The sequence below is a fragment of the Sphaeramia orbicularis genome, chromosome 2 (genome assembly GCF_902148855.1).
Source record: "Sphaeramia orbicularis chromosome 2, fSphaOr1.1, whole genome shotgun sequence".
Taxonomy (NCBI): domain Eukaryota; kingdom Metazoa; phylum Chordata; class Actinopteri; order Kurtiformes; family Apogonidae; genus Sphaeramia; species Sphaeramia orbicularis.
Genome location: NC_043958.1, coordinates 26,102,686 through 26,365,185, shown reverse-complemented (window position 1 = coordinate 26,365,185; position 262,500 = coordinate 26,102,686). Strand labels below are relative to the sequence as shown.

General features: G+C 35.9%; 5 protein-coding genes and 1 pseudogene across 8 annotated transcripts in view; 2 read left to right on the top strand and 4 right to left on the bottom strand.

Moving 5' to 3' along the window:
• LOC115435870 (heparan-sulfate 6-O-sulfotransferase 3-B-like) overlaps positions 1 to 61,406 on the bottom strand; it is a 67,392-nt gene extending 5,986 nt beyond the window's left edge. The window contains exon 1 of the mRNA XM_030158486.1: positions 60,394 to 61,406. Within this exon, the coding sequence (XP_030014346.1) occupies positions 60,394 to 60,935 (542 nt within the window). The 5' untranslated portion in view covers positions 60,936 to 61,406. The remainder of the gene's footprint in view (positions 1 to 60,393) is intronic.
• Positions 61,407 to 114,155: 52,749 nt separating this feature from the next.
• On the top strand, positions 114,156 to 138,587 carry dzip1 (DAZ interacting zinc finger protein 1). 4 transcript variants are annotated; one of them, XM_030158630.1, is made up of 19 exons: positions 114,156 to 114,255; positions 114,754 to 114,969; positions 115,259 to 115,852; positions 118,289 to 118,373; positions 118,790 to 118,905; positions 119,731 to 119,889; positions 119,973 to 120,104; positions 120,664 to 120,714; positions 120,793 to 120,921; positions 123,616 to 123,664; positions 123,758 to 123,808; positions 124,039 to 124,098; positions 127,833 to 128,008; positions 130,702 to 130,891; positions 132,074 to 132,248; positions 133,776 to 134,167; positions 134,328 to 134,401; positions 135,399 to 135,552; positions 138,043 to 138,587. In XM_030158630.1, the coding sequence occupies exons 2-19, from the start codon at positions 114,967 to 114,969 to the stop codon at positions 138,138 to 138,140; spliced, it is 2,688 nt and encodes an 895-aa protein (XP_030014490.1). In that variant the 5' UTR covers positions 114,156 to 114,255; positions 114,754 to 114,966; the 3' UTR covers positions 138,141 to 138,587. The 4 variants fall into 4 exon arrangements, with proteins under 4 accessions (XP_030014490.1, XP_030014507.1, XP_030014499.1 ...); XM_030158647.1 differs by having other exon boundaries at positions 114,754 to 115,012; XM_030158639.1 differs by lacking the exon at positions 124,039 to 124,098.
• Positions 138,588 to 139,186: 599 nt separating this feature from the next.
• cldn10d (claudin 10d) lies at positions 139,187 to 156,303 on the bottom strand. The gene is made up of 5 exons (XM_030151317.1): positions 155,995 to 156,303; positions 153,735 to 153,896; positions 150,014 to 150,095; positions 149,807 to 149,914; positions 139,187 to 139,700 (listed from the first exon to the last, which is right to left on the bottom strand). The coding sequence occupies exons 1-5, from the start codon at positions 156,224 to 156,226 to the stop codon at positions 139,514 to 139,516; spliced, it is 771 nt and encodes a 256-aa protein (XP_030007177.1). The 5' UTR covers positions 156,227 to 156,303; the 3' UTR covers positions 139,187 to 139,513.
• Positions 156,304 to 163,844: 7,541 nt separating this feature from the next.
• On the bottom strand, positions 163,845 to 172,364 carry LOC115434098 (claudin-10-like). The gene is made up of 5 exons (XM_030155791.1): positions 171,904 to 172,364; positions 170,688 to 170,849; positions 169,307 to 169,388; positions 169,052 to 169,165; positions 163,845 to 164,884 (listed from the first exon to the last, which is right to left on the bottom strand). The coding sequence occupies exons 1-5, from the start codon at positions 172,133 to 172,135 to the stop codon at positions 164,452 to 164,454; spliced, it is 1,023 nt and encodes a 340-aa protein (XP_030011651.1). The 5' UTR covers positions 172,136 to 172,364; the 3' UTR covers positions 163,845 to 164,451.
• Positions 172,365 to 179,133: 6,769 nt separating this feature from the next.
• LOC115431666 (claudin-10-like) lies at positions 179,134 to 184,494 on the bottom strand. The gene is made up of 5 exons (XM_030152236.1): positions 184,275 to 184,494; positions 183,257 to 183,418; positions 183,079 to 183,160; positions 182,187 to 182,291; positions 179,134 to 179,320 (listed from the first exon to the last, which is right to left on the bottom strand). Exons 1-5 carry the CDS (start codon positions 184,492 to 184,494, stop codon positions 179,134 to 179,136), a joined length of 756 nt encoding a protein of 251 aa, XP_030008096.1.
• Positions 184,495 to 195,321: 10,827 nt separating this feature from the next.
• Positions 195,322 to 246,685, top strand: LOC115431658 (multidrug resistance-associated protein 4-like; annotated as a pseudogene).
• Positions 246,686 to 262,500: the final 15,815 nt, after the last annotated feature.

Below are 262,500 nucleotides of genomic sequence, written 5' to 3'. Positions count from 1 at the left end.
TATAGAGTGCATGTTGAAAGTGTGATTGGGGATTAAATGAAAACCATCAGGGTTCATCGAAGAGCCTTAGGCAATAATGACTCAGCAGGGCCGTCCTAACAGCATTATGGGCCCCCTGGCAAAGCAGTGTACTGGGGACCCTTTGACAACGACTCACAGGAGTTATTATTGGCTTGAACTCAGTGGTCTTCAGGATGTTATTTTCCATGAACATAAGTGAAAGACAGCTCAAATGATGCTTCCCCATTGGGCTATGAAGCAGATTTTTTACAAGTTTCAGTCTTGAAAAGGACGTTCTCCTGTACAGTTGGTCAGCATCATGCATATGAACACTTTGAGTGTAATTTCAGCATTCAGCAATACAGATTTCAAACTGTCTGAAATTATTTTTCTGCACAAATTCTAGTAAAAAAAAAATTAAATCTGTGGAAAAAAAAGACTGAAAAACTGCAGTACAAAATAAACAAAAATCTGTCAAAAATTAATGAAAAATTCTGGTGCAAAATAATAAAATCTACATAAAATGATTGGGAAATTCTAGTTCAAAATAAAACAAATCTACAGGGTGGGGAAGCAAAATTTACAATATTTTGAGGCAGGGATTGAAAGACAGTGTATGACCAATTAGTTTATTGAAAGTCATGAGAATTTATTTGCCACAAGAAAATTTACATCATAGAAAATGTTTTTATTCCATGTGTCCTTCTTTCTCAATAACTGCCTTCACACGCTTCCTGAAACTTGCGCAAGTGTTCCTCAAATATTCGGGTGACAACTTCTCCCATTCTTCTTTAATAGTATCTTCCAGACTTTCTTGTAATAGTTTTGCTCATAGTCATTCTCTTCTTTCCATTATAAACAGTCTTTATGGACACTCCAACTATTTTTGAAATCTCCTTTGGTGTGACGAGTGCATTCAGCAAATCACACACTCTTTGACGTTTGCTTTCCTGATTACTCATATGGGCAAAAGTTTCTGAAAAGGTATGGATAATAGTGTTAGGTATGATTTTGACATCAATATATGTTTGGTTTCAAAACAATTGACGTAGTGTCTGCTGAGAAAAAACAACTAAATGTGCATTGTAAATTTTGCTTCCCCACCCTGTATATAAGAAATAATGGAAAAATTCAAGTACAAAATAGAAAAAAAAATAAAAAATAAAAATAATTGAAAAATTAGCAGTTACTGAAGTAACTTAATGTCTTTGATTGGTTTGTATCAAATATGGTACAAGGTGCACTGAAGGGTGAACATACACAGATTAGCATGGGGCCCCTATGTTCATGGGGCCCATCAGGCCCATGTGTTAAGACGGCCCTGTGACTGAGCAACGCAAAGCAAGAATATGCCGCTTTTAATATTGTGCAGATGTGAAATAATTTGTGTTTTTGTCATAGCAATTTGCTCCTTCCTCCCTTTCATAATGAGTTTTTCATCGGCAGCACCTTTCATGTTTCAGGATCACTCTGATCTGCCTCGAACAACGCTTCAGAAATTGCTGTTACCCAGGTGCATGAAAACCTTTCAGCGGACAAACACAGCTCCACGCTCTTATCTATTGAGCTCAGCAATGACCAGTACCACAGCAAGGTGACTAAAGGAGTCAGCACTCAGAGAATTTCAGACATTTTGGAAAGTTTTTTTTTTTTTTTCGAAAGGAGAATAACACAGATAAAAGGGAAATTGAAAATGTTGGTCTTTTGTGCAGAGATCGCTGTGACCTCACAGTGTCAGGCACAGAAAGCAAATATACAGCAAATAAAAAAAAAAAAAAAAAAAACCCAAACAGTTTATGCTTTCCTTTCACATCGCTGCAGTTTACTTTACTCAGGAGTTTGCAGTCAAATAAATACAGATTTTACAAGCTACATCCCATTACATTCACGTTGAGATGTATGAGCATGATGTCCTGTATAATTTATTGATGCATCTTTCTTGAACCGTCTTTTACTTGTGTGTGAAAAGTCATTTGCAAACGGAAATGACCGAACAGATCTAGATGTCAGAGGGAACTGTGTTTCTTTTTCTTTTATTTTTCACTTTCACAATGAAATTTGGAACAGGTGATGTAGCAAAATACCGGTTTACAGATATAATCCTAAAACAAGTGGCCTCGTTTTAAGACAACAGTGCAACTAGAATTTTCTGGATTTGACAAGATTAGATAACAAAGAACTTTATTGATCCGTTGGGTAGAGCCCTCAGGATAAATAAATAAATAAATAAATAAATAAATAAATAAATGAATAAATAAATAAATAAATGAATGAATGAATGAAGGATAACACTAATAGTAGTTGTAACAACAATATAAGTTATATTAGCAACAATAAATAAGTTATAATAGTAGTAATAAATAATAATAAAAAAGTGACAAAAACAACAAACAAGCTAACAAAAAACATTGCAGACTGGATACAATAAACTATATTGCACAACAATCTCAACACATTTTCCCACCTACTAGGTAAAATTCTTTGAGGAATCCATCCATTTTTGTTTAAAACGATCTGCTGATTCTTTGAAACTACATGGTTTTATTTTTAAATCATGAAAAGTGAAATCCCCCTGTTCTGTTGGCAGACAACTTTGTTTATTCTAAGTACGGTTTCACCCCATTTCATTGCTTTTTATTTAAATTTTTTTTTGCGTTTTTGACGGCTGAGTTCTTGCTATGGAGTGAATTTTGGCTCAGATCTCTGACTGCTGTGAACAGCAAGACAAACTTCCAAAACCAAATTCTCTGTGGGTTTTTTTGTGTGTATGTAGGCTACACACTCTGCCTCTGGGTGTGAAGTAGACAATTTGTATTGATAAAAGCAGCGCCAAGGCTCACACCATGATATTTTTCCCAATAAAATGAGTGAAATGACTGTCTTTGTAACACTAAAATAAAATAACCATTCAACAACTCAACAGAAAAAAGGACCTTGATTAACCACCTCTATCTCGTCTTACTGAAGATCTTGCTAACACAAATTCTAGATTCTCGTAGGATAGAATCAGCAAAAAAGAAAGGTTTCAGTACTTTCAAATGATTCGACAGCAGTGATGTACTGATAATTGCGTTCATACAGAAAAGAAGGATTTTAGAGGAAACAGCTCCATGACTTTTTGAGCTCTTACTCACAACAAACCAAACATTTCACCACAGTGTTATTTATTTATACAGACTTTTTTCCTTTTGCTGTGAACCTGTCAATTAAACCTGACTGTGGAAAGTTACAGACAACTATACCAGGGCTTTAGAAGTGATACACACATCCTCAAAACTGGCTTCAAATCTATGTAACCTAAGACTATAGATGGTGTGTTTATCAGGTATTAAATGTTAAGTTCCAGTTTTGCTGTTGGTGGTGATGTGTTAAAGTCCTATTTTCTCTAACGCTATAAATCAAAATATAGGTTTAGTATTGGAAAACAAACAAAACATGGCGGCAGTTAATGATTATTTTCATTGTCAGTGAATCATTTTATTACTTTCTCATTTAATCCATTAATTGATCGGTTTATAACACTTCTGAAAATAGTAAAGAAATGTTCCCCAAAGGCCAACTTGATGATGTATAAAGTCCAATTTGGTCCACAACCCACAGATATTCAGTTTACCATCCTAGAGAAGCAAAGAAACCAAAAAATAATGAAACATTTTAGACTCAAACTATTTAATTATTTTCAAAAACGAGTAGATTCACTTTTTTATTTTTTTCACAAGTACTTGATTAAATGTTGTGTCTTTTTAAGAGCACATCAAATCCTCACTTTTGAGAGACTGAAACCTGTAAAGTTTTGCAATTTTCTTCTGAATTTTAAGTACTAGTATTTCAACCTTGTGATATTCTGTTTCCTCATTTCTAATTTGTTTGAACTGATTAATACAGTTCCAGTATTAACCCCCTGAGTCTGTTATTTTCTGCGTCACCTTCACTCACTGGGTTAAATCATTTTATAAATCAGCCATTTATTAATAGTGAAATGTTGCAGAAAAGCAGACAGCAGGCTTTAACTGTAGCTTTAAGATTTGGTTTGAGATTGAAATGAAGAGTAAATGGCTTCACAAGCCTTTTTTAAGTTTGTAATCGAAGCAATGAGCTCACAGTTTATGGTTTGGTTATTTGCATTTCCATAATTCTCACTAATAAGGATTTACCAAACACTCTTTTGTTCTCAGCCTCTGTCAGTTAAATCTGGTTTTAATGGCCATTTTTGCATATTCCAACATGAATTTTAGAGAACTACATCAGGGCATCCTGAAAATTGTTTTAAAATCTGTGTGAACAAAATATTATAAGGCTAAATGTAGTATATCTACTTACTAATCATCATCATCATCATGGTTGCAGTTTTTCTTAGCCAGAGCCAGAATATTAGATAACAAAGAATGCACCCAATCCTCATTTTTATATCATTGTATGACATTACATTTTCTGCCCGGTAAAATTTAACAGGAATGCAGCACAGTTGCAGAGCTTTAAGATTTGATACAAAAACATTTGTACAGATGCTAAAAATGGCTTTAAATCTGTGTAACATAATATCAATGTACATAACTTTTAAATTTCAATCCAAATGAATATAATACAAACAATTATGACAATGTCTCTTTTTCAACAGCAGAATATGTAAACACTGAATTGTGGGTTTAATTCAACCCTATGCTGTGATCTATAATTATTTTACAAAATCAGCCACTGATCTACAAGAAAAATGATGATAATGTAATATAAAAATTATTTCACGATATATACGTATCTTTCACAATTTATCACCCAGTCTGTTTTTGCACAATTTCTGCAGCTGATTAGTAGTTTTTTGGTTTGTTTGTCTTTTTTTACTTATTGTTTGGTGATTTTTTAATTTTTGTTTTACACAAACCATAAATCTTTGTATTTACATTACGATTTCAGATACATTTTCACTCGACATCTCTCCAAAGACAAATCTTTGTAACAAATCTAAAGCTGTCACCAAGTGTCACAATGTCAAAAGAAACAGTTTGCTCATAAAATAGTAAATAGAGGAGCAACAAAACAACAACAAAAAAAAACTATCATATATGAACATCATTATCATTATTGTATCATTATTGTAATTGTACATAACAAATGGTATTAATGGGAAAGAAAATAAATAAATAAAAATATATAAAGGAAGCATGTGTGTGTGTGTGTGTGTGTGTGTGTGTGTGTGTGTGTGAGAGGGGGAGAGAGAGAGAGAGAGAGAGAGAGAGAGTGTGTGAGTGTGTATGTGTGTGTGATTCGTACAGTTGTGAGGTTCTGTTGTTAATATCACGCATAGGGGGCCCTCTAGCAGTCAGAATAAGTTGCAGTAACATATATTTTATACTTTCGGTGTTCCCATAGTCAGTTCAGACCAAAGAAGGAGCTTAACAGACACGTTTTTCTCACTCAGTTTGTACGGCCAGGAAAACGTTTGCCTGTGAGTATTTTTAGCTTCAGTTGTTGAATGAATGTATGCTAAAAATACCTCTGATACCTCCTTTGTTGTTGGATAAACCGACATTGTAAATTTCCAGTTAATTTGTAAATGCTAATCATTAGCATGTCTATGGAATTTCCCAGCCAAATTAGCCTCGAGCTAGCGATGTAAATTCTATTAATTTAATGTATAATGCTATGTAAATGTGCTAAGGCAAAGAACATAACTGAGACATATTCTCTATGTATGTTTTGTAGAGGGGCAGGGGCAGAATAATAGTTTTATCACTTAAAAAAAATCAAAACTACCTGTAAGTCTGTTATTTTTTTATGTCTTATTATCATTGAAATATTTCCCTAAATCTATTTTATATTGTAGCAGAAAAAAATCTTCGTAAAAGAAGAGCAGTGGGCGGGTTTGAGCCGGAGCTTTTACAAAGAGCATTCAACTGCTAAACGGATAAATTTGATTAAACGAGAGAGAAGCTGTCTCGCTGAGTAAAGAGTGCACAGCCAAACAGCCTTAAAAGGTCCACAATTCAGCAATTATTGCCAGACGGCAGATATCAATCAGCTGTGATATATACTTAAGTGAGTGCCGTGATGATATCATGGCAGAACACACCCGCAGACAGGCACACCACCCAGGGATAATGGCCATCCACAGTGGAATCTAAGTGAATTACCCTGCCATCTTCACCGGGTGAACGGACAGGACTAGATGGATGGACACACAGGGCCGCTTCACACAGCTGCCTTTGTTGTACTTCCTGGAAAACAGCTCAGTCTTTTCCTCCTCCTGTGCCTATCATCTATCTGTACGGCTGACTGTGAGACAGCCGATCAATAAACGTCCATGCAACCCCGCCTTTGTGTGTCTGCGCTTTCATCGTGACCTATTGACAAAAGGCAGCAAATGTCAAAGCTCTCCTCTTACCCATGTCAGGGACAGACGAGGGGTCAGATTATGAAAGTCAGGACTGATTACTGGTTCGATGGCATGAATTATTAAAGTGGCGATTTGTTATATTATTACTTTAAAACACTCAGAAAGGTTGAGTATGTGAGATTTGCATGCGGTTGTGTGAAGTCTGTTTTGTGGTGGGAGGCAGTCGTTCTGGTTGACATGAGATGACTCTATACTTCTGGGCTAACAGTAGCTTAGATTGCCACTGTAGTAGAGCCTGAGCAATATGGGATTTTTGGGGCCAATGCCGATACCGATACTGGGGGCTAAAAAAGCCGATATCCAATATATCGGCCGATATCCGATATATTGGCCGATATATGAAATAAGAACACTGATCTACACAGGATATAATAATCTTATATTAAATAATTGTGGACAGGTGGATAAACAGTTGCATAAATCTTTGTTTATCTCACAAATATAATTGACACAACTTTCAAATGCAAACTATGCAATCACAAAAATAATTACAGCAAAAAATATGACTGAGCACATAATTCTGTTTTCACTCACAAATTTGGATGTGTCTGCCTCATGGCACTACAACTTCTTATGTGGACTAAGGACTAAACTGAGCATGTGCAGAGTGAATTAGGTGAGTCCTAAGTTGTTCCTGATTGGAGCAATAGCAAGAGTTACAACTGACTCGTGTTACAACTGTCCCCAGTCTCCCCTAGACTATTAACACCCAGGCCTGCTGGCAGAATGAAACTGTAAGGTAGACAGGAAGTGCACGGACATGGGTGTGTGTGGGGGGGTGAATACTTCATAAGACGAAGGGGGGGGGGGGGTCCGTTATTTTCGGAGTGGGGGGGGGGATTAGCAGTCCATCCTTGTCAGAGCGCGCGGAGGGGTGTAGCTCCGTGATTATGTGATTGTGTGTGTGGGGGTGATAGCGTCATTGTCCGAGCAGGAGTGAAAGTGAAACTAACTCGCTTTAAAGTTCCTCTTATTCTCCGGGCAGCACACACACACACACACACACACACACACACATACATACACAGCAAAAAAAGTTAATATATCAGCTACATATTGGCCGATGTTGATTAATTGGTGATACGCTATAATCAGTCCGATTAATTGGTCGGGCTCTACACTGTAGTAGAGAAATAAAAACGCATCAGAGAAAGGACAAAAACTACCTGAGACTTTATATCATTAGCCTCATAGCATAATTGCCTAACTCATATTCTTGGCCAAATTTTGAAATATGCTGCTTCAATTTGCAATATTGCCATATTGGAAAAAAAAATATGACTTAGGCTATGCATTTATGCTATGAACAGTGTTGGGAGTAACACATTACAAAAGCAATGCATTACAGTAACAGATTACTTTCTCTGTAATGCAGTAGTGTAAGGCATCAATAATCAGTTTTCAGTAATATTTTACTCGGTACATGTTCAATAGGGCTTGTGTCACAACACACTTTTTCGCCCATAATTCAATTGCTCAAATGAAAAAAACACAAACAACAAACAAAAACAAACAAAAAAAAAAAAAAACAGCAAGACCGTGAGACCTTTAGGAATCAAAACTGCAGCAGGAAAGTTCTATTTCCTGTTGGTGTTCAGCCAATGGGTGAAGATGGCAGAAGACAGTACACTGGCCACATGGACGCATGCTTTTTAATAAGCCTAACCCTGCTTTCCAGAAGCTAGTTAGCATGATCCAAATGATCAGCAATGACAAGGTAAGCTAACATTTCTATGACTAGTTAGAATTTTTTATTGTTTGCAGATTTATCTATCGGTGTCCTCGGTGCCATGCTTCTCTGAACATGTAAAATACAAGCATTCCTGCTGGGATTCGAACATCGTAGAACGCAGCGTTACTTACTGAGTGATCCGTCCACATGTACTTTGGGGCACAAATTTATGAGTCCCAAAGCCCTCCTATCTCTTGTATTGGGAGGGGGGGGGTATTGTTCGACTTGGGGGGAGGGGGTTCAAGTGCAGACGTGCCATTTATGACGAGAGTCTGTAACTCAAAAGCAATACAGGAGTCATGATATGCATTATAATTCTAAGACTGTATGTAATATGTATGTACTGTATGTAATGCATCATTATGTTTATTCTATTGTTTTCCTTGGAATTTTTATTTCACTGTTTTTAATAGTACAGCTGTTTTATGTCTTTAATCTATTCTTGCATTTTATTCTTTTATTTTGGTTTTTATTTATTCTTCCGTACAGCACTTTGGTTCACTGTGGTTACTTTAAAGTGCTTTACAAAAGAAGTAGAGAGAGAGAGCTTAATTAATAATCTTCCCCTGTAAGTCGCTTTGGAAAAAAAGCATCTGCCAAATGCATACATGTAAATGTAAACGTAGATGTATTACAGTTTGGAAGTAACTTGCACAACACTGGCTGTGAGGCTAATGGTATGTAGAAATAAGTGAGTCAGTTAGTCATAGTGATAATAATAATAATCAATGTACAGGCTCCTTCCATAAACATAGTTAACAGAGGCAGTTGTTGACTCAGAAATTAATTTAATGTCAACAAACAAACAAATAACCAGCTCCAACTCAACTTTGCCAAGTATTCTTAGTAGGTTGCTCATTAGGAAATTAATGAGAAGAAGCTGGTGTAGTTCTAATAAAATGTGAGGATAGGTCCAGCAGTGTGTAAAACAGTGTATTAATCAGCTTTTATATTAATGTTTACATGTTGCCTTGTCTACATTTTCAGTCCATCTCTTCTCACTTCAAGCCCAACATTACAACCAGTGGCAGCTGGGGCGCAGTATGCAAGTCAGTTTTCGGATGCACTATAACCACATATCACCACTATTTTAAAATGTAATTTAACCCTTTTATGCACGAATTATGAGAACCTTAATCCAAATATTTTCCTGAGTGTTTTTATTCCGCTTTAGGCATGAAAAAAACAATGCAATTGAAAATTTTGTTCTGAAAAATAAATAAATAAAATAAAAATAATATTTTTTAAAAAATGCATAAAAAAAATAATAATGAAAAAAAATTCTTATGAACCTATTTTTCATGAAGTTGCAAAAATGTCCACTCAGCTGGACACCACACATTTAATTTTTGATGCACAGAAACGTATTTACTGATATATTATGTGAAAACTATGGGGAGGGCTTGTGATTCTGGGGGTTTATGCTCAGGAGAGATCTACATAATATTACCAATTCATATCAGAAAAGATATGTAGTGTATTAAAACTTTAATAAAGATATTTGTTAAAAAAAAAACAAAAAAAAAAAACAGCAAAATCCATGTATACAAGAGAACAGCTGTAGAATCGCTGTTCACTGTAGTGACCAGTATGCATGAAAGGGTTAAATCTTTAAGAGTAGACACTGCCTTTTTGTCATTCCGACTTTACGCAGACTTGAACCCCAGTCTTCTATAACAAAGTCTGGAGTATTACCCCCTGGCCTATCCACCGATGTATAAATTAATATATAGTTGAGTTACATCATTTTGTCTTGGCCATTTTAAATGTAGCTCACAAACCAATAGTGTGTGCACCACTGGTTTAGACAATCTTATGTGACATTACATTTCTGAGAAAGGTCTGGATTCTTTTCAGGATGTGATGCTGTAACGCCTGTGGGTGGTGCTTGGACATAGAGTTTTGCGCTCCAAACAGGAAACACATCACTTGACCGCTCACTAAACAACTGAAAACATTTTTAAACTACACTTGAATGCAGATTATACACAGTACTCACTGGCTGTACACTGTAAGCTCGGAATTTGTATTTACTAAAATGTTTTAATTACTATGTACTTAAATGATTTAAGTTTTATAATGTTACTATAAAATGTTAAGTATATTCTACTAATTTGTAGACATAGCTGAAAGTACGAAAAAGTTGAAGTTGAATGGAATTAAATCACTAAGTTTTAGTCATGACCACACCTTTTTATCTTCGCATTGCATTGTGGGTATTGGGCATGTTGTTGAAAATGTGTTATTTTTCTGTGCAGGGGTTCAGCAGGGTTGTGGTGTTAGTGTTAATTTGGATTTAATGTGTGTATGGCAGTGTTTATTGGCCTTTTTGTGTTTGTTTTTGTATTTTTGTAGCGCTGCACCAGGAGTCAGAGCCAGAGGAAGAACAATGGCTTTCCTGTTCATCTAAGATCAAAAATTTTGATGTCTTATAAAATTAGAAACACTCACTGTATTGGTAAATGACAATGAGCTAACTTCCATTCATGTTACAATATATTAAATTGAATAATTTCATAACCATTTCGATCAGGAATACGATTTTGAGTTTGATTTTCTTAAAAAAAAGTTGTTTAATCATTAATAAATTAATCTGGCTGCATTTGAGAAAATTAGTCGGTGTAACCTAAAATGCTGAGTTGAATGGTTGGATAGTGGGTTTGATTTTACAACAGATTTAACGTACAAATAACTCGTCTTTTAGTGTTTTCTGCTTAATAGTTTAAGTTCAATACTTTTAGCATTAAAGTTGAACCTACTTAAACCAATTGATTAGTCGATCATGACTCAAATCATTTAAGTGCAATTACTTGCCTCAAATTTTTTGAGTAACCTCTACTTATCCGGGCTTATAGTGTATCATGTACAGCTCGTTTATTTAAATATTCACATTTTTGTAAAATTACTTTATGTAATTCCTGTCATTTTCTTCTTCGGGGCCATGGCTCAGGTGGTAGAGCGGGTCATCCAATAACTGAAGGGTTGGCGGTTCAAATCCCACTCTATCCTAGTCAGTTTGTTGTGTCCTTGGGCAAGACACTTCACCCTCCTCGCCTCCAGTGCCACTCACACTGGTGTATGAATGTTTGGTGGTGGTTGGAGGGGCTGTAGGTGTGAATTGCCAGCCACACTTCTGTCAGTCTGCCCCAGGGCAACTGTGGCTACAGATGTACAAGGGTGTCCCATAAGTCTCCATACATAGGAGACATAATACATTCCATAAATATATGGCTCTAACATGTATTTCTTTATATTTCAGATAACCCAAAGAATGCATTTGAATAAAGAGCAACAAATTGAAATCATCCTGATGGCCGGTTCAGCAAGTAGTCGTATGGTTGCAAGTGCATTTAACAGAAAACATGGGACGAGTATCACACACGACACTGTGGCAAAACTTATTGTCAAGTTAAAACAAACAGGAAGTGTTTTGGATCAATTTGTTCCTGACAAAATGGCAGTCATATAGAGCATATTATATAAATAAAAATGGTTTATGTCAAGAAACGTTTATTTTTCCTATGTATGGAGACTTATGGGACACCCTGTAGTTTACCACCACCAGAGGGAGAATGTGAGAGCGAATGAATAATGGATCAATAATGTAAAGTGCTTTGGGTGTCTAGAAAAGCGCTACATAAAATCCAATCCATCATCATCATCATTATTATTATTATTATTATTATTATTATTATTATTATTATTATTCATGTGAGACAAATGGGGCGGTGCTCTAGCGCCCTCTATTTTCAAGCCTCCACTGATTGTGACATTGATTCGGTTTTAGTTTCCTGTGTGACTACAGTTGTTACATCTCTGTTTGCCATCACCTAAAAAACACACGGCCTTTGTAGTAAACAGACACAATGTGCACCATATGCATTTTCACTCCCACTATTGAAATGTGATCTTTGTGTTATCGACTAACAAATAAGACACGGCTCATCAGACACTAGGGCCTCAATTTGTTTGTTTACAATAATATGGTGAAATTATGTTCATCATGTTGACACTTTGCTGATTATTGAGGCAAAATAATGTGGATTGAGTGCCATGTCAGTATTGCACCTGACCTAGAAACATGTTGGAATCAAACCAGCAGTTTCAGTTGTATATATCACCTTGTGGAGGTCAGTAACACACCTAACAGCATCCATACAGACAACTAATAAATGAAGAAAAAGCTCTGGTCTGCTCTGGCCTCATAGCATAATTGCCTAAGTCATACACTATATGGACAAAAGTATTGGGACACATTGAATTCAAGTGTTTCTTTTCTAACAGGGGTCTGGGATACAAAACACTGACACATGTCATAATACAGTTTTATATTGTGTGCTTGATTTAAATTGTTATCTTTGCTTCCAAAATGCCTCAGAGATGGTTTTTACTTCATTTTTCCTAACATCTTCATTTTTTTTATTCATGACTATGATTTTAAATGTTCTACCTCTAAATTTCAAAAATATTTTCATGCTCTAACTGTAAATAATAATTTTCTACCACAACTTTCTTCAGTCTCACTTAGGATGAAAAATCTCCCATTAAACTTAAATGGAAATCATGATGTTTATAAACTATATGGACAAAAATATTGGGACACATCATGGCTACAGCCAAGTAAGATGTCCTGGTCATGCTTATTTGATCAATATTAATAATCAATATGATATTTATTACAATATAAAACTATATTATGACATTTGTCATAATTGTTTTGTGTCCCAGACCCCTGTTAGAAAAGAAATACCTGAATTCAATGTGTCCCAATACTTTTGTCCATATAATGAATGACTTGGGCAATTATGCTATGAGGGTAACGATATGTGAAGTACAGGCAATAAAACAGAGGCTGGAGGCAGCTTTTAACCCTTTCAACCCTAAGCCTAAAATGGTCCACTTGAAAAGTTAGAAAATATGCTGTGAGTCTGTTTTCCCCTTTTTCCAGAGCACTTTTTTTTTATCTTTCAAAATCTAGCAATCATTTACAATTTACTGCATGTTATAATTCTGCTAAAATGGCTTCTTCACCAGCTTCTAGTACAGGCATGAGTAAAAATACTGTAAAGACCCAATAAAACCTATAAAGCGCAATGCCTCAGGTTTCAGAAACCATTGGAATTTTTCCAATTGCACAAACGGTGAAAGAGTTACAGCCATCCAAACTGCACATGTACAGGGTGTGTCAGTGATGACACATCAGGATTTAAAGAGTTAACGGTGAAAAGGAATGAAGTTTGATGATAAACTCTTGACATTTCATCCATACTGGTAAAAAAGTGGGCTGTTTGTGAGTGGTACACACTAAATTAAGGTAAAAAATAAATAAATAAATAAATAAATTTAAAAAAAAAAGAGAAACATAGCTCTATAATCTAGTTAATGATGTTTATGTTTATGCATTTGGCAGACGCTTTTTTCCAAAGCGACTTACAGGGGAAAACCAATTAAATCACTCAATCAATCAAAATTTTTTTTTGATTTGATTTTTTTTAATGATGATACAAATGGTATAGAAAAACACTCCAAGTTGAAATAGGTTTTACTGCGTAAGTGAAACTATAATAAACCGCAAAGGAAGATCTAAGTTATATGTTTTTTCCTAAATGACAAACACCAGCTCTACTACTCTGCTGACGGTAAATTTTTAAATGTTAATCTTACAACATGTCACTTTTAACCCTTTCATGCATAGTGGTCACTACAGTGGACAGCCATTCTACTGATATTCTCTTGTATGTTCATGGATTTTGTTGTTTTAGTTCCATAAGTGTCTTTGAGTACTTAGAAAAGTGCTATATAAAACTGATGTATTATTATTATTATTATTATTATTATTATTATTATTATTATTATTATTATTATTATCAGCCAACATGCATCATCCCATACACTGCAATTCATACTATTACTGTAACTTTGATGTTCTTGATAAACCTGATCTGCACTAACATGTTTGAGCGTAAATTAAATACTTGTTATTGTTATTAGACTGCAATTAACAGGGTTTTTTTTGGGTTTTTTTTTTTTTTTTTTTTTACACAAAAGTTTGTTTTTTTTCTTTTACATATTATCTCCATGTAATCAGTAGTGACTAGTATGAGAGTATGTCAAAATGTGAGAAAACATCAGATTAGCAGCATTAAAAATGTCTATTTCATAGATTTCATGCAGTATATCAGTAAATATGTGTTTCTTTGTTTCAAAAAATGAAATGCATGGTGTCCAGCTGCAACTCCATGAAAAATAAGTTCATAAAAAATTTTCAATTGCATTGTTTTCTTAATGCCTAAAGAGGAATAAAAACACTCTTGATTAAGGCTCTCATAATTCATGCATGAAAGGGTTAAAGTAAACAATAAGTGCTGTGCATTTTAAAGCAGCATATGACTTTCATCACATTTTTTTTTTTTTTCAGATTGAAAAAACACAAGTGATGACCTAATTATCAATAATCCATTAGTCTTTCCGTGTTTATGCTCCTGAATCACTTCCCTCACCGTGAACAACTTCAAAGGTGACTCCATCATTAACACAGTCCACTTATTTACATAACAAACCAAAATGTCACACGGGCCTTTTTGGAAATTTTGTCGCAAAGTGCATTGTGGGAATGGGAATTCCATGCTGCAGCAATTTCACTGTTTCTTCGTGAGTGCTGAACCCAAATACCACCTTTGCCTCCATCCACCAACTTTACTCATTCTTTAAAACAACCCTGGCGGACTGGAGAATTTTACGCTGCAGAAATCTGGTTTGTTTTCTTGCCAAATCTGTGAGAAACCGCTTTTTCTTGGTCGCCATTCCCACAATGTACTTCGCAACAGAATTTCCGAAAAGGCCCAAGTGACGTTTCGGTTTGTTATGTAAACAAGCAAACAAATTCATCGTAAGGGAAGTGATACAGCTGTGTAAGCACAAAAAAATAATGGATTAGTAATAATTAGGCTATCACTTGGGTTTTACAAATTTGAAAAAAAATGTGTGATGGAAGTCATACGCTGCTTTAACCCTTTCATGTATAGTGGTCATTCCAGTGGACAGCTACACTACAGCTTTACTCTTGTATATTCATGGGTTTTGTTGTTTTAGTTCCATATCAACCAACACAGTGGACACTTACCCATCATCTCATAAACTGCAATTCATACCATTATTGTAACTTTGCTGTTCTTGATTGGTTCTTGAGTGGAAATCAGTTGTTAATATTTTTAGTTTTTGCATGTTATCTCCATGAAGTGAGTAATAACTAGTATTAGAATATGTTAAAATGTGAGAAAACATCAGATTAGCTGCATTAAACATGGTTTCATTTCACTGTTTTTATATCACTTTATGATATTGGGTTTTAAATACATGTTTCTTTGCTTCAAGAATAAAATTCATGGTGTAGCTGAGTGGACATTTTTGTAACTCCATGAAAAACAGGTTGATTTAAAAAAAAAAAATCATTCACATTGGGGGTTTTTTCATGCCTAAAGAGGAATAAGGTTCTCACAATTCATGCATGAAAGGGTTAAAAAGTACTTAAACCCTTTAACAACTGCAATCTCTCTGCAGTCTCTCTGGTGTTGCATTTTGCACTTTACAGCATTCAAATTACTGTAACTCCTAAACCGTTTGCACTATCCACAAAATTCCAATGGCATCAGAAAGCTGAGATCCCGAGCTTTCTGAAAATATATAACACTTAATGTCAAGAATGTGGTATTCTATTAAAAGTAGAAAGGAAATTTTTCAGGGACTTCCACACTGGCTAAAAACACATGGAAATAACAAAAAAAAAAATGAAGCCATAATATGGATACTGAATGTTCAAGACCAAACAGCATGTTTGAGCAGATGTAAAATAGTTGAAAGTTTAATTTTGCAATCTCAGAAAGTTTTGTTATGGACATTTACAGTTGTTTCTGATAATAAATATGCTAAAAACTTCAAGTCCATTTTTTTTTTTTTTTTTTACTAAAACCCACAGTTTTGAGCATTTATTATTTAGAATAATGATAATTAATGGGCAGATATTGAAAGTTAACTTCTTTCTGAAAACAAAGGTGCATAAGAATTGGCTAAGAAGATATTTTCTGGCATTTTTATTGCAAAGAAAGCATGAAGACACCTCTGCAGCCTGTTATAATGGCAGTCCTAAAAGGGTTAACTACAAAAATATTCCATTAACTCCACAGGCTTGTTGCTAATTCAATCAAACGCCTTATCTCAAAGTGTTAGAAAGAAGAAAATCCAGTTTCCGTTGCTTTTGCTGGATCTGCACCAAAATTTAATGGGTTCATCCTTAGCCCACAGCGCTCCACCAAGATTCATGAAAATAAGTGCAGCAGTTTTTGCATAATCCCGCCGATAGACAAAAAAACACAAAAATAAAATATAACCTCCTTGGCAGAGATAAAAAGGAAGTATTGGGGAATGATTTGCAAAAAAAAAAAAAGCCTTGATGTTTAGAAAAGAAAAAAAAAAAAAACTGCAGCAAGCAACTTCACATTTGCTGAATACTGAGTGTTGGCTGATGAAGATTTCCTGAGCTAAACAACTCTTCCACGCCATCCATCTCCCTCAAACATCTGTGATCTGCTGCCTTTTTTTTCCCCCACATTGGTGCTGAAGCTCTCAGCGAATGTGCTAAATGGCTTTTTAAGTCATTCAGGACAAGGTGGAAACAATTTCAGTGTTTCAGATACTTGATTGATGGTGGAAAAATCTAATGTTGTCAGAGAGATGCGTCAAATAACAGCGCAATCAGCACCTGCTATGCGTTTGTGTGATCATGCATGGCCAAAAAAACGAAGAAAAAAAAGTCAAATCAGCTTGTTGCATTTAGCTAGCGATCAATTCCAGCGCCTCGTTCATGCCCTTCTCGCTGCCTGTCACCTTTCTCCACACTGCAAACCTGCAAACACTATCGATCGGCCTCTCTCTGTGATTGTCTCTCTCTCACTCTCTAAATCACCATCAAAAAGCTACAGAGGAAACTCACAGCACAAGATCAATATCTGCCTTGTTAATTCACTCACTAGCATCAAGGACACCGTCAGCCTCATGATAAAAGCCTTGATGGAAACTATTTATGCTGCTGAAGGAGCAGCCGATACAACAGATACAATGCAGCGGATCGACAACAATCTCATTTGTTTTGTTTTTAAAAAGTATGAAAATATATCATGTTGCTTTTAGTTGAGGTTCTGCAAAAGAACGCTTTCACTGCTCAACCTCACACTGCTCCAACGAGTCCCGTCAACGAAGTATCACTTCTAAAAAGCAATTTCTATCAGTGAAGTTGGGAGAAGAAGGAGAAGACGCTGCTTTCAAAACAAGCACAGGACTGCACATCGATTTCACACTGAAGTCAGGGTGTTGATAAGTCGCACAGTTAGAGCAAATCCATTTTAAAGGTGTTTCTGTTCCCTCAAGGGAACCCTTAACCATTGGCTCCGAAGGGGAATAGGAGGGGGGAAAAAAAAGCCTTCAGTCACTTCAGCCTCTACTCGCATGCTGCCTACCAGCTCGTATTCATCCCCTGAAAATCACTTAAAAACTGCCCTTTGGCTGTGGTAATGCAGCTTCACTAAAAACTTCTGGGGTGTGAGTTGGATTTTTTTTTTCCTCAGTGAGCAGATGAGGCTGAAGACGGATTATTTACACAGTTAAATCAGTGGTTCTCAACTGGTCTGGATCCACGACCCACTTTCATCCCTCAATAACTAGAAGCACTCAGAGAACGCAGACCTCCGCCAAGGCTGATCAGTGGCCCCCCCCCGTGGGCCCCCCCACGCCAAGGAGGTTATATTTTTGCCAGGGTTTGTTTGTTTGTCTGTCTGTCTGTTTGTCTGTTTGTCTGTCCGTTAGTGTGCAACATAACTCAAAAAGTTATGGACAGATTTTGATGAAATTTTGTGGTCTGCGCCCCCCCCCCCGTGGGCCCCCCCACCCCCAATCACCACCAAAATTTAATCATTTCTTCCTTATCCCATTTCCAACAAACCCTGAAAATTTCATCAAAATCTGTCCATAACTTTTTGAGTTATGTTGCACACTAACGGACAGACAAACAGACAGACAGACAAACAGACAGACAGACAGACAGACAGACAAACAAACAAACCCTGGCAAAAACATAACCTCCTTGGCGGAGATAACAAGCTATGACCCAAATTGATAAAAGTTAAACTTGTCCAATAAATTTAATGAAAATGTGTTTTGAACCTGAGATAATACAGAATACCACAGAATGAAAACACAGAAGTTCAATGATAAACCAAAATGATCAGCAGGCAGTGATGCTAAAGAGGGAAATATTCTCTTTAATGCAAAATTGGGTAAATTTGAACTAATACCAAAAATTTAAAGTGCATTCAGTCACTTATTCTAGAATTAAACACACTGAGGTTTTTGTCCTCAGTGTAGGTAAAAACCATATCTGATGTAGTTGGTGTTATATTTAAGTGTTGCCATAATATGAATAGAAACTTTTGGGTCTTCTTTGATGCTGTGAAATGTCTGGTGTTAATTATCATTACAGCGCATTACCGTCACTACTGTTGGGGAATGTGAATGGACGGCGCTCAGCTCCATAAAAAAGAAAGCACAGATTTGTTTCTTAACATTATTTTTTGCCCAGACAAAGGCCCACTGAAAACAGGTTTGCAACCCACCAGTTCAGAATCACTGAGTTAGATATTTGGATTAATCCTCCTCCTGCTTTATTTTTTATTTTTATTTTAACATCCAGCATCTTTTTTCCCTTCACTACGATGTTCTCTCATCACTGCCAGGCTGTTTTCACCTTAGACTATATATAAAGATGGACGCCACAGCGATGCTTCCTCCTGTCGTGTGAAATTGGAACCAATATCCTGTGGTTACTGGAACTGCCATGTTGTTTATGTGACACAATTTTGAGTCACTTCTGTAGCTGCGTTTCCGCTGTTTCCATTTCCGAATCTTAAAAAGACAAACTTTTGAAGAGTTGAAAGAAAGATAAGCAGAAAAAATGCAAAGTGCGTATTTGGAGTGAATAAACTAGGCTGTGTGAGGTGGTGTAATACGTGATTCCATATGACTGTTAGTGTTAGTGATGCATTCTGCAGGAATAAGGGTGAACATTTCCATTGCACAGTGTTAGGATTGTCATTCACCATCCTGCCATTATCTGTGTGTTAAAAACCGAAAAGACGAGTCTCTTTTTACTAGGGATGCACCAATACCACTTTTTTCCTGACCGAGTACGAGTAGGAGTACTTACATTTGAGTACTTGCCAATACCGAGTACCGATACAAGTACTTAATAATCCCATTCCAGTTCTTAGTTCCTTTTGCAAATGTCCTTTATTGTCGTTGTCATTAGTCTGACTGGAACAAAGTGCTGCTACTGACATTTAATGTGTTGGAATGACCGTTTCTCAATTAATCCACCAGGGGGCGCCGCTCTGAATTAACCATACTGGACAAATACGACGAAGAAGAGGAAAGTTTTTTGAGAAGAAGAAAGTCAGTAATAACAAACATGGAGACGACAGAGGCAACACTAATGTGATACTGATATTGCAGCGTTTTCACTGGTAAGGTTTAAAAGTTTAGCTTCCAGGGATGAGAATCGTTAAGAATTTAACGATTCCAATTCCATTATCGATATTGTTTATCAATCTGATTCCTTATCGATTCTCTTATCGATTTTCATTGGGTGAGGGAATAAAAGAGTACAAACGGGTGTGTTTGCATTAACTGTCTTTTATATTTCCATCTCTGCACAGAAAATAGAACATATACAGAATGTACAAATAATAATAACAGACAACACCAGGCCCGGTTGGGGGGGGGGACACAGTGAAAGTGAAACTAAAGACGCTTTACTAATTCCTCTATTGCCGCATTTCTACTACATGGAACTGGTTCGACTCGGCTCGGCTTGTCTCCTGTTGTTGTGCAGCTCATTTCCTTTCCCTTCTTACCTTTGGAAACTTGTATTTGAGGAGTTACAACATTTGTTGCCCACACCGGAACCGGCCCGGCGTTCACTCTGCCGCTACATTCACAAGCGCGCTGCTAAGTAGAGTATCAAATACGTGACATTCCTGTAAATGATTCACATGCTGCATTCACATGGATTCCACCCTTTTGAAGACATGGAAGCTTTGACAGTGTTCCAAGTAAGTGGACCTGGTGTCGACTGTTTAGACCGTTTCTGCCTCAACGTCATGTTGGCTACGTTCTGACCAAAACAATGCAGCATACGTGTGACGTCATCACGCATGCACAACAAAGGCGGAATCGATAAGCAGAATCGTTAAGCAGGCAGGCAAACGATTCCAAGGAATCGAGCTACTGGGAACCGGTTCTCAAAAAGAATCAGTTCTCGATTCCCATCCCTATTAGCTGCAGCAGGTAGAGAAAAGAGAAATGAGTGATAAGTTTCATTTTCACTTCCGCTGGCGGCGGTCCACACCGCTCCGTACTCCCGCTGGTATTCTCATTCTGTTTACGCATCCGCAAGCACCTGGAAAACAGATGGAATGTACGCAGAGGACGGACAGAACGCTGCGTCCGTATCTGTCTGAGTCTTTAACGTTACTTGCAGTCAGCGTTACTTTTATCACCGTCATTTATTTTGAAAAATCTCCACACTCTTCACACTCCACACACATTATTCCACCGCTGCGTACCTGCTGCACTGAACTGGGAATGTCACACTGCTGTGAATGGTATCGGTGCATTTGTATCGGATGTCTTTTACGAGTATGAGTACACATACTGAGTATCGGAGCCGATGCTGATACTCGTACCGGTATCGGTGCATCCCTACTTTTTACGTGCTGTCTGGTTTGGATGGGGTTTCTTTATTTCAGTACTATATGTTTTGTCATGAGCACATGTCCACAAAAACAAATGCTCCATTTTGCAAATGCACTGTTGATGCATCCTGCCAGACTAACATCCCAGTTAAGTTTTACCACTATTCCAGAATGAGAGAGGAGGGTGTTAGACCTGTCTACAGCACCAGCACCGAGCTAACAAAGTGTGAGGATAGATGTGAGTATGCCAGACTGCATGGACTGTAAACAAAGTAGAAGTCAGTAGTAGAAGAAGAAGAAGTCACTGTATTCTGTCAAAAATATTGGGATGTTTTGTCATGGACTAGACTGATTAATTATCAGGGACTAAAACAGGATGTCCACAAAGTCTCTTTACAATTTAACCCTTTATAGGACACTCATAGGAATACTCTGAAATTCAAAATTTCAACCCTAGTGTGTGATTGCAGGGCCTAACAAGACTTGATTACTTTTGTGAATTTTTTAAAAATGTTTTATTGTCACGATAAAAATGAAGGTCAATGAAGTTACCATATTTGGTTCCTTACCTGTAACTGGTAAAAAAAGAATCCAAAAAGTAAATATAAAAAATACAAGAAAAATACATGTAAGGTGAAAGGAACATGTATTTTAGTACATTAGAACATCACTTTTAGAACATTACAACAACATAAGTGCTGATACGGACATCATTACTTACATTAGTACCATTACTTCATGGTACCTAACAAAGTAGATACACTCAAGCAGAGGTGGACCTTGCAGACCCTGTAGACCACTGTTGACCTGATATTGTTGCCTCACTGTCCTCACTGTAACTGCTGCTGTCACTGTCTTGTAATGTATGTGGAAATTACCAAAAATAGTCACTTGTCTGTTAAAGAGTAACGCAATTTACTACCATTTATTTTAATATTATCCTCTGTATTTTGTGTTTTTACCTTCACCAAGTGTAACGGTGGAGGTTACGTTTTCATCGGGGTTTGTCTGTTAGCAAGATAACTCAAAAAGTTTTGGACAGATTTTCAGATTTTCATGAAATTTTCAGGAAATGTTGTTTGTGGGACAAGGAACAAATGATAAAATTTTGGTGGTGATCAGGGCGGAGGGGGGGGGGCATTGTTTCTTCATCTGTCTGTTAGCAAGATAACTCCAAAAATTATGGTTGGATTTGGATGAAATTTTCAGGAAATGTTGATACTGACACTAGGAACAAATGATTACATTTTGGCGCTGATCTGCCTGCCTTGGCGGAGGTCTGTGCTTTTCTAGTTTTAAACTCTAAATCATGTATTTTCCTGTATTTCTTCTTTCTACATCCAACCCTTTATAGGGCACTCATAGAAATACTCTGAAATTCAAATTTTCAACCTTAGTGTGTGATTGAAGGACACTGTCTTGTAATGTATGCAGAAATGACCAGAAATAGTCACTTGCAAGATAAAGGGTTAAAAAATGTATTACAAAAGCGATTGATGAGATATGTTAATCAGATTTGTTTTATGTACTCAGTGGTTATCAAAGTTTTTAATCACATTGTGGGATCATGTGCAATCGAATCATTGGTCCATTCTACTTCAATGAGAGATCAATTAGTACAAATAGTTACCTTGACCTTTTGACTGAATATGTGGCATCACAACTGGATGACCTTCAGCCAAACATCATTTTCCAACAAGATGGTGCATTTTCAGAGATTCAGGATTTTCACAGAGGGAAGTGGAAAACATATCTAAGTGCACTTTGTTCTGGCAAAACACAACCAATATCGATAAAATGTCTACTTTTATTAAATTTTATTACAGCATTTTTTAATATTTCTCTCCAGGATTATGCATTTCATCATTTTATATTGGAGAGATGCTCGGTGAGGTGGTTTTAGCAAAACTTCACTGTCTACAAGTAGTTATTGAATATTTCTATCTCCTTTTTTTAAAAACAATTTATTGTTGCACTTTGCAGCTGCACAAAGAGACTATATTGTTATCTTCCAGCTGGGAGAACATTTTGTTTCGATGAAAATAAGTTAGAACCCAACGCCTAACTTATTAAGGCTGCAATAGAGACATTGTTTGTGTTTTAACAACATTTCACTTATGAGTTATTTATCCAGGAAGTTAGAATGTGTGAGTGTGTTTACAGCTTCATTTGTAAGTGAGAAACTCTGGCTCTGTGTATTTACACTGATCTCACATCTGCAAATGAATGAAAATTCGAAAATGAAATTAAATGAATCATGAAATAATTATGAAATGAAGATTCATAAACTTTACATCCATGCTATAAAGAGAACACCATCATATGCATAGAATCGGACTAAAGCAAATTTTGTGAAATGGCTGAAGATGGAGTATAACTGATGTAAATAAAACACAAAATGAAGTGTTGTCTGCCACAAATCTTTGCATATATAGTACAATCATTTGATATTGTCAAACAATTTTTGTGTACAATTAATGATATTATTGTCTATTGTGTTAATTTTATGCCACCACTGTAATATACATCTAATAATAGTTTAATAACAATAATAAGAAGAGACATAGGAACGTATAGAATTAGCCTATCAATATTCCTCTTGTTGAAATGCTATATATATGACATGACTTGTGTAAATAAAGCCTATTTCTGAAAAATTCAAACAGGTCCAAAATCAACATAAAACACATATTATGTCCAGAAAGGACTTTAAATAAAAAGTCAAATTGGGCAGATATGAAATGGCTTAAATTAAAATAGCCCTTAACTGAAATGGCATGTCACAATATGTTTTTTTCTTTCTTTCTCCAATTCTATTTATTTATTTCTGATGCAAGTATAGAAGAAAAGAACAACAGATTGGTGGCACAAACTAACATGTTACAGGAAACTGACTCATGATGTTGTGACACATTTAATTGGTCAAAAACTTATTTTAATTGCACAAGCAGACTCACAACAAGTTGCCAGATTCTCTGAAAGATACCCCCTTATTAGACATACTGACTCTAATTTGCTCTATATGTAGAATATTCCCAAATTCTGTCAGGCGTAAGTCAAATGTTAGAGGTTTGCCAGATTTCCAAAACTCTAATAACAACTTTCTGGATAAAACTGATAATGAGATGACCTGGACCTGAACTTTCATTAATTTCACTCAACTACTTAACCCTTAAAGAGCTAAACAGTCACCAGTGACCAAAACATCTACTTATCTAAAATGTTTAATAACTGTTTATCCACTCATCCCAACAATACATACAAATAATTCAGGCAAAATGCAGATTCTCAACTTTGCATCATCATCAGATATGACCCATTTGGACATTCAAAGAATCTGACAACTGTGCATTATTTATTCACCAATAAAACCTGTAAAAAAAAATGTAATTTAACAAATGACAGTGGTTGTAGATGCTTTTTTTTTAATGTTCAGTTAATGATATTTTTTCTGAAATCGTAATTATGCTTCAGTTAACCCTTAAATTTACATCACATTTACATGATCAGTAAATTCAATATAGGAAAACACCTGAATTTAAATGAAGTTAAATTTAAATTTGAAAGAAGTTAAAATAATAAATATGATAAATCACTTGGGAAATGTTAGGTTTGGAATTTGTAAGTCACCATAGCAAATAGATGAGACAGACCTTATATTATCACCTGCGTATATCCTTATACAGGGTGGGGAAGCAAAATTTACATTTAGTTGTTTTTTCTCAGCAGGCACTATGTCAATTGTTTTGAAACCAAACATATATTAATGTCATAATCATACCTAACACTATTATCCATACCTTTTCAGAAACTTTTGCCCATATGAGTAATCAGGAAAGCAAACGTCAAAGAGTGTGTGATTTGCTGAATGCACTCGTCACACCAAAGGAGATTTCAAAAATAGTTGGAGTGTCCATAAAGACTGTTTATAATGGAAAGAAGAGAATGACTATGAGCAAAACTATTACCAGAAAGTCTGGGAGTGGAGGAAGCAACAAAAAACGTACCAAAGCTTTTATTAAAGCTCTCAAATCCAAAATCCTAAAGGATCCAACCAAATCCATGAGAAAAATGGCAATTGAACTTGAGGTAGACAACAAGAGCGTTAGAAATGCAGTAAAATATGATTTGAAGTTAAAATCTTACACAAGAACACCAAAACACTTGTTGACAACAGCAACAAATCCAACTTTAGCAATTTTTGGGAATCATGCTTATGTCCACCTTCCAGCCCAGATCTAAACCCTCTGGATTCTGCTGTTTGGGGCGTTTTAGAACATGCTACCAATAGAACATCACACAGCAATGTCGACTTTCTTAAAGATACTATTAAAGAAGAATGGGAGAAGTTGTCACCCGAATATTTGAGGAACACTTGCGCAAGTTTCAGGAAGCGTGTGAAGGCAGTTATTGAGAAAGAAGGAGGACACATAGAATAAAAACATTTTCTATTATGTACATTTTCTTGTGGCAAATAAATTCTCATGACTTTCAATAAACTAACTGGTCATACACTGTCTTTCAATCCCTGCCTCAAAATATTGTAAATGTTGCTTCCCCACCCTGTATATATAGCTTATGCATGTTTTAATAGTATTTAGTAGTGTTTTTTTGTAGGTTGCACTTCAAGTCTTTTGCACTTTATGGGCCAGATCTACTAAGATCCCAATTTACGTGTACTAATTTGTATGCGCAATCTAGAATTTTGCATGTGGGGTTGAACCGTGGTTTACGGGTGTTTGCTTGTGCAAATGTCAACAGGTGCAAAGTCTTGCAGACCGTCCTATTTAAATGAGGATTTGGTGTGCGCTGAACTGCTCTGGAATACACCAGCACTAATGGGAACAGTGCGCTGAATGCAAGGAAATGTAACAGAGGAGTTTTGTCATAGAAGGTATTGCATAACTCATTCATTCATTTATTTTTAATTTTAAAGGTGGTGGTGGTGGTGGTGGGGGGGGTTAGTTGGATTGAATGACTGTAAGGCACACATAATTTTGTCACTCTGTATCCAAATGTCAGTGCGTGTTTTTAATCACAAACATGGAAAGAGTCCTGTAAAGTGTGTGTGTGTGTGTGTGTGTGTGTGTGTGTGGGGGGGGGGGTCATATGTCTCAATTATTTTTTCTTCTGTAACTCGAAAAGTGTTCACATAAGGGTGGAAATTGCATTCTCTGCATCTCGTTTCATTCTTTCGATGTCTCCTAACCGCAGCCATGTACCGTATTTTCCGGACTATAAGTTGCATTTTTTTTCATAGTTTAGCGACTTATACTCCGGTGCGACTTTTATGTGAAATTATTAACACATTATTATATAATTTCACATGTTTGTTATTTTCACACTAACAGCCACAAGAGGGCGCTCTAGGCTTGTGTACCTGTACCTGCTACTTCTGTACCACTGAAAATTTAAAATTTCAACATTACCGGTAACTTATAAAGACAACTGACAAGGGCTGAAAAAAAATGCCATCAAAAAGAAAATCATATTCTGCAGATTACAAGCTGCAGGTAGTGAAATATGCAGCTGAAAACGGTAATCGAGCAGCAGAAAGAAAGTTTGGAGTGAGCAAGAAACTTGTGAGGGACTGGCGAAAAGCGGAGGTTACTCTTACTGCAATGAAGAAAACAAAAAAAGCTAATTGCGGGCTAAAAGCTAGGTGGCCACAACTAGAGGAACGAGTTCGCACATAGGTGCTTCAACAACGTGCAGCTGGGAGAGGCTTGTCAACAGTGCAGTTGCGTCTCCACGCCCAGGTAGTTGCCAAAGAGATGAATATAAATGACTTTGCGGGAGGACCTTCTTGCTGTTACCGCCTCTCTATCAGAGCAAGGATGCAAAATGCGACTTATATTCCAGTGCGACTTATATATGTTTTTTTCTTCTTTATTATGCATTTTTTGGCTGGTGCGACTTATACTCCGGAGCGACTTATAGTCCGAAAAATACGGTATGCGAAATCATGCATCCAAACCGTTTGCACCTCCTTTTGAGACGTGTTAAATACAGACGCAGTTTCTTTGAGCAAAATTGCTTTCGGATTTGATAAATCACTTTGCGTGTGCTAAATTAATGTATTTACATTTTCTCCTCCCAGCACACACACTATTGCATGTAAACACCACATATTGCATATTCATTGTGGCAAACTGGATGCAGAAGCGCTATTTTGCACCTTTGAAAGACGGAACCGTTAGTGCACACTGTTAGTAAATCAGTTTGTACATTTTGTTGTGTGTTCAAAGAGTTTGCACACATTTTTATACATGCAAACCTTTAGTAGATCTGGCCCTAAGTGTAAACAGAACAGAACTGCTAAACGGATTTCCACTGTTCCTGTAACAGTGACAATTAAGACCTATTCTATTCTATTTTACTGAGTTCTGTTCTATTTTATTCTATAATTATGATGTGATTTACTCAAAACGTGGCTTTGAAACATGTATTGTACTCCTGAATCTGTGCTTGGTGATCTATAAACTATATTTTGGGGGATTTTTTGGTGTTGGCAGGATGTAAATGATGTCATAAGTGCCTTTTTGTTTCAGTAGCAATCATGTTATTATCCACATCTGCCTGTACTCATGTCTCCAGGGTGCTCTTCTGGTAAAAGACACTCTGGAGAGACATGAAACAATGATGTAAAGATGAATAAAGTTGAGACAAAGAGCAAGAAAGAATGAAAAATAATATCAAACTGAGTCCTGACAGTGAAAGTGAACATGCAGCCCTTCAACCAGGAAGGATTTTATGAATAACACTGCATTTGGTGAAGCAGATTAAATATTAGCCCACTTGGATCTTGGAGTGTGGGTGAATTAATGTCTACAGAAAAACAGGGTAACAAATGAAGGTGCTCTAAAGCACAGCAGAGGGGCACAGAGTCCCAAAAAAACTGAGACCGGCAATTAGACGAATGAAAGACGAATGTCAGGTTATGTTTTCAGCAGCAGCAGGTTTACAATTTAGAGGAGGGGTTTCATTACATCATTCTCCAGACTAAGAGGGAACCATGGGAACCATTTTCATACTAGTTTAGAGTTTGTCGCCCAATTAAAGGAACAACGATCCCTGTTTCCAACTACGACATGCATAACAAAAAACTCAAATTAATGATGTTTACAGCCCTCCTGTTGGTCGTAGATGGAGATGGGCACAAATTACAGCTGGATGTGAATTAAAACCAGATCTAATTCAGAAATATCCCTGTCATATTTAACAGGAGGAACGCGTTCACATTTAATTTATTACATGAAGCCAACAGGCTGCATTTTAAAGTACAGTACTCTTTTTTATTTTAAATAGTCTCAGTTTTCACTTTTAATAAATTGAATTAATGCAATACAGTTGTAGTACAAATACATAACATCCATAAATGTTGTTAAATAAATAAGATCATTTAATGGGATTAGCCATGATGTCAGTGTTAAAATGATAATGTTGAACACCATTTAATTTCTACACTTACTTTGGACTTTATTCAACATATACATTGCCCCAGTGTCATAAATATTAGTTCTGTCATATTTGTCATATTCATAATGTCCAAATTGCTGTTCTGATTTTGTGTCTTAATAGAGTGTTTTAATATGTATATTTGGTGTGTGTGAGTGTGTGTGTATACAGGGTGGGGAAGCAAAATTTACAATGAACATTTAGTTGTTTTTTCTCAGCAGGCACTACGTCAGTTGTTTTGAAACCAAACATATATTGATGTCATAATCATACCTAACACTATTATCCATACCTTTTCAGAAACTTTTGCCCATATGAGTAATCAGGAAAGCAAACGTCAAAGAGTGTGTGATTTGCTGAATGCACTCGTCACACCAAAGGAGATTTCAAAAATAGTTGGAGTGTCCATAAAGACTGTTTATAATGGAAAGAAGAGAATGACTATGAGCAAAACTATTACGAGAAAGTCTGGAAGATACTATTAAAGAAGAATGGGAGAAGTTGTCACCCGAATATTTGAGGAACACTTGCGAAAGTGTCAGGAAGTGTGTGAAGGCAGTTATTGAGAAAGAAGGAGGACACATAGAATAAAAACATTCTCTATTGTGTACATTTTCTTGTGGCAAATAAATTCTCATGACTTTCAATAAACTAATTGGTCATACACTGTCTTTCAATCCCTGCCTCAAAATATTGTAAATTTTGCTTCCCCACCCTGTATATATATATATCTATATATATATATATATATATATATATATATTTTTTTTTTTTTTTTTTTCTGTTGTATTGATAATTTCTTTCCTACTACTTTTTATTGTACTTGAATGGAGTGACTGTAACACCCAATAATTTCCCCCTGGGATTAATAAAGTATTCTGATTCTGTGTCTTCATGGAATAAAACATAAATCCGGGTAAAAATTAGTCAACTGTCATTTTGACAAATTGATTATAAGTGCACAAGCCCAATAAACTAGTATGTTGTTATGTATGTGCATAAAATCCATCAAAATACAAGAAAAGCACTCAGAGAATGCGGACCTCCACCAAGACAGATATGCCCCCCACCCCTGATCACCACCAAAATTTAATCATGTCTTCCTTGTGCCAGTATCAACATTTCCTGAAAATTTCATGAAAATCCATCCATAGCTTTTTGAGTTATCCTGCTAACAAATAAGCACGCAAACACACAAAGCAAAGTGATCACAATACCTCCTGGTATTGTGGTATTGAGGTAAAAATACTGTCCACTCATTTCCCTGTAGATTTTTTTTTTTTTTTTTTTTTGCTGAAATCCTTACACTCGTTACACCTTTCTCTAATGCTCATTTCTGCATATCTTCATATAAGGTGGTACGATGTTGCTGCATCCATCTATTATGGCATTTATGTGTGTACGTACTTATGTTTCCATTTAGGCTACACTTTCTTGTGCAATATTTGAGGTTTTTCTTCAATGTCATAAATTTCCTTGTGTGTTTTCCCCTAGGCTCCAACTCTGGCTAAAACATCATATGAGCAAAATCACAATCCATTGATCTGAATCATCTCTCACTGCTTATAAAATACAGGCTCAGGTTGTGAGTCAAGTCTTTTTATTTTTGCATCTGACTAGACACTTTGTTTTTGGGCCAACGTTATTAAAATATTTTGATAATATTTGATGACATAACCATCATAACTCACCAAGTCTGTGTATTCATGCTCATACAGCTGCAGGGTTTCCATTAAATTCTTCAACTGTGGCGGCCTGATTTGTCCCACAATAGTTTTAGAATGAATCAATAAAGTTTTCACGCTCTAAAGAACTGGTGTAAGTCAGTCTCGCTGCAGGTCAGAGTGCAGAAGCTGGACCCACAGCTGACGTTCAGTAATTCATCATTTCTTCAACTGCAGCAAATTAGACAAACTCTGCAGATTGAAACTGAATACATATAGTATAGTAGTAGTAGTTTATTTTGAGCACATAGAATCATCAGATAACAAAGAATCATACAACATGGTCAAAACAAATAAATAAATAAAAAAATTTTGCGCTCGAAAAGGAGTGGGAAGAAGTATAACTTATTGACTCCCACCCCCTTTTTACAACTAATAATCAAACTAGATCCGCCTCCTTTGCTTTGTTAACACACATTTTCCTCTGTATATTTTTTTTACAACAACACAAAACATCCATAAAAACCATTCATATACACTTTTTTTTTTTAGTCGCCTCATACACAATCAGATTTGCAATAATCAACCGTTTTCAATATAAACTATAATATACATATCCACCCCAAATATTTACTCCAAATACAATGATCAATAAATATGATAGTATCTTCCTATCATGATAACCAATTAACTATAATATCTTATTTTATACGTACTTCTAATGTTCTATATTTTGTTATTATAGTGGATTTATACATCCTTTTAAATGCACAGATTGAAGAAGACATTTTTAAGTTTTGCTCCAGATTATTCCACTGATGGACCCGTCTAACACAGATACACTGGCTTTTTATGTTTGTTCTACACTTAATTTTCTTGTAGATTTCAATTCCCCTTAAATTATAATTACTTTGCCTGGGCTCAAACACCTCCTGTAGACTGTAGGGGAGCATATGTTCATGGGGTTTATACAGTATAATAATTGTTATAAAGTGAAAAAAAATCACACTATCCTATGGACCTGTGCTAATGACAATGAAGATTTACCTATACGCATCCTTGGTAACCTCCTCCACCCCACCCCCATTTGATTAAAAAAAACAAACAAAAAAACAAAAACAAGGGAGCACATGTATGTATGTATGTATGTAAAATGTGTATGTCACTCAATAATTTATAAAGGAACTATGCATATAATATAATTTCTATTAATATACTTGTATTTTTGTTTTAATTAAAGTAATGTTTACTACAAGTATATTATTGAATATTCTGAATGATATTAAATACATATTATGATAAGTGTACAGGGTGGGGAAGCAACATTTACAATATTTTGAGGCAGGGATTGAAAGACAGTGTATGGCCAATTAGTTTATTGAAAGTCATGAGAATTTATTTGCCACAAGAAAATGTACATAATAGAAAATGTTTTTATTCTATGTGTCCTCCTTCTTTCTCAATAACTGCCTTCACACGCTTCCTGAAACTTGCGCAAGTGTTCCTCAAATATTGGGGTGACAACTTCTCCCATTCTTCTTTAATAGTATCTTCCAGACTTTCTCCTAATAGTTTTGCTCATAGTCATTCTCTTCTTTCCATTATAAACAGTCTTTATGGACACTCCAACTATTTTTGAAATCTCCTTTGGTGTGACGAGTGCATTCAGCAAATCACACACTCTTTGACGTTTGCTTTCCTGATTACTCATATGGGCAAAAGTTTCTGAAAAGGTATGGATAATAGTGTTAGGTATGATTATGACATCAATATATGTTTGGTTTCAAAACAATTGACGTAGTGCCTGCTGAGAAAAAACAACTAAATGTTCATTGTAAATTTTGCTTCCCCACCCTGTAATTATTATACATGGTAATGCAGTAATACTTCTACTGTATTCTATTATTTCTAATTTTAATTTTTTTGGAATGAAATGGAATTTAACGCCATAACCTTATTGAAGCCAAAGCTTTATTAAAGCTTTGGTTTCACATTAGTGAAGTTCAATTGTATTCATTTTATTAGTGTACGATGATAAAAAACAGTTTACAGTTACAGTTGTAAGTGATTTGAAGCAGTTATAACGTTCATTTTAAACACCCCTCCAGGGCTCCACTTCTGGACCCCACCATTCTCCTGCAACCCCCCTCTCCATTTTTTTCTGGATCCACCGCTGTAGTGACATTAACACTACAAACCCAGAGGTTACTGCGACACTCTCTGTAAAACACTGCACCATTTAAAACAAATGTTAGCAGAGTAGGAAAGTTATTGAAAGCACTGAAGCTGCAACTCCACCATAGCCTTCACCTAACAAATCTTACATATTGAACTGTTAGCCACTTCAATTAAATCCCAATTTGCACCCTAGCTTTTTCTTTCTTGAATAAATGCATCTTTTAAATGCATATCTGCTGCCCATCCCTGACCGTAATGACATTTGGTAAATGTGACAGAAGAACAGACTGAGACGGAGAGAGTGAAAAGAGAAGTGATGAGGAAGGAGACTGTGATGTGATCTCCACTGGTCTCCGATATGAGATGCTATTTCGGGCAATAAAGGAAAAGCCCCAGGGAAGCTGGTGTGGAGACGAGGGAACCGAGAACACTTCCAGAGAGACAGGGTGTCCAGGACATATGTAAGAGAGGGTGTGAAGATGTGGTTAAGCTGAAAACTAGTAGACATGGTAGACGATGGAGGACACTGTTGGATAAAGAAAGGATCCTGCCTCCATCATCATTATTCATTTATAGTTGTTTATTTTATAATTACATATGTCGTAGCGGTCTCTAGTACTGGTACTAACAACTGCAGTAGTAGTATATCCACAGTTAGTATTTGCAGTTGTAGTATTAACAGTTAACTGATAACACCTATGAGTATTTAGACTTTTTAACAGTTATATTTCAGTTTGTTATGATTTGATTTGATTTGATTTGATTTGATTTGATTCGACCTTTAGGACTCAGTACAGCAAGGATGTCAAACTCATTTTAGTTTAGGGGCTACATATGCACAATATGATATAAGATAATTTATTATTAATAATAATAATAATAATAATAATAATAATAATAATAATAATAATAATAATAATAATAATAATAACTGGTTTAGAGTGGAAAACCAAGTAAAATGACCTTATGAAAATGTAAATAACCTAAACTATCATGTACAACCTGAAATTTCTTCAGCAAAAATAAGTGCTATTTCAATAATATTATGTCTCAGCTCATTATTAAACACACTTAGAGATCATAGTGGATCTACAAATATACAAAACATTTTGTAACAGGCAGAATATGGGTAAAATTGCATAAATTTTTCTTTCGAAATTTTGGTTTGTTCATATCTGTTCAGGTTATTCACATTTTATTGTGAAAAATGCGAATATTTTCATAATGTAATTTTACTTTTGTCACATTAAACCACATTGTCAATACTTACAGGTTATTTTGCTATTATTTTACTTGAGATCACATCCGGCTCCTGAACTAAAATGAGTTCAACACCCTTGTTGTCATGATTTGCACAAATTCATCTTGCAGGCCGGATTGGACCATTTGGGGGGGGGCTGGTTTTGGCTCATGGGCGTTTACGTTTGACACTCCTGCAGTACAGTGAGAGGACGTCTTTCGTCTTTAAACATGAAAATCCTCTTTTTTTTTTTCTTTTGGAAACCATAAAGACCCAGAGCTACTTTTGTGGCAGTTCCCAAATGAATGTTTCTCTATATTTAACCTTTCTTAAGAGATTCATCACCATTTATAGTGATATTATCCTCTTTATTTTAAGTTTTTTCAGCGTATATCATGTATTTTCCTATATATAATTCACTGATCATGTAGATGTTCATTAAAGCTCGGAGTAAATTCAAAAGGTTATATCAAAACAGAGAAATATGTACATATATATATATATATATATATATATACAGGGTGGGGAAGCAAAATTTACAATGAACCTTTAGTTGTTTTTTCTCAGCAGGCACTACGTCAATTGTTTTGAAACCAAACATATATTGATGTCATAATCATACCTAACACTATTATCCATACCTTTTCAGAAACTTTTGCCCATATGAGTAATCAGGAAAGCAAACGTCAAAGAGTGTGTGATTTGCTGAATGCACTCGTCACACCAAAGGAGATTTCAAAAATAGTTGGAGTGTCCATAAAGACTGTTTATAATGGAAAGAAGAGAATGACTATGAGCAAAACTATTATGAGAAAGTCTGGAAGATACTATTAAAGAAGAATGGGAGAAGTTGTCACCCGAATATTTGAGGAACACTTGCGCAAGTTTCAGGAAGCGTGTGAAGGCAGTTATTGAGAAAGAAGGAGGACACATAGAATAAAAACATTTTCTATTATGTACATTTTCTTGTGGCAAATAAATTCTCATGACTTTCAATAAACTAATTGGTCATACACTGTCTTTCAATCCCTGCCTCAAAATATTGTAAATTTTGCTTCTCCACCCTGTATATATATATATATATATATATATATATATATATATATATATATATATATATATATATATATATATATATATATATACATATATATATATATATATATAATTTTTTTTTTTTTTTTTTTTTTTTCAGCAAAAACATCATTGACTAAACATAAAAATAAGTGTTTCCATCCACTGCCATTGATCAAACTCCAGGTTTTACTAGTGAATCAATGATTTTTTTTTCTCTCTATTTATCCTTTCTTAAGGGATTTATCACCATTTATTATAATATTATCCTCTGTATTTTGCATTTTTCTGTGAAAATCAGGCATTTTTTTTATATTTAACTTGTTGGTCATGAAGCTGTCCATAAAAGCTCAAAACTGAAAAAAAAGACAAAACTGAAGAAAAAATGATTTTCTCTGCAAATATATCAATAACTTAATATAATAACAACCATCTCCATCTACTGTCATTTATCTAATTCCATGGGTTTTACTAGTAAATCAATGTTGTAGAAGCTGACTATGTTTCTATGTTTCTACCGAGCCTCTGAACGTCCATATCTGATGACCTTTATAAGACGACAAACTGCATTTTACACCAATCATTTACATGTATTGATAGGATTAGTGGATCAATAGGTATTAAACAGTTTACATCAGTAGACGCTTATGTCTCCAGTGGATGTTTGGATGTTTATGAGTTAAATTAAAATCAGGAGGAATGTCAGGTGGCTCCCTTCACCACAGTCTCTACACTTTCTTTGGTTTGTAGAACACAACTACGACATGCATGAGTGTCGAGAACACACACACACACACATACACACACATAACAGCCTGCTTTGTGCGGCTTTAGTCGTTTTAGCGTCTTAGCTTTAACCTTTGCTTGACATCATAATCTTTGCAGCTTTGTGAGGTGTCAGCCGCTCCTCGAGGTCCATGTAGATATGGCATGGATAAATGGGAGACTGTACTCTGCAAAGGTCATATCTACCCACACAAAATGCAGAAAAATTTCTGAAAGGCAATTCACTTTTTAGCAATACTGTAGGTGAAACCTGCTTCAAACGCACTGAGGCGCAGCATCACGTGTTAGTTCTTCCAGTAACTGTGTGTTTAACTCTTTAACCCTTTCATGCATACTGGTCACTACAGTGGACAGTTATTCTACAACTGTTCTCTGGTATATTCATGGATTTTATTGTTTTAGTTCCATATCAGCCAACACAGTGGATCATCCCATACACTGACATTCATACTGTTACTGTAACTTTGCTGTTCTAAATAAACCTGATCTGCAGTAACATGTTTGAATGTAAATCAATTGCTTGTTATTAATATAGAGTGCAATTATAAACATTTTTTTTTGCATATTATCTCCATAAAGTGAGTAATAACTAGAATTAGAGTATGTTAAAATGACAAAACATCAGATTAACAGCATTTAAAAAAAAAAAAAACAACACAGTTTTCACATGTCAGTATGTCAGTAAATACATTTTTCTTTGTCAGATCCAGCATCAAAATGTGATTCAACAAAACTCATAGTAAAGACAGTAGAATATCAAGGGGAGCCTCATTGAAGTTTCCCTTGGCAAAGCAAATTTGTTCAGCACAAAAAGGCACCCAGACTACCATTCTGCTGTTAGGATGCTGGACAAGACAGGTTAAAAAAAAAAACTATTATTCCATAGTTTTCACAGAGTATGTCAATAAATACATGTTTCTTTGATTCAAAAATTAAACGCATGGTGTCCGGCTGAGTGGACATTTTTGCAACTCCATGAAAAATAGGTTCATAAAAAAAATAAATAAATAAAAAAATTCAGTGGCATTGTTTTTTTCATGCCTAAAGAGGAATTAAAACACTCAGGAAAAAAATCTTGACCTCTTTAATCCAATCAGCCTGCCTGCAGGCCGAAAAAAATATATTTATATTCATCTATTATAAAAATATAATAAATCAGGACAATGGATGTTTTTTTCAACTTTTGCTCAAAGTTTAGACCCTAATGTTAATAAAAGTACATCAAAAGTGTATTTTAGTGCAAACTTTAATGTTCAAACATGATTTTTAATCTTTGTGGGGTGAAATATACGCTATTAAAAATCTCCGACATGAACAATTAATTTATGCATATCATCGTCAATCCAGCCGAAAAAAAAAATTTAATTTCTCTTTTAGTTTGTTACAGTTTACTCAGGCATAGTAATAGATACAATATTTTAGACAATGGAAATAGATTCTGTGAGGTCTCTAAATGTCCATAGACACCAAGAACATCCATATGAACCTTATTATTGTGAAGTAATTCTTCATTTACTTTGGGTATGTCTTTTTAGGTGTTTTTCCTCTGAAAATATGGTCAGAGTTAAACAGGTTAAGGTTCTCATAATTCTCATGCATGAAAGGGTTAAAACCTGACGTGTCATCCCAGATACACCCTGCTCATCGGCAGTTTGGATGACTGTAACTCTTCCACTGTTTATGCAATTAGAAAAAGTCCAACAATTTCTGAAACCTGAGACGTTGCGCTTTATAGGTTTTATTGGGTTGCTACGGTAATTTCCCTCAAGCCGTTTTAGCAGAATTATAACATGCACTAAATTGTAAATGAATGTTAGATTTTGAAAGTTCTAAGCACTCTGGAAAAATGGGTAAAGTGACTCACTCACAGCATATTTCCTAATATTTTTATAGTCAAAATAAGAAGAAAAAAAAAAGTCCAGATGGACCATTTTAGGCTTAGAAACAAAAGGTTAAGAAATGACAGTATAAGTAAATCACCATTAACAACCTATATATCTACAGAGAACAGAACTGTATTTCCTGTAACTGTTTCATATCAGCACTAAAATAGAACCCGGGCTGCATTTCCATAGATAGCGATAATTACATGTCTAAAGATTTCCTCCGTGTATGGTTTTTAATGTTCTTTTTTTTATCTGACAGTGTTTTCTTCTTAAAGAATCTAGTCGACAGGTTTGTGTATAAATCTGGACTTGTGGATTAATCCCCCCCTTCCTCCTCCCCATATTATAAAACCTGTCTTCAACTGCCCCTAATCCCCCTAAGGAGTGTAGAGATTACCAAGATCCTCTGAATATCTCACATTTCTCACAAGAATACAAGATGCTGCGTGCTGTCATGGAGAAGATGTAGAGAAATACCAGACTTACGATCAGTTCTTCTAACATGCTTTATTTAACCCACAAAGACCCAAACATCCACTGGAGACCATAAGCATCTACTGATCTAAAATGTTTAATACCTGTTGATCCATTAATCTAATGAATCCATGTAAATAATCGGTGTAAAATACAGTTTGTCATCTTTTCATGGTCATCAGATCAGGCTCCGTAGTGAATATGGAAACCCCGTCATCGTCTATAACACAGGTGTCAAACATGCAGCCCGGGGACCAAATCTGGCCCGCCAAAGGGTCCAGTCCGGCCCACGGGATGAATTAGTGAAATGCAAAAATTACACTGAAGATATTAACAATCAGTGGTGTCAAAATCATTTTAACCCATAAAGACCCAAACATCCACCATCTACCAAAATAATTTACTGATCTAAACTGTATAATCATTGTTGATACACTAATCCATGTAAATAATTGGTGTAAATGCAGTGTGTTGTCTTTTCATGGTCATCAGATATGGCCCATTTGGACCTTTAGAGGCTTCGTAGTTACCATGGAAACACTGTCATCTTCTACAACATTGATTCACCAGTAAAATCCATGGAGTTTCATAAAAGACAGTGGATGAAGACAGTCTGTTTATGCTCAGTTAATGATACATTTTGCTGAATAAGTCACTTTTTCTTCAGTTTTCTCTATTTTTGATGTAATAATCCTTAACTTTACTCTGAGCTTTTATGAACAGCGACATGATTAGTAAATTAAATGTAGAAAAATACCTGATTTCACTGAAAAAAAAAACACAAAATACAGAAGATAATGTCACAATAAATGGCGATAAATCACTTAAGGACAATAAAATATAGAGGAAAATTAATTTGGAAACTGCCACAAATGTCACACTGGGTCCTTATGGGTTAATTCAGGTTCCACATACAGACACATACAGTCCAATTAGATTTTAAGTTTGTCAGATTAGTAAAATATTATCATAATAACCTATAAATCACAGGTGTCAAACATGCGGCCCAGGGGCCAAATCTGGCCCGCCAAAGGGTCCAGTCCGGCCCTCGGGATGAATTAGTGAAATGCAAAAATTACACTGAAGATATTAACAATCCTTTTAGTTCAGGTTCCACATTCAGACCAATTCAATCTCAAGAAGGCAGGACCAGTTAAATACTATCATAATAACATAAAAATAATGACAACTCCAAATGTTTCTCTTTGTAAATATAAATATTTTCATGTATTTACATTAAAACAAAGTATAATTTTGCAAAAAAATGCGAATAACCTGAAATGTCTTAAGAGAAGTAAGTACAATTTTAACAATATTCTGCTTGTTATTAATGTTTTGTGTATTTGTAGATCCACATGATCTGTAAGTTATAATGTACATGTGTAGATGATAAACTGAGGCAGAATATTGTTAAAAATACACTTATTTTTTCAGTTTGTACATGTTATTCACATTGTTTGAAAGGATAGTTTGTAGATGTAAACCTGTTCATAATGTAAATTAACTTTTTTTGCTCTAAAACGTAGAGAAAAATTTGGAGTTGACATTATTTATATATTATTATGATATTATTTTACTGGTCCGGCCCACTTCAGATCAAATTTAGCTGAATGTGGCCCCTGAACTAAAATGAGTTTGACACCCCTGCTATAAATAATGACAACCCCAAATTTTCTTTGTTTTTCTGGTGTGAAGAAGTAAAATTACATGAAAATAATTACATTACCAAAAGATACTTTTACAAAAAATATGAATAACCTGAACAAATATGAACAAACGGAAATGTCTTAAGAAAAGTAAATGCAATTTTACTAATATTCTGCCTGTTATTAAATGTTTTGTCCCATTGTAACGCACATGTGTAAATGATAAACTGATAAACCGAGGGATAATAGTGTAAAAATTGCACTCGTTTTTCTTAAGACAATTCAAGTTGTTCATATTATTCAGATTTTTAAGGAAACTTTGTAGATGTAAACCTTATCATAATATAATTTTATTTTTTTTCACTGTTATTATTTTACTGGTCCGGCCCACTTCAGATCAACTTGGGCTGAATGTGGCCCCTGAACTAAAATGAGTTTGACACCCCTGGTCTATGACATTGATTCACCAGTTAAACCCATGGAGTTTAATAAATGACAGTGGATGGAGACACTTGGTTTATGTTTAATTAATGATATATTTTACATTTTAAAAAATCACTTTCTCTTCAGTTTTCTCTGTTTTTGATAAAATAACGCTCAACTTTAATCTGAGCTTTTATGGACATTTACATGATGAGTGACTTAAATATAAGAAAATACCAGATTTTTCCCTTAAAAACACAAAATACAGAGCATAATATTATAGCAAATGGTGATAAATCATTTAACAAAAGTTAGAGAGAAAAAATCATTTGTGAACTTCCACAAAAGCAGTTCTAGGTCTTTATGGGTTCAATGAAGGTCTATTATATAGTATTAACCACCAACCGGACTATTTATTTCTTTGCTTTTGTCATCAAACAGACTGACTACAGGGCTTTACTGATAGTACAGAGACTGACAAGTGATTTAAAAAAGCTCCTTCATATGCAGCCAATATGCAGTCACAGTCCATCATGAAAATTCAAAGGAATGACTTCACTGTGGCTTCATGAGGTGCAAACAACCAAGAAATATTTACAAGGGAATAAAGTTGCAGTTTATTGTAGAACAGTTTTAAGTAGTAGGAAAAAATACACACCCAAAACACAGAAAATTTGTCATTGTTACTTTCTCCAAAGTCTGTTCTGAGTCATTAAAGGTGTCTCTACAGCCTTAGCATAAACAAATGTGTTGATTTTCACCTTTTTTAATTAATTTTTAATTTATTTTGTCTCCGTCTTGAAAAATGAGGTGTAATATGCCAGGATAATAGCTGTTTTGGTGCAGGTGACAAGCGTGGTTGTCATTTAACAGTCATTTAACACAAAACTATGTATTTTCAAACACTACGGTTATTAAATGTAAACCTCCTTGTACTGTTTTATACAAAACAAATAATTTTTGGTCCAGCAGTATATACAACTCTACCCAGTAAATTATCTAAAATATATCTATACATATACATATATGTTGTATTATATTAAAATATTATAATATAAAAAGCTATTTATTATTATTTATTATAATTACTATTAATTTATTATTACTACTTGGCTGTTGTTTCTACTAGTACTTTCCAAAGTGCAACTGCAATTTTTCAGTAGTTTTTTAGAGTTATTGTTTTGCTGTTTTCTTGTGGTATTTCTTGTGTGTATATTCAGTGTTTGTGCTGCTATTGGAACCTCAATTTCTTGAGGGCCCTGCCACACAGAGCAATAAAGTTCTATCTAATCTAATGTAATCTAATCTAATTTAATACAATCTAATCTAATTTAATCTAATCTAAAACTGACTAAATTATAACATTAAGATGCTCTAACATGAAAACAATATTTCTATTATAACTGAAAAGAGCTTTAAATCACAATTTGCTTGAAACACCTGCATGGTTTTGCTAAAGCAGCATGTTGAATGTACGTTGTTCTGTTTCTATTTTTCTTTTCTAATAAGTACAGGATCTGAAGACTCATTCAAATAGAAGATTTAAAATGTACTTCTGTTCTGTGCAGTGTTTTGACCGTGGAGGAGTCAGTAAAAATGGATGTTACAGTAATGCATAATGAATGGTTTAATATTTGTGTCCTGAGGTGAGACAAAATTTCTTTTTTGGGCATTAAGCTGAAAAGATGAGAAGCAGTAATATTATTTTCATTTTAATCAAATCGTCTCTATATGAACATTTTTGTTTATTGGTGATTTGTTGAGTAAATGACATTATGACCTGCATCACTCTGCCAATGTTTATTTCAGAGTAATGACCATTCTCCTGTTCATTATTTCTTCATATGTGTTTGGATAAACGTAATTTTGCTTATTATTATTGGGATCATCTTGTGTTCAATATTCACCTTTAAAAAAAAAAAAAAAAAACTTGCAACACACTAAAAAGTGAGAAAAAGAAGCTGATAATTGGTCATATGATTCAATTTTTTTTCACACACATTTTCATGAGGAAACCTGAGGAAGCTTTTGGCAAAACATGTTGTTTGCTCCTTACATATTGTTTTTTGTCACTCTCTGAAAGTGATTCACCTGCTACACAATTAAGACATCGTCTGAAACCTGCAAACGAGTGAGAGAGAAATCATTTAAAACCATGGGCATGTACTTGTAGAAATACTCTTACTAGGTGTGATATTCACCAATTGGAAGCGCATGAAAAAAACTAACAAAATCATTATTATTTTTAGATGAGTACACTCAAATGTATAGGCAGCTGCTTTTTATAGTTTAAGTTCCATTGTGACTAGAAATGCAAGTGCCGTTGTACTTTGAACACATCGAGAATATGTTTGGGGTTTTTTTTAAATCAGTTTCACTGTGTGTGCCTTGAGCAATTATAGGAGCTGATGGTTTGTAAAACTGATATCTCTAAAAACTCACTGCATTATGTAAATTTGATTAAGCTTTTATACTATATATACATATATATACATATATATGTGTGTGTGTGTGTGTGTGTGTGTGTGTGTGTGTGTGTGTATATATATATATATATATATATATATATATATATATATATATATATATATATATATATGTATATATATACACACATATATAAAATTCCACTTGCACAGCACTCCTGCCCACAGAGGTCAAAACTAATCCAACATTAACACTTTAACATAATTTCAATGAAACGTGCTGCTGTCTGCGTCTGTTTCAGTATCATAAAAGCTCCTGTGAGTATGTGCTTGTTTTCCTTTTCTTCAGTGGTTTTGCTTTACTATGTGTTTTAGGGTCAAAACAGGGTGGAATAACAATAAAAGTTTAAGACAGGAATTGAACTTTTACAGGTTTTGACTAAATAAGGCACTCAGAATGTACACCAATAAGAGATTTAGGATGTTGAACATGAACTGTGAACTGGAACACACTGAACAACAAGGATTTGATTTTTGGCCCAGTATTTTTTGTTTTGGGGCTATTTTTCTAAATCAGTCCAGCTGCTTTTTGATACCTGGGGCTCATTTCTGCACTAGTTCGTTAAATCGTTAAGCCCAGCGCAACGCAAAATGCGTCTATTTAACGCATTTTGCGCTATCCCGTTTCTGGGCTCGCTCTTTGTCCGTTAACAACTAGAGCAATGCAAAATGCATTTGTGTGTTAGTTCGTTAACCCCAACGCAACGCAAAATGCGCTATCCCGTTTCTGGGCTAGTTGGTTAAAAGTGAGCGCTCGCCCAGTTCCTCGCTAAAGAGCTGATTTTAACGCGGACCTCTGAGGTCCATGTTAGAATGAGGATGCATTCTTGTAGCTTCATTTCACGACGTTTCTGTCATGTATTTCCTTTGAAATATTATTTACATTTGTAGAAAAACATTTTTAACACAAGTCTGACAATTTATTTAACGATATCAGATTTTTTCCATGGACATTTTGCACCAACAAAAACGAATTTACCGAGTGAGGATTGATCTGCTCACTGAATTTTATTTTCTATGGATTTATGGATAACTAGAAAAGCACTCGGAGAGTGCAGACCTCCGCTGAGGCTGATCAGCCCCCCCCCCCCCCCCCCCCCCCATCACCACCAAAATTTAATCATTTGTTCCTTGTGCCAGTATCAATATTTCCTGAAATTTTCATTCAAATCCGTCCATAACTGTTTGAGTTATCTTGCACACGGACAGACAGACAGACAAACCAACGCCGGCAAAAACATAACCTCCTTGGCGGAGGTAAATATAGATTAGTTTAGGACAAAGTGTGTGTGGCTTTGAGAGATGAATGAATGAATGAATGAATGAAAACCGTATGGGATCAGAGCCATGAACTGGTGACACACACACCAGGAGGTGTGTGTGTGTGCCTGTGCGTGCGCCTAATGAGATATGAGCGTGTGGAAGAGAGGAATGGAACAGCATTCAGTTTTTCTATATAATCTGTTTGTCCTGTTGTTGCCGTGGTTACGGCCAACAGTGACCATTTAGAGTTCTGTTAATGAAGTCATCAGTGGAATAACTGGGGTCATCCTCAGATGTCCAGCCGGACGCACCATATATATGTGTAAATAATTCAGTTCAGTTCAGGTCAGTGTGTGTGTGTGTGTGTGTGTGTGTGGGGGGGGTGCAGACAGCTGAGGGGGTCCATCTATAGTCAGATGAGGGTGAGGAGGTCCATCCAGACAGGTGAGGGTAAGGGAGGAGCTCACAGATCCGTGGTCACAGATATCCTCTAATACTTCTTCATTCTACCCATAGTGCTGTCAGATCAGATGACTGGAAACAGCAGGAGTGGAGGCGTTGTTCTGCGTTAAATAGTGAACGCACCTGTTTAGCGCACCCTTCAACGCAAATAGTTAGTGAACGATGGCTTAGCCAACGAAATGAGCGCGGAATGGATTTTGGGTTCGTTAAGCCTCTGCGTTCACCGACCCATCGTTCGCTCTCAATTTGCGCTGAGGGGCGCACAAACGGCTGCGTTCACTATTTAACCCAGAAACGTACCCCTGGTTGAACTCCAGAAAGCAGTTACTCAGTAATACTCAGTAAAAACACAGTTAATGAAGTAAAGGAAAATCACGACAAGACTCCAAACAACAGTAAAAACAAAACATAATGTGCGTGCACTTGAAAACCCTCAGCCTGACTTATCAGGTGCACTACAGCCCCCAGTGGCCTGACTTATCAGTGCATGGCAAAGTTTTTGGAGAGATGGACGAACGGACGACCAGCTAATAATAACACCCTGCAGTCAGTGTGGCCGAGGGTAAAAACCACAAGGAAAACAATGTAAAAAAAATTCTTAACCATCTACTTTTATAGCGAGTCGGTGTCACTCACTGTTCTGCCCCCCCCCCACATTACACAGGCCATGGGGGGTGCACTGAGCATGCTCAGGTGTCTACGAAAAGAACACGGTCTATTCTATCAGCACGTTCTAAATTTTTTCCTATTGAGCACACGGTTGAACTTTTATGAAAATTTAAAATGAATCATACATCCAGAACACTCACCACAGACACGTCAGGGGTTAAAGGGTTAATATTGTCAATCAGCCGTGAGCCCTGTGGGTTGCTTCTCATCAGTTTGGCATGACTGACTGAGCATAAATGCACATATGCCAAGTCATGTAAGCAATGAATTGTAAATGCAGAGAGAGACAGGCTGATGAAGTTATATAAAGATATCAACGTAACATAGGCCCACCTGATATCACACTTTGTTAGCGATTTGATGTCATTTCTGACCCTGATTCATGGTGGTTGTGTAAGAAAAACGGGTATTGACATAAGACTTAAACTTTTAAGAGATTTTTCATGCCTACATCACAACATCAGGCTGCAGCAATGAATCTCCCAAAGCACCCTGTACTTTCACCCTATTTGCCAAAAATAAAAATCTAGTGTCAGGTACTGCATATACGCTTTTCCACCTACAAGAAGTGACGAATCACACTTGAGTGAAATGCAAACTGTCTTCTAAACAGCTCACAGATAGATCTGTACCGAATCCAACTTACCAGTATTCCTCTCCTCATCATCTCTCCTTTTAATGTCGCATTTCACAGATCTTCTGCGTGCAGTTTCGAAGATTTCACTTGACATTATTTGACATCATTTATCAGAAAACCTGTCATATCCACTTTTTTTTTAACGACAGTGTGTGTTTGTCAGCAGCTTGATGTGTGAGCTTAGAGGCTGGGATTGGAGTGAAAAGCAGTGTTGACAGTGAAAGGGCAGCATTAGGACATAAGACATCTGAAAATGACTTCCTGCTACAAATTTCTCAATAATGTACATCCTGCACTGAAATCTCTGCATACGGCTCTCGTCATCTGAGGATTTAAACTGAGTCAGTGTAACTGCAAGCAGATTAATGTCAAAAACTTGCAACCAGATTTTTTATTTCCATATAACATTTCAGAGAAACATGGTTTTGGAGCAAAGCTACATAAAATTGGCCTCATAGCATAATTGCCAAAGTCATCCACTATATGGACAAAAGTATTGGGACACGTTGAATTCAGGTGTTTCTTTTCTAACAGGGGTCTGGGCTACAAAACAATAATGACAAATGCCATACCATAGTTTTATATTGGGATAAATATAAATATAAATAAATAGTTATTTTTGCTTCCAAAATGCCTCAGAGATGGTTTTTACTTAATTTCGCTGAACACTGATATACTTTTTTAATCCATATGATTTTAAATGTTCTACCTCTAAATTTCTAAAATATTTTTCATGCTCTGACTGTAAATAATATTTTTTCTACAACTAACCATCTACTTTCTTCACATCTCACTTAGGAAGAAATATTTCGCATTAAACTTTAAGGAAATATTGCTGTTTATAAACTACACGGACAAAAATTCTGGGACATATCATGACTACAGCTTGTAAGATGTCCTGTTCATGCTGATTTGAGATATAAACCTCAATATTAATAACACTGGTCAACAACAAATTTATTGTTTAAGTTTTTTGAGCTGATTTAGGATAATTTTGGTGTGCTGAATCCAAAAAGCACATTCATTTTGCTCAATCAGGTCAGCTTTCTGAACTATGCTACATATTGGCTTTTTAACATTTTTGCTTAAATTTTTGGGCATTTTCACATCATATGATACAAAATTCTTTCATATTTCTTGCAATAAACAAGTTCTGAAGATTTTACTTTTGCCAATTTATGATTAATTTTTGTTTTTAATATTACAGGTGAATGAAATGGCTTCGACTAGAAGATCTTGCAAAAATAAGCCTGACGTATTCTGCTACGTCTGCGGTGAATACACCATTGTACCTAACAGGAATCAAGTGATCAAATGATTTTTTGTCTCTTAAAACCTATTTTGGATGAGAACTATATAAAAAATGAACTGATAAAGTCGCAAAAATGTAATCAATTTTGTGAGAAGATCAAATTTTTCAAAATCAAATTAGCAAAAAAACCTGACCTGATTGAGAAAAACAGATGTCATTTTTGGATTTAGCGGTGCAAAATGGTCCTAATTCAGTTGAAAACACCTAGACAACTTGCAAAAAACATTTTTTTGTAACCCAGTGTAATCAATGTGATATTCATCACCTCTGTTAGAAAAGAAACACCTGAATTCAATGTGTCCCAATATTTTTGTCCATATGCTATGAGGTTAACGAGATGTAGTAAATACATTTTAAACAGCAGTGTTTCTTCATGTTCACCTGTGCGTTAATCCTATATCTTACCTACCTCCTGTACTTGCATATTTTTGTATATTTTCAAGTTTAAACTGTCATCAGAAACAGGGTGCAATCGCCAAATTAATAGTTTAAACTGGTCAGAATCTTAAATGTGCCTACAATGAACTGGGCTAATTAGACTCGGGCTGATCTCCAATGTGTACGGCCTGTATTCTTGGCTCTAATCTGAAATAATGAGGTCAGTAATAAGGTTACACTCTCTGACTGCTCAGTGTGAGGCCAGCCGCTGAGGATAAACAGGGCAGCTCGGCAATTGAAACAGGTTTGACGTCTGGCCTTACAGCAATTTTGTTGCCCGCTGTGATGCGAATGCTGTCACCCCATGCTGCGAGTAGAACCAGCAGTGTGCCTATCAAAAAATACTTGAACTGGCCTTATATTACTCAGTCACTTGCATGTTAAGAGGGAAAATGGTCTGACACCGGCAGGGTGGAAAGCAAGTTCACACACCAAAAGCCACTTAAGTTAATATAATGAATGCATGACGGAGGAAATGTAGCAAAAAGGGAGAGAGAATAAGAAAAGTTAAGAACAAGAGCAGTAAAAATTAGCATAAAAATTTTGAAATGTAGGTAAAAGTACAACAAAAAAGTCTAAAAATCAAGAAAAGTTCATAAAACCAGAAGTAGAAATGTATAAAAAATTAAGAGAAACTCATTAAAAGAGCAGCAAAAAGGCATAAAAATCAAGAAAAGCTCATTAAGAAAGCAGAAAAAACTATACAGACCAAGGAAAGTTAATTAAAGCTCCAGAAAAGAGGAGTTTGCTTATATATGTGCAGTATTTTGATCAAATTAAGTAGCACCAGTTAGCTGAAATGGCTTCTAAACATGAGCTAAATTCAGCTCTGATTTGACAAAGACGTGTTAAAGCTCTGCCACTAATGTGTTTTATCAAAACTGAGGCCGGTTGCTATGCCGACTCCTCTTGTAACCAAGGAGCTAATTAGTAATGTTTCTCTTATTTTCTTGGCTTATATTCATGTGAAAAAGAAACTTGTCCGACCTCTACATATTATACAGTGCTATGTACATTGAAAATGACCCACAGTCACAGTCGTTTGGGTCCTGTCATGGTATTGTGGTTGATGTTTTTGCTGGTTTCTGGGTGTGTAGGAAAAGAGGTGATTTCAAGGTGACTATAAAGTGCTTAAAAGCGGACAGATGGTGCTGCTGTATTCAGAGCAGACCAGCAGGCCAACATACAGGACGCCTATTCTGATCATAAAGTACGCTAATGAGGTGAATCCACGAAGAAGCTGTTACGCATTACATGTGATAACCTTGAACCACGAAAAAACAACAAGAGGAGGATGTTTTTGTAATAGTTTCAGAAGACATTCAGGAATTTTTAGGCACACCTCACCTCATTTCACACACCCCGGAGACCCAATATACATGTATGCATTTCATTGCGGGACAGAAAGTAGGGAAATGAGGTAGCAGCAGCAGCAGCAGCAGTAGCAGTAGTGGACGCTGTTAGTTCAGGAGGAATATGTAGGAATATATGAGGGTCTGAGGTCTGGGATAAGACGCTCTGCAAACTACTTCACACCCTGCTGGATGTAGCCTTAGGGTAGGAGTAGGCGTCATTCGTTCCTGTGATGTTTGATCCCTGCACTCCCAGAGCTATAAGTGACTTGTATAAGATGAGAGTCATCCTTCTATATCCATGTGATTCTGCTAAGTTGGATTGCCTTTTGTACTAGAAAAAACAATCAAGTGCTTTTAAAAAATACATGAAAGGATAGATGGGATCTATTCATCCTCGTAATCAATCATTATCTCTGAACTTCAGGTTCTTTGTGCAAAGCAAAGGGGATTATATGTATTGCTAAAACAGCTATAATGCTGTTTCCTCTCTTGACCCCGTACAGGATGAAAAGGGGAAGAATAATAGGATCAGAGATGAAATAGAAAGGCAGACCTGTCTAACAGAATAAAACATTAAATATTGTATTAAGATGAGGACGGGCCGCCATCGTACAAGCACACACATGCTTAGTTTCATCCCCTGTGCTGCCGTTATCATCTGCATCAGAGTCCATCACGCCGGGGCGACGTGGCCTGAGGTGACAGAACAAGAATCTTTCAGGTCCGATAAAGCTTCAACAGCAACGCAAAATAAGCTCTGCACAACCCCGCTTTTAATTTAAAATGACAGCAAGGCTTCATTTAATTGTTCGCCTATTTCAAGACCAATTAAAGTCGCCTACTGGTGTTCTCATGTTTTTTTTTTTTTTGTTTTTTTTTTAAGTCTTTCTGTGGACAGCAAATCAAGTAGGCATTATCCTTCGGAAATGAGAACCTCCCGACATATCGGTGGCTGAGTTATGACTCATAACTTGTCCGACAAATTCACATGTATAGAATGAGTTATGACTCACATGGTGTGTTTGGCTCAAATCTGATACCTTTCAGTGGAAGGAAAAAATATATAAATAAACCTGCATATGTAACTGCTGTGCGCACAAACCCACAGAAGTGAGTGCTTAGGAAGGACACACAATTCAAAAGCAGCAAGGACACTGCTGAGGAATATGGACAGAAATATCATAATTAGGGATGGAAGAAAACAGATATGCTGGACTATCGCATGATTACGTATTGTGTTACATATCAGTTTCTAAAAATACTGTATAGGGTTCCAATTAATAGCTTATATGCAGTTATTTGGGGTGTACATGTGCTGCAAATTTTATCCCACTTTCCAGGAATGTGAATATTAACAACTGGTTCATCATCATGGTTTAAAACTTTCCCTATTAGATACAGGTAGCATACGACCTGACTGAAGACCTGAGACACAGAACCACAGGTACTGGACCCAGAATTGATCCCTCACCAGAACTCTGCTTTTTGTGACTTGCCTGAAGACCACTGACAAAAGCGATCCGATATAATCCAACATTTTTACATCTTAAGGCGAAGACACACCAACCTGACTGCCAATCGTCGCCAAAAAAGGTAGCCTGACCATCAGTCACCCTCTGTCTCCCCGACATGGTCAAAAAACGTGTGAAGAACACACCAAATTGACTACCGACTTCAGCGTATGTTCTGCGCTCATGCGGTAAAACCGGAAAATGACGGAACATCTCCCTAAACGCAGAGCTTGCTTTCATCAGTCATTGTTGTCAGCAGAGAGTGTTGAGTAGTCAAGAAGGGTTGTTGTACTTGTTAAATGGATGGCTAGTAATAAGAAGATACTGGTGCTGTCAGCTCTCGGGCTTTATCTTGTGAAAGAAGAAAGATGTCACAGGCAAAAACTAAGGAGAAATCGCACTATGCTAACAATGCTAACAGCGTCCACTTCATGGAATGAATGAAGTTCATAGGCAACAATGACTGGCACTCATTCAGATACGATACAAACAGATAATGGCCTATTATAGAAGACAATAATAGCGTGAAGTACCTTGGCATAGCTGTACTCTAGAGCCGGACCGCTTAATCGGCCGGCCGATTAATCGGGCCGATTATAGCATATCACCAATTAATCAACATCGGCCAATATGTAGCATATATATTAACTTTTTTTGCTGCATGGAGATTCTGTCACTCGCTGCTCCTGTGTGTGTGTGTGTGTGTGTGTGTGTGTGTGTGTGTGTGTGTGTGTGTGTGTGTGTGTGTGTGTGTGTGTGTGTGTGTGCTGCCCAGAGAATAAGAGGAACTTTAAAGTGAGTTAGTTTCACTTTCACTCCTGCTCAGACAATGACGCTATGACCCCCCCACACACACAATCACCCCAGCGAAAATCACAGACTGCTACTGCGCGCTCTGAAGAGGATGGACCGCTAAACCCCTCCCTCCGAAAATCACCCCCCCCCCCCCCCCCCCGTCTTATGAAGTATTCACCCCCCCACACACACCCATGTCCATGCACTTCCTGTCTACTTCACAGTTTCATTCTGCAGACAGGCCTGGGTGTTAATAATGTAGGGGAGACTGGAGACAGTTGTAACACGGGTCTTGCAATTGCTCCAATCAGGAACAACTTAGGACTCATCTAATTCACTCTGCACATGCTCAGTTTAGTCCTTAGTCCACATAAGAAGTTGTAGTGCCATGAGGCAGACACATCCAAATTTGTGAGTGAAAACAGAATTATGTGCTCAGTCATATTTTTTGCTCTAATGATTTTTGTGATTGCATAGTTTGCATTTGAAAGTTGTGTCAATTATATTTGTGAGATAAACAAAGATTTATGCAACTGTTTATCCACCTGTCCACAATTATCTAATATAAGATTATTATATCCTGTGTAGATCAGTGTTCTTATTTCATATATCGGCCAATATATCGGTTATCGGCCGATATATTGGATATCGGCTTTTTTTAGCCCCCAGTATCGGTATCGGCATCGGCCCCAAAAATCCCATATTGGTCGTGCTCTACTGTATTCACATGTAAACTTCTCTGTCACTGATTCACTAGTCAAGGGCTATCCCTCCACCAATTAGACTGGTCCAACTGAATGACAGGTAGTGGCCAATTCCACATCTTGAATCGGCCGCAAAGACTGGTAACCACAGTAATGACAGCCGATCACACAGAACACGTCAAACAGACTCATGTCACCGACCTGACATGCCCGACTGCCCGATGTTGTCCGACCGCCGAAAATCAGGTTGGTGTATCTTCACCTTTAGATTACTCTTATGTAGATATTCACCGAAGTCAACTGTCCCTATAAACTAAAGAAATAAATTAAAGACAGTGGTTTCACCTATTTTATCAGTTAACTTTAGCTTTTTACCCCTCAGCCGAGGGGTATTGCAATCGTTTTGTCATCTTTCTGTCCATCTGTCCGTCCGTCTGTCTGTCCATTCAATGACACAATTGCATTATCTGAAGAATGCATTGAGATATCTGCACCAAATTTATACTGTAAATGCATCTTAGCATGGAGCACAAGCCTCTTGAAAATGGGTGACCTTGATCTACTTTTTCAAGGTCAAATGGCCTTGTGCAGTTATAATATCTGAGTACTTTCAAATATACATATGTATATAATAAGTTTTACACAAAGACAATCTAATCTAAATTATAGGGCAGTAACTTTCAACAGAATCTTACACTATATTTGGCCAAAGGGTATTAAAAGCGTACAGCGCATTATGTTTTATACTTGTTTCTTGATTTGATTCAAGGATTTTTAGTGTCCACTTATGTCTGCACATGGGAAAATATGGCCAAAAATGCTGTCAAGATAAACATTTTCACTCCAAAAATATTTTAAATCATTGTTTCATTCAAGATTAGTAGTTATTTGTGTTTTAAAATGATTCTTTATAATACAAAGTAGAATAATTCAGAAATCTAGGAGAAGATGCAAAACTTTAATAGAGATAAAAATCCAGTTAAACAACAAAACATTGACAGGTTTGGTGTGTTTCAGATGATGGCTTGATAAATATAAATATATATCATGTTTTACTCATTTCCCTTGCATTTAGTCACAGTTTTCAATGCGCAAACCTTTCCACCTTTCAAGTTTGTTTTTAATGATTGAAAATGTGCTTAAAAACCAACTCAACACTTTGGTGGAAATCCAATTAGTGGATCAGTTTTTGCTGTGCTTAAATCCCCCGACTTACGGATGGGTAAGTCATTAAAATAATAAGGAACAGCACTGTCAAAACTTTTCAACGCCGCAAGCATCTGTTTCAAATGGTCCATTTATCATGAAATACAGTATTTTACAGAAGGCGTTGCACACAGGCATTGCTAGTATAGACTGCTTGGCTATCGAGGTTATCTCAGTCTGTTTATTATAATACTTTAGCATCTGCGCTAAAGTGTTCGGTTACAGTCCACCCTAACTTACATGTTGTTTTGCTGCTGTTTGACAAAATACTGATGAATTACCATAAACCTGTCAGCTGCAGATCTGGTTTCTGAACTCCAAAGTACAGGGAGTCTAATTTACTCAGATGACTGAGTTACATGTGAGTGTAAAAACGTTTTTGAATCATTGCAAAGGTTTGATGGGACAGATGAATCCACCACAGTCTGTGTAATTAACCCATAAAGACTCAAACATCCACCGGTAACCAAAATACATCTACTGATCTAAAATGTTTAATACTAGGGATGTTAATAATGATTTTGGCATAAAAATGTAATATCGGTGAATATCGTTAATGTTTTTTTTGCCTATCATTAAAACCGATAAAATATTGCCTTGATTTCGCCAGCATTTACCGACGCATAAATGAAGCACTGTTTGTAGCTGAAAGAAATGTGCAGTTTTCAAAATTGTACAGTAGAGTTGCCACACTGTAATAGACTCATGGAGGGAGGGAGAGAAAATAAATAAATATGGCATTTTTTCCACAACTTAAGTTGAAGTATGTATTCTTTGCACAGACAGTGTTTACATTTTAAAAGCCTTGTTGCATTTGAGAATGCATCCAATGGGGCATCACAGTAAAATTAGGCATGATGTGTTCATTCCATGACAGGAGATATGTGATGTCACCTAAAATTAGTTTAATATCCCACATATATCGGCAGCGGTATCGGTAGATATCGCAATCGGAAATTAGGCGTTGGACAATATCGGCATATCATTTTTTGGCAAAAAAGCCAATATCGGACATCCCTATTTAATACCTATCAATCCATATAAATAATTGGTGTAAAATGCAGTTCGTCATCTTTTCATGGTCATCAGATATGGCCCATTTGGACGTTCAGAGGCTCCATAGTGAACGTGGAAACACCATCTTCTACAACATTGATTCACCAGTAAAACCCATGGAGTTTGATAAATGACAGTTCAGGGAAACACTTGGTGTATGTTCAGTTAATGATATATTTGACTGAAAAATTCAGTTTTTCTTCACTGTTCTCTGTTTCTGATATAATAACTCTCAACTTAAATTAGAGATTTTATAGACATTTACATGATCAGTAAATTAAATATAGAGAAATAGGTGATTTTCACTCTTAAAATGCAGCATACAGAGGATAATTTTGTGATAAATGGGAAGAAATCACATAAAGATTAAAAACAGAGAAAAAAAAATCATTTGGGATCTGCTACAAAAGTAACACTGGGTCTTTATGGGTTAATGGCAAACTGCATCTAATTTTAAAGGAAAATGTCTACTAGTGTTTACGTCATCCCAATATTGTCAATATGGTAATGATCACATAACTCTCCTACATTTTACACGCAAAACTGTGATTCAGATCATATGTTGTGATGCTTCCTTTTAACGTCATCATATGATCTTTTGGCCAGAACCACCCGACCACTATAAAATAAGGCAGCCCTGAGTGTTAAAAAGGCTATAAGAAATGCAAAAGCAGATCCCAATGTGATGACTGCTTTAAAATGTGGCCAAAAAAAAAAAAAAAATGTGTATGCCATCTATGTACTACACCTCTTTTGCTAAAAGTAGATAAAAAAAAAGGCAGAAAATCTCAATAATAATATATTTAATCATAAATCTGCATCATGATACTTTTTGCATTTATAGATTCTTGCCAATACCCAGACCTAGTCACAATGAGTGCTGTTAAACATAAATATACAGAAATTTGTCCTTGAACGAGGCACTGAATCACTAATTGGTTCAGGCGCGCTGCTCCATAGCTTTCGGTGACCTTTGACCTCCCTGTGGAGAGGCCCCGGCAGGAAGAGTGTTTCACTGCATGAGTCAGTGAAGTATCAGATTATCAGCAAGCGCTTATCAATATGCTCAGCAATGTATCATACTATAGGGGTCATTGTGTGGTGCTGGGATAATTGACCAGCTCTAGAGATGCTGTTATAAGCCACAATAAAAAAAAAAAAAAAGAAACAAAAACTCAGCTAAAAGTCAACATTCACATGTGTTAATTCTCCGCTCATTAACTGTGAGTGGAAACATGAGTCACCGATCAACAGTTTCCCTGTCAGAATAATTGTTCATTAAAAGAAATCCTGATTCGATTCAGAAGGACTAGCTGTGTAAGGCTATCAGGAAATATATTTCACAAAGCTGTGTCTCTAATCAGCCGCAACAAAGTGACAATGTTAATGAGTGCTGGTTTTCACTGACTTTTGTACGGACTTGACAAGTGTTGACTGGAGTGTTGTTGATTCACTCAAAGTGCTGATATGGCTCCGAGGCACCTCTTCAAAACTATTTAAAAGCGTTAAATTAACTCTGATGGCTGGCACACAGGACAGCTAATGGATTGGAAGGATTCTTGAAGGCACTCTCTGCCCTTGTCAACTGTCTTTAACCCTTTAACTCCTGACGTGTCTGTGGTGAACGTTGTGAATTTGTGGTTTGTTTTAAATATTCATAAAAATTTAAGCATTTGCTCAATAGGAAAAATTTCAAAATGTGCTGATAGAATAGACCTCGTTCTTTCCATACATATCTGTGCATGCTCAGTGCACCCCCTGACCGCCTGTGGAATAAATAGGGGGCAAAACACAGAGCAGTGAGTGAGGCCCACTCACTATAAAAACAGACAATTGGGGCTTTTTTTTGCACCGTTTTCCTTGTAATTTTCTGTTTTTAAAGTTGTTTGCACTCTTGTGTTACATTTCCTTTATTTTTTAGACTGTGTTTTTACCAAGTTTTGACTGTGCAACTGCTTTTTGGAGTTCAACCCAGTGCCAAAAAGCAGCGGAACTGATTTAGAGAAAAAAAAAAAAGAGCCCCAAAACAAAAACTACTGGGCCAAAATTGATGTACATTCCAAGTGTTTTATTTAGTAAAAACCTGTAAAACTTCAATTCCTCCCTTTGTCTTTTTCTATTAGCCCACCCTGAAAACATACAGTAAAGCAAACCTGCTGAAGAAAAGGAACACAAGCACAAACTCACAGCAGCTTTTATGACACTTCTACAGACGCAAATTCCAAACAGCCCATTTCATTGAAATAATGTCTCAGGGGTTAAAGGGTTAACGCTCTCTGTAACATATGGAGATTTGCTCTCTGAACCAAATGCCAGGCATATTAGCTCCGGCACGCAGGCAGCACACCTCAGAGGACCCTGCCCTTCTTAAGTGATTTACTCCCTTAAGCTTAGCCGCATTGCTTCTGTAATTAACGGAAATTGAAACAGACCTTAAGATGAGGAAAACAATCTGTCTGCTGGCTTTTTTTTCCTGAATGTGACTGAGGCGACTTTTGTTGACACACCGCGTGAATGTTAACACCACAGCTCTACCCTCTGTTACATGCCAATAAGAGCACGTTTGGTGAGTTGAAGCCCCCGGGAGCGAAGGACAATCTGCACCACAACAGTTCAATCAATTCAGTTACCTTTGACTCACTGCCTCTAGGTAAAGCCAATGAAGCTGACATCACTCCTCTTGCAAGCTTAAGTAACAATCTGGGTCATTATTGATGAAACTGTTGATCTGTTTGATAAATCCTCAATGTACAAAGGGTCAAACTGATTAAAAAAAATCCCAGGAAGTGGAAAAAAGCAGCAAATGTTCACACTTTTGGGGACCATATGGTTGTGCCACTTGATTAATTACAGTAAATGTTATCAGTTTCCCAGGATTCATATAATTACTCCTCTTCATTAAAAGATTAACTTTGTCATTATTCATTTGACTGTTGATTCATTTAATAAACTCTAGATGCAGAAAAGGTTAAAAAAAAAAAAAAAGTTGTAATAAACTAGTCATCAAATGTTTAAATATTATCAGTGTCTCAGGGTTAAAATAGTGGTTCTTCTTTATTAAATGAATCAACAGCTGAATGAATGATGACAAAGATGTTCATTTAAGTAACTCTTGATGGACTCAAAGAAAGGGGGAAAAAAAATCACAGGAAAAGCAGCAAATGCTCATGTTTTGAGACTGGAACCAGAACCAGAGACTGGAACCAGATTGGAACTAATTGGTCCAACAACAACACTGCAACCATAACTGTATGACTGTACTGTTGTTATCCATTTACACATTCAAATAAAGTCTTTACTCCTTTAAATTCATCATCATTTGAATGAATGATGACAGATATCCTCATTTAAGGTCTGATAATTGACAAACAGTCCAGGAAAAGGCAGAAAATGTTCAGGTTTTTGAAGTTGAAATCGGAGACTTTCTGACTGCACTGATTAAGTAGTTATTAAACACATGACTATTATCAGTTTCCCAGGGTTCATATAATGATTCATATTTGTTATACAATTCAATAGTTGAATGAATGATGACAAAGCTTTGCATATAAATTGAGAATACTGGCAAAAATCCCAAGAAAAAGCAGCAAATGCACAGGTTTTGAAGATGGAACCTGTGAGTGTATGGCTGTTTTTCTGCAAATATATTGTGAGTTATTAGCTTCTAAATTAAGCAGCTGATCTGCTTGTTTAACATGATTCATACAGTCATTTACTTATCCATTCGTCCATTTATTTAATAACTCCCTCAGTATGACCGAGGGAATGAGAATTAGAACATAAATGGATGAGTGAATAATTTAATATTGTTAGCCTTATACCATAATTGCCTAAGTCATACTCTATATGGACAAAAGTATTGGAACATGTTGAATTCAGGTGTTGTCCAATGTCACAATATAGTTTTATACTTTGATAAATATCATAAATATTGATGTTTATATCTCAAATCAGCATGAACAGGGCATCTTTCAGCTGTAGCCATGATGTGTCCCAACATTTTTGTCCACATAGTTTATAAACATCAATATTTCCTTAAAGTTTAATGCGAAATATTTCTTCCTAAGTGAAATGTGAAGAAAGTAGATGGTTAGTTGTGGTGGAAAATTATTATTTACAGTCAGAGCATGACAAATATTTTAGAAATGTAGGGGTAGAACATTTAAAATCATAGTCATGGATGGATGGATAGATAGATAGATAGATAGATAGATAGATAGATAGATAGATAGATAGATAGATAGATAGATAGATAGATAGATAGATAGATAGATAGATAGATAGATAGATAGATAGATAGATAGATAGATAGATAGTCTTTATTGAGCCTTTATTGATCCCAATAAAGGAAATTGTAGCATGACAGACAGCAAAAATAGAACATAAAATCAACATAGAATACTATAGCAAACACACTATACATTAGAAGTATAAAAAAAACAGTAGTAGAAAAACAGTAAGGTGCAACAATCAACTGTAATGTGCAAAGTAAAATGGAATTTTGAAAGCAAAGAAAATGATTTAAACCAGGGGTGTCAAACATGCGGCCTGGGGGCCAAATGGCAAAGGTTCCAATCTGGCCCAACGGATGAATTTGCGAAATGAAAAAAATTAAACTGAGGATATTAACAATCATGGGTGTCAAAATTACATTTATAATCTATCCTTGCAATAAATGTGAATAAGATGAACAAATATGAACAACCTGAAATGTTTTAAGAAAAAATAGTTCTACTTTTAACAAAATAATAGATTTTACTGTGATCTGCCAGTTGTGTTAATGATAAGCTGAGACATATTATTGTAGAAATGGTTCTTATTTTAGTTCCAAACTCTAATATTTTAACAACATTATACCTGTTAGAAAATGTTTGTGTAACCTTGTGTGTAATGTCCATGTATAAATGATAAGTTGAAGCATAATATTGTTAAAATTGCACATGGTTGTTCAGGTCATTCATATTTTCATAATGCAATTTGACTTTTTTCACACTAAAACAAAGTGGAAAATGTTAGATTATTAGGTAAAGGTTATTATGCCTATTAATGGGGGCAGCCATGGCTCAGGTGGTAGAGCGGGTCGTCCAATAACCGAAGGATTGGCGGTTCAAATCCCACTCTATTGTGTCCTTGGGCAAGACACTTCACCCTCCTTGCCTCCAGTGCCACTCACACTGGTGTATGAATGTTTGGTGGTGGTCAGAGGGGCCATAGGCGCAAATTGGCAGCCACGCTTCTGTCAGTCTGCCCCAGGGCAGCTGTGGCTACAGATGTAGTTTACCACCACCAGAGTGTGAATGTGAGAGCGAATGAATAATGGATCAATAATGTAAAGTTCTTTGGGTGTCTAGAAAAGCACTATATAAAATCTAATCCATTATTATTATTATTGCACTGGTCTGGCCCACTTGAGATCACATTGGGTTGTATGTGGCCCCTGAACTAAAATGAGTTTGACACCCCTGATTTAAACCAAACTAACCAATGCAATGCAATGATATTTATCATAATATAAAACTGTATTATGACATTTGTCATTATTGTTTTGGATCCCAGACCCCTGTTAGAAAAGAAACACCTGAATTCAATGTGTCCCAATACTTTTGTCCACATAGTGTATGACTTAGGCAATTATGCTATGAGGATCAGTGGCGGCACCAGGATTTTAAAAGTGGGGGGGCAACTGGAGGGCAAAGAAAATGTTGGGGGGGCGGACAAAAAAATTAACGCTTTGCATACATACATACATATATATATATATATATATATATATATATATATATATATATATATATATATATATATGTATATATGTATAGCCTATCCGTTACACTTTATATAGAGGGCAATTTTAGGTAAAATCAGGTAATACTTAATGTATTCAAGGTATTTGTTAAAAACTACAGCATGAACAAGTCAGACTTTCTGTTCTGATTATTTAATAGGTACAATCTACTTTCACATATTTCTCTAAACACATCAGAAAAACATGCAGCAAAAAAACAGCAATGCCAATGTATGCAAGTTAATAAATGTTGAAAACAAAATAAAACTAATAGCCTAACCAACTAATCAAACAAAACGTATGTATACAATGGCTTCCACTACATGCACATGTATATAATCACTGACAACATCTGTAGGCTTAGGTACACTTTCATACCGACCGGTATAATCTTCTAGCAGAAATTTAAACTGAGTGATAAAACAGACCTGAACAGTGAACAAAACTATTTGTAATTAATAGTTGGGTTTAAAACATAAAAAACTAGTCCTTATGTTATTCGTGCTAATTCTTTGCTTTACATTTCTTATGTAGAAGAAAGATGAATGCAATACAAGTGGAGGTATTAATCCATTCCAGAACTGAAGGCACACATATTATGAACCTGAACTATATTATTCATCAGAAACACCCTCTGCATGTCTGCCTGGTTGGATTAGAAGTGGATCAAAATGTGTTATGTACGCTTTCATTGACGGATTTTTCATATTTCTTCGTTGCCAGAGTTTTCCCAAAGATTTGCCCAAATCTGGGTGGGGGGGGGCAACTGGGGGGGCAAAGGTTGTGACTGGGGGAGCATTTGCCCCCCCATGCCCCCCCTTGGTGCCGCCACTGGATATGTAAATAAGGTGATGAGTTAATGAGTTTAATAAATAAACAGGTAGACTGAACCCTGCTGTCATGAGTCTGTGTGTACATACATGTACCCAGTGAACTTCACCTGTCCTGCAGGTGCGCCTCACCTTTTGCTCCTCTGGGCATTCTTCTTGTCCTTCTTGTTCATCACCACGGGGACGCAGCTCGTCAGCTCGGTCCAGTCGGCGTGTAACCCACAGCTCCAGCCCGTGGAGAACCGGGAGAAAAGCCACGACTCCGCTTTCCCCGGCCGGTGACAGGTGCATTTCCTCTGGCCGGGCATGCAGTCGCAGGGCTGCTCCAGCTGGATGTTTTTGACCAGATGGCGCCCGAACGTCGTCCCGCCGGTCTTCTGGATGTGCAGAAACACCATCACATCCTCTCCTCGGATGTCGAAGTCAATGCGTCTGTCCAGGTCTCGCTCCGTGAAGTTGAATTTGGAGGTGATCTTAGAGGGAAGGTCCTCGTCCGCGTCCGGCTCCGCGTAAACTAACTCCAACCCGGATGAGTAGCGCTGGAACAGCCCCTTGTCGTCTCCGCTGAAGTAGCAGGTGTTGCTGTCCGCAGGGCACACATACTGGTAGCCGATCATTAAGAAGAGCACCGCCGCAATGGGAATGAAGATGAGTCTATTGAACTTCTCCTCCATGATGGACAAAAAAAAAAAAAAAAAACTGTAAATCACGCCGTCGGCACAAACGGTAACGTGATGTCCCAGTGCTGTTCCTCCTCTCCGCGTCTCATCCTGCAGATCAGACTTTTAGAAGCCTCTCCTGTGTTGACAAAACCCGGACTCTTTTCTCAAGCAGGTTCGGGATCCGTGTTCTCACACCTCGTCCTGCATGAGAACAGCCCCACTTCTCAAACTTAAAGCTCTCACGCGCAACGACGCACTTATTTCCTCAAAGCGCTCAAAAACACGCCATCTTCATTCTAGAGGGGGAATCGTCTGAGGGAACGCAATAACACCTTAGACGCGTCAGGAAAAAGCGGCACATCCCCACGTGAGGAGGGTTCATGCTCAACCGTCCTGCCAAAGCCAACTGCTGATGGGTATCTGAGCCAGGAGCACGAGCGTCAACATGGAGAGAAAGAACGCGTGAATATCCGGTCACCGCTTTCAAATTAACATCTGAGTGGATGAGGCGCACGCTCCTTACGCACTAGTGGAACTGACTTTAACCCTTTCACCAGTGGCGGCACCAGGATTTTAAACGTGGGGGGGGGGGCAACTGGAGGGCAAAGAAAATGTTGGGGGGGGCGGCAAAAAAAAATTAACGCTTTGCGCTTTAGCGGCTGCTTTATATATATATATATATAAAATAAAGTATTATAAGTGTAGGCCTAATGTATTCTAAATTCAGCTTTTATAAAACATTATGAAAGCTGAATTTAGAATACATTAGGCCATCCATACCAAAGTGACAACAGTGTTTGAAGGAAGAATCTCAAATCCTTGGTTACAGAACACATTCTAACCATCATAACTGTAGCCAGTTATAAAGACACAGAGGACTGCTCTGACATGTAGTTTCTGACACTGAATAATGCCTTATAAACATCAATAATAAGTTACAAGAGCTTTTAGTAAAATGACAACACTGTCTAAGGTTATTAGCAATTGTATAATTTTATAACACAAGTATGATGACTTATGAGCAGTATTCTTAATAACTCTTATTTTGCAAAAATAAAACATTAAAAGAACAGAGACAGTAAGTAGAAGTGTTACATGTTGCTTTATACATAAATAAAAAATAATGTGGCAGCCCTAAATCTTTGTTAATTCATACATTCATAATTATTTTTTTTAATAAAAATGAAATCCCTAAAATAGATGGATATAGAGACCAGTGACAAAACCTAATAAAAGTTCCCCACCTAAAAAACTAAATTCCATCACATTGCTTCTGTGCCAGAATCCAAATCCCCCAATGTTCATCCGAGAACTTTTAACTTTAACTTTAACCAAGCATCTGAGGAACTAAGCAATGCACTTTCAAGAATAAACCATAAGCTTAATTTACATTTAATCTGCAATGGGTAGTAAAGTACCATGTTATGTAACCCTTTATAAGTGGCTAGATTTATGATGGTTATAATGTATTATGTAACTCAGGACTTGATATTCTTCCTTCAAACATTGTTGTCACTTTGGTATGGATGTATAAAACTTTATGAAAGCTGAATTTAGAATACATTGGGCCTACACTTATAATACTTTATTAACCTCGGTATAAGTTGTTGTACATGATCATAAACTGTTGTAATGACTTTTATAATGCATTATAAATGCATTATAATGTCTTATGAATGTGCGCTTAATGCATTATAAACTAGACCTTTCTATTAAGTGTTACCAAATGCTTTAATTATAACTGTACTTAAATGATTTAAGTTTTATGACATTACAATAAAATGTTAAGTGCATTCTACTAATTTGTAGACATAGTTGGAAGTACGAAAAAGTTTAAGTTGCATGGATTTAAATCACCAAGTTTTAGTCATGACCACACCTTTTTATCTCCGCATTGCACTGTGGGTATTGGGCATGTTGTTGAAAATGTGTTATTTTTATGTGCAGGGGTTCAGCAGGGTTGTGGTGTTAATGTTAATTTTGACTTAATGTGTGAATGGCAGTGTTTATTGGCCTTTTTGTGTTTGTTTTTGTATTTTTTTAGAGCTGCACCATGAGTGAGAGCCGTAGGCTGAACAATGTCTTACCTGTTCAGTTATGAATGTTCTTGTACAATGAAAACATATACCTTGCTAAATTAGAAATGCTCCCTGTATTGGTAAATGACATTGAGCTAACTTCCATCCACACTATAATATATTAAGTTGAATATTTATACAAAGCACTTCATATTGCAAAAGATTTTAATCGAAATCAACTGGGAATTGCGTAAAATGAACTGATGATATTAAGTCTAATGATTATGCAAAGCAACTGACATTGCAATAGATTTTAAGTGAAATTAACTTGGCATTTAGTGTGTTGTATTTAGAATAGCAATTCCATTCAAATCAAGCATTTAAGTTTAATACATTAAAGTTTTCATTACTCATCACTTAAATTTTTTAAGGCAACGAGTTACCTGAGATTTTTTAAGTAAACTCAACTTATCCGGTCTTACAGTGTATAAATGATCATTTTCTACCATAACTAACCATCTGATTTCTTCACATCTCCCATCAAATTTTAAGGAAATATTGATGTTTATAAACTATATGGACAAAAATATTGGGACACATCATGTCTGCAGATGTAAGATTTCTTGTTCATGCTGATCTGAGATATAAACATCAATATTGATAGTCATTGTGATATTTATTACAATATAAAAATATATTATGACATTCGTCATTATTGTTTTGTATCCCAGACCCCTGTTAGAAAAGAAACACCTGAATTCAGTGAAATGTCCCAATACTTTTGTCCATATAGTGTATGACTTAGGCATTTATGCTATGAGGCAAACGATATATTGGTCAGTCAGATTTGCGTATCTTGACATGCAAACCTTTATGCAAACACTAATTTTACATTATCACTTTTAACCACTTGACAATACTTTCTAGAAATTTGACGTTTAACCCATAAAGACTTAAACATCCACCAGAGACCAAAATCACTTACAAACTGTTAAATACCTGTTTATCCACTAATCCTATTAATACATGTAAATAATTGGTGTAAAATACAGTTTGTCATCTTTTCATGGTCATCAGATGTGACCCATTTGGACGTTCAGAGGCTCCGTAGTGAACGTGGAAACATTGTCATCTTCTACAACATTGATTCACCAGTAAACTCAATGGAGTCGGATCAATGACAGTGGATGGACACACTTGGTTTATGTTCAGTTATTGATAAATTTTGCAGAAAAGGATATTTTTTCCTCAGTTTTCTGTCTTTCAGATATAATAACCCTTAACTTTAATGTGAGCTTTTATGAACATCTACATGATCAGTCAATGAAATATAGGAAAATACCAGATTTTCAGTGAAAAAACACAAATCACAGACAATAATATTGTAATAAATGGCAATAAATCCCTTGAGAAAAGTTAAATAGAGAGAACAATTTATTTGGGAACTACCAAGTAACACTGGGTCTTTATGGATTGACAGGATTTTCTTTTTTTTTTTCTAATTCTTGTCAAAAGGCCAAATTATATTGACCATGATTTTAATTGTTAAAGTACATCCAAGGGGTGACAATATAATGTAGACTACATGTACATTTCTGCAGAGTTTTTATGTGTTTTTACCAAACTCAAATCAAAGCTCAAAGGACAGAGGGAGTCTTATGCCAAACAGATAAAGCCCACTGAGGTAAATTTGTGATTTGTGTCATCAATTTCTACAAATAATATTAATGCAGCTGTAATAATCACTTTGGCCTGCGCAAAAATGCCTAAAATTTACTCTGAGACTTTCAAAACTATATCCTGTGTTTTCTTTTAATCATTGTGCTAATTCCTGGTTATCTAATATTATTTATTATTACTGACATTCATTGTTTCAATCACTTTTATTTTCCTGTGGATGTTCCTGTTGTTTATGGCTTTATATTTGTGAAATATTCTATGCAAAATTAACTTTCCCTATAATTTCTAAACCTTTGTGTGTTGTGGTTATGATTCCAGCAAATAAATCAAAATGATTCATCAGGCCCAAGTTCTTAAGTTACATAATAATAGAACAATCAAAAAAAGTGAACACATCAATGGAAACTAAGAAACGCTTGTAAAGTAGCCTCTTTTTTTTCTTTCTTTAAAGAGTTTTGACTAGATATTTATTTAATTAATTTAACTATTGCATGGTTGACACCACTCACAGAAATACCAGTCTATTTGGCTCTGGATTACAATGGCCTTTTATTAACTTCTTAATTTCTCAACCTCCTAGCATACATTAAATCACAGGATGTTATTGTGTTGCAGTCGATATCACAGAAAATCAAGCAGAAGTCATGACTGAGACCAAAACAAGGACATAATGGCAATCATATATGACAGAATGATGTGGTCTTGGGGTGTGAAAAGGCTCAAATTGTTAGTAGGTAACAACTACAGCACTAGCAGTACCACACAAATACGCAGCAAAAATTAGAGAGTTGAAATTTCAGGGTTAAACATTTGAGAGTCAATTTTCACTCTCAAAGTGTGGTTTGAACTCACTGTGAGTTAAATGTCACTCAGAGTTGGGGTTAATGAAAAGAGTTAGTCAAACCTGTGGAAATTAACTCAGCAGAAGTGTTGTTTTGTGTCTCTCCAGTGTTAATTTGCCTGACCCCTGCATTTCAAACCAGGTGAACCTGTGCAATTTCTATCAGACTGTCACTGTCAGAGAGAAAAAAGAGGAAAAATACTTTTTCTTAAAAAAAAAATGCATAAGTTTTCTTTGAATCATCCTGTTCACATTGAATTTGAAGTCATTTTTAATGGAGTCACTTTTTTATGATTAAAATTAACACTACTTTCAGAGTGAAAATTAAGTCAAATGAGTGTTATTTTTGTTACTTTCATGATGTTATTTTAACTCTGAGTTAAAGGAGAAACTCTGACAGTGTAAATAATAAATCCATATGGGTTCATTTAACCCAGGTCGGTGAGATTATGAAGGGCAGCTGTGGTTCAGTTGGTAGAGCGGGTCGTCCAATGACCAAAGGGTTGGTGGTTCCAATCCTGGCTCCAATTATCCATGTGTCGAAGTTACCTGCTGGTGAATGTGAGGAATTGTAAAGTGTTTTGGGCACCATGAAGATGTAGAAAATGCACTATATAAGTTCAGTCCATTTACCATTTATGAACTCTTGTGAGTGTTGGGAGTTAACTCAGGTTTCTGAGTTAAAAAGGCAACTCTGGCATAGTGTTAAATAATTAACTCCAATGAAATTGTAATGTAACTCTTAAATTAATTTAACTGTAAAGTGTGGACCTATATAAACTCTGAAAAAGAGTTAAAATTAACTGTGGGAGTTGATTCAACTCTCCAATTTTTGCTGTGTAAAGGAAAAGTCTGTCACAATGGGGAAATGAGAGGACTCAAATGCACGGAACTGAAGGGAAAAAATAACAAGTTTATTAACAAAAATGAAAACAATACAACAGAAAACCTAACACAAGAACTAAGTCAGAGTCCATAGAAAAAAAAACAACAACATACAAAACCTGAAACTGAGTCCATAGATGAATATGGAAAAATGTCCGGGTTATGGAAAGGAATGAGGAGAAATGGACCAGCGCTGCATGGCTGCAAACCTAATCCTTAAATAGGCCAGAGGTAATTGGCTGCAGCCACGCAGCGCCAGCAGGTGAGTCTGATGATGATAATGATGATTATGAGAAGGAGGAGCTGAGGGTCACACAGGCACAGATCCTGACAAAGTCACTACAATCTAAAATGAATAGATAATGGTCTTGACTAGTCTTGAAAAAAAATCCTGAGCTTCTTTGTCCAAAACCAAAACAATTCAAACTAAATCTCAAATACTAACATCTTAATATGCTGATCACCTTCTACTCCAAAATCACCCAAAATCTCACATCTGCTTTTATTTTGTCGTATTGCTGCAACGTTTTCCGCTCCTATTCCGGTTGGATTGACCCTACATCTGCGCCGGTCATCTGTCCCGGCTGCCGTGTCGGTGACGCAACCTCCTCTCTGATCACACACGCACACACACACACACGCACGCACGCACACACACGCACACGCACACACGCACACGCACACACACACAAACACCGGCAGTTTGAGTGGAACAAGAACAGTTGGAAAAATCACTACAGTATCCTCGCCATTCATACATGACAGTGAGGGGGGGTAGTGTGATTGTATCGGTGTTGAGATATTGATTCTGTGAGGCTTGGGTGCGTAATTTCAATATATTTGAATGTGTATCACTTACATCACACTCAGAAAATAGATTTCTGCTTCCAGTTTTCACGCAGACAACAGGAAAGACTGAAATTCTCTAGCGAGTCATTTCAGCACCATGGACAGATTCCAACATGTCAAGTCAATAATTGGCGTCGCGCGTGCCTGTGAGAAATGTACTATGCGCGTGCACTGTTCCTCATCACCCCACATATGTTTTTTTTTTTTTTTTTTTCCACCAAGCACTGAACACGTGATTCAGTATCGTTGAATTTACAGGGAAAAAAAAAGCCTCAGCTCCACACAACAGGATGAAACTAAAGGCATTTGGCCCCTCGGTAATGGATTCTCTTTAAGCCTGCGCTGATCAAAAGCTTTTGTTATTTTGCCTAAGATGCCCTCCATCAAGGGATTTAAGCAGGATGCACTTTGGTATGTATTCTATTCAATCCTCTTTGAGCACTGAATGCACTTTGCCCCCTTGCTCTGACACTGACTTAATCTGTATGGGAGTTTAGTCCGTGCTTCACCTCGCATTGTGTCTGACAGGAGGGGTGGGGGGGAGGGAGTTATGAAAGGAATCTGTTATGGTAAGTGTCAGGACAAGAAATACCTCGTTTTCTAAAAGGTCAGGAAGTGAACTGCTGGACCCTCGGTGATGATAATACCCCACGTCAGGATGATATTTACTTGGAGGCCTGTTTCATACTGGAAAATATGATTTAATGTATTCAGGGTTTGGGTTACTGGGTTACAGGTTTAATTTCTTTCAGGTTTTTTTTTTTTTTTTTTTTTTTGTGCTTTGAACAGAAAAAAAATAGATGAGATGAAAAGCTTGTATTTCTTCTTGAAATACATTCAGTGACAATAACAGTAATTGGAAACACATCTATAATCTTAGAATTTAGATAGATAGATAGATAGATAGATAGATAGATAGATAGATAGATAGATAGATAGATAGATAGATAGATAGATAGATAGATAGATAGATAGATAGACTTTATTGATCCCTACTGATTCCACTGTTTAACAGTTAATGCTACTGGAGGAAAAATATCTGAAAATCTGACTAAATCAGAAACAATGATTTCAAATCAAGAATTCTCTCCAGGTCGCCAGGGTTTGGATTTTTTGTGAACATGACAACAGTACTGGTTTGGTCAAATGTATATCTAGACATGAACACAAACCTAGAGCTTATCAGTTTGCTTGAAATCATTTCAAATTGTTTCAGCTGAAGCTCCTTGGTACATGATTTCATTTTCAGTATTTGAATGAATGGATGCTCATCACTTACGTCACCTGGTCTGGGTGGAAAATATCAAAGTGTAAGCGGAGTAAATTAATTTTGAGCAATATTTTGTGACTCATCTGTTCATACGGTTTTGGCATTTTGAGGCACAAAAGAATCTCATACTGTAAATTCTACAGAGTTGAGCTTTGCAGCACTTTGAACTGCACTGTTTTTTCTGATATCCAACTGACTTTTTCCACTTACATTATATTACATTACTTACATTTATAAAACTGAAACCCTGGTGTGATAGCTAATGGCTACATACTCACTTATGCTTCAACAAAATCCTGACCTACTGGAGAAATTCAAATGTCAGATTTAGACTCAGTACCTGATTTAGTTCAAATTAAATATTTTACTTCTGGTTGCAAATCATCATTGACTAGTGTTGTCAAATTGTAAACTACATTAATCTAAACTGCAGAGAGAACCATTTCTCATTTCCTCTTTTTATTATATCCACTGTTGCAATATGAAACCATCTTCTGTATCATCTCCTGCTTCACTTAATAATCTCCAGCATATTTGAAACTAGAGTCTGTACATACCATTGATTTTCAAGTAATGAAATGTATTTACTTCAGCTGCAGTCAGAATCCACATTTTTTGAATGGTTTCCTTATTTCTAATTTCCTCTTTTTATTACAATATGCCCTGTACTGTATCACTGTCACACTTAATAAGCCTTCAGCATATTATAAACTAAAATTATGCATATGTGCACCATCAATTCTCAAACAATGAACTTTTATTTATTCCAACTGCAGACAGAATTCACTTTTTCTGAAACATGCCTATTTCTAATTTCTAGTTTTTAATCATAATATCCTGTGTTCTAACGAAGCCATCTGTTGCCACACCACTTCTTCAGAATATTTGGAGGTACTTAATATATGACGTTGACCTTTATGCATCTCAACTGCAGGCATAGCAGGTATTTGTGTTCACTTGTCTTTATTTCTAATTTCCAATTTTGATGATAATATCTCTTGTGTCATATGCTGTCACTTCAGCATATACATTGTTAACTTCATAGCATAATTTCCTAAATCATACACTATATGGACAAAAGTATTGGGACAAGTTGAATTCAGGTGTTTCTTTTCTAACAGGGGTTTGGGTTACAAAACATTAATGACAACTGTCATTATATATCATTGATTATTAATATTGATGTTTATATGTCAAATCAGCGTGAACAGGACATCTTACGTCTGTAGACATGATGTGTCCCAATATTTTTGTCCATATAGTTTATAAACAGCAATATTTCCTTAAAGTTTAATGGAAGATTTTTTTTTCCTATGTGAGATGTGAACAAAGTAGATGGTTAGTTATGGAAGAAAATTATTATTTACAGTCAGAGCACAAACAATATTTTAGAAATTTAGAAGTAGAACATTTAAAATCATAGTCACGGATTTAAAAGAAAAAAATAAAAAATATAAATAAATAAATAAATAAATAAATAAATAAATAAATAAATAAAATCAATGCTGAGAGAAATTAAGTAAAAACCATCTCTGAGGTATTTTGGAAGCAAAGATAATTTAAACCAAGCTAACCAATGCAATATTTATCCCAAAATAAAACTATATTAGGACATATGTCATTATTATTTTGTAGCCCAGTCCCCTGTTAGAAAAGAAAGTCATACTCAATATGGACAAAAGTGTTTGGATACATTGAATTCAGGTGTTTCTTTTCTAACAGAGGTCTGGCCTACAAAACAATAATGACAAATGTCATAATAAAGTTTTATATTTGGATAAATATCATTGCATTGCATTGGTTAAGTTAGTTTGGTTTAAATTATCTTATTACCTCCGCCAAGGAGGTGATGTTTTCATTGGGGTCTGTCTGTCTGTCTGTCTGTCTGTCTGTCCGTCTGTCTGGACAGATTTTGATGAAATTTTCAGGAAATGTGGATACTGCCACAAGGAACAAATAATTAAATTTTGGTGGTGATCAGGTGGGGGGTGTGGGGGGGGACTGTTCTGCCTTGGCGGAGGTCTGCGCTCTCCGAGTGCTTTTCTAAAATGCCTCAGAGATGGTTTTTACTTAGATTCTCTCAACATTATTATTTTTTTATCCACATGAGTACGATTTTAAATGTTCTACCTCTAAATTTCTAAAATATTTTTCATGCTCTGACTGCAAATAATAAGTTTCTATCACAACTAACTATCTACTTTCTTCCCATCTCACTTAAGAAAAAAAATCTCCCATTAAACTTCAAGGAAATATTGATGTTTAGAAACTATGTGAACTAAAATATTGGGACACATCATGTCTACAGCTGTAAGATGTCCTGTTCAGGCTGATTTGAGGTGGAATCACAAATATTTATGATATGTATCGCAATATAAAACTATTTTATGACATTTGTCATTATTGTTTTGCAACCCAGACTCCTGTTAGAAAAGAAACATTTGAATTCAATGTGTCTCAATATTTTTGTCCATATAGTGTATGACTTAGGCAATTATGCTAAGAGGCTAACAATATATACCGCTGAACTATTTTTACCTCAGTCAGAACCTTCCTAATACAATCTCTTCTAACACAGCAGACGTGTCCATGTTTTTCTGTTTTTAATATAAAGTGAACTCCAGCTCAGTCTTTAACTGTTGCCTTGACAAATGTAGGGAACATTTCAATAACAGTGCCTGTTTATACTTGCGGCTCTGCTGCTCTCAACTTATTTGCGATCTGTTATAGTTCAGGTAATTTCCTCAGAATATCCTCATTAATTTTCCAAACTTTCACTTTGTAAAGAATGTGATGTTGTCATTTCAAATACAAATTACTTGTGTTTCAACCACATTCATCCAATAACAGTTGATGCTTTTTATGAGCAAGTGTACAGTAAGTCCTACCAAGCTACTTTTTGATGCGTTTGTGTTGGATCTCTGGTAAAGAACTTCGCAGTGCTTACACAGGGTCCATTTTGCAAAAGAAACCTTTCTACAAATGGCATGCTGATTAAAATCTGAGCTGAGTCCCTGATGGGAAAAAAATCTGCATTAATGTTTTGTGCAGTGAAGCAAGACTTGTGTTGTTCTGGCTGTGCAGCTGGGATATTTACGAGGTCCCTGACGCTCAGTACACAAGTCTTATGAGAAATAACCCGAGGATGTGCTGAATCAGCTGGCTGCAGCAATATACACAGCTCCCAATAATGGAACTGAAGCTTCTTGGAAATTATGATTGGATTGGTCTGGGATTTCTATTTTATCTATTTTTGCCTTTTTTTGTTTTCGGTAAGACAGCCTTGACATTATTGGAGGTATGCGTGTGCAGTATTTGGTATTTATTGGAATTAAATATCGATTTTAAAGCGATTGCGGTAGGCAGTGAGAAATTTTGGATTCCTGTAGTGAGCAAATGAGCAGCATGAGACACTATTAAAGCAAACAAATGGAATCTGAAGCTGTAGCACAAGAAAGAGTAACAAACATCAAATGAAAAAAACAAACTGTAGGTTTCAAAAATGACAAGTTGCTTCTTCAGCACATGAATTTCGCTGAAAACTTTCCAAAACAGTTAACACTTCCATTGTCAGATATATCAGCCTCTTGCCACTTGAACTCCATAAAAATGAAGAATAAGATGAAGTCAGAGTGTGAAAGGTAGTGCACATGAATCACCGTTCCAATAAAAGTCATGCAATAAATACACAAAGGCAAAAGTTACAGGGTATTTATGAGGTGTACACACTGAAAAATAAAAAAACATACTGAAATATGACAGGTCATTTTTTGCACCGTCATGTTTTTGTATCATCATCAGCAGAGAATGAAACGAGCTGATGTGTTTTGTAAGGTGTCACTTGTAAAATATACAGCTGGAGCCGCCATCGTTACGACAGCTGCTCTTTCATCCACTCCTCCTGAACTCCTCCTGCGATTTCATCTGTTCACCATCTCCTATCGCATCAGATCGACGCCTCGCCTCCTCTCTATCTGCTCTTAACCTGTGGCGGTCCAGTCATATGACCATTCCGTGGCTGTTCATCACCTCATTAGTCCCGGGGTGTGTAATAGGCCGGTCACCTGCTGCTCTTTGCCTGCTGTTGCTACAGTTTTCTGTCCAACTTACTTGTATGTGTTTGATGAGTTTCAGTCTCTGATGATTTGTTGCTGGATTTGTTTGTGCTGCCTGGCAACCTGTTGGTTTTATAAGTCTGGCTTTTTCATAGATTTCCTCTTGCAGGAAGTATTCGGCGATTGAAGAACTATTCATATTCTGATGTTAAAGTATAAATACGACACTGTACAAGTAAAAAAAATCAACTTTCAAAGCAAAATATACTTTCAATATCAATGTAAAGAAATGGTTATGCAGTGAGACGGTCCTTGATGATGATGCTTTTATTTTCATGTTACTGTTACTGTACATTCATGTGTAAGTTGTAAAAGCTTCGAATTTGGTGCAATAAATAAAAGAAACATTTACATAAGCAAGTCTGCAAAACTTTATTTATTTATATAGCATATTTCTCTGCTGGAAGCACAATGTGTTGCACAGTTAAAAGCATGAATATCAGCAAAACAAAGCCAGTGACTAAACAGTGAAGTGAATTTAACACATAAAGACCCAAATAGCCACCGGCGACCAAATTTTCTACTGATATAAAAGGATTAATACCTGTTGATCCACAAATTATGTCAATACGATTCAATAATTGGTGTAAAATACAGTTTGTCATCTTTTCATGGTCATCAGATATGACCCATTTGGATGTTCAGAGGCTCCGTAGTGAACATGGAAACACCGTCATCTTCTACAACACTGATTCACCACTAAAACCCATGCAGTTGGATCAGTGACAGTCGATGGAGACACTTGGTTTGTGTTCAGTTATTGATGTTTTTGCTTAAAAAGTCACTTTTTCTTCAGTTTTCTCTGTTTCTGATATAATAACCCTCAACTTTTATCTTGGCTTTTATGAACATCTACATAATCAGCAAATTAAATATATGAAAACACATGATGTTTACTGAAAAAACACAAAATGCAGAGGATAATATTATAAGAAACAAAGATCAATCAGTTATGGAAGGTTAAATTTAGAGAAAAATTTATTTGGGTACTGCCACAAAAGTAGCACTGGGTTTTTATGGGTAAAAATAAAATAGACTAGAAGCACTCGGAGAGCGCAGACCTCCGCCAAGGCTGATCAGTGGCCCCCCCCCATGGGCCCCCCCACCCCCGATCACCACCAAAATTTAATCATTTCTTCCTTATCCCATTTCCAACAAACCCTGAAAATTTCATCCAAATCTGTCCATAACTTTTTGAGTTATGTTGCACACTAACGGACAGACAAACAAACAAACAGACAAACAAACAAACCCTGGCAAAAACATAACCTCCTTGGCGGAGGTAAAAATAATTGAAAGAAGGATAGAAAGAAAAAATAGTACTTCAAACTAACAATTAAATATTACAAAATGATAAAAACATGAACCATTATAGATGAGTAAAGATAATAATTTGGTAGTTACAAAGATGCATATTTTTCTTCAAAAAATAAATAAATGAAATGATCTAAAATTGTTAAGTAAATCTTTATAGACAAATTTACATTGCATTTTAGCAAAGATGTTATTCAGTTATTCTGAAATATTTAATAAATCTAAACAAAAACACAAGCGGCTACCTGGATTTAATTAAGATAAAAGATAAACTCCTTCCACTGCAACTTCTTTAACCCTTTAACTGATGCAGTAGCTTCTCATTTCTTAAGCAGTTATCAGTTTGATACAGAGCAAAAAGACTGGACTGTGTTTCAGTGGATAAAGGTCATGTGGTCTGAGGAGTCCAGACTGAACCTGTTCCAGAGTGATGGACTCATCAGGGTGAGAACAGAGGCAGATGAAGTGATTACCCATCACGCCTAGTGCCTAAAGTACAAGTCTGTGGGGGCAGTGTTATGATCCGGGGTTGATTCAGTTGTCCAGGTCTAGGTTCAGTAAAGTCACGTGTCCATATAATGGGGTCAGCAGAACCTGAATATACTGAAGGACCAGGTCTCAGCATTAGTTAATTTTTACTTCCCTGATGACACAGGATTCATCAACATCAGACTGTTCAAGAGTGGTTCAGGGAACATGGGATGTCATTTTCACATGTGGATTGGCCTCCACAGAGTCCAGACCTGAACCTGATGGAGAATCTATGGGATTCGATGGAGAAGGCTTTACACTGTGATCCCACTCACCCATCACCAACACAAGATCTTAGTGAGAAATGTATGGAATTCTGGAGGGAAATAAATGCTGTGACATTTATTGTGACATCGCATAAACACTGTATGTTATAAATGTTGCCATGACGACTGTATCCTGTAATCAGAGTTAAAGGTGAGTCGGTGAAATATTGTGTGTAATTTATTTATTTATTTATTTATTTTTATTTTTTCAGGAAAGCAGTATACACTGATGTGCTGTAAAATCTGCCATGGCACATATATTCTATAAGACTGTCGTGTTTGTAGGGTTGCTATATCTTTAAAAAATCAAATTTCCCAACTTTGGAAAAAACCCTGCTTAGAGCTTCATAATGATGCATTTTTCAGTGAACCCCAGATGCATTTTAAAGACTTGGACCTTTTTAAACTCAGTTTATAAAGGTTCACTTAATCCTTCAGTTCATCATGAATTGTTAAAAATCAAGATATCATGAACAAAAGGTAAAACTGTCAATGGAGTAAAGAGAGCAACATCTGGCCCAGTGGTGGCTGGTGAAAATATTTTTTGGTGGAGCAGTATGCAAGTCAGTTTTTGGATACACTATAACCACATGTTACCACTAGGATGCACCAAAGCACATGCACAACTATTTGAAAATATTGACTTAAATTAAAATAAAAATACACTCTGTGTTTTCAGTTGATTTTTTTCTATGTAAATTTCACCCATCTATCCTTCAAACATTCACATTTTTCTATGACTCCATTGTTAAAGTCAGGCATGTCCCTGACAAGTGTCTTTTCCACTGATAATATGACCATTTAGACCAGGGGTGAAGGTAGTATGGGTAGATCACATGGTATTACAAAAATGAGAAATCAACGTAAGGGTAAAAAGATTATCAGTGTTAACACTTGTGCAGGGATTCAAACCCTGGTCTCCTTCATCAACACCAGTAGCGTTACCCACTGAGCTATCATGCATTTCCATGTTCCAGCAGTATTACCTACAGACCTATTTGCTGATTGCATTTCTGAGGAAGGTCTTGATTCTTTCTGGGATGTGACATTTACTCCTGTGGGTGGTGCTTAGGCTCTCCTATGTCTTGTATTGGAGGGAGGTCTACTGCATATGTGTCATTTAGAACAACAGTCTATTATGGTAAACAGAAAACCTCAGGTGCAGATTTTTGCGCCCCAAACTGGAAACATGTCACTTAAGTGCTCACTAAACAACTGAAAATATATTTAATCTACACTTGAATGCAGATTATAGCATGCTGCTCATGGGCTGTATCATGTATAGCTTGTCCATTTAAATATTAATGCTTTTGTAAAATTATCTTCTTCTTCACGTGAAACAGGTGGGGTGGCACCGTAGTGCCCTCTATTGAATGATCTGACTTCTGTGTGGGAGAGTAAGTGAATGAATGCCTCATATATAAATGCAACTCTAGATTATCACGTTGTATGGTATGGCAGCTTTAAATGATGTATATTTTATAGATATTATATTTTTATGCATGGTATGATCATTTTAAATGATGTACAGGGTGGGGAAGCAAAATTTACAATATTTTGAGGCAGGGATTGAAGGACAGTGTATGACCAATTAGTTTATTGAAAGTCATGAGAATTTATTTGCCACAAGAAAATGTACATAATAGAAAATGTTTTTATTCTATGTGTCCTCCTTCTTTCTCAATAACTGCCTTCACACGCTTCCTGAAACTTGCGCAAGTGTTCCTCAAATATTCGGGTGACAACTTCTCCCATTCTTCTTTAATAGTATCTTCCAGACTTTCTGGTAATAGTTTTGCTCATAGTCATTCTCTTCTTTCCATTATAAACAGTCTTTATGGACACTCCAACTATTTTTGAAATCTCCTTTGGTGTGACGAGTGCATTCAGCAAATCACACACTCTTTGACGTTTGCTTTCCTGATTACTCATATGGGCAAAAGTTTTTGAAAAGGTATGGATAATAGTGTTAGGTATGATTATGACATCAATATATGTTTGGTTTCAAAACAATTGACGTAGTGCCTGCTGAGAAAAAACAAATAAATGTTCATTGTAAATTTTGCTTCCCCACCCTGTATATTTTATACTTGTACTGCAATATTGTGGAAGAGCCCAACTGGGGACTGGGGTTTAGAATTAGCACTAGCTATAAACTCTATATGCATCACATCAGCTGCAAACTTGTAACTATGTTTGACTGCATTGTCCCTGTCAAATAAATAAATAAATAAATACTCAAATGAAAGGTAGTGGAATACAAGGCTAAAGTGGCATTAAATGGAAGTACTCAGAGTATCTTGATTTATACGTGTCTCTTTTCTAGAAATACTTTGTTGCCTTCCTTGGTGGAGACAAACTTTACTTAAATGCAATACTTGAATCAAAAAAAGTTATGATGGAAGCTGCAAACATCCATGAGTGTACTCCCTCTACTTGCAAAAAAGAACTGTTTTGATTAGAAACTACATTAAGCTGCACGCCATTCGACTTGGGCCACCATCCCCGGGCTTCTTCTGGTGTGAGTGACTGAGGATGTGTGAACGTATCACCACAGGGTCTGAGCAGCAGGCATGCAGACCTGCAGAGCAGCGACGGCACCACGCCATCCTGTTCCGGTTCTCCCGTCGCAGCTTCGTCCAAACACTTAATCAAAAGGGACACTCTCTCCGCTTGGTCCTGCTTGAAAAGGAAAGTGCTGGCCCACGCTGTGCACCTTGGCAACACGACAGAGAATAACCCAGATTGGTCTACTTACCACCACCACTTTGCGAGGACATTGGAGAGCAGGCCTGTGATACAATCTGCATTTTCTAGCAGGTAATTGAAGCTTTGGGGACACGGTTTGATAGTGATGTGTCTTGCGCCGGCCTAATCAGCCTTCCTGTCTTCACCATTCAGCACTGATGGATGTTTATAGATTCCCTCAAACATGCCTGTATGTCACTTCCAACAGAAGTAGATACAACCAGTTGAAAGAGTGTCAGAAGGGAAATTACTGTAATTTTACTCGTCAAGCTTTATTGTAGCATGTACCCTGATATTAAGGTCACCTTTTCTGGCTTCACTGATTCGTTTTGAAGTAGAAGTGCAATTTCCCTGCCAAACACATCACATGTATGACTACTGATACTGCCTGAAGGCACTGCATTGTCTCCCTGGTCACCAATATTTGATAACCAGAATAAATATTGGAAAAACAGGGCAAATTCTCTACTGTGTCAAAGTTTTTGTTTTGTTTTTTTTTTTTTTACTTAACCCTTTCGTGCATGAATTATGAGAACCTTAGTCAATATTTTTTTCTTGAGTGTTTTTATTCCTCTTTAGGCATGAAAAAAACAATGCAAATGAATTTTTTTTTTTTATGAACCTATTTTTCGTGGAGTCACAAAAATGTCCACTCAGCTGGACACCATGCATTTAGTTTCTGAAGCAAAGAAACATGTATTTAAAACTCATCATCAGAAAGTGATATACTGTGTGAAAACTATGAAATAAAAACATTTTTAATGCTGCTAATTGCTAAATTGCTACTGTCTTCTCACATTTGATCACACTCTGATATTAGTTATTACTCATTTCATGGAGATAAAATCCTTCTGAGAGCCAGGAATTTGACAGTTTTAGCTTTTTTACATTAAAAAATTTTCTTGATTGGGAACTGCATAATGCAACTTTTTCTTCAGATACATTTTTAAAATAATTTTTATTTATTGATTGATTTTTTAATGGAATGTCCTTTGTAATGCACAGCATTTTTTAAGTGAAACTGTCAAACTTTTGTCCCCTACAGAGGGACAAAATGCATTGCTGGGTCTCAGGAGGATATGCAAAAAAAAAATTTAAAAAATTTTGTTTAGGAAAACTGTTAATTACAGTCTAACAACAATTAGCAACTGATTTACACCAAAACATGTCACTGCAGATCAGGTTTATCATGAACAGCAAAGTTACAATAATTGTATGAATGTCAGTGTTTGGGATAGTGCAGAAGTGTCCACTGTGTTGGCTGATATGGAACTAAAACAACAAAACCCATGAATATACAAGAGAACAGCTAGAGAACAACTGTCCACTGTAGTGACCACTGTGCATGTCAGTTTTTTCTCTTCGACTGGGTTGCTGTAATCAAAGGGGACATTTGCAACATCTGACAACATTTAGGTTTTATAATTTTTAGAATTTTTTACACAGCATTTTCAGAATATTTTGCATTTGTAATAGTCATAATCATATTTAACTTTTACGAATGCCTGCTAGCTGAGCTCATAGACTCTAAAGATCATAACACTGGGTTACAAAAAAAGGTTGTTTGCAAATTGTCTAGGTTTTTTCAGCTGAATTCGGACCATTTTGCACCGCTAAATCCAAAAATGTCATCTGTTTTTTTCAATCAGGTCAGATTTTTTTGCTAATTTGATTTTGAAAAATTTGATCTTCTCACAAAATTGATTACATTTTTGTGACTTTATCAGTCGATTTTTTTATATAGTTCTCACCCAAAAGAGATTTTAAGAGAAAAAAAAAAAAATCTCTAACAGGATTCCTGTTAGGTACAATGGTGTATTCACTGCAGATGTAGCAGAATACGTCAGGCTTATTTTTGCAAGATCTTCTTGTCGAAGCCATTTCATTCACCTGTAATATTAAAAAAAACATTCATCATAAATTGGCAAAAGTAAAATCTTCAGAACTCGTTTATTGCAAGAAATATGAAAGAATTTTGTATCATATGATGTGAAAATGCCCATAAATCTAAGCAAAAATGTTAAAAAGCCAATATGTAGCATAGTTCAGAAAGCTGACCTGATTGAGCAAAATGAATGTGATTTTTGGATTCAGCACACCAAAATTATCCTAAATCAGCTCAAAAAACTTAAACAGTAAATTTGTTGTTGACCAGTGTAATTAGAGACAATTGCAAAACAAAGACATTTGTTTCCCACCGTGTTACAAGTATCCCAATAAAGTCTAATAGAACATCAACCCTTTTACCTCAGGGGAGAAAATTTCCAGGTTAAGTTAAAAGTTAAATCTTGAAATATTTGAAGCATGTAAACTTTCTGAGCTATGTCTGATACATTTTCAACTAAGAAAACATTACTGATAAATTAGACAGACCCGAGGAGCAGGATAATATTATGTCGGAACTCAGTGGAACTTTAATCCATTTTTCGAAAGTGAGAAAGACAAAGCACTTTTAACAGTGGGGAAGATGACCTTCAAGGACACGGAAAACAGAGAAAGTTGTGAAAATACCTACAGTTACATCTAATTAAATACAGAATTAGAAGCAGTTTAGACTTATTCATAACATATTTAAAGAACACACTGTATAAATATGACTTTAAAAAACAATGCCAAGAAATGTACATTAAATATTATGAGCAGATTTAAAGTTGTAAAATGTAAATAAAAATGTCAAATGTCAAATCAAATGTGCTTTATACTGCCTAAATATTGACCATAATTGCATTAATTTACCAATCGAAGTAGATGCAGACTTGTTGAATGTTTCTCAAAAAATGTCATTAGATTAAAGTAAATCTATTGAATGATACTGAATAACATTTTGTTTCCATGAGTTATTTATTTCTACTCAACTCAGTCACCTTTCTTGTTCTTCACATAAGTTATTTTAAAAAAGAAGCTCATAATAAATTAATGCTGTGCATGGAAACCATTTTCACACAAAGGTTTTTTTTTTTTTTTTTTTTTTACTTTTTAAGCATCAAACTATTATTAACCTTTAAAAAAAGCAATAAAGTTATGTGGGAATGTAAAAACGATTGCGGTGAGTGATATATTTAAATAATCTTTTTTCTCTGATTATTAAGTCTTTTTGCAGTTTTACATAGATAGACTTTTACAGAAATTGGCTGAAACATAATCAGCAAAAGACTTAAGTAATTCAGATTATCTGTTCACAGTACCTTATTATTCTGTCTGATCTTCTTTTATACAGTATGAATGAGGTTTTTATCATCTCATGGGTCAATTCTTGGTGATGCACATATAAATATAATTATGTCTAAAGCAAAACAACATGGTATTTATATGGTATCTCTATTTTGAGTTTAAGCAATAACCTAAATCTATAATTTAACCCATACAGATCCAAACAGCCACTGACAACCAAAATTATCTACTGATGGGAAATGTTTAACCCATAAAGACCCAGTGCTACTTTTTGGCAGTTCTCATATGATTTTTTCCTCCAAATTTACCCTTTCTGAAGTGATTTTTCGCCATTTATTGTAATATTATCCTCTGTGTTTTGCATTGTTTTGGTGAAAATCATATATTTTGTTATATTTAATTTACAAATTGCAAAATCCCATTCTGCGGGACAACTTTCGGACAAGTCATCCTTCTCCTGTAAGAGTATTAAACTCTGGAACTCACTGCCATCAGAAATTAAATCCATCTCAGAGTTTAAGATGTTCGCCACCAGAACCAAAACCTGGTTATAGACAAAACACAACTGTTCTCATCTGTAAATATTAGGGATATTGTGTGGAAGAGTGAGTGAGTGAGTGAGTGAGTGAGTGAGTGAGTGAGTGAGTGAGTGAGTGAATGCCTCATATCATATAAATCAAGGGTGTCAAACTCATTTTCTTTCAGGGGCCACATTCAGCCCAATTTGACCTCCAGTGGGCCGGACGAGTCAAATAATAGCATAATAGCCCATAAATAATGACAACTCCAAATTTTTTATATGCAAAAAAAACAAAAAAACAAAACATTAAATGATGAAAACATTAACATTTTACAAACTATCCAAACAAAAAAGATGTGAATCACCTGAAAAAACAGACATTTCTGAAGAAAAATAATAAGAAATAATAATAAGAAGAAAAAATTGATCAATATTATGCCTCAACTTATGATTTATACATATGCATTGCAGATCAGATCTACCAAGATACAAAACAGGCAGAATATTGTTCAAATTACACATATTTTTCTTTAGACATTTCAAGTTTTTCATATTTGTTCAGGTTATTGATGTTTTATTATTAAAGGATATCAGAGTTTAATGTTTTTTGCAGTAAATCAAAGAGAAAAAAATGGTGTTGCCATTATTTATAGGCATGATGTAATTATTTTTTTCACATTAAACCAAAAAGAAAATTTGGAGTCAATATTTCTAGGTTATTATGCTGTTATTTTTGAATTCAACGCCTTTGACTCTTAATATCTTCTGCACTTTGCAAATTCATCCCGCGGGCCAGATTGGAACCTTTGGCGGGCCGGTTTTGGCCCCCGGGCCGCATGTTTGACACCTGTGATATAAATGCAACACTGGATTATTGAATTGTATGGTATGATTGTTTTAAATGATGTATATTTTATACTTGTACTGCCATGTTGTGGAAGAGCCCAATCGGGAACTGGAATTGAGAATTAGCACTACACTCAAAAAAATAATTAAGCCAAAAATGTTGACTTTATGTATTTTAATTACATGTAAATTTTCCATGTAATTTTATTACATAAGTTTAATGTGAAGAGTTGCATTTAATACAATGTTTTTTTTTCTATCATATTGAGTCAATATGAATAAATTAACCCTTTCATGCATAGTGGTCACTACAGTGGACAGCTATTCTCCAGCTGTTCTCTTGTATATTCATGGGTTTTGTTGTTTTAGTTCCACATCAACCAACACAGTGGACACTTATGCATCATCTCATAAACTGCAATTCATACCATTACTGTAACTTTGCTGTTCTTGATTGGTTCTTGAGTGGAAATCAATTGTTAGTTGTTATTTTTTTACTTATTATCTCCATGAAGTGAGTAATAACTAGTATTAGAATATGTTAAAATGTGAGAAAACATCAGATTAGCTGCATTAAACATGGTTTCATTTCACTGTTTTCATATCACTTTATGATATTGAGTTTTAAATACATGTTTCTTTGCTTCAAGAATAAAATTCATGGTGTAGCTGAGTGGACATTTTTGTAAATCTATGAAAAAAAAAACCTCAATCTCATTGTTTTTTTCATGCTTAAGGAGGAATAAAAACATTCAAAAAAAAAAAAAAAAAAAACCTCAACTAAGGTTGTCATAATTCATGCATGAAAGGGTTAAATACCTTCAGTCAGATTTGCTTTAGTTAATGCAAACTTTTACATAAACTGTGTTTGACTGTGACGCTCAGCCTTTTTATGTGATCTAGTAAATAAAGTTGACTTTATTTGTTTAGATTCACTTTATACTAAGCATATTCACATTATGTTTGACTTTTTCGGATAAATAAACTTTAAATTTCATATATTTCAGTTACATTTTACTTTAAAATATTACTTCATGTTTATTAGAGCCAAGAATCTTTTTTTTTTAGTGTAGCTATAAACTCTATATGCATCACATCAGCTGCAACTATGTTTGACTGCATTGTCCCTGTCAAATAAATAAATAAATAAATAATAAAATACTAATCATGTAGATGTTAATAAAATCTCGGATTAAAGTTGATTGTTATTATATCCGAAACAGAGGAAACAGGAGAAAAAAGTTACTTTTTCAACTAAATATATGATTAACTGAACAGAAAACTCGAGTCTCCATCCACTGCCATAAATCCAACTTCATGGGTTTTAATGCTGAATTAGGTATCAGGTATCTCCAAGTTAGGCATTATGTGAAGAACACTGTAGTAGATTTTCCAAACAAGCCAAATATTACCATTTTAGATGACATCTTTACCTTTGATCTGAAGAAAAAGGGTGCCATTTCTTTTATAATGAGGAGAATGCCTGCTATATCTCCTCCTCTCAATGTGAAAACACGACAACTGTGGAGCATAGACCTACAGGTGACAATAAGTGAAGATGTATGGACTGCGGTTTTGAAGCAGATTCATTTGTCCTTTATGTGCGCACGTCATTCTTTAATTCAGTTTAAGATTGTTCATCGGGCACACATGTCAAAGTCCAAACTGACTAAAATGTTTCCCCAAATTGATTCTACCTGTGATCGATGCAAAACAAATGAAGCAACACTGTTACACATGTTCTGGTCCTGTTCCAGTCTTGAACACAATTGGAGGAGTATTTTTGAAGTGCTTACTAATATACAAGGAATTACGATCCCCCTTGACCCTTTAACTGCACTGTTCGGTATCGTTCCTGGAAGGCCGCAGTTACCCGCAGGAGGACTCAAGGTGGTCGCCTTCACTACTCTTTTGGCACGTCGCCTTATTCTTACAAGCTGGAGGGAACCTGCCCCACCCTCTGTTGGACACTGGGTCAGAGAGGTGATCTCCAACCTTAAACTCGAAAAAATCCTATATACATTACGTGGATCTGAACAGAAGTTTCATAAAGTGTGGAAATCTTTTTTAATCTTCTTTGACAATCCTATGACACATGTACAAGGCCCTTAACAAGTCAAGATGTATTTGTAACACCTTGATATGTGACTTTATTTATATTTACAGTGCCACATTGTACATGCATATAGATTGGTGACAGCAAGGGGTTTGGGAGGGTTAAGTGGGTTTTGCTTGATTTTTTCCTTAATTTTTTTCTTTTTTTGATTTTTTTTTCCTTTTTTTTACACTGAACAAAAATATAAACGCACCACTTTTGTTTTTGCTCCCATTTTTCATGAGCTGAACTCAAAGATCTAAAACTTTTTCTGTGTACACACAAGGTTTATTTCTCTCAAATATTGTTCACAAATCTGTCTAAATTTGTGTTAGTGAACACTTCTTCTTTGCTGAGATAATCCATCCACCTCACAGGTGTGGCATATCAAGATGCTGATTAGACAGCAGGATTTTTGCACAGGTGTGCCTTAGGCTGGCCACAATAAAAGGCCACTCTAAAATGTGCAGTTTTATCACACAGCACAATACCACAGATGTCACAAGTTTTGAGGGAATATGCACTGGTCATGCTGACTTCAGGAATCTCCACCAGAGCTTTTGCCTGTGAATTGAATGTTCATTTCTCTACCATAAGCCATCTCCAAAGCTGTTTCAGAGAATTCATGAAGAAGACTGTGCGAGGAAAATGTGGTCACACCAAATACTGACTGGTTTTCTGACCCCCCTGGACCACCCAATACAGTAAAAGTGCACATTTTAGAGTGGCCTTTTATTGTGGCCAGCCTAAGTCACACCTGTGCAATAATCCTGCTGTCTAATCAGCATCTTGATATGCCACACCTGTGAGGTGGATGGATTATCTCAGCAAAGGACAAAGGAGAAGTGCTCACTAACACAGATTTAGACAAATTTATGAACAATATTTGAGAGAAATAGGCCTTTTGTGTAAATAGAAAAAGTTTTAGATCTTTGAGTTCAGCTCATGAAAAATGGGAACAAAAACAAAAGTGGTGCGTTTATATTTTTGTTCAGTGTATGTTTGAATACCTGTGTTTATTTTGTGTTTGAAAATTTAATAAATATATCTAAACAGGGAAAACAAGAGTCTCCATCCACTGCCATTGATCCAACTTCATGGGTTTTAATGCTGAATCAGTGTTTCAGAAGATGACTGTGTTTCCGTGTTCACTACGGAGCCTCTGAACATCAAAATGGGTCATATCTGATGACCAAACTGGAATTGGTCAAACTGCAGTTATTTACATGTATTGATAGGATTAGCGGATCAACAGGTATTAAACAGTTTAGACCAGTAGAAGACTTTGGACACCAGTGGATGTTTGGGTCTTTATGGGTTAATAACCTCTGAACCACTAAACCTACTGATATGATGAAATAATTCAGGTAAAATACAATTTGTCGTTTTTTTCGTGGTCATCATATGAACCTTTTCTACGTTCAGAGACTCCGTAGTGAAATTGGAAACACTGTCATCTTCTGAAACACTGATTCACCAGTAAAACCCATGTATTTTCATAAACGACAGTTGTTGGAGATGCTCGTTTCATTGAAAAAGTGACAAACTTCACTTTTTCTTTAATTTTCTCTGTTTCCAATATAATAACCTTCAACTTTAACCCTTTCATGCATACTGGTCACTACAGTGGACAGTTATTCTACTGCTCTTCTCTTGTATATTCATGGGTTTTGCTGTTTTGGTTCCATATCAGCCAACACAGTAGACACTTATGCATCATGTAACTGCTGTTCTTGATAAACCTGATCTGCAGTAACATGAAAACATGAAAATTAGGTTCATAAAAAGTTGTCAATCGCATTTTTTTTTTCTTTTTCATGCCTAAAGAGGAATTAAAACGGGGGAAAAATCATGATTAAGGTTCTCATAATTCATGCATGAAAGGGTTAATCTGAGCTTCTATGAACATCTACACAATTAATAAATTAAATATAGGAAAGTACCTGATTTACACTGAAAAAATGCAAAATACAGGGAATAATATAATAAATCACTTAAGAAAGGTTCAATAGAGAGAACATTCATTTGGGAACTGCCACAAAAATGGCACTGGGTCTTTATGGGTTAACCTATTTAAGTATGTGAGTCACAGGGACAGAAAAGTTGTTGCATAACTGGAACTAGACACTTACTGAATCTATAAAAACACCGTCCACCTCGCACCGAATCTTATGACCAGTTCTAGAAACAGTCGCAGTGGTATATTTATGGGCTTAGTTTTTAACTTGGTGCTTGAATTTCTGTCACTGACACATTTAAAAGCAAAAGGACAAAAATTTCAAAAGCATCTTCACGCTACAATTTGTCATCTCCCTTTATGAAAGAGATTAATTGGATGAGATTCATTGCCCACATTCACTAAATAAATGTTCCAGTGGCTGATTCATGAGGAGGCTTTACTGCCGACTGTCCCAAGGACAGAATAAATGTACCGCTGCAGATTTAAAGGCAGGAATGAGGGGACAATCAAACTTAGAATAAAGGAACACCAAGACATTTAGGGCGAGATACGTGTCAACCTTGCAGGCAAATGTATTTTAATTAACATTCCTTTAATTCTTTAGAAAACATTTCAAAGAACTTTCTAACATGGAGGGACCGGAGCTTTCAAAGTGAATCCCTGAACTTGTGAATTTGAGCGGCGATGCATGAAAATTATCATATCGGGAACATTTGACAGGCTTGGTATTTGGGTTTTTTTTCTGTTCTTGGGCAAGTGAGGCTTGCATTTTATTTAACCCTTTCATGCATAGTGGTCGCTACAGTGGACAGTTCTTCTACAGCTGTTCTCTTGTGTATTTATGGGTTTTGTTGTTTTAGTTCCATATCAACCAACACAGCGGACACTTATGCATCATCTCATAAACTCCAATTCATTCCATTATTGTAACTTTGCTCTTCTTGATTGGTTCTTGAGTGTAAATCAATTGTTAATATTTAGTTTTTTGCATTTTATCTCCATGAAGTGAGTAATAACTAGTATTAGAAGATGTTAAAATGTGAGAAAACATCAGATTAGCTGCATTAAACATGGTTTCATTTCACTGTTTTCATATCACTTTACGATATTGGGTTTTAAATACATGTTTCTTTGCTTCAAGAATAAAATTCATGGTGTAGCTGAGTGGACATTTTTGTAACTCCATGAAAAACAGGTTGATATAAAAAAAATTCAATCAAGTTTTTTTTTTTTTTTCATGCCTAAAGAGGAATAAAAACACTCAGGAAAAAAATCTTGATTAAGGTTCTAATAATTCATGCATGAAAGGGTTAATTTACCACATTCTAATATTCTAAAACAGTGGTGTGATCTCGGATGAAAAAGGTCAATCAGGTCATATGTTTTGAGGGTGGTGTAATTTGGCTTTGACTTAACTGTGTCATGAGCTTTTCTCACCTTCGAAAGTGTTGACTGTGATTGTGTGAATGTTTGTTTACACTCTCAGATCTTTTTCTTAAAATTATACCCTGATGGAGAAGAGTACACCCCCCTGACGTGTCTGTGATGAGTGTTCTGAATGTATGATTTATTTGAAATGCTGTGTGTTAAGTTGGTATTGAGTTATAGGACAATTAGGACACTGCTTGTACTTTAAGATATGCCTGTGCTGCACAGTTATACAGGCTGTAATGTTAACCCTTTAGCTCCTGACGTGTCTGAGGTGAGCGTTTTGTATGTATGATTTATTTTAAATATTCATAAAAATTCAACCGTTTGCACAATAAGAAAATTTTCAAAACGTGCTCATAGAAGAGACTTTGTTTTTTTCATAGACATCTGAGCATGCTCAAAACACCCCCTACCACCTGTCTAATGAGGGCAAAACACAGAGCAGTGAAAAAAAAAATTTACACCATGTTCCTTGTCGTTTTCTTTTTTTTTTTTTTTTTTATTGTTGCCGGCGGAGTTGTGGTGATTTTCCTTTATTTATTTATTTATTTACCGGGTGACACAAAAAAACGGGAACTTTTTAACAACCCAATAAAACCAAGAGTGATGGAAGAAAAATATTTTATTCATAGTAATTGAAACCTTAAAACATGCCATTTAAGAAACAATGATGGAATTTTCTTTTTTTTTTAATTACTGGGTGACCCAAAAAAAATAGGAATTTTTGAAGTGCGTATTGGCAGACATGAGCAAGTGGCAGCACTGCAAGACAGTGACCTTGAGCAAGTAAACACACCCCCATTTTAGTAACCATTGGCGGCTGTGCGAGAATTGTTCGGTAACCGTGTGATCTCAAGATTCGGTAATGTTCCCTGGCCCCCTAGATCGCCAGATTTGTCCATTTGTGATTTTTTCTTGTGGGGCTATCTGAAGAGTAAAGTGTACACGACTCGACCAAGAACTCTGGATGAGTTAAAACAGAGAATTCAGGATGAAATTCACAGTATCCCAGCTGAGACGTTGCAGCGGTCAATGAGGAATCTCAACAGCAGATTTCAAGAATGCATTCGTACAGGAGGACGCCATCTACAGGAAGTCACTTTTAAAAAATGAAAATTCCATCATTGTTTCTTAAATGGCATGTTTTAAGGTTTCAATTACTATGAATAAAATATTTTTCTTCCATCACTCTTGGTTTTATTGGATTGTTAAAAAGTTCCCGTTTTTTTTGTGTCACCCTGTATTTATTTATTTATTTATTTTAGTTTTGACCATGCAATTGCTTTTTGGAGTTAAACCAGGTGCCAAAAAGCAGCTGGACTGATTTATAAAAAAAAATAATAATAAAAAAAAGTGCCCCAAAAACAAAAACTATTTCTACAGTCTCTTATTGATGTACATCTGAGTGCCTTATTTACTAAACACCTGCACAACTTCAATTCCTGTCTTGTCTTTTTCTGTTTTTCCACCCTATTTTGTCCCTAAAACACACACTAAAGCAGAACCACTGAAGAAAAGGAACAAAGCACAAACTCAGAGCAGCTTTTATGATACTTCTACAGCCCATGCAGCCTGTTTCATTGAAATATATGTCAGGGGTTAAAGGGTTAAAGGTGTTGTATTTACATGTCTTTGTAATTTAGAGACACTTTTGAACATGATAGCTTAATCTTATCAATAAGTTGTGTTGTACTGTTTTTTGTTTTTTTTTTACAGTCTTTCTAAATCAATATTGCAGTCCAGACAACAGAGTATGTTTGAGGTAAAATGTCCACTTCTTCATAAAAACATGAACTCATGGCACCCATTTTACTCTGTGACTCAACCATAATATGAACTTTGCATCATTTTGCCTGAAGCGAACACGATGCCTAACCTTATGTTTGACGGGTCAGGATTTCAGTGTTACCAGATATGACATCATATGTTGTTCATGTGGATAGTGATAAATTCAGTGACATTATGAGAGGAAAAATGCAGCATCTGAGAACCTGGACTTTACGTTGTAACAGTGTGCATATTGTGCATAAGCTTAATCCTTGTGCATTAAGGGCAAAGAGCAGAACAATATACAAAATGACTGTAATAACTTCATTTAATGTGGTAGAGTTGATTATTTTGTTGTTGAACCTTTTCATCTTTTGATTTCCTTTTTTTCCCCATTAACCCTTTAACCCCAGAGACATTATTTCAGTGAAACGTGCTGCTACAAATTTGCATCTAGAACAGTGGTTCTTAACCTGGGTTCGATCGAACCCTAGGGGTTCGGTGAGTCAGTCTCAGGGGTTCGGTGGAGGTCAGGACACACACTTGACTCATTAGTCGGGTGTGTGTGTCGGGCTAGGTCCGTGTATGTAAACAAACGGCTTCAGAGACTCTTTCTCTGATTGACATCCAATATACGTGGTGTATTGTTGTTGCTTATAGCACTACAACACAAAGGAACAGACTTTGCTGTGAAAATGACATGACAGTGGCACTTGCCAAGGTGAAGCCACGCATTTCTGAACTGGTCTCAAAGGCAACAGCAGAAGTCACACTGATTTGCAGTAAATATTCATTATTATTGTAGCCTGATGGAAATTAGGTGATGGGTGTGTGTTAAAATGTTAAAAATGATAGATAGCATAAATACAATAAGTTCATTATTGGAATACATAAGGTTAAAAATTAAAACCATTTCAGTGTGGTAGTATTAAAAAAGGTCATGTCTTTGTGAAAAGGTATGGAATTTGTTGTGAGTTCATGCACTGTATTGGTTTTGTTCTTTGAACACAGTGATGTTAATGCACAGTTCATTTTGTGCACCAGTAAAACATATTCTTGTGTCTTGAATTTGAAAAAAATCATATTGTATTTTTTAATAAAGAAGGGTTCGGTGAATGCGCATATGAAACTGGTGGGGTTCAGTACCTCCAACAAGGTTAAGAACCACTGATCTAGAAGTTGAAGAAAAACTGCTCTGAGTATGTGTTTGTGCTCCTTTTCTTCAGTCGTTTTGCTACTAAGGCACAAAGCATTTAATAACAAGCAGAATATTGTTAAAATTTTGCAGTCTGGAATTTGGAGTTGACGTTATTTATAGGTTATTGTGCTACAGTCTACTCTCGTTAAACCGCCCGCCGTTATACCACCATTTTCGCTCACCGCCGACCAAAACATTGCACAAAAATCCCCAATGCATTATTCCATTAGCTACTGCCATTTCCGCCTATCGCCATCCGCCAGCCCAGTTCCATGCACAAACAACACTTATACCATTGATTTCCCGACCGTTATACCGCCAGCGTGATTGCCATCGAGTACACATAAATTTTAACAATGCACTGAAACAAACGCGCCAGACGCTGATCGCGACAAGCTACGAGTAGGTCTACGGAACGGCCACCGTTCATTTATCGCAGAACACTCAGTAGGTCAGGATGTCGGGAAGAGGACGTGGGATTAAGCCAAAGCCTCAAGATGATGGGGTGTCATTTCCCGACACGGTATAATAATGCTTAAAATGTTTCCCCACTTTAAATGATCCCTTACAACATAACAGAATCAAGATTTATTTAGAAACGCAATTAGAACGGGTTAACGGAGGCAGCATAGACATCATATAACAGTGTGGTATGGAAACTGCTCTGCTGCGGACCGCAAAGCACTCCAGAGGGTGGTGAAAACTGCCCGATGCATCATTGGTGCCCCACTTCCGGACATTGAGAGAGTCTACAAGAAGAGATGTGTGCGCCGGGCGCGTAGCATCCTCAGAGACTCTTTTCACCCAGCCAACAGATTCTTTCAGCTCCTCCCCTCCAGGAAGCGACTCAGGAGTCTGCTGACCAGAACAAGTAGATACAGGAACAGCTTCTTCCCCACAGCCGTCACCCTACTGAACTCTGCCAGCAGATGACTCCACACCTCCTCCTACCTGTGTTGACTCTTGGCGCACAAATGCACTGATAACTACACATCTGGTTCCATAGCTGTACACATTCATCAATACTCCTTACTGTTAAATCTATATCACACAACCAATATTACATGTGTGTGTATATATGTATATGCTTACATCCACACTGAAGCTTTGTGTGCATGCATAGGTGTATATATGTATGTATGTATATGTGTATATTCTGTAATGAACATCCTATTTATTCAACTGTATATTCAACTGCACATTCAATATTTAATTTAACCACCTTATTTGCACTAGTTGTACATAACTGCACTCATCTGTACATATTACTTACCTGTACATATGATATTTAACTGTATTATACTGCACTTCTGCTGTTTTGCACTTCTGATTGGATGCTAACTGCATTTTGTTACCCTGTATACTGAGTAATGACAATAAAGTTGAATCTAATCTAATATAGTAAAGACATGCACATTATGGACGCAACCCGTTGTAACGCCATTTTCGCTATACCGCCAATTTGGCCGTGAACGGAAGTTGGCGGTATAACGAGAGTAGACTGTATTAACTTACTGGTCTGATCAAATTGGACTAAAATGAGTTTGACACCATTGGCTGTTAATGTTTTCAGTGTACGTTTTGCCTTCTGCATATTCATCCCACGGGCCGGAGTGGAATCTGTGACAGGCTGAATTTGGCCCACGGGCCATATGTTGGACATCTCTGTTATAATGCTTGTCAATATCTCAAATTTGGCACATATCTTCTAGACTAACTGGCACATAATTGATAATAACTGAGTAGAAAGCAGTTTATGATCAAACCATAATTGACATCTTAGCCTCTTGTTAATGTTATGCAGACTGACTAAGAAGAAACAAATGCTTGTTAGGAACTTAACTTCATTTTTAAGTTATTGAACACAGCATGCAGCTGCAGTTCATTCTGTTTTAACTTGGTTATGGCAGATAATGGTCCATATCCAGCTGGTGTGTGTCTGTGCCAGGCTGTCCTTGCCTTTGAGCTGACTCAGGGACTATCTGGGATGTGTGCCCAATAACTCTGGCAGTTAACAGTTCACTATTTTACAACCAATTTACAGCAACATTGCTTAAAACTGCACGCTGCATGAGTTTTGTCATCATGCATTCCAGGCACACAGTCACTGGAAACAGTCCAGTCTTGAGTCTTGTTTATTCTTATGTTTTTTTTCCCCAAATTGCACCATTGCCATCTACCTGGCAGCGAGGGTCTCTGTGTTGTATTAGCCATAGAGGCTGAATAATTCATGTCTAGCCAGAATTTGCATGTGTGTTCACGCCAATGGGTCATGATTAAATTCATGCCACAACATTTGCAGGTACTTGAGCCCTAAGCAAGTGGGAATTTTCAAAAAAAAAAAAAAAATGTAAAAGGAAGATTTGTGCAGCACAGTTCGGGTGAGGTGTGAATTGAAATAAGTCATTATCTACGGAAAACACCTTCCCGAGAGGCAGCAAGGAGAGGCTTCAAAAGGATACTTTTTTGTTGCACTCCAGACACATTGCAGAAAATAGGGGAAGCGTGCCGGGAGAATCTCTGGGAGGCCGGTTATGGCAAGCTGCTTAGGTAACTGCATTAGACGACCAAACATCAAAGCCTTAGATATTCAAGGAGCCTAAAGATGGTGAGAAATGTACAAATGGATTATTCCTCCTTGAGTAAACACAGTGAATATAAGCATGTGGCACAGTGAAGGAGAAGCAGGTCTCTAAAGGAGCATTTGGCAAATTTAAGTGGTGTGAGGTGATGGAAAATGTGATGAGAACAAAAGAAAAGGACATGTCTATTACCGCAGATCAAATGGAATCAGACATTAGGCCCTTTCCTCGCCAGCTTGTGTTAATAAAACCAGCAAGATCAGTAAGTACAGCTGTCAGCATTGACAGTATTGATATTGTGATGCTGCTTAGGAGCTATATGCCTACATATGGTGTCATTTCGAAGGATTCATCAAGGAGTCTGAGGCTGGGACGAAGCGCAATTTGCGCAAACAATTCACCGTCTGAGAAACAAATGAAAAAATTGACTGTGAAAGTTTTCCCTGAACAGGGGATATATATTGGTAGGATGTCAAATGATGAATAGCTAACCTTGTTTCCTAAACTCTGCTCCTGTGCAGTAGCTTCATCACTATGCAGCTCTATCTTCATACATCTAACTCCTTGGCTGATTTATTGGAGAGTATAGCACAGTCGGTAGACCTCGCATCAAACGCTAGTGCATTTTGTGCCCAAGTACAAATGCTTACTAGACTGCATGAAGAAAAATATCTGTGCATTCATTTGTAAGATAAATGAATGGCAGTCATTTGAATTGCAAACTATTCAGGCACTCATTTCATGGATTTGTTTGTTTAAAAAAAAAATATGTGTTGAAAGTAGTCAGAAGAAAAATCAGCATGAGTCATTGTATTCTGTGGCCCGCAGGTTTTGGTTTAATTGGCCCGTATTTCACACTAAAATGATGATTGATTAGTTCAATCTCTTTGTCCATAACAGAGAAGTGACCTTTCATTACCTGTTAAATATTCATGCTGTCTTGTTGTGAGGTCCCTCTAGGATAAACCCACATATTAAGTCTGGTATTAATGGAAAGAAGATTTGACATTATTCAGGGGGGCTGAGAGTCTTTAAAAATGGCTGTGATCCACAGTTAAGACGTGTATTAGGACCATCTGGTTAAGATTTCAGATTTCCAGAAAGCGCGTGTCGCCCACTCAAAGCTCAGAGCGTCCTATCCTGTGGCCGACTATTTAAAATGCACCGTGTACGTGTGGATTTCTTCAAAGGATAACAGCAGCCCTAATGTACAATCTAAGAAGATTGTTCTATAAGCCTTTAAGAGATCATATCTGATAGAAAAGAGATGAAACCATTTCAGAGTAAGCTTAATGTGAGCCCAAGAACTGGACCAGAAGACCGGTTATTGTCTTATCTTTGCGTCCAAAGCTCTGTGGAAAAGCACCCCTCCTGGCATTTAAAACACATGTCTGCGATAACATCATTGGTTCTTTTCTCCCTCCTTCTGGCCTCCAGAGAGAATCTCCGAGCATCTCTAAATGTCACGTTAAGTGCTTCTCTTGTCCTGCGCTGACACAAAAACGAGGTGCTCTCTGAATACAAAGAAGGGCAGCACTGGATGGCTGCCATAGCTCAAAGAGAACGACAGTTATCTCCTCTCCTCTCCCTCATTTGTTCAAACTGTCAAAAGTAACATTTAACATTTTAACATTTAGTTTCTAATAGGGCTGCCAGAGGACCACAAAGACTTTCGCTCATAGTCCTCTTTAAATCCAAGTGCTCGAACACCATCGTAAAGCACAAATCAGAGCTTTTTGGGCGATTACTATTAACCCTTTAAAGCAGACCTGGGCATTGTAAGGCCCGGGGGCCACATGCGGCCCGACAGCTGACCCTAACTGGCCCATGTGAGGTCACTGGCAAATTAAAAGTCAATGCAAATATATATCATCATAATAGACGTAACCAATACAACGCCACTGCTTTTATTTTGAAGGATCTGCTAATTTACCGTTTTTTCACACATACTTTCTGCACTTGCATAAGGGTCATGCACTGATTGGTTTGTTGGTCAGTTTCAGCCCATGAAGATGTCAGCGAACGCCATAAAAAGAAAGACTGATTCCAAATGCAGAGTTTTTAACAAGACATGGACTTTTAAGTATTTCTTTACTGAAGTCAGAGGTAAAGAAAACAAAAAGGAACTGTGATCTGCAAACAAACAAAGCTAGATGCGTTTATAGGTTTTCATGTAAAGTTAATGTGCAGCCGGTTTTGCACATTTTCTAAAGTCTTTTTGTGAATATTCATTAAATACTTGCATTCTGTGTTCCACATTTTCATTTTATTATTGTATTGTTGCATTTACTGTTTTTGTATTATAGTAAAGTATATATATATATATATATATATATATATATATATATATATATGCGTGTGTGTGTGTATATGTATATATATAGCTATATAGATAGATAGATAGATAGATAGATAGAGAGAGAGAGAGAGAGAGAGAGAGAGAGAGAGAGAGAGAGAGAGAGAGATTACGAAGAGCTACAAGTGTACTGATCCAGCCCTTAACAACTGTCAAAGTTTCTCATGTGGCCCCATAGGAAACTTCATTGCCCACCCCTGCTTTAAAGGTAGGGTAGGAGATGATTTCCTGGAGCATTTTTTACTGTATTGCTTAAAATCCCCTTCACACCCCGATTGCAACCAAATAATTAAATGTTCTAACACAAAAATAAAAAGTTTTAGTCACCTGTGGAATGGACAGGACTGAAAAAACACCACCCAATCATTTTAACCTGCCCATCGAAATGATTGAATGTGATATGTCTATCAAACTCGACTGTCATTTGTCCTTCCTCCCTCTCCCCTCTGTGAGTACAATCTCTGGAGGCGAGGCTTTCAGGGGGGAAGTCTGAAGGAAGGGTGTATTTTCAAAATCTAGCTTGCTCGAACCGTTTTTCCAGGATCTCCTGGACCTCTGAGACATTTTTTCTGCTGTGAATTTGCATCTGTTTCAGTTTCATAAAAGCTGCTGTGAGTATGCGCTTGTGTTCCTTTTCTTTAGTCGTTTGCTTTACTGTGTGTTTTTTGGGTCAAAACAGGGTGGAATAACATACAAAGACAAAGAGAAGAATTGAAGTTTTACAGGTTTTTACTAAATAAGGCACTCAGATTTAGGATGTTGAACATGAACCACGAACTGTAACACAACACACACTGAATAACAAGTATATGCTTCTTGGTAGTTCCTCTTGGTTCAACTGGAGTGGTTTAGCTGAACCGGTCTGGTTTAGAATGATGACCTGGGCAAATGAGAACCTGCAGAAAAAACAAGTATTTGCTTAATCCAGCTGCTTTTTGGCACCTGGTTTAAATCCACAAAGCAGTTACACGGTCAAAAGTCAATAAAAACAGTAAAAAAAGAAAAGAAAAATAAAGGAAAACCACAACAATACTGCAAAGTAAAGTCAGTAAAAACAAAAAATGATCAGGAATTTTTATGAATATTTAAAACAAACCATACATTCACAACATTCACCACTGACACGTTCAGGGGTTAAAAGGTTAAAGATGGTTGATAAGGGCCGGGAGTGCCTTCAAGAATCCTTCCGGCCCATTAGCTGTCCTGTGTGCCAGCCATCAGAGTTACTTTAATGCTTTTAAATAGTTTAGAAGAGGTGCCTCGTCTTCCTTTTCTTCAGTGGTTTTGCTTTTGTATTTTATTCGTCAAAACAGGGTGGAATGACCGAAAAAAGACAGAGAGATATTGAAGTTTTACTGGATTTTGCTAAATAAGGCACTCAGAATGTAAGAGACAATAAGAGATTTAGGATGTTGAACAGGAACTGTGAACTAGAAAATATTGAACAACAAGTATTTGAATTGTGGCGCATTAGCTTTTGTTTTGGGGCTCTTTTTTTCTATATCAGTCCAGCTGCTTTTTGGCACCTGGTTGAACTCCAAAAACCAGTTATACAGTCAAAACTCAGTAAAAATGAGGCAAAGAAGAAAAAAAGGAAAATCACCACAAGACTGCAAACAACACAAAAATAGGACCAATGGCCCTGTAGCTTACCGGCCAAATTAAAAGCTTTGGGAAATGTATCCAGATGCCATTTATTATCACCCAGTTATGTGTATTTATTATATTACAGAAATAGCCCATGTTTTGGTCATATTCCAATCAGATCTGTCAAAAATTCAAATTCCAACTTGATATCATTGATACTGATTTATTGGATCAATCCACTTCCTATCTGTTATAATGGGAACATTTTTCAAAGTGGCACCAAATCCAGAATCAGATCCGGGTCGAAATAATTTCAATACCTTGTGTTGACATCATCATACAGAAGCTGTATACCAAGTTTGAAGTCAATCAGAACTGGAGTTTCAGAGAAAAAGATGATTGAAATTTTTTCCCCATAAGAGCCCATGTTAAATTTTCCGTAAGTTCCCGGATCCAGAAGAAGATCCTGATCAGCATGTGGTCATTATGTTTTGGTCATCTCCCCATCAGGGCTGGACTGTAGAAATTTACACTGGATATCATTTATATTTACTGAGTTATTGCATCGATCCACTTCCTATCTCTTATAATGGGGAAATTTTTCAAAGTGGCACCAAATCCAGAATTAGATCCAGATCCAAATAATTTCACTAACTTTTTTTGACATCATCATAAAGAAGCTGTATACCAAGTTTGAAGTCAATGGGAATTGTAGTTTCGGAAAAGAAGACGATTGAAATTTTTGTAACGGACAACAGACAATGACGACGACTACGGACGCCACATGACGACAATAGCTTACGGCCTGTCAAAAAAAAATGACGAGGAAACCAGTGTTTAAAAAAAGGCCCAAACCACCTATTCTTATAACAAGTCGGTCCCACTCATTGCTCTATGATTTGCCCCCCCCATTCCAAAGGCAGCTGGGGGTGCACTGAGTATGCTCGGATGTCAATAGAAAGCACAAGATCTATTCTATCTCCACATTTTGAAATTTTTCCTATTGAGAAAAGAGTTGAATTTTTATAAATATTTAAAATAAATTATACATACAGAACGCTCACCACAGACACGTTAGGGGCTAAAGGGTTACAGTTATAGTCCATGTAACTCAATTAATAACACACTTCTGTGCAGCACTGGCATATCTTAAAGTACAAGCAGTGTCGTAATTGTCCTGTAACTTAATACCAAGAGGGAAACATAACTACATCCTCCAGGTAAGGAATCCAAAGAGCAATGGTGTAGAAATAATGACGACTTTAAATGCTAATGTCATAACAAGGTGCTATTATAACTGCGAGCAAAGTGTGAAGCAGAAATGAGATGCCTCTTTGTCGGTTTCCTGTGAATCGCAGTTTCCATGTTGCTGTTTTCATTACAGTTCCACAAAAGGCGAGTCAGGTGAGAGAGTACACCTGGGAAATCAGTATTTACCGCCGCACTGAAAGGCTTCTCTTGTTTCTGCTTTTGTCATAAAATATCGCACTAATTGGCTTGTACACATGCTTCGAAAATAACAACAAATTAAGACTTTTACACCTTAAGTTCTAAAAATGGGTGCAAGTGGAAAAGGATTCACAGGCTAAAAAGCAAGCAAAGAACTAGAAGCACTCGGAGAGCGCAGACCTCTGCCAAGGCTGATCAGTGGCCCCCCCCCGTGGGCCCCCCCACCCCCGATCACCACCAAAATGTAATCATTTCTTCCTTATCCCATTTCCAACAAACCCTGAAAATTTCATCCAAATCTGTCCATAACTTTTTGAGTTATATTGCACACTAACGATCAGTGGCCCCCCCCCCGTGGGCCCCCCCACCCCCGATCACCACCAAAATTTTATCATTTCTTCCTCATCCCATTTCCAACAAACCCTGAAGATTTCATCCAAATCTGTCCATAACTTTTTGAGTTATGTTGCACACTAACGGACAGACAAACAAACAGACAGACAAACAAACAAACAAACCAACAAACCCTGGCAAAAACATAACCTCCTTGGCGGAGGTAATAAATGATGGGCTTCAGGTGGGATTGTATGTTTATTTGACCTTGGTACGGTGGTTTTTCCATATGGGAGTCACTTTATGTTGCATGTACGTATCTGACATGTAACTTAAATAATCAACATTTAGAATAGAATAGTGTTTAGATTCAGATTCAGAAAACTTTATTTATCCCATATGGGCAATTCATTTGCAGCTTACCACAGACATCAGCCCACATCCAAAGTGCAATGTGACAAATATAAATAAATCAGTGCGCAGATACAGGACTATTGAACGCAACTATGAATAAATGCATTCAAATGATCAACAATAAATAATCAATAAATACCAATGCAGACTACAAGACTTAAAGACCCTATTGGTGCCGCTAATTTTAAAAAACAACAACAACAATAAATCATATAAAATGACTAAAATGGCTTCTGCCAGAGTTTAAAAGTGTGATAGTTGAGGGAATAAAAGATTTAGAATATCTAATATTTATTGTCATTGTGTGCACAGTGAAATTAGGAAAGATTTTACAAAAGTAAGATAAGACTAGAGCTAAGTAGAATAAAAAATGCAAAAAATAGACATATATGAATAGAGAATAGTGACAGAATGTATATCTATGAACAGTATTAACAGTATGTATTACCTACAAAAACAGTATGTATATCTATGAACCATCCAGGCAACTAGGCAAAATAAATGAAAGGTTAAGGAAAATTTTTAACAGACTTAAAGATAAACACAAGCACCAGAAGGGTAATAGTGGCTGACCACAAAAAATGAGACACTGACTACTTTAACCCTTTCATGCATAGAGGTCACTACAGTGGACAGTTATTCTCCAGCTGTTCTCTTGTATATTCATGGGTTTTATTGTTTTAGTTCCATATCAGCCAACACAGTGGACACTTATGCATCATCCCATACAGTGCATTTCATACCGTTACTGTAACTATGCTGTTCTTGATAAACCTGATCTGCAGTGACATGTTTTAGTTTTAGTGTAAATCAACAAACAAAACAGTTTTTTTTTTTTGCATATTATCTCCATGAAATGAATAATAACTAGGATTAGAGTATGTTAAAATGTGGGAAAACGCCTGATTAGCAGCATTAAAAATGTTTTTATTGCATACTTTTCCATATCACTTTCTGATATTAGGTTTTAAATACATGTTTCTTTGCTTGAAAAATTAAATGCATGGGGTCCGGCTGAGTGGACAGTTTTGTAACTCTTTAAAAAAAAAAAAAAAAAAAAAAAGTAACCTAAATCGCATGTTTTTTTCATGCCTAAAGAGCAATAAAAACACACAAATATCGTGACCAAGGTTCTCATAATTGCATGAAAGGGTTAATAAAGAAATCACTGAAAGAGGTAAGAGGTAAGAAGGCACAGCAATGCACATATGCACTAAAGTGGTAAAATAATGGCGTGGACATTATGTGCTAACTTTATCATTTCTTTATCAAGTTTCATCAGTTCATTTGTCCATGTAGAAGTAAATTATAACAATTAGTAAAATAATGTAATTTTAAAAATACATAGTAAAGATGTTTTTTTCTGCATGTGTGATATTGACAACCTAGATTTTTACATCGTGGGATTTTTCAACCCACTCTTTGGAAGCTTGAGCCCATTTTCAGGGTTTTGCCCATTTTATGGGGGTGGAATACATAACGATTCAGAATAGCTCCACGCCTTCGGTTATGTTTTCATGTTCTTCATTTTTTTGTTTTTCCTGTTTTAATTTGATATTTCCAGCCTCGCCTCTCATTACAGCCCCTTCCTGCCTCCTGCCCTTGTGTGTTCCCTCGCATCCTTGTCTCTGAGTGGCTATTTCAATGAAATGTCAGTTAAATATGATGCACATGTCACTATCATCATTTGATATTTAGTTCTCTGTTAGGTAAACATCTATGTACAGTTATGATTAAGATTCGGTCTAAAACATAATATAATGCATTAGCTGGCAATGCAAGCTTAATTCTGCAACTGTCCATTTTAAATTATAATTCAACATAAGATTAACCCTTTAACCCTTGACATGTCTGTGGTGAGTGTTCTGAGTGTATTATTTATTTTAAATATTCCAAAAATTCAACTGTTTGCTCAATAGGAAAAAAATTCAAAAGGTGCTGATAGAATAGACCTCGCTCTTTCCAGAGACATCTGAGCATGCTCAGTGCATGCCCCGCCACCTGTGTAATGGGGGGCAAAACCCAGAGCAGTGAGTGAGACCGATTCACTATAAAAATGGACGGTTTGAGCTCTTTTTTTTTTTATACTGTTTTCCTTGTTGTTGTTTTTTTTATTGTTGTTTGCAGTGTTGTGATTTTTTTTTTTTTTTTTTTTTTTTTTTTAACTGAGTTTTGACCGTGTAACAGCTTTCGTTCAGCTGGTGTGATTTAGAAAACAGAGCCCCAAAACAAAAGCGAAGGGGCCAAAATTCAAATACTTGTTGTTCAGTGTATTACACTTCATGTTCACCATCAAAACTGAACTGCTGGTCTTCCCAGCTAAGCCAACCATACAGCAGGACATCTCCATCACTATTGACTCCATACCTCTGGCTCCTACCAGTGTAGTACGTAACTTGGGAGTCATGATTGATAATCAGTTGACCTTCACGGATCACGTTGCCTCTGTCACCCGATCATGCCGTTTCACTCTGTTCAACCTAAGAAAGATCAGGCCATACCTAACCGAACAGGCCACCCAGCTCCTGGTGCAGACTATGGTTATCTCCTGTCTTGACTACTGCAATGCTCTTCTAACGGGCCTCCCAGCTTGTGTTGTCAAACCACTACAGATGGTCCAGAATGCAGCAGCGCGTCTGGTCTTCAATCAGCCTAAAAGGGCACATGTCACCCCCTTACTCATTGAGTTACACTGGCTACCCATAGCTGCCCGCATCAAATTCAAATCTTTAATCCTAGCCTACAAAATTCTCAGTGGATCTGCTCCTACCTACTTAGGTGCACTAATAAAAGCTTATGTTGCCCCACAACCACTCCGCTCGTCTGGGGAACGTAGTCTGGTGGTCCCCAGACCTTGTACAAGACAATCCAGGCTCTTTTCATGGGTCGTTCCACGTTGGTGGAACGCTCTACCAAGTGCTACAAGAACAGAGTCATCCCTGCCTATCTTCAAGAAGCTCCTGAAGACCCAGCTCTTCTGAGAGCACCTCCTATCCTAGCACTTTCAAACATTCCATTTTAAATATTCTAATAAGGTTTTTCCCAGGATTATCACAGATTCTTTCACGATTATCTCTGGACCTGCTGCGGTGGTCCGGCCTCTTCCCTGCCCTCATCATCACCACTCACTTATCCTCAACCGCCTCCATGTGTCTCCCCCTACTCCCCCCTTCTCCCCCTCTCCCCCAGTCTCTATCTCTATCGCTCTCTCTTTTTCCCCTTCTCTACTCTCTCTCTTTAACCCCAACTGGTCCAGGCAGACGGCCATCCTCCAGGAGTCTGGGTCTGCTCCAGGTTTCTGCTGTTAAAGGGAAGTTTTTCCTTCCACTGTCACCAGTCACAAGTGTTTGCTCCTGGAGGATTCTGTTGGGTTTCTGTAAATTGACTTAGAGTCTGGTTTTGACCAACTCTATATATAAAATGTCCAGAGATAACTTTTTTGTGATCTGGCGCTATATAAATAAAATTTGATTGATTGAGTGATTTAGTTGGTTTTCCCCTGTAAGTCACTTTGGAAAAAAGCGTCTGCCAAATGCATAAACATAAACATAAACATCCTAAATCTCCTCCTCCAACATCCTCTTCCCATCTGACTGCCTGTCAAACTTCAATTTCTTTCTTTGTCTTTTTCTGTTATTCCACTCTGTTTTGACCCTAAAACTCACTGTAAAGCAAATCCACTGAAGAAAAAGAACACAAGCTCATACTTACAGCTCCTTTTATGACACTGAAACAGATGCACATTCAACCATTTCATTAAAATAAGGTCAATGAAAAGAAAAGTTACATTGTTAAAGTCCTTATCCTGCCATGGTTTGCACAATGCAGATGTATTCCTCTTTCACTTCTTTTGCTAAGGATCAGATTGTTAAAAAGATGACATATTTTTGACCATGGATATACAGCTGTAGCCCCCTCAGTCCTCAATCCTCTGTCCTCAAAATGCATTTAAGACGAATGAGACATCCTTCAAGATGGCGGAAAAGAGCGATTTCTGGGTCACAATCAGACACTCAATTATTGACCTGAAAAATAGTGGATTGTGAAGAGCCTGAAGTGTTTGCTAGGTCATCCTCATTCCCTTATGACTGTGTTCCAGCTTGTTTTTCATAGTGATCAGTAATTTTGTGTATGACCATGGCCTCAGCTCATTCCTCCATTCCATTTGAGTGTTTTTTTAGAGACTGCTTATTTGTGTATTAAACTTTTATTCAGTAAAGTGACATTACCTGAACTTGCCTCACTCTGAGTCATGCTATTGAATCTGAAAATCAACAGTTTTCCTTCGACCCAACATGCTATGTTATCGCCAACCATGATGGGGTTTGTGCATATTTAATCTAGCACAGTCATGTCTGGCTGTGGTCTTAACAAGGTGCGTTTCCATAAACATATTTCATATTGTTAGCTGTATAGCATAATTACCTAAGTCATACATAAATGGACAAAAGTATTGGGACGCATTGAATTCAGGTGTTTCTTTTCTAACAGGGTTTACTATATTAGGACATTTGTCATTATTGTTTTGTACCTCAGACCCCTGTTAGAAAAGAAACACCTGAATTCAATATGCCCCAATCCTTTTGTCCACACATGACTTAGGCAGTTATGCAATGAGGTTATGCTATGCTTTTTGAAAAATTTTGCTTTGGAAGATTTCAGAATTCCAGACAAAAGAATTTTCATTCGCTTATAGTGTTTTTTGCTATTTTTGAAAAAATTAAAAGGAAGTGGAAACAGCTTTTTTTTTAATTAACTCTGACATAGCTAACATTTTTTTGTGTGACTAATCAGCTGTTTGCTCTGTCTTAGATATTCCTATATGAAAATATGTCTGGTTGTACAAAAGGCAGTGCAGACTAGGGTTGTAACGACGTCATGGTGTTACGATTAATCGCGATTTTAAACGTCACAATTAATTAATCGTCAAGGCTGCCAAAAACCATCTCATTAAGTATAGTAGATTAAGAGGGGAACCAAAGACACGCTAATATGCACTTCCTGCATGGATTGAAAGCAACGTCACAGAAGCACTGCATTTAACGTTCCACGAGTAAAAATGATGGAAAAGGAACAGGCTTCTCATTCAGAAATTCAGACAATTCAGAAAAACATCATGTATTTCTGAATTGTCTTGATATATTTTTAATATATTTTTCATGCGGGCTCACTTTCATTTCCATAGAGTTTGCGTTCACTATGCGTCACCCCCAAGTATAAACCCACCAAAATAATCATAGTAAAATGAAGTTGTGATTCATTTTCTGATGATAATCGGAGCACCAAAATCTCTAATCGTTACATCCTTAGTGTGGATTGATGAGGATACCAAATTAATGGTCAGTTTCATTTGTGAAAAACACTTTTTAATTACGTTAGGTGGAAAACAACAACAGAAAGCCTTGTGTATTCATGTTTTCTGGTGACACAACACCATTTTATGGAAAGCATAATTTCATTTTTTGTTTCTGCAACTTTTCAAAGTTTACTTTTAAATTTATTTGAGTTTTTACTCACTATTTTATTATGTTTACAAGTGTTTTATCTGTGAGACCAATGAACTGTCGTTTCGTTTTTCAATGCATCTATGGTGTCATGTTTGTGGGGCAGCTGTGGCTCAGGTGGGATTGGTGGTTTGAATCCTGCTCTGTCCTAGTCAGTCCGTTGTGTCCTTGAGCAAGACACTTCACCCTCCCTGCATCCAGTGCCACTCACACTGGTGTATAAATGTTTGGTGGTGGTCGGAGGGGCTGTAGGTGCAAATTGGCAGCCACGCTTCTGTCAGTCTGCCCCAGGGCAGCTGTAGATACAAATGTAGTTTACCACCACCAGAGTGTGAATGTGAGAGCGAATTAATAATGGGTCAATAATGTAAAGCGCTTTGGGTGTCTAGAAAAGCGCTATATAAATCCAATCCATTATTATTATTATGTTTAAATGACAAATAAAGAAGGGATAATAAAGGAATACCATTAAATTTGGACTGATTTTTCATGATTGGCTGTGTGACACCTATCAGGTTAACCTTCACACTTCAAATTCTGAAATCTGAAAATATTCACAGGCCTAAAGGTGAACAAAGATGGCTTTGTAATGCTGTAGTCAAGTAAGAGTTTGTACTGTCTTACAATAAAGTCTGTGTTAAGTTTTATACCCAGGAGCACATTCATCATACATTACTCCTTCCATATATATTCGATCTCCATTACCTGTGTTTCCTCCAAAGGATCTGCTGCTGCTGTGACTGATTGGCCCTATAGAGCCCGGACCTCTTTACTCAGTAGGAGGATGAGAAAAAATCAGTGCGAACACCGTCATTTGTCTGCTATATATAATTCTTTAGTATTGGTACCTCATCTGACCTTAGCAACATTCATAGGGGACAATGAAAGGAAACGGTGGGATGCTTCTCTGCTTCTCCCCTCCCCACTGCAGCGCTCTTTCATCTCTCCTTCCCACAAGGCTGATTCACCACTTGTGACCCCTGCGGCTGCCTTGTTGAAAATAGACAACAAAGTGTCGAGATGAAAACCAGTGGGCAGTTGTAGCTTGCTGCTCGGCTTCAAGTTGGCCGAGCAGTGGCGAGCGCTCTCGCTGAGCTGACACTTTCGTTTGTCTGGATTCAAGTTCTGCAAAAGAGAATGGACCGACGCAGCCGTGCACCCACATGTGCGAGCATTAACAAATACAAGTCTGTCAGACCCGTTTCTTACCTACAGAAGACGCTCTCAAACACTTTTTAGAAAGTTGTTGTTCCTGTGATGTAAGTCACCGTGGCAACCTTCCACTCTGCGCCCCATCTCTTAAGTTGCATCTTCTTAAACTGTTTTGAAAGATGAAAGTCACTGTATTTTTGTGCATTTTTCCCTGATTTATAAATTGCACACATGCACACAGAAGGAAATTCAACTCTTTAAGGTCTATTTTCTCTCTTTCATTATCCTGTTCTTCAAAATATCTTGTACTCAAGGTGTTTGTTTGTCACCATACTGCAGAAAAATCCAGCTCGAACCAGCTTTGAGCCTCAGCTGATAATAAGTTGGTCTTGCAGGATGTATCTCATCTTCTAGAATGTTAATTCACCAGTAAAACCCATGGAGTTTGATAAATGATAGTGGATGGAGACATTTGTTTTATGTTTAGTAAATGATGTATTTTACTGAAAAAGTAACTTTTTCTTCAGTTTTCTCTATTTCTGAAACAATAACCCCCAACTTTAATCTGAGCTTTTATGAACATCTACATGATCAGTGAGTTATATTTAGGAAATTACCTGATTTTCACTGGAAAAATGCAAAATACAGAAGATAACATTATCATAAGTAGTAGTAAATCACTTAACTCCTTAAAACCTGATGCGTCATTGCTGACACACCCTGAGCAGATGCATTCTGGATGGCTGTAACTCTTTCGCTGTATGTGCAATTGGAAAAATTCTAATGATTTATGAAGCCTGAGACTTTACAGGCTTTATTGGGTCACATGGTAATTTCACTCATGCCTGTAGTAGAAGCTGGAGAAGAAGGCGTTTTTGCAGTATTATAACACGCAGCCAATTGTAAATGATTGCTAGATTTTGAAAGATCTGGGGGAAAAAAGCGCTCTGAAAAAACAGGCAAACAGACTCACTCACAGCATATTTTCTATAGCCAAAATAAAAAAAAAAAAAAGACTGTTTTAGGCTTAGGGTTTAAAAGGTTAAGAAAGGTTAAACAGAGAGAAAAATGCATTTGGAAACTGCATCAGAAGTAGCGCTGGGACTTAATGGGTTAGGACTCTTAAATTGGGATGCAGCACAAGTGGTCACACTCTTAAAATAATGAGAGCACCCTTGTTCGTCTGTTTGAATGTTAACTTTTTAACCCCTGTCATGAGTGTTCTGAATGTGTGATTTAGTTTATTCATAAAAATTCAACTGTTTGCTCAAAAAGAAAAATTTCAAATTGTGCTGATAGCATAGACTGTGTTCTTTCCATGGAGATCTGAGCATGTTCAGTGCACCCCCTGCCGCCTTGTGGTGTTTTTTTTTTGTCTGTTTGTTTTTACTGTTGTTTGCATTGTTGTCGTGATTTTCGTTTATTTTCCTTTACCGTGTTTTGACCGTAAAACTGCTTTTTGGAGTTCAAACAAGTGCCAGAAAGCAGTTGGGCTGATTTAGTAAAAAAAAACAGTGCCTGAAATAAAAACTACTGGGCAAAAATATAAATACTTGTTGTTGTTCAATGTGTTCCAGTTCTCAGTTCATGTTCAACATCCTAAATTGCTTACATTCTGAGTGTCTTATTTAGTAAAAACCTGTCAAACTTCAATTCCTCTCTTTGTCTTTTTCTGTTATCCCACCCTGTTCTGACCCTAAAACACAAAAAGAAACTCAAGCACATACTCACAACAGCTTTTATGACACTGAAACAGACACTTATTCACAGCAGTACATTTACCTGAAATAATGACTCAGGGGTTAAAGGGTTAAGGAAACCATTGTTTTAGAATCCTTAAAAATATTGCTTTCTAATTGAAATCAAAACAGGATTTTAACTTTTTTTTCCCACTTGTTGTGATAGTAGCGTTCTTATCAGCTGTCAAATATCTCGGTCAAAATGGTCACACTGTTTCCAGCAACTGACTCAGTGGAGTGGACAAGATGATACTGTATAAGTGTAACTGTACCAAGCATTTCAATATGCAGAGTGGTCTGAACCTCGTCCTCTGCCGGGGAAGATAAGAACCTCCTTCATGAATAAAGATGTTTAGGCGTCCGCTTCTCTCTGTGTTCAATGTGTACTTGTTACAGCGGCCATTATTTATAGTCCCACTAAGGCCTGGAGTTGTGAGAGTGGGTCTCTTGGGGGATTGGGAAGTGGAGCCACTGCTACCTATAGTGGGAAAGATATACCACCTCACCCCCACTGAGAACTTCGAGCAGGAAATGAACTCATAAATCAAGCAGTAAATTGAGTGTAGGGCTGTGCTTACTCATCTCAAGAGGTCCGCTCCTCTTCCTCCACACACCCCTGCTCCTTTTACTGCATGACTAATGCAACACTGCACTTTTTTTTTTTTTTTTTTACTCGTGTGTCTTTCGCTCTGGTAAACTCTTATCAAAAAGTGTGGATTTTATTTTCAAGCAAACATCATAACTCTGGCCTGAAGGCTACAATATACGAACATCTTGGAAAAAGGCGAAAAGGAGTAAAAAGCTGAATCTGCAGTGTCGTATCGTGTCCTACAGCTGAACTTCGATGCCTCATTGTGATGCCACTGGTACGAGCTGCCTGTCTTTACCCGGACGCAGCCAGGGAGGGGAGTCTCCCCTGTCTGCCTGAGGCTATACTGACAGTCACAGGCCCTGTCCGGAGGAATTAAAATCTCTATTTATCAGGCTTCAACTGAAGCTATCTAGGGACTGGGGAAAATGGCACACAGTCAGCCTTTTTATAGCAGTGGGACTCTGATGGTGAGTTCAACAAGCTTGGATGTGCCCATGCAGGTTGTTTCTTGACAACATGTATTGTGTTTAAAAAAAAAAAAAAAAAACACTCTCATCTTAGCTTCATGCTTTATTTTAGCGCCGTGCTTGCTCCAGAGCTGACCTGAATGTGAATCATTCTGTTTTTTCTTACACTTCTAAAGAACTAAAAGGAAACATCCAAAGAACAATTTAAGACTAATCCTCGAGTACAAGTGGTGTGATGTGTAGTGGTGAGTGAGTGTGTGTATGAGTGTGTGCATCCGCCCCGCTGAGCTTTGCATCCCATTAAAGCGGGGACTCTGCCGCCTCCTGCAGCTGCTCTCCATCACAGCAGCAGTAGGCAGCATTTCCTCTGACAGGAAAGGAAGACGAGGGAGGGAGGAATGGCCATCACTCCTCCACTAGGAAGCCACAGTCCGTGCTTTGCTGAATCCAGATCTCTGCTGACCTCTGCTGGACATACAAGACAAACATTCGCTCATCTGTCTGTATTGTGCAGCAGTGATTGACTTGGGGGCTACAGGGGTTGGACAAAATAATGGAAACACCTAACATTGTGACATCATAGAGGGTGTTTCCATTATTTTGTCCAACCCCTGTATATCCAGTACACTACTTTTTAACACCAGATTAGTACCATTTTTATACTTTTAACACAGATGTTATTAGGTCCATTATTTATTCATGGATTTTTATATAGTTTTATACTGACTATTTTATTCTGTCTAGAAGAGTTTTATCCAAGTGTGTGTTTTAGAGACAGACGCATCGTCATTTCATTTTTGCATTGCATCTGTGATGGAAATGTTTAAATGACAAATAAAGAATCTGAATCTGACATGGGTGATGAACGTCCAGAGCTCTTATTTTTATGCATGAAATAATCTGACTCACCAAAATCTAAGTTCTAAGAAACTATTAACATCTGATGAACTGTGTCAAAATTAGGATCAATCTTTGTTTCTAAATGTATTTCTATTAATTGTTAACTCCACCTTATAACCACATGATTATAATTATACACAACTATATTTTTGCACACTTATTATGTATGTTTCTTTATCATCATATTGAATATATATTGTCTATAGTACATATTGTACAAATTGTTGTTCTAATTGTGTGTCTTAATAGTGTTTTAATTTACTATTCACAACTAGATATATGTTTGAATATTTAGTGCTTTACATCTGTATATATCTTCTTTTTTTTTTTTCTTTTTTAATAAAGTATTCTGATTCTGATACATTATTTCTACATGTTATTTATTTATTTATTTATTTATTTGAATATAAATAGCAGATTTCTCTTTATATTTCATCTTCAACTCGTAATGTTTCTTCTGGTCTTTCTCTGCACAAATTACTGCACTACACTATAATTTCCCCACAGTGGAATCAATAAAGTCAGACCTCATCTCAGCCTAATGTCACTCTTCACTTAGATGTCCTTTTGCACCTACATTATACTGAACATTACAGTTTATTTTGCACCTTAAAGTTTATTTATCTAGGTTTTTTAAAAATGATTATTAACCCATAAAACCCAGTGTTTCATGTCAGTTCCCAAATGAATTTTTCTCTCTATTTAACCTTTCTTAAGTGATTCATCACCATTTACTATATTATTATCCTCTGTATTTTGCATTTTGTCAGTCAAACTCAGGTATTTTCCATTACTTAATTCGCTGATCATGTCACTGTCCATAAAAACTCAGATGAAATTTGAGATTTATTTTGTCAAAAACAGAGAAAACTGAGAAAAAGTGACTTTTTTAACAACGATCTCAATAACTGAGCATAAACCAAGTCTTTCCACCCACTGTCATTGATCCAACTCCATGGGTTTTACTGGTGAATCAATGTTGCAGAAAATGACGGTGTTTCCATGTTCACTATAGAGCCTCTGAATGTCCAAATGGATCACATCTGATGACTATGAAAAGATGACAAGCTGCATTTTTCACCAATTATTTACATGTATTGACAGAATTAGTGGATCAACAGGTATTAAACATTTTAGATCAGTGGATGGTTTTGGTTGCCGGTAGCTGTTTGGGTCTTTTTGGGTTAAATCCAGGTCAATTTTTATACTTCTAATTTTTAATGTATGTAATTTCCCAGTTTGGGATAAATAAAGTACATCTATCTATCTATCTATCTATCTATCTATCTATCTATCTAGTTAATAATATTTCTTACATGAATTTTGGTCTTTTTAAGCATCAGTTGCAATAAATAACCTGCAAGCCGGCACCCATTTAACCCTTTTATACTCTGACCACTTGTAGAAATCACCTTAAAAACATCTTTTCAACCTGTAAACCTCTTTAACCCTTTTATGCATAAATTATCAGAACCTTAGTCAAGATTTTTATCCTGAGTGTTTTTATTCTTCTTTTAGGCATTAAAAAAACAATGTGACTGAATGTCTTTTAATGAACCTATTTTTTGTGGAGTTACAAAAATGTCCACTCAGCTGGATACCATGTGTTTAATTTTTGAAGCAAAGAAAAATGTATTTAAAATGCAATATAAGAAAGTGGAAATATTGTGTGAAAACTATGAAATAAAAACATTTTTCATGCAGCTAATCTGATGTTTTCTCACATTTTAACATACTCTAATACTAGTTGTTACTCACTTCATGGAGATAATATGCAAAAATAAATAAATAAATAAATAAATAAATAAATAAATAAATAGTTACATTTGTTGCAAAGTTACAGTGATGGTATGAATGTCAGTGTATGGGCTGGTGCTGTGTTGGCTGATATGGAACTAAAACAACAAAACCCAGGGATATACAAGAGAACCGGTGTAGAACAGCTGTCCACTGGAGTGACCACTGTGCATGAAAGGGTTAAAAATGGGCTTTATTCATAGAGGTGAGGTGGGAATGTCTAAATTAAGGAACGGATCGAACCTTTGTTTCAAGGATCACATTCAACCAAATAACAAGCTGCCTTAAAGCTTCATAGTAAAGCTATTTTTGTGTCGTAATGGGAGAACTGGTTGATATTTCAACCACAAGAGGGCGTCCTTTCACTAAACTGACACATGGCGTTGCAAAGTTTTCCAAATCTGCACTTGCATCCAAGGGGCTGGAGTAATGATGCTCGGATGAGTGTTTGCATTTCATTCTGTTTTGTTCTCTGCATTTGATTGGGGATGTTTTGTTCAGCAGAAGTGGAACACCACACTCTACCAACTCCTCGATCCCTCTTTTCCGACTCCCCCCTTTTTCGAAGCCCTGCGATCTGCGCCTCCCTTCCCCCTTTTTACTGAGAGGTGCGTCAAGATGACCAGAATAACACCGGAAATAAGGAGGTTTCCTCTGAGAATAAAGGTTAAACATAAACTAAAAACTATGGGAAGATATGGTATTATGTTAATCTTCTTTTCTTTTCTTTTGTTTTCTTTTCTTAATAAAAAAAAATGTTCCTGTGAAAATAGAAATCTAAAACAGCATTACATTCCTTATTCTCCTGTTGGTGCTGTTGTTTTTGCTTGGCAGAAACAGTAGTGGCACCAAGGGGGAGTGCAAATGCCCCCCCCCCCCCCCCCCAGTCACAATCTTTGCCCCCCCAGTTGCCCCCCCACCCCCACCCAGATTTGGGCAAATCTTTGGGAAAATTCGGACAATGAAGAAATATGAAAAATCCATCAATGAAAGCGTACATAACACATTTTGATCCACTTATAATACAACCAGGCAGACACCCCCCTCTCCATGCACACATCTACAGAGGGTTCTCTCAAAGGCCAGCTGGTCACTGTCCAAAGCCCCACTTCAGTTCTGGAATGGATTAATACCTCTGCTTGTATTGCATTCATCTTTCTTCTACAATGTAAAGCAAAGAATTAGCATGAGTGGCATAAAGACTAGTTTTTTTATGTTTTGAACCCAACTATTAATTACAAATAGTTTTGTTCACTGTTCAGGTCTGTTTTATCACTCAGTTTAAATTTCTGCCAGAAGATTATACCGGTCGGTTTGAAAGTGTACCTAAGCCTCCAGATGTTGTCAGTGATTATATACATGTGCATGTAGTGGAAGCCATTGTATACATACATTTTGTTTGATTAGTTGGTTAGGCTATTAGTTTTATTTTGTTTTCAACATTTATTAACTTGCATACATTGGTACTGCTGTTTGTTTGCCGTATGTTTTTCTGATGTGTTTAGAGAAATATGTGAAAGTAGATTGTACTTATTAAATAATCCGAACAGAAAGTCTGAGCTGTTCATGCTGTAGTTTTTAACAAATACCTTGAATACATTAGGTATTACCTGATTTTACCAAAAATTGCCCTCTATATAAAGTGTAACGAATAGGCTATACGCATATATATATATATATATATATATATATATATATATATATATATATATATATATATATATATATATATATATATATATATATATATATTGCAGTCGCTAAAGCACAAAGCGTTAATTTTGCACTATGCATGAAATTTTCTTTGCCCTCCAGCTGCCCCCCCACTTTTAAAATCCTGGTGCCGCCACTGGGCAGAAATGAGCCCTCGTATTTATTTCTCTGTCCCTTTCATTCAGATACAACAAGAAAATACAGGAAATATGTTCACAATACAAAAACGATGTAAAAAAAAAAAAAAAAAAATCAGGGTTAAGTTGCTTCTATGGGATTAATTCTGCATTTACTGAGATCTAAGTTCTTATGGAAATAAGTATTGGGAAATGTTTGACATATGTTGAATGAAATCTAATGTAAAACAGTTGAAAATGAAAGCAGTACATTTCATTTCTCTGAATTCAATGCAAAGGGAGGTTATACGAAATACTTGTCACTTTGGTCTTTATAAACTGATTTATTCTTGACTGTTCTGCCTTTTGTCTATGCTGTAAATATTTCCCCTATATCCTGGTTGTATGTCATTGTAGTGACTTATAATTGCATAATGGTGGTCATCATAACTTTGCTAAAAAAAAAAAAACTAAAAAAAAAACTGGTGGTGGCCTAAGCCTTTTACATTTTTATTTAACACAGAAAGTGGTGGAACACAGCAAAGCAGGCTATGTTTAGCCGAGTACTATGCAAAAGCACAGTTTTTAGGTCCTGCTTGGTGGTTTTAACAGAAGTAAATACACTCTTAACTCTGTGATATTTATTACAATTAAAGCTCCAGATGCATGTTATTAATACAATTATAATAAACTCATCATCATTTATGATTTTTTTTCAAGTAGAATGATCCTCACCAGCTGCAACATCAATAAACATATAAGCATTGATGATTATATTCTTTTCTCATGTCTTTGATATAGAGCTTTACTTGTAACAAACTATTTTTGCATATGTTCCATTTAGTAAAATAATTTGCATTAAACTATTAACGGAGAAGGATTTATAATAAACATAATAATTGAATGAATGAAAAATGAATAATTTTGTTTTGAAAGTAGTAAGCGGAAGTTCCTTTTTGAACGCTCGTTGACTTCAATGTGGGTCTCTTTTTTTTTTTCTTTTTTTTTTTTTTTTTTTTAAGCAGGGATTTTGGAATGTGGAGACCGACGACGTCACCCTCAATTCGCCCGGGGTGTCGTGTTTAGAAAACTTTTTTGAAAGCACTAAACTGTTCACAGCCACAAGGTAAGCTTTTTACTAAACTATTCTTGAATATTTGAACCTGAGGAAAATAGTTAGAATTGCTGGTGTTTCATCATTGCTGCCTTATGGTGCGTTCAAATGTTTCGCCCCAACATGTTAACAGAAGATGTCCGTTAGCTAGCTAAGGGGGAGTTTGAACCATTGGGATACTTTGAGCTAACTCTAAGCAACATCATTTTTTTTGTGATTTAAAGTATTGAGTTACATCCTAACCACTGCTCGGACAAGTCCAAGCATGTGTGACATTGCTGAGGTCAAACCATTGGAAGAAAACAAAACAAAACCTGCTTCAACTTGAAAGGATTGTTTCGGAAACGTGATGCGACGAGATTAACGTTAGCGGTGTTTGGTGTTAGCAAGGAAACCACACTCACGAGACGTATTCATGCACGTTCGCTCGTCATTTACATTTATTCAGCTGTTTTCACTGTTTGGACTTTTCCTCCTCTTAACATTGTCGTATTAATGTGTTTCCCACAGGACACCAAAGCTGTGTAGGGAAACGTGTACTCATTACTCGCACTGTTTTGGTAACATTTCTCTCCCACGAGACGCTCGTCTGTGTCTCCATGGTAACGTGGCGGACGCCCAGCCTCGGCGTTGTCGCGTTGAGCTGAAAGGGGGCGGAACTGGCGAGGGACGACGGCTCCTCCATACCTCTGTAACCGTAAAGGCAAAAAAAGAAGAGGGAAGATGGTAAGGGGAGCACGACTGCGTCTGGTCACCAGAAGCTTTCTAGGTAGATGGAGAGTGAATCCGCAGTGGTGGAATCTCAGCTGTGTTCTGTGCAGATGCTGTAGGAGTCATGTGGTTCCCTAATTCTTTCTCATTGAAATTGTGTGATGTGTATGTATGAATGCATAGATGGATAGATAGATAGACTTTATTAATCCTTTGACAGCTGATGCTTATGTTAATTGTCCATATGTGCATATTAGTGGGTCTTTAAATGTGCATTTACATTCTTTATTTATCTCTATTCCAGCCATTTCAAGACGGTGTCTACTACCCCTATCCTAGTGACACCCAGGGGAACCACTCTTCAGCGGGGATCCCATCCCTCCTGAATTCACCGCTCAGCCAGCAGTCTGTGAACGGCCACTCCGCACCAGGCATGATGCCTTCCAGCGGTGCCTCCACAGTCCTCCCCTTCAAGTTTCGTCCACGGAGGGAGAGCGTGGACTGGCGGCGTATCAACGCAGTGGACATTGATCTGGTGGTGAGCCAACTGGATGTGGATGCCCTTCAGGAGCACATCAGCTCTGTGACTTTCTGCAGCCTGGACGGGGAGCGATGTCAGCGTTGCCAGAGTCCTGTAGACCCAGCCTTGGTTAAGCTTCTGCGTCTCGCCCAGCTCTCAGTGGAGTGGCTCCTGCATTGCCAAGAGTTTTTGTCTTTTAACCTGCGGACCGCAGAGGAGAGGCTTGTGGCTGCTGGACGGGAGCGTGAGCAGCTGCTGGCTCAACAGAAGAAGCAAGAAGAGAAGATGAAGATGCTAACAACTGAGCTCAAGCAGAGGAAGAAGGTTATCCGCACCCAGCAGTCTCTGCTCACGCCAAGGATCATTAGCAGCCACAAGGTACCGCTGACACATTTAATGCTGGGGTTGGAAGGAAGGTGGGGGCATTTCACATTTATTTTTATAGCAGGCAGGCTGTCCGCTCCATCACCCCCTCCCCCTGGTTCCTCCTCCTCCTGCTCTGTCATTGTTCTATTGATCTATTCACATCTCCGCTTTGTGCCTTTGAGATTCACGATTCCTTTTATTGTCATTGTATACACAGAGCATACACAACGAAATTCTGATGCGCTTTATAGAGACAGTAGTTCTTGAGTAAAAAGAGGAAATATACATCGTAAAATAGTTATATAGTATTAAATGGAGAAAAAAAAATGATGGGAAAAAAATGGTGTGTATTGCAGAAAGAGCCATGGCTGTGTTGTAGCAGTATGGGTATAATAAGCTTTATTTCAGACTGAAAGAAAGGGATTTAAATCTGGAGAGCAGATGGTATTATTCAGTGGCAATTAGTTTTTAAAATCTACTTACAAAAGGATAGCATTAGTAGCAATCTCAATGACTCCCACTTCTGTCCCACACGTGCTTGTGTGAACACATATAGTTTGGTTTTTATAAGATGTATCTGATGGATTAATAGTCAGAGAGATGCTCCTCTTTGGATGTGTGCTTACTTGCCATTAGGTTATTTATAGCACAAATCACAAATATTCCCCCTCTGTTCGTCAAGTGTAAGGCTGCGACTGACCTGGCTAAGCGGTTGCCAAGGCAACAGCTATAGTGTGTCATGACAGCATGTGGTTGCTAGGTGTGCACTAACAGCTCAACTAACAGAAGCAGGTCAATAATTGATAGAGAGGCCATGTGTGTGTCCTTTTAAGACCTTTGGCATTTGTTGTTTGTCATCGGTAATGTCTACATTTTCCCAGTTCTACCAAATATGCACATAGACAGGGCCCCTTTTTTTAGCGTTGTTAGATTTCATCCTCATTATTCCAGCTGTAGTATAGTATATTGCACCGCCTCTTCGTGTCGTGTGGCTGCCTTTCAGTCTTTGCCGCCATATGGTGCGACAAGATATCAGTAGCAGCGCGTTTAACATTGAATGAAGTCACAAGCACAATGAGCACCAGTGTTAAATGTAGCGTATGATCTGTGTGTGTGTGTGTGTGTGTGTGTGTTTGTGGCAGATGCGGTGTCTATTCTGGTTCAGAAGTGTTAGTGAGCTGAAGTGTGGTGACTTCTGCCTAGGGGAACAAATCAACATCACTCGTGCTTGTCTGTCTTTCTGTCTGTCTGGACACACAGGCCTTCTGTTTTCCCAGTGGTTCTCAAGCTGTGGGGTGGGCCCCCTTGAAGGCTTACCAAGGGGTGTATGGGATCACTCCTGGGTGTTTCTTATTTTCTTCAGGTTAGAACATATAGCAGGTGGAACTAATGTTTTAGCGTTGGAGCACCCTGGACTCATTTTAGGGACGTACTTTAATGTTCTGAGATGTTTAATGTAAACGAGCTCATTGCAGCCATTGATGCTGTTAAAATGTTCATCTTTGTTACCAAAATTAGTTTTTGTTTTGAAAAAAAGTACCTTTATTGTCATAGTTATAAGATAATTGTACATTTTCTATTTTTTTATTTTTTATTTTTTGAAAAATATTGTCTCGGGGGCAGTGTTGTTGAGTTTATTTGTATTGTTCAAGCTAAAATCTAAGTAATTCTTAATTTGAATAAAAAAATTTTCAAGGAAAAGCAATAAAAGTCTTTCAATAGAAGTTAGAATTGCACCACTGTTACAGTGTTGTTGGGGTTGAGGGGGGCCTGGAGATTTTTCTTCCTCCAATGAGGGGCCTGACAGAAAAAGATTGAGAACCACTGTGTTAACCCCACAGACGCTGAGGCTCCTCTGGCCTGACCTCATTTGAATGACTGCTTATTGATTTGTGCGCTGGTTGTAACTGAGTGAACTTTATAAAATCAAATAACATTACAAAGCATTATTGAATTTGCTTACTGTTTTTGTGTGTTATATTATCGCTCTATTACAGTTATTTTTATACACCAAAATGAGTTTACACTATTGCAATAACCATTTCCATTCTTATGTGTTTGAAAATGGCAGGATGAAAATCATGTTTCCACATCATTTTCCTCTATTTGACTGTTAACTGATTGTATTTAAATGGTATCATCTTGTTCTATCTCCCCTCCTAAAATAATCATTTAGAAAATACATTACATTCATTATATACATCATTCATTACATGTAGTGTATATGTATATATCTTTTTGTAGCTTTTAGACTTATACAAGATTAGGGGCATAAAATGAAAAGAAAGAAGAAAGTTTAATTGCAGTTGTCTGTATGACAGTCGTTCAACGACAAACATTTCATAGTAAGGTACAGACAGGCAGGTGGAGAACAGTCTGATTTGTTGGTTTCTTTGTCAAAAATTCACACTATGAAGTGTTAATGGGTATCTTTTTTGTTTCCTTTAGTGTCAGCATTGTGAAAAATCTTTCCTGAATTCTGGCTTCCTCCAGAGTCACATGCAGCGGCGCCACCCTGACGAGTATGAGATCCGTAAGTCATGGAGTCATAGTCGATGCTGTTCAGTTTAGGACAGGAACAGATAGAAAAATGGATAATGCAAAAAAAAAGTTGAGTGACAGATACATCTCATGCACCAGAAAACACATCTAGTATGAAGAAACATTTGACAACTTTGATTTAGAGTTGAAACATGTTTTTATTTTGTTAGTTACTTATTTAACCAGGAAAAAAGACTCATTGTGATTAAAAATCTCTGTCTTGGCCAAGACAGCAGCAGAAAATAGAAATTTCTGCCATAGTAAAACTCAGTTCTAAGACTCTATACTAATAATATACTTATAAAACACTATCAATCAATCAAAAGCTCCAAAAAGTATTCAACAATGTTCCTTAAAAGCATCTCAAAGCTGAACCCGATACATGTGCTTTCTTTTTCTTCCTTTCAGAGCTGCGGTCCGACACTGATAAGAAAGTTCAGACTGACAGCCTCAAATCTGAGGTCAGCAGTTTGAAGGAACAGATTGTTCAGCTGCAACATGCCCTGCAAACCAAAACAGCCCAGGTACAAAGGCCACACCACTCACATGAGTAGAATTCCTTCATTTTCAAGAGTAAATTGTCACAGATTATTTACATTTTTAGGATGGCAACGCCATGAGTTTTAAATTTAAGAGAAACATATTTCACATAGTTCATGTCTACTTTTACACTTGTCATTTGTTGTTGGCTCATGAGCTAAAAAGCCATGTGCTATTGTTTTGGATTTTTGAGATATTACAAATGTGTCTTTACTTACTGTATAATATACCATATTTTGGTGGCTTATAACATGAAAATACTTAGCGTTATCAAACTAGTTACTATTGAGCACGGATAGGAAGTCATATATAGACTTTTCATTTGGGTCCATGAGCTTTGACCTTGAGTGACCGTGAAGGGTCAAACTCAAGGTCACCATTGTATACATTTTGACAATTTTCTTCTCTGAAACTACTGGTTGGATACCTTTCAATTTTTTATGTAGCTTCCTTGGGACAATGTCTACAACGTTTTTTCACAGTTTTGAGAAGTTTTCATTTTGGAATTTTTGACAAATTTTGGAAATAATAAAAATGTGCCTTTACTTATAACGGGCCATATTTTGATTGCTTAGAACATGGAAATGGTTGGAGATATCAATATAGTTAATTTTGAGCACTGATAGGAAGTCATATGTGGACTATTGGGAGATTGATCTCCTGCATCAACACCACAGGACTCTAACATAGCGGCAGAACCTGACAACCTAGCAAATTCAACTTATTTATTCTTGATAGAACATGCTGGTGAGCTGCAGGGCCAATGGTCGTATTTTTTTGTGACTTCTGATGAAGCTGTCTGTTTTCAGGAAAAAGAACAGCAGTCGATGCACAAAGATGTTCTGAGAGAACTGGACCGTTTTAAGGCTGAGGAGATGGCACGCATGGACAGAAAGATAGAGGACAGCAGGGATGGCATGCGCCGGGAGATGGAATTTCTTTACTCCAGAAATATTCAGGCTCTTAATGTATGAAAAATAGAAACCAAATCCATCTTTTTGAGTTATCTTTCTTTTTTCATTTGCTTATTTTTTTTTTGTCTACCTTACAGGAAGCGAATCAGTACAGCAAACAAGAGAAACCACCCAGTCCTGTTCAGTCACAGCCAGAGAGAGATCTAGACAACTACAAAGAGATGCAGTCACAAGCAATCCGAAAGCTGGAACAACAGCTCAAAAAACAGGTCAGAGAGCATGTTTACATGACCATAAAAGTCCAATAACTGGGAGTAATTGGATGATCGTAATAATCAGATCTGATGCATTTACATGCACTTCAGAAATGCAATAATCGAAAAACCCTGGTTTAGACGCTCCAGTCCATTATTGGATTTCTTTCGGAGTACATACGTATGTACATAGTGATGATAGAATCAAACTTCCTGTTGTTGTCCTCCACTCCCGTTTGACTACATAACTTCCGTTCTCTATGATTTTAATTGTGCTTACACATGCGCGGACATAAAAGAATGAAATAAATCAGATTACCCTGTATACGTGCAGGAAGACATGGGAGTATTGGGGAGAAATCCAGTTGTGTTAATCCGATTTCTCCTAATCAGATTATTGCTGTTATCTGATAAAACAGATTAAATTATCTTGTTTACATGGTCACTTGATAACTCCAGAAATCGGAGAATGATCGGAGTATTGGTTTGCTTGTAAACAGCGGTTAGTGTGACAAAAATGAAGCAAATAAGTTATTCTGATTTCAACCTGATACCATGAAATTATTCCTTTTAGGATAAAAAATGGGAATCCCGGATGCAAGAAATTGAGTCAGAAAAGAATCAGGTATGTTTTAGTATTTGGCATTATAATTATCATAGTATCATAGCGTCTGTATTAATTTCATTTATTGATTTTCTGTAGTTGTTGAATGACTTGAGCCGAATGCAGCTGCTGGTGTCGGAGCACCAGGAGCACAGCCAGAAGCTGCAGCAGGAGATGGGAAGGAAGCTACAGGAGAAGGAGCAGACTATCAGGGCTCAGCGGGACCAGGTTCACACTTATTTACACTCATTCACACTCATACAGTCATTCACCGCCCAGTGAGATTATGTCAGGAGTGGAAGTGGGGCGGAGGGTCAGGCCTTGTTCAGGATTTCCTGTATTTGCTACACAGACTGAGACTGTGCTGTAAATGACACATAATGACACTGTATGTTTGAAAGGGCTATTCCGCAGCAGAATAATGCCAAGTTATTATTATTGTACTAAAATAGGCTCTAAAAACTGATGCTATTTGAAATTGAGGTCATATTCAGCTGAATAGGATTACAATTTACAGGGTCTTTTCAATCTGTTTACTTTATTTGATTCTATTCTATTTTTAATCTGAAATCATGAGTTTTGGGGTATTTCTAATATATTGTTAGCCTCATAGCATAATTGCCTAAGTCATCCATCATATGGACAAAAGTGGTGGGACACGTTGAATTCAGGTGTCTCTTTTCTAACAGGGGTCTGGGATACAAAAATGTCATAATATAGTTATATAAACATATGTATAGTTTTATATATATAGTTTTATTTTTAAATAGTTGTATATTGTGATAAATATCATTGCATTGGTTAGTTTTGTTTAAATTATCTTTCCTTCCAAAATGCCTCAGATGGTTTTGATTTGATTTTTCTCAACACTGATTTTGTTTTTGTTTGTTTTTTTTATCCATGACAAGGGCTGGGTATCATGGCCAATTTGCACAATCGATTCAATTTCGATTCATAAGGTTCTGAATTGATTAATCACAATTCGATTCGATCCAATATCGATTCGATTCAGTATTAACTGATTGATTCAGATTAATTTAGTGATATCAAAGTACAATTTTGAGTTGTAACCTGATTATTTGACTACTGCAGTCATGCAACACATCAATAATGGTATCAATGTTGATATTAGAAAGGAAATAAATATGATATTTCAGCAATAAGTAGCTGAATCTGCTCTTAAATAATGAATGTCTACTTTCTCCAGATCTCACGTAGGAAGAAAAATCTCCCATTAAACTTTAAGGAAATATTGATGTTTATCAACTATATGGACAAAAATATTGCGACACATCATGGCTACAGCTATAAGATGTCCTGTTCATGCTGATTTGAGATATTAACACCAATATTAATAATATATAATATAATCAATATAATATGTATCACAATATAGAACTATATAATGACATTTGTCATGATTGTTTTGTGTCCCAAGACCCCTGTTAGAAAAGAAACACCTTAATTCAACGTGTCCCAATACTTTTGTCCAGATAGTGTATGACTCAGGCAGTTATGCTAGGAGGCTAACAATATGTAATGTTTGCCCTGGTTTTCAGTTTTCGTCATAATGGATCACGTGTAAGATTAGGCTGTTATTGACCTATGAATCATGGAAGAGGATGAATAATCACAGATTTATTTTAGTAAAGGTAACAGCATTCATGCTAGTCTTAGCATAGCAACACAAAATCACAACCTTCAATATCAAAAACAACCATTAAACAAAAAATAAGGAGAACTGCAGGATGTTGGGCTAAATCAGCATCCACTAATGACAACGTATTTTTCATTTTCACACATTTTCACATGTAACATTTGTAATGAACTTTTTACCTTCTTGTCTTCTGTAAAACATAAAGTAAATCCTATTTAATTAATCAGTCAATCAATTTTTTACAAAATTATTGCAAACAGTTAAAATCAACAACTCATTTACAAGATACGTTTTGTAAAATGAGACATATTGGTGCAATATTGACTCAAATACTCCAGCCACTCAGTCATAGTGACCATACATATGGAATTCACAGAAGTTTTAATATAATATAATAAAATGTTTAGAAAAAAATGTATAGACCAAAATTTCAAATATGTAGCTTGACCTCTCTTTGCACTTTGATTTGTCTTGAATTTTCGTGCAGATAATATGAGCTAAACTGCACTTAAACCTTTAATGTACAGGAGCTTTGATTCAACATGTCAGACATTTCTTTTTTTTTTGCATGACTTTTTGTTATGTGAACTAGAAGCAGTCAGAGAGCGCAGACCTCCGCCAAGGCTGATCAGTGGCCCCCCCCGTGGGCCCCCCCACCCCCGATCACCACCAAAATTTAATTATTTCTTCCTTATCCCATTTCCAACAAACCCTGAAAATTTCATCAAAATCTGTCCATAACTTTTTGAGTTATGTTGCACACTAACGGACAGACAAACAAACAGACAGACAGACAAACAAACCCTGGCAAAAACATAACCTCCTTGGCGGAGGTAATAAAGATGAAACCACAGACTGACTTTACCTCATAGAAGCTTTTTGATTTTGATTGTTTTTGTGTGTGTTGTGCAAAGTTTCATGCATATACCTTCTGCAGCTTTTTGTCACATGTGTTTGACAAAGCTGAAAAATCAACATTAAAGCTGAAGGTGGCATAAGACTTTAGCTTTGGATTTTTGTCTGTCACCAATAAAGAGTACTACTCTGTTATTATTAAAATAAGCAACTATCTGATGTTGGAAGACATCTTTACTCTTAATCTAATAATTCATATTCTCATTAATAGAAATAATGATGATTAAAAGTGAAATCAAATGGCTCTTCTGTTAAAAGCTCCTTGAGAGCCCATGGGATACTTCATACACACAAGTGTTCTTCATAATATGTGACTTTATGCATGGTTTTTTTTTTCCTGTTTTCTGCAGATTAGGAATATTTCCTCAAATCCTCCAACCAGAATAGTTGAAACACCAGGTATGGATTTCATCTCAGTTACAGCTTTTGGAAGAAAAGTACATATTTGATCCTAATATTTCATCTCATTTTTTTCTTTTTTTTTTTTAACAGTGATTCTCAGTACTCCAGAACCAGAACCAAAACCAAAGCGAGTTGTGCTTGGTGAGTCAGCAGGATCCAGTGTATTAATAAACTAAACGACTACTTCCACAGCAGTCGTGCATGTGCTTTGTTGCATGAAAGGTTTCATAATGCTTTTTTTCTGTCAGAAACTCCTTCATAAATATCAAGCACTACTATCACCACACTCCTATATTCCCGTCCCCCCACCTTTTAATGCCTATTTCTATCTTACTTATCCTGACCTCTGACATCACGTGCTGTCCAATTAGAGGAGCCCGTCTCTGCTCCTAAGCTGGATCCTATACAGGAGCTGTCAGAAGAGGAGAAAGGTAAAACGGATGCTAAACCCAGCAGAGCCGGTCGACTGCATGCTGCCTGCATGGATGCATCAGTCTGTCCTGAGCAGCCTTTTCCTCAAGCGTTTTTAAAGGGTACCTGTACTGAATTTTCATTGCTAGCTATTTCAAAAGATCACGTGTAATACAAGTGGTTCCATATGGTAACTTTCGTCATAGCCTGTTGTCAAGTACATTTGAGTACTATTGCTGCCTTCCTGCGCTATAGGAATTATGACAATTACTACTTATGAACAGTGTTGGGAGTAACACGTTACAAAAGTAATGCATTACGGTAACAGATTACTTTTTGCTATAACGCAGTAGTGTAAGGCCTTACTAATCAATTTTCAGTAATATTTTACTTGGTGCATATTCAATAGCACTTACATCACAACACACTTTCACCCATAATTGCTCAAATGAAAAAAACTAAACAAAACAGCAAGACTGTGAGAACTTAAGGAATCAAAAATGTGGAGGAAAGTTCTTTTTCCTGTTGGTGTTCAGCCAATAGGTGAAGACGGTAGAAGACAGTACATTGGCCACATGGACGTATGCTCATTACTAACCCTAACCCTACTTTACAGAAGCTAGTTAGTATGATCCCTGTGATCAGCAATGACAAGGTAAGCTGACTAGTTAGAATTCTTTATTAATTGCGGATTTAGCTACTGGTGTCCTTGGTGTGGCACCCCCTGTTCAAACAAGGGGTGCCCCTGTTTGAACATGTAAAATGTTGGAAAAAAAATGCAGGTGTACCTGCTCGGATTCAAACATCGTAGACTGTAGCGTTACTTACTGAACTACTCATCCACATATGCATCCGAAGGCTCTCCTGTCTCTTGTATTTTGGGGGGGGGGGGGGTCTACTGCGCACATGCCTTTTATGATGAGAGTCCATATGTAACTCAAAAATAATACAAGAGTCATCTAACATTAAAATTCTGAGACAGTAATATTGTAAAGTAAGGAATTACTTTTAAAAAAGAGTAATAAATAAACTGTAATGTATTACAGTTCGTAAGTAACTTGCACAACACTGCTTACAAACTCGAAAATTGCACATGAATGATCCCCTGTGTATTTTCCACTGGGGAACTGGGAAAAAATGTTGATACATGAGTTGCCGAGATGAAAATAACCGTTGACCTTTTCCACATGGCATAGAGGAACGAGGGATTAATGGAGAATGATAAGCACTGTTTTTATTCATGTTCTGCTGCTGGTAGCTGATTTTTTGCACATTTGTAGTATGCACAATTAGCAAAATAACTTATTAAAAAAAAAAAGAATGAAGTGGAGTCTGCATGTTCACCCTGTAATGAATGAGTTTTCTCTGGGTACCAAAGACATGCATTAATAGGTTAATTAGTTCAGCTAAATTGCCCATAGGTGTGAATGTGAGAATGATTGGTTGTTCATAGTGTATACATGTCCCTACAACCTTCTTGAGGATGAAGTTCACAAGATGAATGAATTTTAAAATGCTTTAGTAGATGAATTAACTCGTCCAAAACTGTTTTGCCCAAGTATCAGGTCACGATAAATTGTGTCAGCCATTGTCCATTTCGCTATGACAACAAAAGACATTTGAACACAACGCACTGATAGTTTCAAATTCACAAGTGGAAAGGATCATCTTCCCGATAGCACGTGAAGGCAGCATTTGTCAGTCAGGCATGGTCAGGGACATGTTGCCTTCTGTTGCGGGCTGTTCCAGCACCGGTAGTGATGCAGTAAAGTTGATTTGTCCGATTAACTGTGCTGGAATGGACTGGTCACTGACCCCGTGCAGCAGACACCAGTCTAAGAAGACACATTATCTCCCAGTGCTGGGTCGGGTCTGTAGGACAACGGCAGGGTGCAAAGCTTACAGCTGCAAGTGTGACCACGTGCTTTCCACTCCATCGTGCTCACTGACTGCAGCTTGTTTACTCACACTCGATCACCTGGAATCTACACTGCCATGTCATTTCTGCCCAGCAATGGCTACTCCCTATAGGTTCTGCCTCTGCCTGTACTTTACATAATAAAAAGGGCCAGTGCAGTGCATTTATGGTGATTTTTCTTTTCACTGACTTTGTGCCTCACTTGCTTATAAGTGATGCACAAAGCACAATTAATGTTGTAAACACGACCAGTACAGGTACACTTTGAGATCACGTCGTCCCTGATACTAAAGGCATTAAGATGACCCTTAGCATATTGAAGCTTTTTGGAAAACCAGCTCATGATCTGTTACATTCTTTGATTCTCACCATCGCAGCAGTAATTACCGTCATGTCCATTCCTCATCTTTTTTTTGCCTTGTTTGTATAAAACAAATGTGTGGGATTTCTCCTCTTCTGCCTGCACCGTCACAGTTTCATCTTTTCTCCCCAAAACGTCTAGCATGTTGATTTTTTTTTTTTTTTTTTTCATTGAAAATATGGCAACTGCATGATGATTTCCTTAATATTTAGTTGTACAACGAGTCCACAAAGTCTCTTTACAATTAAAAAAAATGTATTACAAAAGCAATTAATGAGATATGTTAATCAGATTTGTTCTATGCACTCAGTGGTTATCACAGCTTTTATCTACATTTTGGGATCATGTGCAATCGAATTGATAATCAATTTTTCATCAACAAGAGATCAATGACTGCAAATTTTTATCTTGAAGTTTTGACTGATTATGTGGTACCACAACTGGATGACCTTCAACCAGCCATCATTTTCCAGGTAGTTGGTGCACCACCACATTGGGGTCTGCATGTTGGTGGGTTCCTAAATCAAACATTTCCAGACTGGTGGATTGTAAAGGATGGTCCAATTTCCTGGACACCTCATTCACCAGATATCACTCCCCTGGATTTCTTTCTATGGGGTTTTGTTACAGATGTTATGTATCGAACAAAAATATGTCACATCAGTGACCTGACATGAAAGACCACAGAGCCTGTTTCGATGACCATAAAAGTCTGATAACTGGGAGTAATTAGATAATTGTAATAATCAGATGTGGCTTGTTTACATGCACTTAAGAAGTGTGATAATCCAAAACCCAGGTTTAGACACTCCAGTCCATTATTGGATTTCTTTCGGAGTACGTACATACATAGTGATGATAGAATCAAACTTCCTGTTATTGTCCTCCGCTCTTGGTTGATTCTTTAACTTCTATTCCTTACCATTTTTAATCATGTTTACACATACGCAGACATAAAAGAATGAAATGTATCAGATAAACCTGTATACATGCAGGAAAACATTGTAGTAGTTGGAAGAACTCCAAGTGTGGTAATCAGATTTCTCATAATCAGGTAACTGCAGTTATCTGATAGAACATATCAGATTATCCTGTTTACATGACCACTTGAATAATCTGACAACTTCAGAAATCGGATAATGATCGGAGTATTGGTGTACATGTAAACAGGCTCACTGATACCATTGATGAGGCTTTGCTGCAGAGAACGCAGAAAGAAATTGAACACCATCTTGATGTGTTTCATGCAACTAATGGTGCCCATATAGAGGTGTTTCAAATGAGGCAAAAAAACTTCAATATCTGCTTTTCATTTTCTAATAATGTCCATAGATTTGTCTATTCATTTGTTTTTGTAATAAATTTGTTAAATTGTAAGGAGACTTTATGGACACCCTGTATATTGTTGTCTCCACCACCTGATTGGAACCTTATTGTCAATGAGAATAAATGACTGACTGAGTGCTCTTTTACAGAGTCAAGCAGCGTCTCTGAAAGGCGACCGGTGGAAAAAAAGCCTGATCCTGGACTAGGGAAGAAACAGAGGGCAACAATCAATGTCCTGAGAAGAAACCCCAATATGAAGAAAGAGATTCGACAAGAACTTGAGAAGTCTGTCTTGAACAAACTGGAAAATCTTGGAGTCAAGCCTGTACGTAACATACTCTTCTTTTACACACTGAAGTATTGTTGAAAATGACAGCGATGTTTTATTCATTTGATAAAAATTTGGAAAAAAGCTCATAAAACTTAAGTATTATTACAAAGCCTATTTTGATAGTGTCTCTTTAAGTCTGACACGCCATCATTTTAACCCTTAAAGACCCAAAGCATCCACTGATCTAAAATGTTTAATAACTGTTAAACCACTAATTCTATAAACACATGTAAATAATTAAGTTAAATTGCAGATTCACCAGTAAAACCCATGTAATTTGACAAATTTCCATGGTTGGAGACACTTGTAGAATTGATGATATATTTTTCTGACAAAAATCATGTTTTCTTCAGTTTTCTCTGTTTTTGTGTAATAACCCTTGACTTTGCTCAGAGCCTTTATGAACATTTTATTTTGAATATAGGAAAATACATGCTTTACACTGAAAAAATAAAAAGTATATTATAATAAATGGTGATAAATCGCTTGGTAATGGTTAAATGTAGAGAGAAATTCATTCAGATGTCAGCACAAAAAAATAATTCTAGGTCTTTATCGGTTAATTTGAAGCCTTAAAATGTCTAAAACTGTTGTAAATAGGATTTCGATAGGTCTTAAAATTTAAGTGTATAAATAAGCTAATGTTACTTTTATAAAATTTGCTACCAAATGTGAAATTCTGGATATAGATGTTAATTTTAAGCACAACATTTATTTTCTGTTTGTTTTTATTTTGTTGTTGTTTATCTCCCTTTTTTTCTTTTACAGTTTTAAAAATTATTCAGGCATCATCAAACAGCAAATTCAATCCAACAAATTTTAGGAATCAATCTTTAATAAAACACTAAAGATAAATATTGGCAACTGCCATCCATGAAATGACATCTGATTTGCTGATGTGACCCATTAAGGTTGATGTACACAGTTTTTTCTTGGAAACATTGTATTGATTGCACTGTAAAAATGAACCCAACGTGGAAGTAATAACAAACAGCACACTCAGAATTTATCACTGCAGAACTGCACACTCAGCTTGTGTGGAATGATGTGGAGTGCCCCCAATCATTTCTGTTCATGTCACTTTAATGTAATGAAAGAATTAAAGCTCAACAAAATCTGTTTCGACAACAAAGCATTTAGTGTTTGGTTAACGCTGTTTGTGCAAGAAAATGCTCAAATTAGTGTAAACGCATCAGTCACAGAGTGTAAAATGCCTCTAGCAGACACTCGCCATATATTCCAGATGGAGATAGTGACATCCAGGCAATGCCTAAATGAGATTAGATAGACACCGAATGTACACATATAAGAAACAGAAGAAAATAGTAACAACAACTATAAAAACAGTAGTGAAAAAACAGACAATTGCGCATTGTAAAGTACTAGTAGAAACAGTAAATAATAGAGTAGTAATATAATAATAATAATAAATAACTATGTCATAATATTTTAATATGCACTTATATGGACAGACATACGGACAGACAGTTTAATAATCACAGGATAAAAGTTACAATCAGAATACTTTATTAATCCAAGGGATGGATGGATGGATGGATGGATGGATGGATGGATGGATGGATGGATGGATGGATAGATAGATAGATAGATAGATAGATAGATAGATAGATAGATAGATAGATAGATAGATAGATAGATAGATAGATAGATAGATAGATAGATAGATAGATAGATAGATAGATAGATAGATAGATAAACACTATTAAGACACAAAATTAGAACAGCAATTTGTACAATATGTACTACACAATATATTGTCAATATGATACTTAAAGAAGTATACATAATAAGCAGGGGTGTAACGGTACAGAATAATTTCGGTTCAGTACGTTTTCGATACAGGAGTCTTCAGTTCAATGCATTTTCGGTTCAGGGAAGGAGACCAGTAAAGGGGGGCTATTGGGATGTGTGCTTGTACCAAAAATCGAAAGTGAAACTTGACACGCTTCAAACATCTGACCCGGGTTCTGTGCCTCAGTTATAGTCTCTGTTGTCACACACACACACACACACACACACACACACCCCTATCAGTGCCCCAGCCTCAGAATAAAGTGTATTGTTTTGGTTTGGGGGTTTTTTTGGGGGGTGGAAGGGTGGGGGGACGACAGGGTTGCTGCTACTGAATGTATATAGGGGAAACCCTGCATATGGTTTCCGCTGCAGCCACCCTGCTCATACTGTGTGCTTCAAGGTTCATGTGGAAACTTAAGGCGAATGTTTGCGTTTTTCACATAGGCTGCATGTATTTGTTCGAAACACCTCCATATTGTATTTGAAAGCCCCGAACTGAAACGGTTCGGTACAAACGAGTGCACCATTACACCCCTAATAATCACTGATAACAGTAATAATCGTAACAACAATTTCTATAATAAGTAATATAAGTATGTAAGTCGATAATAGTAATAAGCAATAAGAAAAATAAATTGATGACAACAAAACATTGAACACTGGATACAATAAACTGTCTTAAACAACTTAAAAAGCACAAACCAGACATTAAAAGAAGTGATCTGGACTTTATGTGCAGACTTGATGGTAGTAGAGCATGAGAGTGAATGTGAAATAGGTCCTCAGTTACATTTATTATGTCGAAACCTGCAGGATCCTGGTTCACCTCTATCTCTGTGGGAAACTGTGTGATCCTCTCCATGTCTTCACAGGATCAGGTTGGTCTGAAGGATAAGGAGCTGTCCACCATCCTGTCCAAGATGCATTCAAAACGCCAGAGCAATGAGTACTGGCTTCAGCGGGAGGAGATCTCCAACACTGTTGACGGAAAGCTGGAAACCCTGAGCAGAGGTAGTGACCCAGCTCTGGGGTCACAAACCAAGACCAAACACTCATTTAAAGGTACTTTTCACAACTGAGTCACTGAGAAGCCTCTTAACCCATGAGATCATCCTTTGTTTTAGCTTGTTGCTGGTTAAATCTAGCTTAGTATTAGATGGACTATATATGTCAGAGGTGTCAAAGTCATGGTAATTCAGGGGCCATATATAGGCCAATTTGAGCTCCAGTTAAATAATAAAAGACTACAAATAAGGTCAATTAAAATTATGAAAATGTTTACATTTACAAACTAAAAAAACTGGGTGTAACAGTCACTCTATTCAAGTATAATTAAAAAGTAGCAGGAAAAAATAACTATATATATGTATACATATATATATATATTTTTTTTTATATATTTATATTTATATATATTTCTAAATCAAGAATTCAAGGATTTTTATTGTAATTTTCACTGCACCTGCATACACAAGAGAATGACATTTTTGTTCCTCAATCTGTGCCTACAGTGTAGTAGCACCATATATATATATATATATATATATATATATATATGTATATATATATATATATATATATATATATATATATATATATATATATATATATATATATATATATACATATACATGTTAAAACACTATTAAGACAATTACAACAGCAATTTGTACAATATGTACTAGACCATATATCATCAATATGATAATTAAAGAAATATACATAAAGAAGTGTTCAAAAATATTGTTGTGTGTAATTATAATTATGAGGTTATAAAATGGAATTAAGGAGTCCAATGACCACAGGCAGGAATGATTTCAATATTATGCCTCAATTTATCATTTACACACGTGCATTACAGATTACAGTGGATTTACAAAGGCCCAAAGCATGTGGTAACAGGCAGAATAATATTAAAATTTTGGAGTTTGGAACTAAAATGAGTTTGACAATAGTTTGTAACTATCTTTAGTGTAATTTTTGCATTTCCCACCAGAAGGATTGGAACGTTTGGTGGGCCGGTTTCTTGCAAATTTAGACATATTTTACTCTCACTTTTAAGCTACAAGGAAGGAAAAGGAAGTTTTTATTTGTAGCTGGTTTTGACTGTGTTTACATCCCAGCGGTATGTCTAATCTGTGGAAGCTTTAACTCTACACCGTATGTCTGTTCGCATAAACCGACTTAATCTCCCTCCCAGTGTGACGGAGTGACCTGCTCATTGTGTTTGTACTATATGTCCAGTGTCACAGATACGGCCTCGATCCAGTAGCCTGCCCTCCAGAGCAACCCAGATCATGTCTGGACCTACGGTGAAGCAGCCCAAAACCCCTCAGCCAGCCCCGAGGACCAGGACCACCACCCAGCCCAAAACGTCTACGCCCAACACTAAGACCGTCCAGAGGAATTTCACTCCCAAGTAAAGACAAACTTCAAATCTCTTTGTGAACTAAAAATCTGTTAATTTGCCACCAGTGTCCACTTCATAGTAGTATCTGATAAGGAATAAAATATACTATCAGTCTAAATGCTGTCTTGACAACATTCGACTGCACAAAGATAAAGAAACCATTAGCATTTAGCCACAACAGTTAGCATAGTACTGAAAGCCATAGTTAAATGTACATATTTAACCCTCTGGCATCATTTGGAATCTTTTTTAATGTTTCTTGCACATTTCAATCTTAATGGTCAAAAATGTTTATGTTGTTTTAATGCTAGTGCATTTAAAATTTCCAAATATTAACCCTTTAAGGCCACAGCTTAATACATTTTAGAAACATTTGTACATTTAGAGACACAGACTTCCATTCAAACTTAATTTTTTGGATCCCCTATCATTTAGGCATTATATCATGTGATACTTATAATTACCTTCTCAATCTGAGCTTCTGGGTTGAAAATTGAAGAATATGACATTTTACATGTTTTATATTTATGTGTTTGACCCCCAGGGGCCTTTTATATAGAGGTATTAATGGTGTTCTCCATGCTCTATCCCTGGTCACTACGTAACAAAGAAATACAAATTAATGTCTTTAATGGTCTGGATGGGTTGGTATTGAGTTAAGGAACTGGTATAAATATGTTTGAGAAAATATTCTGTGTGTGAGTGGGGTTTTGTGAAAGAGGATTTCACAGAGTATTACTGAAGCAACTATGTTTTACTTAATAATTATAATGATAATATTTTACAAATTCAAGTCAAGCAGGCTGACATATCATGTACATCAAGGTAAAATATAAAAAACTATGGACAAAAGTATTGGGACACATTGAATTCAGGTGTTTCTTTTCTAACAGGTCTGGGATATAGAACAATAATGACAAATGTCATAATATAATTTTAGATTGTGAAAAATATTGTATTGCACTGGTTAGGTTGGTTTAAATTCTTATCTTTGCTTCCAAAATGCCTCAGACGTAGTTTTATTTAACATCTCTTAGCATTGTTTTTTTTTTTCATCCAGGACTGTGATTTTAAATGTTCTTCCTCTAAATTTCTAAAATATTTTTCATGCACTTACCATAAATAATAATTTTCCACCATATCTAACCATCTACCTTTTTCACATCTCACTTAAAGGAAAAATCTCCCATTAAACTTTAAGGAAATATTGATTTTTACAAACTATGTGGACAAAATTATTGGGACACATCATGGCTACAGCTGTAAAATGTCCTTTTCATGCTGATTTCAAATCTAAACATCAATATTAATAATCAATATGATATTTATCATAATATGAAACTATATTATGACATTTGTCATGATTGTTTCGTATCCCAGACCTGTTAGAAAAGAAACCCCTGAATTCAAAATGTCCCAATACTTCTGTCCACATAGTGTACTTTATGTAGAATCAAAATGAAAAATGGTGTTTCAGAAAAACAAAATGATTGACTGTTAGCTGAAGTAAAAATATGTCTTTCTTTCATTCTCGAGGACATCACCTTTCAGTTCAGATGAGGAAGAAACAGAAGATGATGACACAGACATGGAGGCGGAGGAACAGCCCCCCAGACATCATCAGAATCAGAGGGGCAAAGTCCCACAGCTCAGACTGAACCAGGCTGCCCCAGTCCAAATCAAAGCCACTAAGTCCAGTCCAGTTCTGGCAAAGCAGACCGCAGTTCGGAACCAGTTTATTTCCAGCTCCCAGGGGTCGAGAGGATTGACGGGCGGCGCGATGAAGACGGCCGTCACAAAGCTAGACAGCGATGATGAGGATAAGGAGGACTGGTCAGAAATCAGTGAGCTGCAAGAAATCGACCCCAAACAGCTCCAGAGTTTCAAAGACCAGAATGGCAACGTGGATAAGAGGAGCTTCGGTAAAGGTTAGCTGGGTTCAGAAATCTCACTCATTCATCCAAACTTTTGCGAAGTTACAACATGGAGTACAACACGGTTTAGAGAATCAATTTTATTATACTTTTTATTATACTTTTTCATACCATTTCCCCTGAGATTCAAAAGTATTCTGATTCTGATTTGCAGAGAAATCTGTCAAGAAACCAGCAGGGGGCGTCAGTGTCTTTCCAGAGAGAAAGGACGAAATTCAGGAACTCACAGTGAGAAAAAGCCTTCATATACTACATGGATTTCCTACTCATTTTTGTGTTTATTAAATGTATTTTAGGCCTTAAAATCTCTTAAATACTAATTTGACATGTATTAAAAGTTGCATTTAGAAGTTAATACTACTTTTATACAGTTGCATTAACAAAGGCCTTTTTTTGTACAGATACACATGTGATAAAATAACAAAATGAGAACAACATGGAACCAAGAACTGCAGCTGCAAATTGTCAAATGGCCTTGTGGTGTATGGTTTAATGTGGCATCTGTTCTCTAAAAACAAAACACGACTTCTAAAATTAAGCCATAAAGACCCAAACATCCACTATCGACCAAAAGCATCTATCGATCTAGAAGTTTTAATACCCCTTGATCCACTAATCCTATCAATACGTGTAAATAATTGGTGTAAAATACAATTTGTCGTCTTTTCATGGTCATCAGATATGACCCATTTGGACATTCAGAGGCTCCGTAGTGAACGTGGAAACACCGTCATCTTCTACAACATTGATTCATCAGTAAAACCCATGGAGTTGGTCAATGGCAGTGGATGGAGACACTTGTTTTAGATAGACTTTACTGAAAAAGTCACTTTTTCATCAGTTTTTTTCTGTTTTGGTGTAATAACCTTTAGATTTACTCTGAGCTTTAATGAACATCTACATGATCAGTGAATTAAACATAGGAAAACAGATGATTTTCACTGAAAAAATGCAGAGGAAAATATTGTAATAAATGGTGATAAATCCTTTAGGAAAAGTTAAATATAGAAAAAAATCATTTGGGAACTGCCACAAATGTCACACTGGGTCTTTATGGGTTAAATAAGTTTCAGTTAATAATGAGATCTGACTCATTGCATTCACGATGGCTTTAAAAAGGTCTTAAATGTAACTTGTTAAAACCTGCAGCAAGCATGTCAATATTTATTTTGTTCCTGCTATAAATATCTTAATGCATTACTAATCTTTTTGTTTGTGTTTCCAGTACACAGATCTGGAGGAGAGCAGTGAGTGGGTGGTCTCCTCTTTAGAAGACAAACAGGAAAAGCCATTTCAGGGCTCTGGACCGGCAAAGAAAAGTCATGACTCACCCAGTACCAGTGTGTGGGGAACATCGACAGGAAAGGGATCCAAATCAGGTTAGTATGTGGATATTGATACTGTCAGCTATTTGGGCTGCAACAAGTGACCATCTCAACAGTCGACTAGTCAGATTATAGAAAAAAAAAAAAAAAAAAAAAAAAATCAATGGCTCTTATTTATACTTATATATACTGTTACTTTGAAATAATAAAACAGTGTAGCGTATGACTGGACGGTGGAAGGATAGAAGAGGGTTTATTCCACACGGGTCGCTCTATTATCTGGCAGTCATTTTGCTTTAGGGTCAAAACAGGTGGAATAACAGAAAGGGTTTTTTACAGGTTTTTACTAATTAAGAGACTCAAAATGTACATCCATAAGAGATTTAGGATGTTGAACATGAACTGTGGACTGGAACACACTGAACAACAAATATTTGAATTTTGGCCCTGTAGTTTTTGTTTTGGAGCTCTTTTTGTCTTTTTTTCTAAATCAGTCCAGCTGCTTTTTGGTTGACCTCCAAAAGCAGTTACATGGCCAAAACACAATAAAACTAGAAATGCACTTGGAGAGCGCAGACCTCTGCCAAGGCAGATCAGTGCCCCCCCGATCACCAGCAAAATTTAATTTTTTTTATCCTTGTGCCAGTATCAACATTTCCTGAAATTTTCATCCAAATCCGTGCATAACTTTTTGAGTTATCTTGCACACGGACAGACAGACAAACGCCAGCAAAAACATAGCCTCCTTGGCGGAGTTAAAAGAACTACAACCAATACAACAACTGATACCAGTAGTCCATCAGACCCTTCGGGCTGTTGACTAAAAAAGGAAAATCACAACAACACTGCAAACAAAAGTAAAAACAAAACATGACAAAGAAAACAGTGTAAAAAAAAAAAAAAAGAAGAAGAAGAAAAGCCCGTACCGTCTATTTTTACAGTGAGTCGGACACACTCCCTGCTCTGTGTTTTACCCCCCATTCCACAGGCAGCAGGGGTTCCACTGAGCATGCTCAGACATCTATGGAAAGAGCAAGGTCTATTCTACCAGCACGTTTTGAAATTTTTCTTATCGAGCAAATGGTTGAATTTTTATGAATATTTAAAATAAATCATACATTCAGAACGCTCACCACAGACACATTGGGTACGGTTACATGATGTTTTCTAAATCCGATTTATTTTTCCAGAAGAAATAAATTCGGAACTAAAGTATTTTCTCTTCTGTTTACATGGAAATGTTAAACCCAAATAAAGGTTTACATGAGGTATTAATGAGGTGGATAAGTGAGCGAAAGGGTTCTGGCAGCCCTTCTGTTAGCTTAGTTTAGCATAGTCCCTGCATTTCCATGGTCACACGTAGCCAGTTTTTTAAATGTGATTTGTTGTCTTTTGTAAGCGATTTTGTGAAATCCAATTCTCCTGAATTATTTCTTTAGATCCGCGACTTACTGCACTCATACAATCTTGGGACTGTTGTGTTGACGAAAGTTGGAAAATCTTTTGTTGGAAGGGATGCATGCGCTAAATTAGCTTTGCTTTACTGTTTTAGCTTTGCATTAGTTTTTATTTCCCAAGATTTTATTAGTGCAGTAAGTCACATCGCCATGATTTGAGCCTCAATTTGTGGTCATATTGACCCCACCGGACTAAAGGAATGATTAGGAAGAAATGAATTTCACAAAATCATTCATAAAATACTACAGATCACCTATAAAAGCCTGGCTACGTCTGACCATAGGAATGAAGCCATTATGCTAAACTAGGCTAAGCTAACGGAAGGGCTGCGAGAACAAGGCAATCGGTGCACTGCAGTGCAAACTGATTTACCCACTTATCGAACTCATTAGCGCATGGCAAATGAATGAATAAAAAAACAGGTGATGAACTCTTCCTTCAGGGTTTTCCAGGCTGGTAGATCCCATCAGAATAGCCCACTGGAACGGTTTGGGAAGACTAGACTGCATTGCATATTCTTCCGCCAGCGCAGAATGTGTGCGTCATCGCGACAGGACAAGACAACGAGCATGTGCAGAATGGAAGGAATAAACATACATGTCCGAGGAATAATTTAGTTCAGAATTAAAAGGGGATTAAACCAGTGACTTTATTCGGATTTAAATTTATTCCGAACTATTCTTTTTCAACTGGAATAAGGTGTTTACATGGGCATCTGAAATAGGATCTAACGTTCATTCAGATTAAACCAGGAATAAAAGTTGTCATGGAAACGCACGGATTATGAGTTACAGGGTTAACCGCCTTCTACCGCTGCCACCCTCTGTTTCCAATCATTAGTGTGCATGTGCTGCTAGTGCATCAAAGATGTGGGAAAAGTGAGATGTCTCACTCTAAGCTTCTTCAACTGACTATGGTGAAACATTGTTTATCATGGGATTGCATGCTGTTGGATTCATACAATAACATCTCTAACGACCTGTTGACTACTGAATTAGTCATTGACTTATTTGGTTGCGGCCCTATCAGCTGTATGATTTTAATGTGTAACGCCTGTGAAGTAAAAATCCCTGTCTTGTGTTACAGGTCTGACCGAAGCTGGAACAGGAAGCACGCTCAAGAGCAGCCTGTTCACCTTCAGCGACATCAGTGACTCCGAGGACATTAGCAATAAACACAATTAACCATAGAGCAGTTCAGGTTATGTAGCGCTACAGAGACCTCAGACACTTCCTCAGATATTGACACTAAATGCCAAATAGGTATATTTTCTACACACTGAAGCTATATTACAGAGCTGAGCAATACTTATTCAAGGGATTTACTCAGAAATTATTAGATACATTTGATAAATTTTTTTTTTTTCACACCTTATGCCTTGTGCCAACTTTTTTCTTGCCTTAGACCTTCACAGTGTTCATTTTCTGAATAGATTCTGTCACAGATGACAGGTCGATTTTTTTTTTAAATAGTCAGTGAAATGTAACGCCACTCTGTTTTGGTACTCTGTGTAGTTTGTAATGTTTTGTATTTAAAATTTTATGATTTTGTGTTTAAAAAGAAAACGAAACATGAAATGTGATTTTGTAAAGAAAATATTTATATGAGCAATAAAAATGTCTTTCTTGAACGCATTATTTGTGTAAAATTGCTAGTTTGTCGGCCTGGCCGCAATAGAGTGAGTCGTATTTTACATGAGCTCCCATTAAACTTCTGTTTTAACCAAGATTGGTAAAGTGCATCCTACATTATGCGACAGTAAACTTTTAAAAAATATATCCTGAAAGTGGAGCAACCCCGGTAAAGTGCACACGCAGGTAGCAGTAAAATTGAAGAAATACAATGTGCAATGAACATAACTGAGACATATTTTGTGTGTATGTTACAGTTTTACAGTGAGTTTACAGTAAAAGATTTGGACAGAAGTTTTCGGCGTCCGGCTTTTCTCGGGAAACCTGTTGTCTATCTGCCAAGCTAATCGCTATGCACACACAAGCAGAGGCAAAAGAATATGAGTTAGAATAAAACAGTATTAACGTGAGATTAAAAAAAAAATTGTTGGTGTAATTTAATGAATGCGTTAATGCAGTAATAACGCGTTAACTTGCCCAGCCCTAAAAAAAAAATTAATTCCAGACCTGAGGAAGTCACAATTAGGATAGGATGCAAACTTCTCACCTTTTGGGTAAAAAAATACAAGTAGACCGTAGGGTTTGTAGAGGACGGGTTTTTGTTCTTTAACTACCAACTACGCAGTTTTACATAACTGGATATACATTATTATAAGTTACAGAGTGATAAAGTTTCCAATTAAATTTTCATAATTCAAATACACTTCTTTCCATGTTCTTGAATGTAGTCAGTGATCATGGAAATGATATTACAAGTCCTTGAGAGTTCATGGAAAAGTTTTGAAACTTGGTAAAAAAAAAAAAAGTTCAAGAATCCTGATGTTTGTAAACCAATAATGAGCCCTGAAGATCATCTCTCCTTCAAAAAATTAAAACATCCACTCTTGAACGATTTGAAGTCTTTTTGTCGGCATCGGGTCTCTTTCTCAGACAAAGGCGTCCCTGTTGTAGCTCCGACTTGTTTTTGACGTTGCCCTGGTCGTTCGACTCCTTCTTCCTTCGTAGAACAGTGGTGGTACGAGGGTCACTCTGGAATTGGAGGCCGGGAGCATGTAGGTCCGCCTGGTCCGGGCTGTGGCGTAAGAGACTGGTCTTCTGGGCCCGTCTGGGGAACTGAGGGTTAAGTAAATTCTTTTTAAGATAAGATGACCAAAAAAACCAAAAAAAAAAAACATCCATGTAAATATGTTCAAAGTTAAATTTTACTGAAAGTTACGCAATCCAATATGGCCGACAGCCTGTGACATCACAATATACAAACTGGACGAGTACATTTACTCCCATCAATACCCAATATTTTTCCCATTTTGTTATCCTCGTAGCATAATTGGCTAAGTCATACACTATATGGACAAAAGTATTGGGACATGTTGAATCCAAAAATTCAAAGAGATTCAAAGATTCCTTATTGTCAGTTCACTAGATGCATAACGTACAGAGAAGTGAGATACTGTTTCTCTCTCACCTGGTTTAACATCATACATTTAAAAAAAATTAGGTGCTTCTTTTTATATAGTGATAAATGTCATTGCATTGCATTGATTAGTTTGGTTTAAATTCTTATCTCTGCTTCCAAAATGACTCAGAGATAGTTCTTACTTAACCCTCCGGTATCCCGTTCAGAAAGGCCCTCACTAAGCACCTTGTGTGCCTTTTCGCACACTTATGGTATAATGTCAAAAAATTTTTCATACAGTTTGTTTTTAATTCTTTTACACTTTTTTCTATTTCATCAGCTTAAACCGTGAATAAAAATACCAAATACTCAATAATTGTCACATTTTTTAACCCTTTAAATGTCATGTTTGTAATGTAAATAAACAATTTTTTTGGATGCAAAAAACATAAAAAAAATATTTTTTTCTAATATATTACATAATAAGTGGATCACATATTATTTGATTTTTGCTGCCTGGCATATGTCAGTGATTAACTCCAACACTGGTTAATTTGCATTATTATTTTTGGTGCTAGGTCAAATGTTCAAAAATACTAGCATCTGTCACCAAGTGTACGTAAAATGCACACCTATAAATCAAACTATTAAATATTATATATTGATTTATTTTTCTGCTCTAATTTGATTTTATTTTTGTAAATCAAGGTCAGTCCTAATCATACAGATCAAATGGAAGAAATAGTGCGTTTTAGGCACACTTGGGAGACAGATGCTAGTCTTATAATTTTCTTTTGTTTACAATGTGCAAGTTTTAGTTGGTGGACAGAATTTTAAAGATCTTGCAAAAATGAGCAACTTTTGAATTCTAATGTTATTTAAATTGTGAAAAATAATATGAAGTTTTTTAAAACGAAGTGCAAAGTGTGGCTAAAGGTGCACCCGGATACTGGAGGGTTAATTTCTCTCAACATTGATTTTATTTATTTTATTTTTTTTTGTTTTGTTGTTGTGTTTTTATCCATGACTATGTTTTTAAATGTTCTGTCACTAAATTTCTAAAATATTTTTCATGCTCTGACTGTGAATAATAATTTTCTACTACAATTAAACATTCATTTAGCAAAAAAACCTCCCATTAAACTTTAAGGAAATATTGATGTTTATAAACTATATGGTCAAAAATACTGGGACACATCATGGCTACAGCTGTAGGATGTCATGTCTGTTCATGCTGGTTTGAAGTATAAACATCAATATTGATAATCAATAAGATATTTATCACAATATAAACTATATTATGACATTTGTCATTAATGTTTTGACCCCTGTTAGAAAAGAAACACCTGAATTCAATGCGTCCTAAAACTTTTGTCCATATAGGCTATGACTTAGGCTAACGATTTACATTATGCCTTTATGTCTAACCATATCTAAGATACAGCTTTTTGAAATCTTCATATCAAAGTTGAATATTCTTTAAGAAAAACTCCAGGTTTAAAGGTTTAAAATAGGACACAGCATTGTTAATGCAGATTATGGTTTTATTTACTCTTAACCCTCAACAACCCAAACTGCCACCAGCCATACTGATCTAAAATGTTTAATCATTTCTGAACCACTGAACCTGTCAATAAATTGAAATAATTCAGATAAAATACAGTTTGTCATCTTTTCATAGTCATCAGATATGACCATTTGGAGGTTCAGAGGCTCCGTAGTGAACATAGAAACACCGCCATCTTCTACAACAGGGGTGTCAAACATGCGGCCCGGGGGCCAAATCCGGCCCCCAAAGGGTTCAATCCGGCCCCTGGGATGAATTTGTGAAATACAAAAATTGTACTGAAAATATTAACAATCACTAATGTTAAAATAATTTTAGGTCAATTAATTCTAAAGTGGATCAGAGCAGTAAAATACTATCGTAATAAACTATAAATACTGAAAACTGCAAATTTGTCTCTTTGTTTTAGTGTAAAAAATGTAAAATTACACAAAAATGTTCACATTTACAGACCAGCCTTTTACAAAAAAAAAAAAAAGTGAATATCTGAAATGTCTTAAGAGAAGGATGTGGAATTTTAATAAGATTCTCCCAGTTATTTAATGTTTGGTGTATTTGTAGATCCACTGTGATCTGTAAGTTGTGATTCACATGTATAAATGATAAACTAAGGTCTAAAATTGTTAACATTGCACTGATTTTACTAAAGAATTTTCAGGTTGTTCATATTTGTTCATGTTATGTTCAAGTACAATTCATAGATGTAAACATTTTAATTATGGAATTTTAAGTGTATTTTTGCGTGTATTGTAGGATTTTTGAGCATAATTAATTGTATTTTTGCATGTATTGTAGGATATTTGAGCATACTTAAGTGTATTTTTGCAGGTATTGTAGGATATTTAAGCATATTTAAGTGTATTTTTGCGTGTATTGTTGGATTTTTTAGCATAATTAAGTGTATTTTTGCAGGTATTGTAGGATATTTAAGTATATTTAATTGTATTTTTGCATGTATTGTAGGATATTTGAGCATACTTAAGTGTATTTTTGCAGGTATTGTAGGATATTTAAGCATATTTAAGTGTATTTTTTCATGTATTGTAGGATTTTTGAGCATAATTAAGTGTATTTTTGCATGTATTGTAGGATATTTAAGTATATTTAAGTGTATTTTTGCATGTATTGTAGGATTTTTGAGCATAATTAAGTGTATTTTTGCAGGTATTGTAGGATATTTAAGCATATTTAAGTGTATTTTTGCAGGTTTGTAGGATTTTTTAGCATAATTAAGTGTATTTTTGCAGGTATTGTAGGATATTTAAGCATATTTAATTGTATTTTTGCATGTATTGTAGGATATTTGAGCATACTTAAGTGTATTTTTGCAGGTATTGTAGGATATTTAAGCATATTTAAGTGTATTTTTTCGTGTATTGTAGGATTTTTGAGCATAATTAAGTGTATTTTTGTATGTATTGTAGGATATTTAAGCATATTTAAGTGTATTTTTGCAGGTATTGTAGGATTTTTGAGCATAGTCAAGTGTATTTTTGCATGTATTGTAGGATATTTAAGTATATTTAAGTGTATTTTTGCGTGTATTGTAGGATTTTTGAGCATAATTAAGTGTATTTTTGCAGGTATTGTAGGATATTTAAGCATATTTAAGTGTATTTTTGCAGGTTTGTAGGATTTTTTTAGCATAATTAAGTGTATTTTTGCAGGTATTGTAGGATATTTAAGCATATTTAAGTGTATTTTTGCAGGTATTGTAGGATTTTTGAGCATAGTCAAGTGTATTTTTGCATGTATTGTAGGATATTTAAGTATATTTAAGTGTATTTTTGTGTGTATTGTAGGATTTTTGAGCATAATTAAGTGTATTTTTGCATGTATTGTAGGATATTTAAGTATATTTAAGTGTATTTTTGCATGTATTGTAGGATTTTTTAGCATAATTAAGTGTATTTTTGCAGGTATTGTAGGATATTTAAGCATATTTAAGTGTATTTTTGCAGGTTTGTAGGATTTTTTAGCATAATTAAGTGTATTTTTGCAGGTATTGTAGGATATTTAAGCATATTTAATTGTATTTTTGCATGTATTGTAGGATATTTGAGCATACTTAAGTGTATTTTTGCAGGTATTGTAGGATATTTAAGCATATTTAAGTGTATTTTTTCGTGTATTGTAGGATTTTTGAGCATAATTAAGTGTATTTTTGCATGTATTGTAGGATATTTAAGTATATTTAAGTGTATTTTTACGTGTATTGTAGGATTTTTGAGCATAATTAAGTGTATTTTTGCATGTATTGTAGGATATTTAAGTATATTTAAGTGTATTTTTGCAGGTATTGTAGGATTTTTGAGCATAATTAAGTGTATTTTTGCATGTATTGTAGGATATTTAAGCATATTTAAGTGTATTTTTGCAGGTATTGTAGGATTTTTGAGCATAATTAAGTGTATTTTTGCATGTATTGTAGGATTTTTGAGCATATTTAAGTGTATTTTTGTGTGTATTGTAGGATATTTAGGCATATTTAAGTGTATTTTTGCATGTATTGTAGGATATTTGAGCATAATTAAGTGTATTTTTGCAGGTATTGTAGGATATTTAAGTATATTTAAGTGTATTTTTGCAGGTTTGTAGGATTTTTGAGCATAATTAAGTGTATTTTTGCATGTATTGTAGGATATTTAAGTATATTTAAGTGTATTTTTGCAGGTATTGTAGGATTTTTGAGCATAATTAAGTGTATTTTGCATGTATTGTAGGATATTTAAGTATATTTAAGTGTATTTTTGCATGTATTGTAGGATTTTTGAGCATAATTAAGTGTATTTTTGCAGGTATTGTAGGATATTTAAGCATATTTAAGTGTATTTTTGCAGGTTTGTAGGATTTTTTAGCATAATTAAGTGTATTTTTGCAGGTATTGTAGGATATTTAAGCATATTTAATTGTATTTTTGCATGTATTGTAGGATATTTGAGCATACTTAAGTGTATTTTTGCAGGTATTGTAGGATATTTAAGCATATTTAAGTGTATTTTTTCGTGTATTGTAGGATTTTTGAGCATAATTAAGTGTATTTTTGTATGTATTGTAGGATATTTAAGCATATTTAAGTGTATTTTTGCAGGTATTGTAGGATTTTTGAGCATAATCAAGTGTATTTTTGCATGTATTGTAGGATATTTAAGTATATTTAAGTGTATTTTTGCGTGTATTGTAGGATTTTTGAGCATAATTAAGTGTATTTTTGCATGTATTGTAGGATATTTAAGTATATTTAAGTGTATTTTTGCATGTATTGTAGGATTTTTGAGCATAATTAAGTGTATTTTTGCAGGTATTGTAGGATATTTAAGCATATTTAAGTGTATTTTTGCAGGTTTGTAGGATTTTTTAGCATAATTAAGTGTATTTTTGCATGTATTGTAGGATTTTAAGCATATTTAAGTGTATTTTTTATTTTCCGGAATTTACTTTTTTTCACTCAAAAGTTCTTATCCTGTTGTTTATATTATTTTACTGGTCCGGCCCACTTTAGATCATATGAGGCTGGATGTGGCCCCTGAACTAAAATGAGTTTGACACACCTGTTTTGGTATTGTAGGATTTTTGAGCATAATCAAGTGTATTTTTGCATGTATTGTAGGATATTTAAGTATATTTAAGTGTATTTTTGCGTGTATTGTAGGATTTTTGAGCATAATTAAGTGTATTTTTGCATGTATTGTAGGATATTTAAGTATATTTAAGTGTATTTTTGCGTGTATTGTAGGATTTTTGAGCATAATTAAGTGTATTTTTGCAGGTATTGTAGGATATTTAAGCATATTTAAGTGTATTTTTGCAGGTTTGTAGGATTTTTTTAGCATAATTAAGTGTATTTTTGCAGGTATTGTAGGATATTTAAGCATATTTAAGTGTATTTTTGCAGGTATTGTAGGATTTTTGAGCATAGTCAAGTGTATTTTTGCATGTATTGTAGGATATTTAAGTATATTTAAGTGTATTTTTGTGTGTATTGTAGGATTTTTGAGCATAATTAAGTGTATTTTTGCATGTATTGTAGGATATTTAAGTATATTTAAGTGTATTTTTGCATGTATTGTAGGATTTTTTAGCATAATTAAGTGTATTTTTGCAGGTATTGTAGGATATTTAAGCATATTTAAGTGTATTTTTGCAGGTTTGTAGGATTTTTTAGCATAATTAAGTGTATTTTTGCAGGTATTGTAGGATACTTAAGCATATTTAATTGTATTTTTGCATGTATTGTAGGATATTTGAGCATACTTAAGTGTATTTTTGCAGGTATTGTAGGATATTTAAGCATATTTAAGTGTATTTTTTCGTGTATTGTAGGATTTTTGAGCATAATTAAGTGTATTTTTGCATGTATTGTAGGATATTTAAGTATATTTAAGTGTATTTTTGCGTGTATTGTAGGATTTTTGAGCATAATTAAGTGTATTTTTGCATGTATTGTAGGATATTTAAGTATATTTAAGTGTATTTTTGCAGGTATTGTAGGATTTTTGAGCATAATTAAGTGTATTTTTGCATGTATTGTAGGATATTTAAGCATATTTAAGTGTATTTTTGCAGGTATTGTAGGATTTTTGAGCATAGTCAAGTGTATTTTTGCATGTATTGTAGGATATTTAAGTATATTTAAGTGTATTTTTGTGTGTATTGTAGGATTTTTGAGCATAATTAAGTGTATTTTTGCATGTATTGTAGGATATTTAAGTATATTTAAGTGTATTTTTGCATGTATTGTAGGATTTTTTAGCATAATTAAGTGTATTTTTGCAGGTATTGTAGGATATTTAAGCATATTTAAGTGTATTTTTGCAGGTTTGTAGGATTTTTTAGCATAATTAAGTGTATTTTTGCAGGTATTGTAGGATACTTAAGCATATTTAATTGTATTTTTGCATGTATTGTAGGATATTTGAGCATACTTAAGTGTATTTTTGCAGGTATTGTAGGATATTTAAGCATATTTAAGTGTATTTTTTCGTGTATTGTAGGATTTTTGAGCATAATTAAGTGTATTTTTGCATGTATTGTAGGATATTTAAGTATATTTAAGTGTATTTTTGCGTGTATTGTAGGATTTTTGAGCATAATTAAGTGTATTTTTGCATGTATTGTAGGATATTTAAGTATATTTAAGTGTATTTTTGCAGGTATTGTAGGATTTTTGAGCATAATTAAGTGTATTTTTGCATGTATTGTAGGATATTTAAGCATATTTAAGTGTATTTTTGCAGGTATTGTAGGATTTTTGAGCATAATTAAGTGTATTTTTGCATGTATTGTAGGATTTTTGAGCATATTTAAGTGTATTTTTGTGTGTATTGTAGGATATTTAGGCATATTTAAGTGTATTTTTGCATGTATTGTAGGATATTTGAGCATAATTAAGTGTATTTTTGCAGGTATTGTAGGATATTTAAGTATATTTAAGTGTATTTTTGCAGGTTTGTAGGATTTTTGAGCATAATTAAGTGTATTTTTGCATGTATTGTAGGATATTTAAGTATATTTAAGTGTATTTTTGCAGGTATTGTAGGATTTTTGAGCATAATTAAGTGTATTTTTGCATGTATTGTAGGATATTTAAGTATATTTAAGTGTATTTTTGCATGTATTGTAGGATTTTTGAGCATAATTAAGTGTATTTTTGCAGGTATTGTAGGATATTTAAGCATATTTAAGTGTATTTTTGCAGGTTTGTAGGATTTTTTAGCATAATTAAGTGTATTTTTGCAGGTATTGTAGGATATTTAAGCATATTTAATTGTATTTTTGCATGTATTGTAGGATATTTGAGCATACTTAAGTGTATTTTTGCAGGTATTGTAGGATATTTAAGCATATTTAAGTGTATTTTTTCGTGTATTGTAGGATTTTTGAGCATAATTAAGTGTATTTTTGTATGTATTGTAGGATATTTAAGCATATTTAAGTGTATTTTTGCAGGTATTGTAGGATTTTTGAGCATAATCAAGTGTATTTTTGCATGTATTGTAGGATATTTAAGTATATTTAAGTGTATTTTTGCGTGTATTGTAGGATTTTTGAGCATAATTAAGTGTATTTTTGCATGTATTGTAGGATATTTAAGTATATTTAAGTGTATTTTTGCATGTATTGTAGGATTTTTGAGCATAATTAAGTGTATTTTTGCAGGTATTGTAGGATATTTAAGCATATTTAAGTGTATTTTTGCAGGTTTGTAGGATTTTTTAGCATAATTAAGTGTATTTTTGCATGTATTGTAGGATTTTAAGCATATTTAAGTGTATTTTTTATTTTCCGGAATTTACTTTTTTTCACTCAAAAGTTCTTATCCTGTTGTTTATATTATTTTACTGGTCCGGCCCACTTTAGATCATATGAGGCTGGATGTGGCCCCTGAACTAAAATGAGTTTGACACACCTGTTTTGGTATTGTAGGATTTTTGAGCATAATCAAGTGTATTTTTGCATGTATTGTAGGATATTTAAGTATATTTAAGTGTATTTTTGCGTGTATTGTAGGATTTTTGAGCATAATTAAGTGTATTTTTGCATGTATTGTAGGATATTTAAGTATATTTAAGTGTATTTTTGCGTGTATTGTAGGATTTTTGAGCATAATTAAGTGTATTTTTGCAGGTATTGTAGGATATTTAAGCATATTTAAGTGTATTTTTGCAGGTTTGTAGGATTTTTTTTAGCATAATTAAGTGTATTTTTGCAGGTATTGTAGGATATTTAAGCATATTTAAGTGTATTTTTGCAGGTATTGTAGGATTTTTGAGCATAGTCAAGTGTATTTTTGCATGTATTGTAGGATATTTAAGTATATTTAAGTGTATTTTTGTGTGTATTGTAGGATTTTTGAGCATAATTAAGTGTATTTTTGCATGTATTGTAGGATATTTAAGTATATTTAAGTGTATTTTTGCATGTATTGTAGGATTTTTGAGCATAATTAAGTGTATTTTTGCAGGTATTGTAGGATATTTAAGCATATTTAAGTGTATTTTTGCAGGTTTGTAGGATTTTTTAGCATAATTAAGTGTATTTTTGCAGGTATTGTAGGATACTTAAGCATATTTAATTGTATTTTTGCATGTATTGTAGGATATTTGAGCATACTTAAGTGTATTTTTGCAGGTATTGTAGGATATTTAAGCATATTTAAGTGTATTTTTTCGTGTATTGTAGGATTTTTGAGCATAATTAAGTGTATTTTTGCATGTATTGTAGGATATTTAAGTATATTTAAGTGTATTTTTGCGTGTATTGTAGGATTTTTGAGCATAATTAAGTGTATTTTTGCATGTATTGTAGGATATTTAAGTATATTTAAGTGTATTTTTGCAGGTATTGTAGGATTTTTGAGCATAATTAAGTGTATTTTTGCATGTATTGTAGGATATTTAAGCATATTTAAGTGTATTTTTGCAGGTATTGTAGGATTTTTGAGCATAATTAAGTGTATTTTTGCATGTATTGTAGGATTTTTGAGCATATTTAAGTGTATTTTTGTGTGTATTGTAGGATATTTAGGCATATTTAAGTGTATTTTTGCATGTATTGTAGGATATTTGAGCATAATTAAGTGTATTTTTGCAGGTATTGTAGGATATTTAAGTATATTTAAGTGTATTTTTGCAGGTTTGTAGGATTTTTGAGCATAATTAAGTGTATTTTTGCATGTATTGTAGGATATTTAAGCATATTAATATAATTAAGTGTATTTTTGCATGTATTGTAGGATTTTAAGCATATTTAAGTGTATTTTTTATTTTCCGGAATTTACTTTTTTTCACTCAAAAGTTCTTATCCTGTTGTTTATATTATTTTACTGGTCCGGCCCACTTTAGATCATATGAGGCTGGATGTGGCCCCTGAACTAAAATGAGTTTGACACACCTGTTCTATAACATTGAGTTGATCAATGACAGCAGATGGAGACACTTTCTTATACATTCAGTTATTGACATCATTCCTGAAAACCTCACTTATTCCTTTTTTTTTTCTCTCTCTCTCTGTTGTTGAGATAATAACCCTCAACTTTAATCTGAGCTTTTATGATCAGGGACTGAATTATAGGGAAATTCCAGATTTTTAGTGGAAAAAAAATGCAAAACACAGAGGATAATATCATAATAAATGGAGATAAATTATTTAAGAATGGTTAAACAGAGAAGCAAAGTCATTTGGGAACTGCCCCAAAAGTAGCACTGGGTCTTTATGGGTTTAAAAAAAAAAAGTGCTTATAAGAGGATCATTTACCTTGATGGTAGCCCCTCTTTTCCAGAGAAATAAGCCAGCACTGACCCCCCACAAATGAGAAGGATAGAGCCTCCCCATCCGACAAAAATTGCAGCTCCAAGTTCAAATCTGAAAAGTATGAAGGAACATTTAGCCATTTGTTTTCAGTTTTCTGTAGTGTACCGTTGTGATCTGTTTTTGTTTTTCACCTAACTCTACTGTACTTACTTCTGAGCCCTGAAATTTGGATCCACAAACTCACTTATGACTTTGTTAGCCCACCATGAGTAGGTGATCATACCACAGAATCCTAGCAGGTAAAGAAACACAAGTCATTCTGAGCAGTGGTGGCTCATCAACAGAGGGCGCTAGAACACAATAGGAATCACCTAAAATAATTTTACAAAAACATGAATATTTAAATAAACGAGCTATACATGATACAGCCCATGAGTACCCTGTACACCAGTGGTTCCCAACCTTTTTTGGCTCGTGACCCCAACCACAGAACAGAGACTTTTTTTTGCTAAAATTAGTTTGTTTTCTATCATGTAATAGTTTGCTATACTATGTTGCACATGAACGTTAATTTTAGACGACATTTAGTCTATATAATGTATATTATTATGGATGGAGGCAGAAAAGCCAGGTGTAGATTACTGCACAAAGTGAGAATTTTATTTTCCTTGGTCAGAATATGTACAGTCAGTCCAGCTTATATTTACAAGGCAAATTAATACTGAACAAACAAGAACTCAAACTATGAATTATGAAAGAGCTGCAGCATCTGAAACTGACCACAATGAACATTTAAAAGAAAAACAGAACCACAGTGCTTCAGTTTCAGCTTCAGAGTTTGTCATGTCTTTTATGGATTGTGATTGTCCCTCTCAACTTGCCATATATTTTTTTCTAGTAAGTTTTTCTTAATTTTTTATCAGTTTCCAGAAATTTAAAGCAACCCCATTTGAATTCCAGGCAACCCCATGTGGGGTCCTGACCCCAAGGTTGAAAAACGCTGCTGTACACCCTGTACCATAATAGACTGTTGTTTTAAATGGTGCATGTGCAGTAGACCGCCTCAAATACAAGACACTGGAGCCACCACCCACGGGGGTAAACGTCACATCCCGAAAAAAATCAAGACCTTCCTCAGAAATGCAATCAGCGACAAGGTCCACAGAGAATACTGCCATGACTGTTGTTGTGGAAATGTTCAACTGACCACTCACTCAAAGAAGAGGAGAGAAAGTTAGAGTCAAAATAAATGATCATTTATTTGAGAAGTCATTCACAGAGAAGCTCTGTAAGTGAAGTCTGATTAAACAGGAGAAAAACTAAAGATTATATAGAACCAAATCCAACCCCCTCAAACCATGATGTCATCCCTTACGTACATCGTACCACTCCATACTACTCCTTCTCTGCTCTGTGAAGAGGTCATGATGACCTCTTCACCCTAACCTTGCTTGGATCCTATCTGGAGTGCAGGCGCCATCCTCTATCTACACATTCAGACATTTAGGTGTTTGAGTTTTCAATCAAGGCAAGAACTCCCTTCTTGGGTCAGGATGTTACACAGTTGTAAATATCACACATAGAGACATATGACATGAATAATGACTCAGCAATAAAGAAGATGTACCAGGCCATGACAACAGTATAAAAGTAAATTTTCCACCACACTGTGCATGCGGCCCGATAGCTCAGTGGGTAACTAGTGACTTTGATGCAGAAGACTGGGGTTTGCATATCAGTTTGAGGGGGAACATGGACATCTTTTGGCCCTTCGCATGAATTTTCAGTTTTGTTTTTTTTTTAATGCCATGTGATCTACCCGTACTAACTTTGCCGCTGGTCTAAATGCATTGGCCATGTTATCAGTGGAAAAGACACTTATTGGGGACATGCCTGACTTTAACAACAGTCATAGAAAAATTAGCATGTTTGAAGATGAGTGAAATTTACATATTAAGAATAAATGACTGAAAGTCTATACTGTGTTTGTTTTTTAATTTAAATGAATGTGTTAAAATACGTACTTGGGTGTGTCTGAGAGGTGATACACAGCAAAAACTGGAGAGTTGAAATTTCAGGGTTAAACATTTGAGAGTCAATTTTCACTCTCAAAGTGTAGTTTTAACTCACTGTGAGTTAAATGTCACTCAGACTTGGGGTTAATGAAAAGAGTTAGTCAAGCCTGTGGAAATTAACTCAGCAGAAGTGTTGTTTTGCGTCTCTCCAGTGTTAATTTGCCTGGCCCCTGCATTTCAAACCAGGTGAACCTGTACAATTTCTATCAGACTGTCACTGTCAGAGAGAAAAAAGAGGAAAAATTAATTTTATAAAAAATAAAAAATAAAAAAAAGCGTCAGCTTTCTTTGAATCATCCTGTTCACATTGAATTTGAAGTCATTTTTAATGGATTCACTTTTTTATGATTAAAATTAACTCTACTTTCAGAGTGAAAATTAAGTAAAATGAGTGTTATTTTTGTTACTTTCATGGTGTTAATTTAACTCTGAGTTAAAGGAGAAACTCTGACAGTGTAAATAATAAATCCATATGGGTTCATTTAAACCAGGTTGGTGAGATTATGAAGTTGGTAGTACGGGTCGTCCAGTGACCAAAGGGTTGGCGGTTCAGATCCTGGCTCTGACTACACTGGTCTACAATTTTTTAGAAATGATTTGCTTCAGAGATTAAATGTTATGTATTTTAATAAGATTAATTAGAAAATAAATGACAAAAGTGCCGGTTTGCTGATGTTTTCAAAGTATATGATTAAGTGTTATTACACATATATATTGGTTTATGTACATTTATATAATAGTTTTATAAATCTTCCACTAAATAGAACCTGTAAAGTGAATGTATTCTAATGTGCAGACAGTGTTTTGAAGTAGATCTTGTAGCTCTGAGACAAATATTCCTTTTGAGTCAAACCCATTCTCTCATTAATTCTTAAATTTCACATTTTGACCCAAGGCTGTATCTTGGAAAGTTCAACCAACCAGCATTTTTGACTTGATTTTTCTTTATCAGAGACTCTCATGTGGTAAAATTTCATTACTTTTATTCTGGAAGCATTTTCCTTGTAGACCAGTGTTACCCATGTGTCGAAGTGTCCTTGGGCAAGACACTGATGTCACTGTATGAGTGTGTGTGAATGTGAGGAATTGTAAAGCGCTTTGGGCACCATGAAGGTGTAGAAAATGCACTATATAAGTTCAGTCCATTTACCATTTATGAACTGTTGGGAGTTAAATCAGTCAGTGTTAAGTTAACTCAGGTTTCTGAGTTAAAAAGGCAACTCTGGCATAGTGTTAAATAATTAACTCCAATGAAAATGTTAATTTAACTCTGTAAAATGTGGACCTATATAAACTCTGAAAGAGCTAAAATCAACTCTGTGGGAGTTGATTCAACTCTCTAATTTTTGCTGTGTAAAGGAAAAGTCACTACAATCTAAAAGAAATAGATAATGGTCTTGGCTGGTCTTGAAAAAAAATCCTGAGCTTCTTTGTCCAAGACCAAAACAATTCAAACTAAATCTCAAAAACTAAAATCTTAATAATGCTGATCACCTTTTACCCCGAAATCACCCTAAATCTCAAATCTGCTTTTATTTTGTCGTATCGCTGCAACGTTTTCCGCTCCTATTCCGGTTGTTAGTGTTAAAAAATTAACTCCAATGAAAATGTTAATTTAACTCTATAAAGTGTGGACCTATATAAACTCTGAAAAAGAGTTAAAATCAACTCTGTGGGAGTTGATTCAACTCTCCAATTTTTGCTGTGTATGAGGTTAGAGTACAGCTGAACACTGACAAACTACGCCCCATCAAAAATGACTTCACCAGCCACCACTGATTCTGAGCATGTTCATATTTCACACATTGCATATTCACCTGAAGTTTTAGAAAAAAAAAAAAAAAGCACTTTATTACCTGAGGCCAAGTAGGTCAGAGCACCTGCAAAGGTTACTCTTGCGTTGATGACCTCTGTTCCACCTATTTTAGTGCATTTCATCCCAATGAGTGTAAGGACGCCCCCAAAGAAGCCGGTGATGACTGCGCAGACGGCTAAGGCTCTGCATGCATGTAAGAACACTGGAAGACAACAGAAGGTAGCAGCAACACTGCAGCTGACAGTAAGCATTTTTAGGCCTGTAATCTGTTGATCTAAGCTCTTTCAGGTACAAATCAGCAAAGTTTAAAGAGGATCGACTGCAACTGACAGTAAGGATTTTCCCAGCCTGAACACTTTAGGTTAAAGCCAGGGTTGTCACAAACAGCCCAATGTAACCAGTAAAATAATGACATAATAACCTATAAACAATGTCAACTCCAAACTTTTCTCCATGTTTTAATATGAAAAAAGTAAAAAAAAATTCTCAATATTTTGCCTGGGCTTCTCATTTACTCATATGCATTACAACTTACAGATCACAGTTTATCTACAAACACACAAAACACTTACAAACAGGCAGAATATTGTTAAAATTGCACTTACAGGGGCTGGACAAAATAATGGAAACACCTTCACCTCAAGATGATAATGCCCCAATCCATACAGCTAGAATTGTTAAAGAATGGCATGAGGAACATTCTAATGAAGTTGAGCATCTCGTATGGCCGGCACAGTCCCCAGACCTCAACATTATTGAGCATTTATGGTCAGTTTTAGAGATTCAAGTAAGATGTCGATTTCCACCGCCATCGTCTCTAAAAGAGTTGGAGGGTATTCTAACTGAAGAATGGCTTAAAATTCCTTTGGAAACAATTCACAAGTTGTATGAATCAATACCTCGGAGAATTGAGGCTGTAATTGCCGCAAAAGGCGGACCTACACCATATTAAATTATATTTTGTTGATTTTTTTAAGGTGTTTCCATTATTTTGTCCAACCCCTGTACATCTCTTAAGACACTTCAGGTAGTTCATATTTGTTCAGGTTATTCACATTTTTTGTGAAAGGATAGTTTGTAAATGTGAGTATTTTCATGTAATATTCCTTTTTTTCCTACTAAAACAAATACAAACATTTGGAGTTGTCAGTATTTATAGGTTATAATGATAGTATTTTACTGATCCAACCCTCTTGCGATTGAATTGGTCTGTATGTGGAACCTGAACTAAAATAACTTTGACACCATCAGCTGTTAATACAGGGTGGGGAAGCAAAATTTACAATGAACATTTAGTTGTTTTTTCTCAGCAGGCACTACGTCAATTGTTTTGAAACCAAACATATATTAATGTCATAATCATACCTAACACTATTATCCATACCTTTTCAGAAACTTTTGCCCATATGAGTAATCAGGAAAGCAAACGTCAAAGAGTGTGTGATTTGCTGAATGCACTCGTCACACCAAAGGAGATTTCAAAAATAGTTGGAGTGTCCATAAAGACTGTTTATAATGGAAAGAAGAGAATGACTATGAGCAAAACTGTTACGAGAAAGTCTGGAAGTGGAGGAAGCAACAAAAAACTAACCAAAGCTTTTATTAAAGCTCTCAAATCCAAAATCCTAAAGGATCCAACCAAATCCATGAGAAAAATGGCAATTGAACTTGAGGTAGACAACAAGAGCGTTAGAAATGCAGTAAAATAGGATTTGAAGTTAAAATCTTACACAAGAACACCAAAACACTTGTTGACAACAGCAACAAATCCAACTTCAGCAATTTTTGGGAATCATGTTTATGTCCGCCTTCTAGCCCAGATCTAAACCCTCTGGATTCTGCTATTTGGGGCGTTTTAGAACATGCTACCAATAGAACATCACACAGCAATGTCGACTTTCTTAAAGATACTATTAAAGAAGAATGGGAGAAGTTGTCACCCGAATATTTGAGGAACACTTGCGCAAGTTTCAGGAAGCGTCTGAAGGCAGTTATTGAGAAAGAAGGAGGACACATAGAATAAAAACATTTTCTATTATGTACATTTTCTTGTGGCAAATAAATTGTCATGACTTTCAATAAACTAATTGGTCATACACTGTCTTTCAATCCCTGCCTCAAAATATTGTAAATTTTGCTTCCCCACCCTGTGTATTCAGTGTAATTTTTGTATTTCACAAAGTCATCCCACCAGCCAGATCGGACCCTCTTGGTGGGCCAGTTTTAGCCCAGGGGCCGTATGTTTGACACCCCTGGTCTAAGCTCTTCCTGATAATGGAGCTCCTGAGGGTAAATCCTACCAGGCAGGGCCAGCATGGAGGGGTAATCCTTGCAGTCGGAGACCCCTGTGGTATCTGAGACACAGTCCCTCCACAGGTTGGAGTAGTAGTTGGCAGTTGTCAGGACGATGCTACCCACTTCAGAGAAAGTCCAGTACTCTGTGGGGAGAGTGGAGCACACCAGGATCCACCCGCACAGGCAGGACACGAAGCAGCCGATCTCCGTGTACATCACCACCGTCCTGTACTTCATGGTGAGCGTTGGTCCTCAAGCACAAATGAAGCAGAAACTGACAGTGTTGTTAGCGACCAGACCATGTCAGACCAGTAGTGTGGGCGTTTAGCCAGTTTCCTCATCTTATCTGTTAGATGGTTTTGCTCAGTAAGCGTACTGCATGTTCCCAGCACTCCTGCAGGGATGGTCAACAGGGTTTGTGTCTCACTGTTTCCATTTTACACTTTGAAAACTTACACTCCATTATATCACAGAGTGACATAATGGGCTTTTGACTCCAACCATCATCAGAATGAGAATACTTCCTGACACTTCTTCTTTGGCTCTTTTGGCCACAGGGTTAAACTTGTATTTCACACTTACAACAGAAGCTTTCTTGTAATGAACAGGAGTCTGGATTCACGTGATCTGTTGGATTGTGAAGGTTGAACGTTGACAGACAGACAGACAGTCAGTCAGTAAGTAAGTTTGGGATAAGTTACATCAGGGGTGTCAAACATGCGTCCCGGGGGTAAAAGGTTCCAGTCCAGCCCCTGGGATGTTTTTGCCAACTGCAAAAATTCCACAGTCTTGAATTGAATTAAGCAAATAAAATTTAGCTTGAATTAAGGAAAAAAATCTTGAATTAAGCAAAAAAAAATCTTGAATCAAGCAAAAAAAAAAAAAAACATTTTCTATTAAGTAAAAAAAAATCTCCAATTAAGTAAAAAAAAAAAAAATCTTCAATTAAGCCAAAAAAAATCTTCAATTAAGTAAAAAAAAAAAATCAATCAAGCCAAAAAAAAATCTCAAATTTAGCAAAAAATCTTGAATTAAGCAAAAAAAAAAAAAATCTGCAATTAAGTAATAAAAAATTTTCAATTAAGTAAAAAATAACATCTTCAATTAAGTAAAAGAAAATCTTGAATTAAGCCAAAAAAATCTTCAATTAAGTAAAAAAAAAAAATTGTCAATCAAGCCAAAAAAATTTCAAATTTAGCAAAAAATCGTGAATTAAGCAAAAAAAAAAAAAAAAAATCAATTAGGTAAAAGAAAATCTTGAAGTAGCCCAAAAAAAAATTTAAATATAACAAAAAATCGTGAATTAAGCCAAAAAAAAAATCTTCAATTGAATAAAAAAATCTCAAATTAAGGAAAAAATAATCTTCAATTAAGCAAAAGAAAATTTTGAATTAAGCCAAAAAAAATATTCAATTAAGTAAAAAAAAAAAAAAAATCTAGAATTAAGCCCAAAAAAAAAAAAAATCTTCAATAAGTAAAAAAATCTTGATTTAAGCAAAAAAAAAAATCTAGAATTAACAATTAAATTTTTTTTCTTTGTTTTAGTGCAAAAAAATAACATGAAATTTTGAAAGTATTTACATTTACAAACTATCCTGAAACAATTAAATCTGAATAACTTGAACAAATATGAACAACCTGAAATGTCTAAAGAAAATTAAGCACAATTTTAACATTTTTATTCCTGTTCATCAGTGTTTAGTGTCTTTGTAGATCTGATCCATAATGCACATGTAGAAATGATAAGTTGAGGAATAATATTGTTAAAATTACAAAAAATTTTCTTACGTCTTTTTAAATTTAAATTTCAGTTTTTTTCAGGTTGTTTTTTTTTTTTTTTTTTTTTTTTTTGGATAGTTTATAAAAGTAAGTATTTTCATAATTTAATGGGGGTTTTTTTTACGCTTAAACAAGACAAAGACAAAAATTTGGAGTTGTCATTATTTATAGGTTATTATGTTATTATTTTTCTGGTCCGGCCCACTGCAGATCAAATTTAGCTGAATGTGGCCTCTGAACTAAAATGAGTTTGACGCCCCTGAGTTACAGTTTAACAGCAGACACACAATAAAAACAGAATAATTGCAGAAGTTCAGTGAAAATTAAACAAATGTAGAACGTAAAATGTATTGGAATAAAAACGGTGTTCCTAGTAAATGGTGACTATCCTGTGTTTGTAAACTTTAGGTAAAGACCATACCACCTCAGTTTTGTTGGATCTGCTTTGGCGTGTAAAAAAAGCAGCAGAAACTCTGTTTATGTATAAACAATAAGCGGTCAGGTCTGAAACGCCTACGTGAAATAGAGAACAGATGACACATGGAAAACAAAAACAGGACAAACCAGTGCTCACAATGTGTTTTCACCACAGCTGAAACTTTACACATATAATAAAAATGAGTTATTCTCACAGCCAAGCAGATGAAAAGCACATGCTGTTGGTAATGTTACGTCATTACTTCTTTGGTTTCCACCGATGCATGTGCAGTTCATACCAAAAAATGTGAGCATCAGGAGTCCTCTGACCGCTGCAATGTATGCTGGGTATCACAGATAACACATACTGCTCATCATTTACATATGGGTCAATGTCACTATAACGTGCCTTTCACTTTTCAAAATGTCCAAAAAGACCTTGAGATTTTCCATTAACCCTTTCATGCACAGTGGTCACTCCAGTGGACAGTTCTTCTCCAGCTGTTCTCTTGTATATTCATGGATTTTGTTGTTTTACTTGCATATCAACCAACACAGTAGATACTTATGCACCATCCCATAATACACTGCAATTCATACTGTGACCATAACATTCCTGTTCTTGATAAACCTGACCTCCAGCAACATATTTGAGTGTAAATCAATTGCTAATTGTTATTAGACTGTAATTAACAGGGTTTTGTTTTTTTTTTTTTTAAGTTGTTGTGTTTTGTTGTTTTTTGCATATTATTTGAGTGAGTATAACTGCTATTATAGTATGTTAAAACATGAGAAAACATCAGATTGGCAATATTAAAAAAAAAAACATTTATTTCATCGTTTTCACACAGTATGACAGTCAATGCATGTTTTTTTTGCTTCAAAAATTAAACACATGGTGTCCAGCTGAGTGGACATTTTTGTAACTCCATGAAAAATAGATTCATAAAAAAGAAAAATTTCAATCCCATTATTTTTTTAATGCCTAAAGAGGAATAAAAACACTCAGGAAAAAAATCTTGATTAAGGTTCTCATATTTCATGCATGAAAGGGTTAAACTTTATGTTCAGTGTTAACCCTTTCATACATGAATTATGATAACCTTAGTCAATATTTTTTTCTTGAGTGTTTTTGTTCCTCTTTAGGCATGAAAAAAACAATGCAATTGATTTTTTTTTAAATTATTATTATTTTTTTAATGAACATATTTTTCATGGAGTTACAAAAATGTCCACTCAGCTGGACACCATGCATTTAAGTTTTGAAGCAAAGAAACATTTCTATAAAAATCATCATCAGAAAGTGATATACTGTGTGAAAACTATGAAATAAAAGCATTTTTAATGCCACTAATTGCTAAATTGCTACTGTTTTCTCACATTTTATCACACTCTAATATTAGTTATTACTCATTTCATGGAGCTAAAATCCTCCTGAGACCCAGGAAATGGACAGTTTTAGCTTCTTTACATTAAAAAATTGTCTTGATTGGAAACTGCATAACGCAACAGTTTTTTCAGATACATTTTTAAAACTATTTTTATTTATTGATTGATTTTTTTAATGGAATGTCCTTTGTAATGGACAGCATTTTTAAAGTAAAACTGTCAAACTTTTGTCCCCTACAGAGGACAAAATGCATTGCTGGGTCTCAGGAGGATAAGCAAAAAAAAAAAAAAATTGTTTGTTAATTACAGTCTAATACCAATTAGCGATTGATTTCCACTAAAACATGTTAGTGCAGATCAGGTTTATCAAGTACAGCAAAGTTACAGTAATTGTATGAATTGCAGTGTTTTGGATGATGCATAAGAGTCCTGATATGGAACTAAAACAACCAAACCCATGAATAAACAATAGAACAGCCGTAGAATAACTGTCCACTGGAGTGACCACTATGCATGAAAGGGTTAAATTGACTGTAGGCTGTTAGAAATATATATTTATATAAACATCTATAGAAATACCAAATTTCTTATTTTTCTCTTTATCCTCCTAAGACCCATCTATGGGTTTTCTCTCCACATTTGTGAACAAGAGTTTCACAACTTTATACAAAAAAAAAAAAAAAAAAAAAAAAAAGAAAACTGTCCACTACAAAGGACAGTCTATAAAAATTTTAAAAACTGCATCTGAATAAACTGTTGCATCATGATGTTTCCAATATAGGCACTTATTTAATGAAAAAACAAAAAAAGCTTGTGCTTTGCTGACATTTTCTGGGTCTTATGAGGTTAAATTTCATATTTTACTTGTTTGTGGTTTTTCTATCAGTCCTTTTCTCTGCACTTGCTTGTTGAATGTTGCTGCTGTTAATTATGAAATTTCCCCACAGTGGAATAAATCTTATCTTATCTTATCTTATCTTATCTTATCTTATCTTATCTTATCTTATCTTATCTTATCTTATCATATCTTATCTTATCTTATCTTATCTTATCTTATCTTATCTTATCTTATCTTATCTTATCTTATCTTATCTTATCTTATCTTATCTTATCATATCTTATCTTATCTTATCTTATCTTATCTTATCTTATCTTATCTTATCTTATCTTATCTTTTCTTGTCTTGTCTTATCTTAACCCACTTTATCTCATCTTACGTTATCTTATCTTATCTTATCTTATCTTATCTTATCTTATCTTATCTTATCTTATCTTATCTTATCTTATCTTATCTTATCTTATCTTATCATATCTTATCTTATCTTATCTTATCTTATCTTATCTTATCTTATCTTATCTTTTCTTGTCTTGTCTTATCTTAACCCACTTTATCTCATCTTACGTTATCTTATCTTATCTTATCTTATCTTATCTTATCTTATCTTATCTTATCTTATCTTATAGCCCCACACATGCAAAGTCTGGTGTACCATGTTTAATCTTACTTTTATTATTCTTTTGTGTCATTTTTTCACAATCAGAAAATCCATAAGATTAAAAAAAATATACAGGTTAAATATACCAAACATACCAGTTAAAAATATTTTCAGTATAACTAATTCCATACAGATCCCATTTATTCACAACTATTAAAATACAGTCGTTCCTACATTCATGAAAAACCTGAAAAAGTCATGGAAGAGCAAATTTTTCCCCTAATATTCAGAGTAAAAAGTCTCAAATCTGCTCATCTGAACTGTAGGTCTTCAAATGTCTAAAATATGATTTCTGAAAGATCCTAAAACCCGACTCCTTTCAATGTAAATTTGGGAAAAATTGTAGAATTTGACCACACACATTATAAAAAAAACCCCAAAAAACTATAAAATAAAAGCTACATGGAGGCAAAAATCAGTCATGTAAAAATGTGTGGAAAATTTTACTTTAAAAGTGTAACTGCTGTGTACGGGCAAATACAAAAAAAGATTAAATGGGTTTTAAATTGAATCCATAACGGTCTTAAAAAGTTAAATTTCACTTGTTGAAACCTAATGATGAAGGGCTATATGAATATAGAGATGGATGTAAAAGGCTGCTTCCAATAGTTGCAATTATTAACAATACATTATATTCTGGTCAGAAAACAATCTATTATTGACACTTGAAAAGTTACAGAAAGGTTTTCATCCCATAAAGAACCAAACATCTACCACTGACCAGAAGCATTTACTGATCTAAAATGTTTAATACCTGTTGATCCACTAATCCTATTAACACATGTAAATAATTGGTGTAAAATGCAGTTTTTCATCTTTTCACGGTCATCAGAGAAAACCCATTTGGACGTTCAGAGTTCAGAGTTACCATGGAAACACCATCATCTTCTATAACATTGATTCACCAGTAAAACCCTTGTAGTCGGATTGATGACAGTGGCTGACGACGCCTCTTTTTTACTGATATATTTGCCGAAAACATCACTTTTTCTCTTGTTTTTGATGTAATAAGCTTCAACGTTAAACTGAGCTTACATGAACGTTTCCATAATGGGTCTCAAACTCATTTTAATTCAGGTGCCACATTCAGCCCAGTATGATCTGAAGTGGGCTCAACAACAAAACAATAAAAATATAATGTTAACTCCAAATATTTTGCTATGTTTTAGAGTAAAAAAGGAAAATTGCCTAATGAAAATATTTACATTTACAAATTGTCTTTTAAATAATGTGAATAACATGAACAACTATGAACAAGCTGAAATTTATTAAAAAATAATAATAATAATAATAATAAGTGCAATTTTAACGATTTTATGGCTCAGGTTCTCATTTAGTCGTGAACTACAACTTACAGATTTATCTATAAAGACACAAAACATTTCGTTACACAAAGAATATTGCTGTGATTCCATTTTACATTATGAAAATGTTCACATTTACAAACTATCTTTGTGAAAATGTTTTTCATTTCTTCAGAAATTTTTATCAATAGTATGCCTCAGCTTCTCATTACACATGTGCATTACAACTTACAGATCACAGTTTATTTACAAAGACACAAAACATTTACTAACAGGCAGAAAATTGTTAAAACTGCATATACGTCTCTTACGACATTTCAGATTGTTCGCATTTGTTTAGATTTTTCACAATTTTTGCAGAAGAATAGTTTGTAAATGTAAATATTTTCATGTAATGTTACTTTGGTAACACTTTATTTGAAGGTCTAGTTTATAATGCATTAAGTGCACATTCATAAGACATTATAATGCATTTATAATGCATTATAAAAGTCATTACAACAGTTTATGATCATGTACAACAACTTATACCAAGGTTAATAAAGTATCATAAGTTTAGGCATTTATTTATTTACAGGTATTTATATATTTATATATTGTTACGCTATATATATATATATATATATATATATATATATATATATATATATATATATATATATATATATATATTTTTTTTTTTTTTTTTTTTTTTTTTTATTTATAACCGTTTGCGCTACATCATATCGAACAATATTTGCACTCTCCTTTTAAACACTTTTTTATTCAAATTTATATGACTGTTTTTATGTGTATGTGTATGTCTGTGTATGTTTTTTATGCTGCTAACAACACTGTGAATTTCCCCATTGTGGGATCAATAAAGGAATATCTTATCTTATTTTATCTTATCTTATCTCATCTTATTCAGCTTTCATAATGTTTTATACATCCATACCAAAGCAGTGTGAAGGAATTTATTTTTTTAGGTGGAGAACTTTTGTTCGGTTTTGTCACTGGTCCCTATACCCATCTATTTTAGGGATTTCATATTTATTAAAAAAAAAAAAGTATGTGATTGAATTAACAAAGATTTGGAGCTGCCACATTATTTTTTATTTTTTGCACAAAGCAACCTGTAACACTTCTATTTATTGTCTCTGTTCTTTTAATGTTTTGTTTTTGCAAAATAAAGAGTTATTATGAACACTTCGATGTATAATTTTTGACTTACACTGTAATTGGAGTCAGCAGATACTGCTCATACTTCATCATACTTATGTTATAATATCATCAGTCATCCTGTAAGTTATTATTGATGTTTATAGGGCATTATTCCATTTCAGAAGCTACATGTCAGAGCAGTTCTCTGTGTCTTTATAACTGGCTGGCATTATGATGGTTATAATGTGTTATGTAACCCAGGACTTGACATTCTTCCTTCAAACACTGTTGTCACTTTGGTATGAATGTATAAAACATTATGAAAGCTGAATTTATAATACATTATGCCTACACTTATAATACTTTATCAGCCTTGGTATAAATTGTTTTACATGATCATAAAGTGTTGTAATGACTTTTATAATGCATTATAAATGCATTGTAATGTCTTATGAATATGCGCTTAATGCATAATAAACTAGACCTTCAAATAAAGTGTTACCGTTACTTTTTTTTAACACTAAAACAAAGAGAAACATTTGGGGTTGCCATTATTTATAGGTTATTATGAGAGTATTTTACTGGTCTGACCCACTTGAGATTGAATTGGGCTGAATGTGTAACCTGAGTGAAAATTATTATAAACATTTTCGGGGTAATTTTTGCATTTCACAAATTTATCCCAGGGGCTGGATTGGACCCCCCTGATCTACATGATCAGTGAATTAAATATGAGAAAAAACCTGATTTTCATTGAAAAACAAAAAATACAGATGATAATATTATAATAAATGGCGATAAATCATTTAAGAAAGGTTAAATAAAAAGAAAAATCATCTGGGAACTGACACAAAAGTAGCACTGGGTCATTATGGGTTAGATTGTGGAAACGTTTGGAAATCCCGAAACACTGAACATAATGACATCTTTTAATTTATATATATGAGTTTTTGAGAAATGGTTCAGTGTCACTCCTTGAAGTTGCCGATAAAGACGACACCGTCCGGCCACTGCTGCTGCTCCTCGAGTCAGATAAAGTCGATATGCTGGACCTCGATGAGAGGCCAGATTCTGACCCTGATCCTGACCCTGACCCTGACCCTGACCCTGATCTGGACCCTGCCGACTGACTGCTTCTCCCCGTCCTCGTCGTCCGCCCTGACATGGCTGAGCGTCCGGTCTTGGATGTGCGTCCTGATCTTGTGGAGATCTCGGACACCTCGGAGCGGTCGGACTTCGATGAGAGCTCAGAGATGGAGGACACCTTGGTCTTGGAGGTGATCTCAGACACGGCGGACAGAGCTGTGGTGGACTTGGTTTTGTCATCAGTTTGCTCTGGGTCTGGTTCTCGGGGAATTGTGATTACGCTGGAAAAAGACACACACAAAAACCCTTTAACCCCTGAGACATTATTTCAATGAAACAGGCTGCTGTGAATTTGCATCTGTTTCAGTGTCATAAAAGCTGCTGTATGTGTTTGTGTTCCTTTTGATTCGGTGGTTTTGCTTTACTGTGTGTTTTAGGGTGAAAACAGGGTGGAATAACAGAAAAAGACCAAGAGAGGAACTGAAGATTTACAGGTTTTTGCAGGTTTTTTACATCGACTTTGGCCCAGTAGTTTTTGTTGTGGGCTCTACTTTTCTAAAATAGTCCAGCTGCTTTTTGACACCTGGTTGAACCCCAAAAAGCAGTTACATGGTCAAAACTCAGTAAAAACACAGTAAAATAAGTAAAGGAAAATAACGACAACACTGCAAACAATAAAAACAAAAAACAACAAGGAAAACGGTGTAAAAAAAAAAAAAAAAAGGTAACACTTTACTTGAAGGTCTAGTTTATAATGCATTAAGCGCACATTCATAAGACATTATAATGCATTATAAAAGTCATTACAACAGTTTATGATCATGTACAACAACTTATACCAAGGTTAATAAAGTATTATAAGTGTAGGCTTAATGTATTCTAAATTCAGCTTTCATAATGTTTTATACCTCCATACCAAAGTGACAAGTGTTTGTAGGAAGACTCTCAAATCCTGGGTTACAGAACACATTATCAATTGTATGATATAACACAAGTATGATGATGTATGAGCAGTATCTGCTAGCTCTAAGTAAAGTATAAGTCAAAAATTATACATTAAAGTGTTCTTAATAACTCTTTATTTTGCAAAAACAAAACGTTAAAAGAACAGAGACAGTATATAGAAGTGTTACATGTTGCTTTATACATAAATAAAAAATAGTGAGGCAGCTCTAAATATTTGTTAATTCAAACACATACTTTTTTTTTTTTTTAATAAATATGAAATCCCTAAATTAGATGGGTATAGGGACCAGTGACAAAACGTAACAAAAGTTCTCCACCTAAAAAAATAAATTCCTTCACAGTGCTTTGGTATGGAGGTATAAAACATTATGAAAGCTGAATTTATAAAATATTATGCCTGCACTTATAATACTTTATTAGCCTTGGTATAAGTTGTTGTACATGATCATAAACTGTTGTAATGACTTTTATAAATGCATTATAATGTCTTATGAATGTGCGCTTAATGCATTATAAACTAGACCTTCAAGTAAAGTGTTACCAAAAAAAAAAAAAGCCTAAATGATCTGTTTTTATAGCCAGTTGGTCTTATTCACTGCTCTGCATTTTGCCCCCCATTCCACTGAGCATGCTCAGATGTATATGGAAAGAACAAGGTCTATTCTATCAGCACGTTTTGAAATTTTTGCTATTGAGCCAACGGTTGAATTTTTAAGAATATTTAAATCAAATCCTACATTCAGAACACTCACCACAGGCACATCAGGAGTTAAAGGGTTAACAGACAGGCACAAATTCAGAAATGTCAAGAGCAGCTGTAGATGCAGATGATTCCATAATGAGTAGGTTTTGCATTCCGCTTTAACCACAGAGGTTTTTAGACGAGGATTTAACCCTTTCATGCATTAATTATGAGAACCTTAGTTAAGATTTTTCTCTTGAGTGTTTTTATTCCTCCATAGGCATGAAAAAAACAATGTGATCAAGTTGTTGTTTTTTTTTTTATGGAGTTACAAAAATGTCCATGCATTTAATTTTTGAAGTAAAAGAAACGTGTTTAAAACCCAATATCAGAAATTGATATTAAAACAATGAAATAAAATCTGACATCTCACATTTTAATCTCACATTTTAATATATTCTAATGCTAATTATTACTCTTTTCATGGTGATAATATGCAAAAAAAAACTTTTTTTTTTCCTTACAAATAACAGTTGATTTACACTGAAACATATCGCTGCAGATCAGGTTTATCAAGAACAGCAAAGTTACAGTAATGGTATGAATTACAGTGTATAGGATGAAGCAAAAGTGTCCACTGTGTTGGCTGATATGGAACTAAAATAACAAAACCCATGAATATACAAGAGAACAGCTGGAGAATAACTGTCCACTGTAATGACCACTATGCATGAAAGGGTTAAAATATTCTATTCTAATATGTAAGTAATTCTAATGTTTTTTCTGCCCATTCTCTGCCTTCTATACTTTTATTCTTATTATACAAACACAGCAGCTAAACATGCATATGCCAAAATGTTAACTGTTATTTTATTGTTTCTATAGTTTACTGTTTTGTGCTAAAGAGAGAAAAAAAAGAAGAAAGCAGAAAAAGCTTGAAAAGAACCCAACTTATTCAGCTTGAGATCTAAAAGTCAAACGTGCTGTCTCTCCAGTACCAAAACAAAATGGATCAATTCCCTTAACATCCATTTTTTTTACTACTTTTGAGGCATAATGTACCACAGAAAAGAGGGAAAGTCTGAATATCAGCACATATGAGTCACCAACAAAATGAAAAGCTAACTGACAAACACAACTGATTCACATTTCTGCAATAAGAAAAAAACAGCACTTGAGTTTGAGTGTTTGAGTTGTGCGTACACTGAGTGTGTTCAGTTTGTTCAGTTTTAACCTCTCCTTACTTTTTACTTCAACTACAGGATTTAGTGCTCTATCTTCTCTGTATTTCCACTCTTTCTTGTTTCATGTTAAAACACAGAATTCAGTCATTATATCATTACATCCTTATAACCACATAATTATAATTACACACAACTATATTTTTGCACACTTATTATGTATATTTCTTTAACCCTTTCATGCATGAATTATGACAACCTTAATCAAAATATTTTTCCTGAGTGTTTTTATTCCTCTTTAGGCAAAAAAACAAAAAAAACAATGCGATTGAGAATTTTCTTCTGAAAAATACATAAAAATAATAAACAATAAAAAAAAAAAAATACATTAAAAAAATAATAATGAAAAAAAAAATCGTATGAACCTATTTTTCATGAAGTTGCAAAAATGTCCACTCAGCTGGACACCACATGTTTAATTTTTGACGCACAGAAACATGTATTTACTGATAAATTGTGTGAAAACTATGGGGAGGGCTTGTGATTCTGGGGGTTTATTCTCAGGGGAGATCAACATAATGTTACCAGTTCAAGTCAGAAATGATATGTAGTGTCTTAAAACTTTAATAAAGATATGTGTTAAAAAAAAAAAAAAGATCAACAAAATCCATGAATATATAAGAGAACAGCTGTAGAATAGCTGTCCACTGGAGTGACCAGTATACATGAAAGGGTTAATGATCGTATTTGTTGCGACCCCAGCCTGTTGCCTGTTGTGTGGTTTGGTCTGTGTGTTCCAGGGCTGATCAAAGATTAGGGGCACCTGCATGCTGCTGCAGGAGGCCCTTCTTCTAAACCAGCTGGATCAGCTTCATGGTCTCTGCCTTCCATGCCATTCAGACCTCCACCCTGCCAAGAGGAGCCTTTACTTTATAGTTTTATGGTTTTGTTTAAATCCTTTGTTAAAATAAATGTTCCCTTTGTTTTGAACCATGTGTGCAGCCTTTTTTTGTCACGGCCAGAAGCCACTTGTAACATATTGATGATATATTGTCTCGTACAAATTGCTGTTTTAATTGTGTGTCTTAATAGAGTGTTTTAATGTGTATATTTGATATGTATTCATATAATATATATTTAGAGGTTTTGCGGGTGTGGTGTCACCTGTCAGAGACTGATATATGGATGCATATTTAGAGCTTTGCATATATATATGTGTGTATGTGTGTTTCTTTTTTTTTGTGATGCATTTGTTCCATGTTTAGTCTATCGTATGGTAACCATTTCATCTTGTATTTGCCATATTTCACAAAAAAATCAAAAGGGAAAGGAAATTATGTGTAAATTATGTTTTGAATGTAAGTGAAAGCTGCAAAACTGGTGAAAATGAGGGAAAAAATGAGTGCTATAGTGTTGTTGGATCTACAGCACACAGGAAAAGCTGTTAAAACACCACAGTATAGTTTGTTGTGAACAATAGCTGTAGGGTGTGTACCCACAATGCACATGTGCACCCCTCTTACTTTATTCTATTAAAGAGCACTTTCAAGTACAACATGAGGCTTTAATTGCTTCTGCTGGATTTTACTGAGGAAGTGGAGTTATTTATGGACACTCACGTGGTCTCTCCCCCACAGAGCGGTTTACACACTGACCACAGGTAGAAGAAACCACCAGCCATATGGAAACCAGAGCCCACCCAGCCCAGGAACAGCGGAGTGCCCAGGTCGAACCTGTCCATGCAGGAACAGACACACACTGAGGCTGGAATATTTAAAGTGATGCAAGCATTCATTCATTCATTTATTTATTTTTTTTATTTATTTATTTATTTATTTATTTATTTATGACATGACTTTCTAATATTTACTTACTTCAGGTCAGTAAAGTCAGGGTTGAAGTATTCCACAGAGACATACTGGGCATAAACACCATATCCACATGTAGATAGTACACCTGAGAGAGCCAAAAAGAAAATGTCATAAACAGAGCCTGACAGGGGCAATGGCAGATTTAGCTACGGGTGCCCCCCCCCCCCCCCCCCTTTTAAAAAGCAAATGGGGGTGGGCTCTTTATGCTGGGAGTTGAACCCACAGTCTACTGTACTCAAGTCAGTAGTGTTACTCACTGAGTTGTGCAGCCACTTGAATGACTAGGTTGCAAATATATGTACATACACACACACACACACACATATATATATATATATGAATGAGAATGAATACATATTACATTATAATAACTGTAGTTATTATACATCGTAATGCAATACCTCTACTGTATCCTGTTGTTTCTAATTTAAAATTATTTGGAATGCAATGGAATTCAATGCCATAACTGAGGTTAACCTTATTAAAGCCAACTCTTTGCTTTGGTTCCAAAAGGTCACATCAGTGAGGTTACATTGTATTCATTTAATTAGTGTAATAATAGTGTGATAATTTTTTTTTTAAAAATGCCGTTTTAAGTGATTGAAGCATTTAATGTTAATTTAAAAAAAAACAAAAAAAAAAAAAAAACACCTCCATCCTTAACCCCCACCCAGAGCTCTGCCCCTGGACCCCACCATTCTGCTACACCCCCCCTCTTCCATTTTTTTCAAATATTTGAAGCAGCCTTTTACATCAATGTCTATATTCATAGAAAATGTTGTACTTTTTACATTTAACACCTTTTCTGGATTCATTTTAAAAATCATTTATTTTTTTTTTATTTTTTTATCTCTTTCACAAGTGAATTTTTCCCCATACTTTTGCATTAGTCGATCAACAGGTTAAACAGTTTAGAACAATAGATGGTTTTGGTCACTGGTGTTTGTTTGGGTTTTTATGTGTTAAATTAACCCTTTATCAGACAAGTGACGATTTTTGTTAATTTCCATAAACATTAAATATGGGTCTAATCCCATGTTTCAGTGAGGTCAAGAAGCATGTTGGTTTTTATAACACTATACAGTGAATCAGAGAGATTCTGTAGAAATTTTGAACCTGTAAATAGTGAATTTGAGCGATTTTTGTCAGTTTCTGACCTTATAAAAGTTGTTTTATTGCATGTGTTTACTTTTAAGCAAGTGCTGCTCAAGTATATTATGGTAAAAGGAGGGAGACTGTTGTCATGCCAACTGACGAGGAGGTAGATGACGATGTCCAATAACACACTATGTTTAAACTTTTGAATATCACAGTATTTCAGTGAGTGCCCTATAAAGAGTTAATACATGTTTGTAGAGAAAAGTAGGACTATGCAGGTATTTACCGCTGATTATGTGGCACCATCCACCTGTGTAGATCTTCTTGTACTTTGATCTGTCTTTTCCGCCAATGAAGGTACACTCCATGCCCAGCATACTGAGCACAAACCCTAACATGCCCAGGGAGAGGGCTGCCATCAGCAGGCCTCGCACTATTTGGATATGTCCTGGAGTTATGCAACATCAAGAAAACAACACATCAGAGCACATCATGTCGACGTTAAGACTGCACTGTTAATTACTTGCACTATTTGCACAGAACATAACCAGTACCATTATACCTCACTCAGACCCACTGGTTTGGTCCACACTGTATATTGTATATTTTGAAAAATTTGATACTCCACTATAACTGTATCTTACTTGTTTATTCTCTATCTTACTTTTATGTTATTTTATTTTTTACTGCATGCTTCTTACCTACTCCATGTTCTAAGTATGCATCAAACCATTGAAGCAAATTCCTAGTAACTGAGCCCTGTTTATTTACATGCCAGTAAACGTGACTATAAGTCTGATTCTGATTACTACCCTACGAAGCTAAAGCACAGTATCTGCCAAAATGTCAACCTGAGAAAAACTGCTTTTTGAATGTTGCTTTCACCAAGCCTGAGCTTTAAATTATATTTAACTACCAAGTGTAGGATGTATTTGGTTAAAGTGAAATGAATTTCAAATACGTTGAATCTTGACATTCATGCATAAACATGTAAGTGCAACAACTGAGCAAATTCACTTAGTTTTTATATTAATTGATGCAGCACTTACTACATTTTAAGTCAAGACATACTGCTTGGTGCCTTAATGGCAAAACCCAGTCTTTTATAAACATTTACATGTAAACTGACAAGAACTCTGGGCACTCTGAAGTATTTTAGAGCTTTCTTTTCAAGCATTACTGCATTACAGAATACACACTAAAACCAAACTGACCTCTAACATCCTTGCACACTGAAAATACTTGCTACTTTTCTTCATGGTGAAGCCAAGGCAAACTGCAGTAAGTGCACTTACTGCAGTTTGGTTTCACAGTACATTTTTGCAGATACTTCAAAGGAAAAAATGTCAATCTCTCTAGGAAATTTAGCAGGAGTCCTTCAAAACTCTAACAGATTGAACAGCAGATACTGTGCTTCTGATTGGTACAAAAAAAAAAAAGCAAATACTGCACTTTGCAGGGCAGGTTAGTGCAACAAAATACACAACAAACACTTCACGTACCCTCGACAGACCAGAGCACTGGGTAGTCGTAGCAGTTACTGACAGCAGTGGAGTCTGTGAAGCAGGATCTCCACAGGCTGGACCAGTACCAGGCCACTTTGATGATGGAGGAGCCCCCCATGCCTCCGATGGAAGTGATTTTCCAGCCCTCCATGGCCATAGTGCAGGCCACAAAAATCCAGCCCAGCACTGTCATTAGGAAACCCCAAATCTGGACCACACGGGTCTTCATCTCTCTTGATTACCTGTCTATGTTTTATATCCAAAAAAAAGATCTCAGAGTACAGGTTTTGTTTCCCCTTCTTTGAGGCACCTCATGTAAAATCCAAATGGGATAACTGTTCTCTTTGTTATCTACAGTTAACCACAGAAGCCATGTTCATCCTGAGAAGAACACAGAGTTTTCATCCAAAATCACACAGAAGTGCTCTGTTTGTCAGTCGCTGCCTTCAGAATAAGAAACCAAGTGGATTACCGGTACAAAATGGGGTTGTGTGGCTGTTTTCCTTGAATTACACATGTACATGAGGGTGAGAGATGACAATCTCTCAGGTTCCCATGGAACACAGCTGACAGTTAGCAAGTCTGAGTCTGGAGTGCTCACCTAAGCATGTATCTCAAATTACCAAAACAACTGACCTCATGACTCTGTTGGACTTTCACTGACTTAACCTCGTAAGCAGAGGATTTGCATTTAGTGAAGCCATACAGAGGCAAAACGCACTATTGTATCTCCATTTTTAAACAAATACTTTTTTGCACCAATCAGAACCGTAGTATCTGTTGTTCAGTCTGTTAGCGTTTTGAAGGACTGCTAAATTTGGTCAGTGAGGAGTGCTAGTGAGTGGAACTCAGTACCTGAGGAGGTTAAACTGCTTACAACATACAAGGCCTTCACAAAAAATTAAAAATGTGGCTTATCAACACCTACAGCTGCCAATACTAAAAGACAAGCCTGTTGTGATGTTTTGATGTTGTGGTCAAATGTTGTCGTGATATGTTGTGATGTCTTCTTCTCTTTAATATGTATCTTGTATTATATTGTACAGGTATTGTGTGTTTTGTGCTCCCTTAACAGTCTGTTATGTATATGTTATTTGTTACATTAGTGCCCTATCAAGGGTCTAACCATGTCTCTCTCCTGTAAATATTTCTCTTTTTTTTTTTTTTTTACTGCCTTTTAAAAACTTGGCCAGTGGACTACAGATGAAAACTAGCCTTCTGGTTAATTGTGGCTTTTTTTTTAACCATGTGTAACCATGTGTTTTATGAAACACCACTGTCCCCTTTCAAATAAACTAAACTACTTCCCAGAGATACTGGCAACAGAGTGTCCCAATATTTTTGTCCATATAGTTTAGAAACATCAATATTTCCTTTAAGTTTAATGGGAGATTTTTCTTCCTATGTGAGACGTGAAGAAGGTAGATGGTTAGATGTGGTAGAAAATTATTATTTATGGTCAGAGCATGAAAAATTGTTGACAAATTTAGAGGTAGAACATTTGAAATCATAGTCATGGATAAAAAACAAATCAATGTTGAGAGAATTTAAGTAAAAAACATATCTGAGGCATTTTAGAATCCATTGCCAATTTAAACTAAAATTAATCTATATTATAACATTTGTCATTATTGTTTTGTAGTCTAGACCCCTGTTAGAAAAGAAACACCTGAATTCAACGTGTCCCATTACTTTTGTCCACATAGTACATGACATTGGCAATTATACTACACTATTATGAGGCTAACGTCATCATGAAAATTAACATCCTGTAGATAAACTGGCTGCTGGAGCTTGAGTATTTACATTCAGAAGACAGATATTCTCTTATTAAAACTTCTTCTGTATTATATTTATACAATAATTTACAGAATATTTCGAAGTGACCTTTCCATGTTCCTTTCTGTGAAATCAGTAATAACGTGGCTGCTATGACCTCTGGTGAGCTGCACTATGCCTCAGGCTTTCAGCTGGTTATTAGTCCTTTTTTCTGTGACCTCACTGTGCTGAGGGTCTCGTTTTTACACCACAACGTCTTTGTCCCGTTATAATTACCGTTAAATCTGGGTTAATGAGACTTACAGGGGGTGATGAATGTTCATTCTGAGGGGATGAAAGAGCTCTTTTTTTCTTGGCTTATGACAGAAGGTATTGGCAGTGGTAGGGAGATATTAGAAAAGGTGGCTGCTGGGTAACCCCTTATTTGATCAGTTTTAACCCGTACAGACCCTGTGTTACTTTCGTGACTGTTCCCAAAGGAATTTTACTGTAGACTTAACCCAGTGGTTCCCCACCTTTTTTGGCTCATGACCCCATTTTAACATCACAAGTTTCTGGCGACCCCAGACATTCAAAACGAAGACTTGTTTTTGGTACAATTAATTTGTTTTTGATCATGTAATAGTTTGCTATACTATGTTGCAAATATACATTAATTTTAGATGAGATTCAAGCTATTAACCCTTTCATGCATGAATTATGAGAACCTTAATCAAGATGTTTGTTTTTTTTTCCTGAGTGTTTTTATTCCTCTTAGGGCATGAAAAAAAACCAAAAAAAAAAAACCAATATGATTGAATTTTTTTTTAAATCAACCTGTTTTTCATGGAGTTACAAAAATGTCCACTCAGCTACACCATGAATTTTATTCTTGATGCAAAGAAACATGTATTTAAAACCCAATATCATAAAGTGATATGAAAACAGTGAAATGAAACCATGTTTAATGCAGCTAATCTGATGTTTTCTCACATTTTAACATATTCTAATACTAGTTATTACTCACTTCATGGAGATAATATGCAAAAAATAAATATTAACAATTGATTTCCACTCAAGAACCAATCAAGAACAGCAAATTTACAATAATGGTATGAATTGCAGTTTATGAGATGATGGGTAAGTGTCCACTGTGTTGGTTGATATGGAACTAAAACAACAAAACCCATGAATATACAAGATTAAAGCTGTAGAGTGACTGTCTACTGTAGTGACCACTATGCATGAAAGGGTTAAATGTATTTTCTTGTGGACGGAGGCAGAAAAGCCTGGTGTAGATTACTGCACAAAGTGAGAATTTTATTTTCCTTGGTCAGGATATGTACAGTCAGTTCAGCTTGGATTTACAAGGCTGACAATTAATACTGAAAAAACAAGAACTCAAACTATGAATGATGAAAGAGCTGCAGCATCTGGAACTGACCACAATGAACATTTGAAGGATAAACAGAACCACAGTGCTTCAGTTTCAGCTTCACAGTTTGTCATCTCTTTCACATATTGTGACTGTTTCTCTCAACCCACCATATATATTTATTAATAAGGTGTTTTGTTTTTTTTTTGTTTTTTGTTTTTTTATCGATTACTTGAAATTTCAGGCGACCCCATTTGAATTCCGATGACCCCACATGGGGGTCACTGACTTAACCTTTCTTAAGTGATTCATCATCGTTTATTATATTATCCTCTGTAATGTTTGTATTCTTTTCAGTGAAAATCAGTTGTTTTTCTATATTTAATTCGCTGATGGGGTACATGTGCATTAAAGCTCAGAGCAAATTCAAAGGTTATTACATCAGAAACAGAGAAAACTGAAGAAAAAGTGACACTTTCAGCAAAGATATTAATAACTGAATGTAAAAACAAGTGTGTCCAACCACTGTCACTGATCCAACTCCGTGGGTTTTCCTGGTGAATCAATGTTGTAGAAGATGACGGTGTTTCCACGTTCACCATGGAGCCTCTGAACATTCAAATGGGTCATATCTAATGACCATGAAAAGATGGAAAACTGCATTTTGCACTAATTACTTAAAATGCATTAATAGAATTAGTGGATCAACAGTTATTTAACAGTTTAGATCAGTAGATGCTTTTGGTCGATAGTGGCTGTTTGGGTCTTTATGGGTTCTCTAGTGTAACCAAAAAAAAAAGTATGTCCAGCAAGGGAATATATTGCTGCAAAATAAGACATTTGAATAGATGTGTGTTTTTCTCACTAAAACAGTTAAGAAGACTTAATTCTGTCTGTTTAATCTTGTTTCTCCTCAAATCTGTCCAGCTTTAAACATGGATTACTACTGCACTCTGGTGGGGTGTTCACATTAATGCACTCATTGGACCAACTTCACATACATTCTGAATTGGTTACCCAACTATTATAACACTTAAACACAGCAGCTAAGTGTTTTTAGCAAATTGAAGACTTCTTCATCTACTCCTGGTCTGTGTTTCCAGGCTGTAGAAAATGTACTCTCTGACACTAATCACAGGTGTTTTTACACATTATAAAGGTTTTAAATGTGGTTTTATTTTAATATTAACACAGTGAAACAGGTGTTTCTTTTCTAACAGGGGTCTGGACTGCAAAACAATAATAACAAATATCATAATATAGTTTTATATTGTGATAAATATCATATTGATTATTCATATTGATGTTTATATCTCAAATTGGCATGAAGAAGACATCTTACAGCTTTAGCCATGATATGTCCCAATATTTTTGTCCATATAGTTTAGAAACTTCCATTTTTCCTCAGTAAAAAGGGAGATTTTTTGTCCTAGGTGAGATAGTTAGTTGAGGTAGAAAATTACTATTTACAGTCAGAGCCTGAAAAATATTTTAGAAATTGAGAGGTAGTCATGGATAAAAAATAAAAAAAATCAGTGTGAGAAGAAATGAAGTAAAAACTATATCTGAAGCATTTTGGAAGCAAATTTAACAATTTAAACCAAACTAACCAATGCAGTAATATTTATCGCAATATAAAACTATTTTAGGACATTTGTCATTATTGTTTTGTAGCCCAGACGCCTGTTAGGAAAGAAACACCTGAATTCAATGTGTCCCAATACATTTGTCCACAAAGTGTATGACTTAGGCAATTATGCAATGAGGCTAATATTGTGCTGCCTTTCATTTTTGTAAAATCTGCTTTATTTCAGATTAGAAAATGTTGTAAGTTGTAGCATATTTTAAACTGACATATTAGATTCAGTACCAGTTGTACTTATTACTATATGAAGTGCCCACATTAAAGAAGACAATACAACCTTTATATGGGAGTGTGTTCAGCGCAGGCCTGGACACCTGACACTTGTTTACGGAAACAAGGCACTGGAAAGTAGCACAGGGCAGCCGGTCTCTGCCAGCTGGTTCAAGTATCCAACCTCTGGGCCAACAGGGTTTGCGTAACATAGCCTGAGGTTCCTACCGATAATAATTCCTAGGTGGAGATGGATGGCTGATATGAGGGGAAACGTCCGGTTCGAGCCCTCAGATCTGCATAACCATCTCTGGGTCTCGGAGTGACCTAGTGACCCTTGGAGGTCAGATCAGTGGACCACAACAGAGGTCTCTTACGGATCCAGCTTTTCTATTTTAGATACACTGAAGCATTTTATAAAGAAGAAAAAGCTGAAAATGCATTACAGGACGGTTATGATAATAATATATTGTCCAGTACATGTTGTACAAATTTCTGTTGTAATTTTGTGTCAACTCATAAAGACCCAGTGCTACTTTTATGGCAGTTCCCAAATGAATTGTTCTCTATTTCTACTTTCTTAATTGATTTATTTATTATTATTGTATTTTGCATTTTTTGGTGTAAATCATGTATTTTCCTACATTTAATTCACAGATTATGTAGATGTTTCTGAAAATTCAGAGTAATTTCAAAGTTACAAGTGGTGCCAGGCACAACAAACCCCGCCCCTTGCATGTATTGTATCTTATTTTGGCATCAATCCAGCTGATGTCATCATGTCTATGCATGTGGTGATGTTAGCATATTAATTACCTCTATATATGTGCCAAGTTTAAAGTAAATTAAAACAAAATTGATGTATTTATAGACATTTGAAATGAGAAGAAAAAACTCAATTTGGTATGAATTCAACCAAAAGCTTTGCTGCTACAGTCATGTGAAATTGTGCCCGTTATAAGTAAAAGAGATTTTTTTTTTTTTTAATTCATAAAAAATTTGAACTTTAACCTACTTTTCCCAAAATGTAATTAGATCTGTTCTGGGTCAGTGGCAATCTATAAACCCAATTTGGTATGAATTTAACAAATAGTTTTGCTGCTACAGACATTTGAAATTTTGCCAATTATAAGCAAAGGGATTTTTTTTTTTTTTTTTTTTTAATTCATAAAAAAAATTGAACTTTAAGCTACTTTTCCCCAAAATGTAATCAGGTCTATTCTGGGTCACTGGCAAGCTATAAAATCAATTTGGTATGAATTCAACCAAAACAAAACAAACAAACCCCCTTGCCTTCCCTTCCCTTAAGAGAAAGTTGTTTTTTCAGCAAAGATATTGCTAACTGAATGTAAAAAACAAGTGTCTCCATCCACTGTCATTGAGCCAACTCGTTTTACTCGTGAATCAACATTGCTCAAGATGACGGTGTTTTCATGTTCACAGTGGAGCCACTGAACATCCAAATAGATCATATCTGATGACCATGAAAAAATGATGAACTGTATTTTACGCCAATTATTTACATGTATTGATAGGATTAGTGGATTAATAGTTGTTAAACAGTTTATATCTGTGGATGGTTTGTGTCACTGATGGCTGTTTTGGTCTCTATGGGTTAATGGAGTGTTTTAATATGGATATTTGGTATACATATAATTATTCAAAGCTATATGTTTGTGTATTTAGAACTTTATATATGTATCTATTTATATCTTTTTCTGTTGTATTGATAACGTCTTTCCTGCTACTTTTTATTACACTTGAATGGAGCCACTGTAACATCCAGTAATCCCCCCCCCCAAGATTAATCAAGTATCCAGATATGGATTATAATGGATTGAGGATTTCAGCAGGAGTAAATGAAAACCAACCAACACCCCCATTTTTATTTCCTTTTTGCGTCCAATTCTTTGGTTCTTGCTTAATATTATGAAAGACATTTTTGTGTGTGAGACAGGCGGAGTGTTGAAGGTGACCGGTGAGTTTTGAGAGGTATTTTGCGCCAAATCAAATTTCCTGCTTTAAAAGAAAAACAAGCGTATCATTTATTAATGGGTCACTGACAAAAATGGGCCGGGGGGCAGTTATCTTTACTCAGTTTTTTTTAATGTGTTGTTTTTAAATAACTGTTTTACTATCGTTGCACAGTACAAAAAAAAAAAAATGTAAACTGTTCATTTTTGTATAATTCAGGCACAGACACAGTGTACGCTTTTGATCTGTTATATCATTTCTGGGACTACAAAACTATTTTGGTACATTTTGCAATTAACCCAGTAGCAGCAGAGTCCAATTTCAGACGTAGGCGTTTCTTTCCAAACTGCCTCGGTGGCTCTCGTGTTTCCTTGTGCAGGCTGCTGGCTGGTTTACTCTGTTTGTGGCGTGTTGTCACAAAGGATGCAGCTCCATTGTAGGAGTACTCTGTCCTATAAAAAGTACAAAAAAGAAGCATTTAGAGCTACTTACCTTCTTAAATATTATAAAGAAAATGTACTTAGCTTATGAAAATTTAAAGGACTCATTGTGCAGTAAATGATTCCTGTCAGTGTTTTACAACAATATCATTAGCCTCATAGCATAGTTGCCTGAGTCACACACTATATGGACAAAAGTATCGGGACAGGTTGAATTCAGGGTTTGTTTTTTTTTAAACAGGGGTCTGGGCTACAAAACGATAATGACAAATGTCATAATATAGTTTTACATTGCAACAAATATAATAACAGGACATCTTACATCTGTAGCCATGATGTGCCTCAATATTTTTGTCCATATAGTTTATAAACATCAATATTTCCTTCAAGTTTAATGGGAGATGTTTCTTCACAAGCGAGATGTGAAGAAAGTAGTTAGTAGCTAGTTAGTTGTGGTAGAAAATGATTATTTACAGTCAAAGCATGAAAAATATTTAGGATATTTAGAGGTAGAGCATTTAAAATCATAGTCATGGATAAAGATAACTATTTAAACAAAACAAACCAATGCAACGCAATGAAATTTATCCCAATATAAATTTATATTATGACATTTATCATTATTGTTTTGTATCCTAGACCCCTGTTAGAAAAGAAACACCTGAATTCAACATGTCCCAATACTTTTGTCCATATAGTATATGACTCAGGCAATTATGCTATGAGACTAATAGTATGATATTTTAATACTGATCTACACTGTATGTTGCATTTAACTGTTTAAATTTGTGTTCTTTTTAACCATTGTAGAAACTGTTGGTAGTTTAATTGTTACAGCCAAGCATCATGTTCTACAAAATCATGTATGTTTGTAAGTCATTGTCCTGTGGGAAAAACTCTGTTTCCCAGATTTCAAGTTGGAACCTTAAATTGGTACCGGAGCTGATTTCATGGGCCCTTTCAGTTTTATTCTTTCTTCAATAAATAAGACGTAGCATAGTTTCCATATACAGAATAGGTCTAAAAGCACTGTGGTATGCAAAATAATAAATAAATCAGTATTTAGTAACTATGATCTGACTAAAAGCCTTAAAGAAGAGAAGAATTGCAGTGTTCTAGGGCACTTGAGATCTACAGAAAACATTATTTTAGGTCTTATCAACAGTCAAATACTATTTTGTCAGTTGCATCAATCAGTTGCAGTAAAATGAATATTTGCCATTTGAATGGAAATTTAAGGAAAAAATCTTGTCCTCAGTGGTGTCCAGTGGCCCTCAAATGAATGCCCATTGGATAAAACGCCCCAGATAAAATGATATGCTGATTCATTTTTCCTAAACATGACAAATATGTTCATTAAATGTAGAACTCAACAAAGACACCAGTTGTTGAAAGTGATGAAGAAGATGTAACAAAATGAAAATGGCAAACAATTATAACAGAAGATTTAAAAAGATAAAACCAAATCAAAATAAAAGAGCTAAAAAGAGTAAAATGGCATGGAAGATACAGCAAGACAAAAATAATGGAAAAGACATTAAAAAGTGACAAAGAATTTAGATTTGTTGTAATTCATCATGAGTTTTTGTAAGTTTGGGGCCTGAGGAAGAAGTTCTCTTTTGGGTCTTGAACTTTAAAAGTTTAGGAAAAACTGCTCTAAAAAGTCAACTTTTCATGAGCCTATTTTAATGCATTTTGCAGTGAATCAATTTTTTTTTTTTAACTCATAAAGACCCAAACATCCAATGGCAACCAAAATCATTTAGTGATATAAAAAGTTAAATCACTGTTGATGCAATAATCCTATCAATCAATGGAAATGTTTGGTGTAAAACGCAGTTTATTATCTTTTCACAGTCATCAGATATGACCCATTTGAACATTCAGAGGCTCCGTACTGAATGTTGAAAGACTGTCATTTCTACAACATTGATTCACCATTAAAACCCATGGTGCTGGATCGATGACAGTGGATGGACACACTTGGTTTATGTTCAGATAAAAATAGATTTGGCTGAAAAAGTCACTTTTTCTTCAGTTTTCTCTGTTTTTCATATAATAATCCTCAACTTAGATCTGAGCTTTTATGAACATCTACATGATCAGTAAATTAGACGTAGGAAAATACCATAAACAAAAAAATACTGAAGATAATATTACAATAAATGGTGATAAATCACTCAACGGTGGTTAAATATAGACAAAAAAAAATAAATCATTTGGGAACTGCCACATAGTCTTTATAGGTTAAGACAGTGATTTTTCTTTATCTGTAAGAGAAACACTTCATCCCTTTGAAAAACTCTGAAAAGGTATTAAAGCTGTCAAAGTAAAAGTACATTCAACTTGTATTTAAGTTCAGTAATTGAAAAATTTACATCCCTTTACTGTGTATTTGTTGCAGAAGATAGACAACATGGTAGTGAAACCAATCCATAAACCAGGATAAAGTGGTTAATAAACAAATGTTGATAGGACATGTCAACTAAATTAAAAGGGGAGCTTTATTTCTCCGGCCTAATGCAACACTTCCCTATAGGCGCCCTCAGTCAAGGTGACTTTCACTCAGAAAGGGTCCTCATTACTAGAGCGTAACAAAGGAAACATTCAGCCATCAACGGGCGGGTATCAAAAATAACAATCATACAATTTACCCGGTAGGTTCAGCAATTACGTGACAAGATGCTGAAAGAGATTAGAGGAGGTTTTATTCGAACTGTCCTCATTGCAGTTAAAGTAATAATCCAAATTGCCCTAAACTGCATTAGGGAGTCATTGCACTTTCATGTCAAATTAGATTTCCTCAGAGAAGTCTGCCCTTGTTGCCGATGACAGATGAAGGATCATATTCTTGCTCTGGAAAAAGTAAGTGACTTGCCTCAAACTGAAGCCGTCAGACAGGGAGAGGCAGAAGACAAGTCCACCTAAAATACACAGCACAGAACCGGCCCAGCCGATGAAGAGAGCAGCTCCCAGCTCAAACCTGGAAGGTGAAATGAAATGTGTGACTGACTGGGCCCTTTTCATCATCCCTTCTTTAACCCTTTAACCCCTGAGACATTATTTCAGTAAAAACGGGCTGTGGGAAGCGTCATAAAAGCTGATGTGAGTACATTCTTGTGTTCCTTTTCTTCAGCGGTTTTGCTTTACGGTGTGTTTTAGGGTCAAAACAGGGTGGAATAACAGAAAAAGGCAAAGAGAGGAATTGAAGTTTGACAAGTTTTTACTAAATAAGGCACTCAGAATGTACATCAATAAGAGATTTAGAATGTTTAACGTGAAATATGAACTGGAACACACTGAATTGGAATTTTGGCTCAGCAGTTTTTTTGTTTTTTTTGGACTTGTTTTTCGAGATCAGTCCAGCTGCTTTTTGGCATCTGGTTGAACTCCAAAAAGCAGCTACACGGTCAAAACTCAGTAAAAACATAGTGAAAAAAAATTAAGGAAAATCACCCCAACACTACAAACAACAGTAAAAAACAAAAACAAAAAAAAAACACAAGGAAAACAGCCCAAACTGTCTATTATTACAGTGAGTCGGTCTCACTCACTGCTCTGTGTTTTACTCCCCATTACACAGGCAGCTGGGGCTGCACTGAGCATGCTCAGACGTCTGTGGAAAGACCAAGGTCTACTCTATCAGCACATTTTGAAATTTTGCTATTGAGCAAACGGTTGAATTTTTATGATTATTTAAAACAAATCATACTTTCAGAACGCTCACCACAGACACGTCAGGGGTTAAAGGGTTAATCCTGAATACTTACTTCTGGGCAACAAAGAGGGGATCAAAGAAGTCAGTTGTGATCCGCCGAGCATAGATGGAGCATGCAGTCATGCAGCAGAGGCCTGTGGGAAAGAATGAAAGACATGGCTGGAAATGTGTAAAGAATGAACTCCATCCCCAAGAATTTCAGACATGCAGCAGCAGTCCATCGTTTTTACCGCTTAGAATAAAGTGGAAGCCAGACAGGACGGTGAGACGTGCTTTGGTGGTCTCGGAGCCCCCTATTTTGGTGCACTTCATTCCTACCAAGGCGAGGGAGGCACCAAAGAAACCCAGACACACAGCGGCGATCATCAGACCCCGACAAACCTGAATGTAGGCTTCGTGTTGGAGACAATGAACAGAGCTTTAAAGAAGACAAATGCAGCATCACCAGAAATGTAACCAAAATATTCTGGTGCCATGCAAGAAGAAAAACTGCCAATAGGGCGAGGCTTGTTTCACTAGATTTCCAGAAATCCAGATGCTGAAGCATTAACCTAAGCTCCAAAACTCATGGAAGTTCTGTTGTTACAAGTGAAAAGTTGTACAAGTGCTACCTCTCTTAGAATACTACCCACAAAAATATTACAATGTTAAATCTACCTCAATATTATCTGAAAAGTTTGGTGTACTTTCCTTAAAAACTTGTTCAACAAGAATATTTTTCTTTATAGAAAAAGACAAATAAGATTCACATTCCAGGAACAACTTTTTTTCTGTCTTGAAAGTCCATTTTTACAATGAACCAAAGGGGTTTGAGTGACAAAACATAACATTTCTTCAAGATATTATGCTAGTAGTATTTAGATCGAAGGTATTTTTTTCGTGTACTGTAAAAGGATTTGGTGCGTGACCTCTGCAAGACTGTGTGACTTTCTCAGATTGCGTCTTTCTGACATATTAGGAAGTCATAGTGGTCCAGGTCCAGCCCAGGTCCTTTCCTGACATATGCCTCAGGTGGCCTTTAGTGACTTTAAGTGTGGTGGTTGTTTGTAGGCTGATGCCAGACCCACCAGAGGAAATATCAAGTTCCAAATGCTCTATTTTACAATGGTAGTCATTCATCTCCCATTACAGGTGTTCACTTTTTGGCATTAGGGCTTTGGCCAGAACATACAACTTTCTACAACATTCATGTTTCTATTTGTCTTTGACTCTAAGGAAACACATCAACAGTCACGACCCCAAACTCACCGTCCAGAGCCAGCATTGAAGGAAAGTCCTTGCAGTTGGACACACCGGTGGAATCGGTCACACAGGTTTTCCATAGATTGGACCAAAATGTAGCTGTGGTGATGACAGTCCCATCTACAGAGGACACTTTCCAGTAGTCAGTGGGCAGGGTGGAAGACACCAGGATCCACCCAGAGATGGTGAGGAGAAAGGCGACGATCTCTGTTGCCATGTTGCCCATTTTATCTGCTACCTTCTCCTGTGGCCTGGAGGTCCACACTGGGACGGGACGGAGAAGTTTTCGAGGTCCTCACTGGCTCGCTCTCTTTTTTTTTTATCTGAGATGTTCAAGGTTTTGAGAGGAGGCGGGAGGATCAGTCCAAGACAGGTACGTCAGTTTTTGTTCCTTCCTCAGCTGCTCGGTTTATATCTGAGTATCAATGTCTGACGAACCAATTCTCTTTCAATCAGTTGTTGAATATAGTGTGTGTGTGTGTGTGTGTGTGTGTGTGTGTCGGGGGGGGGGGGGGGGGCTCATCACTCCACAGAGGGTCTGCAAGAGGATCTGTGGGAGATGGAAGCCTTTAATTGAAAGGATCTGAAAAGTCTTTAACAGATGAGGAACAGCAAAAGTAGAGCTGAAATAATGACTGAATTAAATGAATGAAATGTCTGATTCCAATTCTTTATTTATCATTTAAACATGACATCATACATGTACTGCAAAAACAAAATAATGATGCATTGTAGAGAGAATAAAATGGTTAGTACAAAAATATGTAAATATCCATAAAAAAAAAAAAATTGACATAATAAAATCTGTAATAACAAAAAAAAAACTGTTGTAGTTTGATGTTAAAATGTATTGCAGTGAATATGGCCTAAGCTGACAGGTAGAACCACTATTGTACAGTGACAATAGTGAAAAGACATTTAAACAGGGACGGTGACCCCGTTGTGCATGTGTGTTTCATACCAAAAGTAAGCAGTCTAATATTAACTACTCTTAAATAGAAGTTAGAGCATAGATCACCTTTCATATAACACTATGGCTCCATCTACTGGCAAGTAAATGTTACTTATTTCTTAATGTCATGTTTTTTACCCAGTTGTTGAATTACTATCAGTTAATGTAAGCCAGCATTGTTTGTTTTGGTTCTTGGTGGTTTTTAATATTTTTATGGTTCAGTTCTGTGCTGGTGGTCTTTGTTATACTTGGCATGAAAAAAAAAAAAAAAAAAGCTGGTGAAATGCTTGGCTGTTATAGTTGGACTCAAGAGAGATGATTTACAGATAAACTTTGTATTGTGTGAACATGGTTGGTGGACGACAGAGTAAATATCTTGGAGACATAATAAATACACAGGTCTATGAAAGTAGTGGTTTTACTTGCTCAGAATATGGGAATCAGAATATTAATAAGATCACAAGCAAAACAAGCCACAGAGCCTGGTACTGAAGAGTTAAATTCCTAATCAAGCAATAAACTGTCAACACTGTGGGAAAGCTTTTCCAAACAAGGATTAGATTAAAGCTCTGTTTCTGTGGCAAACCATGACTTGGTCATTTTTTTGTGTGCAATAGACAATGAGATCACCATTTACTTTTTTTTTATTCCTATACAACATTTTAGTTTCTACATTTGTTTAATTTTCCACTGAACTTATGTACTATATAATATCTATCTATCTATCTATCTATCTATCTATCTATCTATCTATCTATCTATCTATCTATCTATCTATCTATCTATCTATCTATCTATCTATCTATCTATCTGTCCGTCCGTCCATCCGTCCATACTATGTTATGCTATGTTATGCTATACTATACAACACTATACTATACTATACTATACTATGCTATGCTATATTATACTACACTATACTGTGCTATACTATACTATACTATGCTATGCTATACTATACTACACTATACTATACTATGCTATGCTATACTATACTATACTACACTACACTACACTATACTACGCTATGCTATACTATACTATACTATGCTATGCTATACTATACTGTACTATGCTATGCTGCACTATGCAATGCTATACTATACTATACTATACTACACTACACTACACTATACTATACTATACTATACTATACTATACTATACTATGCTATGCTATACTATACTATGCTATACTATGCTATGCTATGCTATACTATACAATACTATACTATACTATGCTATGCTATACTAGGCTATGCTATGCTATACTATACTATACTATGATATGCTATACTAGGCTATGCTATGCTATACTATACTATGCTATGCTATACTATACTATACTATACTATACTATGCTATACTATGCTATGCTATACAATACTATACTATACTATACTATATTATACTATGCTATGCTATACTATACTATGCTATGCTATGCTATGCTATACTATACTATGCTATGCTATGCTATACTATACTATACTATACTATACTATACTATACTATGCTATGCTAACTCCACTGAATTATATTAGCAAAGACAGAGACCAGCTGAGCACAGTTAATTAAATCTTAATCACAAGCTCAGCCTTTGTAATGGCAAATGGTTGCAATTTAAATGTCCAGATTTAGGAGCTTGAAGCTGATCTAATTGTCGAAATTGGAAAATATTAAACACAGCCTCTATTTATGATGATGATACTTTGTGACACTGAGCAGAGAGAAGTACTGTAGAAAACATGCATCATGAAAGTCACTATATTCTCATCCACAACACAATTATATAAGAGTCTGTCCATCCATTTCCATTATGTTTAAAACATGATAATCCGTGAATGGTATGACTAATTGAACACAAACTCGACCACATGATATCAGAAGGCACCGGGGGCCAAAGGTCTTAATCTTTATCCAGTACACATTGAGTTTCTTCCAGTTTGGTGGAAATGTTCCCTTGAAGGCAAAGATGAATTGATAAAATTTTAATATTCAAAGTTCTAAGGTCAGGGCTGTTTTGACCTGTCAGAGCCATATCTATGAGTAACTGAGAGAGCTGTTTGGTACAAGTACAGTGGAGGCATCTGACTGACTTCACTTATTGTTGTTCTTGTTTAAGTTTTTGAGCAACTTTGTATGACTGAGTTAAATAAATAAGTAAATAAATCTGTAATCTGTTCATTTTCCTTAAAAGCTGCACAAGAAGAGTCACATTGCAATCATAATATTTCTGGCAATAATCATAGTATGATTTTTTTTTTTTTTTTTTTACCAAATGTTGTCACTCTAGAGGGGAGTTTTGGAAATTTGCTAGGATTGGACTTGATTTTTATTTAAAATAAATAAATAATAATAAATAAATAATAATATAATAATAATAATAATACTTTAAAGAAGGTATTTTTATTTTATCTCATAAAAAAATGTATTTAGTCTTTAGGCACCTGTTTGTTTTTTAATTCAGTATTCATTTTGATATCAAGATTCAAAAAGCTGTTTCATCTAGTTGATGCTGTTAGTCACAATATTGCAACTTTGAGTTAAACACATTTTATATTTGCACCAATCTATTCTTGTGCAAGTTTGTAGACATGTAAATAATATTTAGTTTTAATTGTAATACTAATTCTATGTTTATATGAATATTTTTTATAAATACCACAGTTTTTTGTTGCTTTTAACTGTGAATTTTCTCCACAGTAGGATAAATAAAGTCTTATAAACATAATAAAGTATTAGTAAGATAAATTAGTAAGATAAATAACGTATTAGAAATAAAATCTTATCTCATCTTATCTTATTTATCTTATCTCTATCTTATCTTATCTTATCTTACCTTACCTTACCTTACCTTATCTTACCTTACCTTACCTTACCTTACCTTACCTTATCTTATCTTATCTTCTTATCTTATCTTATCTTATCTATCTTATCTTATCTTATCTTATCTTATTTATCTTAGGTGTCTTTCAATTATTATTATTGGCGACAGGCCTGGTTCCAAGTCTCTATCAAACTGAACATGTACCTTCTTAAACACCTGAACTTTTTGCTATTTAGAGTTTCCCTCTTGTTGAGTTGAGTGCCATCAAATGCAGCAAAACAAAGGGATTTTCCTCCAAAACCCAGCCATCCAAGAACACTAATCCCAGGTGCTTTGCCTACAGTTAACAGCGGTGATACAGTGCATTGTTAAGTAAATCTCTCAAGAGCTGAAGTCTTGACTGCGTTTCCATGACCACTGTTACTAAGCTCTCTCCAAGGGCTCCTTAATCCTGCGAACCTGGTAATGAAAAGGCAACAGCTGGGCCAGGTTGTTATCTGTACAAATCCGGTCATGATTGAATCTAATCATTTAATGGCCCTTATTTTTTTCTGACTTCCTTTAAGCTCAGAAATCAATTGTTGCAGGACATAAAACAAGTGGAGCAAGGATCACATTAACCCCATGCAAATGATACATCTACATATTTTTGCTCTATTGGTATTATTTATTTAATCATGTAGCATGCTGGAAATTGTCAGATCAGAGAAAATTGTCAGATCAGAGAAAATTACACACATTCTTCTCTTATTCACAAGTAGAAGTACTGATTCAACGTAACTCAAGTAAAAGTGAAAAAGTAAAGTCTCTGAAACATGCATTTGGTTAATTACATCTTTAATTACATGTATTATTACATCGGATTTTGTCTCTTACATAGTTTATTACTTACACTGACCAAAACTTCCAACGCAAGACTTGGGTTTATTGCAACACTTGTCATTTTCTTACGCTAAATTTAACAATACATAACAAATATTAAGATTCAAATCAAAAAACACAGTTTCAGAGTCAGGAATGAAGAACAGATTTTTCCTGGTTTCAAATTCATTGCATCAGTTGAAGGCGCAATTCTGGATCACCGAAGTCAGTATCTCGTATGGCCTCCTGTGGCGTCACACACAGCCTAGATTCTGCGATGCATGGAGTCAATCAATTGCCGAATTTCAGCCTGTGTGATGCGGTCCCATTCCTCCTGGAGTGCTTGACGCAACTGCCGGACTGTGGCTGGTTCTGGATCACGCCTTCTCACCCGGCGATCCAGAATATCCCATAGATGTTCTGGGTTTAAATCTGGGGAATACGCAGGCCAATCAAGACACCGAACATTATTCTGCCTCAGGTATTCCTGACAGACTCTGGCGACATGTGGTCTCGTGTTATCCTGTTGCAGCGTTAGGCGATAGCGATGGACGAGTGGAACTGTGACAGGGGTCAGGATTTCGTCACAGTAACGGGCCGCACTGAGGTCTGTCTTGTGTCTACTGCTTATTCCAGCCCAAACCATTACACTGGGTCCACCCCAGCGGTCAGGATGGTAGCGTCAGCATAACGTTCCTGTCGCCTACGCCAAACACGCAGTCTTCCGTCAGCCACACTCAACTTGAACCTCGATTCATCTGAGAAGAGCACCCTGTTCCACCTGAGAGCATTCCAGCCCAAATGTGCCCTTGACCATCGCAGACAGATGCGGCGACGTGCAGGAGTCAACACCATACCACGGCGGGGACGTCGGCTGTGCAAGTTGGCTTCTCGCAGGTGGTTGCGTTCAGTTTGGGTCGCTAATCCGGTCTGGGTGACGACCTCTGGTCTGAGCAGCAGTGACTGTAGCTGGCAGGAAGCGATTGTGCAGGTGCTGGAGGCGAATATGGCGATCCTGCCGAGGGGTGTGACACGTGGTCTGGGGGCACGTGGTCGATCACTGGTGCTTCCTGTTTCATTATACCGGCTCCAGAGACGTGATATGGTCAACACGTGGACGCCAAGGTTTCTTGCAACCCGTCTTTGCGACATTCCACCAGTGAGCATACCTCTCGCTGATTTGACCTAGACGCGGCATGGTCACACGTTGACCCAGGACAATGCAAAGGAATATTAAAGTTGCCCATTGCTACGGCAATTTATTGACCAAATTCTGGAAGGATTGGTCAAAGAGTTCTACTCAACCTGACGGGATAGGCAAAATTCTAAACAATGTGCAATCAAGCGGAACGAGCTGCCCACACAACAAAATCAAAACAATTTTCTGAGCCTTTAAGGTGTAGTTGATGTATCATGACTCAAAACCAATATCCCATTTTATGTACACCCAAATATTTCAAAATTGTATGTGTTGCGTTGGAAGTTTTGGTCAGTGTATGTATTTTGTGTCATCTTGTTACTATCTTGTCATATTCCACCTCTAACCTTGTTTTCATTCTCTTTGTCTTAGTTTTTGTCTAATTTTTTGTTGCTTTTGTCCTGTGTATGAAATGCCTTGATGGATCCTCCAAGAGTATGTTTTTTGTAATTATTTTTCCGTCATTTTATCTAGATTTATCTAGATTTGTTGTATTTTATACTAGAATTTCTCAGATCATTTTATAAAGATTTTATTATTTTGTACTGAATTTCTAAATCATTTATAGATTTTTTTTTTTAATAAATAATGTATTTTTTTTTTTTTTTTTTTTCATTTTTTATTGATATTCTATATTTGTACTAAAAATTCAGTCAGTTTGGTACAGGTTTTGTTTCATTTTGTACCAAAAATTTTCAAACCATATTTTTTTTTTTTTTACAGATTTTTTTTTTTGTACTAGAATTTGTACAGAAAAATAATTTCCAGCATTTGAAATGTGTATTCCCCAATGTTGAAATTACTCTCAGAGTGTTCATGTGCATGATGGTGACCAACTGTACAGGAGAACATTCGTTTTAATAGTGAACTTATTTAAAAAAATCAGCTTCGTAGCACAATGGGGCAGCATCGTTTGAACTGGCTTTCACTGATGTGAAAGGAAGTAACATCCTGAAGACCACTGACTTCAAGTCAATAATAATTCCTGTTAGTAGTTGTGTAGGGGCGTCAGTACACTGCTTTGCCCGTACTGCTGTTAAAACTTATATAACAATCATTCTAATCCAACAAAGTGGAAGTGCTGCTGGGTCTTCTTCTTGGTGATTATCCACAGGTGCTCTTTGGAACTTGTGGTGTGTCTGATTATTTAGAAATAAAAAAAAAAAAAAAAAAAAATCCAAATTAGCATGCTAGATTGCAAAAAATATATCCAAGGCACACTGTGGGGATTTCTGTAAAATAAAATGCCTTTAATAATTCATGCATTCTTTAAATACAGGCCAACGTGTTGGCTGTATGTTTTTTTTTGTTTGTTTGTTTTTGTTTTTGTTTTTACTTTTTGTTTGTGTTTTGTTTATTTATTTTATTTATATATATATATATTTTTTTTTTTCTTCTTTATTTTTCATGTTTAATTTTTAAAATTTTTTTTTGTGTGTATATGTGTATATGTGTGCGTGTGTATATGTGTGTCTGTATGCATGTTTTTTGTTTTTTTTTTCCCTCACACCTCCCTTCTTCAGGTCATTAAAGTGATTGTATGAAGGTGTGCAACTCACTAGTGAAAAGGCCCTGATGAAGACCAGAGGTCGCAATGCGTTGGCTGTATTTTAAAGAATGCCATGAATTAATAAAGGCATTTATTTTTACACAAATCCTACAGTGTCCTTGGATATATTTTTTGAAATCTAGCATGCTCATGCAGATTTTTTTTTTTTTTTTTTTTAAATAATAACAATCATCTTTAAGGTAATTAAATTTGTAAGGTGGTAGGTGTGTATTTTTTCATTCAAGTCTACATCCAAGTGCACAGCCAAATCAGGAACTGGCAAGACATTCACACCTACCACAACATTCTGAAAATATTTATTTCCAACTCACTGTGATGATGTTAACACATAACTACTGAAATTTGAATGATTTCCTCCAGCAGTAGCCTTGAGATAACTGTAAATCACTATGCTAAAGCAAACAGTTCCTACAAAGCCTCATTTGATCATTTTAATCGGTGAAGTACATGTACTACCCTAGTTTTGTGTGCTCATCCAAGTAATGGTGTGTGTGTTTGTTGAACCTGTGTTTGTAACAGTGTGGATAGTGCCCTAGAGCAGCGACTGAGAACCTCTGAAAAAACTGCTTCATGACATCTTAGAATTATTGGATTTTTTTTATTTAACCGTTTATAACAAGGAAAAATCCCATAAAGATTACGAACTTCTTTTACAAGGGAGTCCTGGCCAAGTCCTGGCAGCAAATACAACACACAGTTATAACATTACACAATTAAAACACATATAACAGACACACATGACAATAAATAGCTACTCAAAAATAACATTTACAAGCAGATTAAGAAAACAGGTGCAAGTTACAGAGTCGGCCTCAATAACTCTCAGTTTGGATTTAAAAGGGGTCAAAGAAGTCACCTCAGTTAGTCGGATATTTTCTTCCTGAAAATGAATTTGTAGCTGCTTGTATGAATTATTTACAGTGCAGTTTAGTTAACCCTTTAACCCCTATGTGTCTGTGGTGAGTGTTCTGAATGTATGATATATTTGAAATATTCATAAAAATTCAACTATTTGCTAAATAGCAAAAACATCAAAACATACTGATAGAAGAGATCTTCTGTCCATAGACATCTGAGCATGCTCAGTACACCCTCCACCACCTGTGGAAGGGGGGGGCAAAACACAGAGCAGTGAGTAAGACCAAGTCGCTGTAAAAATAGACAGTTTGGACTTTTTTTCCTTTTTTTTACTGTTTTCCTGTTTTTGTTTTTACTGTTGTTGACAGCGTTGTCATGATTTTACTTTTTTTTTTTTTTTTTACTGTGTGCTTACAGAGTTTTGTAACTGCTTTTTAAATTTCAACCAGGTGCCAAAAAGCAGCTGGATTGATTTGGGAAAAAAAAGAGCCCCAAAACAAAAACTACTTGGCCAAAATTCAAATTCTTGTTGTTGTTCAGTGTGTTCCAGTTCACAGTTCATGTTCAGCATCCTAAATCTCTTATTGATGAACATTCTGAGTGCCTTATTTGGTAAAAACCTGTCAAACTTCAATTTCTCTCTTTGTCTTTTTCTGTTAGTCCACCCTGTTTTGACGCACAAAACACATAGTGAAGTAAAACAACCGAATAAAAAGAACACAAGCCCATACTCAGTGCAGCTTTATGACACTTCAGCTGACACAAATTCACAGCAGCACATTTCATTAAAATAATGTCTCAGGCGTTAAAGAGTTAATATGTTGTAATCTGATTTATGACTGATTATGACTAACTGATTATGATTATTTAGAGGTAGGTGTAATTATTAAGGCAAGAATGGACCTGAGAATAAAGTAGTGCTGTGTGTTGAGTTTGGGGAGAAAACCAGGCTCATCACAAGGTTGGCCAGCATGGGAAAGAAACGCTGATCCCCTACAGATGAGAGTTATTGGGCTGAGTTCAGCTGCTTGTAATAATCTCCTGCTGGCTTTTCTCATTCACTCTTTTTCCCATTCGGTTCTAACTAAAACATCAACATCCAGGTTGTCTGTTATGGTTGGATAGCAGTGTAGAGGAAATAGTTTACCTTGCTTACATGTGGCTGGATTTCTTTGAAAATATCCTCAAAACAATGAAACAGGAGATGGAGGGTAGAGAAGTGAGGCACTGGGGAGCAAGAGAGGGGGGTGTGGTTTCTCTCATATGTCAGCCAGGTCTTTTATATCTGCACAGGAAACACCTGTAGTGTGGTCAGGGAGCGTCTGTCATCGACAACCTGCTTTTTATTCATAGGAAATCCTCTGTAAGTGGCATCACGTGTCTCTGTGTTTGTGTTGGAGACTGGGCGTGAGGAGGGACATTTTCGATGGAGTTTTTTTATTCACAATATGGAAATAACATGTGGTTAAATGCATGTGTTTGGAGTTCACACATATGGATTGCTACACTGTAATTCCTTGTATCAACACTGAGATGGTTTTTCTTGTTATCATGAGATACAGTTAGTCAGAGCTTGAGGTTCAGTGACCGCACATTGTGTGTCTGACAGATAAAAATGAGGAAATAGACTTTGGTGAGTAATTCTGACCCATACCGTCTCAGGTCATGCACACCTAAAGGAAGTTCATGTGGATTCTTTGGAAGATAAAAATTTTCCAGTTAATTAATGACCTGTTACTAAATGAAAAACATACTACTACTACTACTACTACTAGATAATAATAATAATAATAATAATAATAATAATAATAATAATAATAATAATAATAATAATAATAAGAAGAAGAAGAAGAAGAAGAAGAAGAAGAAGAAGAAGAAGAAAAAGCACAGATTAACAGATGTAAAATATTAGTATATGGAGGAACCCAAAAATGTACACCTTAAGCCCCTTCCTGTGTATCGGAAATATTAACAAAGTGTCATATCAATATTTCTTATCAGCTGGTAACTTAAGGTTGAAAAATATTTATGGTCAAAACATCATAATAATAACAATAATAATAATAATAATAATAATGAATTGCATTTATAAAGCACTTGCCAGTCAATGGAATCTCACAGTGCTAGAGAGAAAAAGAAGGGCAAACATTTTAAAAACGTAGCTGTAGAACATTTAAAACAGTTGTAAATATTTAAAAAAAGAAAACAACAAACAAACCTGAAGCGTTTTTAAGTGTAGATGACATTTATGCTATGACAGTTGTCATTATAGGCTCATATCCCACACACGAAATCCATGTCACAATACTATACATGCAAAAGGAAAAAAAAGAGCAAAAATCAAGAAGCAAGTGTATTTGCAAAGGCAGAGCAATAAAAGTGTCAAAAGTGTCTATATTTATACTTGACTTTATTACTAATTTATTAATACTTTAATATTATTTGTAATTAATACTGTTTCTGCTATTACAACTATAGTAAGTGTTTCTGGTTACTTTTAAACTCATTTTGCTGCCAACATTTTCAGATCTGTCTGAGAGAAGTCCACATTAAATTTCCTGTGACTGTCCTTTTCTTAGAGTAAACCACACTCTCATTTCTTTCCAAATAAATCAAATGAACCATAATTACCATTATTGCATAATGTGCAGGTGTGCCTGTCAGCCAATGATGGGAAGCAGGGGCAGAGAACGCAGCCAATCGTCAGCGGTGATGGTTATTTCGGCCAATCAGAGCCAGGGGGCGGAGCATGCGGTACTCCATAGATTTGTTCTGTAGAGGGTCTGTTCGCATACGTAACGAGCACACTGTGGACGCGGATGTCATAAGGACATGCGTCCGCCTCGCGTTTACACATCAAAGCTCCGACAAACTGTTTCCTGAGGGGGTCAAAGTTGGGGAAAAGTGCCGTGCGAGCGCGGACCACCATGGAAAAAGTCAGGAAAGATGCCAAAACCAACCCGGCAGAGACGGCGAATCTGGTGTCAAAGATATTTTTCTGGTAAGTCGACGGAGCTCGCGGATGGCAGAGGCTAATGGTGAACAAGCGGGGGATTTGAACCTTCAAACATATAAACTTATAACATGAGCTAAGTTATCTGGGATTTGAACCTTCAAACATATAAACATAAAACATGAGCGAAGTTATCTGGGATTTGAACCTTCAAACATATAAACTTATAACATGAGCTAAGTTATCTGGGATTTGAACCTTCAAACATATAAACTTATAACATGAGCTAAGTTATCTGGGATTTGAACCTTCAAACATATAAACTTATAACATGAGCGAAGTTATCTGGGATTTGAACCTTCAAACATATAAACTTATAACATGAGCTAAGTTATCTGGGATTTGAACCTTCAAACATATAAACATAAAACATGAGCTAAGTTATCTGACAGTAGCGGACGTAAACTGACAGCTTCTGCAAACTACTTCTATAGGCTGACCTCAGTAAAGCGTGACAGTGTTTTATAGTTTGTATAAAAAAAAAAAAAAACTTGCTTTCTGGTTGAGGTCCCTGACATCATTTCCCCGTTTTCATGCAACAATACTTTCCCGTTGAATCATTTGCTTTGGTTACCTCTGTCTAATGGAAAAGCTGAAAACATGCCTGTGCCTTCTGCTGTTCTACTAGGGGCTCCCACGCAAAAATACCTGCTATCAAAGGCATGTATAAACAGAAGGTAAAGCACCGGCTTTACACTAATATCACAGTAATAAATGACAAGACTATGGTTTGGTTCACACCGACAAGTGTCTAATGCAGCTCTTTTACCATCACTTCCTCTTGAATTACTGAACACTTTTTTTTGTCCAGATCAGAATAATATTTATTACAAAATACCACAAAATATTACAAAAGGCTTTATTAATTCGTTACGGTTGCTTGTGCAAGTGTAGAAAAAGTAGCAGGAAATAAATTATCAACACTATAATATTTCTATTCATACATAATAAAACTCTAAATATACATAGCCTATATGTATATATATATATATATATATATATATATATATATATATATATATATATATATACTATATACACACACAGGCAAAAATTGGAGAGTTGAATCAACTCCCACAGAGTTGATTTTAACTCTTTTTCAGAGTTTATATAGGTCCGCACTTCATTGGGGTTAATTATTTAACACTATGTCAGAGTTGCCTTTTTAACTCAGAAACCTGAGTTAACTTAACACTGACTGATTTAATTACCAACACTCACAAGAGTTCATAATTTCACCGACCTGGGTTAAATTAACCCATATGAATTTATTATTTACACTGTCAGAGTTTCTCCTTTAACTTTAACAGAGTTAAATTAACACCATGAAAGTAATAAAAATAACACTCATTTTACTTAATTTTCACTCTGAAAGTAGTGTTAATTTTAATCATAAAAAAAAAGTGAATCCATTAAAAATGACTTAAAATTCAATGTGAACAGGATGATTCAAAGAAAGCTGATACATTTTTTTTTTTTTAGAAAATTAATTTTTCCTCTTTTTCTCTCTGACAGTGACAGTCTGATAGAAATTGCACAGGTTCACCTGGTTTGAAATGCAGGGGCCAGGCAAATTAACACTGGAGAGACGCAAAACAACACTTATCCTGAGTTAATTTCCACAGGCTTGACTAACTCTTTTCATTAACCCCAACTCTGAGTGACATTTAAATCACAGTGAATTAAAACTACACTTTGAGAGTGAAAATTGACTCTCAAATGTTTAACCCTGAAATTTCAACTCTCCAGTTTTTGCTGTGTATCTTCTGTCAAACTGTCTAACAGAAGTGGGTGACTGCTATTCTTAACTGGTTTTTAGCTTTTATGTTTTAGTCATTTTATATTGTCTTAATTGTATGTAGCTTTATACTCTGTTACTTCATTTGTATTGCACTGATGTGCCTCTTGGTCAGGTCTCCCTCGAAAAAGAGATTTCATCTCAAGGGACTTCCTGGTTAAATAAAGGTTAAATAAATAAATATATACACAGGACATAATAGTCTTATAGTCGATAATGGTGGATGTGTTAATTAACAGTTGCATCTTTGTTTATCTCACAAAGATAATTGACACATCTTTAAAACACTGTATAATCGTCTTATATTAGACTAGTATATGACCCGTGTAGATGTGGTAGTTTTTATGCTGGGGAGAATAGACTTATGGGAAAAGATGTGAGTCTATATTTTATAAGTAGTGACATAAACATTGTTTGGTAAATCATTCTTTAAAATGTAAGTGACACTTAATCTACAATATGAATATCCAGACGAACCTGCAGAATGAAATTGTGAGGTACACAGAAAGCACAGGGAGGGGTGGTGGTCTGTGGCTGTCAGTGTTAAAGTGAAACTGACTAACTCTCCGGGCAGCACAGACACACAGGAGCAAGAGAGACAGAATCTCTGCGCAGCCGAAAAGTTAATACATCGGTTACATATTGACCGATGTTGATTAATCGGTGATATGCTTTAATTGGCCCACCAATTAATCGGCCTGGTTCTAATACACATTAATTAATAAAGCTCTAAATATACACATATATGGCTCTTTCTCTCTCTCTCTCTCTCTCTCTATATATATATATATATATATATATATGTGTGTGTGTGTGTGTGTGTGTGTGTGTAAACACAATTAGAAAAGCAATTACGAACTAGACAAATTCAATATGATAAGTAAAAGAAATATACATAAATGCACAAAAAGTTTGCAAAAATATTGTTATGCATAATTAGTGTTATGAGATTATAAAGAGGAATTAAACAGTCCTTTCCTGTTTTAATGTATGATTTAAAATATATGCACCTCAGGGAAAGTCATTTTGAGCATGACCACTGAATTTCTCTGTTATATTTCTTGTCTCTGTTCTTTCCGTTTTGTTATTCCTCTTATTTTTTTACCCCTCAGGTGGCTCAATCCCCTGTTCAGCACGGGATACAAAAGGAGCCTGGAGGAAGATGACATGTTCGAAGTGCTCGCAGAGGACAAGTCGGAAAGACTGGGACATGAGCTACAGAGGTAAAGTACAAAGTCATCACAGAAAAAAAAACACTACATTATTATTTACCAATGACTCTATGGCAGTCTGAAGTTTTATGGACATGTCTAGATCTAAAATTTCACTGTCATTTGCACCCCTCTCCCTCTCAAAATCTATGAAATAAACAACCCTTCGACCTTATTAGAAACCAGATAAGTGTTGAACTGAACATCTAAGTCAATCTAATAAAAACTTGAAACAAATCTAACATCAAATGCAGAGAAACTGATCAGATACAATGGAACTGAGAAGCAAAGTAGATGTAAAACATAACATGCTATGCATTAATACCCCTCGGCCAGAACGGACAGACAGATGGACAGACAGATGACAAAACAATCACAATACCCCTTCGGCCTGAAGCTGACCGAGGGGTAAAAATGTGTATTTTTGTCTCTTGAGTTATTTTCCCTTAAAATCACATTCTGGGTTGAAGCCTAATGAAATTCAGCAGATAGTTAATTTGTAAAGTAACCTATCAGTTTCATCTCTAGTTGTTTTTTTTATACATGAAACTATAGTAACGATACTTAAAAACTAGTAATTTCCCAGTAGAGCTCTGACATTTAATCCGAAGCAGAGTATCTTATAATAACATCCTCATCACTCTAACACATTTAAGATCAAACACATATACAAGTAACATAGAATCTTAAATAATCAATTTCATCAAGATTTATTAGCAGTCATCATAACCAACATCACAGTACATTTGTGGTCTAGGAACTTCATTCACTCTTTACTTGTCTCTTTTAGTAGTTGAGTAGTAGTAGTTTAGTAGTTTTTAGTTTAAAAATGCTTTATTCTTCCATAATCTGCTTTAAAGAAAGCACCATATCGTTAGCCTCAAAGCATAATTGCCTAAGTCATACACTATATGGACAAGTTGATATCTAAAAGTACTTATGACATTTGTTGTTATTGTGTTGTTGCCCAGACCCCTGTTAGAAAAGAAACACTTGAACTCAACGTGTCCCAATACTTTTGTCCATATGGTGTATGAGTGAAGCAGTTATGCTGTGAGGCTAACGATATGGTGTTTCATGGTGACTTCATTTTAACTGCCAGCACATTTCAATTTCTTAGGTATTTCTTAGGTACCATCCACACCTCATTTACTTTCAAAACTGTGATTCAGATGTAATGAAAACAAGCACGACAAGGAACGCGGAAGAACAGTCATGTCAGACCAGAGTTAATGTTTTGAACTGCTTGCATGGTGTGGCAGAAAAAATGCTACCAATTATAGTTTTGCTCTACAATTTTAAAAATGTATCTTTAGACTTGTTTAGCCTGTTTTTTTGGGTTGATGATAAACTTTGGAAATGTGGTAATGGACAGTGGACTTTTTCTGCACTGTTTCACAGTTTTATTTACAGTGTGTTTCATGGGGTTGGTTCAGTAGTGATGCTAACAGCCGACCATCAGGCACGGACGTTTATTTGTGAAATTTAGATTTTTCTAGTGGCCACTGAAACACAAAGTCTCTCTTTAAAGTATCTCTGTAGAATAGCTCTGTTTGTCCACAGTTGACATTTATGTATTTATCTTTTGAACCGTTTAATGGAGGATGAAAACAGGATTTAGTATGGTTTGTGACGAGAAAATACAGAGAATTTATGTGAGCGATGTCCATAAAACAAAACCCTGAGGTGATATTAGACCTTTGCAGAGGTTGCGCTAGACATTTTTATACTCCGTCATTTTGACGGACAGGGTCGTAAAAATTCCGTCATAACATATTATTATTATTATCAGTCATTTAAAATTTTTATTTTTTAATGATAATGACATATATTTAGCAGTATTTAATGTTCAAAAACATCTCAATGATGCAGCAGCTGTGGTTGCTGTTGGCTGATAAACCAACGTGATATCACGACTTGCATAATTATATACGCCACTTTTAATTGGTGTGTTATCTGTAGACATTATAAGCCTTCCTTGTGTTTGTTCATGCAGTGCCAATCCCATGCACGGAGGGTTCAGGTTCAGGTTATGTGAACCACAGATCTTGGTACAAATTGACATGCCATCAAATAACACATGAAAGGTACAAAATGCGTACATATAGCACACCAAATGCCATCAGAACTGGTGTATAACTTGCTTGTCCGTCATCTTTCACCGCATCAGTCCCTCTATTTTCACTGCTTTTATCAGTGCCATCACATTTACTGGGCTTTTGAAAATAACTAAGGAGACTCGGCTGTCTTCACAGTTTGCGCTAGCAAAGCAGCATCTAATTTTGGCTAAAGTCAGCTAAACAATGATTACCCTCAGTATTTTAATCTATCAAAATGACGGACAGCTTTCAGAATTTTCCGTCATTTAAAAAAAAAAAAAAATGCGTCAATGATGGAATATTTTCAGTTAACGCGACCTCTGGGCCTTTGAATGCGGGTAAACATTCACATAACATAGCTGTGAGTATTTAACCACTGTTTGAAACATATTTAAGGAGTTTTCTATATACTAAAAGGTGAAGTTCGGAGTTTATTCAGTATCTAATTTTATTGTATTTCCTAATTTGACAGGCTTTTCATAGCCCACCCTGATGTTTTGCATTGTTTTTACATTTAGTATTTCCTAGTATTTTACTAAGACTTTCTCTTTCACTGTAGCACTTTGAGATTCTTAAAAATGAAAAGTGCTTTATAAATGCAATTTATTATTATTATTATTATTATTTTAGAAAACACAATGTATTAATAAGATATTTATTATACAACACACACTGCTCTCAAATCCAAAAACAGGTCGCCACAATTTAAGTAATAAAAAATAAATCCCACATCAAGAAAATGAGAACAGCTGAAGTTGCATAACTTAGACATCCTCCCGTAATCAAGTCGTACCATGGCATAAAAATTGATGGTTATCACTCTGCTTATCTAAGGTAGTAGAAAAAAATGCAACTAGATGAAACTCGCACATTTCTCTCTCCTGTTTATGTTTTTCCACAGTACAGTATGTAATATTTCTAATGAGAGATTTCTTAAAAGTCAAGTTCCCTATAAACACTTTTAACACTGTTTTTTATTAGATTTTGTCATGTCGCTGAATTCTCTATTGTAACCCTACTAAACCCCTTTTGTGTTTCGGACTTACGTGATAATGATTATTGGGTATCGGGATGTAGTTTGAAAGCTTATCAAAGCATATCAAATACAATACAAAATATTTTAATGTTTTGTTGTTTAACCTAATTTTACTCAGGAATATTGAAGTGTTTGACATGTTCTGACTGGAAAAAAATAGTTCAAAACAAATAAATAACTATTTTATGCATTGTTTTATTTTACCGGATAAGAACTAAAAGAAAGGAAGAAAAATAAACACTAAATGGGGAAAACTACAGGTGTGTGTTCATCCTGTTGTGTATCTTTAAAAACACAAATAGTGCTTTCTTCAACTTTCACTAAGGACCAAAAATCATTCTTTAACCTACAAAGACCTGAATAGCCAACCAAAATTATCCACTGATCTAAACTGTTTAATACCTTTTGACAGTGGATGGAGACACTTGGATTATGTTCTGTTAATCATATATTTAAAAGTATAGAAAAGTCACTTTTTCCTCAGTTTTCTCTGTTTCTGGTATAATAACCCTCAACTTTAATCTGAGTTTTTATGAACATCTACAGTTTCAGTAAATTACAAATAGGAAAATACCTGATTTGACTGAAAAACTACAAAAGACAGAGGATAATCACTTGAGAAAAGTTAAATATAGAGGAAAAAAACTTTTTTGGAACTGCCACAAAAGTAGCATGGGGTCTTTATGGGTTTATTTGAATCATTGTAATTGATCATATCAACAAATTTTTTCATCATTTTCTGTTTTATTTGCCATCTTGATGTGTGGCTGAAAGATATTCTGGAACATGGCGCGAGTGTAAGAAGAAAGAAGATTCTGTTGTGGATTTGTAATTCGCTTAAGGCACTTGAGATGAACTGGCCCTTTATTAACAGTAATCATGAATAGGAACCATAGTTATAGAGTGGGACTGTTTTCAGATTGAGGTGTTTTCCAGTGAAATACCCGTTCAGTAAAGTAAAGGGATGAAAAGCAGTGGAGTTGTTATATGGGTCGTCTGTAACACTGTCATGGAAATCCTGTTATCTCATTAAAAACGAAGGAAGTGATGTTTTCAATAGGGGTGTATATTGGCAAGAATCTGGTTAGTGTAGTGATAGTGTTAACAAGGCAATACTTTTGTGTTTTGTTTCTTTTTTTTTTTTTTTTTTAAGATTTTTTCCAGGAAAAAATTTATTACGCCAGAAATATGCACAAATAATGAACAAAATTTGTATTTGATCAAAACAGGATCTCATGCTACAACACAAAAGTTTCCTCTGTAAAAACTTAAAGTGCAGAATTTGGATAAATAAAGTGTTGTCATCTGGCACAAAACACACACACACATGCATAGTGCACAGTCCTTGAGTCATCCAACATCATTACATTATTTTTGTTTAATCCCAACAAAGGAACTAACATCTGCCTCTTTCAGACAGTAACAAATGCTTTTAGGATGCTTGAAATAACCATTATTTAACAAAACAGTGTTATCAATTTCAAAAACTACATACATGACGTGCAATATCACAGTACAACTTTATTTTACTATGCAAACAACAGAGCAAAATACCCATGTCAATATATAAATAAAATATCTCACAGGACTCCCAAAAAATATAAACAAAAAAGAAAAAACAAAAATGAACCTCCACCATGTCTGCATTTGAATAAATACCTAAAAATATCAATGCAGTACTTTTTAATATCATGAACTGAAATATCGTGACATATGGCAGAACCGATATTTTCTTGCACCCCTAGTTTTTAATAAAGTATTATTAGAAATAATAGAGTCAGTCAAAAAAGTGATCGCCTGTAGCAAACAACATGTAGCTGTGCATGTACTAATTATCCATACATGTTGGAACATGCCTTTGGCTGGATAGATCACTATACAGTGCTTTTTTTTCCTTTGTAATGTCTTATTGCACTTAGGGTAATTAAGTTATAAACACTATTGTGATTATACACCTATCTGCTGTTTGTGATCTTCACAGACAAGTTGTGACTCAACTGTTGCCCAATGCATATAACATGAACATCAAAAACTCTTAAAAGTAACGTAACCTTTTACTGTTTTCATACTGTTAATACTGTTACTAGTGTTCATAAATATACATACTGTTTTTGTGGGTAATGCATACTGTAAATATTGTTAATATTGTTCATAGATATCCAAATATTAGGTATAGAAAATTAAAATTGTAATAAATTAAAACTATACTCAAATATTTGACATAAAAGCAAAGCTTTACATAGGGTTTTTTCCTGTAAAAGTGTGGCAATTAAACACGGTTATCATGATAATTAGAATTTAAACGGTAATACTAACCATCTGCAATTTTACCGCGGTTTATCATTATACCAGTAATCATTACACCCCTAGTAATACATACTGTAAATATTGATAATATTGTTCATAGATATACATACTTTCACATACTGTTAATTCTGTAAATTTGTGTCAATTCCTATTTTGTCCATCTTCATTTTTTATTCTACTTAGCTCTATTCTTATGTTACTTTGTAAAATTGTAAAATGTATATTTTTTTTTCATACCTTATTTATAGTTTTTGTAATTTTATGTTTGCGCTATTATTTGTGTTGCACTGGTGTTTTGTTAATATTGCTGCACTGACTGGAGTAGCACTGCTAATTTCATTGTATACCCAATGACAACAAAGGCTACTCTATTGTATTGTATTGTATTCTATTCTATTCTATTTTATTCTGTTCTATAATGTGGCATCTTTCTCTCTCCGACAGTTACTGGGACCAAAGCGTCCAGAAGGCAAACAAAAACATGCAGGCTCCAAGTCTCAGTAAAGCAATCATTCAATGCTACTGGAAATCTTATGCAGTGTTGGGATTCTTCACCCTTGTCGAGGTCAGTGCTGAGTCGAACATTCAGACTTTCACAGCTTGACACTTGAAATGTGGTGAATCAGTGGATTTTGGTTTTCCAAGGGAGTTAATTGTTTATATAGAGATTACATAAAATATTAAACAAGTAATAAGGTGCATATGAGAGGGGATGCTCTGCTTGAGAAACAAAATACACATACCATAATGTTATAATCCATTTAGATTAGGGGTGTCAAACATACGGCCCATGGGCCAAAACCGGCCCACCACAGAGTCGAATCTAGCCAATGGGATGAATTTGTGAAATGCAAAAATTACACTGAAGATATAAACACTGAGTGCTTGCGCGGGTCTTGAAAGTCTTAAAAAATGTGGAATTTTGAAATACACTTTTTCACACCTTGAATAGTCTGGAATTTCGTGTGAAAGTGTTAATAAAGTATGGAAAAAAGTTTCTCTCATAGTCGAATTTTAGATTATGCTCAACGGCACATAATCCTGTAAAAAAAGAAATACATGAGGAAAACATTAAAAATGTTATATGATTTCACTAATTGGTCAGTACTGCAATGATTCTAGTGAAACTTGTTTGTGTGATATCCATGCAATTCTGTGATTTTCATATGTTTTGAAAATGTTTCAGTCAGTAAAACATAATTTACTGTGAATTATGCATTCATTCATTTATACATTTATTAACCCATAAAGACCCAAACAGCAACTGGGCACCAATACCATGTACTGATCTAAAATATTTAATAACATCTGAACCATTGATCCCACCAAGACATGTAAATAATTGGTGTAAAATACAGTTTGTCAGCTGTTCATGGTCATCAGATATGACCCATTTGGACGTTTAGATGCTCCGTTGTGAACGTGGAAACACCGTCATCTTCTACAACATTGATTCACCAGTAAAACCCATGTAGTTGGATCAATGACAGTGGATGGAGGCACTAGTTTTTATGATATCTTTGCTGAAAAAGTCATTTTTTCTTCAGTTTTGTCTGTTTCTGATATAATAACCCTCAACTTTAATCTAAGTTTCTATGAACATCTATGTGATCAGTAAATTAAATACAGGAAAATACAGGATTTTCATTGAAAAAACCACAAAGTATAGACAATAATATTATAATAAATGGTAAGAAAGGTGAAATCTAAAGAAACATTTATTTGGGAACTGCCACAAAAGTAACACTGGGTCTTTATGGTTTAAAATGAACTTTTCTATTACACACAACAGGTATGATCTCAAATAAAAAAGTTGGCACACAGGTAAAGTATGTAAAGTCAAGATCTTGGGGAAAACAATGCAGTTTTGAAAAAGTCTGGAATTTTTATTTTGATAAAGACCAAGCACACTAAGATATTTGTCAAACGGGGTCAAAATTATTTTAGTTCAGGTTTCACATACAGCACAATATGATCTAAAGTGGGTTGGACCAGTAAAATATTATTATAATAACCTTTAAATAATGATAACTCCAAATTTTTCTCTCTATTTTGGTGTAAAAAAGTAAAATTACATAAAAATATTTACGATTACAAACAAAAAATGTGAATTACCTGAAAAAAATATGAACAACATGAAATGTCTTAAGAAAAATAAGTGTATTTATCACAGTATTCTGCCTATTACTAAATGTTTGTGTATTTGTAGATCCACTGTGATCTGTAAGTTGTAATGTACATGTGGAAATGATAAACTGAGGCAGAATGTTAAAATCACATTTGAGTTTTACAGTGATCAGTAAATCTTAATGATTTAGGCTGGTCACATGCAAACAGACAAGATGAGAAATAAAATCCTTCTTCTCTGTTCCCGCGGGTAACAATTAAATTCAAGTTCATCAGAGGTTGCGTTAGACTTTCTCAGTGTTCATTTGACAGATGGAGCATGAAAAGTCTCTTATAATCTATTATTATCTGTCCTTTTCATTTCAAAATAACTGAATCATAGTAATTAATCAGCCAAATGGAACTAACTTACAGATTATACACTAAAAAAAGGTAGGAGGCACTTTACATGTCCACAACATCACACGAAGCAGAAAAATTAATGATTTTTCCCCCCTGTATGATAATTGATAGCCCCAGCATGCTGTGTTCTTCTAGCTTGAACAAACAACATAATCTTACACATTAGGGATTCAGATAACACCAGGCTGCTACATATGAAGCAACATCACACCTCACTGCATGCAATGTAACTTTGTAAAACAAAATATAAGAAATAAATACATAAATATACCAAATTATTTAAAAAAAAAAAAAAAGATACTTAATTTTGCATCAGTCTAGCAATCAAATATCAGACCTGTTGTTCTGAAATGATTTGTAGAATTGCTCTCGATCTTAGTTGAAAAAAAGAAAAAATCTTTAGCAGAGTGACATAGAATAACAGAACAATGACAATAATAATAAGTTCTAGCACTTTTCACAGAAATAATTCACAAAGTGCTTTACAGTAAAATCATAAGTAAAATACACAGGCAAAAAACACACAGCTACATACACAGACTTAACATACAAAATAGCAAAAAACAAAACCCCGAAATGTCAGCAATACCTCGTAACTGTTTGAGTCAGTGTCGGACACATAATCTGATACCAATATTGAGAAAGTAAGCAGTTGTAATTAAGCTGCAAGAGTCAAAACGCAGAGAAAATACGCTACGTTTCACAGCTCACGCCATTCAAACGAATCTGATGTTGTTTCTCACTGCTGTATGTAGAAAATAAAAGCCAGTTTTCTAGCTTCTGTGGTATGTCACAAAGTAGAGCAGTAGACAGTAATTATAGCAGTCATTTAAATATTTAACCCCTGTACTGAGTTCACATAGGTTGGTGTGATTCTTGTTTCCTGTCAGATCACATGACTTATAATATTCGTTAGACTCATAGCATAATAGTCTAAGTCATATACAATATGGACAAAAGTATTGGGACATGTTGAATTCAAGTGTTTCTTTTCTAACAGGGGTCTGGGCCACAAAACAGTAATGACAATGTCATAATATAATTACTTTTTGTAATACATGCCATTGCATTGGTTAGTTTGGTTTAAATTGTAATCTTTACCTCCAAAATGCCTCGGAGATGGTATTTTTTTAATTTCTCTCAGCACTGTTTTGCTTATTTTTTTATCGTTGACTATGATTTTAAATGTTCTATCTCTAAATTTCTAAAATATTTTGTATACTCTGACAGTAAATAATAATTTTATACCACAACGAACCATCTACTTTCTTCACATCTCACTTAGGAAGAAAAATCTCCCATTAAACTTTAGGAAATATTGATGTTTATAAACTATATGCACAAAGTATTGGGACACATCATGGCTACAGCTGTAAGATGCATGCTGATTTGAGATATAAACATCAATATTAATAATCAATATGATATTTATCCCAATATAAAGCTATATTATGACATTTGTCATTATTATTTTCTTAGCCCAGACCCCTGTTAGAAAAGAAACACCGGAATTCAATTAAGTGTCCCAATACTTTTGTGCATATAGGGTATGACTTAGGCAATTATGCTATGAGGCTAACAATATGTTGAAATGTAATTATGGAATTATTACCTATGGCATCATAAAAAATGTCGACCAAAATTCTTATAATTTTTTCCACTTATAATTCTAACCCTTTAATTCTCATCTGCTTGGCTATTTATTAGGAGGTCATTAAAGTGATCCAGCCGGTCCTCCTTGGGGAGATGATTGTATATTTTGAGAACTACGACTCAGATGACATGACCGCTTTATATGAAACCCTGGGCTATGCGGCCGGTTTATCGATCTGCAGCATCGGGCTGACACTGCTCCATCACCTTTACTTCTACCACGTCCAGAGAGCAGGCATGAAGATCCGAGTGGCGATGTGTCACATGATCTACAAGAAGGTAAGAATGCACAGTGGTTATCATAGTTGTTGATTGCTCATCTAAAGCATTAATCAGTAATTTCGTGCTCATTCTGTCTCTCTAGGCCTTGTGTCTGAGCAGTGCAGCCATGGGGAAGACCACCACAGGCCAGATCGTCAACCTCCTCTCCAATGATGTCAGCAAGTTTGATGAAGTAAGACCATGTATGACTTTTGAGATTAGCTAAATCAATGACTGATTAATAATAATAATAATAATAAATTTTATTTATAAGCGCCTTTCAAGACACCCAAGGACACTGTACAGCAAGATAAAACAAACAATCCATAAAATACAAAGAATAAACAGATAAAAAATAATTACTATATATAGAAATGAAGATGTAAAATGGAGAGTAGAGCTTATGGGGGGTAGGCTATTCTGAAAATGTGGGGAATGTGGGGAGAGAATCACAGCTACGGACAGATGGTGGGAAGGAGTTCCAGAGCTGAAGGGCAGGGCGGCTGAAGGCTCGGCCTCCCTTGGTGCTGAGGCGGGAAGGGGGCACGCTGAGCTGGATAGAGGAGGAGGACCTGAGGGAACAGGCTGGAGTGGTGACACGGTGGAGGTCTGACAGGTACTGAGGAGCGAGATTGTGGATGGATTTAAATGTGTACAGGAGGAGTTTGAATTCATTTCTCTGTTTGATTGGGAGCCAGTGTAGTTCCTGGAGGATGGGGGCGTTGTGGTGGTAGGAGGGGGCTTTGGTGATGATTCGGGCGGCAGAGTTATGGACCAGTTGCAGCTTATGGAGGGACTTTTGGGGGAGACCGGATAGGAGGGAGGTACAGTAGTCGAGGCGGGAGGTTACGAGGCTGTACAAGAATAAAGGTGGTATGGGGGGTGAGGGAGGGGCAGAGACAGTGATGTTGTGCAGGTGGAAATATTTAGACCGGGTGACGTTATTGTTGTGGGATTTGAAAGATAGTAGGCCATCGAGGATGACATCCAGATTCTTAACCTGAGGGGAGGGGGAGACTGAGGAGCTGTCGATAGTGAGGGAAAAGGTGTTGGTTTTGGAAAGAGTGGATTTTGTGCCAATGAGGAGCATTTCTGTTTTGTCACTAGTGAGTTTTACAAAGTTGGAGGTGAACCAGGATTTAATTAAGACCGAAGACAAGACATACTTAACTCCCAGATGCATATAGTTGATGTATTACATGCTTGTCTTGGTCTGACTATTACACTTTGGACCTCAGCAGTAAACAAATGACTAACTGAGTCATTGCTGTCTCCCACAAAAGCCGTTTCACATGTTTACTACCATTACCACGCAAGAAAAAGGTCAGAGATGAGCATCTGTGAGGCGTAACGATTAGTTATCTACTATTGGGATGACAAATAGGAAACTCAGTTGGATGGTTAATAGTAGTCGCAGGTGCAGTGTAGAGGAAACATCCCAAACAGAGCCTCAAACTGCTCTCTGGTCTTTCAATCAGGGTTCCCACAGGGTCTTAAAAAGTCTTAAAAGCCTTGATTTACAAATCTGCATTTATTAGATTAAAATAGTCTTTAAAAGTTATTGAATTTGATATGATGGGTCTTAAGTTTTGTTGCCGTAAACTTGTTCATAGCATTGTAGTCAAGACCAGCTAGACCCCTAGTCCTCAACCCTGGTACTCGAGAGACAGTATCTTGCCTGTTTCAGATGTATCCCTATTCCACCTGATCCAGCTCTGATCCGAGCATCACTAATATACGGCATGGAACGCACCCTCATATAATCCCTGGTCGGACCTGTCCAAATATGCGCTACAGCAGTGGTGGCAAAACCGGCTCGACTAAGGTTCTAATTTGGCTCACAGTATGAATTTGGAATGTGGAAAAACTATACTAAAGTTATTAAGAGTCAAAGGTGTCATACTTGTTTTAGTTCAGGTTCCACATTCAGCCCAATTGTGATCTCAAGTAAAATAATAGCATAATAACCTATAAAATAATGACTCCAAATTTAAGTCAAAATTTCATAATAAAAAGTTGGTGTTGGATCGGATTGGAATGTGCAAAACTAATCATAAAAAAATTTGGATCGGAAGCAAAAAAGTCCAGATCGGGACATCACTAGAATAGAATAGAATAGATTAGAATAGAATAGCCTTTACTGTCATTGTGTGTATGAATGAAATGAAATTAAGAAAAAAGGAATTTATTTGAGGAAACATGAAAGTTTAGAAAAAAAAATGAATGTATATGGTGTTTTTTTTTTTTTTAATGCAAGTCACTAGGGTTCATGAGTTCACCTTCTGTTCCATACAACCCAGAGAGAAGAGAACGTTGAAAGACACGTACAGGAATTTTAATGTGTTATGTAACAATAGGAGCGTGTTAACAAATAGGAGTGTCATTTGTTGGGTTCATGTCTCACCTAATTTTGCAAGCCAGCACTCGGGAGGCCCTTCAGATCTCGGGGGTGATCGTAGCTGTAAGGTACGTTGATTTAATGGGAACAGCATACCTTCACCAAGGTGCGTGCTAACAGGGTTTATGTCATCACTGCCTCAACTTGAAACACTCACAGTCTGTCCCAGCTTGAACTTCATGCTTCATTATGTACCAAGCCTTTCTGGCAGTGAATCCAGTTATTTCATTTGTGTCTCAAGTGTCGTTTTAATCAGTTAGTCAACCCCTGCTGTGTAGCAAAGTATCTCAGAGCCTCAGGACCTGTGCTGTTTTGGCAGAGAACTGTTAATTACACAGAAGTGTTCTGGACTGGAGTTCAGTTCAGTTTAGTTTATTTCGAATATGCAACAAACCAAAGTAATCCTACTTCAGTCCTTAGAAATAAAACAGATTGCAAGAAAATATGAAAAAACTTATACATATACATGAAAACAAAATATCAACAAAAGATCAAACTTCATTTGCACATTCGAAAATGGAGTGGGAGGAAGTTAAACATATTTAATCCCACCCCTCCTCCCCACAACAGTCTGTCCTTTAGCTTCTTATCAGCATAATGTATGAAAAATCAATTCCCATGGATCTTGTGTAAATAGTAACCTCGCTTATCATCTTCAAATACACATACATACATACACACCTATATTGACATACCAGAAAAATAAATAAATAAATACAGTATATACATATATACATCCTTGAAGGCAATACAAAATGAATACACAATAAAGCAAACAATAAAACAAAGTGAACAGCAATCAAACTAAACAAAACATAAACAAACCAACAGACAACAAAAAAAAACAAAACAAAAAACATAACTATCTGGAAATACTTCCCTACTTCACTAAATTGAAACTTGTTTGTGTGATATCCATGCACTTTTTATGTTTTGAAAATGTTTCTGTCAGTAAAACATAATTTACTGTGATTTGTGCATGCATTTCATTCATACATTTATTAAAATTCATTTTTCTACTACACACAACAGGTACAATCTCAACTAAACAGTAGGTACACAAGTATGAACTGCGTAAAGTCAAGATCTGGGGAAAACATAGCAGTTTTGAAAAGGTCTGGAATTTTTATTTGGATAAAGAGCAAGTACCCTGAAACTAGATGGAATGGAGGAGTGTGAATCAGATGGAATTGGGAAAAAAAATGATGTTCTTTTGTTGCTTGGTGTCGAGATTATCCTGACTTGTGCCTTTTTTTCTTCCACAGGTGACAATCTTTCTGCACTTCCTGTGGGTCGGACCCTTCAGGCAGCAGTGGTGGTGGGGTTGCTCTGGAACGAGATCGGACCATCCTGCTGGCGGGCATGGTTGTGCTCATGTTCCTGATGCCCATGCAATCCATGTTTGGAAGGCTCTTTTCCAAGTTTAGGTAAAGCACGAGCTTTGGTCGTGTAACATCATGTTAAGATTCACTTAAACATTTACATCATAGCTGTAATGCAAAAACAAAATGACGATGCATTGGTCTCAATAAAAAACACACAGATAAAACACTTGTATAAACACTCGAATAAAATAGTCAGTATAAAAATATATAAATATCCACAGTTAAATAACGTACATAATAAAATCTGTGATAAAAATTTTTAAAAACTATACTAATTTGATGTTAAAATGTTTTGCACTGAGTATAAGGATGATTAAGGATGGCCCTTTTTAAATTTTTAATTTTTTTGTTTTGTACTCTCACTTTTTAGACTATATGTACAGAAGTATTGGGACACGTTGAATTCAAGTGTTTCTTTTCTAAGAGGGGTCTGGGCTGCAAAACAATAATGACAAATGTCATAATATAATTTTATATTGTGATAAATATCATATTGAGTTTTGCTATTAATGTTTTTATCTCAAATCAGCATGAACAGGACATCTTACAGCTGTAGCCATGATGTGTCGCAATATTTTATCCATATAGTTTATAAACATCAATATTTCCTTAAAGTTTAATAAGAGATTTTTCTTCCTAAGTGAGATGTGAAGAAAGTAGATGGTTAGTTGTGATAGAAACTTATTTGCAGTCAGAGCATGAAAAATATTTTTGAAATTTAGAGGTAGAACATTTAACCCTTTCATGCATAGTGTTCACTACAGTGGACAGTTACTCTGCAGCTTTACTCTTGTGTATTCATGGGTTTTGTTGTTTTAGTTCCATATCAACCAACACAGTGGACACTTATGCATCATCTCATAAACTGCAATTCATACCATTATTGTAACTTTGCTGTTCTTGATTGGTTCTTGAGTGGAAATCAATTGTTAATATTTATTTTTTGCATATTATCTCCATGAAGTGAGTAACAACTAGTTTTAGAATATGTTAAAATGTGAGAAAACATCAGATTAGCTGCATTAAACATGGTTTAATTTCACTGTTTTTATATCACTTTATGATATTGGGTTTTAAATACATGTTTCTTTGCTTCAAGAATAAAATTCATGGTGTAGCTGAGTGGACATTTTTGTAACTCCATGAAAAACAGGTTGATTTAAAAAATATATATATATATATATCACATCGGGTTTTTTTTTCATGCCTGAAGAGGAATAAAAACACTCAGGAAAAAAAATCTTGATTAAGGTTCTCATAATTCATGCATGAAAGGGTTAAAGTCATAATTATGTATGAAAAAAAGCAATATCAGTGTTTAGAGAAATGTAGTCAAAACCATCTCTAAGGCATTTTGGAAGCAAAGATAACAAAAACCAAACTAACCAATGCAATGATATTTATCACAATAAAAAACTATATTATAACATTTATCGTTGCTTTGTATCCCAGCCCACTGTTAGAAAATGAACACCTGAATTCAGCATGTCCCAATACTTTTGTCCACATAGTGTACATTTCCCTGTCTCTACCTCTGACTCCCCAACCCTCTAACTTTGGTTTAACCATTTGCTTCCGCTCACGTGCATTCACATTTCTGGCATTGAAACGAAGTAATTAACTTTACAGGAGGTGTCACACCTTGTAAATGCAAAACACTGCAGTTGCTCAAACCTGAGAAAATACACAGCAAGAAGCTTCCTTAGAGATCCATTTATGAGATCTGGTCTAAAATTGACTTTGTGTTGTTGATTCAGTGCATGTGTTGCTGCTGTGCTGCCATATTGGAGGCTTCAGTAAAGTTAATATTTGTGTGTGGAAGCATTTTGCTTCTGGCACAAATTTTTTTTCATGATAATGTTTTACATCTTATTTAACTCAGTTGAAAACATTGCTCTGTCTCATCCTTCTTTAAGCTTTTTGACTTTTATTCAGTTTCCTCTGCTGCATATGCACATCAAATTGGGTGTTCAGAAGGGCGGAGCAACAATCGAAGTTATCAAAATATGCAATATTAATACTGTTGAAAAATGGTAATAAGTGAGAACAAACTATTATAAACATATCATTTATGGTGCTACAGAGACGACCCTGTCATCAGTTCAGATTTGGGGGGAGGGGGGGCTTTTTAAATAAAATATACAAAGGCATTGTTACACAACTTCAACATTGCAAATGAATGTACGTAATATAAATAAAAACACCCAGATTAACCTTGTGACGGGGTCAATTTCCTTTAATTAAAGAGCTAGTTCAACAACCCAAGAGTTATAAATTCACCAAGTCCACCTTTGAATGAACAGGTCTGTTCTCATTTGTTCCATAATATACACTCGCTTTACCTTTTGTTTCCGTTTGGTTATGGTTGGTGGGTTAATGCTTTCCACTTCACAGTAATGATTCTTTTTTTGCAGTCAACGACAGTATGCGCAGTGTGTATTTTAGATCAGCGGTTAGGTCTCCAACTACCCTGGGATCACTGGGTAGTCCCAAAAGATGTGTGTGTGATCCCCAATTTTCCCACATTTTCCCACATTTTCCCTAACACTGTGCTATTGAAGGGTCTTGAATAAAGTTTGAAATTACAATCATCAGCTCTGTTCACCTGACATATAATACAGGAGACATAGCGGTCATCCTATCTGTCCATCATTACGTTGTTTTAGGAACAGAACTGGAAAGCCATTCACTATTGTCTGTTTTTTTTGGTTTGTGTTTGTTTTTGTTTTTTGCGAGGGCATAAAGGCAATGCTCTATTTAAAAGAATTGGAAACAGATGCAAAGAACTTGAAGCTTTAGCTAATTTGCAGACTTTATTTCCAGATAGACTTTTAAGAAATAACACTAATACAAGAATAGAAACTGAAGTTATGACAAACATACTCTGTCAGGAAACAAGCAATAATGCAGATTAATAGAACAAATATAACTAATACAAATACCAACTGAACAACAAAAATTTCTTGGCAGTTAATCAACTCTAAGATTCAGTGTTGACACTTTTGTCTTTGAGCTGCAGTTTTTCACTAGTATTGAAACTTTTTAAATTAATAATTATTTGTGTTTCTGATGGCTACATAAATATGTAGCCATCAGAAACACAAATAATTATTAATTTAAAAAGTTTCAGTCAATCAAATGATATATTATGTGGACCTTTTAGTAAAAATGCTAATCAGATGTTTTTTTCCATTTTACTGGTTTGCAGTCTCTCTTTCACCATACTTGAACAATTTATCATCACATGTTGGAGTTCCTTTTGCTTTTATTTCTTTTCCTTTGATATGTTTTTGCAGTTCTTTTGCAGAACTAGAAATGTGATAGTTTTACAGTAAACTATTATGAACTGCTTGACACACTGTACAACTCCTCGGCTGATGGACAAAAAAACATAGCATTTCTGCAAAAATCAAGACGCAAATTGCATAGTATTTGTGCAGATATCATTCAGTTGGTCATTTTTTGTCAAATAACGCCACGTTACTTGGATTACTAACTGTAATTTTTTTGAAAATGCAGTTCCTTTCACTCCTCATTACTAGTAAAAGTGACAATATTACTGTAAGTTATGACTGTCCAGCAATGTTTATTTTTAATTATAATGTCTCATAATAATGCTGTCTACATGTTTGTGTCACATGATGGTTCTGCAGTGAACAAACATGTATGCAAACTAAAGTATTGTCCCTGTTTTGTCTCTGTTAGGAGTAAGACGGCTGTTCTGACAGACAGCAGCAATCCGCACAATGAACGAAGTGTGTCAGGGATAAGAATCATCAAGATGTACGCCTGGGAGAAACCATTGCTGCTCTGGTCTCTGACGTTAGAAGGTAATGTTCTGTTAATGAATTTTCTGTCTAATGTGTATTTTTTTTAGATATATAAAATGAAGCATTTAAAGAGGCGTTTTTAGAAACCTTCCATTTTTCACATTGCCTTAATGAAGTTGTACATAGATTACATGTCATTAGCCTCACTGCATAATCGCCTAAAAAGTCATACATTATGTGGAGAAAAGTATTGGGACCTGTTGGGTTGGATTAGATAGATTACATTACATTACATTACATTAGATAGAAATTTATTGATCCTTTCGGGCAGAGCCATCGGAAAATTCAAGTGTGTCTTTTCTAACGGGGTCTGGGCTACAAACAATAATGACACATATCATAATATAATTTTATATTGGGATAAATATCATAATTATTGATGTTTATTTGTCAAATCAGCATGAACAGGACATCTTACAGCTGTAGCCATGATGCGTTTGATTATTTTTTTCCAAATAATTTATAATCATCAATATTTTCTTAAGTTTAATGGAGATTTTTCTTCCTAAGTGAGATGTGAAGAAGGTAGATAGTTAGTTGTGGTAGAAAATTAATATTTACAGTCAGAACACGAGAAATATTTTAGAAATTTAGAGTTTGAACATTTAAGTCATAATCATGGATTGAAAAAAAAACATCTCCGAAGCATTTTGGAAGCAAAGATATTTTAAACCTGAATTCAACGCGTCCAAATACTTTTGTCCACAGAGTGTATGATTTAGGCAATTATACTATGAGGCTAACGATATGTGTGCCAGTGTTAGTTTACTTCACTGTCTACTTTTAGACATTTCCTGTTTGGGGTTTCAGTCCCTTCATAAATCTTAGACCAGATATGGCCTCTGGGGCAAATTCCTCTGTGCCAAAGGACACGCACCTCGCACTTCTCACTGTTATTTCACACTGTTGCCCATCTATCCAGGTTCATATAAAGACAGTATTAGATGATGGATTCCGCATATGTTAAATATAAGTCTTTTCATCTACTTATTGTTGATTCTCACAGAAATAAGCCTTTCATAAGACATGGTCCAACTTTGAGTTGAGACATAAACACACACTAGACATAGAAGACATTTTTAACATTCTTTGGACAGAGTACATACAGTACATACATTTGTTCAGTGACGTGCAATGAGGGTCATGGCTGCTGAGGAGCTGACTCATTCAGAGTCAGATCTACAAATATATGAACCCAAAAGAGTATCTTACTACTATCTTAATATCTTATTACTGTTACTATTCACCATTTGATTGGCAACAGTTAAGAGGTTATGTTTCATATCTCATATCAGCATTCCTTACACATACATAGATGACACATATTTCATTTAAGGTCAAAATTTAGTTTTCAATCAAATTATGCTGGATAATCTTCTATTTTTGATATTCGGGCGAGAAGGAAAAATAAATGAATTGCTGCACTTGGCTTGTTAATTATAACCATAGAATAAGATTGTAGCTCTTGCAGTAGCAAGAACCTGTGGGCTCAGGAGCGCCCTCTGCCATGAGGCAGGAGTACTGGCTACCTCACCAAGTGCTTTTTTATAGTGCGGCATAATGATCGATCTGCTAGACCAGGGGTCGGCAACCCTGATCCTACAGAGCCACTATCCTGCATGTTTTAGATGTATCCCTCTTCCAACACACCTGATTCAAAAGATAAGCCTATCATCACGCTCTGCAGAAGCCCGGTAATGACCATCAGGTGTGTTGGAAGAAGGAAACATCTAAAACATGCAGGATAGTGGCTCTGTAGGACCAGGGTTGCCGACCCCTGTGCTAGACTGAGTAAGTTACACACATACATTTTATGCATTATTCAGACTATGGAGCGTCAGAACATATAATCAAAGTGTTTGAAACCATTTTATTGGTGATATACAGAGACAGTAACACACTCAAATTCCTTGGGATGAAGTACAGTTTGTGAGGGATTACACAATCCAAGGTGAGGCTGAGCTCGCTGCTGCCACGCCGCAACTCTCTTCCCTGTATTTTTAACAGGAAATGCGGAAATTCAGCAATTTTGAATTGAAAAATAATCAAAATTATAGGAATCACATGTTTGTAGTACAGATCACTGGAAAAATATCAACATTTATTTCATTTGTTTTTTATTATTTAGTTATTATTTATTTTATTTTTTACATTTACTACCTTATTTGCGAATTTGCACACAATATTGCACACACTTGCATCCTTACAGGCACATACTGTTCACTGCACTGGTCTGTACATACTGTGTTCTACATTTCTTTTCTATATATAATGTACATAGTCCTTGATATATTTATTCTTGAGTGATTTTATATTGATGTACATATTCTTGAGTGTTTTTATATTTTCTCTTTTTTTATGTGGCCGAGAACTACCTTTAAGGAAAAATTTCGTTATGTGCACATATGACAATAAGCATTCTTAATCTTGAATTTAATTTAACTTTTTTTTCATGTGACAGGTGAGGTTCTGCCTCCTCTGACTACGTCAGTGCATTTGTAAACCTGTAGAAGTGTGAAGTGTGTGATTTCAGTTTCTATTGTGCCTTTATTGGAATATGCACTGGTACAAGGTCAGTAGGTACAGTGTGTGAGTTTTCTGTACTCTTGTATTTTAGGAAGGAGATCTCCAAGATCATGAAAAGCTCCTACCTGCGTGGCCTTAACATGGCCTCCTTTTTCTGTGCCAGCAAAATCATCGTCTTCATTACTTTCACCCTCTATGTTCTCCTGGGGAATAAAATGTCAGCCAGCCGAGTGTTTGTAACGGTGTCACTGTACACCGCTGTGCGACTCCCGGCACCCTCTTCTTCCCATGTGCCATTGAGAAGTTGTTCGAGGCTCGTGTCAGCATTCGCAGGATCCAGGTATTGAATCTATCACTCATTCAGTTTCCAACAAAACTTGATTTTAATTCAGTTTTTGAAGTAGTAGATGGGTGTAAGTGTGTACCGTAAATTTCAAACAAATCTTTTGCATTTTTTTTCATGTGAAATATTTTAAATGATCACATTATATTATTTATTAAACATTTATTGTTGGAGTATCAGTTTAATTTGGATTTAGTTGTCTTATAATGTTATCTTATTTGGATTTTTTAAAGCCATTTTAAAACTGTTATTTTCCACATACCTCCAGAATTTTGAATCGTATTTCACCAACTTGAGAATTTTGCTTTAGTTGATTTTGTAGATTTAATGCACACATACAGGCTGCTAAAACAGATATAGTATGAAGCACAAACATGTACAAGGCACACAATTTACAGATACCTAAATTATAAGTGGTAGTAGAGCAGCATTCTATGGGAATAAAAAGTTAAATGTAACAGAATTTATGAGTTGTTATGTGTGGGTTAAGAATCCGATTCAGTCAGTAATACTGGAATGTTTGCATAACGTTTGGATCTTGGTGCCTAAAACTGTTTCAGGAGTTCTTACTGCTGGATGAGATTCCCAAAGCCACATTGTGCAGCCTAAGGAGATGAGAAGAAGGAGGTCTCTGTGGAGATCAAGGACCTGATGTGCTATTGGGACAAGGTCACATAATATTACATTCACATTACATTGAATTGACTTGGCAGAAGCGCAAACTATGTGTACTCACTGTGTAACTGGGTGAAAGATACTTGTCATCGTAAAAGATGCACTCATTGAAATACAGCATCCATGACACACATTTCAGTCTAATATTACAGCAAATTCAGACTTAAATAGAATATAAATATGCTGTATATGTGTTATGTTTTAGAGTCTAGATGCTCCGTCGCTGCAGAACGTTTCTTTCACTCTGAACTCTCAGCAGCTGTTGGCTGTAATTGGACCTGTGGGTGCAGGAAAGGTCAGTCATCTTTTGGAACAAAAACCTGTTAGAATTGTTTTATTTAGTTACCTGAGTTAGAAATGTTTAACTTTATTAGTTAAATGGTACAATGTTGTTTAGTTTGTTTATTCCAGTGTGCAATGTGTGTTTTCTTGCTGTTGGTAATTTAGTTCTTTCATGGCTTCTTCTTCTTCTTCTTCTTCTTATTATTATTATATTATTATTATTTATTATTATTATTATTATTATTAATATTATTACTGCTTTATTATTACTGCTTTGCCACTTGTTTCTACTAATGCTTTCCAATGTGCAATTACAATTTTTCACTACTGTTTTTTTTTTTGTATATAGTTATTGTTTTGCTATTTTCTTGTGGTATTTCTGTGTATATATTTGGTGTTGTGCTGATAGTGGAACCTCAATTTCCCCAGGCTCTGTCCAAAGAATCAATAAGGTTCTATGTAATCTAATCTAAATATTAAAATTGAGAATGTTGTCATCTTCTCTGCCTGCATGTTCAGGATCGTCTCTGCTGAGTTCAATCCTCGGAGAGCTGCCCAGTGAAAAGGGGGTGCTGAAGGTCAAGGTCAGCTCACATATGCGTCACAGCAGCCCTGGGTTTCCCTGGAACCATCCCGTAGTAACATTCTGTTTGGAAGAGCTGATCCCCCAGAAGTATGAACGATGTGCTCAGAGCCTGTGCTCTAAAGAGGGTAAGACATAGAGTGTATTCACACCTTGAAAGCCCTTCGGTCCGCTTATTTGATTCGGATCAAGTGCGGACTTTACTTTTTTTGTTTGGGTCGGATTGTATCCTCATTGCACTTTTTCCTAGTGCACCAAAATTTGTGAACAGAAGCACGCATGTGACGAACTACACTGGTATTTGGCAGAAAAGACATGACAGAAAAGACAAACTTGCATAGTCCTACATGCAGTTATTGTTTTTGGAATATGTACTCTATTTTTACACCACAAATTTACGAAAATAATGTTAATTGTCAAAAACAGCTCATTCAGAGCCAGTTTTGTCATATGGGCATCTGACCAAATGTCAATGAGACATTCAATCTCGTCATTGCTCCACGTCTGTCTGCGGCTCGGCTACTTCCAGTGGCTACAGTGGCTCATCAAGCACAAAAAGGTGCATGGTTTCTTGGTTTGTTTTGGCTCAAGGCCGGTTATATTCACATCAGAAGTGAAATGGCCCACAGTCCGCCTATTTGATTTGAATCAGAGTTGCTTGTAGTATTCACACCTAAAAAAAAAAGTCTGGACTTTCTGGGAAAATGAACTTTGCTCCATCTGGACCAAACAAAGTAGGTCTGAATACACCCATAATTTACTTTCATTGTTAATATCTCTGAGTATTACATTTATTATTATCTGTACTGCATTGTAAACTTGCATAGTCACAGCTCCACATGTCAGTTTAGTGGTGTGTGAGGGCTGAGTGAACCCATTATGTTTCTGAGAAAGGGAAAAAAAAACTCTGGCTTGTTTGTAGTTCTTTAACCCTTTAACCCCTGAGACATTATTTCAGTGAAAGTAGCTGCTGTGAATTTGCATGTTTCAGTGTCATAAAAGCTGCTGTGAGTATGTGCTTGTGTTTCCTTTCCTTCAGTGGTTTACTGTTTGTTTAGGGTCAAAACAGGGTGGACTAACAGAAAAAGACAAAGAGAGGAATTGAAGTTTGACAGGTTTTTACTAAATAAGGCACTCAGAATGTACATCAGTAAGAGATTTAGGATGCTGAACATGAACTGTGAACTGGAACACACTGAACAACAGCAAGTGTTGAATTTTGGCCCAGTAGTTTTTGTTTGGGGGCTCTTTTTTCAAATCAGTCCAGCTGCTTTTTGGCACCTGGTTGAACTCCAAAAAACAGTTACAAACTCAGTAAAAAAAAACTCAGTAAAAAAATAAATAAAGGAAAATCATGACAACACAGCAAACAACCGTAAAAATAAAAAACAACAAGGAAAACAGTGTAAAAAAAAAAAAAAAAAAAAAAAAAAAAGAACAGATGAAACAACAAAAAGCAGAAAAACAGAAAGAAAAGCAGAAAACACAGAAAAAGAAAACATTTTAAAAAATATATAAAACCCATTTGCCAACGTCACTAATTTATTCAAGTGATTGAATGACATATATATTAATAATAGTAAAAAAAAAAAAAAAGTTACAATTTCATTGTAGGGAAGTGAGATATGTATATATAAAAAAAACATGAGTCATTAGTCCTACATGGAAGTAGCTAAAAACTGTCAATGTTTAGCTAAAGTACAAAGTCAGTTTTTTATTTGGACAGTTGAGGTACTGTTTAAAAGAGTTACAGTTTAATTACTGTGTTTCTGAATCATATCATGGTATAAACAAGAGATGTTAAACCAGGTTGAACTGTAAAAATCCTGTCAGTCAGTGAGTTACACGACTGGGCCTAGGAGCTAGTACACAATTTGTCCCTTATCAGTCGACCATAAACCGGGTCCATCTTTGTAAATAAGCTCACATGATGTGTTTGACAGGAGCGATGATAGCTGAGTCACTGCGGTTTGATTAATGATTTCTTCCTTATGTACTGGTCAGTATGACACGAGCTGTATACTGTATTATATGACTGTGCTGTGGTGAAACACATTAGTGCTGGTGTAAATGTTTGTAACACCAGTATAAAAGTTACTGGTTAAACACTGGGACGTCACTCTCTCAAAGCTGATTCTGAAAAACCCTTTGGATCTCATCCATATCACATCAAATGAAAGTTTGTCCTCTCTGAACTGAAGCCCCAAAGTGCTCTGCAAAACCACTAGACTTCTTTGTCAAAAATGCCCTGTTGCATGAGTCAATCTAAGTGAACTTATTTTGTACTTAAAAAAAATTAAGATCTTTTAAACTTGCTTGCATGTGTGTGTGCGTGTGTGTGTGTGTGTGTTTGTGTATTTTTTACCTTTAAATCAACATTACAGCTGTATTGCAGGCTTAAGCTGACACAGTGTCATTATAATGATCAGATGGTGCTGGGAGGAGGAGGGCCTGCGTTTGTCATAGAGATGGAATGTGTTCTTACTCAAGTATAGTCCAAAGTACACACGTGAGGGATTATATATGTTAAAAGCAACTCTTTATGTGTCTTTACTCCATGCCGCTCCACTTCTCTTGACAGCTACAGTTACTTTTAAGAGCTTTCATCCCCTTCGTGTCTCATATCTCGTGATTTTACATATATATATTTATATATACATACATATATATATATATATTAGTACTACTTTGTACCGCTAGTACTTTCCAATGTGCAATTGCAATTTTTCACTACTTTTTTTTTTTTATTTATAGTTATTGTGTTGCTATTTTTTGTGGTATTTCTTGTGTGTATACTTGATGTTGTGCTGCTATTGGAACCTCAATTTCTTGAGGGCTCTGCCCAAAGGATCAATTAAGTTCTATTTAATCTAATCTAATCTAATGTAAAATAATATAATATAATATAATATATTATGGATCCAAAAACATCAAATATAATAATAGTAGAACACAGACAAGAACAATTTTACTGCACAGCGGCTAATAATACTTCTCAAGGGATACAAATGTGTCTTCATAGATATTAGAGTCATCGTCTTCTGTTTGATTTCACTGAGTTCCTGCTTTCTGGCAGGACCTGGAGCTGCTGCCGGATGGAGATATGACTCTAATTGGAGACAGAGGCGCTACCTTGAGTGGGGGACAGAAGGCTCGTGTCAACCTGGCGAGGTACGAGGAGCATGCACCCATTACACCTGCGGGGTTCTATCAATGTGTTCTACTTTATTGTATCATTTCTACTGTGATCATTCCTTTGTCTCCCAGCTTCATCCACTGATAAATACTCTGATAAATCCTTGTCTCATCTCTACTTTGCATCTCTTGGTGTGACAGTGCTGTAATGCATCCTGAAAACTAACTGAACATTTTGGCCTGCTGTTGATTATTATGCTAATGCTTGTGTATGTTTTTGTTTTTAGAGCTGTGTATCAGGATGCTGACATCTACCTCCTTGATGACCCTTTAAGTGCTGTGGACGCTGAGGTCGGGAGGCATCTGTTTGAAAAGTATGTGTACATTCATGTTTTTACCCTGGACTGTGTCAGTTAACCCTTTAAAACCCTGAGCCTAAAATGGTTCGTCTGGACTTTTTCTTAGGTTAGAAAATGTGTTGTGAGTGAGTCCTTTTGGCCATTTTTCCAGAGCACTTAGAATTTCAAAATCTAACAGTCATTTACAATTTACTGCATGTTATAATTCTGCTAAAATGGCTTATTTTACCAGCTTGTAGTTCAGGCATGAGTGAAATTACTGTAATAACCCAAAAAAATTTATAAAGCGCAATGTCTCAGGTTTCAGAAACTGTTGGAATTTATAACTGCACAAACAGTGAAAGAGTTACAGCCATCCAAACTGCATGTGTGAAGGGTGTGTCAGTGATGACACATCAGGTTTTAAAGAGGTAACTCCTGGGTGGAGATAAACAGACTTTGTCAAAAAACTGAAACTCTTACATTCACCCTATGGAAGTTATCCTGTCTGTCACAACACATCTACATAATCTGCAGTGTAAATAGTAGAGCAGCAGGAAAGGGTTTGGTCAGTTTCGTAGAATCTGTGTGCACTAAAGAAACACAGGAAAGTGCTGATGTATTCTGGTCTCAGTGTTTATGGGACGTTTGCTTCAAAGGCAGTGTCGAAGCACAACAGGAGGTGGAAACGAGATGTATACATGTCTGCATGGTTACACAATACTAATTTTTTTACCCTATTTGTTTAGATGCTTCTTTTTTAGTTCTAGAGAGTGAATTAGGTCTTGTATTTTGGCTTCCATTGGTTTGTGAGACAAGACCAGGTTTTCATGTTTTAAAAGAAACTGGTACTGATTCAGGAACAGGTGTGGTGCCTTCAGTGTCAGGCAGACAATTGAAATTGGCCCCACTCTTCCTGTTCCCTCTCTTCCCCTTGGATATTCAGTCATACACACCATTAGGCAGCAAAGTAATAAGAATAGGAAGGCAAATAGAGATTTGCCCATTTCATCTTAACCCTCTAAGACCTTAACTTAACTTATATTATTCTCCTGAGACCCACCAATGCATTTTTGTCTTTGTAGGAGACAAGAGTTTTACAGCTTTACTTAAAAAAAACACTGTCCTCTGCAAAGGACATTCCGTAAAAGAAATTTAAAAAATTGTATCTGGAAAAACTGTTGAGAAAACATGATGCTGTTTCCAACCAGACGTTTATTTAATGTAAAAAAGCCAAAACTTTACTTGCTTGGGTCTTAGGAGGTTAATATGCATAAGTATTAAAAAACAAAGTAAAACAGACACAAACCAATTAACTGACACAGAGATGAACTTTATTCATTGCTTTAGGGGAAATGTATTTTCGATCAACTCAAGAGATTAAATCAAAGCCAAATAAAATGAAAAAAAAAAGTCTGATCATGGGTGTATAACAGTATAAACTGCAAACAGCAGAGCTAATATCTCTGGTTTACTCAACATTTGTAACTCTGTAAATACTCCTTGCTCCATACTCCATGCTAGGAATGACCTTTGTGTTTGCTGAATCAGTCTGATATACCCATTGACCAGTGTGAATTATTGCACAAATAGTTTCCAAGCACAGACTTACATTTAATGTCACGCACAGCTCACAAGTTTTCACACTGAGTTGAGGTTTTCTCATGCAAATTAGTGACGTTGTCATCTTGATTTCTGCATATGTACATCCTCTAACGAGTTCATCCTACATACTAGTAGCTATTATTTCCAAAAGTTGCCAAATCTGTATGTTTTACACTAAACTGCAGATGCTATTTATAGATTTAATCAGTGTTTTTGGCTTTTGCAACTACTCAAAGGTGCAAAAATGTTGAATAACGAGGCAACAAGTTAAAGTTAAGAAGAATAAATGATCTTAAGGTGTTAATTTTCCTAAACTAACACCAAATTTTCTGTATGTCCATGATCAGGTGTATTTGTGGCTTCCTAAGGAACAAACCTCGTATCTGGTCACACACCAGCTACAGTATCTTAAGGCAGCTGACCAGATCATTGTACTGAAGGAGGTAAGTGTTAATTACATATTTTGTTGCTGTGTATTCATATTCTTATATACAGAACACGTGAAACCTGCAATTAGTTTGTACCTCAAACATTATTTTTTTCCCTCAGACTCATTTTCAGCCCAATTTGATCTCCAATGGGCTGGACCAGTAGAATAATAACATAATAATCTATAAAGAATGACTACTCCAAATATTTCTCTTTGTTTTAGCACAAAAAACAACATTAAATTATGAAAGTATTTGCATTTACAAATTATCCAAACATAAAAAGATGTGAATAACCTGATAAAAAAAAAAAACAAAAACCTGCAATTTCAACTTGTTATTTTTACATGTGCACAACATAGAACATTTAGCAACAGGCATAATATTGTTAAATTTGCACTTAATTTTCTTTAGACGTGTTGTTCAGGTTATTCACATTTTATTGTTAAAGGATAGTTATTAATGTAAACATTTTCATAATTTGTTATAATTTTTTTTTGCACTACAGCAAAGAAAAAAAATTTGGATGACATAATGTAGTTTTTATTTTTTCACATTAAACCCAGAAGAAAATGTGAAGTCATTTTTTATAGGTTATGCTATCATATTACTTATATTGGTCTGAATGTAGTCCCTGAACTAAAACTAGTTCAACACCCTTGACTCTTAATGTCTTTAGTGTAATTTTTTACACTTTGTAAATTCTTTCCTTGGGCTGGATTGGACCCTTTTGCGAGCCGGTTTTGGCCCACGGACGACATGTTAGACAGCCCTGCTCTAGCACAACCAGCAGGACAGAAATTTCACTTTCATGTTAGGAATGAAAGATTTCTGTTTTTATGTTAAAATAAAAAAGGATTTTAAGACATTCTGGGAGCTTTCTGTAGTTATACTGCTTACAGTCCAACATCTGTCTGAAACTGGTGTAGGTCACTGGGTTCAGACTGTGTTTGAATTGGTCAGTGTAATGTTTTAGCATAAACTTTTTAAGGTTTGTGTATTCTTGAGGGGGAAGTGTTTAGGTGTTCCCAGTGGCATGTAACACAAAAACAGATGTGTAATGTACCCTAAGTTTGTATCAAATACCTAATCCTAAAGTCACAACTGTTTTCTTTTGGGATTAAGTGTTTTTTCAGTTTTGGTTTAGTTTGAATTATTTTAGTAGGTTGACTCTTTGTTTTTGTTTTTTACTTAGCTTTAGTTTAGTTTATTTGGATTCAGTGTTAACCCTCTATTCAATAAGTATTCATCAAGAACGGGACTAAAAAAAGGGTAGAGCGTCATGTCAGTCTGTGTTTGTGTCAGTAACCGGACACAACAACAGGCTCAAAGACAACAGGAAACATTTACTTCATAATTTTAGTTTCTTGGACACATATTTCTATTTCTTTTTCAAATACAAGCCTCATTTATTTTGACTTCATCTAATAAAACATATATAATAGTTTTTATTCATGATACTACATTCTCTCACATATAGAACAGATGGTAAAGTCAGTACTGTTGGACAAGTTAGGTTTTTATGGACAAAATATGCCAAAAAAAATCTGATAAAAATGGAGTTCAAACTGGGATGAATATTATATTGTCGGTATTTATTTTCATCATGTGCTTGACTTGACTTGTCTGTGTAAATCAGGGCCACATGGTCGGAAAGGGGACGTTACACAGAGCTGCAGCGCTCTGGAGTGGACTTCACCTCACTACTGAAGAAGGACGAGGAGGAGGAGCAGCAGCCGCCGCCTCAGGACCTCCCATCCGCAACAGAACTCTGTCGCAGAACTCAGTGCTTTCCCACACCTCCTCCATGCACTCGGTCAAAGATGGAGACCAGTTACCGGTTTGTGCATCACCCATCCTATTGATTTACCTGTACCTTTCAGCCAGAAATAAGACATATTACCAGGTTCATATAAAATCAGTCATCTTAGTCTGAAATGGCTTCACACCTTGAGACCCAGTGGTGCATTTTTGTCCTCAGCAGGGGAAGTTAAAAAAAAAAAAAATGCTGTCACTGCAAAGGACATTCCTTTTTTTTTTTTTTTTTAAATGTGTCTGAAAAAACTGTTGCATCATACTGTTTACAATTATTTCATGTAAAAAAGCCAAAGCTTGTTTTACTGCGTGTCAGACGTTGAGACTGCCTCCTTCTTTTGATATTCTGATAAAACCCACCGGGTTTGTATGGGTGCTTGAAATCCTTGAAAATGCTGAATTTCAATGTTGTGTTTTCAGGGTCTGAAAAGTGCTTAAATTTCAGTTTAAGTGCATGAAAGTGCTTGCAATTATAAGTTTGTGATGTGAGGTATTTATTTATCCTAAATATTAACACTGCCAGCTTAGATGGCAAGCCAAAGTTACTTACAGAGAGGTGATACATTTTGAAAAATAAAACTTTATGTCAAAAAAGAAAATTAGTTACATCCAGTTACAATTTTATCTTAATCCTTGGCTTGGTGCTAGTGTGTCTAAAGAAGGCCAAATGGCTTCTTCCTTTTTTGGATAAAACTTTGTGTTCTCCTTAATTTCTAAAGTTTTTGTTATTATGAAACATAATTTAGATGTTTATAACATAATCAGTGTACATCATTGTGATAAAAAGTGGAAAAAAAAAATCATGAGTATGTATTCCTGCAGATATGCATTTATCTCAGTGATAAGGTGATGTGTTGGAAAAATTTGAAAAGACCTTAAAAGTGCTGACTATTACTTGAATTTGACCTTGAAAATGTGTACAAACCTAATCCAACCTGTTGAATATTACATTCCGTTTACACATAGCTGGGTATCTGGCAAAACAGATTTTTCTCTGCATTTGTGCTTCGTTTAGATGACGACGATGGCCACGCCTACCCAAAATTATGGTTTGTAAAAACTCTCAGAAGGATGTCACAGTTTTCAACGGAAATACATTTGCATCACATTTGCGACTTGGTTCATTTAGTTTTAGCCATGGTTATGGATGCGTTTAGGGTAGTGGTCTAGCACGACTCCCCGTCGACATTCTCCTGCAGCCTGGTTGATTATAATCATTTAACAAAAGCTCGACGTCTTTATCTGTCCAGACAAATGATCCTCGCACCTTGATTGTATCATGCAAAGGGTAACAGACGTTAACATTTGTTGTGATTCTTTTCAGGATTCAGATTGGTTAATGGTACTCAATCGTCTCACCACACTGCCATCTACAGGCTTGCCATGCTCTTGACAGTGTAAATATAAGGGATTGTGTAAACAAAGATGTTTCTGAAAACAGTCACATCTGTGCAAGGTTTTTTTTTTTTTAAACGGAGAGGGGTTAGGGAATATCAGTTTTCCAAAATACCTGGCTACGTGTAAGTGTAGCCTTAGGTTTTTAGTTCAGCATCAACAAATAACAGTTTTGATTTTTTTCCAATTTCACGTGTTCTTTACCACTAGGAGAGTTGCAGTGCACAATTTGATGGCTGAATTTAATTTTTAATTTTTTTTTTTTTTTTTACAAATTTTTGCAAATTTCATCTTAGAAAATTTGTCCAACCAATTTCTCAAAGACTATTCACTCGATTCTTTTCTAATTTCACACAGGTTTTTTTTACTTTCTTTTGTTTCTGTTTGCCTTTCTCTCAATTTTTGGATTTCTTACACATTTTTGAAATGTGAAAGATTGAATATAAGACTCAAAATTAAAACCTAGGTAGGCAGGGTATCAGTGAACAGGAGAGTCTTATCTTATCAATCAATCAATCAAATTTTATTTATATATCGCCAAATCACAACAAAATTTATCTCATGACCCTTTACATATAGAGCCAGTTGAAAACCAGACTCTCAAGCCAATATCTTATCTCATCTCATCTCATCTTATCTCCTTATCTTATCTTATCTTATCTTATCTTATCTTATCTTATCTCATATTAGGATGTAATAATTCCATGTGTTGTCCTTCCAGGCAGAGCCAGTGCAAACAGTCATGGAGGAGAGTCGCGCTCAGGGAACCATCGGAATGGGTCTATATGCCAAATACCTGAGAGCCGGGGCCAGTATCCTGGTCCTGGTGCTTGTCTTAGTGACCAACCTTCTTGCTCAGGTATGCAAATGGACTCTGAGTTACATGAATCTGTTTAAATGTTATGGATATGACACTGTTAAAATCAACCCAAACAACACAAGTTTGAATGGTCTTGAAAACACACATAAAAACAGGAGGCAATGTTGTTAGAGCTAGTTTTACTTAGATTTCAATGCAAGACATGATATTTAATGTTTTATCGTGCCAACTTTTTGTGTATCCATTCCTACCATGTGGGGTTTACTCCACATAAATGTGAATAATTAATGATAAGGATGTTGAATAGTTGCTGAATAACATCTTTTGGCTGTTCCTTTTCTTTATGAAAGCACCGTACTAACCTGTTGTAGTGTCCCATTGTTCTTTGTAGGGAGCATACATAATGCAGGACTGGTGGCTGGCTTACTGGTAAAAGAAATTATAATGTGGATCTTTAATCCCTGTGACATTGTTTTTACTGCTTGGACTGATTCTTATTTATGGTTTTATAATTTTGCCACTTTGATTTTTCAGGGCTGAGGAGCAGGACAAACTGAATGTAAACGGCACCATCATTGAAAATGGACTAAATGTCACTAAAGAGCTTGATTTAGATTTCTTCTTGGGTATTTATGCAGGTAATCTGAAAGCTGAGCTACACAGCATCTTGATGTGTTGGATATACTGTGTGAATCAGCCACGCTGTAAATACAACTATGCCGCTGGTTGTTTTTACAGGTTTGACTGCAGCCACTATCATTTTCGGCTTCATGCGGAATTTGTTCCTGTTCAATGTGCTGGTGAGATGTGCACAAGCCCTGCACAACCGCATGTTCAACTCCATCCTCAGAACACCAGTGCGCTTCTTTGACATTAACCCAATTGGTAAGTTTACAAATCCCTGCATTTATTGACCTTTTTAAATTAATGCTGAAATCCATAAATTACACTGGGTTACAAAAAATGTTTTTTGCAAGTTGTCTAGGTTTTTTCAACTGAATTAGGACCATTTTGCACCGCTAAATCCAAAAATGACATCTGTTTTTCTCAATCAGGTCAGGTTTTTTTGCTAATTTGATTTTGAAAAATTTGATCTTCTCACAAAATTGATTACATTTTTGTGACTTAATCAGTTGATTTTTTATATACAGGGTGGGGAAGCAAAATTTACAATGAACATTTAGTTGTTTTTCTCAGCAGGCACTACGTCAATTTTTTGAAACCAAACATATATTGATGTCATAATCATACCTAACACTATTATCCATACCTTTTCAGAAACTTTTGCCCATATGAGTAATCAGGAAAGCAAACGTCAGAGTGTGTGATTTGCTGAATGCACTCGTCACACCAAAGGAGATTTCAAAAATAGTTGGAGTGTCCATAAAGACTGTTTAGAATGGAAAGAAGAGAATGTCTATGAGCAAAACTATTACGAGAAAGTCTGGAAGATACTATTAAAGAAGAATGGGAGAAGTTGTCACCCGAATATTTGAGGAACACTTGCGCAAGTTTCAGGAAGCGTGTGAAGGCAGTTATTGAGAAAGAAGGAGGACACATAGAATAAAAACATTTTCTATTATGTAAATTTTCTTGTGGCAAATAAATTCTCATGACTTTCAATAAACTAATTGGTCATACACTGTCTTTCAATCCCTGCCTCAAAATATTGTAAATTTTGCTTCCCCACCCTGTAGTTCTCGCCCAAAATAGGTTTTAAGAGAAAAAAAATCATTTTCTAACAGGATTCCTGTTAGGTACAATGGTGTATTCACCGCAGATGTAGCAGAATACATCAGGCTTATTTTTGCAAGATCTTCTAGTCGAAGCCATTTCATTCACCTGTAATATTGAAAAGAAACATTAATCATAAATTGGCAAAAGTAAAATCTTCAGAACTCGATTATTGCAAGAAATATGAAAGAATTTGTATCATATGATGTGAAAATGCCCATGAATGTAAGCAAAAATGTTAAAAAGCCAATATGTAGCATAGTTCAGAAAGTTGACCTGATTCTGCAAAATTAATGTGATTTTTGGATTCAGCACCAAAATTATCCTAAATCAGCTCAAAAAACTTAAACAATAAATTTGTTGTCGACCAGTGTTATACACATCTGGAAAAAGTTTAGATACCAGTTGTGTTAGTATTTATAGTTACTGTTGTTATATTATACTGTATTTGCTGCACTAATGCCAGACCTCATATTGTTCAAATTACTGAGAACTGTTTTAATCTAGAAGTAGTAGTTTTGAAATTAAAATTTGATGGCTCAACCCTCCTTTTCAGTTACAGATTTCATTTGTTTCATCTGTGCCAGTCTTTCACATTGTTGGTGCTGGTGCTTCATGCTACTTAAAATGCAGTAGTTTAGCCTAGCAGTTTGATGGTTCAGAGGTTTTTAGTGAGGTTTAGGTCTGGAAAAATGCCAGTTCAATACATCTTTGGAAATAGTAGGCCACTATGACCCATAAGTAAAAGTTCAACAATTGCCATAAACTAAATTTCTAACACCAAGGCAAAAATCTGACAAAAGGCACATGAAATACTTGTTTTACAAATTTGACAGACAGATGGTCTTATCATTTCAAATCTAAAATGTAGGTTTGTGTCTCAAAATACCATGTGTCTGCCTCTGTAGTTTCTTAAATGTTTATGCTAAAGGCAATAACCATATGAATCTGTTTGGATAAGATGAGATAAGATATACTTTATTGTCATGGGGGCAGATTTGTAGTATGAACATTACTTTGAACAGACACTAATTCAAAGCATACTTAAACAGAAACACTGCATATTGTTAGCTTCATAGCATAATTTCTATGTCATACTCTACATGGACAAAAGTATTGGGACATGTTGAATTGAGGTATTTCTTCTAACAAGGGTCTGGGATATAAATCATTATTGACAAATGTCATTATATAGTTTTTATTGGGATAAATATCATTGCATTGTATTGGTTAGTTAGGTTTAAATTGTTATATTAATTCCAAAATGCCTCAGAGATGGTTTTTACTTATTTATCTCAACCTTGATTTTTTTTTTCTTCATCCATGACTATGATTTTAAATATTCCACCTCTAAACGTCTAAAATATTTTCCGTGCTCTCACTGTAAATAATAATTTTCTACCACAACTAACCATCTACTTTCTTCACATCTCCCATTAAGGAAATATTGATGTTTCTAAACTATAAGGACAAAAATACTGGGACACATCATAACTATAGCTGTAAGATGTCCTATTCATGATGATTTTAGCTATAAACATAAATATTAATAATCAATAATATTTATCACAATATAAAACTATATTATGACATTTCTCATTATTGTTTTGTATACCAGACCCCTGTTAGAAAAGAAACACCTGAATTCAACATGTCCCAATACTTTTGTCCATATAGGCTATGACTTAGGTTATTATGCTACGAGGCTGATGATATGTTGTAAAAGTACATGAATACTTGACTGCGCCTCTTTGAGCTGTGTTTGATCGTTCTCTTCCACCTTCAGGACGAATTTTAAACAGGTTTTCTAAGGACATCGGCATGCTGGACTCCAACATGCCGTGGACCTTTGTGGACTTTATTCAGGTTAGAGTTTTAACATTCCACTTACCTTTTCAGTGCACTGCATATATGAGGATAAATCATTTTAGGTTTTATTTCTGGCGAGCAGGTCTTCTTGCAGATTCTTGGTGTGATCTGTGTGGCAGCGTCTGTGATTCCTCTGATCCTCGTCCCTGTGATCCCCCTCCTCGGCGTCTTCCTCTGGCTGCGTCGTTACTTCCTGCGGACGTCCAGAGATATCAAACGCCTCGAGTCCACAAGTGAGTACAATACAACACACACACTCCCTTTTAACTTTGTTCATTAGTGTGACACTATTGATCATTGGAATTAAAGTTAGTTTGCACTCAGGTGTATTTCATCCTCAAAAAAATACGAAAAGAACCAAACAAAAGCAAGGTATGAATTTAACTGTGACTTAGACTTTGAGTCATGAACTTTAGGGTGCATTCAGTATGTTTAGCAGCAGTACTTAATTGACACTGACTGAATAACTTAGATCAGGAATGTCAAACTCATTTTACTTCGGGTTCAATATTCAGCCTGATTTGATCTCCAGTGAAATAATAAAATAATAGCCTATAAATAATGACAACTCCAAATTTTTCTTTCTATGAGCACAAAGAAACACATTCAATTATGCAAATATTTACATTTACAAACTATCTGAACAGAAAAAATGTGAATAACATGACAAAAAGGACATTTCTGAAGAAAAATAAGTACAATTTTAATACTATTATGGCTCAGTTTATCATTTATACATGTGCATGACACAAAACATTTAGTAACAGGCAAAATATTGTAAAATTTCCACTTAATTAAAAAAAAAATTCAGGTTGTTCATATTTCTCCAGGTTATTCACATTTTATTGCTGAAGGATAGTTTGTTAAAGGAAATATTTTCATAATTTAATGTTATTTTTTTGCACTAAAACAAAGATAATGATCTGGAGTTGTCATTATTTATAAACATGATATAAATTTTGTTTTTTCCACATTAAACCCAGAAGAAAATTTGAAGTAGTTATTTACAGGTTATTATGCCATTATTTTTATTTTAGATCACAACAATCCATATGTGGAAATTGAATTAAGTGATTTATCACCATTCATCATAAGATTTTCCTCTCCATTTAGCTTTTTTTTCAGGCGAAATCAGGCATTTTCTGAGATTTGATTTGCTGATCAGATTTAACGCTACATTTGACGGTTATTATCAAGAACTGAGACTTAACAAAAAGGGACTTTTTCAGTAAAATATATTATTAACTGAACATGAAACAAGTGTCTCCATCCACTGTCATTGATCAAACTCCATGGGTTTTGCTGGTGACTCAATGTTGTAGAAGATGACGGTGACTCCATGGTAACTACAGAGCCTCTGAACGTCCAAATGGGTCATATCTGATAACCATGAAAAGATGACGAACTGCATTTTTCACCAATTATTTAGATGTATTAATAGGATTAGTGGATCAACAGGTATTAAACAGTCTAGATCAGTAGATGCATTTAGTCACTGGTGGATATTTGGGTCTTTATGGGTTAATGCATAAAAATATTGTTTGTTTTATTGTTAAATGGGTTTAAAAGTATTGGATATCCTGTAGGTTCTGACACGACCCTTTCTGTCATCTTTCCTGTAGCTCGGAGTCCGGTCTTCTCCCATCTGTCCTCGTCTCTTCAGGGGCTGTGGACGATTCGCGCTTTCGGTGCAGAGGAAAGGTTCCAGAAAACCTTTGACGCTCATCAGGATCTGCACTCGGGTACGTTTCAGGTTCATATTCACTGTTCTCATCCAACTTTGGAACAAGACAAACAGATGTATATCCACTGCTCTAACACATGCATTGTTACTCTCATGGTACTTCAGTGACATATTTCGTTGTCCCAAACAGGGGCCTGGTTCCTGTTTCTGACTACTTCACGCTGGTTTGCTGTGCGCCTCGACGGCATCTGTTCCATATTTGTCACAGTCACTACCTTTGGATGCCTGCTGCTCAGACACCGTATGGAAGAATTTTCGCATTTCCCCTTTAAATACAATATGAAATGTTGTCTTATATGTGCAAAACACAGAAACTGAAATTTCAGCATCGTCATTTTTCCTCGTCTTACAGAGCTGGACGCCGGCTCCGTGGGTTTGGCTCTATCTTATGCCGTCACACTGATGGGCATGTTTCAGTGGGGTGTGAGGCAGAGTGCAGAAGTGGAGAACATGGTGAGTTTCCTAAAAATTACCTGTATCATAACAAGGGTTTTCACGGTCATACAGGGTGTCCATAAAGTGTCTTTACAATTTAACAAATTTATTACAACAGCAAATGAATAGACAAATGTGTGGAAATTATTACAAAATGAAAAGTAGATGTTTTTTTTTTCCTCATTTAATACACCTCTATATGGGCACCATTAGTTGCATGGAGTATGTCACGGTGGTACTGGATTTCTTGCCATGTTTTCTTGCCAAGACAACCACCACATGCATTTCCCCATGGTCACATTAAATGTTGCTACATTAAAATGCTGCTCTGCAATTACACATGTTTGTGGGCAGGACGTAGTTTCACTAAACTCCCCCACCAGCTTCGCTGTATTAGCCTACACTGTTGCTGTGCACTTTCATACCAATGGTTTGCAATTTGTTTTAAGCAACCACTTAAATAAATTTTGTCGCCCTTTTAGCTAAACACGCAGGAGTGAAATGTCTTTGGTGTGTGTGTGTTTGGGGGGGGGGGGGGGCTTGGCAGCAAAAAGGTTGAGAACTAGTGATCTAATATACAGGGTGTCCATAAAGTCTCTTTACAATGTAACACATGTATTACAAAAGCAAATGAATAGACAAATCTGTGAAAGTTATTATAAAATAAAACAGATGTTTAAGATGTTTTTGCCCCATTTAATCCACCTGTATATGGGAGTATTAGAGGCACAAAGCACATCCAGACGGTACTGGATTTCTTGACATGTTGTCTGTATCATAGCCTCATCAATGGTGCCAGTGGGATCAGTGATCTTCAGCTTCAGGTCGTTGATGTCCCGTATCTTTGTTCGATACACATATTTTAAACAAACCCCATAGAAAGAAATCCAGGGGATTGATATCTGGTGAACAAGGCGTCTAGGGAAACGGGCCGTCTCTTCCAATCCACCAGTGTGGAAATGTTTGATTTAGGAACCCACCAACATACAGTCCCCAATGTGGTGGTGCATCGTTGTACCTGGAAAATGGTGGTTGGTTGAAGGTCATCCAGTTGTGGTGACACATATTCAGTCAAAAGGTCAAGGTAAACGTGAAGTACTTGATCACTCATTCAAGAAAAATGGACCAATGATTCAATTGCACATGATCCCACCGAATACATAGAACTAAGCTGATTAACATATCTCATCAATTGCTTTTGTAATACATTTTTTAAATTGTGAAGAGACTTTGTGGACACTCTGTATTCTCCCTTAATATGGAGGCAACGTTGTCGTAACAGATTCATTTTTTTCTGTAAGAAACACATTTTATTTAACACCTTATATAAAGGAAGTGGCAGAAAGAATGAAACTGAGAAGTACTTGTGTTCCTTCAAACAGCATTAATACAGAAACTAAAAAAAGAGGAAGGCTTCATCTTACGGTCAAGGATAAAAGTCACCATGTCTGTGATTTGTAAAGTAAAAAAAATCCCTGCAAAGTATGATTATACAATATGTGAATGCACCACACAGAACAGAAAGTTGTGAATCACATGAGGTCCACAGGTTCTGTTAGTCTAGGGCAGGGGTGTCAAACATGCAATCTGGCTTGTGGGATGAGTTTGTGAAATGCAAAAATTACACTGAAGATATACTCTTAACAGTCAAGGATGTTAAAATCATTTTATTTCAGTGTTCACATACAGACCAATATGATCTTATCTGGTCAGACCAGTAAAATAATAACATAATAACCTATAAATAATGACAACTTCAGTTTTATCTCTGCATTAGTGTAAAAACTAAAATTACATGAAAATGTTTACATTTACAAACTGTCCTTTCACAAAAAAATATGAATAACCTGAAATGCCCTAAGAGAAGTTAGAGCAATTTTACCAATATTCTGCCTGTTACTAAATGTTTTGTGTATTTGTGGATCCACTGTGATGTGTAAGTTGTGATGCACATGTGTAAATAATAAGCTGAAGCATAATATTGTTAAAATTGCTTCTTTTTCTTAAGAAATTTCAGGTTGTTCATGTTATTCGCATTTTTTAAAAGACAGTTTGTAAATGCAAATATTTTCATGTTAATACCTCCGCCAGGAGGTATTGTGATCACTTTGCTTTTTGTGTTTGTATGCGTGCGTGTTTTTATTTGTGTGTTTGTTTGTTAGCAAGATAACTCAAGAAGTTATGGATGGATTTTCGTAAAATTTTCAGGAAATGTTGATACTAGCACAAGGAAGAAATGATTAAATTTTGGTGGTGATCGGTTTGGGGGGGGCAGATCTATCTTGGCGGAGGTCTGCGCTCTCCAAATGCATTCTTGTTTGACTTGAGTTCGTTTTGGTCTGTATGTGGCCTCTGAACTAAAATGAGTTTGACAGCCCTGGTTTAGTGTGAATGTAAAGTTAAATCTGTGAGGTTTTCGTTTCTGCTGTGTTTAGATGACTTCAGTGGAGAGAGTAGTGGAGTACACTGAACTGGAGAATGAAGCACCCTGGGAAACCCAGAAGCGTCCCCCTCCTGATTGGCCCAGCAACGGCCTGGTAAAGTTTGATGGGGTCAGTTTCTCCTACTCCCCGAGGGGCCTGTAGTTCTGCACAACATGAAAGCAATGTTCCGACCCAAAGAGAAGGTAAGATATTGTGCACTGTCAAAAAGTCACGACGTTAAACCTGAACCGACAGCTTTAACAGTATCCATGTTTCCTGTCCATCAGGTTGGTATTGTGGGTCGGACCGTGGCTGGAAAGAGCTCCCTGGTCTCAGCTCTGTTCCGCCTGGCAGAGCCGAAGGGAAGGATCTACATCGATGGAATTTTGACATCTGAGATCGGCCTCCATGACTTGCGGCAGAAGATGTCCATCATTCCTCAGGTACATCATGTATATAACTATACTTACCCTGTTTCTGGTATGGCTGTGACGATTGGCGGAGGAGAGCGGAGGAGGAAACACACCAGGAGACTGGAATGATCTTCACTGCGCTGTAATTTATTTACAGTGACCATCTAAGGAACATAGCCATAAGGGCTGTGTTAGTGCAAAAAAATAACCAAAAAAAAAACCAACCAAAAACTAACTGATGAAAAACAGCCGGACAGAACATAAGGAAACTCAGATATTGTCAACAGAAACTAAAGCTCAGTCCATAGCTACGGGCACCCAGCTCCATCAGCATGCGCCACACAAGCAGGGCCAAACTTCATTCTCAAGGATCATCTACTTCAGGCCTTATATACCTGTTGCCCCTCCCTTATGATCAAACCATCCATGAGTATTACTTTTCCCTTACAGTTACCATGTACTGGAAATATACTCGAATCCCTACTAAAACCTTATTTTTTACAACTCCCCCAAAAAGTCTCAAAACAGATCAGACATAGTTTAGGGTATTTAATGGTTAATATCTGTCAAACTCACAACACTCCCCTCTGATTGCTGCCACACTTGGTATGTTCTGATGCCTTCTGCTGTAAAAGGTTTGGGAACCTCCTTCTTCCTGTTTAATTGACTGGTCTAGAACCTGGTGATGAGATGGAGTGAACATGGAGTGGGTAACAAGAATGAACAAAAGAAAAATACTAGGATACCCAAAATGTATTCTGATTTGTGGGCCCAATATGTAAATATTTCCGAGGATGCAAAAGTGATGACTATATGATTACCAGGAACAAACAAAACTAGACCAGCTAGGCTAGCAGGCCAACTCAGCACCAGGCCCAGAGCCCGAGAATGAAGGATAGAGGTTCAAACCACTCACAGAGCATGGGCTGCCACCATGACAATGGTGCTATTAAAACTCTAACCATCCTGATTACCAGCGAAGAGTAGTATGAATATTTAACTACTTCACTACTGTCATTTTAATGGAAAATTAAAAACAGGCTAGAATAAAAGAAAAAGACAAAGAAAGGAATTGAAGTTTTACAGGTTTTTACTAAATAAGGAACTCAGAATGTACATCAGTAAGAGATTTAGCATGTTGAACGTGAATTGGAACACACTGAACGACAACAAGTATTTGAATTTTGGCCCAGTAGTGTTTGTTTTGGGGCTCTTTTTTTATAAATCAGTCCAGCTGCTTTTTGGCTCCTGGTTGGACTCCAAAAAGTAGTTACACAGTCAAAACACAGTAAAAATAAAATAAAATAACTAAAGGAAAATAACAATAACACTGCAAACAGTAAACATAGAAAAGAAGAAGGAAAACGGTTTTAGCCCAAGATGTCTATTTTTATAGTGAGTCGGTCTCACTCACTGCTCTGTGTTTTGCCCCCCATCACACAGGTGGCGGGTGGCAAACTGAGCATGGTCAGATGTGTATGGAAAGAACAAGGTTGATTTTATCAGCATGTTTTGAAATGTTTCCAGTTAAGCAAATGGTTGAATTTTTATGAATATTTAAAATAAATCATACATTCAGAATGCTCCCACAGACACGTCAGGGGCTAAAGGGTTAAAGCTGGGAGAACCACTGTAAATTGCTTGATTGCATTCAGAACCTTATTGCATTTTTTAAACTATAAAAATACATTCCATTCATTAAAGACACCTTTTCTAGGCCACCCATCTCATAATAACAAGGAAAAATCTCAAGGCTACTAATAGATCATTGTCACATACCATGGAATGCCTTCAAAAAATATTGATATAAATTCTATTAAATAAGGTGTGTTTTAGTATTCCAAGAAAGTGCTCTAGGACAATGATTGATTATTTTCCTGAACTTTTCATAACCTATTCATTATTACGAGATCAAGATTCTTGTAATTATGAGAAAAGGGGTCAAAAGAAACTAAACTTTAATAGATGTGGCAAATGTAAACCAGGGCCTATTTGCTCTAATAAGAAATGATGTAAAATAATTGTACCAGACATTGTCACTTCTGATGTTTTTGTGATTAAATAGAAACAAAACAGCAGTAAAACTAACAGGCTTTCAAAATGTAAATGGTAATGTTGCAAACAAAAATAATAATAGTGTACAAATGTCTAACCATGGTTTGCAAGTTTTACTGGTTTAACATCCCGCCAAAAATTCCCAATGATTATTCCACAGGACCCGGTGCTGTTTACTGGTTCTATGAGGAAGAACCTGGACCCGTTTAACCAACACACAGATGAAGAACTGTGGAATGCTCTGCAAGAGGTACGCTTTCAGAGGGTTCAGATATTTACACTCACAGATGAATGAGTCCACACATCTTCTCAGTGACCATCAAGTTTTACATCAAATATTAAATATTTTATTAGTTTTAGAGCATATACTGGTTAAGTGTGTATGTATCCTGTGTTATTTGGCAGGATCACACGGGATGTCATACTGGGAATTAATGCATTATCATGAAATAGAATGTGTTTTGCAGAGGAGTGGTGCATCCAACTCTATAAAGCTCATGTACTCCAAAAGCTGTAATGACCTGATTATGGGCCAAGCCTAAAGATGTATGCACATAGTTAAAGAGACAGAAGTTTGATTGAAATATCCATCTGCCAATCATAGTCCTTCACAACAGCTAAGATTGATTAAGGTCTAAATTTCTCTTCTGTTACACCAGCAGTGTCAAACTCATTTCAGTTCAGGGCCATATTCAGCCCAATATGACCTCAAGTGGACCGAACCAGTAAAATAATGGAAAAAATAGCCTGTAAATATTGGCAATTCCAATTTTTTCTCTTTGTTTTAGTGCAAAAAAGTCAAATTAAATTAGGAAAATGTTAAAATGTGTACATTTACAAACACTTTTTTTTGCAAAAATAATAAATAACCTGAACAACCTGAACTGTCTTAAGAAAAATAATGTAATTTTAACAATATTATGTCTTAACTTATTTCTATGTGTTTTGCAGACAGTGGGTCTATAAAGGCGCAAAACTTTTATTAACAGAAGGAATATTATTAACTTAGCAGTTTGGAATTTGAAGTTGACATTATGTATAGGTTATTCTGCTATTATTTACTAGTCTGACCCACTTGTGATCAAATTGGGCTAAATTAAGTTTAACACAGTTGACTGTTAATGTTTTAGTGTAAATTTTGCCCTTTGCAAATTCATCCTACGGGCCGGAGTGGGAACTGTGGTCGGCCAGATCTGGCCCGCAGGCCACATGTTTGACACCCCTGTGTTACACTGTGCATTCATTACACAGGTCCAGCTGAAATCTGTGGTGGAGGAGCTGCCCGGGAAACTAGAGACGGTTCTGGCCGAGTCGGGCTCTAACTTCAGCGTGGGTCAGAGCAGCTGGTGTGTCTGGCCAGAGCCATCCTGAGGAAGAACCGCATCCTTATCATCGATGAGGCCACCGCCAACGTAGACCCCAGGTATGGGTTCACAGTGACCGTTACAAAATCCTCCTGTTGGAATTAGAAAATAATGAAAGAGAATGTAATTGAGGAGGGTTTCAACACAAGAACAAATAAAAATAGATGTTCCTGTTTTGGCAAAAGATCAGATAGGCTATACTTTATCGCTCTAGCAAACAACAGTAAAAATAAAAAAAATAAAAAACACATGGAAAACAGTGTAAAAAAAAAAAAATATATATATATATATATTATATATATATTATATATAATATATATATATATATATATGTGTATATATATATATGTATATATGTGTATATAATATGATATTATAATATAATACACAATAAAATATACAATAAAAACAATAAACATCATATACAATAGAAAAAAAGAGAAGATAAAAAATATATATAAAACAAATTTGTTAAAGTGACTAATTTGTTAAAATGACTGAATGACATAAATAGACATAAATGAGTTCTCTGAGTTTCAAAAGCACCTAAAATGAAAAAGAGATTGTTAGGGATTATTAGGAATGTTAAATGATATAAATATAAGAGAATTAGCATCATTCTTATGTATTTGTATTTCTTTGCTGTTGTTGTGTATTCTAGGTCTTGCATCAGCTAACTTTATAGTCCCAAAAGATCAGTTGAAATAGGTTAAAATAAGAGAATATTAATAAAAGTGTGTATCTGTTTCATCTGTTATGTTATTTAACATGTGAGATGACGAATTACAGGTATACTAAAGCTGTAGTATAAAATAAGTGTAGTTCATTCATTTATTGTTATTGATTATTTATCATATTTTTTCCTACTGAATGTCTTGACACTACACATTGCAGTGCACAGTTTTTAAAAGCTCGACACTGAATCAAAACCTTACATTTTGGTTAATTTTATTTGTTTGTTTATTTATGTAGTAAATAAAATTTAAAAATGTATTTTTTAATTGCAAAATTTCAAAAAATCTGTAGTTACTGCCTCTGGCCCAGTGGCTCATGTTGGTAGAAGTGTTTGGAGGTCACACAGAGACCAGCGTTCAGGACTTATGAGGAAATATGAGTCCACATGATCATCTGACATTGGAGATATGCCTTTTTTTTTCTTTCAGATTTTTAGAGAAACACAAAATGAAACAGAAAAAAAAGTAAATTGAGTATTTGATGATTAAGGAGAAAAAAAGTCATTTTTGTCAAGCAAAAAACCCTCAAAAAACAGGGTATGGGTAATTATTTCAGGAAGGTGACAATACAATCCCTTGAATCTCAGTTCAAGGATCTTCACAGTATTGGCCACTTTAACCCTCATCTTCAGGTGGTGGACCGCAAAATACTACGGTTTCAGCTGCATGACACTTGAAGCCAGGTGTCTAAATCACCCTGGAAGTATTTTACTAATCAAATATGACAGTGTGAGATTTTGCAAGTCATGGCTCAGTCTGAGCTTTTACTGTTACTATTTCTATGATAAGCTTTAGTATTCAATAACATACCATTAGTAGTCTGAAGGGATATTTGGCGCCCTCTAATGGACATGCTAACAAACTACAGCAATCTTTTTCAAAACATATATTAATGAAATTAATCTAGCTGCATTTAGATTTGCGCATATGGATCAATCCATTGATAAAGATTAGTCAGTCCTTATTAAAGCTGAGTTTAGATCCATTCAGTTTCAGTGAAAATGCTGAAAGTTACTAGAAGCCAGGCGTAGTTTGATCTTTGTCCACAGCGATTGCCAATATGAATAACACTAGAAATTAGGCCTGTAACTGTACACAAACTTTTCGGTTCAGTATGTTTTCGGTTTTGAAAGCCACGGTTAATTTTTTTCAGTTTGGTACGGGAAGAAAGAAAACCCCTCAAAATGTCTTTAATACGTTTATGAATTTTGAAAATTTTTCCCCCAAATTTTGGACACAATAGAAGATAGAAAAACAGGAATATAATTCTGCTGCTCTAAATCAAATAGAAAATAAAATGAATTATTAATATTACTAAATGTATGTTAAACTTTAGTATTGCACTTTTCCCTGACAGGTAGTTTTGAACAAACAACAAAAATCAAATCACAGTTCTGTCAGTTCACATTCTGCATAAAAATACCAAAAAATTCCACATGAAGTGCAACATTAACAAGAGGACAAACTGGTATTCTCTTTAAACAAACTGAAGAGCAACTGACAACAAAAAATTAACCAAATTATTTATTTTAGGACAGAGAACAAACTGTTTAGGACACTTTGTGTACATGCATGTGCACGTGCAGGGTGCAATTTGTCGGGGGGGGTTTGTGGGTTTTTTTGGGTTTTTTGGTTTTTTTTTGGTCGGAGCCAGGGGGATTGGGGGGTCCATAACTAACGTAACAAACGCTGGCGTGAAACGAAAGTGAAACTTTATATTCTTTCAATGTCCAACTCCGGGTTCTATTCCTTTTTTTTTTTTTTTCTTCTTCGGGTTCTGTTCCTCTGTTATACAGCGTGTGTGTGTGTGTGTGTGTGTGTGTGTGAGACAGACAGAGCTAGTGTAAGTGTTTCAGAACTACCGTAGTTGATAGGCGGTAAACAACGTCCGTCTTAATATCGTCTGTTTCCCCTTGTTGTCTTTCACCGGGACCTGAACTGATCCCAAATGGGACTGTAATAATGGTGGAGGGTCTTCAGTCTCTTCCTTCCAGGTTCACATCATATTTGTTTGGGGTTTTTTTTGGTTTTTTTACCTTGTATCATCTGCCATTTCATAGTGCGCATTTCAATGTGCGCGTCCTTCAATATGTCCGTGTGGAACTTGCACGGATTTAAAGTTCCGCATCAAACAACGTCTTTCGTTCCTTTTTCTTTTTCTCAACATACTGTGCTGTTTCAGTACAGCTGTGTACCGAACCAAACAGGTGTGTACCGAAACGGTTCGGTTTGGTACGTGTACCATTACAGGCCTACTAGAAATATTGAGTTAGAACCAACATTTCCCGTCAGATCCAATTTCTGTTTGTGGAAAACTGGATTAATAATTTAATGAAAACTTTGTCCATTCAGTTACCTTTCACCTAAAAGATTTTTTTCAAATGTGGAAGACATCTGTCCAGCTGTTTAAATTTCAGTGTTGCCGTGAGCATGACTCGATCCATCACAGGGTTATGTGAGTTTTTGGAGGTGAAGTCTGAGGCTGCATCAGCTGACTGTATTTTCTAGTCCCAAAAAGCTCAGAACAGCGATGTTGTTGGTGTTGTTTTCATTAAAGACAAGGTGATTTCACAGTATTTCTTGGATATGTTTTGTCTGTTCAGGACAGATGAGCTCATCCAGCGAACCATACGAGAGAAGTTCAGCGAGTGTACTGTGCTCACCATCGCTCATCGTCAACACCATCATAGACAGTGACAGGATTCTGGTGAGTCCAAAGTCAGGATTATTCCTACAGAGTAAAGGGCTGGATGGTCTCACTACAAACCCTCTTAAACTGTCAATATTTGCAATTATTACTCCAAGCATTAAAGCTTAATTTCTTTTTGCATTCAGGTCCTAGATGCAGGAAGAATCCATGCGTATGATGAGCCTTACACCTTACTTCAAGATGAAGACGGTATTTTTTACAAAATGGTGCAGCAGACTGGCAAGCAGGAAGCAGCTGCTCTACTAGAAGCAGCTCAAAAGGTTAGTAATAGATAGATATAGAATAGAATAGAATGAATAGAATAGAATAGCCTTTATTGCCACTGTGTGTACAATTAAATTAGGAGTGCTACTCCAGTCAGTACAACAACATTTAACAAAACACCAGTTCTACAGAAATAAGAAGAGCGAATGTAAAATTACAAAAACTAAAAATAAGATAAGAAAATAGAATATAAAATTTTACAAAGTAACATAAGGATAGAGCTAAATAGAATAAAAAAATAATTTGGACATAATATGAATAGATGCAAATTTACAGTATTAATAGTATGTGACAGTATGTATACCTATGAACCAAGTCTATATGAAAATAGTGCATTTATTTTTAAATATGAATAAGTATTGCATTAATTGCAGAATACAAGATTGTTGCACAACTTACTGCACATAAGTTCACATTGTAAGGTTATTAACAATGTGTGACAGTACGTATATCTATGAATGATATTAACAGTATGTATATCTTTGAAAACAGTATGTATATTATGACCAAGTCTATATAAAAATAGTGCATTTAGACTTTGATAAGTATTATTTTTATATAAATATTTTACTAGCAACATCAGTGCTCTTTCTATGTGTAAAAAAATAAACAGTGTTTAACAAAATTCCCCTTACTCTGTGTTTCAGGCCTATGATAGCAGAACCCGTCCAAACCTGTCGAATGGATTCTCCGAATCAGAAGGCATATATATGAGACAGCAATGTAAGCTCAAAGACACTCTGAACGTTTGGCCGTGAGGCTACATAAAGTGCCTGGGCTCTTTTCGTGGCCCATCATCCTCCAGTGAACGAAGTGAGGGCGTCCGCTCGCACGGTGAGGTTTCTGGAGGACGAGATGCCGTTGCCTGAACCAAGTGGTCTGATCTATGCACACGACGCTGTTTCCTTCAGGCCAAGTGCCTGGAAATCACTGCTGTAAAAATACATACAACACTATTTATTTTCTGTTTTGTGTGCCGTCCAGAAATTAGTTTCAAATAACCAGATTGTCCTTAAAAAACCTGAAAGTGCCTTACTTCAAGTCTGCAGCAGTTTGTACATGTGTTAATTTAAGTTATGATCGTATATCATAGTTAAGGGTGCCTTTGTGATCGTTTGAAATGCAGGTACAAGTTACCAAAGAGTTGACCAAAATTCACACAGTTCAGAAAGAATTTAAATCATTCTCACACACAAGTATTTCTAGCCATCAGGAACAGTATATTAATGTAATTTCTAACTCTACCTTTCTGTAGAGTTGCTATAGCAGCTATGACTGAACTGAATTGTGCTTGATTTAGTTAAAACACATGTACACTTTATTTTCCTATTTAACTGCCAAGGTTTATTGTTAATAGCCGTATAATATCCATAGATTGCACTTTGCTGCTATCAATGTGTCAACACAGAAATGAAAAGTCAAAATTGTCCCTGAATAAAGTGGGATTTGTTGAACAACAGAAGCAGGTTTGTTATTGTGTGGTTTACAGTGTCTGAGTAAAGGCTGCTACGACACACCGTTCAGGCAGAACTTTCTTCTCATGCAGTGTGCGAGATCTATTGTGCGATTGGTCAGGTATTCAAAGTGGGCGTGGTTAGTGCAGAGGACCCCGCCTCCTTTGATGAGTTTGGCACTTGAGTTTCTCATGAAGTATGAAATGTATTGACCAGAACTAACTTTATTCTTGTTTTTGCCACCTCAAAAAGATGAAAAAACTTCTCTGTTGTTATGTAGCAAGCTACACCGTCCAGGGAGAGCTTTGTTCGCATGCATGTGAACTATTGCACGATTGGTTAGATATTCGAAGTGGGCGTGGTTAATATGGACAAGCAGATGACCCACTTCTGAGTTCGGCACAAGTTTCTCGTGAAGTATGAACCTGGTGTTTGGCCGTATTTTGTATACTATATCACAAAACTTTCCTTTTTAAAAACGAAATTTTGTTATAAATAACAATAATAATAAATAAATACATAAAATATGTTTACAGACATTACAGTTTAAGATCCTGCTCAAATGTTCATATTCTATTAGTTGTGAAATGAACTTATAATGTTCAGTAACTGAATCATTCAACATCATAACATTATTTTTGTGCGAGCCCAACAAAGGAACTAACATGTGCCTCTCAGACAGTAAAAAGTGCTTTTAGGATGATTGAAATAACCATTATTTAACAAAACAATGTTATCCATAAAAAAAAAATAAAAAAAAAACTACATGCATGACGTGCAATATCACAATACTACCTTTTTAGTATACAAACAACAGAGTAAAATACCCATTTAAATAAATACCTAAAAATATCGATATAGTACTTTTTATATCAATACAGTATCATGAAATGAAATATCGTGATATATTGTGGAACCAATATTTTCTTACACCCCTAGGCAGCGTGTGTTTTATAACATCAGCAAGAAAGAAAGTATCATTTAGTTTCTCCGAGTGTCATTTAAGACAATGGAGAAGTGGGTGTAACGCGGAGGGTTGAGCCAGGTCAAACCCACCAATAGAAACTCTTCTCTCATCCATCTGCGTAGGCCCCGCACCATTAAGTGCAGTTTAACTCGCAAATAAACCTTCTGAACTTGCAAACAAAGAGGACTGATTTATAAACAAAATGATCTCTTTTTTTTTATTGCACTTATTGTCTTTTGCTCTCAAATCTCTTTTTTGGTTGCAAATGTATTCTATTTGATTGATTAATAAGGAAACAAATGTCAACAAATGCAATAAAATGTACCAAAAATGCATATTTAAATAGACAACAAATGTCCACTAGAGGAGGCGGGCCTCAGTAGATCCATATTTACTTCCATGAACACAGTGTACTGCCTGTCACATTTAAATCATGTGAGCAAACATGCAAATAAAAGGTTGGATTTCAAAGATCCTTTCACTGCCCAGTCTGTATTTTCCAATACATCAGCTTGGAGACTAAGGCTGAATCCAAATTCACCCCTTGGCCCACGCGTACACGTGAAGGGGTCGTCGAAATGGAGATGTTCCAAGACCACACTACAAATGGAAGGGTAGGAGAAATTTCCCATAATTCTGCTTGAATCATTGGCAAGATGGAGGTAAACACAACAAAAAAGTGCAGCAGGGATCAAACAAACACACAAATGTACGTATTTTCTCAGTAAACAACTTAATCATTTGATCGAATGCCGTTTCAGTGTGTTATAGATCGCATTTCTACAGATTATAGTTTGTAGCTGCAAAAAGATGTCCAAAGCCCATGGAACAGAGACGGTTACAGCTACTGACGGCATGATGAATATCATCTTTATTGTCATTAACAGCTACACTATATTGCCAAAAGTATTTGCTCACCCATCCAAATAATCAGAATCAGGTGTTCCAATCACTTCCATGGCCACAGGTGTGTAAAATCAAGCACCTAGGCATGCAGACTGCTTTTACAAACATTTGTGACAGAATGGGTCGCTCTCAGGAGCTCAGTGAATTCCAGCGTGGAACTGTGATAGGATGCCACCTGTGCAACAAATCCAGTCATGAAATTTCCTGGCCCCTAAATATTCCACAGTCAACTGTCAGCTGTTTTATAAGAAAGTGGAAGTGTTTGGGAACGACAGCAACTCAGCCACCAAGTGGTAGGCCACGTAAACTGACGGAGCGGGGTCAGCGGATGCTGAGCGCAGAGTGCGAAGAGGTGGCCAACTTTCTGCAGTCAATGGCTACAGACCTCCAAACTTCATGTGGCCTTCAGATCAGCTCCAGAACAGTGCACAGAGAGCTTCATGGAATGGGTTTCCGTGGCCGAGCAGCTGCATCCAGGCCATACATCACCAAGTGCAATGCAAAGCGCCGGATGCAGTGGTGTAAAGCACGCCGCCACTGGACTCTAGAGCAGTGGAGGCGCCTTCTCTGGAGTGACCAATCACGCTTCTCCATCTGGCAATCTGATGGACGGGTCTGGGTTTGGCGGTCGCCAGGAGAACGATACTTGTCGGACCGCATTGTGCCAGTTTGGTGGAGGGGGGATTATGGTGTGGGGTTGTTTTTCAGGAGCTGGGCTGGGCCCCTTAGTTCCAGTGAAAGGAACTGGGAATGCTTCAGCAGACCAAGACATTTTGGACAATTCCATGCTCCCAACTTTGTGGGAACAGTTTGGAGCCGGCCCCTTCCTCTTCCAACATGACTGTGCACCAGTGCACAAAGCAAGGTCCATAAAGACATGGATGACAGAGTCTGGTGTGGATGAACTGGACTGGCCTGCACAGAGTCCTGACCTCAACATAGAACACCTTTGGATGAATTAGAGCGCAGACTGAGAGCCAGGCCTTCTGTCCAACATCAGTGTGTGACCTCACGAATGCGCTTCTGGAAGAATGGTCCAAAATTCCCATGAGCACACTCCTAAACCTTGTGGACAGCCTTCCCAGAAGAGTTGAAGCTGTTATAGCTGCAAACGTCATATTGAACCCCATAGACTAGGAATGGGATGTCACTGAAATTCATATGCAAGTCAAGGCAGGTGAGCGAATACTTTTGGCAATATGTATGTATAGCAGGAACCATATATAGTGAGAATGAAGTACATGGGGGTCTGACACAAGGGATTACGATACAAAAGGTGCATTAATGCGATGCAGGACAGCTGACCCAGTCTTAGACTGACACGGGTATAACAGACAAACAGATCAGTCATGGTGGTTGTGTGTCCTGGAGCACACAGGGAATATTGCACAGTTACAAGTCCAAGTCCTTAGCAGCATATTAGTCATATTGCACTGTACAGTATTAATAATAATTATAATTCCAGCCTAAGATTGATGCAGATGCAGATGTGGCTGCAGGTTTAGGTCTCGACTGTTTCAATAAAATATAATTTAATGTTATTTAACTGTTCCAGTTGGAAGACAATGAATGAATGAGCGGACAGTTACATTGACCATCTGTGAATCACAAATGAATCCAAAAGCTCCAACAGATAAAAAACAGGTCAAAGGCCTGAGAAGAGAATGTGTGTCCGGTTCCACTCCATCCATCAGATCAGCGAGTTGTAAAGTTTCACACTGATTTAACATGAATGTGGTTCAGGTGGAGCTGAACCCAAATCTACAACCTGCAGCAACTATTAACCTCATTTCAATAAACTTTACCTTCACTGCTCTTAAATCTTCTTCACCGGTTTTACAGGAGGAAGTGTGTTGATGTGAACAGAAACTTGTTCCATGTGGTTGATGCTGTAGTTTATTAAATGACCACTAGGTGTCAGACAAACACAACAATTTGGGACACAGGTTAATGAGTCAATCCATCACTGATTTTCATTTAAATACTTTTACACATAAAACCATAGAATATTACAGATGCTTAACATTTACCGAAAAAAAATATTAAATGTCATTGTTTTATTCTCATTAATGTCTGACACTTGACTTAACTTTCTTAATATTAATTTCTGTTCATTTTTAAGGACATATGACTTTACTTCTTAACTTGTTTCAATGTCCTCATGTTAAAAACAGCTTTAACCCTTTCATGCATAGTGGTCACTACAGTGGACAGATAGCTCTTCTCTTGTATATTCATGGATTTTGTTGTTTTGGTTTATTGTTGTTGTTTTTTACACATATCTTGATTAAAGTTTTAACACATTCCATATCTTTTCTGACATGAATTGGCAACATTGTGTAGATCTCCCCTGAGCATAAACCCCCAGAATCACAAGCCCCCCACCACCCCACCACCACCACCACCACCAGTAGTTATTACACAATTTATCTGTACATGCATGTTTCTTTGCTTCAAAAATTAAATGCATGGTGTCCAGCTGATAATGATGATGATTATTATTATATTTTTTTACTTTTTTTTTTTTTACTTTTTATTTATTTTTTTTTTATTTTTTATATAAGAAAATTTTGAATCACATTGTTTTTTTCATTCCTAAAGAGGAATAAAAACACACAGGAAAAAATCTTGACTACGGTTCTCATAATTCATGCATGAAAAGGTTAAACAAAACAAGTTCAGTTGTAAAATTTGATTATTTTCATTGATTCTATCGACACTGATCTGTGATTGAACTGTTGAATTCTTTCAGAACCAGATGTAAATAACTGCCATAAAAACGTGATGATGGAACTGAGTTTGGAGATGAATTTACCAACATCTAGTGATGGTTGTAGACTCAGTGTCCATATAGAAGATAACCATGTCCTCCTCTATGTCCACGTGTTGGCTGTTGTTGCTGTTTTTGTTTGTTTGTTTATTTTTTGCTTTTTAGTGACTTCCAATAGACAAACATACATAACACATCAACACATACCACACTAAATGCACAGTGAAATGCAAACTAACCTCACTGCACACACACACACACAAACTGTGTAAGAGAAAAATGAAATACAAATAATTATTTAAAAATTAAATAATAATAATACTAATAATAACACTGGTCAACAACAAATTTATTGTTTAAGTTTTTTTGAGCTGATTTAGGATAATTTTGGTGTGTTGAATCCAAAAATCACCTTAATTTTGCTCAATCAGGTCAACTTTCTGAACTATGCTACATATTGGCTTTTTAACATTTTTGCTTACATTCATGGGCATTTTCACATCATATGATACAAAATTATTTCATACTTCTTGCAATAAAGAGTTCTGAAGATTTTACTTTTGCCAATTTATGATTAATGTGTTTTTTTAATATTACAGGTGAATGAAATGGCTTCGACTAGAAGATCTTGCAAAAATAAGCCTGACGTATTCTGCTACATCTGTGGTGAATACACCATTGTACCTAACAGGAATCAAGTCACAAGTTTCATGAAGTGTGCTTACCAATCTTATTTTGGTATTAATATTTTTGGAATTAATATGGTATTAATTCATTTTGTGAGAAGATCCAATTTTTCAAAATCAAATTAGCAAAAAACCCTGACCTGATTGAGAAAAACAGATGTCATTTTTGAATTTAGTGATGCAAAATGGTCCTAATTCAGTTGAAAAAGCCTAGACAACTTGCAAAAAACATGTTTTTGTAACCCAGTGTAATAATAGCACACACAAAGAGAGAGAGGAGAAAAGGGAAGCTGTCACACTCAGTAGGTTTACAGATGAGTATAATCTATTGTTATTGAAGTCAATCAACTCCTTTTCCACTGAAATGCTGGTTTGGAGCCAGTGCCTGACTTAGCATCATTTGTTTGTTTGTTTGTTTGTTGTTGTTTTGTTTTTTACATTTAATTTAATGTGTGTTATTATAGCCTGTAAACCATAAGAGGTAATTCATATCTGGGGGGTGGCGGAAATGCACAAATAATGTTTGCAGCTGCCGTTAAAAAAAAGAAGAAAAAGACTTAGATTTAGCACCGGTTCTTTGTTATCCGGGACCAGGTTCCAGGTTCCAGGCTAGCACTAACTTCAAACTGGGCTAAACCAGGGCCATGTTAAGAACCGATGACGTAACCCTGACGTCATCAGTGGGCGGGGATTACAGACTAATATAGGAAGCGCGAACGCCATGAACCGCCATTTTATAAACTACACACTACCGTTTTAACTTTAGTGTTTAGAGAAAGAATTATGGAAGCCAAAACAAGCAGCAGTGGTCTGAGGAGGAGACCCAGTGCTTTCTGGCACTGTGGGCTTCATCCGAAGTCCAAGACAAGTTGTTGGAAAAAATACAAAGCGAGATGGCAGCTGCCGGCTACGAGCGGAGCCTGGAGCAGCTTCTGACCAAACAGAAGAAGTTAAAGAAGGACTACAGGGACCACAGGAGACAGACAGGAAGCAGCGGCCGGACCAAAAACATTCTGTACTTCGACCTGCTGGACTCCATTTTAGGGGACAGGCCGGTGAATCAGACTACCGGTGAACTGAGGTCAGCCACGGACATACTGCTTTCCATTGTGGACGACTCCATTGTTACAGCAGCGGCAAACGAAACTGGTGAGTTGTGTTTCTCAAACGCGTGGTTAATAACTCAAAAAGTCCACTTTGGAGATTAAAGCGAGCTACAAACGTTACGGTCGTTACAACGCTAGCTAGTGGTATGCTAACAACAAGCTAACAATGACACTTCGGTAATGTGAGCATTAGGGCTGGGTGAAAAAAAATCTGTTTAATCGATCTCATTGTAATTTTGCGTAATCGATTAATAGTGGATGAGATCGATTTTTCAGAGCAGGACCAGGACTACGCGGAACCGTCTTGCGAACCCCGGGGGAAGACGCGGAAAACACGCGGTGGGGAAACCCTTCCACTGGAGGTCCTCCAGCCTCAAACTGGAACCGGCAGTGTGAGGGCTGTCCGCCCGGGGAGTCTCTGAAGCCGGTCATTCTTGGTATAATAACTTGGATCCATACTATCACCTATGGCTGAGTATGGAGTTAGAGGAAGTACAGCGACAGTGTCCGACTTACCCCCCCCCCCCAACACTCCCGGATAGGTGCACCCCCCAGCCCCGCTCCGACCAACAATCACGGAGCACGCACCCCACCCCAACACTCCGGGATAGCGTGCACCCCCCAGCCCCGCTCCGAATAACAATCACGGAGCGCGCACCCCCCCCGCCCCACCACCATCACCCCCCCCCCCCCAGTAAGTAGAAGCCACCAGCCATAAAACAGAATAAAGGTGATGAAGTCCGTTCTTCACCACTGAAGGAACATGGCACTGTTTCTGTGCCGTTCATTATTTAAGAGCACACTGAGCAATTTACTGCAGAAGTGTCATATGTATGTCCTTTCTAATATCAATACTGATACCAGTATTGATGTGTTGCATGAATGTGATACTCAAATAATCAGGTTACAACTCAAAATTGTACTTTGGTATCACTAAATTACTGAATCAATCATTCATTCATTTTCTGAACCCGCTTTATCCTCACTAGGGTCACGGGGGTCGCTTGGAGCCTATCCCAGCTACATGGGGTGAAGGCAGGGTACACCCTGGACAAGTCGCCAGTTCATCGCAGGGCTGAACATATAGAGACAAACAATCACTCTCACATTCACACCTTGGCAATTTAGATTAACCTATTAGTGCATGTTTTTGGATTGTGGGAGGAAGCCGGAATACCCGGAGAGAACCCACGCAGACACGGGAGAACATGCAAACTCCACACAGAAAGGTCCCACCCCCCGTTGACTGGTGTTGGAATCAAACCCAGGACCTTCTTGCTGTGAGGCAGGAGTGCTAACCACCGTGTCGCCTCTGAATCAATCAATTAATATCAAATCGAATCGTGATTAATCGATTCAGAACCTTACAAATCGAAATCAAATCGATTATGGAAACAGGCCATGATACCCAGCCCTAGTGAGTATTCTTGTCTCCAACAATGTTTCCTCGGTGGGTTCATAAAAGGCAGATCTGAACTGAGTAGTTGACTTACAGTAGACAGGGTTATTGTCCACACTGGGGAGAACATGTAAAATTAAAGCTTTTGTTTTTTGTTTGTTTTGTTCTTTACAGAGTTGTTTCCTATGGACCAGGAGGCAGATTCCAAGTTGCCGCAACCACTTGTCTGCAGCTTGCCAGCTCCATCCTGCAGTACTTCTTCCACCTCTGATCAAACCAGAACAGGTAAGATTTGTACCGATGGCTCACTGCACGCACACACCATGCAGATCATTTTTTAAACTAGTCACACCACCTTCACTAACCAAACATAGCATTATTGTGTAATGTTGATGCTGTAGGAGCTATTGTTCATTTAGTTTTTTGTTTTGTAATTTAGTATTTTTTGCTAATTGTCTGTTATTGATTGTTTGCTTTTTTGTTTGTTAAATATTTAGAATTTATTTTTGAGTTTAATGGTTATTACTTTCATTCTTTAGTATTTAGGCCTAGCACCTTTTGTTGTGTAGACCGTGGGCACATGGGCATAAAGGCAGCACCAAGGGAGACCAGCATGTACCTGGGTGGGCCTGTGGTTTTTTACCAGTCAGTCAGTAGCATGTCAGGATGAGCAGGAGAGGCAGCAAACAGGCCTTAATTGTTGTTTGCCTGCAAAACCTGAGAATAATCATGTGAAATACATCTATGGACTGGACATTGTGTTTTTGACTGTAAACCACAAACCCATGGTGCATCTAGTGGTTATTTGAGTTATGGAAAAGTCTTATGTTCAGTCACTTTTAAGTTGGTTTAATCTTGATGACAAATAGTCACTACAGATATATATAACCGTTTCATTGTTTTGCTTTTACATAGGAAATAGAAAGAGGGATTCTACCACTGAGTTGACAGAATATCTTAAGAGGTCAGAGGAGAGGTTTCTGGAGCAGACCAGGAGGGACCAGGACCTCACAGCAGCTTTGCTCCAAAATATGCAGATGATGGATGAAATGGAAAGCGCACTTGTTGGTCTGATGGGGCGCATGGTTTCTGTGATGGAGGGTCTTTCACAGAAATGAAGATGTTAAGACTGGACTCACCGCTGTTTTTGCACAGCAACAGCTTCTCCATTTTTCTTCCCTTTTTGTTAACATTTTTGAAGCTTTTTTTTTTTTTAATTTTTGCCTATTTGTCTTTTAGTACTTGTGTGAATAAACCCATTTGAAATGCAAAAAGGTCATTTTGCCCATGTTTTCCTATGCACATAAACTTGGGTAACCATACTGCCCCGCTGACCTCAGTAATTATCTGTTTACAGACTATCCTTGGGCCAGATCAAGTGGTGCCACGGGGACACATTTCCTGTTCAGTAAGCTCTGTGTTGAAAACTAAAGTTATCTCCATGTTTAACACATGTATGGATAGGTCTCAGTAAGTACATTCACATGACACATTGTTACAATTTACAGGAGTAAAAATACTTACTGGTGCATGACACAGACTAAAAACATAATAATATATATATATATAATATATATTTTTTTTTTTTTTTTTGATTTTTTTTTTTTTTTTTTTTTTTTCTGACTTTGCACAAATGTACAAAACATGCTGTTCTTGTAATAAATTGAACCTAAATTAAACATAGGGCTTTAGCTATGTTAAACTACAATTGTGATCAAGATTGGATAAAAATGTTGAAGGTTTTATGAAGACAAATATGTTGTGACACAGGGACAGCAGTTTGTCTTACAGGGGTCAGAATAAAAGACTGCTAGAACTAAAAGACTACAAATATGCTAATAAACTTTTATTTAACATACATATTACAACTGAAGTGATATATACAGCTAATAGCAGGGCATATTTTACAAATAATTTGATTGTACATAACTTTTCTATATTCTTGTACTGTTGAATAACTAGTTCCCACAGATTCCCAGACTTAAAATATAACATCTATAAGCAAGAAAAAGTATTAAAGTTAATTGTGCATTAACATATTTTAGTCCTTTTTAAGTTTCATTTTATATTGATCAGTAAGCTTGGAACTTCTGATACTGAAATTTTGTGAACACTTCCATAAATGTAGTTCTTAAAAAATGAGCCTATTTGAGAAATGACAGGTGAAACTTTAATTTTGACACTAATGTTCACTTTGGCTTGATCTGGCCTCCTTGCATTATGTTTCTACGTATGTAATATAAAAACCCATATATTTATGTTTATGACAAATGCCACGGAGTGAATGGAGAAGAATAGACTGTTGGTTTCAGTGAGTTTATTGAAGAAAAACCTCACTGCACACGTCATAGAAAACTATTGATGTGATGTTTCGCATCGAGGCTTCGAAGCGTGTGTCAAGTAACCCAGGCAGTGGATGTGTCCAGGCAACATGTGACCTCCATCTCGTAATCAGCTGTAGGACCAGCTATAAAGACACAGTAAACACTATGAATGTCTCATTGCACTTGTCTGAGAGAGTTGGCAACCCTAAAACTAAGCAGCCAAGGTACATCCAGTGTCTAACAATGGCTAACAACAACACGTTCATTTAAATATCAAAGTCTCTTCGATATACCTCTCTCCTCAAACATAGTCGCTGTTTGTTTCGACCATGAATTCGACGGGTAGCCAGCAATATTTATGTTTTTTGCCTCTGGATTGCAATGTAGGCTTGTAAAAGACAAGAGCAGCACTTGCATCAGTACCAGAGCTGGTTCTAGGCATTTTGGCTCCTTAAGTGAGATATGTATTTGGCACCTGTATGGCCTATGCCACGGGCTGGCCCTGATCGGTACGATGAGGTCCCCCATGTTTGTTATTGTGCTTGATCCCAGACTCACAGTCACGTGATCACATTTTACGGTGATGTAATGACTTGGCTCCGCTTGGCTCTTGGCCTATGGAAAAGCAAACTGATTCTTTGGAGGCACCAGGTTGGAACCAGTTAAGCACTGGCTCTAGCACCAGCTCCAAACTAGCACCAGGTACTTTTTGGTGGAAAAGGAGTATCAGTGACATCATCAGCCATGGGCCAATAATGGACAAAGGAGGTTTTCATGTGTTAAATGTGTTTGGATGTTTAGGAATAAAAGTCACACAATATGTTGTGAGTTAATTGAAAAAGCTGAAAATAACTGTCTCTGCTGTGAAAACTCCAACAGTGTCATTTTCAGCCCAAATGGGACAGTTCACATTCCAACAATGTGGAATTTATACAGGATGATGAAGAATCTGGAAAAGAACCGAGAGAAAAACAGGAGCTGAGAGAGTGATGAAGAGGAGGAGGAAAGAAGGAGGAAGGGGGAGTAAGGAGGAAGAGGAAGTGGATGAAGAGGAGGAGGAAGAGGGAATAAGAAGAAGGGGAGAGGGCAAAGAGGAGAAGGAACATGAAGAGGAGGAGAAGAAGGAGGATGAAGCATCATATCAAGGAGAAAAAAGGGAAACTCAAATGCACTAGTCTCAGTCTAGTTTCCAAATGTCCGCAGGTATGGAATGATATTGATAAAGACTTACAAATGTCTCCAACTGTATGTGTTTTTAAAAAGAGATTTAGGACAACTGCTACTGGTATGTGCTCAAATATGAATTAATGCTGTAATCCTTTTCTTTGCCTACATGTAACTTTGATTTTATGATTGTTGGTGACTAGACCCCTTGGACCTTGTTAGGAGTAGGGCGGGAATGCCTCAAGGACCATCATACTGAGCACAGGGGCCTCTCAGAATGTGTGCTCAGCCCATTGCTCTTCACCTTGCTAACCCACGATTGTGTACCAACTCACAGAACCAATCACATCATCAACGACGATCATGACTGTGGTGGGCCTCATCATCAATGATGAAGCCAACTACAGGAATGAGGTAAACCAACTGGTCTAGTGGTGTAACGACAACAATCTCTTCCTGAATGTGGGGAAAACTGAAGAGATTGTGGTCAACTTCAGGAGAAGACACTCCCAGCATCCCCCACTAACCATCAACGGTACTGCTGTGGAGAGGGTGAGGAGCAGAAGGTTCCTGGGCTGCACATCACAGAGGATCTGTCCTGGACAGACAGATCACATCACTGGCCAAGAAGAATCAAATACACCTCTACTTCCTCTATAAACTGAGGAGAACACAAGTCCCGCCCCCATCATGTGTTTGGTACAGAGGCTGCACTGCCTCCTGCCCAAAGAGACAACGCATACAGCCAGTAGGATCATCGGTGTCCCTCCTCCCTCCCTCACAGACATATTTCAAACCCGCCTCACCCACATTGTATTCCACTACTGCTGCTACTGTAAATAGATGGACATATACACTTTATCCTGCTGTAGTTTACGCTTTATACTGTTTATTTTTCTTATTCAATTTTTGTTACCTTTTTTAAATGCATGACATTGAACAAGGTGAGAGAGAAACAGTATCTCAGTTCTGTGTACGTTATGCATCTAATGAAATGACAGTCAAGAATGTTTCAAACTTTGAATGAGTGTGGATCGTCTGCTGACATTCTAGAACAGGGGTCGGCAAGCTTTACAACCTAAAGAGCCATTTTTGTCTCGAAAAAGAAGAAAGAACTCTAACTGGAGCCATGAAAAAAATATTTAAACCCATCTACATTTTACCAGGAGGTGGCTGCTCTGATGTAGCCTATTTGTGATTAGTTTGCTATTTAACTTTGTATTCCATTACAATAAAGCAATGGGTGGTGCATTTGTGAAATTATACAACTACAATAAAAAAAAAAAAAACATTCAAAATGTGTAGGATTTTTTAAAAATGATGGACACTATTTCCAAAACATAATTATATTGTGTAACTGAGAAAAAGCTCAACTTTCATGTAGAGGCTGACTTTTAAACTATATATATATATATATTATATATATATATATATATATATATATACACACACACACATTTTGGTTTATATGTTGTCAAAAAATATTTTATTCCATGGATAGTCAGTACATTTTTGCAGATAGACAAAGTTAGAATAGATTCAGGCCTATAATAATGTTAAAAAGTAATGAAACTTATTCAGTTTATTTCAAAATGTTCCTTAAATGTTTTTGACAGTGGGAGCCATAGAGGGAGGCTAAAGAGCCACATTTGGCCCAGGAGCCATGGGTTGCAGACCCCTGTTCTAGAACGTCTACTCAGACTGAGATTAACGTCAGGAAAAACATGACGGACAGTCAAACTAAGCTCCTCCCACAGGTGCTGGTGGAATGTGTCTGACCAGTGACGTTGTATTTCATTCAAAACACAGGTCACATGAAACTACCAACACTTTGACTCTTCCAACAGGCTTACACATGTAACCCAGGTCAAAATTGCTTAAGTTAATAAATACTATCAATAAATAGGATAAATATGTTGAGCCAAATTTCATTATTTCAAATTTCATATTTCTTATAAAAGCAGTGATAAAGCAGATAAATAAGACTAAAAGCAATATTTCATCTTTGTTAGTGAATTACTCTGTCAATAGTTGATTAAAATGAGCATCCTGTTGCTTTAAGAAATGTGACTCTGTTCGGCCAATCAGAACGGCTGTTGTGGTTCCTGTCGCAGGATACGCGGATAGAGACAGGTGTGTAAAATGGACCGAAGTGAGCTGGCCGACAGAGAAACAGTAAGTTTGTAACCTTTTCTTTTGTGTTTAAAAGTGTTTTCTTTCTTTCTGTTTCGTCTATTGTGATAGACTGTGGTTATTTTGAACGGTATTTGTTAAGTTTAATTAAGAACTACTGGAGAACATGCTGGATTTTTTTTTTTTTTTTTAATTTCAGGCAAATTGACGCAGTTTAAAGCTTATCTGTTACAGACTAAAAAAACAATGTTAATAAAGTTATTCTTTGTTGTAGGTTGATCTATATTTCTTTCGTTTTTTTTTTTTTTGTTTTCTTTAATGTTAACCCTTAATAGGTAACCATGGTGCCCCCCACAGCTACGGTACTTTATTGCATACAGGGTGTTTCAAAAAAAAGTGTACACTCAGAAAAATGCCTAAAAAATGAAAGTTCCATAAGTTTCAGAAAATATCTATACGGTTATTGATAGACCAAGGTCTCATGCTTTCATTACCACAATGGCAGGTATCAGCCATACCACGTGAGTGAGCATGGTCCTTGTACTTAATTGGGATAGAAAATGGCTTGCGCACAGATATGAGAGGGTTTTAACAAGATCAGACACCACAATTGGAAAGCTTAGGCAGGTGCTTTAATGCTGTGTAATTTACAAGAAAATTCAGTTAACCCTTTGTCTTCCAGAAGCCTCCAAACTTTGCACCCAGGCTGTGCCTTCCTTCACTCAAACAGCAAGTCCTTGCACGTCTGGTTCTGATCGTAGTCCATGCCAAAGAATGCAGGCACACACAGTTCAGTCTTCTACGTGGCCACCATTTCGTCGCAGGCACAGCTCTGCCCTCCTTAACATGTCATAAACCGCACGCCTTATCATTCCACCATCCTGCCTCAAAAGAGTTACTTCAGCTTCAGTACGATCCTGCAGGTCATCCAGGTTTCTTGGCGGAGTGACGTAGACCTTTGACTTCAGATGGCCCCACAAGAAAAAGTCAAGTGGGGTAAGATCGGGGGATCTTGGGGGCCACTCAACGGGATGGTTCAGTGCGATGACGCGATTCCAGGCCATGGTTCAGTAATTTTGAAGGCCAGGAAGTGCACATTTTTAAGGCCATGGTTCATTGATTTGTCAAAGAAGACACAGCCACAGTCCATTTCAATTTGCCCACAGGCCTAAAATGGACTGTGGTCTGACAAATGTAAACAGTGCTTCGTAGCTTCCGAGAAATTTACGTAGACATGCCTGGATGGCTCAACCTGGGTGCAAAGTTTGGAAGCTTCTGGAAGACAAAGGGTTAACTGAATTTTCTTGTAAATTACACAGCATTAACTCTTTCGGTGCCAGACAGTTAAGGGGCTAATAAGCCTTAAAAGTGCCACAGATTTTGGCCGTTTTTCAGTATTTCGCGTCGTTTTTATAATATTTGAAGAATCCTGCAGGAAACCGCTCGGTAACATCCGACCGATTACTGATTAGATTCAAAACGCACCGGACGCAGCCGATTCATTATTGATCGTAATTTGCATAATTTATAAAATAATAATAATAATAATAATCTTTAGTTATATAGCACTTTTCATACATTAAAAACTGTAGCACAAAGTGCTTTACATATCAGTTTAAAAATCAGTACCCCCCCCCCCCCCACACCCACCCACTCACCTGCACACACACACACACACACAATACACATATACATGCAAACCCACAAGCTCACACATACTTAAGAAGACTGACTGAGCACGGGTAGACCAGAACAAAAATGTACAAGTAAAAGTAAAACATCAGTTTAGGAGGCGCTGTCTCAGGGAGCCATCCGCACCAGGAGGCAGCCGCCGACCCCAGCGAC

Bases quoted from the DNA above. Each gene is read 5' to 3' on its own strand.
- dzip1 (XM_030158630.1), top strand. The intron at 115,853-118,288 runs GTACCGCTGACA...TGTTTCCTTTAG, and splicing joins GGATCATTAGCAGCCACAAG to TGTCAGCATTGTGAAAAATC. The intron at 119,890-119,972 runs GTATGAAAAATA...TCTACCTTACAG, and splicing joins GAAATATTCAGGCTCTTAAT to GAAGCGAATCAGTACAGCAA.
- cldn10d (XM_030151317.1), bottom strand. From the start codon at position 156,226: ATGAAGTACAGGACGGTGGTGATGTACACGGAGATCGGCTGCTTCGTG. The intron at 150,096-153,734 runs GTAATAAAGTGC...TTTACCTGCTAG, and splicing joins TCTGACCTACTTGGCCTCAG to GATTCTGTGGTATGATCACC. The intron at 149,915-150,013 runs GTAAGTACAGTA...CATACTTTTCAG, and splicing joins CCAAATTTCAGGGCTCAGAA to ATTTGAACTTGGAGCTGCAA.
- LOC115434098 (XM_030155791.1), bottom strand. From the start codon at position 172,135: ATGAAGACCCGTGTGGTCCAGATTTGGGGTTTCCTAATGACAGTGCTG. The intron at 170,850-171,903 runs GTACGTGAAGTG...GCATAACTCCAG, and splicing joins AGTGCTCTGGTCTGTCGAGG to GACATATCCAAATAGTGCGA. The intron at 169,166-169,306 runs GTAAGTAAATAT...CTGCATGGACAG, and splicing joins CCTGACTTTACTGACCTGAA to GTTCGACCTGGGCACTCCGC.
- LOC115431666 (XM_030152236.1), bottom strand. From the start codon at position 184,494: ATGGGCAACATGGCAACAGAGATCGTCGCCTTTCTCCTCACCATCTCT. The intron at 182,292-183,078 runs GTAAGTATTCAG...TTCACCTTCCAG, and splicing joins CCCCTCTTTGTTGCCCAGAA to GTTTGAGCTGGGAGCTGCTC. The intron at 179,321-182,186 runs GCAAGTCACTTA...TACTTTTTATAG, and splicing joins TCTGACGGCTTCAGTTTGAG to GACAGAGTACTCCTACAATG.